Here is a 288,358-nt window from a genome sequence, read left to right as displayed (position 1 = left end):
AGACAATAAGCTGCAGGGGAAGCAGGACCAGTAACTTAGGAAACCAGGAGGTTGGATGAAAACAGGAGAAGGGGTGAGCCTATCTAGCCCATTATATGGGCTGAGACCAGGAGGCAGAACTTGCTGGCAGTAGGTGGAGATTGCTGCCATTTTCATTCACCTAATGTAACGTGGGGTTAGGGAAAGAAGATAAAAACAAAGTGGTAAAATGGGGATTTACTTGTGCTGGTGAACATTCCGCCAGTCAGCAATGTAGCTTAGAATTTTGAGAAGGGTTTTGGAATGGGAAGCTAAGGAGGGGTTACCTGGGAGACGGGGCTGGCTGGCAGTTGCAGAGAGGTTCTGGCAACTGAAGAGAGTGGATGTGCTGTTTGATGTGGGACAGGCAGTGTGGAATTGAAGGAAATTAAAAGTTTTAGGAAGTGAGTTTGGCTGGTAGTGAAAGTATTGAGGTGAGAGTGATAGTAAAAGTGAGATTGAGAAAGTGAGATTTGGGAATTTTGTGTAAATGTGGAGTGAATAGTGAAGAGAGTGTGTTGGACAGTCTGAGAGAGAGGAGGTGTACTTGGTGATGTGGAGAACTGTATGGTGTTTGAGAGTTTTTAATTTGAGAGATTTTATAGTGAAATTGGTTAAGGCTTAGTGGGAAGGTTACAGGTTAAAAGAGAAGATTTTTAGGGTGTTTTAGTGGGAATTTTGGGATTTTGGGGGTTAAGGGGCTAATTATAAGGGAAACAGGGGAAGGGTCTAGAAAGGATTGTTTAGGAAATAGTGTAGGTAAGCAAGAGTTAAGCATATAGGGATAGGGGTTAAGTAGGGGTAAGTTGTGGGATAATAGGGGCACAGCTTAGGTTTAAATTGAATGGTTTGTGAAATGATGATATGTATTGTGAATAAATGGTGAAAAGAAGAAAACTGCCAAACACACCTGTGTTAGTGCTAGTTAGGGAATAAAAAATTTAGGTAGAGAAGGAAAGAATCTGACAGAGAGGGAATTTGAAATTATTTTTTTATTTCTTCAGCCAGAAGGCCACAGTGAAAAAAAAACAAACCATTTGCTTCCCTGAAGTGCAGAATCCTTATTGACTTAAACAGAGTAGATAGGGTCTTGCTTCCATTTACTTTAAATTTAAGGAAAGGTTTAGGAAGAAGAGTCGTGTACACATTCTTCTGAAGATGACTGCAAGGGCCCCGACGCAAGAAAGATTTCGCTGCACGTTTGGGAGAAAAGAAGTCTGAAGCATCAGCAGCTAAGTGACTGTGGGGGAAAAACGGACTGGGGTAAAGGATAAGGGAAAAGTGAGAGAGACTTACCTGGGAAGGGAAAAGGAAAAGAGAAAGGAAATAAATAAAGCACTTACCTGTTCCTGTAAAAAGTGAGTGGAGACGTCTCCTGAAAAACATAAAAGTTGACACAAAGTATCAAATTCAGAAAGAAAGTTAACCAAAGGGGCATTAAGAAGAGTTTAAAAGGGGAACAGAACTAAGGAAAAAGAAATGTAATACTTATCTGACTTCTTTAATCTGATGCAGAGGTGTGAATTCCTGGAAAGAAAAGAAAGTATTTTTTTAGTTGACTGTTGGGTTTGTTGTACAATTTTTAATTGCATTGAAATTACTTTGTCTATTTCACTGAAAAAGGGATACTAATAAATGTTACTTTGTTATTGATAAAAAAAACCTGTTGCTGTCTGGGTTTGTACGCTCAAGCAAGCAAGTATCCTGAAATTTAGTTTCATTTCCTCGCTGAGTCCGAGTGGCTGAGTGACGTGGTTAGTTATTGTACCCACTCCTCATTCTTGGTGTCAGGTGTTCCGACCAGGCTGGCACGACTACAACCATCAGGCTGTTGGAACACTGTCATCTTATACATCACACTCAAGAGTGTGGGGGTGGGTAACACTAAAACAATAGCAAACGCTACTGAAAACAATAGTCAAAGATTATTAGAAATAAAGGGCAGCCTATGTGTGGTCTATTCTGTAAAAAGTATAAAACTGTTCCGCTTGGATAGACAGTGCCTTAAAAGGTGGAGGTCAAGAGGGGTTTTTTGGGTTTTTTTTAATTACTTATTTGATAGGTTTTTAATTTATTTGAAAGCTTCCCATGGGTAGATATAAACATCAAGAAATAAACATTGAATATCACTAAAACAGCTTAAAAAATGATTGTAGCTGGTAGAAACAGCACTTATAAACTCTGTATTTTGTGCTCATTTTTCTACATTGTTCTATACAAACCAACTTCCGCAAATTACTGAAAACACATCTTTTTGATAAAATCTACGGAAAGAACCAAAACATATAAAATCCACACTCACTGCTCCGTTATACATCAACACATCCACCTAAGAATTCTCAATCGTGAAATCACACCACACTCTTACCTTTAACCAAAGAAAATGTATACCATAGGCTATTCGTTTTATATGCTATATATTGTCCTCAGAATCTCTAGTTTCTCGTTGTTTTCCTTTCAATGTTTCTATGTTCTTTTCCATGGATATATTCCTTAACGATACTTTGATTTGATTTGTTTTGTATAACTCTTCACAATGTTATCCATAACCGAATTGGAACAAAATGTAATTTCCATTATTCATAATGTATTGTAAGCCACTTTGAGCCCGCAAAAAGGTGGGAAAACGTGGGATACAAATGCAATAAATAAAATAAAATAAATAATACAGATAGCCAAATTTCAGTTAGGATATCCTATTTCCTGATGGGTTCCATTTTAGCTGTTGCTGTAATCTGCCTTGGGAAACCTGGTGTTATAAAGATGGAATATATTGAAATTAAATGGAAGCAAAATTAAACTCTTCTGTCATTGGGGCACATGGAATCACATCATCTGTTTTGTAGAAGTCTACATTTTAGATATACAAATGGATTATTCTGTTTCAGGGATAAGTGATTTTAAAAGTCAAAATAAAAATAAATATTTTTCATGCAGATCTCTTTTGTTTAAACATAACTAAACTGGCTATAAGCCCCTAATGCAGTCCATTGGTTTTCTTACATTTTGTTCTTGTGATGACTTGTACTGTGCCAAAACTGAAAACTCTTATCTCTATCTGGTCGATAATAAAAGGAGCTCATTGTGAACACTATCCACCCTAAAAGGATGTTTTGTGGCTGTACTTGAGGAATTGTGATATTGAATAAATAAGTATATGTTTTTGTTCCTATTCTTGAATCCAACAGTTACATAATCCTTTCAAGAAGGCCAGTTAATCATTTAACTTATTAGTGATACATAATCACAAAGGAATGGTATGGTCACGTTTTCAATGTGGTAATACTAGAGCCCAGCTAAGGCACAGGTTATTTTGAGTTAGTCTTCACTGGACCAAACTTGCTTTCCTTGTGCCATCACCATCCAGCTGGATAGGCAGTGTCTTATAAAGTGGAAGTTAAAGGATTTTTTTTTTAACATTTACATCCCACATTATCCCAAGCAAACTCAGGTTCAATGTGGATTTCATTTGAAAATACAGTAAGACAGAATAATAGAATTCAGTTATATCATGGGAGCAAGTAGATGGATATGTCTGAAACACTTAACACAGTTGAGATTAGCATATTGTGACATTCCACTGTTTATACGCTCTAAATGTTATTTTGACTTGACTTTGTCTTCCCATAACTCTTTATAATGTAACCCATAATCGTACTGTAACACATTGTATTTCCATCATTCATAATGTATTGTAAGCCACACTGAGCCCGCAAATAGGTGGGAAAATGTGGGATACAAATGCAATAAATATATATTCCTAACTGTACATTTAAAAGTCTGTCCTTTAATGATGCCGCATGTTCAGAAATCATAGCAATAAGTATAGACAGTTATTCAAATGTTATCACATGTATAAACCAGAACAGGCATCCATACACACATTGCAAAAGTAAACAACTTCTTCTCCGGAGTACATCCAAAGCTTAATTTTTATTTTCTCATTTCCATCATCCAAAATTAGACAGCAGATGTACAGATCAGCAGGAACCAAAGCAGTCCAAAACAAGTAAAGCCAAAAACAATACAGTTTATACTTAATTGTTCAACCGCCGTTAGGATTCACCTTTGGGTTTCAAAAAGCAAAACCATGTGCATGTAAGGACTGAATAAAAAAATTAAAACAATTTTAAGTCAGGACCTTGACTGGGCCCATCCAAAACTTTAATTTCGTTTCTCCTCAGCCATTCAGCTGTAGACTTGCTTTTGTGTTTTAGATCATTATCTTGCTGCATGACCCAATGACACTTCAGCTTCTGCTCATGGAAAGATGATCAGATGTTCTCCTTCCTTCAAATAATGGCACGTTTTCCAGGTCCTGAAGCAGCAAAGCATCCCCATACCATCATCCTACCACCACCATGTTTGACTGTTGGTATGATGTTCTTACTGTGTAATGCTGCATTTGCTTTATGCCAGACATAATGGGAACTGTACTACTTGTCTGCCCATAGTATATTATCTCAAAAAGCTTGGGGATCAATGTGAGATGAGCCTCAAGGCTTGCAGTTCTTTGGATGTTCTTCAGGGATGTTGTGTGACTTTCTGGATGAGTTGTCACTGCAATTTGAAGTTAGTTGGCAGGACGGACACTCCTGGAAAGATTCACCACAGTTCCTGGTCCTCAATATTTGGAGATAATGACTCTCACCTTCATTCAGTGTAGTCCCAGAGGTATAGACATGGCTTTGTAACCCTTTCCAGACTGATATATTTTTTTGTCATCTCTTCTAGAATTTCCTTTTGATCGTGGTGTAGCATTTTTGCAGAAACCTTTTGGTGACTATTTCACTTTCATGGTAAGGTTCTTACTGAGCTTTAGATTCAACAGGGCTGGCTGCAAGCTAGCCTGGCTGCGTTCAATCAGCAGAGATGTAATTATCAATTAAATTTGGTCAATTGACTGATTCAGTAACTAAGAGGATAGTTACTTTTTCACATGAGTGATATGTGTGTGTTTGATAACTTTATTCCTTAAATAAAGGATGTAATAATTTAAATATTATGTTGTGTGTTTACTCAGCTGCTTTTTGTCTAATATTACATTTGTTTAATGATCATAAACCATTCAGTGTGACACATATGCAATAACAGAGGAAATCAGGCAGGGGGAAAATCTGTTATTCTTCCTCATTAAGAATTTAATGTTTTGTTTTAATATCCCTTCTCATCAGTGTTTCCACTGTAAATATTATAAATACATTTATTGATTTATCAGCAAATCTTAGGTTTTCTCTCAGTGTAAGACAAAATAAAAAAATACACATCTGAATGTTGTGAATGACTATGATAAAATATGAATATGTAGAATCTGATTAATCAATGTACACTCTACTCAAACAATGTGCACATAGCCCTATTAACACTGACAAATGTAGACAGACTTATACGGTCTGTGCCAGAGCCGGTGGTTGGGAGGCGGGGATAGTGCTGGGCAGACTTATAGTCTGTGCCCTGAAGAGCACAGGTACAAATCAAAGTAGGGTATACACAAAAAGTAGCACACATGAGTTGTCTTGTTGGGCAGACTGGATGGACCGTGCAGGTCTTTTTTCTGCCATCATCTACTATGTTACTATGTACTATGTTACCACTGGTTTCTGTAGTATGTACTACATACTGCCCTGACATTCTAATCTTTGTAAAGAAAACAAAATGGAATAGACTGTGGAATCCTGTTATATGATCTAGTGAAAACAAAGGCAAAAAAAACACTTAAAATCTTGGCAACCTTGAAGATCTTTGGCAACGTCTAGCATCTAACTGAATCTTGTACAATCCATAAATCAAATGATCTGATAAATCAACCTTTCTTTTCTATTTGGTTTCTAATGTCCAAAATATCCTTTTTCATAAGGAGAGCTCTGTAATTTTGAGAAATGCTTTCAACAGACACTTGCAGTAGGAAACCAGTAGGAAGTGTGGACTGGTGATCAGAGATATGAATTGCAACTCAGGAAAGCTATTGCAATGTGCCACAGCAAATTCTGTTCTCTCAGTGACTGTGTGAGACACTGTACAAATTAAAGATATCTCTCTTCTATTTGGAAGCCGCCGGGTACAGAAAGCACAAAAACTGACAACCTGTTTTTCTACTGCAGACGCAGTGACATGTTTCCATTACAACTCGATGGGATCCCAGAATTCTTTCTGGATGAAAGTCTCAATGTTAGTAACCTCCTTTATATATTGCCTACACATGTGGGACCTATGGCCCTAGCAGTAATGAGTCCAAATTATCAATTATCAGACCAGGGCAAAAAAAGTTCTCATCCCCACACTACATTTAATCTACTGAATGGAAGAATAGGATAGTGCAATGATTCCCAAACTTTTTATAATGGCAGAACCTCTAAAATATTTTTCATATGCTGAAAAGCCCCCCCACACACACACACACACAAATTCCATCCAGCTTCTGCTCCCCTTCCCCTCATCCCATCTCTTTTCTCTCCTGCCCTCCCCAGTAGTCCAGCATCTCAGGTCTCCCCCCGCCCCACCCCTGTGTCCAATGTCTTTCCCTCTATCTTCCCTCCCTTCCACCACTTCACCCTCAATCTAGCATCTTCCCTCCCCAACTACCTCATGCTGCTTTGGAGGGGCCTACATTCCCTTTAATTTAGCTGAAGAGCTCCATGCCTGTGCTGCCTGAACAGCAAGGAAGTTGGAGGTGTATGTAAGCCACTGATGCTGGCACTCCCATGGAGTAAAGGGTCACAGGATGAGAGTGAAAGGAAGTAGACTCAAGTATAATATAAGGAGTTATTTCTTAACAGAAAGGGTGGTGGATGAGTGACAGTCTCCCAATGGAAAAAGGATGTTATAATGCCGTTGTATCGCTCCATGGTGCGACCACACCTTGAGTATTGTGTTCAATTCTGGTTGCCGCATCTCAAGAAAGATATAGTAGAACTGGAAAAGGTGCAGCGAAGGGCAACAAAAATGATAGCGGGGATGGGACGACTTCCCTATGAGGAAAGACTAAGGAGGCTAGGGCTTTTCAGCCTTGGAGAAGAGACAGCTGAGGGGAGACATGATAGAGGTATATAAAATAATGAGTGGAGTGGAACAGGTGGACATGAAGCGTCTGTTCACGCTTTCCAAAAATACTAGGACTAGGGGGCATGCAATGAAACTACAGTGTAGTAAATTTAAAACAAATAGGAGAAAATATTTCTTCACCCAACGTATAATTAAACTCTGGAATTCGTTTCTGGAGAACGTAGTGAAGGCGATTAGCTTGGCAGAGTTTTAAATGGGGTTGGACGGTTTTCTAAAGGACAAGTCCATAGACCGCTACTACATAGACTTGGGAAAAATCCACAATTTCGGAAATAACTTGTATAAAATGTTTTTATGTTTGGGTAGCTTGCCAGGTGCCCTTGACCTGGATTGGTCGCTGTTGGGGACAGGATGCTGGGCTCGATGGACCTTTGGTCTTTTCCCAGTATGGCATTACTTATGTACTTATGTAAGGGAGGAAGAAGATTTTGCTTGATTTACCATGGTAGTCGGCAACCTGCAGTGTAACAGTCCCACAGGTTACTGATTACAGTGGTAAATGAATAACACTGCTTGTGAGTCACCCCACAAGCAACATTATTCTAGCAGCCCAGAATATTGTACCATCAAGTGGTGGACCAATGCGCCTGGCTGTGACTGCCAGCTCCACATCCCTGAACACAAATTCCCACCCCATGATCCAGCCTCCCCGAGCACATCTTCCCCCACCCACCACCACCACCACTAATCCAGCCCCCAACCTCCATATCCATACCCCTGTTCCTTAGTGGTCTAGGGGTCCCTGGACAGCAGCAAACCCCAGTGTATGGTCTTTATGTGCCATCATTTTTCTGTTAGTGACAATGCAATGCCATAGGCATGGGTTAATGAGAAAAAGCCAACATGGATTTAGTCAAGGGAAACCTTGCCTCACTAAACTACTACATTTCTTTGAAGGAGTGAATAAACATATGGATAAAGGTGAGCTGGATGATATTGTATATCTAGATTTTCAAAAGGCATTTGACAAAGTACTTCACAAACAGCTCCTGAGAAAATTAGAAAGTCATGGGCTAGGAGGTTATGTCCTATTGTGGATTAAGAACTGGTTAAAATATAGAAAACAGAATAGGGTTAGTATTCTCAGTGAGAAAGGGTAGATAGTGCGGTTTCTAGGACCACTGCTTTTTAACATATTTATGAATGATCTAGAGATGGGATTAATTAGTGAGGTAATTAAGGCCCCCTTTTACAAAATTGCACTAGTGGGTGCCAGTATGGTAATGCCAACTCAGCCCATTCAAAGTGAATGGGCTGTGTCAGCATTTCCTCAAAGCTTTATAAAACTGTGTGTGTGGGGGGGGGGGGGGGGGTAAATTTGTCGATGACGCAAAGTTATTCAAAGTTATTAAATCACAAGAGGATTGTGAAAAATTGCAAGAGGACTTTATAACACTGGGAGACTGGGCATCCAAATGGCAGATGAAGTTTAATGTGAGCAAGTACAAAGTGATGCATGTGGGAAAGAGGAAAACTGAACCATTGCTACATGATGCAAGGTTCCACATTAGGAGTCACCAAACAGGAAAAGATCTAGGTGTCATCGTGGATGATACGTTGAAACCCTCTGCTCAGTGTGAAGTGGCGGCTAAGAAAGCAAATACAATATTAGGAATTATTAGGAAAGGAATGGAAAACAAAACAGAATATTATAATGCCTTTCTTTCATTCCATGGTGTGACTGCACCTTGAATACTGTGTGCAATTCTGGTCACCGCATCTCAAAAAAGATATAGCGGAATTTGTGCAGCGCTGCTTATGCTTTGTAGCGCTATAGAAATGCTAAATAGTAGTAGTAGTAGTAGTAGTAGTAGAAGGACAGTGAAAATGATAAAGGGGATGAGACAATTTCCCTTTGAGGCAAGGCTAAAGAGGTAGGGTTCTTCAGCTTGGAGAAGACAAGGCTGAGAGGAGATATGACAGAGGTCTATAAAATACTAAACGGGGTGAAACAGGTAGACATGAATTGCTTGTTTACTCTTTCCAAAAATACAAGGACTAGGGGACATGCAATGAAGCTAATAAGCAGTAAATTTAAAATTGGAGAAAATATTTCTTCACTCAACATGTAGTTAAACTCTGGAACTCATTGCTAGAGAATGTGGTAAAAGCAGTTAACTTAGCAGAGTTTTAAAAAGATTTGGATAATTTCCTAAAAGAAAAGTCTATAAGCCATTATTAAGATGGGCTTAGGGAAATCCACTGCTTATTTTTAGGATAAGCAACACAAAATCAGTTTTAATCTTTTGGGATTTTCCAGGTACTTGTGACCTGGATTGGCCACTATCGGAAACAGAATACTAGGCTTGGTGGACCTTTGGTCTGTCTCATTATGGCAACGCTTATATTCTTATGTTTTGTTCTTATGTGGCCAAAATGATGATGTTCTCGGGAATAGAAAACTGAAAAATGGAGATACAAATATCTATCTAGTACAATCTTAAGTTTCAGCAGAAAAATATTAAGTGGGCTGCCCAAATTTATATAGGGGTCACTTACTAATTATTAAAATGCTTTAACCATTAGTAGATAAGCTCCCAAGTGATTAGGACAAGGAAGCAAGTAAATAAATGACTAACAGATATCATTGCACTGAACACACTTCATTGCAATAAAGAACAGCTTAAGGTCTCTAGAATTCTTGGCTTGCCTCACAGCATTCAAGTATCATGCTCTGAATTGTGGATCATTATTCAAATACTGAATGCATATAATATAATTTTATTTACAATCTGCACAGATATATGGCATAATATTTACTCCATTGCTAGCCTATGAACAATAGGGTTGATTTAATATCTGTTGTACCTTGCTTCTGAATATTGACCCCTTGTTATTCCAAACACGTTGTTCTGTGTACTTATCAAATGTCAAAGCAGGATTCACTAAAGCACTGAAGAAGTTCATTTCTAATTAATGTTTCTTTTTAATATTTATGCACACTAATTTATAGAATAGGTGCCCTTACACATGTGAATGTCACAAATTGGCATTTATATGCTAGGTTTTATTCTATAAAATTGCCATGCTAGTTGTTTGGCACATAACAAATATGTTGTACCACATGGATCATGAGGGTGCCTTAATGCCATTATAGAATTGGCACTAAGCACACTTCTGTATCTCATCTACATTTAAGTGCCACTTTATAAAATTCCCCCCTTTAGTTTCTAAAAGTTTCTAGGCAAAACTAGATCATCATCCATACAGGCAGACCAATGGATAAAAGGACACTCAACAGGCATTTTAGTGGAATAAAACATGCATAGGCCAGGGGTACCATGGCAACAGAAGAAAAAAAAACTGTAAAGACTGCAAAGCTATTCCCTGGCAATGAAAGAGAATGCTACTGCAACAGCACATACCAGGTCATCATAATCCGTATTAAAAAAAAATAAAAAAACGGGGGGTGGGGGGGGGGGGGGGGGGAGACCTTAGAACATAAGGCCAAAGGTCCTTCAAGCCCAATATCCTATTTCAACATGGTCCAATGATCATCACAAGTATTTGGCATGATCTCAAAAAGCAGAATGATTCCATGCTACCAACTCCCAGGGAATAAGCAGTGGCATTCCCCAAGTGTTCATTAATAACAGGTTATGGACATTTTCTCCTGCAACTGTTCCAACTGCTTTTACCAGTAACAAATTCCACAGCTTAATTATGCATCGAGTGAAAAAATATTTTCTCCAATTTTTTTCTAAATTCCACTAATATCTTTCTTGAGACGCAGCAACCACAATTGCACACAGTACTTAAGATGTAGTCACACAATGGTGTGATAGAGGAATTACTATGGGGTACTTTTACTAAGGTGTGCTGAAAAATAGCCTGTGGTAGTTTAGACGTGTGTTTTGGGTGCACGCAGAATGATTTTTCAGCTCACCTGCAAAAAATGCCTTTTTAAAAATTTTTGCCAAAAATGGATGTGTGGCAAAATGAAAATTGCCACGTGTGTGTTTTGGGTCTGAGACCTTTCCACCAGTCATTGACCTAGCAGTAAAGTCTCGCGTGGTAATAGCCTATCCGTGCCAAATGCCACTTGGCATGCGTAGCTGATGTGCAGCAGAAATAAAAAAAAAATATTTTTCAGGCACACGTAGCAGTTCCAAGCCAAAAATGAAATTACCACAAGGGCCATGAAGTGCGGTAACTCCATTTTGGTGTGCATTGGGCATGCGTAGATGCTTACACAGCTTAGTAAAACAACTCTATTCCATGCTGTTTGCTTTCATTGCTACTGCTGAACACTGAGCAGAAGATTTCAATGTGTTGTCCTTGCTAACTCCTAGATCCTTTTCCAGATACTAACTCCTAACCTGAATCTAGCATCATGTAGCTATAGTTTGGATTATTCTTCCCTGTGCACGTTTATTTATTTATTTGGGTTTTGCCTACACCTTTTTCAGTAGTAAGGTGAGTTACATTCAGGTACACTGGATATTTCTCTGTCCCAGGAGGGCTCACAATCTAAGTTTGTACCTGAGGCAATGACCAAGATCACAAGAAGCAGCAGTGGGATTTAAACTGGCCACCTCTGGATGTCAAGACCAGTGCTCTAACCACTAGGCCACTCCTCCACTCAGTTGCTTTACACTTCTCCACATTGTTTCATCTACCATCTGGATGCCCAGTCTCCTCCAATTTCTCACAACCTGCTTGTGATTCAACAATGTTGAAGAATTTTGACAACTGCAACTTGATCACCTTACTTGTTCCCATTTTCAGATCATCCTATATAATAATTCTCACCTCCAACATTCTATCCTGCCTGGGACCGTGGCTCCTGTGGTCTGCTAGGCACCATCAGTGACCTGATCCCCTCACGCCCTTCCCACCGAGTTCCAGACTCCGCCCTCCCTCCGATTTCAACACGCCCCCCTCCGCATTACGGACCCCTGGACCCCCTGCCACGACCCTGTCGAAGCCCCCCCATTCCCAACAAAAACACTCCCCCACCACCGTCGTGTACCTGTGCTGAGGGGGGACCCCAACCCCTGACAGCCGAAGTCGTATTCTCGGCTGCGCGGCGTTGCTTGATGAATGATCATCTGTTCAAGTTTCTGTGCGTGCACCTGACGTCAGACGCACGCACTGAAACTTGAACAGATGATCATTCAACAAGCAATGCTGGCGCAGACGAGAACAGAACTTTGGCTGTCGGGGATTGGGGTCTCCCGTCAGCACAGGTACACAACGGCGGCGGGGGGTGGTTTTCAGCGGAAAGGGGGAGTCAACAGGGTGGGCGGAGGGGGGTCAGGGGTCCGTAACACGGAGGGGGGGTGTTGAAATTGGAGGGAGGGCGGAGTCTGGAACTCGGTGGGAGGGGTATGAGGGGGCATTGAACTGGGTGGGTGGGATGCTGGAAGGCCTTGAACTGGGATGGAGGAAGGCCTTGAACTGGGTGGGAGGGGGGGTCTGGAACTCGGAGGGGACAGAACGAGACAGCGAGGGAGGGTGGGGATTGCCTTTTTTTACTAGTTTATAATATGTTTAAAAAAACCACCTCTCTCAACCCAATACACATCCATGGAGCACTGCAGTTTTCTCAATGGAAAAGGGTGACCATTTAATCCTAGTCTCTGTTACAAGATGCCACTAAGTGCCCTATTTGAAGTTCGGCATGCAGGAAAGCATAGTTTTAGAAGTACTTAGTCCTCTGATGAAGCTTGGTATATGAGTGAAATGGAGAGCCCCGTTGGGTAGAAGCAAGCTAAGTGCCTTTTGAACTATTATAAATAGTATGTGATGAAGTAATTCTAAGAATAAAGAAGTAATTCTTGGATTTAAAAGCCAAGGTGCAAGATTTTGTGTATATCTTTTAATAAAACAATGAAAATTATTCAATGAAGAGTGCACAATAGCAGAATTAAAGAATTGAAAATTTAGAGGGTTTTCTGACCAATGATATGACTGGAGTCTGATGAGCTGGCACAAAGATATTATACTTCCTGCTGAGCCAAGACATCCGAGGTCTTTTCCTCCACTTAAATTTAATAGTTTACAGTTCACAGGAAGAGACACAGAAATGAGATTGAATTTTCAGTTCATTGTTTTGCTATTCACAAGTGATTTTGCTGAAATAGTTTCTGCATTGATTTGGAACAGAGCTGAAAGTTAGACATTTTGGTCTAGACCTGTTTCAATCATGACAAAGTCACAAAAAAGGTGCCCTACATGACCAGATGAGCACTTGAGGGATTAAGGTATGACTTACCTTATTCTCCCAGTGGTCACTGACCCCCCCCCCCCCCCACCCAAAGATGTGAAAGAAACAGTATATACCAGCCTCTATGACTGCTTCAGATGTTATGGCCAGTTCCTGGTGTAGCCTAGTGGGCAGCGCAGTGCACTGTAAAGAATGGGACCCAGACCCATATCCCAAACTATTACACTTGTGATGGAAAGTGTGAGCATCCAAAACCCACCAAAAACTTACTGTACCCATATATAGGTGCACCTGCAGCATAAAGGCTATTATAATGGTATATAGTTGGGTACAGTTGGTTTCTAGTGGGTTTTGGAAGGTTCCCCATACAATATAAGAGGGTACCAGTAAGATGTGTAACTGGAACCTTTTATGTGAAGTCCACTACAGTGCCCTCTAGGATGCCCCACTGCTCTGCTGGGATGTCTATGTAGCCAATCTACTAAGAATGCTGACACTTAAACATCCCAATATCTTGTTTTTCTGTGTTTTTCTCTTGGATGTTTTTTGTTTTGTTTTTTTCAAAAAAATAGTCAAAAAAGAAAAACACACTGAGCACAAAACATCTACAAGACGTGTAAGAATGTCTAAGAAATGGCTATTTTCAAAACAAAAAGAAAGACATTTTTTCTAGTTCAAAAATCGCTATGTTCATCACTTGATTTTTGAACCTTTTCTGCAAAATATCTAAAGTTGGATTTAGACGTCACATCGAAAATGCCCCTTCAAATCAACTGGTTCACCTTTATCCAAATTTATTCAAACCTTCAAAAGGTAGCAGATTGGTGAGGTAGTATTTCCCTTGCCTAAATTCATGTTGATTCTGTTCCATTAAACTATGGCTATCTACATGTTTAGTAATTCTGAGGGTGAATGAAAAGTAATGTCTCCATCACCTTAATTCATCAGTAGGCATTATTTTTCATTCACTCTCATAATTACTAAAAATGTAGATAGCCATAGTTCAATGGAACATGATAACACTAGACCTCACAGGGAACATCACCAAGATAGATTTTACAGTCTTACCCCATCTGCCGTACAGCTCAGATGAAGCACCATGCAATATCTATCGTTTTGCAAAATTGAAGGTATACCTTCAGGGACTTCTGTTTTGACTTGAATGAAGAGATGGAAAGGACTGTGAGCAACTAGTTGAAGAGACATGATGTGCAGTTCTTTCATGATGGCTTTCAAAAACTTGTCAGTTATTGACAGTAATGTGCAGTGAATGGTGGTAACTATGTAGAAAAGTAAATGCATGTGACAGAGCAAGTTTCAAGCATTCTTTTTTGTTTTTATTTATTACAGTATCTTCATTTAAAGTGGAGGCATCATTTTTCATTCAACCCTCACAGTACTTTATAACATTTGCTGCTATTTTGCCTGACAATATTCCCTTTAGAAAATTATCTCCTTTTCCCTTTTATTTGGAGAGGCTCATTTTTTAGGGTTTTTTTCTAGTTATGTATTTTAATTTTATTATATATCCATAATGAATTATTCTAGTAAGGATTTTCATTTGTTTTATATGCTTTATGTATTTACACTATCTACATCATCAATTACTATCATTATGTACTCCCCTTCCCCTACCTGGATTTGGTCAGGTAACTGTAGCTGAGCTGAATATCCTAGGATGAAGAATCAAACTGTGTCTTTTTGTATGAAGTGAATTTGAATATTTAAGAATGCCCAATAGGAGCAGCTGCAGACCAACGCACCACAATACACATCAAACTTGACCAACAAACAGACATGGCTTCTCTACTGTATGATATTAATATGGCTAACTGGGCTACAAACTACCACACTCATAGAATGGAACAAAATCCTGGTACTTATTACAGCGAGACATCACTCCCAATACCAACCGGAACAGACAAACCACAATCCCCACAAACCAGGAACCAAAATGCTAACTAACAACAAAAAGACAAACATGAACACCATTCAACATGACCAAAAGGCAGAAAAGGATAGAATGCAGCGACAACTACAAACTATTAGGCATACCAACATAAAGCAGGACACATATGTTCCCATTCCCATAGGCTACATAAACACAAGGTCAGTAGTCGATACGTCAGCGATAATTAGAGACTGAATAGAAGCAGAACATCCAGGTCTGCTGTTTACAACAGAAACATGGCTGCACCTTAAAGACAACCTGATATTGCACGACCTATGTCCTATCAGAATATAAAATAATACAAATCAACAGAAACAAAAAGAGAAGAGGCAGAATTAATATACAAATCCCTCTTCACAGTGGAGCCTGTTGCCGTACACAAGTCCCAACAATTGAAATTTTGGTGTGTAAGATAACAGATACAACACTAACTAGCAAGCTATGCTGTGTATATTTTTATCACTCCTCCCCCCCAGGAAGTTGGTCCAACACCCAAGAAGACATTATGGATTTCATATCAAACATTTGTACAAACTTCACTGAAATCCTTCTACTAGGAGATATTAACCTACACTTAGAAAAACAACATGACTCCAATACTAGAACACTAACAGATTGCCTGAACCAATGGGACTTTAAAACAGTACAAGCCACCTCATCGCTTACAAAGGGCCGCCAACTAAACATACTAGCTCACAATTTGTCAGCCAATAACAACCACATAATAGCAAATCACAACTGGGAAGAGGTATTATGGTCGGACCACAGAAAACTCACATTTACACTACAATGGAAAAAGAACGGCAAAAACAGAAAACCACAAACAACACATACTTACACCACGAGAGGTAAGGTAAATATCCACAACTTCTGGACCACGGCACTGAAAGGACAAGCAAACATGCAACCCAATAGCATCTACTTCATGAGAAACTGGGATGAAATAAGCGAAAACACATTGAACAAAATAGCTCCAATCAAAAATCTTGGATAAGATCAAAAAAGTCTAGACTTTATGAAAAATTGGGCTACAACCTTCAAACTCAAACTAAACAAAGGTACAACCAAGTTCCTGGTATTATCCAGCTCACAACAACTAAAAATACTAGGAATCATTCTCAACAAACACCTTACCCTAAGTATCAGCAATCATATTTAAAAGCTTCAGAAATCTGTGGAAACTGAGAAGGATTCGAGACTACTTTCCCAAACAATCATTTTGCCTAATAGTACAATCGCTGATACTGTCCCAACTAGATTATTGTAAAGCAGCATATATAGGGTGCAAAGAAAACATACTGAAATCATTGCAGACCATTCAAAATATGGCAGCTAGACTGATACTCAAAAAGTCAAAATACGAAAGTGTAACACCATTATTCAAAGCACTACACTGGCTCCCAATCAAGGCACGACTAATTTTCATATCCAGACCTTTATTTTCAACATTGTTTGGCATGTCTTCAAACTGCATGCTAGACCTGACTGATCTATTCCCAAGAAATGAAAACCCAGAAAGTACCTACTACTTCACCTACCAAACTGCAGAAATATAACATACAAATCCATCTACACAACTGGATTTAGTTATCTGGGATCCAAATGGTGGAACTCAATACCCAAGATCACAAGAAGCATTACAAACTACCTCCAGTTCAGAAAAGATCTAAAGACCTATCTTTTAGTACATTTTATGGCTAGCGACATCGAAGACATACACCATCTTGGAACTGTAACATACCAACCGTAATGCTGCCTAATTGAAAAGCGTAATGTCATAAACATCACTAATTTCCACAATTATAAATTGTAAGCCACTTTGAACAGAAAGTTGCTTTTGGATAATAGTGGGATACAAGAATGAATAAATAATTAAATGAACTACAGCATTTGTACTGTGTTTCCCCGAAAATAAGACACTGTCTTATATTAATTTTTGCCCCCAAAAATGCGCTAGGTCTTATTTTCAGGGGCTGTCTTATTTTTCGGGGAAACATCGGGATTGGATCGGGGTTGGCCCGCCCGCCCTCCGTCGCTCCCGGAACTAACCTTAAACGCCTCCTTTCACCTTCGCAGCAAGCAGCAGCAGGGCAGGCCACTCCTTCCTTCCGTGTCCCACCCTCGCCTGACGTAACGTCCGCAAGGGCGGGACACGGAAGGAAGGAGAGGTCTGTCCTGCTGCTGCTTGCTGCAAAGGTGAAAGGAGGCGTTTAAGGTTAGTTCCGGGAGCGACAGAGGGTGGGTGGAGGGGGGGCCCGGTGGCGGCCTTGTCCGGCTCTCGGTGGCCCTGCTTTCAAACAAAAATTTGCTAGGTCTTACTTTCGGGGGAGGCCTTATATCTACCAATTCAGGAAAACCTCTACTAGGTCTTATTTTCGGGGGATGTCTTACTTTCGGGGAAACAGGGTAGTAATGCATACAATACTTTAAATGATGAATTGAGAAGACACATGAAGAACTAGATAACATCAACTAAGACTGAAGAACTGCCTGAAAACCCCCTTAGTCAAAAAAATAATGTAATCAATGCAACAGTTTGGAAAAGTGGTGCAGGCTACCAGCTTCATACTTGCTGGAGTGAAGGAGTAGCCTAGTGGTTAGTGTGGCAGACTCTGATCCTGGGGAACTGGGTTCAATTCCCACTGCAGCTCCTTATGACTCTGGGCAAGTCACTTAACCCTCCATTGTCCCAGGTACAAATAAGTACCTGCATATAATATGTAAACCGCTTTGAATGTAGTTGGAAAAACCACAGAAAGGTGGTATATAAGTCCCATTCCCTTTCCCTCCTTTCAAAGACAAAGTCATATCCAAAATAACTCCCAAACTGCATCTCTGAACAACCAGCTTTTTCACTAGCTAGTAGGAACTGGTAAGAACACACGCAAATACTAACAATGCCCTCAATATGTTGTGGGTTTGTTCCCCCTAATATTTAAGAGAAAGATCAATTTCCCCTAAGCCTAATTCATGGAAAGGAACCAATGTAGGAAGACTGCAGGGTCATCAGGACAATCCCTCACTGTGCATGCTGAATATTATCAGCATAAACGCTCTAAAACATATTAAACTTTGATAATATCGATCCAAAGGGGCAAAAAACACCGATATAAAATCTGGGGACAGAGTCCAATCTCAGATTTCATTACTCCATCTCACTTGTTGATGAGAGCCCAGGAGAAAAGAGTGAAACTAATCTGAGACCTCTCTCCTCCCCCCCCACCCCCCTCCCCAAGCATCTAAATGTTTGTAACAAAAAAAAATCATGTTATACAGTATCAAAAGCTAAGGATATATTCATGGAGACAAAGGAAAAAGCTGTCAGAATCAAAATAAAGAAACAATAAAGGTCTCCATGTTATAAATGTTCAAACCATTGTGGACAAACCTTTCTAGGAATAAAAATTGCATCAGCAGTGGCTAAAGTGTATGTGCTGTTTGCAATGCCTCAGTTTTCCCTATGTTTTGCTTCTCTTGGATACCTGCAGTCTCTTCCCTTGTTTCCCTGCAGTTTTTCTGTTCAGCCTAAGGCTCTGTAACCAGTGTTCATTGTCCACTCAAATGAAACACACAGCATGGAACTTCAATACCAGCTAAACACAGCTTTTGCATGGATTCTCTGCATTAAGATGGAAACTCTACTGCCAGCTTGCAGAGCAGTTTAAAACAACCACCATGAGTGTCCTGTACCATTAATTAAGATGCTAAGGCACTACCTGAAATTACCTCTAGTTTTCTTACTATTTAAATTAATCTCAAAGTCACACTTTACCTAACAAACATTGTACTCCCCAGTGGAAAAAGACATTAAAATATCAGATAAAATATTTATTTAAAAAAAAAAATGAAACAATAGACCAAAATGTATGGCAAAGTTTAAAAAAAAAAAAAAAGGATGGAAATAGCGAATTAAGGGAGGTTAACAGATAAAGGCAGTGCTATTCTGTCAGGAACTTGGGTTCTTCCCCTAGGAGTACCAGTTTATACAGAACTAATGATTTGGACAAAAGTCTGGGGCCCTTTTACAAATGCTCGCTTACTACAGGTTAAAATTCACTTCTGCAGGGTGCGCTCAGGCAACATTCCATGCAACCAATCCCAGGGCAAGCAGTGCATTCCCTCATGTCTATCTCAATAGCAGGCTATTGGCTTTTCCTCCAGGAACTTGTCCAAACCTTTTTTGTAAATATATATATATTTTTTTTCTTTTTAATATTGGGCCCAAACATAGCCAGGGTTACACAGTATCAGAGTCCTGATCTCTGTTCATGAATTTTGACTTGGTGTGGAGTTCATTTCTCTAATTATTATAAACTACTTATCCTCTCTGTTGTTTAGCTAATAGTTTTTTCTCACATTACATAAGAAACGAGATGTCATAGATAAGGCCCAGTTAGTACATTCTGTCTGATCATTGCCCCTCCCTAACACTGTTCCAGTTCTAGATACATCTTAGCTGTTAGATTTTTTTAAACCCACTCTACCTGCTGTTACAATGTAATTTCATTGCGTGTCCTCTGGTCTTTGTATTTTTTTGAAAGAATGAAAAATTGATTCACTTTTACCCGTTCTACACCATTCAGGATTTTGTAGATATCAATCATATCACCCACCGCTGCCATCTCTTTTCCAAGCTGAAGAGCCCCAACATCTTTAGCCTTTCCTCTTATGAGAGGAGTTCCATCCTCTATCATTTTGGTTGCTTTTCTTTGAACCTTTTCTAATTCCATTATATCTTTTTTGAGATGCGATGACCAGAAATGAAGACAATACTCAATGTGAGATCGCAACATAGAACGACACAGAGGCATTATAATAATCTGGGTTTTATTTACCATCCCTTTCCTAATAATTCCTAGCATCCTGTTTGCTTTTTTGGCCACCGTTGCACACTGGGCAGAAGATTCAGCGCATTGCCTACAATGACACCTAAATCATTTTCTTGGGTGCTGACTTCTAAGGTGGACCCTAGCATCAGGTAACTCTGATTTGGATTATTCATCTCAATGTGCATCACTTTACATTTGTCCATATTAAATTTCTTCTGCCATTTGCATGTCCAGTCTTCCAATTTCTTAAGGTCTTCCTGCAAATTTTCACAGTCCGCATATGTTTTAACAACCTTGAATACTTAGTGGAATGCAGAGCATAGTACAAGAGGTAATGGTGTTTGATCCACTGGGAAACAGTGGTCATAACATGATCAAATTTGATCTATCTAAAGTCACTATGGAAATCTACTCTTGCAGCATTTAATTTTCGAAAGGGTGACTATGATAAAAAGAGGAAAATGGTTAAAAAGAAGCTAAAAGGATTGTCCAAAAAAGTTAGGACTTTAAATCAGGCATGGACATTGTTGAAAAATACCATTGTGGAAGCCCAGACCAGATGTATTCCACATATTAACAAAGGAGGAAAGAAAAGCAAATAACTGCCAGCATGGTTAAAAGCCAAAAGAGCATCCTTCACACCTTCACCCATGGAATTTCTATCCATAAGGATTTTGCGCTGCTGTTTCATGTACAATGTTTATTTTGTTTGATACAATTCCCTCTTTAATATATAGTGTAACCCCCTCCAATTTGATTCACTCTATCATTGCAAAATAATTTGTACCCTAATAACACAGTGGCCTATTGATTCTCTGAGATGCCTATTTCATCTACCTATTCATTTAGTACTATGTACTCTAACTCTCCCATCTTATTTTTAGGCTTCTAGCATTTGTATACAGACACTTCAAATTGTGTTTTTTCATGGGAGCAGAGGGGGATCCCTCCTGCTCCTTGCCACTGGACCATTAGCCTTCAGTAGCGAATAGAATGTTGAGTATTATTAGGAAAGGTATGGAAAACAGGTGTGAGGATGTTATAATGCCATTGTATCGCTCCATGGTGCGACCGCACCTTGAGTATTGTGTTCAATTCTGGTCGCCGCATCTCAAGAAAGATATAGTGGAATTGGAAAAGGTGCAGCGAAGGGCAACTAAAATGATAGCGGGGATGGGACGACTTCCCTATGAAGAAAGACTAAGGAGGCTAAGCTTTTCAGCTTGGTGGAGACGGCTGAGGGGAGACATGATAGAGGTATATAAAATAATGAGTGGAGTGGAACAGGTGGATGTGAAGCGTCTGTTCACGCTTTCCAAAAATACTAGGACTAGGGGGCATGCGATGAAACTACAGTGTAGTAAATTTAAAACAAATTGGAGAAAATATTTCTTCACCCAACGCATAATTAAACTCTGGAATTCGTTGCCGGAGAACGTGGTGAAGGCGGTTAGCTTGGCAGAGTTTAAAAAAGGGTTAGACGGTTTCTTAAAGGGCAAGTCCATAACCCGCAATTAAATGGACTTGGGAAAAATCCACAATTCAGGGAACATGTATAGAATGTTTGTATGTTTGGGAAGCTTGCCAGGTGCCCTTGGCCTGAATTGGCCGCTGTCGTGGACAGGATGCTGGGCTCGATGGACCCTTGGTCTTTTCCCAGTGTGGCATTACTTATGTACTTATCTGCAGCATTCAACCTTGTAGATCATACTCTTCTACTCCACAGACTTCAAGAAATTGGAATTGAGACAGAACCCTAATCAGTTCCACTCATATCTAAACAACAGATCTAATTCAATATTATTCAATAATTCTCTGTAATTCCCTTTTTACTCCCATGTGGCATCCCCCAAGGTTCAATCATGGATTCTATTTTATATACAATACAACAAAACAGTGGGTAAAAAACCAGGAGTTCCAGAGTGAAGATGAACCAAACTTTATTAATCAGTATATTGACTCGACACAACGTTGTGTTTCGGCCAAAGGGCCTACATCAGGAGTCTACAAATAAAAACAAAATATAAAAGAATATAACACTAAAAACAAATGATAATACATATATAATCTGAAAACTAAGCAAATATCAAATGAGAAAATAAAGAACAAAACAGCTAGAGCATTCATATGTCATGAAACATGAACATCTTGAAAGTAAATAAAGCTTAAAACATATATATAACAAATATAAAATTTAAAATTTAAATGCTATGCAAATGTGATGTGATTTTAAAGTGAAAAGCTATTTTCTATTTTATATAACATCTTCCTGGCTCCTGTAGCAAGACCGATACACAATCATTGGATTTATCTTCATTTATCTATGTGAACAGCATATAAATTTTGGCAACTTTTGATTCTACTCAACTTCATGAAATCTCAGCACTTCATAACAAACTCAACATTGTAGCAGACTGGATAAAATCTCACAAGTTGAAACTCAATCTGGATAAAACTAAAACTTCTTTTCCCCAGCACCCTGAAACTCATCTTGAAACTCCTTTATTACTCGCTGAAACAAAAGTTACACTCACTGAAACATTGAAGATATTAGGACTAATTCTTGATAATTAAGTGAGCTATCATCAGCATATATCTACTTATAAAGAAATCATTTTTCAAACTTAAAATGCTTCACTTCATTCACTGTCAACCAAAAATCTCTATGCATTCTAGTCCACACTCTCATACTAAATCAACTAGATTACTGTGATGCTGTTTATCAAGGTTTAGGCATCACTGACATTAAATGTGTTGGATTATTTGTAGTAAATAATTAGCAGATTTTAGTACACACAGCTTCAGCTTTAGAAATGTTAATTTCTTTCTTCATCTCTCTCTCATTCACCCCTGAATAATTCACTGCTGAGTCACTTTAAAGTTGAAGTAACAAAACATCTGTTTACTCACAGTTTGTAGTTAGATTATAATCAGACAGGCTTATATATACATATTACTATACATTTGTATTATCAGCTCCTTCCATGTGCTTGGATGGTAATGGATGCTCACACCACCATAGATCCTCTCAGGTTAGGAGAGATCATGAGCTCCATGTGCTCCATGTGCTGCATGTGCTGCATCTATCCCCCACAGGAAGTTGCATAGCTGTGTGACCTCTCTAAGTAATTCACATCAGAGGTCACAGAGTAATCACAGAGAAATAATAGGTGACAGGCAATGCATGTAAAAATACAATACATTCCAACAAACCCCTTCTCATGCATAACTGTCATGCAATTATTTATTCATACAAAGTCCAAGCTTTATACGCAGATTCACAAAATGTTCTCTGGGTAACGGTTTGGTCATGATGTCAGCTGTCATCTCACTGGTGTGACAATAGTGTAGACTGATGACCCCTTCTTTTGCCAACTCTCGCACGTTGTGGTATTTCGTTGCGATGTGCTTGGTGCGTGACTGAACCTTGTCATTCTGTGACAGTCGGATGCAGCTCTGATTATCTTCCATTATCTGGATTGGTCTCTTTTCAGCTATTCCAAAATCCAGCATAAGTTTTTCAATCCACATCAGTTCTCTGCACGCTTCCGATACAGCCACATATTCAGCTTCTGTAGAAGACAAACTCACAATACTTTGTTTATGACTGGCCCATGAAATTTGTACATTTCCATACATAAACACATATCCACTTGTGGATTTATAATCAGAATGATCCCCTGCCCAATCTGAATCACAGTAACATATTAGTTTTGGATTACTATTGGCTGAAATCTTTAATTTACAATCAATGGTACCCTTTAAATACCTTACCATCCTTTTAACTGCAGTCCAATCTGATTTGGTAGGTGAGCTGACCCTTCTGCTCAAAATTCCTACTGCATTTGCTATATCAGCCCTGTATGTGGTAGCTAGATATAAAAGCTTACCTATGGCTGATCTATATTGGATGTTATCTGGTAAAGGTTCTCTTACTGTTTCATCCTTCAGAAAATCAGTGATCATGGGAGTGCTTACAACTTGGGCATCTTGCATACCTAAACTTTCAATAAGCTCATTTATTTTCTGCTTCTGGCTTAGAAGATAAGAACCATCATTTTGTTTCTCAATTTCTATACCAAGATAGTATGACACATTACCAAGTTCTTTTATCTCAACATTGTGGTTTAAACACTTTACAATGTCCTTGTACTCTTGCTCACTTTTGCTTGCAATGAGCAGATCATCAACAAAAGCTAAAATGTATGCATATTGTCCATTTGTGCACCTAGTGTACAAGCATTTATCTGCTTCACCTTGCTTAAATCCTAAATTTGTCAATATTTCATGCAATTTTCATTCCAACATTTTGCACTTTGCTTTAATCCATAAAGACCTTTGTTTAATTTACACACTAGCTGTCTTTGTTTTGTATTTATGAAACCTGTTGGCTGTTCCATGTACAAGTCTTCAGTTATTTCTCCATGAAGAAACGCTGTTTTCACATCAATGTGTTTGACTTGCATGCCTTTTGAGACTGCAATGCTCAGAAGTGTTCTGATTGTCGTGTGTTTCACTACAGGTGCAAACACTTCATCAAAATCTTCTCCATATTTTTGAAGATATCCCTTTGCGACTAATCTGGCTTATACCTTTCCACTTTTCCTTGTGCATTCCTTTTTAACTTGAATACCCATTTGCATCCTATAGCTTTCTTGCCAGGAGGTAATTTTGTAAGAATCCAAGTATTATTTTTATCCAATGCATCAATTTCTTCTTGTGCAGCTTTATGCCATTCAGCAGCTTCTTCTGCTGGCATTTTCTCAATCTCATCCCATGTTAAGGGCTCTTGAGCTTCTGCTGACTTTGTTAAGTAAGACAGTCTTGGGGGTGGAACACCTTTGTTTTCCCTGGATGAGCGTCTGACAACAGGTTGGTCTGACCTTTCCGCATCCTCTAAATCTGAGAGTCCTTCTCCAATTGATTCCCCTTCTCCAACTGTACTGTCTTCTTCAATGATCCTTTCTGTGTCTGTTTCCTCTGCCTGTTCCTCGTTAGAAACAGATGAGTTGCTTTCAGACATCTGCCTTGGTATGGCATTTATATACACTGGCATGTCTATTATGGTTCTAGTTTCATATTCTGGATGATAAGGCTCATCTGGGATAATCCAGCCTTTATCAACCCTTTTGTTTTCATCAAAATATGTAACATGTCTTATGCCAACAATGCCAGTTTTCAGATTCAAAATTCTATATCCTTTGTGTCCTGGAGCATAGCCAACTAAAATGCCCCTTTCTGTTGTGGAATCCAGCTTATGCCTTCTTTGCTTTGGTATATGAGCATATGCTGTACTTCCAAATGTTCTTATGTGTGACAGGTTTGGCTTCCTACCATGCCATGTCTCATGTGGTGTGCGCTCAGCGCCTTTAGTTGGCATTCTGTTTTGTAGGTACACTGCTGTGAGAATGGCTTCCCCCCATAGTCTTTTAGGGAGATTGCTATCTGACAGCATACATCTGGTCATTTCCACAAGTGACCTAAATTTTCTCTCTGCAACAGAATTTTGCTCTGGTGTATAAGCTACTGTTGTGATATGCTGAATGCCTTCTTGTTCTAGAAATGTGCGCATGCTTTGTGAAGTGAACTCACCACCATTGTCGGTCTGAAGAACCTTTGGTTTTCTTTCAAATTTATTGCACACCATGGCTACGTATTTCTTCAGCATGTCTGTGACTTGACTTTTTTCTTTCAGCAAATAGGCCACACAGTATCTAGAGAAATCATCCAAGAATATTAGCACAAATCTGTTATTTCCCAATGATGGGATATTAAACGGTCCACATAAGTCACTGTGTATTAAGTCCAGCACTTTATTACTCCTATTTCCTGTGTATGCAGGAAATGAGGGTCTCACACCTTTTTGAGTAACACAGTCTATGCATTTCTCCATTTTACCAGCATCTGCACTTATCTGAATGCCGGTGGCCAGTTGCTTACTGTAAAGATCCTGGATCACCTTAGAATCACGATGTCCCAGGCGGCGATGCCAGATTTCCAGACTACATTTACCATCATTCTTCCTTACTTGCGCCAGATGTGAGGCTTCACCTGAAATGTTCAGCTTATAAACATCATTATGCATAAAAGCTTCAGCATACACTTCATCATTTTTTAGAGATTGTGCACTTACTGTTTTCAAAATGAATCACAAATCCCTTCTTATCTAATGTAGATACACTAAGCATATTGCAAACTGCTTGGGGAATATACAAGACATCACTTACAGGAATTTCTTTAACTTCATTAGACACTTTGCATTTTAAGAATCCAATCCCTTTTGCTTGGATCTTAGCAGTCCCTGCGTTTGCAGTTTTAAGAATACCTTCCTCTGGACACATTTCCTGAAAGAAATCTTTACAATTGGTTAAATGGCATGTGCTCCCTGAATCCAAAATCCAAGTACTTTCATTTGAATTATTATTTACCATAGTCAAAGATTTTTCTGCCATTAGAAAGCCCTTGTGTTTATCTTTGTCCTTCATACATTTCCTGGTTTGAAAATTCTTTAGTTCCATTGGCTTAGGTGAGCTAGAGGGAGTGTTTGTGTTTCCTTACACCATTTAGATACATGTCCCTCCTTTCCACATGAGTAGCAAATCAGCTTGCCCTTGGGTGGAGTTTTCCCATAGCTCCGCCTTCCTCTGTTCTTTGCCAAGAAATTTGTTTCATTTCTCTCTGACTTGCTTTGAGAACACATCTCCTCAGAATCATTTATTATGCATTCCTGCCTTAGTTTTGATGTTGTCTGTTCAAAAGATTGCCCTTCAATGGCCTCATTTACAGACCTAAAAACATCAAACTTCTTTGATAGTGAGGTAAAAAGAAATGCTCTTTTCAATGCATCACACATGGGAATTCCAGAAAGTTCTAGCTTTTGAAATGAAGACATAAGATGCATAATGTGATCATTACATTTACTTTTATCCCTTAATTTGGTTTCATTCAACTCTGCTAACCAAATTGGTTGTTGCTTTGCATATGTAGTTGCATACATAGTTCTCAGTTTATATAAAATGTCCTTTGGTGTATCTTTTCCCTCCACTAATATGGCTTGTTTCTCTGAGAGAGCTTCCAAAAGCATGCACTTCACATAATAGTTTGCACTGTCCCATTCAGCCATATTTTCAGCTGTTCTGTCTTGGTCTAAGCATATATCTAATCTTTTTGCTCGAAGGAAACATATGAATCTTAATTCCCACTGCCGATAATTAAACTCAGTTAATTTAGGCACCTTGAGAGAATAGAACAATGGTGAATTTCTTCCCTCAGCCATTTTCTTAGCCTTCTGTCTGCTGTGTGGGGGGAGAGAGAGACAGACTGAATCTTTCCTTTAAAACTTAAGAGAAAAATGTGGCCTTTTTTTTTTTTTCTGCCTGGTAATATTTCTCTTCTTTTTCAATTCCTGAGCCCTGGGCCCATAACCCTTTTGTTGGATTATTTGTAGTAAATAATTAGCAGATTTTAGTACACACAGCTTCAGCTTTAGAAATGTTAATTTCTTTCTTCATCTCTCTCTCATTCACCCCTGAATAATTCACTGCTGAGTCACTTTAAAGTTGAAGTAACAAAACATCTGTTTACTCACAGTTTGTAGTTAGATTATAATCAGACAGGCTTATATATACATATTACTATACATTTGTATTATCAGCTCCTTCCATGTGCTTGGATGGTAATGGATGCTCACACCACCATAGATCCTCTCAGGTTAGGAGAGATCATGAGCTCCATGTGCTCCATGTGCTGCATGTGCTGCATCTATCCCCCACAGGAAGTTGCATAGCTGTGTGACCTCTCTAAGTAATTCACATCAGAGGTCACAGAGTAATCACAGAGAAATAATAGGTGACAGGCAATGCATGTAAAAATACAATACATTCCAACAAAATGCCTCCAACATATTCAGAATACAGCAATCAGACTGATAATGGAAACCCATATATGAGATCATATAACTCCATTGTTAAAACAACACTGGCTACCGATAGCACCAAGGATTCCATTTATGCTGGTCTCCCCTCTTCACTCATTGAAATGTCTACAGCAGTAAACATTTTATACACTTCCACTCATTTTGATGTCACTACTCATCATGGCACATTGGCTCACAATTTCTACTCGTATCATATTCAAATTACTCATTATGGTTTTAAAAAGTAGACTACCCTCGACCCCAGATTACCTCTACAACTTACTGGACTCTTACATGGCATCACACTCTCTTCGTTCTTCATTTCAGTCTTTACTTCACCTACCTCTTTCTCTCTGTTCTCCATCTAGACACTACACAACTCAGCCTTTGGAATTTGCTTCCACCTTAACTTAAAATCGAGGCTTCTTACACTAAATTCAAATAAGCTGTCAAAAGCTGGATATTCACTCAAACCTTTTATTCCCAGCTTTAGCTCTGCCTGTTCTCTCCCTGGCCTTTACCTTTTCCTCTAGTTTCTAAAATTCCACTTGTTTTTGCCTCCTTTCCCCTTTCCTAATTTTATACTGCCCTGTAAAATGACCAGTGGAACATTTGATGTGCAATTGTCAGCATATCAAGCATTAGTTAATAAAATTAAATAAATTAAACTACTTGTATTGGTCCACAAAATACAAAGCTCAGGTCCATCTTTTATTCTCATCATGTTTTCTATTCCCTTGGCCCTTGAAATCATTACATCCCCAAAATCAACATCTTTTAGTAATACCATCTTTTTGCCAAAGTCAATATGATTTTGCTCATATGAACCTCTTTAATACTACTGGTTCACATCTATGGACTAGGCAGTTGGTGGGCTCAGGACTATGTAAACCAATGAGGTATGGACTGATCTTATCCTTATCTGCTGCTGTTTTATTTTATTTTAAATGTAACTTCCTCTCTAAGCTCTTCAGATTTTTCATTTTTCTATCTGTACTATTTGTACCTTGTTTTGTGAACCACTGAGACAGAATTCTGATGGGCAGTATATCAAACATATGAACTTGAATTTAGATCAGGTTTTGCCTCTGGGTAAGTCCCAGAGTTGCATGGGAGCTCTAAGGGAGTTCCAAGAAGGCTGGGGAAGGTTTGGGTTGGGGACAGGTGGTAAGGACTTGTGGGACACAGGAGGTATTTGCCAGTGGATTGATGGACTTGTCATCAGTGAGTTCAAGGGGTTGGAAGGTTCAGATAGCAGTAGATATCTCATCGGGAACAGCCAATATTATCAGGGGATTGGGCAGCAGAAGATGTTTTGAAGGGATCAGATGACATCTCATCAGAGAGGTTCAGAAGTAGTAGACTTATCATTGGAAGGTTCAGAAAGGGTCAGATTTGCAATCCCTGGATTGCTGGTAGTGCAGCTGCACTTACCACCTCTCGAGCTGGTTGTAAGTTCAGCTGCTCTATCAGGAATCATGGCAGCTATTGTGCAATACCAATCTGTGCGCTAGTTGTCACAGCTCGCCATACCTCTGCCCTCTCATGCCACACCCAGATCCTGTCCACTTCTGTATCAGGCAGCTAATGTAGGATTTTTACCATGATGGCTGTTTTTTTTAGCATAAGTGACAGTAGCACATGCTACTGTCTACAGGACATGTTAGTTGCCTAACACAGCTTAGTAAAAGGTTTTAGGAGCATTGTGAGGTCTCTATCAATAGCACAGCGGCAGTGGCAGCAGCAGCCTGATAGTCTCATGAAAAACAAAACAGGTTTTCCACATTGAGAATTTTCAACACCTTCAACTTTCTCCTAAAATCAAACATATTAGACATCATCTGGATCTCAACTGGCAGAGGAATTCCAAAACTTAGGTCCAGAAAAAGATAAAGCACAGTCACAAGTCCTATCTTTCCTTGCAGATTTCAGAGACAGAACCCACAAACACCCCTGGTCCTGTGACCACAGTGACCTTACAATCTGGTGAATTGTTAGAGCAAACCAACTCTAATGGAACATCAAGATTTAATACCTTAAAATCAGTCAAATTACTTTAAATTTTGCTTGCCACTTGATTGATAGAAAGTAAAGTGAAGCTACCACTGGGGAAATATATTCCTGTATTCTTGTTCCAGTCAGTAACATTCTGGATGCACTCTAAAGCCTTTAAAGACAAAGCAGGCAGTCCTAAATGCAAGCTGTTATAATAATCAATGGAGGTCAAAAGGACCTGCTGTAACACTGTTTGAAAGTTATCTGCTTCAAGATAGTATTTCAACCTTCTAAGCATTCACAACTTTAAAAAAAAGACTGTTGGACTCTTTGCTTTATATGCAGCCTAAACAGTAACATGTCAACCAACAAACAGAACTTCTTTTTCTGACCAGCCATGATAATCCACTCTAACCCATCTGGCAATTGCCGTTTATGAATAATCATCAAATCTATTTTGTTTTCTAAATTCAAACTAAGACCATGGTCTGAAAGCCATAGAACAAGGGTGGGCAACCATGGTCCTTAAAGGCCACAACACAGTCAAGTTTTCAAGATTTCCACAATGAATGTGCTTGAGATGTATTTGAATACAATGGAAGCAGTACATGCAAATCAATCTCATGTATATTCATTGTGGAAATCTTGAAAACCCAACTGGGTTGTGGCCTTCAAGAACTGTGGTTGCCCACCCCTGCCACAGAAACAAAGCTGTAATAGCATAGACTTGCCAATCTGAACATGTATACCCTGGAGGAAAGGAGAAACAGGGGTGACGGGAAGGTGGTAGAACTAGAGGACATGAATTGAGGTTGAAGGGGGGTAGACTCAGGAGTAATGTCAGGAAGTAGTTTTTCATGGGGAGGGTGGTAGATGCATGGAATGCCCTCTCGTGGGAGGTGGTGGAGATGAAAACGGTAATGGAATTCAAATATGCGTGGGATAAACACAAAGGAATCCTGTTTCGAAGGAATGGATCTATGGAATCTTAGCGGAGATTGGGTGGCGAAGCCGGTATTTGGAGAATAAAACTGGCGCAGGGCGGACTTCTACGGTCTGTGCCCTGATCATGACTGAATAGATATGGAGGGGCTGGAGTGTAAATTTTAAGGGGCTTTGACGTTAGCTTCAGAACTTTTAGTACAGGAACAGTGCTGGGCAGACTTTTACGGTCTGTGCCCTGAGAAAGGCAGGGACAAATCAAACTCGGGTATACATATAAAGTATTACATACCATGCAAAATGAGTTTATCTTGTTGGGAAGACTGGATGGACCATTCAGGTCTTTATCTGTCATCATTTACTATGTTATCCTTTGCAATCATATCAAAGGATACAAACACTTTAATATCATTACTATACATACGATTTTCAAAACTCTTTTTTCTACATACACCATATAGTAGTTGAATGCACAGATTAAACTGTATTGCAAAAGTGCAGAGTCTCGTGAGACTCCATAGGGACATCATGAAAGATGAGGTATGCATTCTTACAATTGTCTACTACATTCTATTAGTTAAGTACAATCAGAACAGGACCTCAGTCCAGAGTGAATACCTAGCCAACTGCCACTACAAATCCCAATGCCTCTAACTGGCATAACCATGTTTTTACAGTAGATATCAAATGTGACTTAAGTCCTGTATCTGAGATGGAACCCAAATTGAAAATGATCCAACAAAGTATTGTCATTTATAAAATCCTGCGACTGGGCTAATATTACCACTTCAATTACTTTTGCTTGCTTCAAATGGAAGGCTTGAAATAGCTTCAATAGCTCTTGGGATCAGTTACAAAGAGTGGAGGAGTAGCCTAATGATTAGTGCAGCAGACTTTGATCCTGGCAATCTAGGTTCAATTCCCACTGCAGCTCCTTGTGACCTTGGGCAAATCACTTAACCATCCATTTCCCCAGGTACAAAAACTTTGATTGTGAGCCCTCTAGGGACAGGAAAAATACCTGTATATATTGTGTGCTGCACTGCATATGTCTAGTAGTGCAAATTATTAATAGTAGTAATACATATATATACATACACACAGAGGATGAATTTCAATGTGAAATTTTACAGCTTTATTTGTTGTTACTATCTACATATCAAACTATGTACATATTGAAATTCAAAGCGGTTGCTGATAAAATGTGTGTGTGTGAATTTTACAGCTTTATTTGCTGTTACTATCTTCATATTGACCTATGTACATACTGCAAATCAAATCCTCCATCGCTAACTCCAGACTCCGCTCCTTCTATCTCGCCACACCTTATGCCTGGAATAGGCTTCCTGAGCCGTTACGTCTAGCTCCATCCCTGGCTGCCTTCAAATCCGGGCTAAAGGCCTACCTGTTTGAAGCTGCTTTCAACTCCTGACTTGTAACTTTTATCTTATCCGTATGTGTCCTTATGTCTGTCCTTCCCTTCTCCTTTTTGGTCCTGTTTGTCCTGATTTAGATTGTAAGCTCTTTTGAGCAGGGACTGTCTTTCTTCATGTTCAATTGTAAAGCCTGCGATTTATAGTAGTAGTAACAGTTGCTGAGAAAGTGTGAGAGAGAGAGTGTGAGAGAGAGGAAATATTGTGATTGGATAAAATGAGAAACAGCACTGGGGATTGGATGAATAAGAAGGAAGCATTGTGATTGGACAAATGAGAAACTGTACTGTGATTGGGTGGATAGGCAGCAAGTACTAGTCAGTGATTGGATAAAATAAGAAACTGCACTGGGGATATTTCTTTTCTTATGTGTTATGGCATAGCTAGTGTTTGTTGTTGATTGGGAATCAGTTACTGTTTATAAGCCAGAATGAACAGTTTAGTAGTATGGGAATTTTATGAGAAATCGAGATTGAAAAGTGACAAACCAGATAAGAAAAATTTTGTAGCAAACTGTAAATTCTGTTTATAATGTGAGATCAGTGGCAATATCACTTCAAGCACCAACTTCATCAAACTTCTCAAGGTAAATATTGTAAGCTACTATGCACTGTCTCCTTGTTAGTGTCTCATTTTCATAAAATTTTCATTTATATGGCGCTGTTTTTGCAGGTTAATAGGTGGAGGCAGCACATATTTCACCAACTACTGCAATTTTGCAAAATGCTGTTATGATTTATATCTGACAAATGATTTAAAAATCTAATTCTAATCCTGTTGCAATGCAGTTGTTATATAAAAATTAAAGACATTTAAAATCACTTAATCTCTCCCTTAATTGCATTCCTTCTGGAGGACACATAGCCAGTCAGTTTTTAGCATTACCACAATGAATGCTCATGAGATAGAGATCCACTACATGCAAATTTATCTCATACATATATGCCTAGGTGTGCTTCCAGAAGAGTTTTTAGAAATGCCAGTCTATTTCAGCCAATCCCAACCCAGTCCTCGGAGGCACCCCTAGTCCTATCAGGTTGTCACGATATCCACAATGAATATTTATGAGTTCATTTGCATGCACTCTGATGCACAGTAGAGATTTTATTTAATTAAAAACTTTTATTCCACTCAATCCAAGTTCTTAGTGAATATCCTGAAAACCCAATGGGACTAGGTGTGCCCCGAGGACTGGGTTGGGAATGGCTGGTCCTTGAGGGCTGCAGTCCAGTCAGATTTTCATATTCATTGGGGAAATCCTGAAAACCCAACTGGGTTGTGGCCCTTGAGGACTGAGTTTGCCCACCCCTGGTCTATCCCTTTGAAAAGCAATAAATATCTGGTTAACACAAATCATATGCTGGCATATCATTCCATTCCAATTCCAAGTTTTTACTTTTTAAAAACAAATAAGAATACTGTATACTTGTATAATTAAGTCCCCCCCCCCCCCCCCCCTGGCTTCAGACAGTGAGGACCAGATGCTCAGAAGTAAACTCGAGCACTAGAGGCCATTAGCGCCCACGTTTACCAGCGCACAATTTTCAGAGGCCCCTGCTTTGGGGGAAAAACAAGCTTGCCCCGGGATCAGCACAAGTTGCATCTTAATAATGAAAAAGCATGTAAACGGGTTCATTTTCCTATTCCCTCCTGATGCTCAGACAACAGCACCCTTCAGAAGGATGCCCTTACTGCAAAAAAACCCTATGCCAGCTGGCATTCAGGTGTCTTGAGAGGCAGTCTTCTGTATTCCTGGAGCCGCCGCAGGATTTGGAGAAAAACAAATAGGTTGGAAGAGGGAAAGAGAAAGCTCAGCCACCTCTTGAGAAGGCAACCTGTGTCCTGGCTTCAGCTTCGTTGATGTGACAGCAGAGTGAGAAGTGCTTGTTCTGCCTGCCTGCCTGCCTCCCATCTCCTGGGGCTGTCTACCCTGCTGCTTACATGCTCAGGATCTCTGCTGTGAAGGAACATGCCAGTGGCAAATCCTTAACCACCGCCACACTGATGCCTCCTCCCCTTAGCCATGCAGACTGCGCATGTGCGAGGCCCCCCCCCCCCCCCCAACCTTATTTTGTAGCAGTTTTGAGCATCGGGACCTGAATTCCAAATTTGAGGCCACTACAGCACCAAATTCAGTTATTGTCAGAGCTCACTAACTTTTTTAGCATGATATTCTCATAGTACAGTTCTCCAAGAACCAGGGTATTTTCATGTTATGCCCATACTTATCCTTCAGTTTTGAACTATGTACTAAAGACTAATGTGTATGACAAAAATCGGTCCAGCCACAATGAAACCATACATCTGACTTTGAAACAGATAAGTATGAGATCAACCCAAAAATGTTAGCAATAAAACAGCCAAATTATTCATTCTTGCTTGCTGTTGAGAAGATGCATTTCAGTAACAGATGGGGTGTGTTTTAAAATTATTGAAGCCAGCCAAAAGAGAACTTGAAAGATAATTCAGTACTGAACTTGCTGCCAAAATTCTTCACCTGCTGTGAAAGAAATGGTCACTTACCATATTCAGTACATTCCCCCATTGCTCAAACTTTGCGAGTCAACCCTTTTATTTGCAGCTTGGCCAACTGGCGCACCAACACAGCCTGCTGTGGTGGGAGAGAGTCAGCCAAGTCTAGCAACTTGTGCACTGAGTCCTGCAAGTACACACTCATAAAGAGCTGGTAAGATTGTGTACAGGACACTAGCATTGAGGCCTAAAATATCTTCCTCCCAAAAGAGTCCAAGGTCCTAGCTTCTCTGCCTGGGGGTGCCGAAGCATAGTCTCTAGAACTCCTGGCTCTTTTGAAAGTGAATTCCACCACCATGGAATGATAAGGCAACTGGGACCGACAGATGGGGGAATCCCAATTCTGAACAAGGACTTCCTGGAGTACCTTATGGAGAGGACAGTCACAGCCTCCCTAGGAGATTCATAGTCCAGGATCTCAAGCATCTTGGCCCTGGGCTTGTCCTCCACCTCCCAACTCGACTCTGGCTTCCTCCACCGAACCCACATGTGACAATGGCGTTGGAGGCTGCATTGCAGGCTGAGGATCAAGCGGGGCTGCAACAGGCGGCAGGATAGGTGCAAGCACCCCTGTTGCAAGAGGCCATCCAGCAACTCAGGAAGACCCGAATACGCTCAAGGGTCAACACCAGGAAAAGCTAGGGTAGCAGCTCCAAGACAGGCCGCAGAACTGATAGGGCTGAGATGGGAGGTAGGTCCTGGTTGCTAGGGGACCGATAGAGAGGGAGCGGTCCTCCCGGTGCCAGCGCTTCTCGGATGCCGAATCCTTTGACGTCCCAGAGCTCCCAGCAGTGTGTGTTGAGGGCGACCCATGGCGATGATTCTTGGCCTTCGCCCGAAGCTCGGCATTGAGGCTTCTCAGTACAGACTAGGACATCAAATCCTCATGTCACCTCAGGTTTGAGTCCAACAGTCAGCGTTGAGACAAGTGAAGACCCACTTGACACACCACTGCACCCAGTGTGCATGGGTCTCGTAGCAGCTCTGCAGAGTTGATACTCCCGATGCCGGTGCAGCCGACGTCGATGCCGACAACCTTGATGCTGTCGTCGAGAAATTAGACCTGGTTCCACAAATTCTCACACTGAGCCTCTCCTGACACCCGGGTCCTCTTCATCTGCAGACAGAAGACAGTTAGCAGGGCTATGGTCAGGCCCTAACTACTGAAGACACCAAGCATGGGGGTCTTTGCCAGAGATGGTCCGATTGCACTGGGTACTGTGCTTGAAGCCACTGGAAACTTTAGTAGACATAGACAGGAAAACTTACGCAGCCAAATCAAATGATGCAATGTTGCCTGAAAAAGAAGCAAGGCACCAGAAAAAGGCAAGGGAAAAATCCTGCCGAAGTCAAGGCCTAAACACAAGGAAAATAAAGGAAATTTAAAACGGAATAAAGGAAAACTAAGAAGCTATGAGAAACAAATGGAAACGTGAACACAGGCACACCGAAAAAGGGTGAAAAGATGCACTGAGAGGCACAAAAAAAAAAAGCTCTTTCTGGACCAGGAATGAAGAGATGCTACAGAAACAGCTTCTCCTCACCATGGTAGAAAAACTGCGGTAACCACGCTTCCATGATGAGCGAGAAGGCACTTGCACATGCGTGGTGGAGTGGCTCTCATGCTCCACAAAGCTATTTTTTTAGCTTGTTACAAGCTCAGGACTAGGCAACACGGGATCGTGTTACCCAATTGTGAAAGTTAAATGGCCTGCTTGTCCTTGGAGAAATTATATTACACATTCTCTACTGCCTTTTCTTCGTGCACAGAAATCTCTTGTAGTTGTTCACATGTGTGTTTTCTGGTTGTGGTTATCATTTGAGTGGAAAGTTATTGAGGCACATACATATATTACACCTCTTAACTTACTTTAACAAAGCGAATGCTACATACCTGTAGAAGGTATTCTCCGAGGACAGCAGGCTGATTGTTCTCACTGATGGGTGACGTCCACGGCAGCCCCTCCAATCGGAAACTTCACTAGCAAAGTCCTTTGCTAGTCCTCGTGCGCACCGCGCATGCGCGGCCGTCTTCCCGCCCGAAACCGGCTCGAGCCGGCCAGTCCAGTATGTAGCAAGACAATACACTTCAAGGGAAGACACAACTCCAAAGGGGAGGCGGGCGGGTTTGTGAGAACAATCAGCCTGCTGTCCTCGGAGAATACCTTCTACAGGTATGTAGCATTCGCTTTCTCCGAGGACAAGCAGGCTGCTTGTTCTCACTGATGGGGTATCCCTAGCCCCCAGGCTCACTCAAAACAACAACCATGGTCAATTGGGCCTCGCAACGGCGAGGACGTAACTGAGATTGACCTAAAAAATTTACCAACTAACTGAGAGTGTAGCCTGGAACAGAACAAACAGGGCCCTCGGGGGGTGGAGTTGGATCCTAAAGCCCAAACAGGTTCTGAAGAACTGACTGCCCGAACCGACTGTCGCGTCGGGTATCCTGCTGCAGGCAGTAATGAGATGTGAATGTGTGGACAGATGACCACGTCGCAGCTTTGCAAATTTCTTCAATGGAGGCTGACTTCAAGTGGGCTACCGACGCAGCCATGGCTCGAACATTATGAGCCGTGACATGACCCTCAAGAGCCAGCCCCGCCTGGGCGTAAGTGAAGGAAATGCAATCTGCTAGCCAATTGGATATGGTGCGTTTTCCTACAGCCACTCCCCTCCTATTGGGATCAAAAGAAACAAACAATTGGGCGGACTGTCTGTGGGGCTGTGTCCGCTCCAGATAGAAGGCCAATGCTCTCTTGCAGTCCAATGTGTGCAGCTGACGCTCAGCAGGGCAGGAATGAGGACGGGGAAAGAATGTTGGCAAGACAATTGACTGGTTCAGATGGAACTCCGACACGACCTTTGGCAGAAACTTAGGGTGAGTGCGGAGGACTACTCTGTTGTGATGAAATTTGGTGTAAGGGGCCTGGGCTACCAGGGCCTGAAGCTCACTGACTCTACGAGCCGAAGTAACTGCCACCAAGAAAATTACCTTCCAGGTCAAGTACTTCGGATGGCAGGAATTCAGTGGCTCAAAAGGAGGTTTCATCAGCTGGGTGAGAACGACATTGAGATCCCATGACACTGTAGGAGGCTTGACAGGGGGCTTTGACAAAAGCAAACCTCTCATGAAGCGAACAACTAAAGGCTGTCCTGAGATCGGCTTACCTTCCACACGGTAATGGTATGCACTAATCGCACTAAGGTGAACCCTTACGGAGTTGGTCTTGAGACCAGACTCGGACAAGTGCAGAAGGTAATCAAGCAGGGTCTGTGTAGGACAAGAGCGAGGATCTAAGGCCTTGCTGACACACCAGACGGCAAACCTCCTCCAATGGAAGAAGTAACTCCTCTTAGTGGAATCTTTCCTGGAAGCAAGCAAGATGCGGGAGACACCCTCTGACAGACCCAAAGAGGCAAAGTCTACGCCCTCAACATCCAGGCCGTAAGAGCCAGCGACTGGAGGTTGGGATGCAGAAGCGCCCCTTCGTCCTGTGTGATGAGGGTCGGAAAACACTCCAATCTCCACGGTTCTTCGGAGGACAACTCCAGAAGAAGAGGGAACCAGATCTGACGCGGCCAAAAGGGAGCAATCAGAATCATGGTGCCTCGGTCTTGCTTGAGTTTCAACAAAGTCTTCCCCACCAGAGGGATGGGAGGATAAGCATACAGCAGGCCCTCCCCCCAATCCAGGAGGAAGGCATCCGATGCCAGTCTGCCGTGGGCCTGAAGCCTGGAACAGAACTGAGGGACTTTGTGGTTCACTCGAGATGCGAAGAGATCTACCAAGGGGGTGCCCCACGCTTGGAAGACCTGGCGCACCACTCGGGAGTTGAGCGACCACTCGTGAGGTTGCATAATCCTGCTCAACCTGTCGGCCAGACTGTTGTTTACGCCTGCCAGATATGTGGCTTGGAGCACCATGCCTTGACGGCGAGCCCAGAGCCACATGCTGACGGCTTCCTGACACAGGGGGCGAGATCCGGTGCCCCCCTGCTTGTTGACATAGTACATGGCAACCTGGTTGTCTGTCTGAATTTGGATAATTTGGTGGGACAGCCGATCTCTGAAAGCCTTCAGAGCGTTCCAGATCGCTCGTAACTCCAGAAGATTGATCTGCAGATCGCGTTCCTGGAGGGACCAGCTTCCTTGGGTGTGGAGCCCATCGACATGAGCTCCCCATCCCAGGAGGGACGCATCCGTGGTCAGCACTTTTTGTGGCTGAGGAATTTGGAAGGGACGTCCCAGAGTCAAATTGGAGCAAATCGTCCACCAATACAGGGAGTCGAGAAAACTCGTGGACAGGTGGATCACGTCCTCTAGACCTCCGGCGGCCTGATACCACTGAGAGGCCAGGGTCCATTGAGCAGATCTCATGTGAAGGCGGGCCATGGGAGTCACATGAACTGTGGAGGCCATGTGGCCCAGCAATCTCAACATCTGCCGAGCTGTGATCTGCTGGGACACTCGCACCCGCGAGACGAGGGACAACAAGTTGTTGGCCCTCGTCTCTGGGAGATAGGCGCGAGCCGTCCGAGAATCCAGCAGAGCTCCTATGAATTCGAGTCTCTGCGCTGGGAGAAGGTGGGACTTTGGATAATTTATCACAAACCCCAGTAGTTCCAGTAGGCGAATAGTCATCCGCATGGACTGCAGGGCTCCTGCCTCTGATGTGTTCTTTACCAGCCAATCGTCGAGATATGGGAACACGTGCACCCCCAGCCTGCGGAGTGCCGCTGCTACCACAGCTAGGCACTTTGTGAACACCCTGGGCGCAGAGGCGAGCCCAAAGGGTAGCACACAGTACTGGAAGTGGCGTGTGCCCACCTGAAATCGCAGATACTGTCTGTGAGCTGGCAGTATCGGGATGTGTGTGTAGGCATCCTTCAAGTCCAGAGAGCATAGCCAATCGTTTTGCTGAATCATGGGGAGAAGGGTGCCCAGGGAAAGCATCCTGAACTTTTCTTTTTCGAGATATTTGTTCAGGGCCCTTAGGTCTAGGATGGGACGCATCCCCCCTGTTTTCTTTTCCACAAGGAAGTACCTGGAATAGAATCCCAGCCCTTCTTGCCCGGATGGCACGGGCTCGACCGCATTGGCGCTGAGAAGGGCGGAGAGTTCCTCTGCAAGTACCTTCTTGTGTTGGAAGCTGTAAGACTGAGCTCCCGGTGGACAATTTGGAGGTTTTGATGTCAAATTGAGGGTGTATCCCTGCCGGACTATTTGCAGAACCCACTGATCGGAGGTTATGAGAGGCCACCTTTGGTGAAAAGCTTTCAACCTCCCTCCGACTGGCAGGTCGCCCGGCACGGACACTTGGATGTCGGCTATGCTCTGCTGGAGCCAGTCAAAAGCTCGCCCCTTGCTTTTGCTGGGGAGCCGCGGGGCCTTGCTGAGTCGCACGCTGCTGACGAGAGCGAGCGCGCTGGGGCTTAGCCTGGGCCGCAGGCTGTTGGGAAGGAGGATTGTACCTACGCTTGCCAGAAGAGTAGGGAACAGTCTTCCTTCCCCCGAAAAATCGTCTACCTGTAGAGGTAGAGGCTGAAGGCTGCCGGCGGGCGAATTTGTCGAATGCTGTGTCCCGCTGGTGGAGAGACTCTACCACCTGTTCAACTTTTTCGCCAAAAATATTGTCCGCACGGCAAGGCGAGTCCGCAATCCGCTGCTGGAGTCTATTCTCCAGGTCGGCGGCACGCAGCCATGAGAGCCTGCGCATCACCACACCTTGAGCAGCGGACCTGGACGCAACATCAAAAGTGTCAAACTCCTCTGGCCAGGAATTTTCTGCACGCCTTCAGCTGCCTGACCACCTCCTGAAAAGGCTTGGCTTGCTCGGGGGGAAGAGCATCAACCAAGCCCGCCAACTGCCGCACATTGTTCCGCATGTGTATGCTCGTGTAGAGCTGGTAAGACTGAATCTTGGACACGAGCATAGAGGAATGGTAGGCCTTCCTCCCAAAGGAGTCTAAGGTTCTAGCGTCCTTGCCCGGGGGCGCCGAAGCATGTTCCCTAGAACTCTTAGCCTTCTTTAGGGCCAAATCCACAACTCCAGAGTCATGAGGCAACTGAGTGCGCATCAGCTCTGGGTCCCCATGGATCCGGTACTGGGACTCGATCTTCTTGGGAATGTGGGGATTAGTTAAGGGTTTTGTCCAGTTCGCAAGCAATGTCTTTTTTAGGACATGGTGCAAGGGAACAGTGGACGCTTCCTTAGGTGGAGAAGGATAGTCCAGGAGCTCAAACATTTCAGCCCTGGGCTCGTCCTCCACAACCACCGGGAAGGGGATGGCCATAGACATCTCCCGGACAAAGGAAGCGAAAGACAGGCTCTCAGGAGGAGAAAGCTGCCTTTCAGGAGAGGGAGTGGGATCAGACGGAAGACCCTCAGACTCCTCGTCAGAGAAATATCTGGGGTCTTCCTCTTCCTCCCACGAGGCCTCACCCTCGGTGTCAGACACAAGTTCCCGAACCTGTGTCTGCAACCTCGCCCTGCTCGACTCAGTGGAACCACGTCCACGACGGGGGCGTCGAGAGGAAGACTCCCTCGCCCGCATCGGCGAAGCTCCCTCCGCCGACGTAGTCGGGGAGCCCTCCTGGGAGGTGGCCGCGGTCGGCACCGCACGCGGTACCGACGTCGGGGACCTCAACCTGGGCGATGGGCCAGCCGGCGCCACGCTCGACGGTACCGGAGGCGCAAGCACCGCCGGTACCGGAGGGGTAGGGCGCAACAGCTCTCCCAGAATCTCTGGGAGAACGGCCCGGAGGCTCTCGTTCAGAGTGGCTGCAGAAAAAGGCTGAGAGGTCGATGCAGGCGTCGACGTCAGAACCTGTTCCGGGCTGTCCAGAGTGGAGCGCATCGACACCTCTTGAACAGAGGGTGAGCGGTCCTCTCGGTGCCGATGCCTACTGGGTGCCGAATCCCTCGGCGACCCAGAGCTCTCGGTGCCGACACGGGGAGGAGACCGGTGTCGATGCTTCTTCGATTTCTTCCGAAGCATGTCACCGGAGCTCCCCGGCACCGACGAGGAGGACGTAGAATCCATCCGTCGCTTCCTCGGGGTCGAGACCGAAGAGGGTCGATCTCGGGGGGGCTGTACCGCAGGAGCCCTCAGGGTAGGAGGAGACCCACCCGAGGGCTCACCGCCACCAGCAGGGGAATGGACAGCCCTCACCTGCACTCCACTCGATGCACCACCGTCCGACGACATCAGGAGACGAGGTCCCGGTACCACCGACGTCGATGCAGCTATCCGATGTCTCGGCGCCGATGCCTCGATGCACTCGATGCAAGGGCGGCCGAGGAAGATGGTCTGGACGCTGACGACGTCGATGCACTCGAAGATCCCGGTGCCGATGCCGACGAAGAGCCCGAGAACAACACGTTCCACTGGGCTAGTCTCGCTACCTGAGTCCGCCTTTGAAGCAGGGAACACAGACTGCAGTTCTGAGGGCGGTGCTCAGCCCCCAGACACTGAAGACACGACGAGTGTCGATTAGTGAGCGAGATAACCCGGGCGCACTGGGTGCACTTCTTGAAGCCGCTGGAAGGCTTCGATGTCATGGGCGGAAAAATCACGCCGGCGAAATCAAAAGCCGAAATGGCGAAAATTGAAGCACCAAAATTTAGGGGGAGAAAAATCTCGACCGAGGCCGAAAGAGGCCTACCCCGACGACGAAAGAAAACTTATCGGGGCAAAAAGCTGGAAGTACGGGGAGGATTGACACGAAACCCGGGGAGGGTTTCCGGAGCACTTCCCGCACTAGAAGAAAGCTTTTCCGAAGAAAAAAACACGCTCAAAAAAAACTTTGGACGCGCGAGGTCGACTTTCCGGGGCTCGACACGGCGAAAAAAACGACCGTACCGAGTGCGGACAAAAGAAGACTGGCCGGCTCGAGCCGGTTTCGGGCGGGAAGACGGCCGCGCGGGCGCGCGAGGACTAGCAAAGGACTTTGCTAGTGAAGTTTCCGATTGGAGGGGCTGCCGTGGACGTCACCCATCAGTGAGAACAAGCAGCCTGCTTGTCCTCGGAGAATGAATGTTACACAAATTGGAAATTAAATTCCCAAACATCTAGTGATAGCATAGATCCATTTTAATAGAACAAACCAAAAGCAAACAGAGCACACTCATGTTTAATGTCTCTTCCAGAGATGTAGGGGAGGTAGAACTAGCAGACCTGGAGGCTGCAGGGAGGTACACTTAGGAGTAATGTCAGGAAATACTTCTTCACAGAAAGGGTAGTGGACGCCTGGAATGCCCTTCCAGGAGAGGTGGTAGAGTCAAAAACTGAGTGAATCCAAAAATGTTTGGGATAGACAAAGGGGATGCCTAAATAGAAAGAGGATGGAGGCACAGCATGGCTGTTGAGGTGTTATGTCAGGGACAAAGACCAAAGCAGGACAGATTTCTAAGATCTGTGTCCTGCAAAAGACTGAAAAAGATTCCGCAACTCTAACATTGGGGGAAACCAAGGCTGATGCTGAATAGACTTCTACAGTCCGTGCCCCGCAAATGGCAAAAGACAAGTGAAGCTTCAGCACCTCCAGTGTTGTAGATCACTTTATCATCACATACTGCGAATGAAGGTGCTATGCAGCTCAGGAAGGAGGGAAAGACATCTTGAGCGGTAAACTGAAAGGGAAAGGGGATGGGATTCGATATATCGCCCTCCTAGGTTACCATCAAAGTGGTTTACATTATTATACACAGTTATTTTGTACCTGGGACAATGGAGGGTTAAGTGACTTGCCCAAAGTGAAAGGAGCTGCAGTGGGAACTGAACCCAGTTCCTCTGGTTCTCAGGCTACTGCAGTAACCATTAGTCTACTCCTCCTCTAGTTGAATACTGTCAGCAATACTGGTTATAACCAAGACTTCATTATGTTTGGCTGCCTATAAAGTTAGCATGGTAGAGACTTGACAACCAGTGTTTAAGCATGGGTGGCTGGGGCCCTGCAAAGAGTGGCAGGTCTGGCTCTGGCCACCTGGTTGGGCAGATTGTATGGCTGTGTGGGTCTTTGTCATCATTTACTGCCGTGTTACTGTGTCTTATGGCTTGAGTGATGTTATAGGTTGGTCTAGAGTATTAAAAGAAAAAGTTTTCCTGTTATTCTGAGCAGCACAATTAAGCATGTGGCCATTTTACTAAGTTAAGTTATGTCAAGCAATAGCCGTTGTGCACCACCTTGAGTGAATTGCTTCAAAAAGGCAATTAATAAATACTAATAAAGCATACAATGCTAGATGAAATTAAACACAAAATAGCCCACAAATACTTTCGTAGCTCGGGTCTCACCTGGATCTAGCTCTGGTTCCGGGCCCATAAAACAATCACTGCTCATTCAGGCCACACTTACCTTCAGTCAAATTCCAGGCAAGCTGATAGTGGGTCAGTGGTCTGGAATAGCGATCTGTTCGGTCCAGGAACAATGCTGCACTTCGAGAGGTTTTATAAACAAACAACTTTTATTGAACTTGTCTGCAACAGGCAGTTAGCAACTTGAACTTTCCTTCAATACAATCCAAATGTTTCAATTCCCAACAGTTTCAGTAGCAAGACTATTGATGTTTGTGGGAATCCCCTATTCGGATTCTCTCCTCCTCTGGGTGTATGTAGAGGGAATCTTATAAATCAGGGCTATGTACATATAAACACCTGCTCCTGTACATGCCTATTGTGGTAGCCAGATGTCAGTTTACAAAGGCTAAATTTCTCCTGCTCTCAATCTCCTCTCCTTTTCCATCAGGCACAGACCCCCTTGTTAGGCTGTCCTCCTTCCGCAACTGCACCTCAATGGGTCCCCCAAGCCGTGAGCAGACACTTCCTGCTTTAAGTCCCACTCCTGGATAGGACTCTCCAATCTCACCAGAGCTCTTACTCCCTCTCTAGTTATTGTAAGAATGGCAATAATTGCTGCTTAATTTCAGCTCAACTATAAATGGCATTTCTTTCTCTATAATATCAGCAAAATTCACCCTTTCCTTTCTGAGCACACTACCAGAACCCTCATCCACGCTCTTATCACCTCTCGCTTAGACTATTGCAACTTGCTTCTCACAGGTCTCCCACTTAGCCATCTCTCTCCTCTTCAATCTGTTCAAAATTCTGCTGCACGACTAATATTCCGCCAGGGTCGTTATGCTCATATTAGCCCTCTCCTCAAGTCACTTCACTGGCTTCCTATCCGTTTCCGCATACAGTTCAAACTCCTCTTATTGACCTATAAGTGCATTCACTCTGCAGCTCCTCAGTACCTCTCCACTCTCATCTCTCCCTACATTCCTCCCTGGGAACTCCGTTCACTGGGTAAATCTCTCTTATCTGCACCCTTCTCCTCCACTGCTAACTCCAGACTCCGTTCGTTTTATCTTGCTGCACCATATGCCTGGAATAGACTTCCTGAGCCGGTACGTCAAGCTCCATCTCTGACCGTCTTCAAATCTAAGCTAAAAGCCCACCTTTTTGATGCTGCTTTTAACTCCTAACCCTTGTTCACTTGTTCAGAACCCCTATTTTATCATCCTCACTTTAATATTCCCTTAACTCTTGTTTGTCCTGTTTGTCTGTCCTAATTAGATTGTAAGCTTTGTCGAGCAGGGACTGTCTCTTCATGTTCAAGTGTGCAGCGCTGCGTATGTCTAGTAGCGCTATAGAAATGATACGTAGTAGTAGTAGTAGGATCCCCCTTCCACCTTCCTGGTCACTTAGCAAGGGCTTGCAGACAGAGTTCACTTGATACCCTTTAGTTAGAGGCAAAGCCAAGGGCAAGGGCATCTTCCTGCTCAAAATCCCCCCCCCCCCCTTTTTTTTTTTATTATCCCTCAACTCCACTTGCCCTGTCACTCCTTCTGTACCAGGGCACTTTTTCTCTGCATTCTGTTTCATAAACACTCCCATGGTCTGGGCTTCCTCCCACACAGGTACCTTCCAGTCACTCCCCTCAGTGACTTCACAGGAACTTACTCCCTTTAGTAATCCCAATAGGGAATTACATTTTGCTAGTTAAATTCTACTGGCAAGTTAGTAAACAGTGCTCTATTTAATATTTAGGGTGACAAGTGCAAGTGGTCCATTGGTAGGAATAAGGCTGAGACCATATATGCAATACAGGTGATTACCGAGAGTGAATAACTTTTCAGCTGACTTTTAATCTTCCATCATGTGTTTTCTCTTTCTTCCAGACAGCAGGGAGCAGAAAGTGCAGGCCTGTGTCCGTAAGAGCTGGGAGAAGAAAAATCACAAAGAAAGTAGTAAAGGCAGGAATAAGACCAGCTATGAAAGGAAAAGGAAAGATATGCGAGAGAGGCAGTAATTGAATAACTGAGACATGAAGAACTCAGAGACAGCATATGTAGGACAGAATGCAAAGAATGGGCCAGGGTAAGTGAGTGACTCTTGCTGTAAGCAGTGGCTTTGATAATGATGCACAGTTGCCCACCATTTGTGGGGCTGAAAATTGAGACCAGAAGACCAAGCTCCGAAAGTTGCGGCACTTGCCTTGGGCTGATGTAATTCGCCACTGCCTCTCCGCTCCAGTTTCGACAACCACATTACCTCACCGAAAAGCAGTCACCCCTCCCCCTTCTGCTTAGGAGGGTAGCAGTAAATTTCCATTCACTTAGTGGGTGAAAAAGTTCTTTGCATCAGCTCTAGTAAGAAGCAATGGGCAAGATATTTTTACCAAATTATAAGCCTGATTAAATTTTCTACCATTCGGTGCTTATGGAACTACCTACTGATGTATCAAATCCCTAGAGCTTCAATTTAAGAAGTTGTCACTACAGCATTCATTGTAACAAGTCAGAGAGGAATCACAACTAACATTCAATACAAAAAGCCTAAATTGTTAATAGCATTTTTATTGATTCATTGGTGCAAATCAAGAGGCTGAATAAACTTGTGGAATATCATATTTCCCCTACATTTACAATGCTGGTTATACATACACTATATAGTTCACAAGTTACTTTTTATGCTATTTGGAACAAAATTACATTGATAAATAAGCCCTGTGCACAGTACTGGCCATCACTGAATATCACAGAACTCCATTATTCAAAATATAGCATCTGTCTTTTAACATGGTGGTTTAAAACTCTCCAAACATGCATTAATATATTCTAGCTTTTAGGGAAAATATTACACTTAGCCTTTACCAGCATTAGAAGGAAATCTTAAGCAAAATCTAGCATACAATATTCCCAAAGAGAAATCTGTAAAATCCAGATTGGATATATAACACTGAGGAGAGAAATTACTGCAGGGTTAGAACTCTACAGTGCACATGAAAAGGTACAGAAACTGTAGCAAACGAAAGGAGAAAAGAAAATATTAATTTGGGACAGATCCACGTAATCCTAGGAGAATATGATGAAACCAAATTCAAAGTTGTTGGCCTAACCTTAACAACTTTTACATGTGTTAATTCTTATGATACTGTAAAGTACTGTTGGGTTGAATACATCACAAGTAAGTGTATGGTAACCTACCTGGCATTTCTAGAGACCACAGTCTATGAAAAAAAGGTATCAAAATAAAAAAAAAAAAAACACAGAAAGTAAAAGGGGCAAGGAGTTTCCATTTCAAAGGACAAGACCTTCATAAATTGGCCCATCTGATTCTGGAGATTCTCTCCTTAAACGCAAATGCTCCAGTGTGTTATGGAAATGTTTGTTGATCTGTTCAGTTTCTTCACCGGACTCTAGGTTGGGAAGGTCTTCTCGGATCTTTTGTATAAGCTGATTCAAAACCTGAATCGTCACCTGTAACAAACAAAAAGCAGGTCGAAAATATGGGTTTGTACAGCATGGGGAACACCAACTCATTTAAACAAGAAAACTAAGAAATGCTTATTTTTGTATTATATTTTAATTACTTGTTCAAAAATAGCCCATTCATTTTATTACAATGCTCAGAAGAGCTACTGTAAATACAGTATCAGAAGAGTAACTATGACAATGTATACAGAAAAGGAGTAACTGCTCTCTAAATTTCAGAGATCAAAGCACAAGGTCAGTTTCAAACCAAAAGTCAATAAAAAGTTTTCAAAACTGTCATTTGTTTTGTTCATAAATAAAGGATAAACTGTACAGCACTACAGTCCATTATTTCAGAGGGCGCTCACACACAGAGGTTAAAATACCAAAATATAATTTTATTTAGGATAGATAATTGAAAAACAAGAAATGGGACAGATGTTACGCAACTTGTAAAACTTAAGGTCTAAATACACCACAGCCTTTCTGGGAGGTTGATTACAATGGCACTTGACTCAAATAGTTGGTATCTTACTGCAGATTTTCCCTTTCCCTGTAGTACTTTTGTGAAGATTTTCTTCCCCAATATAAAATAGCACAAAATAATTGCATACAATTATGTCCTATAAAAAGTGTTCCCAGTTGCAGCCTTTATTCTTCCTCTAAGTCTTTTAGATGCTCTAATATAATTAGACCATGTGAAGCAAAACTGTGTAACCACTAATCCTAAATTAAATAAAACCAATGAAACAAAAGAAAATCCCATTAAAAACAACAAAGGAAGGGCTTATCGTTCCCTCTGACAATCTTCGGTGCAGGTTCATAGGGGAAAAATATGATGAAACAAAGCTTGTATCTAAAAAACAAAATATTGATCTAGTGGGATGCCTTTCATTTGGCAACATGTTCAGCAATATAATTTCTCAGACTGAATTTCCGGCCTTTATTTTCTTTTGTTGTACAATGTAACTAAAGAACAATTTAAAAATGTATTGTTTACAACAAAAACCCACTGCCACGGTTATATAATATCAATCATTTCACTATGCATCTCAATACTAATAAAACAAAATACCAAGATAAATTGACAGGAAAATGTTATTGATGCGTCTCTGCCAAGATGAGAGCTCCTCTTCAGTTGTTCCACGCTTTTCATGAGCCAAGAGTTGTTTGGGCAAGATTAATGTGAACAAGCATAGCAACTCTGCGTTTTTCTTTATTATTTCATGTGTCAGCTTTGGAGCAAACCACAAGAATCTACACCGAGTGCTTGAACTTAGCTCATATTTTTTGTTTGTTTGTGCTTTTAAAAGAACCTATTACAGCTCGTTTTATGCATGCATCAAGATGGCCTCTTCCACAACTGAAAATTATATTTTGGTTTCCACAACTGAAAATTATATTTTGGTACACTGAATAGTATTAATGAGATTAAGATCTTGTTAAAAAAAATTTTAGAAAGACAAATGAAAAGGTAAAGTCACTTGGCAGTAAGAAGGGGTTGTCAGAAGGCAGGAGTTCAGGCATACAAATGAGTCATATGGCCATGCTCAGTGCTGAAAAGAAAGATTCTTACAGAGCTCTCTGGAAAGGCCAAGTATCTTTTACTACTACTGCCTCCCTCTTAAAAGAAGGAATTCAAGGGTCCTTTTACAAATTCTAGAGATACCCATAGGAATATATGGGCATCTCTAGCATTTAGTGCACACTTATTTTTAACGCACGCTAAAAACACTAATGCGCCTTTGTAAAAGGACCCCTAACTGACTGGTGAACTGCTGTCTTCAGATAACACCTATTGTAGGTAAGCAAATCACCTACATGAATGAGAATTTGTAGCTAGGAGTTATCTTTGGGGAAAAAAAAAAAGGAAGAAAATCCACTATTGTCAATGGGCAAAAACAAATGTCTCCATTTTGAATCTCAAAATACCCCTCAAAAGGTCATAAGCAGACAATATAAACCTACTATCCTGTCTGGAAGCTGGGTTGCGATAGTAATGGGACATGAATATATGGAATCAACACCACAACACAGCCTCACAAATCTTCTCAATAGAAAGACTGTATGTGGGTGACAAATGCTTCCAGGAACCTATTATGAAGAAATTCCAAACGGCCCAGAATACCGCAGCCAGACTCATATTTGGAAAAACAAAATATGTAAGTGCAAAACCCCTAAGAAAAAACCTACATTGGCTCCCACTGAAGAACGTACCACGTTCAAGATATGCACGATTGTCCATAAAATCATTCATGGAGATGCCCCAACCTACATGCTAGACCTAGTTGACCTCCCACCCAGGAATGCTAAACGATCTTCCCGTACTTACCTCAACCTGCACTTCCCCAGTTGTAAAGGGGTCAAATACAAATTAACACATACGTCCAGCTTTTCATACACGAGTACCAAGATGTGGAATGCACTACCAACTCACCTGAAAACGATCGATGAATAACTTCCGTAAAGCTTTGAAAACCTCTCTCTTTAACAAAGCTTACCACGAAAACCCATAATTACTAGAACGCTACCCTTCACTCAGAATGTCTTACTGTACAGCTACATGACCAGATGCTCTTGCTGTCTTCTATCTCTCTGCAAAACCATTTGTATTTCCTCCCTGTTATGGCAATGTCATAACAAATCTTTGTAAGCCACATTGAGCCTCCAAATAGGTGGGAAAATGTGGGATACAAGTACAATAAATAATAATAATAATATATGTCTGTCCTACCCAGGCATAAAGAGAAAATGGTGAAATTTTACAATCCAAACAAATAGTAGGCTTTGGAGCTCATTTTCAAAAGAGAAAAACGTCCAAAAAGTGGCATAAATTTGCATTTAGACGTTTTTCTCACAAAAACATCCAAATCGGCATTTTCAAAACCAATTTTAGATGTTTTTCTATGAAGTCAGTCAGAAATGCGTTCAAAACACAAGGGGGGGGGCGTGTCAGGGGCATGTTAAGGGCGGGATCTGGGTGTTCCTAACACTTAGGACATTTTTCAGCCATAATGCAACAAAACAAAACCATCCAAGACTAAAACTAAGATGTTTTGAGTTAGACATGTTTTATAATGAATAAGGCACAAAAAGGTGCCCTAATTGACCAGATGACCACTGGGGGGGGGGGGGGGGGAGATCAGAAGTGACTTCCCCTTACTCCCCCAGTGGTTACTAACCCCCTCCCACCCCCAAAAAATGTGATTAAAAACATTACTTGCCAGCCTCAGATATTATACTCAGGTCCATTAGAAGAGCATATGCAGGTCCCTGGCGTAAGATAAGGGAGCAATGGTGAGATGTGAACCTGGGTGCATTTTGTGAAGTCCACTGCAGTGCATCCTAGGGTGCCCTACTGCCAGTCTACTAAAAATGCTGGCTCCTCCTATATCCCAATGGCCTGATTTTATGCGCTATGCACTTGGACGTTTTTTTGTTTGAAAATGCACCAAAAAACAAAATGTCCAAATCACAAAACCTTGTTCAAAACAGTATTTTTGAAAAAAAGAAGATAGACGTTTTTATTTTTTGAAAATGACCTTCTTTCCTATTCAGATTTTGGACGTTTTTTCCAAGACGTCAGACTTAGACGTCATATCGAAAATGCCCCTCTTTGTCATCACACTCCCAGGTCTAACACAGCCAAAAGAAATCCAAATCTCTGAACTTTCTATGTGCTCGAGTTCACTCCAAGTAAAAAGTGTCAAGACAGCTTTTGCAATACAGGGAATAGAAAGGGACGGAACCATTTTCAATATGGTGCCCGGGAAGCAGGAGTGAGTGGGCATTGCTCCTGCTTTCTACAGGTCTGAGTGGTGCGCTGGGCTTCCACTAGACCACCAGGCCAAAGTCACTGGGAGGGCTGGGCCAAACCTACCCAAACCGGGAGGGTGGGGAGGAGACCACCACTAGGCAGGCAGGTCAGGTGGGGCCACTGCACCACCAGAACTTATAGGATTTTTTTTTTTTTTGGGGGGGGGGGGGGGCACCATTGCCAGGGCATTTTTTTTTATATGGTGAAGGGGGACCAATGCACAAAACAAGTCATAGGTGGGGAGCCATTAGATCACCACGTATTCTGAGGGGAGCTGAAGAAGCAGGGTTAGTCAGGTTGGAGGAAGAGAAGGGGTGCCACTAGACATCTTTCCTCTCAACCAATCCTTCTAATGCTGCCCCAGATCTGGGGGAATGTTTCCAGTGCTAAATACACTTGAGAAACATTTTCCGTATGGCTGCAGGGTGCAGGGTGTATAACGACTTTATAACATGCATTTTACTACGTCCATGCTGAAACCATTAGAGCATTCAGTGCACAATAACGTACGTGCAAACCCAGCACTAACCCCCTGGTAGCATCAGCCCCCTCGGTTATTAAACCACTGTAACTGGTCTAAGAAACAGCAGCAGCATGGGTGATAAAAGATTTTTGGAAGAAATCATCTTTCATATCTACATTAGTCACTCATGAAATACAGCATTTTTTAATGTTTATTTTTCAAGTTATTACACACTATTTCTAGAAATGAGTTAGCTGCTTGTGTTAATAATATGAATATTCCTCCATACTCACTTATGTGTAGTTCACAGGTACTATAAGTTCACCTACAGTTTCTATTGTAGAGCACTTGGTCTCAGACTTTCTGTGAAAGCACCACTATTGTGAAACACTTTACCCATGCCATAATGTTCAGAACAAAATCTAATATATTTTTGTAAAAGTCACGAGACACATTGTTTTGAGTTTTATTTTATGACAGTTTTAGATTAACATTACATTACAAGCAAGCACACTATCATTCAATATATTTAATAGATCATGTGCCTTGTCTTTTTGTTTAATGTTCTATTATGTATGTATATTTATGCTTCACTCAGAAGTTTTGAAAGCAGAATATAAAAGAAATCAAATGAAACAAATAGGGAAAAAGAATTAGGGATTTTATTTTTAAATAGATAAGTCAGAAGTAAAAAAAACAAAACAAACAAAAAATACTACCATCACCTTTATGGGGAATGCAGAGAAAAAAAATGCAACGAACAGTTCTGGAAGACAAAAATGGAAATTAGGGGGATCTGTGGGGCCATAGTACTATGGGAACTACTGCAAATGAGCAGTAAAAGGTTGTGAGGTCTTTCTAAAAAAGCTTGAGAGGAATCTGTCCACCCAGACCAAGTTGTCATGTGATCTATGTATGTGACTATGGTGAACTTCAGAAAACTGATGAGACTTGAAACTCATGCTTTAACCTGGACTCCACTAATGGTTAATAATCTAGATCAATAACATAGTAACATAGTAAATGACGGCAGAAAAAGACCTGCACGGTCCATCCAGTCTGCCCAACAAGATAAACTCATATGTGCTACTTTTTGTGTATACCTTACCTTGATTTGTATCTTGTCATTTTCAGGGCACAGACCGTAGAAGTCTGCCCAGCACTAGCCCCGCCTCCCAATCTCGGCTAAGCTTCTGAGGATCCATTCCTTCTGAACAGGATTCCTTTATGTTTATCCCACGCATGTTTGAATTCCTTTACCGTTTTCATCTCCACCACCTCCCGCGGAAGAGCATTCCAAGCATCCACCACTCTCTCCATGAAAAAATACTTCCTGACATTTTTCTTGAGTCTGCCCCCCTTCAATCTCATTTCATGTCCTCTAATTCTACCGCCTTCCCATCTACGGAAAAGGTTCATTTGCGGAGTAATACCTTTCAAATATTTGAACGTCTGTATCATATCACCCCTGTTTCTCCTTTCCTCCAGGGTATACATGACTATATTATATAATAAGTCCTTGGGACACACTCAGCTCAGTCAGGGTTTCAGAATATTCACAAAGAATATGCATTAGAGATTTCCAAACCAAGAGGGCTGTGTATGGAAATCTGTCTTAGGCATACTCATTTTAGCTATCCTGACAAATCAACTAGCAGGGTGTGCTCCAGGGACTAAGCAAAGAACTTGTCATCTTTTAAAAAAAAAAAAAAAATCCTAAGAGCAAATAGGACAAGATTATAAATTTAACACCGATTACCTCTAAGCAAAATGAGTTATTTCACACTTTTGTAAGAGGTGTTCAGAAACAAAAAATTTTCTGATGGATGATAGAAAGCAGTTACAAATCATACCTTGCAGTTATTAGGGTTCCTTTAATATGTGCCCTCACCATGCAAACTCCATTAGGGAGTCTAAACATAAAGACAGACATATTATGGAGCACAGGTCCTTGTGTCCTGTTGCAGATTTTTTTTTTTTAAAGATTCTGTGTCAGAAGTTAGTCAACTGCCACAGATTTTTTTTTTATTATTATTGCCATCACTGCAGTTTCAGCCTACCATCTGTGTCAATTACATGGTGACCTGTCAATTCTGCAACAAGGGCCAAAATTGCAGCTCTTACCCAAAAAAATGGTAGTACTTTATCATTTACACTAACTTTCCCAGACATGAGCCTGTGAAAATGTCACCAACTGCAATAAGGATATCTCATAGAGCATCATATGCACTAATGTGTTTGATCCCACGTGCAACCACTGTACATTAGCATACTATCCCATGTAACAAACTACATATCTAATTTTTTTTAATGGGGGGGGGGGGGGGGGGAACCCACCACACACAGATTTCATTCTCAATCAGCAGAAGGGGATAGCATAGCATTTCAAAAGACTAAATTACAGGAGGCACTGCCAAGTAAATAAAAGATTTTGATTTAGCGCATGCCTTTTCAGTGGTAGTGCAAGGCGCATTACATCCAGATACAGAATTTGTTAAAGGTAAGTTTAAGTGTATGTGACTCACCGCATCATTTTCTTTTTCATAAAAATAGACATATCTATTCAGAATTTCTATGAAAAGCTGAACTTGCAGTGAAGGGTCCATGCACTGATTTGCTATCTTTAGAGCTTTCTTCAAGCATTCCATGACTCGCTTGCCACTGTGAATCTAAAAAAGTAAAATGCCAAAGAAACACTCATTTCATTCTCAAGAGCTTGATTTGCCCATGGAAACACTTCACTTGTATTTGATAGAGCACTACACTTACATCACTAATTTTATCCGCACATGCATAAAACTGTATCTTCTAAAGTTAAACTGTACAACAGGAGAAATAAAACAAAGTTACTTACCTGTAACAGATGTCATTCGATGGCATAGTGCAGTGATTCTCAACCTGTGTTTCGCAAGCACCCAGGAGCTGTGTTGTGGGGCTAGCACACAGAGAAGCACTCCACCTCTGTTTTCTCTCCTCTCCTGCTGCATATCTTGCACTTCTTCCTTTCCTCCATAAGTCCAGTACCTCTCCCCTCCCCCAAGTGTGGCACTTCCTTGTCCTCCCTCAGTGCCCCCTGGTCCACAAAAACCTGATCATCATTGCCGCCACCCACAATGAAATCAGGTTTTTGTGCACCGAGGGTCACTAAGGGAGGACAAGAAAGAACTGCTACACTCGGAGGGGGGGTGGGTAGGGGAGTACTGGACATGTGTGGTGGAGGAGGACAGGAGAGATATCAGACCTTGGTTGAGGGAACAGGGGCAAAAGGAGGAACATGTTAGACTGTGGAGAACGGGGGTTAGGAGAAGGAAGAAGAGGTGATGGACCCATGGGGAGGAGATGGGGTAAGGGGAAGTGCAGTACCCATGGGGAGGAGATAGAAGAGGACAACGGAAGATGTGCTAGATCTTGGCTAAGGAAACAGGGGAAAGAGGAGGTACATGTCCCCCGTCCCCCCCCCCCCCCACACACACACACACACACACCATGGTCTGACATGTCAGACCGTGAAGATTGAGAGCTGAGGAGAGGGAGACATGCCAGACTGGAGGGCAGAGTATGAGAGAGAGATGCTGGCTTGCAGGGGAAGAAGGGAGATGCAGCTACACAAAACCCGATGCCATGCTCTTTCCCAGGTTGTATAGATAGTAAACCACACTTAGCAGGCTTTCACTTCTGGTGTTTAGTTTACCATCTACACAACCTGGGAAGGCACAGGGGATTGGTATTTGTATAGCCACATCTTCTGCTGCCAGGCTGCCTTCCATTCCGAGCTGCTGCCCTGCTGAACATTGAAGCTGCACTTTTTGGTGGTGGTGGGGGGGGGGGGGGGGGGACAGGGGTAACTGGGCCATAAGAAGTGTGTGTCTAACTCATAGGGCCCTTCACTCGGGTAACCCTTTAACCTTAAGGTTGATTTGCTGGCTGAAGCCTTATCTGTCTACATTGGATTTGGCATTAGTGACAGGGGCACTGGTTTTGTCATGTTTGGACTACTGCAATGTGTTACTATTACGGTTAACACAGAATGATCTCCAGTCCTTGAAGTTAACCCAAAACACAGAGAGAAAACTTGTCCATGGTCTAAGAAATTCTGATCATGTTACCTCTGTTTTAATTAAAATCCATTGGCTCCCAGTCAAGTTTAGGGTGCAATATAGCGTTGCTTCTGGTATTTAGGGTGTTGAATGGACTGGGCCCTCCTTATTTGCATCTCTGTTGGGTATAATATTGTGTTCCCAAGGGCCAGGTCTGCAGTTACTCAAGTCAGAGTGGGACTAAGAAGCTGGGACAAAGATTAGGCTTGTTTAGTTCATGCACTGCAAATGTGGAATAGTTTCTGCTCACTTACAGATGGGACAATCTGAAGGTGGTTAGACATGATTTGAAAATGTATTTATTTAAGGAAGTATATTTGTTGGGGGGGGGGGGGGGGTGCTGATAGAATTATTTAGTTCTGTGAATGTGGAATGTTCTTAGGAATTAAATTTGTTCTACAATTCTGTTGATTTCACTTTTATTTTACATCAGATTGTTTTTCAAAGCTGTGGTTTATAAATGTCACTAAATAAAAAAATGACACTGCTTCCTAATTATTGGGGACATTCTGCTGCACTAACAGTTTCCCTGACAGTGAGTGGGCCCCAAACAAATAATGAAGAGTTCATGGGCATCACTGTTAACTATTCTAACTATTATGTTAGCCCAAAATGACAAGACCTGAAGCCACGACATTTTTTTTTTTCAGGAAATTAAAGACAAAAAAATTAATAAAAGAAAATTTTGAGATCAGCATCAAGTAGACAAAAAGTAACAGTTCTACAAAACTTTTTGGGAAAGGCTTTGTGTTCATGTTCATTTGGCTGAGCAGAAAAAAAAACAGCCAAGGGGGATGGATAACTGCTGCTGCAGGAAGGATTATGCAAGTTCAGAAATTTATAATATTTCTAAAATGAGATCTGAAAGAGCTTTTCTTTCTGGGTGCTTTTGGATGATGTCGCCTGTTCGTGCCCAAATCTGCTTGTCAATGAAGAATGGGTTATCGTGTGGCACAGTCTTTACACATATGTACAGTACATTCTAAAATCCTATAAACCTTTTCAGTTCTACATTCATGTTGATAATGTGTGCACATGATATATAAATTAAGGCAGAAGAAACATTTTAATATAAGAAGTTGAGCTACAGTTTAATTCAAAGACTAAGGAAATGCTGAAAAACACACGTTTTGAAAAGAGCATTGCTTCTTCATACTTCGCATGCATGACATAACTGGAAAAGAACAGGTGTCAGGAGTTTTTAAATACAGCTTTAACAGTAACTAAAAAGCTGACAGGGCTTCACTGGTATATATTTTAAAAAAAACCAAGATATTTAGTATAAAACAAAGGAAAGAAATAACAATTAACTGAGAAAGTAAAGGACAGAGAGAACTCTGAAAATATGATATCGGCTAAGTACACAGAAATCTGAACACAGGATAGACAGCACACGTGAAGGGTAATTTTATAAAGGGATGTGTCTAGGCAGGAAAAGCATATAAGCACAATAAGAGCATAATATACATCAAAGTGCCTTTATAGAAGACTCCCCGGGAAAGTAAGGTGTGTGTGTGTGTGTGTGTCTGTGGGTGTCAACTGCTGCAAGCCAAATCTAACCCACATATTCAATGCCAGGGCCATGTCTAGGCACCAACATACAATAGCCTCATTAGTTGCAAACCCAGATAGCAAAGTAGGCAAAGGGGACTGCACAAATAGCAATCTGTGTGCTTAGCTAGTTATTCAAGACTTATTTGTTTATTGAAATAACGATGTACTAAGTCAGCTTTGATAGATTATGAATGATGCTGTACTTCTTCCTAGTGTTGGCCTAGTTTTTATTTTATACTGTAATCTGATTGATCCTTTGGTGGTAAATAGTGAAACAGAAATTTCTATTGTATTGCTGGTGCCTTGATTCCCCCAACTCCGCCCACAGATCACCCCAGCATTAATTGCACAATGTTGTAACAGTCAAAAAGATGTTCAGAAGCACTGTACAGTTAATTGCCACTGAATATCTGAGGACAGCCCAATGATCAGGCCGTGGCAGCCAGTTTGAAAGCACAGCTGGCATAGGCAGAAGATTGCTCCTACCCCTTCACCACTAGGGGAGCCTACAGGTACGTGGAGAATAATGTAATCCTGTTCAGGAGGAAGGGAAGGGCGGAGTTTGGATTACCAATCGTCAGATAACCAAAGGTCAGATCGAGACTTTACTGCAAATACATTCCAACTTCACCCTTGCTCCGCCCAAACCATAACCCCAAGAACACCAATACTCCATTTTGTCTGTGCATATTTGGCAATAAAGTTTTGCAAAAGCTATTTTCCGCTTGTAAAACATGCTTGAAACATGGGAAATGCTTTATACAGTTACCACCTAATTATAGATTGGTAAAGTCTATATTAAATTACCTCTATTTTAATTAATATCCTGTTATTTTTAACAAAACGTGCTGACTTAAGGGTAGACTAAAGGAGATGAGTTACCAAAGTCCAGGAAGTACAGCTAGGAGATGTGGAAGAATGCAATCATCCTGAAAGAAGGCCATAAGAAAGTGAGGCAGAACGAAGGTAAATAATGGCCCAGTATAATTCAGATTCCCACTGGATGATGGCTCTGGATTGCAGTAACTAAATTCTAAATTACAAAACTATTTTAAAAAGAAATACAGTCAAGAAAGAAAACCAATGTAGAAAAAGATTTTCCACATTTTTTTTTCATACCTCCTCTCCATTCTTGTCAGTATTCCGCCCAGACCAAAACAGATGTGCACAGGTGCTCACAGCTCGGCACTGGTCAGGCTTTTTAAGAAGCTTTGATGCAGCCAGTGCACACTGAGTCCTCAAAGGCTCATGATTCTCCTCGCTGAAACACTTCATTCTCTCAAATGTCCCAATTATCAGTGTAATTGCTGCCAGCTGTGCTTTTGAATCACCGATTTCATCTTCATACAAAGAAAATGCCTGAAGTAAAAAAAAATTAGGAGGGAAAAGAATACAAAACTTTACGCATTTTCCTTGGCAGGATTGGTAAAATACAATTCTAGAGAAATTTTCTATTACATTTCCAATAGAGAGTTCACATATTATTGTACATCATACTACTTTTGAGAAATGGATGGATCTCAATGACAATGGTTCAAACGTTAGCTCAGGCAATCTACATTCAAAGAGAATGCAGATTCAGTCCAACTCCAAGGTTAATAGCAAAAGCATTCACAGTGCAACTTGTCAGAATGATATGAATGTGCTGCATACCTCAGACTATATAAATATGTGGGATTCTTTAAATAACCATGTGGAATTAAAACAACATTAAGAATTTTCAAAGTCATTTCCAAGGAAATGGGCTTTTACAAAACTGCTTGCCTGATACAGAAGTAAACTACACATGTCTAGCTGTGAGGAAGCATTTCCAAAGACCAAAGCTAGGGTGAGGTTTGTATGTGCATACTCTTGGAGGTACAAAAGTCAACATATGTGTACTTTATAGTGCAGAAAAAAAACATTGTGTACTAGACAGCATGGTAAAATTATGTATAATCATACCTGATAATTTTCTTTCCATTAATCATAGCTGATCAATCCATAGACTGGTGGGTTGTGTCCATCTACCAGCAGGTGGAGATAGAGAGCAAACTTTTGCCTCCCTATATGTGGTCATGTGCTGCCGGAAACTCCTCAGTATGTCGATATCAAAGCTCCATCCGCAGGACTCAGCACTTAGAGAATTACACCCACGAAGGGACACTCTGCCCAGCTCACCACCGCCGAAACGGGGGAGGGGAATTAACCCAGCTCATCCCCACACAAGTGGGGGAGGGGAATCCGTCCAGCTCATCCCCGCGGAGCGGGGGAGGGACACCACACCCGCCGATGCGGGGGGATCTGGCTTATCCTGCAACCGCAACCGCGGGAGGAGCTGACTGACCCTAACACCGCCGAAGCGGGAGGGGTACAAAACTGCCCTACAGCCGCACGAAGCGGGAGGGAGTGCCGGCAGAATTTTAAGTCTCAATCCAGCCCCGTAAAACGGAGGGGAGAGGAATGCAGCAGCTCACTGTAACACAAACTCGTCTTAACTCTTGAAGAATCCAAGTGAAAAACTTGAACACGAAGTCTTTCTGAAGTAACTGAAGACTGAACTTGAACCTGAAATGCAACCAGAATAAAAACAGTACAGATATCTGGGAGGGGCTATGGATTGATCAGCTATGATTAATGGAAAGAAAATTATCAGGTATGATTATACATAATTTTACCTTCCATATCATCAAGCTGATCAATCCATAGACTGGTGGGATGTACCGAAGCAGTACTCACCCAGGGCGGGACATAGAAATCCCTGACCGCAACACTGAAGCTCCAAACCGGGCCTCCGCCCGAGCAGCCACAGTCAAGCGGTAATGCTTGGAGAATGTATGGGCCGAAGCCCAAGTTGCCGCCTTGCATATCTCTTCCAAGGAGACGGAACCGGCCTCTGCCATCGAGGCCGCCTGAGCTCTTGTGGAGTGAGCCTTCAGCTGTATAGGCGGCACCTTCCCCGCAGCCACATAAGCCGCTGCAATGGCTTCCTTGACCCATCTTGCCACTGTAGGCTTAGCAGCCTGCAGACCCCTACGAGGACCTGCATACAGGACAAACAGATGATCCGATTTCCGGAAATCATTGGTCACTTCCAAGTATCTGATGATGACTCGTCTCACATCCAGATATTTAAGAGCAGAGTACTCCTCTGGGTAGTCCTCCCTACGAAAGGAAGGGAGACAGAGCTGCTGATTCACATGGAAGCGAGAAACAATCTTGGGCAGAAAGGAAGGCACTGTGCGAATAGTCACACCTGCCTCAGCGAACTGCAGAAAAGGCTCTCGACATGAGAGCGCCTGGAGCTCGGAAACTCTTCTGGCTGAAGTGATAGCCACCAAAAAGACTGCTTTCAACGTCAGGTCTTTCAGAGATGCCCTTGACAAGGGTTCAAACGGCGGCTTCTGCAATGCTCTTAGCACCAGGTTGAGATTCCACGCAGGCACCACTGAGTGCAGAGGAGGGCGCAGGTGATTAACTCCCTTGAGAAAGCGCACCACATCTGGCTGCGAAGCCAGGGAAGCACCCTTCAGGCGGCCCCTGAAGCAAGCCAGAGCCGCTACCTGGACTTTAAGGGAACTGAGCGACAGGCGTTTCTCCAGACCTTCTTGCAGGAACGCCAACACTGAAGAAATTGGAGCAGTGAAGGGAGAAAGTGAGCCTGCTTCACACCATGCTGCAAAGATACGCCAAACCCTGGCGTAGGCAGTAGAAGTAGAGCGTTCCTCGCTCTCAGCATAGTGGCGATGACCTTGTCTGAGAAGCCCTTCTTCCTCAGACGCTGCCGCTCAATAGCCAGGCCGTAAGACCAAAGGGAGAGGGATCCTCCATCACCACGGGACCCTGATGTAACCGGCCCTGCTCCACTGACAGCCGCAGAGGATCGTCGACTGAGAGCCTGATCAAGTCCGCATACCAGGGACGTCTGGGCCAATCCGGACCCACCAGGATTACCCTGCCGGGATGCTTTGCCACCCGGTCTAGCACCCTGCCCAACATGGGCCAGGGCGGGAACACATAGAGGAGCTCTTGTGTCGGCCACTGTTGGAGAAGAGCATCTACTCCCAGGGATCGAGGGTCCCGTCCTCTGCTGAAAAAGCGCGGCACTTGGCAATTGGCCGATGACGCCATCAGATCTAGGCTCGGCTGGCCCCAGCGCTTCGTGATGTCCAAGAACGCCTGAGCATATAGTTGCCACTCTCCGGGCTCCAAGGTATGGCGACTGAGAAAGTCCGCCTTGACATTCATGACTCCGGCAATGTGGGCCGCTGAAAGCTGCTCCAGGTTCGCTTCCGCCCACTGGCAAAGACTCATAACCTCCTTGGCTAGAGGGGCGCTCTTGGTACCTCCCTGGCGGTTGATATAGGCCACAGCCGTGGCATTGCCCGACAGGACCCGTACAGGCTACAACACCAGTACCGGGATGAACTCCAATAACACCAACCGAATGGCTCTGAGTTCCAGGAGTTTGATAGACCACTTGCCTCTGCAGGAGACTAGAGCCCCTGCGCTGTCCCTCCCAAGCAGTGGGCTCCCCAGCCCATCAAAGAGGCGTCTGTCGTGACGACAATCCACTCCGAGGTCACCAGAGGCAATCCTGCAGACAACTTGTCTGTCTGCGTCCACCAGCTCAGCGCCTTGCGCACTGCTGGGTCCACGGGAAGGCGCACAGCATAATCCTCCGACATCGGAGTCCAGCGCAGCAGCAGAGATAGCTGTAGTGGTCTCATATGAGCCCTGGCCCAGGGCACTACTTCCATCGTGGCCGTCATAGAGCCCAACAGCTGCACGTAGTCCCAAGCCCGAATAGGAGAGGCTACTAGGAACTAGTCCACCTGAGCCTGAAGCTTGACAATCCGATTGTCTGGCAGGAACACTCTGCCCACTTGGGTGTCGAATCGAACTCCCAGATACTCCAGGGACTGAGTCGGGCGCAGCTGGCTCTTCTTCCAGTTGATGATCCATCCCAGGGAGCTCACAAGAGCAACTACCCGGTCCATAGCTTTGCCGCACTCTGCATAAGAGGGGGCTCGGATCAACCAGTCGTCCAGAAAAGGATGGACTTGTACTCCTTCCTTTAGCAGGAAGGCCGCTAAGACCCCCATTACTTTGGAAAAGGTCCGCGGAGCAGTAGCCAACCCGAAAGGGAGGGCTCTGAACTGGAAGTGTCGTCTCAGGACTGAAAAACGCAGAAAGCGTTGGAGAGGAGGCCAGATGGGAATATGCAGGTACGCTTCCTTGATGTCCAAGGAAGCCAAGAACTCTCCTGCCTTCACTGCCGCTATAACAGAGCGGAGAGTCTCCATGCGAAAGTGCCTCACTTTCCAGGCCCGATTGACCCCTTTGAGGTCGAGGATAGGCCGGACAGAACCTCCTTTCTTTGGAACCACAAAGTAAATGGAGTAACGTCCCTTGCCAATCTGATTTTTTGGCACCGGAACGACCGCACCCAGGCGGATCAGGTTGTCCAAGGTCTGCTGCACTGCCACAGCTTGACCGGAGACTTGCAGGGAGAGAGTACAAACCCGTCTCTTAAGGGTTGGCAGAACTCTAGCTTGTAGCCGTCTCTGATGACTTCCAGCACCCACGCGTTTGAAGTTATAGTGGTCCACTCGCCCAGAAACGAGGACAGCCGTCCTCCAATCTGCACTGGGGCGTGGACCAAGGCCCCGGCATTGGGTACGAGACCCTGGGGGAGGACCGGAGGGAGCACCTCCGGGACGGCGGTCTCTGCGAAAGGAATGCTGCTTGGGGGAGAAATTCCTCTTGAAGGAAGAGGGGGCAGAGGAACCCGACTTGCCCGGGCGGTACCGACGGGCTTCCAGCAACCGTCCTCTGGAGGTACCGGGACGAGTACTAGCCCGAGCCCTGACCTCTGGTAATTTCTTGCCCTTAGACGTGCCGAGATCGGACACGATTTTGTCCAGCTCGACCCCAAAGAGCAGCTTGCCTTTAAAAGGCAATCTAGCCAGGCGGGATTTAGAGGCGTGGTCAGCAGACCAATGTTTCAGCCAAAGCCACCGCCGCGCAGAGACTGTCTGAGCCATGCCTTTAGCTGAGGCTCTCAAGACATCATACAGCAAGTCTGCCAAATAGGCTAAGCCCGATTCCAGGGCCGGCCAATCAGCCCTCAAGGAAGGATCCGAGGGGGAAGCCCGCTGCACCATAGTCAGGCACGCCCTGGCCACATAGGAGCCGCAAACTGAGGCCTGCAAACTTAAAGCAGCTGCCTCAAAGGACGACCTTAAGGCCGCCTCCAATCTTCTGTCTTGGGCGTCCTTTAGGGCCGTGCCACCTTCCACCGGCAACGCCGTTTTCTTAGTCACCGCAGTGATTAAAGAATCCACGGTAGGCCACAGATAGGCCTCACGTTCACTCACAGCCAAAGGATAGAGGCGGGACATAGCCCTAGCCACTTTAAGGCTCGTTTCCGGGACATCCCATTGAGCCGCAATTAAGGTGTGCATGGCATCATGCACGTGGAAGGATCTAGGCGGGCGCTTCGTCCCCAGCATAATGGCAGAGCCAACAGGGGCTGAGGGAGAGACGTCCTCCGGAGAGGAAATCTTCAAAGTGTCCATGGCCTGTAAAAACAGGTTGGGCAAATCCTCTGGGCTAAAAAGCCGCGCTGCAGAGGGGTCATCCGCTCCATCCGAGCGGGGATCTATCTCCTCCAAGGAATCCGCAAAGGACCGTTGGGAGACCTCAGACACGCTGCCCTCATCTACATCGGAGGAGACAAAGTCCTCCAAGGCCTGGAAATCAACCCGAGGGCGTTTACCTCTGGGAACCTCAACCTCTTTATCAGAAGAGGGAGCAGGGGCAGCGTTTTGCATGAGGAAAGCCTGATGCAGCAGCAAAACAAACTCGGGGGAGAAACCCCCCAGACTGTGCACTTCCGCAGCCTGGGCAACAGCCCTAGACGCACTCTCAACCAGCGCTCGCAATAGCGGGGGAGAGACATGCTGCGCATCCAAAATGGCGTCCGGCGCGAAACTCCGCGAAGGAGCCGCGCGGGAAGAACGGCGCTTAACTTTAGCCGCTTGTGCCGTCGCCCAAAGTAAGGGCGTTCATGGCATTAATGTCTCCAACCTCAAGGGCGGCCCACGAAGAAGCCGTCCGAGCCGCGTGGCCGGCCAAGATGGCGGAGGCGAGGAGCGGGGGATGGGCGTTTATGGCGGGAAAAAAACCGCCACGCCGGAGGAACGACCGGGACATTCATCGGTCACTAAACTGTCACCCATCAAGGGCGAATCAGGTTGTAAAACCCCCGCATCCCCTCTAGAAGCGCTCCAGCGATCCGGGGAGCGACCCTTTGCGCCCTCGCCCTCCGACGCCATATGCCACGAGGAGAAGAATCGGGGAACCCCCTGCCCGCTATAAAAAGGTAAAATTACCTGCTTGCCGCTCCGAGCTGTAACGAACTGGTGTCCCAGTGAGTAGCTGCAATGAACGTTTAAAGAAACGTCGAATTAAACGCCTTTAAAGACGTTTAAAATTTTTTTTTTTTTTTTTTTTTTTTTTTATTTAAAACGGAGCCAGCAGGAGGGGGGGAGAAAAGGAGGGACCTGGCACCACCAGGTTTGCACTTGCTCAAAAGAGCCCTCAACCCCAGGCCTCAACAAAACCTAAGGATTAGGCTTGGAGGCCTAGCCAGAGCTGCTGCTGTGTGTGACCACCACCTGCTGAGATAGAGAACATACTGGGGAGTTTCCGGCAGCACATGACCACATATAGGGAGGCAAAAGTTTGCTCTCTATCTCCACCTGCTGGTAGATGGACACAACCCACCAGTCTATGGATTGATCAGCTTGATGATATGGAAGTGTAATTATGCTTCCATTGTTTCCTGAAACAATTGTCTCAGCAGCAAAACCTGAACTGCTGCGGAAGATTAGGAGCAATCCTAGGGCATGAATGCTGCAGTGCTGCCTAATTTGTCATACCTGCTAGCAGAAGGGAAAGATGCAGGTGGTGAGTTGATGGAGTAGGAGAGAACAGAAAAGGAGGGAAGTTAGCAATAGGAAAATGGGTGTGATCGGGAACAAAAGGGGTGCAAGTGAAAGAGGTGATGGGGTATAAGCAGGTGAGGTGGGAATCAGAATAAAAAGACAAGTGGGGGAAGGCTGGAAGTAGGACTACCATCGTCCTAGAAATATTATTTCTGACACCATCTGTCATACCCTGCGCATCCCTCTTTATCCAGCACTTCAAATTACCTAAAGGACCAGATGCCAAAGAGGATACTGCCCACTCCTGCCACTTAGTGTGGACACCTCCCCCCACCCCACCCCCCTTGATGTCCTCCAATACCAATTGATTTGTTCTTCAGGCAGTCCATGATATACACCAGTGATTTTCAACCTTTTTCATCTCATGGCACATTTACAAGGTGCAAACATTGGCGAGGCACACCACTGTAATCTAAACCATGCCCACCGGTCCGTGCTAAGATCCATTTCATCCCCACCCTTACCTGTAACCTGGTATTGGAGGAAATCAAACCTAAGCTTTCCTTGGAAGCTCAAATGACAATTTCACATCATGCAAAGGGACATTGTGCTTTACAAGGTCAAAGGTCAATGCAGAAGAGGAAGACAACCAAGACAATGGAGTGATACAGTAACAGCTATGGATGCCATTCTATCAATGATTAGCAGCCTGCCGAAAGACTGAAACCGGTTCAGCGCAACAATCCAGAGGGATGTCATGAGTCAACAACTCAATGGCACTTAACATATGGCTCTTTGCTTGAGATGTTTTGGGACCCCTACTCTTCAGAATTCTGGTAAGCTAAAGGATACAAAGCGAGGCATTTTCGATATGACGTCTAAGTCTGACTGTGGGCGTTTTGCGCTAATCTTCTCAAATCCAAATAGCAAATGTAATCATTTTCAAAACATGAAAATGTCTATTTTTTCCCCCCAAAATACCATTTGTAACAAGGTTCTCTGCTCTGTGCGTTTTTTTTCTTTTCAGGCCATTTAAAAAAAAACAACCCCAAAAACGTATAAGTGAAGAACATAGAAAACTGAGCCATTGGGATGTAGGAGAGGCCTTCATTTTTAGCTGACTGTTCCCCCAGATCTCCCAGGACAGCAATAGGGTACTCTAGGGGGCACTGTTGTGGACTTCATATAAATGCTCCGAAGGTACACATCTCATCATTGCTCCCTTATCTTCTCTAATGAGCAATCCAAAACCCACTACCCCCAACTGTACATCACTACAATAGCCCTTATGAGTGAAGAGGACACCTACACGTGGGTACAGTGGGTTTCTGCTCAGTTTTGGAAGGCTCACAGTTATACCACAAGTGTAACAGGTAGAGGGACGTATGGACCTGGGTCCACCTGTCTACAGTGCACTGCACCCATTCACTACACTACTCCAGGGATCTGAATGCTGCTGTAATGGACCTGGCTATAACATCTGAGGCTGTCATAGAGGTTATTTTTATACACATTTTTTGGGAGTGGGAAGGGGTCAGTGACCACTGGAGGAGTAAGGGCATCATCCCTGAATCCCTCCAGTGGTCATTTAGGGCACCTTTTTGTGTCTTATTCATTAGAAAAACAGATCTAGACTAAAACATTGAAGGATTTGTTCCATTATGGCTGTAAACATCCTTAGGCATGCTTCTAAGCCCGCCCTAATTACACCTTCAAAAAGCCCCAACATGCCCCCTTGTGATTTGGACGCACTGCAGACTATATGCATAGACAGACATCTGCAAAACAGGTTTTGAAAATACAGATTTGGATATTTTGAGAAGAAATCTATCCAAATGGTGCTTTGACACTTGCTGGATGTTTTTCTCTTTTGAAAATTAGCCCAGAGTGATCCAGAAAATATCACTGCAGTAAGTTAAAGATTTAGGGTGTTCTTCTGAAAGAAAATTGCTGTAACCACAAACAGCCCACATTCTATCAAAATGTCAAAGCATAAATCAAGGCTAATACTCCCACTGGCCAAAATATAGAAAATATTACTACTGAACAGGAAGAGGACATAAGTATTGCCATACTGGGAAAGGCCGAAGGTCAATGAAGCCCAGCATCCTGTATCCAACAGTGGCAAATCCAGGTTACAAGTACCTGGCAAGATCCCAAAAGAGTACAATACATTTTATGCTGCTCTGTGTAAAAGAACACATCAGAAAGGTAGCAATTAAAAGAACAACTAAATAGCAATTTTAAAATAAGATGATAGAACAAGTTCACCTTTAAACAACTGTTTCAACATGTGTTTGTGCATTTGAATAAAAATCATACTTGTACTCTGCATATTATGACCCTGAAAAATTACCAAGATCAATGTGAAAGATATGAAGATGGATGGTCAGCGAGTATGTTGTTACCTGGGACATAAACTCGTATGCTACAGTCTCGTGATTCTCAAATCCAATTTCTCCAGCCGCAAGAGCTCCTTGGAGGAAGAGCCGTAATGGCAATTCTGCCAATTCTGCTTTGATCAAAGCGCTGATAGTATGATGTGCAAATGAAAATATCTTCTGGCACTTCTTTTCCCACTTATCATCCTAAATGAAGAAAACCATAGCTCAGAATAAGCAGCCATGTTTAAAGAAAGAAACTCACAGGGACAAATAACCAAAAGCATAATATGCACCAACTCCCAGAAAACCAACTGCAACCATGACTATGTAACAAATGCAGCTTCCTACTCGATGTTATTTTGTAGTTAGGTCATGGCGAGTTACATTCCCATACTTCACATTAGAGCATGACATGGGGACAAAATTTATCCCCATCCCCACCCCGTCTCTGCAGGCCCTGTCTCCGTCCCCGCCCCATCCCCGTGGGCTCCGCTCTCATCTGCAGAAACCTCAAACACTTATGATTTTATATTTAAATCTTTTTATTAAATTATTAAAAGGAATATGTTGTGCAACTGTTGTGTATAAATTACAAATAGAAAATAATAACAACCATCCCACCACCCTTTACCCTTCCAACCCCAACAATAGCTGATTTCTACTACTCCAAGGAATCCTAATCCATCCTGTTAATTGTCCAGGGGTACAAAATGCAACCCAAGAGTATGCCCAAGAATTGAGAAATATGCCCTATGAAGCGCTGTTATGATTTTTTAATCTGTGGATGAATAAGTCATCAACAATCTCAGGATTCAGTCTAGCTTTCCTGACTTCTACAGTCCCTCCTGCAACAGAAGATGTCTTCTTAGAAGATGTGCTGGTAGCAGGATGTACAGGATCCCCCATGCAAATTTTGCTAGCTGTGGCCAGCACGTTTGCTTGTTTTTCCAAAAAAAATAAAATATGGTCATCTGCATCAAACATAAATAACAGTCCAGTTCATTAACACGCTTCAAAGTAGAAAGTGACACAGAGACAAAGTTTGTCCCAGTCCTCACAGGCTCTGTTCTCATCCCCGCCCCGTGGGATCCGTCCCTGCCCTGTCCCCATCCCAGCGGTTACCGCGGGTTCCCATGTCATTCTCTAGTTTACATAACAGTTGGGTCTAAGCCGGCACAGGAGGAAGAAGTGACCCAATGTGAAGTGGTTCACTTCCCCCCTTCTCTTGCTACGGAAGTTCAGCAGGGGAGGGGGGATGAAAGTGAGCAGAGCCACTGCTTCCTGTGAAGAATTCTATGTATCCTGCGAGGGTGGAGAATTCTGTGCAAAATTCCCCCAGGAGTAGCTCATGCCTTTTCACTGGTAGCTTAAGTATGTTACACTCAAATATAGTAGGTATTTCAGCATCTCCAGAAACCTACAATCTAAGGGCTAGAGTGACTAAATTGTACTAATATGCCATTAATTTGACATCAAGTTATTAATAAATAGGCCCCACTGACAATAAACTGACTTTTATTAGACCACAATAACATGAAATAAATCACTAACACATTAATATATATAGCCCTATGTTTGTACCTGAGGCAACAGAGATCACAGGGACCATCCAAAGGATCAGAACTCTGGTTCTTAGTCTTCTGCTCTAATCACTAGGACCCTGATGCTCAAAACTCCGGCACTGTTGTGAACAGCATCATAAAAATACTGCTGGCACAGCGCAGAACACCACTACTCTAATACTCAACGTTAATGAGATGCAAATATAGGCGCACTCATAGCGTTGAGCATTAGAGAGTTTGGCGGGAGAATTGTGCTTTGGCATGGGAAGATTGTGCTTGGTGCATGCGAAGAAGAGTTCTGTGGTAAACTTGGCTCCTGTGTACATGCGTCTGGTACAAGCCTAAAGTGAAGCACACATTGGTGTCTGTTTTCTGCAGCCTAAATATAAGCATTATTAATTTTTTTTTTAACTTGGATGCTTATGTTTAGATGCAGAAAACAGCCACCAATGCATGCTTTCATTTTGGGCGTTTTTAATTTTTTTTTTTTTTTTTTTAGCTTGGACACTTTAAATTTAGACGCAGGAAGCAGATGCCAATGCGTGCTTACGCTTGGGTTGGGTCTGCTGTTTCTCACAACCAGCATTTAAGGGCTTGCACGGGCTTCCTTCTGCTTCCAAAAGCAATCAAATTCGGCAGATTTTGCAAAAAGAATCATGAGAGACGCATGAGAATCATGAGACATTCTCTTTTCCACTTGACTACATTAGCATGCTACTTGCTTTGTCTGCACACTCATTTGTTCCTGCGCTCCATGCCTCTGAACATTCTACGCTGGTAAATGCGGGTGCTAGTATGGCGCTAATGGATTAGCACCCGTGTTTACTTTTGAGCATCTGGGCTTAGACTACTCAAATCTTAAACAAAAACGTCACTCTGACAACAAAGCCTGAAAACTGGAAAAGAGGAAACCGTTAGAAAGGGCAATCATCAAGGAAATAAAGGTAACCAGAACTGTTTTGAATGAACCCCTGATGTTCCTAAACTATAGATAGAAACTTTTAAGTTACTTGAATGGAAAGTGTTTCTTGAATTTGTTGTCTTGGAAGCTGATGCAGTGCTCCTCAACCCAGCCAATCAGGTTTTCAGGATAACCACAATGAATATGCAGGAGTGATCTCTCTCATGCATATTCATTGTGAATATCCTGAAAATCTGACTGGCTGGGTGTACCCTGAGGACTAGATTGAGGAGCATCGATTTGTGACACCATTACCTTTTCAATATCTACTCCTGGGGGAATTCTGCACACAATTTTAAAATTCTGAAAAATTCTAGATAGTTTATTTGTTGTACTTTAGGGTCCAGCCTCCCCAGTACCCTACAGTTCTCTCTCCCTCTAACTCTCAGCAAGGCAATACCAGTACCTCTCCTCCTTTCCTAGCAGGCTCATATCCTCTTATTCATTCTCTTCCTCCTCAGCTTTCCTTATTTCTCACCCCTTCCCCACGCTAAACTTGATCCCCCTACACACAGCTTGTTGTGCCCCTTTCCCCATGGTATCCTCAAGCCTGCCCCAGTGCCCCTCAGCCCTTTTTTGCTACTTATCTGAGTTTTTTTTTTTTATGCCCCTGGTCTCTTCCTGTCTCCCCTGCAGAGACTGCATGGCAAGAGGTGGTGGTAGCACAAGGCTGTATACTGAGCCGGGTCCTTTTTCTTCTGCTGGCCTAGGCCCAGCTGTTCATTTGAACCGCTTGAGGTCTGGATAGCTGTGCAGCTCAAACAAACAGGTCAGGTCTAGGCCAGCACAGCATGAAGATGCAGTTGAAGTGCAGCTCTGCACTCCTCCTTTTCTTGCTGTGTGATGGGGGGGTGGAAGGGGGGTAAGGGATTAAGGAGAGGCACTGATGCCAGTACTTGTGCAGAATTCTCTATAGGAAGTATAGTATTATGAACATGTGGAGAATTCTGCAAAAAATTCCTCCAGAAGAAAATATCCCAACACTATTAAATATAAGACTGACTTAGAAATAGTAGCCTAGTGGTTAGTGCAGCGGACTTTGATCCTGGCGAACTGGGATTGATTCTCACTGCAGCTCCTTGTGACTCTGGGCAAGTCACTTAACCTTCCATTGCCTAAGGTACAAATAAATACCTGTATATACTATGTAAACCACCTTGAATGTAGTTGCAAAAAAACACAGAAAGCTGGTATGTCAAGTCCCATTTCCTTTCCCTTATCTTCTTTAACTGGGCCCTCTCCCTCTTTTAGAATGAATTTTCCTAAAATTTAAATATTCTTTTACAGTATAAATCCAGAAAGATTATTTCTCAAACATTTGCTAGCTAGAAAGTGAAATGCTGATATACAGCAATTCCCAGATTGGCCTGTCTACACCGTCACAGGTGGTCAATTCCTTGTCTCTCAAATGCTTATTACTTCTTATTTATTTGTTACATTTGTATCCCACATTTTCTATTTGTAGGCTCAATGTGGCTTACATCTTGAAATATTTTCTTCCAACCAGCTATAGAATTACAAGCGAATTTATATTTCATATTTGCATACAAGAAGACATAGTAAAAACTATGATACCTTTTATTGAACTTGATATAGTACATAAGATTTTGAGATCACACAGGTCATATACATTTTCTCCTTATACCCCCTACATACATACCTATACACAAACACCTGCATATTTCAAGGCTCGTAAATGAAGGATATTAGAAAAGGGATAGTGAATAAGACCGCAAATACTATAACGCCTCTATCGCTCCACTGTGCGACCACAACCTTGAGTATTGTGTTCAGTCCTGGTCGCCGTATCTCAAAAAAGATATAGCAGAATTAGAAAAGATTCATAAAAGAGCGACCAAAATGATAAAGAGAATGGAACTCCTCTTGTATGAGGAAAGGCTAAAGAGGTTAGGGCTCTTCAGCTTAGAAAAGAGACAGATGAGGAGAGATATGATTGAGGTCTACAAAATCCTGAGTAGTGTAGAACGAGTAGAAGTAAAGGGTGTTATGATTAGAGACATAAGCACTGCAAAAAGAGGGTAAAGCAAACACACAAAAGAAGGACAGAGTCGAAGGGTAACACTGGTAATTTCAGCAAACCGTTTCACCAAAAGCTAAGCGGAAAAGCCAGGTTTTCTGCTCAGTTTTAAAATCCTTAAAAGAGGAATTACTACAGAGAAAAAGAGGGAGATTGTTCCAGGTATGAGGAGCCAGGAAGAAGAATGCGCTGTGATGGGTTGATTCCATGTGGGCATGTTTTGGAGAAGGCAGAACTAAGCGGTTATCGTTTAATGAATGGAGGATTTGGGAGGGAGTAATAAGGAAAGTTAAACAAGAGAGAAAGTCAGGGATACCAAGTCTAGAGGCCTTGAAAGTGAGGGTGACAATTTTATAAGTGATTCTTTACTCAAAAGAGAGCCAATGATATTGTTTCAGCAGAGGCGAAGTATGATCATAGTGACAGGCATGGCAAAGTAATCTGATGGCTGTGTTCTGGAACGATTGAAGTTTCTTTAGTGCATTACGATGTATACCAGCATAAGCAACATCACAATAATCAAGACAGGTGGTAAAAAAAAAAAAAAAAAAAGAAGAGGATTAGTGCATGGAATTGTGAAGTATCAAAGTTGTGATGAACACCCAGCTGGTGAAAAACTAGTTTTGGTCAAGTGAGAGATCTATGGCAAAAAAAAAAAAAAAAAAGAAAGTGAGGAATTGAGAATAATACCTAAATAATACCTAAATAATGAAAGGTAGGTACTGGTGTAATAGATGTGCCAAATAGAGTGATGGGGGATGGAGAAGGGAAAGTTGAACCAGAGAACCAACAGGTAACAGTTGTTATCCGGATTTAGCACCAATTGATGATCGCTTAGCTAGCTAGCTAGGAACAAGGGAAGGCGAGGAAGAGGTGAAAGGAAAGAGCAGCAGAATGTCATCAGCATAAAGATAAGCAGAGATTCTGAAGGATTGTATGAGAGCAGTGAGGGAGAAGAGATTAAAAAAAAGAGGAGAGAGTATAGACCCCTGGCATACACCTCAATGTTTTCTCTCCACTGAGATGTTGTGTCAGAGAGAATGACCTGAAATGTGCAATGAGATAGAAAGGAAGTGAACCAAGAAAAAAACGGTACCAGTGATGCCTAAGAAAGATAAACATGCGAGTAAGAGGGAATGGTCAACCAGATCAAAAGTGGCAGAAAGGTCTATCGAGACTGCCAGTACCTTTCTATATTGGTCCAAGTGGAAATTGAGTTCACTGATAAGTGCTGCCATGATGGTTTCTGTACTGTGGTGAGACCTGATGCCAGATTGACAGGGATGTAAAGCAAAAATGTTTTTAGAAAAGGATGTGGATAAACACAATTTTTTCTAGCACTTTTGACATATAACTAAGATTTGAAACTGGGCAATGATAACTAGGAATAGTAGGATCAAGTGAGGGCTTTTTAACATGGGATAGACTACTGCTTGCTTCCAGAAATTTATTTATTTATTGCATTTGAATCCCACATTTTCCCACCTATTGGTAGGTTCAATTTGGCTTACATTATGATTAAATGCCAACCCTATTCTTGAAATCAGGGACTTGGTATGAGGAGAGGCTCAGATTAGTCAAGGACAGTAGAATGGGCAATAACTAACTCCAGTACCTTAAGCCAGGAAGAGGAAAATCACAAGGGCAGTAGTTGCCCTCTGTTGTATCCATAGTATGTTTTTAATGCATAATTTTATTGTACTTATGTCTTGTTTTTCTGTTTACCACTTCATTTCTTTTTAACTAGCAGTATATCAACTAAATAACTGGCCACCCCCTCCACAGCACTGGGAAAGGGAATCTCCAGCAAAAATCACCACTAGCCAGAGGGAGGAATGGCAGGAGATGGGGGAGATGGGGGAGTTAGAATATATTGCACTAAATGAAAAATTAGATATAATAGGCATCTCTGAGACCTGGTGGAAGGAGGATAACCAGTGGGACACTGTCATACCGGGGTACAAATTATATCGTAGTGATAGGGTGAATCGGATTGGTGGAGGGGTAGCATTGTATATTAACGAGAGCCTTGAATCAAATAGATTGAAAATTCTGCAGGAAGCAAAACACTCCTTGGAATCACTGTGGATTGAAATTCCATGTGCAAAGGGGAAAAGGATAGTGATAGGAGTGTACTACCGTCCGCCTGGCCAGGACGAACAGACGGATGCGGAAATGTTAAAGGAAATCAGGGACGCAAACAAACTGGGCAACACAATAATAATGGGGGATTTCAATTACCCGCATATAGACTGGGGTAATGTAACATCTGTACACGCAAGGGACATAAGATTTCTTGATGAAATCAAGGACAGCTTCATGGAACAGCTAGTTCAGGAGCCGACAAGAGAAGGAAAAATACTAGACTTAGTCCTTAGTGGTGCTCATGATCTAGTGCAGGGGGTAACGATACGAGGGCCGCTTGATAACAGTGATCATAATATGATCGGTTTTGATATTGGCATTGAAGGAAGTGAAACTAGGAAATCAAGTACGCTAGCGTTTAACTATAGAAAAGGTGATTACGACAAAATGAGAAAAATGGTGAAAAAAAGACTGAAAGGAGCAGCTCGCAGAGTAAAAAACTTGCATCAGGCGTGGATGCTGTTTAAAAACGCCATCCTGGAGGTTCAGGACAAATATATTCCACGTATTAGAAAAAAGGGAAAAAAGACTAAACGTCAGCCGGCGTGGCTAAACAGTAAGATAAAGGAAATCATTAGAGCCAAAAAACAATCCTTCAGAAAGTGGAGAAGAGAACCAACTGAAAGTAACAGGATAGATCATAAGGAATGCCAAGCCAAATGCAAAGCGGAGATAAGGAGGGCAAAAAAGGACTTTGAGAAGAAATTAGCGTTGGAAGCAAAAATACATAGTAAAAACTTTTTTAGATACATTAAAAGCAGGAAACCGGCCAAAGAGTCGGTTGGGCCGCTGGACGAAAATGGTGTTAAAGGGGCGATCAAGGAGGACAAAGCCGTAGCGGAGAAATTAAACGAATTCTTTGCTTCGGTCTTCACCGAGGAGGATTTGGGGGGGACACCGGTGCCGGAAAGAATATTTGAAGCGGGGGAATCGGAGAAACTAAACAAATTCTCTGTAACCTTGGAGGATGTAATGGGTCAGTTCAGCAAGCTGAAGAGTAGTAAATCACCGGGACCTGATGGTATTCATCCCAGAGTATTAATAGAACTAAAAAATGAACTTGCGGAGCTACTGTTAGAAATATGCAATCTGTCCCTAAAATCGAGTGTAATACCGGAAGACTGGAGGGTAGCCAATGTTACTCCGATTTTTAAGAAGGGTTCCAGAGGAGATCCGGGAAATTATAGACCGGTGAGTCTGACGTCGGTGCCGGGCAAGATGGTGGAGGCTATTATTAAGAATAAAATTGCAGAGCATATACAAAAACATGGACTGATGAGACAAAGTCAGCACGGATTTAGTGAAGGGAAGTCTTGCCTCACCAATCTAATGCATTTTTTTGAGGGGGTAAGCAAACATGTGGACAATGGGGAGCCGGTTGATATTGTATATCTGGATTTTCAGAAGGCGTTTGACAAAGTGCCGCACGAAAGACTCCTGAAGAAATTGCAGAGTCATGGAATCGGAGGTAGGGTATTATTATGGATTAAGAACTGGTTGAAAGATAGGAAGCAGAGAGTAGGATTGCGTGGCCAGTATTCTCAGTGGAGGAGGGTAGTTAGTGGGGTCCCGCAGGGGTCTGTGCTGGGTCCGTTGCTTTTTAATGTATTTATAAATGACCTAGAGATGGGAATAACTAGTGAGGTAATTAAATTCGCCGATGACACAAAATTATTCAGGGTCGTCAAGTCGCAGGAGGAATGTGAACGATTACAGGAGGACCTTGCGAGACTGGGAGAATGGGCGTGCAAGTGGCAGATGAAGTTCAATGTTGACAAGTGCAAAGTGATGCATGTGGGTAAGAGGAACCCGAATTATAGCTACGTCTTGCAAGGTTCCGCGTTAGGAGTTACGGATCAAGAAAGGGATCTGGGTGTCGTCGTCGATGATACGCTGAAACCTTCTGCTCAGTGTGCTGCTGCGGCTAGGAAAGCGAATAGAATGTTGGGTGTTATTAAGAAGGGTATGGAGTCCAGGTGTGCGGATGTTATAATGCCGTTGTATCGCTCCATGGTGCGACCGCACCTGGAGTATTGTGTTCAGTACTGGTCTCCGTATCTCAAAAAAGATATAGTAGAATTGGAAAAGGTACAGCGAAGGGCGACGAAAATGATAGTGGGGATGGGACGACTTTCCTATGAAGAGAGGCTGAGAAGGCTAGGGCTTTTCAGCTTGGAGAAGAGACGGCTGAGGGGAGATATGATAGAAGTGTATAAAATAATGAGTGGAATGGATCGGGTGGATGTGAAGCGACTGTTCACGCTATCCAAAAATACTAGGACTAGAGGGCATGAGTTGAAGCTACAGTGTGGTAAATTTAAAACGAATCGGAGAAAATTTTTCTTCACCCAACGTGTAATTAGACTCTGGAATTCATTGCCGGAGAACGTGGTACGGGCGGTTAGCTTGACGGAGTTTAAAAAGGGGTTAGATAGATTCCTAAAGGACAAGTCCATAGACCGCTATTAAATGGACTGGAAAAATTCCTCATTTTTAGGTACAACTTGTCTGGAATGTTTTTACGTTTGGGGAGCGTGCCAGGTGCCCTTGACCTGGATTGGCCACTGTCGGTGACAGGATGCTGGGCTAGATGGACCTTTGGTCTTTCCCAGTATGGCACTACTTATGTACTTATGTACTTATGACCCCCTATTATGACGTGTTGGCTGGCCAAAGTTCAATGGCCATTTCTGTGTGGTCATGTCATTGCCTGGCATGTTCTTCTGGTGGCAAAGCAGCCACGCCTCAACAGCTGCCTATTCAGAAGTCAGCCTGTCTACACCCTGTTTATTCACAAAAACAAATCAAGCCACACTTGACATACATACGGATCACTGACAAAGATGGCTGGATAAAGGAGCTAGGCAAAAGCTGACTTCAATGTTACTGCAGGTGATCAAAACTGATAGTGGATCAGGTCAATCTGGATTTCTGAATTTTCTGGATTCTCAGGCAACCCTTCTGCATCACTCTCCCGGCACCGCCCCCCCTCCCCCACATACACACACGATTATGCCTCCACCTTCCTTCCCTCCCTCCTCACATGATCCTGTGTCTTTCCCCCTACTCCCAGCCCTGCCAGCTTGCTCCCTTCTCTAACCTCAAATCCTGAAATCACAGTACCAGAGGCAGCCTCATTCACTGGCTGCCTCCAGCATGAACCAGGTCTTTCCCCTCTGACCCACACCGCTCCTTTTCATGCAACTTCTTGTCTTCGGAAGGGGCGATAAGGGTCAGAGAAGAAAGGCCCAGTGCATGCTGGAGGGAGCCAGTGAGTAAGGCTGCCACTGACCCTGCAAAGACTTCAGTACTTGAGGTTAGAGAGGGAGCCAGCGAGAAGGTCCAAAAGTGGGGGAAGGTACCAGATCGTGAGGGTATGGAAGGAGGTGGGGGGGGCCTTGGGGTCCACATTCTCAGCATCCGGATTTCTGAACTTCTACTGTACTTTTGATATCTCTCTCATATACAAATGTCATGTCATTGATTTAATGCAAATAATTGTCTTGTAAATGTAAATAAATGTTGCAAGCCTTCTCCAAAAAATAATCTACTTCAAGTTATGCATTCATTATCCTTGGGAAATGGTGCAGGGAAGAAAGGCACAATACAGAACTTCAGCTGAGGTTTCAAAGGAGAAGAGTAAAAGGTGTTAAAAAGGTCTGTTAACAAAAGTATGTAGATTTATTCTCAGTAAAATTAAGCAATTCCTCATCTTACACATAAGCTATGCTACAACCTACCACTTTAGAATTCTCCTTATACCGGAAGGCAAGCTGATATGCCGCAAATACTAAGGGAGGTAATGTGAAACGAATCCGCTGGTTTCCACCTGCTCCAAAATGTTTCCGAGCCGTGTTTAGAATCTAAAATTAAATGATGAAAGAAAATTAAGTTTAACTGGAAATTTGAAGCATAACTAGCACAAAAGGAAGAACAATTTTATTGTTATGCATAGGACAACATTAACAATGAAGTCTGCGTCCTCCATTTATGTTTTCTCTCTTTTCAGGGAATTCAAGTAAGACTGACTTAGGGCATTCTTCACACATCAGGAATGCACAAAGACCTCATGAGAAGAAGATCCATCAATTGGTCAGCGTAAGGAATACTCTTCACCATGTGAACTTGATTTCTCACGAGTCCTAGGGACAAGACTAGAGCTAGTGTTTGAGCATTCCTATGAGCTATAAGTCCCACTAGGTTATGGAGCTATCAACTCGTGTCCTCAAGGACCATATGCCGATCAGATTTTCAGAGTAACCACAATATGCAAAGTAACCTGGCCCTGGAGTCAAGTATATGCAAATATAGATACTGAATGCTCACTGTGGGTATCCTGAAAATCAGGTTATCAAAGCCCTTGAGGACCAGCACTGAGAAGACCTGCTCAAAATCACCGTAAATACTTACAGTGGGCATGAATGTCACTGACTGCACCTTAACACGCTCAAAAAGAATAGAACAACACAAACAAGTTCTTTGCATTTTGCTTGTTTCATTAACACTTAGTTTTCCAATCCAATTTTTAAACCCAATTTTTTAAATCAGAAGAGTAACAGTGCACCACAGAATATAAAATATACATTCTCTATTGCCTCAGTTTGACTTTTTACTGTACATCCCCTTGAATGAACTCCTTCAAAAAGGCAGTAAATAAATCAATAAAAGGCTATTTCACAGCATATTTCTGCCTGTCAAACAGCTCTTGGGTATGACTGTTTCCCCAGAAGGTGATATAGAAACATAACATATTGTCTTTTTCCCCTCATGAGAAGAAACTGCTTTTTAAGGTTCATATTTTAAAAATGCATTCATTTATTGCTGGTGTGATTACAAATAACAGGATTGAAGAAAGAACACGAGAGCATGTGCTCACACTCAAAACAAGAGTCTGCCAGAGGTCCCAGCTTCTGCTCTGCAAGCACAACAGTACTTTTCTTTTACCACTGAAATTAGTTAAGCCTAAGCAAAAAAAAAAAACTGCTTTTACAATACTGGAAAGGTTGTTGCTGCATTGTGCATACATATAATACTAAAAGCTATAAAAGGGAGTAAATCAATCAACTATAAGCTTAGGAGAGTCAGACCAAGCTCCGCCTGCCACTTCCATCTCCTTGGTTACTGATGCTGTGTGGGGTAAAAACCAGGGCTGTGGAGATAGTACACCAGTACACCAAACCTCCAACTCTGATATTATGCTATATATACAGTCCTAATACAAATACAAAAAACAGTATTAAAGAAAGTCAACAGAAAAAAAAAAATACACTTCCAAACATAACCCACTATTTACTGAATTGGAGAAAGACCTCAGTAGTTCAACACAGCTGTCATACAAATTATTTATTTATTGGGATTTAACCGCTTTCATGAAGAGATTCACCCAATATACACATTTAACAGCACTGAAATTCAAATAACAGAGATATAGTATGATGCAAGCATAATAGTGATGGAATATCTAATAAGCACACAATTAGAAAATTTAAATTATAGGCTTAACTGTGGAAATATAACAGCATTATTGCTCAGAAAATACTCAGTCAACCTCAGTTTTAATCAAATGTCAAAAATAAGAAACTTGTTGTACAAATCATGCATAATCAATTGCATAAGCAAGCTTAAACAATATATTCATACAAGTTCACACCTATCCATATCAGTGTAAACTATCCATTCACTTATCTTCCCTGAGATCTGTCATGAGCTCAGGGATTTTGGTGAAAATCTTACAAACAACAATTAAAAGTGAAACTGATCAATAATTTGCATATATTCTAGGATCTTTCCTTTCTTTAGCTATAACAGTAATAGTGGTCTTCTTAAATTATGGTGGTGGTGTTCCCAAAGTCTGTGATTTCATTAAATACCTCTGTGAGAAATAGAGCAATCTGTTCCTTTATGTACTTATTTAGCTCTACAGGGAGACCATCTGGTCCCAAAGCCTTATCACTCTACATAACTGATACTGCTGAGAACTCCATCTATTGCAGTGGTTCCCAAACCTGAGCCTGGAGGTACCCCGGTCAGTTAGGTTATACTCATGAGATAGATTTGAATGCAATGGAGGCAGTGCATGCAAACCTGAAAACCTGACTGGCTGGGGTGCCTCCAGGACCAGGTTTGGGAACCACTGATCTATCAGGAAGAGTCTGTCAATCAGTTCCTTGGCAACGTTATCTAGATGTGGGATATCTAAGCTTCTCAGCCACTCATCAATACACTGCTCTGTTGTGTTTAATTGGAAGAAGTGTATATCTCACCATAGAACTGAGCAAAGGAAGCCGCAATTTGCACTGAACAAGTCTGAAGATCTTCCTGCGAGTCTAATACTTTAATCACTTTCTTTAGTATTGACATGCCTTAGTTGCTATAGTGATAACCTGTTACCTTTATTAGAATGCTTGTAGAATCTCTTACAGTACATTTTGTTCTTTAGGAAAGGTAGAGCTGGGAAACGATCCAGCATTGTAGTACACTACCCATTTCAAACATTTTTTTTTTTAAGATTCTGATCTAAACCAAAGTTTGCAATATAATGAATACAAGAAATACTACCTTTAACTCTATTTAATAGCCCCTCTGAATGGACACAACCTTGTAAGTGGTGGAGGGGCTTCCGTGTTTCAATGACTTAGAGGGCTATGCTGAAGGGTTACCCATATCAGACAGGCCTCTGAGGAGAAACCAGACAAAGAGTGTCCCAAACTGGAGGATCCAAGATGGCGTCGAGGGAGGACGTACGTTAGTTGAGTTCCCGTTTTACACCAGAATACCTGAAGAAGTAGGCATGCTCCCCAGAGAATGGGGAAGAAAAAGGCAAAGCCTGGGGTTCCCACCACTTCTCAGTCTACTTTGGAGAGATTCGGGGTCATAACGTCGGGGATATCGGTTCCTGCTTTGGGGAACAGCAAGGCTTTATTGCCGAATCTCAGTGGCGAGGGAGTGACTTTGAGTCCCCCTGTTGGCATGACCTCTCCAAGACCCGGAAACAGTAACACTTCGCTATGGAGGTCGACAGTGGAAATGCCCGAAGTGGGTTAGGATTCTCACGCGATCCGAGGAGGTCCTGGCGCAGCACTGACTCCGGATAATAAACCAACTGGGGGATTAGAGAGTGAGCTCTTCCCCCCAAAGATATCTGGAGCGGTTTCTGTGGAGAAACTGGACCTGGTGAAGCCAAAAAAATGTCATAATGGACGCACTATGGGAAGTGCTGTAGAGTGTGAATAATTCTCTTCTTCAGATGTCAAAAATTTTTCAGGAATAAATATGTGATTATATCAATACTTATCTAACAAAGTGGAAGTCCAAGATATAAAAATAGAGACTTTGATTACGGAAATGGTTTCTCTATGAAAATCAGTTAATCTGGTAATGAAGGACAGTCATGTTTCTTGTAAAAAAGTGGAACTTCTGAAGAACCAATTAAGGGAAAATAACTTGAGAATGATAAATCTTCCTAAAATACCCTATATAGAGAGTTATATTACTAGTGACTTTTGCCTTTGATTTAGATAGGAACAATGTTTTGAAATTGTATTTCCGATACATGGCTGATAGTTTTTTGGGTTCAAAGATAAATATATTTCCTGATATATCAAAGGAATCGCAGACTAGGAGGTGTGAACTCTTGGCTTTTAAGCCAAGAATCATTGCCCTAGGTGGGACCTTCCTAGAGCGATTCCTTTGTGTTTTATTTCCTTATTACTTATTTGTTGAACCCAATAAATTACAAGAGTTTCTGGAGTTAAAAGAACAGATGAAGAACCCTCTGCAGCAACTTCCTTTAGTTACCACTGTACCGGCTGCAATTACCAATTAACCTTCCTCCCTCAGAAAATATGAATTTGTAAGATTAACCACTTGGTGTTTTTTCTTATTTTCTTTGAGATTGTTTTCCTGATCTTGGATCCCCCAATTGTGGACAATTATATATATTGTTGTGAGAAAATGTATTTTCTTTTTCCTTATATTAATTTCTGTTTTTCCTTACATTTACGTGATAAATGTGAATGTAATTATAAAATGATAAATAAAAAAAATTAACTCTATTTAATACATCTGATTGACTTCAAATATTCCCCACGGTGACAGATGGGGACAGGTTAGATTTCTGTCCCCGTGCAACTCTCTAGCACGGATGCCACTGGGGATCTTCTTGGATGTCGAGAAAAAGAATTATGGCCAAATTAAACTCCTCAATTGTGAACAGTAAAAAGGGGCAGTGTTCAAACTGAGGTCAGTGTTCCAGCTTAAACATGTCTAGCAACTCACGAAAATGGAAAATTTAAGAGCCAAAAACACTACAAAAAATAAAAAGGGAAACAGAATAAAATTAGGAGTAAGGAAAAAATACCCACACGGGAAGGCACTTCAGATCAGAGAAAATTTCACACAGAGGAAAATACAATGACATGTCCTCCATGATCCTCCTGCAAATCAAAGTTTAATTAGAAAGATAAATGTGAAGAAATTATACCAAATACTGTTGGTCAGGATCATCTGATCGCAAAAGGTGAATAAATCTTCCCACAAGGCTCTGCTCATCAGCAACGTCCTCAGGATCAGGATCTTCAGCAGGCTGGTCAGGCTGGTCTTGAATCAACGTCGACACCAAGTTCATAACGGCATCAACCTGTTCAAAATGCAACATGAAGCCATAAGGTCAGAATTACTACTGCAATTAGGCATTTGTACTGAGATGGTAACACAGCTGCTTCAACAACTGCAAAGGTGCACGTTGTACTGTGACATATTGAGGCATATTTTCAAAGCACTTTGGGAGGCTAAGTTCCATAGGTTTCTATGGAACTTTGGGAGGCTAAGTGCTTTGAAAATGAGCCCCATTGTCAGCTAAATTCAATGTTCAATTCCAACTGACTCAACACACCCCAGCAGAGCCCTGTCTCCATATTTGACAGCTGCCAGAAGCAGCAAAAAAAAAAAATCCTGCCAGCCTCCAAAAAGAAAAATGTGATTTCAATAAGCATGTGGGATCGCTTAGGAACAGGAAGAATTAGGGGTTACAAAGGATGGGAAAACTGGATGGGCCATGTGGCCTTTATATGCAGTCATGTTTCTATCTAATAACTTATCTTTAAATAGAACAAATGTACCACAATAGGCAATACTATATATGCCAGAGCCATCTTTTGTGATAGCTATAATAAAATGCTATTTTAAAAACTTGATTTGCTTCCTGTAATTTAGTTTTGCAAGTAATCATTCCTTATGATTAAACACAAAACATCTAATTTTCAGATTTCTAGTGGTGCCTCACGACTGAAGTGTATGTGCTGAACCATGCCTTGCAATCTTTCTTAGGATACATTGGGGTAATTCCATCTTTCAAAGAAAAGTAGAAACAATATCACAACTAGATCTAGGGCCTTTCTATGCTCCTAATATGTGGAGTGGAGGAGTGGCCTAGTGGTTAGGGTGGTGGACTTTGGTCCTGGGGAACTGAGGAACTGAGTTCGATTCCCACTTCAGGCATAGGCAGCTCCTTGTGACTCTGGGCAAGTCACTTGATCAAACACTAACAGTGGTCTGCTGTAGTTAATATATAATTTTGTCTATTTACGTGATTTTATTTCATCATGTTTCTGATTGGATTTCTGTGAATATGTGTATAACAAGAATATTTTAATGTAAAACCATCCAGATGTTTTGTGATACACACATTTTTTATTTGTACTCTAGGGGATTAAAGGTTCGTGGAGTTGTTTCCTTATATACAACATAATAAAAATGTAAAGTAAAAAGTGTAATATCAGGGATTCTAAACCTAGTTCCCCGGAAACACCTAGCCAGTCACGTTTTCAGGATACCGATAATGAATATGCATGTGACAGATTTGTATATGATGGAGGTAGGGTATGTCCTGAGGACTGGGTTAAGAACCCCTAATGTAGAGGCAGGGGTTAAGCTGAAACATGCTGGGTATTCTGTGATCACATACTTTATTTTTTAATCAAGCTGTTACATAATTTTTCTTCCCTTTCTCTTACACTTCATTTACGTTTTTACCTGTAAACCACTTAAATATCTTTTTAGATTGGTGGTACATCAAATAAAATTGAACCGTGAGGGATGTAAATGGATGCTTTAGAGTCTGTGCTCTTGATTTCTTTCTTCCTTACTTCTTTGGTTGTTTGGGGGGTTTTTTTTCTTTTCTTCATTCTCTTCCCATAATGCGAACTGTTGATATACCTGTTTTGTGTGACTTTTTTTATATGGTTGTTTCTTTGAAGATTTCCTTTTGTGTCACTCTGAGATGTAGAATTTTGAGAATACTTTAAGTTGGTTTCCAATATGTCATCATCTTATATGTTTGTTGAATTGTACTTCAGTAAGGATTGGTAGGATAAAGATTATTGAGCAACCTAATTAATGCCTCTTTTTTAGAAGGGGAAGATTCTGGACATGTTAAAATGTTCAATTCGACTGATTCTACATTGTACTGGCTACCAGCTGTATACAGATGCAATTTATGTGTCTTTTTTATCTGATTTTTAGAGAAACTCTGTCTTAATCTTTACCTGTTCCTGAGATACAATCTCAGTGTTGTGGTCCAGTGCACTGCTAAGCACATAACAACTCATGCTCTTCCTAGACTCGTAGTCAAAATACTCGAAGAGGGGATGGAAATGTTTAAGCTTCAAAACGGTCAAGATGTTGTTGTAAGTATCAACAGGGATCTTTAAGAGTCTTGTTAGTTCCTTTGAGACAGAGCTGCTTGTAGCAATACTGAAAGAAAAAAAAAACAGGACTGGAATGAACAGTGGTACTAAAGATCAACCATTCATTGTTTTCTTACTACTTTTTTACGTAGAAATTCTACTAAAACCTGCTGTGAATAGTGGAAATTGCTTTCTATTTTCCTACAAAATCTCTATGTGGCTTATTTCTTCCTACTGCTCAAACAATGCTGTTAGTGTTCAGCGCCAATCAATCAGGTTTTTAGTCATCCTCTTTATCTCAAGTCATGAGAGGATAAAAATCAGTAAGTATAACAAAACAAACAAAACAGTATAAATTTACTCTGTCAGTTCATCAGCATTTAAAACAAATTCTTCAAAAAAAAAAAAAAAAAAAAAAGAGAAATGAATGCATACCTCTTATTTGATGGTTAAGAAAAATCTAAGCATTAAGCCCCTAATTCTATACGCCTGAACACACGACTTTAGGCTTAGCATGCAGAGTCATGTTTGTAAGTTATAGAATAGTGTCTGTTCCATGCATAACTTAAGTAGCTGCTAATTGGAATTAACCACCAATTACTGGCTATAATTGGTGGTAGCTGGCACTAATTAACAGTTACGCACATAATTGTCTTTAGTTGGGATTCAAGAAATTGAGCATTCAAAATCCATAGTGTGCAACAGAGTGTGGTGTGGATTAGAGAGGGGAACAGGTGAGTCAGAGGCGTGCACAGCATTTATGTATTACAGTGCCTGACAGCAGTTGGTAGTAGGCATTTACACCAGGCATTGAGCTAGAGCAGAGTTGTCCAATCTCAGTCCTCGAGGGCCACAATCCAGTTGGGTTTTTAGTGTAGCATGATATGAGTTATTGATTTTGCTGGATCAGATACCAATATAAAAATACAGCTTTAAAGACTTATTGGGACAGAATCTGATAAACTGGTCTGGTTTTCATTTCACATCCCCCTTCCACCTGGACTACTGATAACAAAATCTAGCTGGGTGTATACCTAAACCCATCAACACATCTACTACACCTAACAAAAGACTACACCTCCACCTATTCTCAGACAAAGGCTAAGCCCATCTAAGCTCAATCACTCTCAGACAATGGACCACCAGATGTCCAGATGATGTCATTAAACGTGACCCGTTACTAAAAATAGATGACTACAAACAGATGAGACCAGTTACTAAAAATAGATGAGACCAGTTTACTACAAAAGGGGTTGGAATTATCTCTGCTGGGTGCTCGCTCTTCCTCCTCTGGACACTGGTCTCTCTCTTTGGACCTGCCTCCTGTCTCTCTGCTGGACTTCACACACACCCTGATAAGAATTCTCCAACAACAACTACACTGTGCAACAAAAGACTTCTGTTCCAGCAAGGATCTCCTTCATTACTCCAAACAGCTATCAGCAGACTCTATCAAAGTGAGTTACCATATCCAGCATAACTTATAATTCAGACTTGATATCTTGAAAAGCACATTTCCACTTGTGATAAGATTCTTAAAAACTGCCTCTCTCTCTCTCTTGTAACATTATTACATTACCTGTATTGTAAATAAACCTTTTAAAGTTAAAGACATGGTCTTTATGTTCTGAGCACATGTCCTTAAACCTTGCAGTGCAGGTCAATGTAATTTAACAAATATAATATTCAATTCCCCTTTTCTTATATATTCTTATGCTTATTATATTACCTTATAGGTAATTGGTGGAGAATAGATATATATTATTTCTTACATCAGGATTTCCCCAATGAATACGCATGAGATCGATCTGCATACACTGCCCCCATTGTGTGCAATTAGATCTCATGCATATTCATTAGGAAATCCTGAAAACCCGACCTATCAGGGGCCGAGGTTGGACACCCTTGAGCGATACAGTAAATGCTTGCACCTAAAATTAGGCGCTTAGACTTATTTTAGTATTCTATAACAGCAATTCTGCGCATAATTGCTGATACAGAATTCAAGCTATGCGTGAAGCGTACTGGCATCTAACTTTGGGAAACCTGTAGAGAATTACTCTCTAAATGTACAATATATGATTAAGTTATGCATTATATTACCATAAACTGTAAAGGTAACAGGAATTTAGCCAACATTAATTTCACAAAACTTCAGTATCTGAAGAAATATCTAAACATTCAGAGGTATTCCAGCAGCAGCAGGTTTTCTCAGATTGCAAAAGCATTTGGACTCTGGCCAATTAAGATTTACTTCTGTGCATAATTTTTGCACATGTCCAAATTCAACAAAATTCAGACTTGCGTACACTGAATTGTTATCTTCTTAAGGCAGCAGTACTAGCTAGTTTCTTCATAATAATATGTTTGCCTGGTTAGCTGGTCTATTGTTTGTTCTTTTGACCTCATTCCTATTCTTTGCTGTTTTAATATATGTCTTATACCTATATACTACTTTGGAATTTAAAAAATAAGGTACTGTGGCTTTTTAAGATTCTTCTATCCTAGGGGAGTGAGGGATATGGGGCTCTAAGAGAAGGGGATGAGGTTTAGGTTGTTTATTGTTTTATAGGTATGTTGATTCTACACACCCACATTTTTCTTGCTAATTGTGATTGAGAAGCTTATCAGTAGATGTGTTAGGATATGCATTTGCTGTATTCTCAGACTTATTTAATAAACTATTTTTTAATTCATTTTTCTTACATTCCACATACTACAGCAAGCCTTCAAAAAGCTCATCCTAAAATGAATCCTCAATACAGTATGTTTGAAATTAAAATATATTCATTGAAATAGATTTTGAATTTAAATTGATGGCATTTCAAACTCATTTAAAGGAAAGTTAATAACAACATACTTGGAAATTACACTGATGTGCAAAGCAACTATACAGTGTGAATCAAAATGGCAGCAGCAATTTAATGTAATTTATAATAGTTGGAGTGGTTAGGTTGGACTGGCTTTCAAACACTTGAAACACTTCTCGTCTGGAATTAAATCAGCATGAAAAGAACTAACTTTTTTTTAACCATTAACTGAAGAAACTTTTATATCAAATCCCATCCCTTTCTTCTTTCTGGAGTGGAGGAGTGGCCTAATGGTTACTGCAGCAGGCTGAGAACCAGGGGAACCAGGTCCAGTTCCCACAGCAGCTCCTTGTGACTCTGGGTAAGTCACTCAACCCTCCATTACTCTAGGTACAAATTAAGTACCTCTATATAATATTCAAACTGCTTTGATTGTAATCAAAGAAAGGTAGTATATGAAATCCCATCCCCTATCTCCCCCTCAGACTTTCCCTTTTATTTGTATTTTAGATTTGGTTGCTGCTTATTGTATATTTTGGTTTGGAAATGACAACAAACTGGCTGGTGATATATTAAAAAAATGTTAATAAATCCAATAAAATAATTACCAGTGCTGCTATTTTAAGACTATCTAATATACTTTAATAGGATATCAAGTGAATGCAACATCCATATCAGCTCTACTAGGTCCGTAGAACTAGAGGAATTATGTTTAATATAGTTCTACTGGACCACGTTCTCACTTGGTTTATTTTCACATCAGAAACAATGTGAAACAGAGAATATAGTAAGAAGCAACTCCTAGGAAGACAAGAGGGTATCGAGAAATCCAATAACAGATTACTACCCTAATATAATTTTGACTACTCAGGCTGTCTGGGGCTAAATTGCTGAGAAGTTCAGTCTTGTCTCAACAGCAATTACTTGGCCAGATTCAGGGCACAAATGCACTGCATTCTAGTGTAAATCACTGTCCATAGTTGTTGCTGAGGAGTGACATTCAAATGGCTGTGCTAGATGAGAAAAGGACTACAAGCACAGTATTTCAACATGAAGGATTCTAGAATCAAAGTTCGATAAGGAACCTGCTCTAAATGAGCTGGAAGGACAAAAGAGCAAATGAAAAATTTCAGACCCAAATGTATTTATTTTTGGAAGACAAATTTGCTTCAGCTTTGGGCATGGCCATGACATTTGCCTAGCCCTTTGGTTGTTGACAGTGACACCTCACTCAACTTCCTTCCCTCAATAATTTCAAGTCAAAATGCTAAGAAGGACCCACCCATTGCACTGGAAATGGACACCAGTGCAACCAGCCTCAACTCAGAGACCCATTTGGGCCTTACTGTCAAAGGCAGCTATTTCAGGGAGGACATGGGTCTCAAGTATCAGCTAAGATCACCCCTTCTCTTGACACTGATGTCAAAGCTGCAGCATCACATTGAACGAAGAAGCACTCCAACTGTTCCTCAAATTTCTGCATGAGCTGTTCCTTGAAGGCTGTCACTGATAAAGGTGAATCTAATAAACGGACAAGTTATTTTGTTGCATGAAATCAGGACAAATCAATAGGAAAGTAAAGCAATTTCAAAATCTCATAAACAACTTAAAATGTGATCAGTTTATAAATCCAAAATATATTTTCAATCTTGGGCTAAATAATTTAGGACCATCGGAGGTAGCTTATTTCAGGCAAGTCTTAAACAGCAAGACATGTGGCTCATTCAATATCTTCATCGGTCCCTTTTTAAAAAAATATTTTACTGCATCAAATCATTGTATAAAGGTGAGGTATCAAGCAGCAGTGGCCATGTCCTCCTGAGTCACTTTGAGGTATATCAAAACCGGGTTCTCGGGTGAGTGAAGGCTGTTGCATCCTCTCTGAAGGCATGTAGGATGAGCAGTCCTCACGTTGAGAACAATGGTGAAATCTGTGCTCTCGGAGCCATACTTTGATGGGAAATTATGCTGGGATGTCCTGCACTAAGCTCTCTCAGCACACTGAAGATAAGGCTGAATCCTTTCTCTTCTTCAGGTGGACAGTTGAGGTGTTTGTGATAATAAAAAAAAAAAAAAAAAAAAAGAAGTTTGACTGGCTGAGATCCTGTGTGATAGCAACAGATGGAGCCAGGCATGCATGCAAGGTGAGACTACACCAATGCTTCTGGAAAAGGTTGCTGGGGTACTGTTTCCCATGTTGGGCTCCACTGGTGACAGCACCCAGATGCAAGGACTTTTCAATCCTGTTTGTCCTCAACTATTTTAATTTTATAAATAGAAAAGATATACTCTTACTAGAGTCTAATAGAAATTATGCTGAAAATATTGAGTGAACCTGAAAAGTAAATATATTTAACATGTGGATTGCACCTTACTTGCTAGTTCTGAATCTGTCATTAGGCACTTTTGTTCCAATGTTTACTTGGGCTACATACTGATTAAAAATTTTAATCACACAATTAATCATGATTAAAATTATTAAATCACATGAAATAAATTGTCCCCTTTACATTTCCTCCTGTACAGTGTAAAATATAGACGAATTCTCAAAACGTACACATTTCAAATCACTAAGCTGTTGTATAGTGATTTTATTTTTCTAATCTTGTTCCCTCCTTCTGGTTCATAAGAACATAAGAATAGCTATACAGAGGCAGAACAATTGTCCATCTAGTCCAGTATCCTGCTTCCAGCAGTGGCCAATCCAGAATCTCAAATGTTGAAAGATTTCATGCTACCAATCCCAGGGACAGAAGTAGCTTTCCCCATTCTCTCTCAATAGCAGACTATGGACTTTTCACCCAAGAACTTTTCCAGACCTTCTTTAAACCCTGAAATATTAGCCGCTGTTATCACATCCTCTGGTAACAAGTTCAAGAGCTTAACTAGTCGTTGAGTGAAAAAAAAATATTTCCTCCTATTCATTTTAGAAGTTATATGATAATACTTTGAGTGTCCCCTAGTCTTTGTACTTTTTGGAAAAGTAAAAAAAAAAAAAAAAGTAGATTTATTTTTACCTATTCTACACCACTCAGGATTTTGTAGACTTCTATCATACCCCCCCCCCCCCCCCCCCCCCCCCCCCCCCCCCCCCCCCCCAAAAGCCATCTTTGCCAAGCAGAAAAAGCCTCAACTTCTTAAGTCTTTCCTCATATGAGAGAAGTTCTGACCCTTAATCATTTTGGTCAATCTTCTTTGAACCTTTTCTAATTCCACTATATGTTTTTTGAGATACGGTAACCAGAACTACACTTAACACTCAAGGTGAGGTCACACCATGGAGCGATAAAGAGGTATTTTAGTATTCTCTCTTATTTTCTATCCCTTTCCTAGTAATTCCTAGCATTCTGTTTTTTTGGCTGCCGCCACACACTACTTTCCTCTGTCGGTGCTCTGAACTCTATTTCCAGAGCATTCTGTCCATTCAACCTTCTTCCATCTCATCTCTTCCCTTCCCCTTCAAGGGTATCATTCTCTCTTGTTTGTTTATTCTATCCCCTATTTCAGGTCCTGGTATCTCTGCCTGGCTGCCCCTCCCTTCCCTCCTCCTCTCTGGCATCTCTTAGCCCCCCCCCCCCCAAGTCTGAACCCCTCTATTCTTTTTCTCACGGGTCCTGGCATCTTGGCCTGCCTCTCCACTCTCCCCCTGCACTCAGGCATCTGACTCTCCTCTCCCCAATCTGCCAAGCTTACCTTTACAGTCTGCAGTGATATACACAAGCATACTGCTTCTCTCTAGCCGAGAGCCTTACCTCTGTAGTTCCTACCTCCTCTGACTAAGCTTTCTGTTTCCTGCCAGCACTTACTACAGAGGGAGGGCTCCCAACTAGAGAGAAGCAGCCCATGTAGAGCACTGCAAACTGTAATAGCAAGCTCAGAGGGCTGCCAGTGAGAGGGAGATGCCGGAGTGTGCATGTGCGGGAGGCAGCAGAGAACGATACCAGAAGGAGGAAGCTGAAAGAAGAGGATGAAAGGGAGAGATAGGCAGATGCTCAAAACTCTGGTGCTGTTCTGAACAGCATCAGAAAAGTACTGCAGGATCAGCAGGGTGAAGGAACTCCCTAATGCTTCACGCTGAGAAGCAAATTTAGACACATTTACAGCGTTGAGAATTAGGGAGTTTGGCGGGAGGATGGTGCCTGTCATATGTACTCAAGAGTTGTGTGTTAAATACAGCTCGAGCACATGCCCAGAACGCCACTAGGGGAGAAGAGAAGGAGGAAGCATCGCAGATTCACTGCATTTGAGCACATCATTCCTCCAGCCTAAGGCATCCTGGCCCCTGTTACAGGGGAGCGGAGGGCTGGAAGGACGAGACTGCCACTTGCTTAACATAAATTGTGGTGTTTTTCATATTCTATTAGATGGGATTTAAAGTGCCGGTAACTAAGCCAGCTGCCATCTTGCAATTGTGCTTAGTGAGCAGCTGTGTCTGCATTGGGTTACTTATTGAAAGAAAGACTTCCTCAGCAAGAAAAAAACCTCTTCAGCAGTGTTGTCCGCCAGTAACACCAGTCTCCCCATTCCTCTCAGGCTCGGCACAACCCGAATGTCAGCCCCAAGATGGCATAGGGTTGACAGCAGAAAGAGTCCCTGTATTTGGAATGAGGAAAGACCTCATCTGCATGCATTTGTATGCTCATTGCGCTCAAAGCCAGTGAGCCCATAGGTTCATGTGCTAGCCAGCTCTGAGTATTTTGCTCTAGCAAATGTGGGCGCTAATGGCCTCTTAACAGTGGGTAGGGTTAAATGGCCATTTATCTCAATGGGGAAGGTGAATAGTGGAATGCCACAGGGATCTGTACTGGGACTGGTGCTATTTAACATATCTATATAAATGATCTGGATATCAGAACAATGAGTGAGGTGATTAAATTTGCAGGTGACACGAAACTGTTCAAAGTTATCAAAACGTATGCGGATTGTGAAGAACTGCAGGAAGACCTTAGGAAACTGGAAGACTGGGAGTCCAAATGGCAGATGAAATATAATGTAGACATATGAAAGTGATGTACATTGGGAAGAATAATCAGAATCATAGTTACCTAATGCTAGGGTCCACTTTAGGAGTCAGCACTCAAGAAAAAGACCTAGGTGTCATTGTAGACAATAAGCTGAAAGTCTTCTGTCCAGTGTGCAGTGGTGGCCAAAAAAGCTAACAGGATGCTAAGAATTATTAGGAGAGGGATACAAAATAAGATCACAAATATTATAATGCCTCTGTATTGCTCCATGGTGCGACCTCACCTCAAGTATTGTGTTCAATTCTGGTCGCCATATCTCAAAAAAGATATAGCGGAATTAGAAAAGGTTCAAAGACCAAAATGATAAAGGGGATGGAATTCCTCCCATATATGCTTTGATGTCCCCATGCATACCTCCTACCCACCCCCACCCTGCTATACTGTCAATGAAATGCTTGGATGTTTCACTTACATATACTATCAGCTACCACATTTGCTTATTTCCGATCTGATGAAGAAGGGCAACCTTCGAAAGCTAATCAAGAAATGTATTAAGTTATGTCCAATAAAAAAGGTATCTTATTTTCTTTTCCATCTTTTATTTTGTTTGATTTCTATTGATAACCTCCCATATAAGGAAAGGCTAAAGAGGTTACAGCTCTTCAGCTTGGAAAAAACACAGCTGGGGGGGGGGGGGGGGGATATATGACTGAGGTCTACAAAATCATGAGTGGAGAGGAAGAGGTGGAGGTGAATCAGTTTTTCTCTCATTCAAAAGGTACAAAGACCAGAGGACACTCAGTGAAATTGCATGGAAATACTATTAAAACAAACTCAAAGAATAGTTATGCTCTGGAACTCGTTGCCAAAGGATGTAGTAACGGTGGTTAGTGTATCTGGGTTTAAAAGCTCCAGGAGACTGACCTGAAGATTTTTTATCTGGGTGAACAAAAAACATCTTTAGAGCCCATCCACATGAGATCCCCAACCCAGGAGGGATACATCTGTTGTCAGCACCTTTTGCAGCTGAGATATTTGGAAAGGAATTCCCAGAGTCAAATAGATCGAACTGTCCACCAGTAAAGTGAGCAAACAAGCTCTGGGGACACTCGGATAGCATCTTCCAGATACCACTGAGAAGCCAGGGTCCACAGAGCTGATCTCATGTGAAGACGTCATGGGTGCTATGTACACTGTGGATGCCATGTGGCCCAAAAGCCTCAACATCTGCCGAGCCATGACCTGCTGAGAGGTTCAAACCTGGAAAGCCAGTGCGATTAAAGTGTTCGCTCTCGACCCTGAAGGTATGCTCAAACCTTCTGTGGTTGAGCAGGGCTCCTATGAATTCCAATTGTTGGGCAGGGCAAAAGTGGGACTTGGAGTAGTTTAAAACGAACCATAGTAGCTCTAGCACCCTGAGTACCCTCCTCCGAGGTGCTCTTTAACCAGCCAATCGTCGAGATAAGGGAACACATGGACTCCCCATCTGTGTAGTGACACGGCAACTACCGCTAGACATTTGAAAACCCTAGAAGCTGACACGAGGCCAAAAGGCAACATACAGTACTGGTAGTGATGTGTTCCCAGCTGAAACAGTGAATACTTCCAGTGAGCTGGAAGTGTCATGATGTAAGTATATGCATCCTTTAAATTCAGACAGCATAGCCAATCATTTTCCTGGATCATGGGGAGAAGGATGCCTAGGGAAAACATCCTGAACATTTCTTTGACCAGGAATTTGTTCATGGCCCTTAGGTCTAGGATATGACGCATCCCCCCCCCCCCCCCCCCCCCCCCCCCCCCCCCCCCCCCCCCTGTTTTCTTCTGCACAAGGAAGTACCTGGAATAGAATCCCCGCCCTTCTTCCCCTGGTGGAATGAGCTGGCCTTCAAAAGGGACGAGAGTTCCTCTACAAGTACCTGTTTGTGCTGAGAACTGAAGGAATGAGCTCTTGGGGGCGTAATTTGAAGGTTTCTGATACCAATTGAGTATGTATCCATGGACTGGTGACCATGCTATAAATCTAATAATCCTCTCATTACTTGTAGTGGTTTATCACAATTGACAACAATCTTTAAACACACAACCAGGGGTGGATTTTTGGAGGTTGAAGAAGCCTCAACAGTGCACCCCTTTATTTAAGCAGTCTGCTTGTGGCTTAGCCTACAACTTCTGGGGGCATTCATTCTCATCATTGGTACAGCCCCTTCTCCTCCTTCTGGTTATTTCAATTTTTTATTATACTTTTCAACTTTTCAAGATTTTTCCTTTTTGTACTTATCTGGGTAAGCTTATTCGGTGCAGTCAAAACAGTCACGGCCGACTATAGCCAGAGTTCTGAATTTTCAAACTACGCTCTATCTTCGCTAATCTCACGTTCCTGCTCCAAACCACAATTACTCAGATCACTGTATTGGCGACCCAAGTCTGTGCAATAAGCTATATATAGGACAGCGTATAAGATAGAGTGTAGTTTGAAAATTCGAAAGTGTTATCTTTTGTTTTGTAGATAGATACGTCACGGACCCTGAAGAAGGCCCGAAACTGGCCATAGTCGGCCGTGGCTCTTTTGACTGTACTGAATAAGCTTACCCAGCCAAATCTTCAATCTCTTTCTAAAATACACTATAAGAAGGACTTTAACAAATATTTAGGGTAACATATTTCATTGCTTAACCGCATAGTAAGAAAAAGATCCTTCATGAATTTTCTTATAATGTATGCCTTTAACAGTTGGAAAAGACAGCAGTAAATGTTCATTACCATGAGATCCTGCTAACACTTTAAATAAAGAAGGAAAATTATCTGGAACATCACCAATTAAAGTTTCAAAAATTAAACAATAAATTTTAAATTTAACTCGTGCATCAAATGTCAGCCAATGCAAATTTAAAAGCAGAGGGGACACATGGTCACATTTAGATTTATGATAAATTAATTTCACAGCCATATTTTGAATCAATCATAATCTTCTCAGCAATTTAGAAGATAGCCCTGTATATAATTCATTACCATAATCCAACAGTGATAAAATCACTGCCTGGACCACCACTCTGAAATGCTCCCGATAGAAATGCGACTTATACAGTCAAATTGTTTCAATTTGAAAAAAGCCTTTTTAACTACCAAATTCACCTGAGGTTCAAAAGTAAAAAATGAATCCAACAACACATTTAAGGGCTCATTTTCAAAGCAGTTCCATAGGTTACTATGGAAATTTTGGGGCCTTTTTACATAGGCACGCTGAAAAATGGCCTGCAGTAATGTAGATGCATGTTTCCAGTGCATGCAGAATCATTTTTCAGCACACCTGTAAAGAATGCTTTTTTTTTTTTTATTTGCCGCAAATGGACGTGCGGCAAAATGAAGTGAATGATACATACCTGTAGCAGGTGTTCTCCGAGGACAGCAGGCTGATTGTTCTCACGACTGGGTGACGTCCGCGGCAGCCCCCACCAACCGGAAAAGGCTTCGTGGGACGGTCGGCACGCAGGGCACGCCCACCGCGCATGCGCGGCCGTCTTCCCGCCCGTGCGCGACCGCTCCCGCCAGTTGAATGACAAGCAATAAAATATGAAACACAACTCCAAAGGGGAGGAGGGAGGGTAGGTGAGAACAATCAGCCTGCTGTCCTCGGAGAACACCTGCTACAGGTATGTATCATTCACTTTCTCCGAGGACAAGCAGGCTGCTTGTTCTCACGACTGGGGTACCCCTAGCTCTCAGGCTCACTCAAAACAAGAACCCAGGTCAATTGAACCTCGCAACGGCGAGGGTACAACAGAAAATTGACCTACGAAGAACAACCAACTGAGAGTGCAGCCTGACCAGAATAAATTCGGGTCCTGGAGGGTGGAGTTGGATTTACACCCCAAACAGATTCTGCAGCACCGACTGCCCGAACCGACTGTCGCGTCGGGTATCCTGCTGGAGGCAGTAATGTGATGTGAATGTGTGGACAGATGACCACGTCGCAGCCTTGCAAATCTCTTCAATAGTGGCTGACTTCAAGTGGGCCACCGACGCTGCCATGGCTCTGACACTATGAGCCGTGACATGACCCTCAAGAGTCAGCCCAGCCTGGGCGTAAGTGAAGGAAATGCAATCTGCTAGCCAATTGGAGATGGTGCGTTTCCCGACAGCGACCCCTAGCCTGTTAGGGTCGAAAGAAATAAACAATTGGGCGGACTGTCTGTGGGGCTGTGTCCGCTCCAAGTAGAAGGCCAATGCTCTCTTGCAGTCCAATGTGTGCAACTGACGTTCAGCAGGGCGGGTATGCGGCCTGGGGAAGAATGTTGGCAAGACAATTGACTGGTTAAGATGGAACTCCGACACCACCTTCGGCAGGAACGTTGGGTGGGTGCGGAGCACTACTCTGTTGTGATGAAATTTGGTATATGGAGTGTGAGCTACCAGGGCTTGAAGCTCACTGACCCTACGAGCTGAAGTGACTGCCACCAAGAAAATGACCTTCCAGGTCAAGTACTTCAGATGGCAGGTATTCAGTGGCTCAAAAGGAGGTCTCATCAGCTGGGTGAGGACGACGTTGAGATCCCATGACACTGTAGGAGGCTTGATAGGGGGCTTGGACAAAAGCAAGCCTCTCATGAATCGAACGACTAAAGGCTCTCCAGAGATGGCTTTACCTTCCACACGATAATGGTAAGCACTAATCGCACTAAGGTGATTCCTTACTGAGTTGGTCTTGAGGCCAGACTCTGATAAGTGCAGAAGGTATTCAAGCAGGTTCTGTGCAGGGCAAGAACGAGGTTCTAGGGACTTGCTCTCACACCACACGACAAACCTCCTCCACTTGAAAAAGTAACTCTTTTAGTGGAATCCTTCCTAGAGGCAAGCAAGACCCGGGAGACACCCTCAGACAGACCCAACGCAGCGAAGTCTACGCCCTCAACATCCAGGCCGTGAGAGCCAGGGATTGAAGGTTGGGGTGCAGCAACGCTCCGTCGTTCTGCGAGATGAGAGTCGGAAAACACTCCAATCTCCACGGTTCTTCGGAGGACAACTCCAAAAGAAGAGGGAACCAGATCTGACGGGGCCAAAAGGGCGCCACCAGAATCATGGTGCCGCGGTCTTGCTTGAGCTTCAGTAAGGTCTTCCCCACCAAGGTATGGGAGGATAAGCATACAGGAGGCCGGTCCCCCAATGGAGGAGAAAGGCATCCGACGCTAGCCTGCCGTGTGCCTGAAGTCTGGAACAGAACAGAGGCAGCTTGTGGTTGGTCTGAGAGGCGAAAAGGTCCACCGAGGGGGTGCCCCACTCTCGGAAGATCTTGCGTACCACTCTGGAATGGAGCGACCACTCGTGCGGTTGCATGACTCTGCTCAGTCTGTCGGCCAGACTGTTGTTTACGCCTGCCAGGTACGTGGCTTGGAGGAGCATGCCGAACCGGCATGCCCAACGCCACATCCCGACGGCTTCCTGACACAGGGGGCGAGATCCGGTGCCCCCCTGCTTGTTGACGTAATACATTGCAACCTGATTGTCTGTCCGAATTTGGATAATTTGGCAGGACAGCCGATCTCTGAAAGCTTTCAGTGCGTTCCAGATCGCTCGGAGCTCCAGGAGGTTGATCTGCAGATCCTTTTCCTGGAGGGACCACAGACCCTGGGTGTGAAGCCCATCGACATGAGCTCCCCACCCCAGGCGAGATGCATCCGTCGTCAGCACTTTCGTGGGCTGTGGAATTTGGAATGGGCGTCCCAGGGTCAAATTGGTCCGGATGGTCCACCAGAGCAGTGAAGTGCGGCAACTGGTGGAGAGGCGGATGACATCTTCTAGATTCCCGGTGGCTTGGAACCACTGGGAAGCTAGGGTCCATTGAGCAGATCTCATGTGAAGACGAGCCATGGGAGTCACATGAACTGTGGAGGCCATATGACCCAGAAGTCTCAACATCTGCCGAGCTGTGACCTGCTGAGACGCTCTGGTCTGCGAAGCCAGGGACAGGAGGTTGTTGGCCCTCGCTTCGGGAAGGAAGGCCTGAGCCGTCTGAGTATTCAGCAGAGCTCCTATGAATTCCAGAGACTGCGTTGGCTGGAGATGGGACTTTGGGTAATTTATCACAAACCCCAGCAGCTCCCGGAGTCAAGTAGTGCACTGCATAGACCGGAGGGCTCCCGCCTCCGAGGTGTTCTTGACCAGCCAATCGTCGAGATATGGGAACACGTGCACTCCCAGCTTGCGAAGGTAGGCCGCCACCACCACGAGGCACTTGGTAAACACTCGAGGGGCAGAGGCGAGCCCAAAGGGCAGCACACAATACTGAAAGTGCCGTGCGCCCAGGCGGAATCTGAGATACTGTCTGTGAGCTGGCAGTATCGGTATGTGAGTATATGCGTCCTTTAAATCCAGGGAACATAGCCAATCGTTTTTCTGAATCATTGGCAGAAGGGTGCCCAAGGAAAGCATCCTGAACTTTTCTTTGACCAGGAATTTGTTCAGGCCTCTCAGGTCTAGGATAGGACGCATCCCCCCTGTTTTCTTTTCCACAAGGAAGTACCTGGAATAGAATCCCTGCCCTTCCTGCCTGGGTGGTACGGGCTCGACCGCATTGGCGCTGAGAAGGGCGGAGAGTTCCTCTGCAAGTACCTGCTTGTGATGGGAGCTGAAGGATTGAGCTCCCGGAGGACAATTTGGTGGCAGGGAGGCCAAATTCAGGGCGTATCCGCACCGCACTATTTGGAGAACCCACTGGTCGGAGGTTATGAGAGGCCACCTTTGGTGAAAAAAACTTAACCTCCCCCCGACCGGCAGATCGTCCGGTACGGACACTTTGAGGGCGGCTATGTTCCCATGGATCCAGTCAAAAGCCCGTCCCCGGCTTTTGCTGTGGAGGCGCAGGGGGCTGCTTATGCGCACGCTGTTGACGGGAACGAGCGCGCTGGGGCTGTCCCTGTGCCTGACGAGGCCTTCGGGCCGGCTGGTTGTACCTACGCTTTGCAAAAAGAATAGGGTGCAGCCTGCCGGGCCCGGGAAAAACGTCCACCTGCTGAGGTGGATGCTGAAGGCGCCCGGTGGGAGAGCTTGTCGAGAGCGGTTTCCCGCTGATGCAGTTGGATCCACCAGCTGCTCGACCTTCTCACCAAAAATGTTATCCCCCCGGCAAGGGACGTCGGCCAGTCTCTGCTGGGTGCGGTTGTCCAGGTCAGAGGCACGCAGCCATGAGAGCCTGCGCATCACTATACCTTGGGCCGCAGCACGAGATGCCACGTCACAGGTGTCATAGATACCCCTGGACAGGAACTTTCTGCACGCCTTCAGCTGCCTGACCACCTCCTGATAAGGCCTGGACTGCTCCGGCGGGAGCTTATCGACCAGGTCCGCCAGTTGTTGCACATTAGTCCGCATGTGGATGCTCATATAGAGCAGGTATGACTGGATGCGGGTCACGAGCATGGAGGATTGGTAGGCCTTCCTCCCAAACGAGTCCAGAGTGCGAGACTCCCGCCCCGGGGGCGCCGAGGCGGTATCCCTCGAACTCCGTGCCCTCTTAAGAGCAGAATCCACGACCGCCGAGTCATGGGGCAATTGGGGCCGCATTAACTCTGGGTCAGAGTGGATCCTGTACTGGGACTCTGCTTTCTTGGGAATGGTGGGGTTAGTTAACGGTCGCACCCAGTTCCGAAGCAGTGTCTCCTTGAGGACATTGTGCAGCGGTACCGTGGAGGACTCTCTTGGTGGTGATGGATAGTCGAGGACCTCGAGCATCTCGGCCCTCGGCTCTTCCACAGAGACCACGGGAAAGGGAATGCTAATAGACATATCCCGCACAAAGGAGGCAAAGGAGAGACTCTCAGGAGGTGAGAGCTTCCTCTCCGGTGAAGGCGTGGGGTCCGAGAGAAGGCCCGTAGACTCCTCTGAGGAGAAATATCTAGGGTCCTCCTCTTCCCCCCACGAGGCCTCATCCTCAATATCGGACATAAGCTCGTGTAGCTGAGTCCTGAACCGGGCCCGGCTCGACGTCGAGGCACCGAGGTCTCGGTGTCGTCGAGCGGTGGACTCCCGCGCCGGCGGGGACGGAGCTCCCTCCATCGACGTCGACGGGGACTCCACCTGCGTGGCGGTTGAGACCGGCGCCGCAAGCGGCGGCGGTGTCGACGGCCCCGGCGCCGGGCTAGAGCTCGCCGGCGCCACAGACATCGGCGCCGACAGCCTGGCGCATCAGCCCTTCCAGGATCCCCGGAAGGATGGCTCTGAGGCACTCGTCTAGGCCTGCTGCCGGGAAAGGCGGTGGGGCCGGTAAGGGTGTCGGTGCCAGAAGCTGATGGGGGCCAGGAGACGGCACCGAGGTGCCGGAACCCTGACGCGTCGGTACCTCCACAACCGACAGGGACCTCTCCTCTCGACGATGACGCTTCGGCGTCGCCTCCTCTCCGATGTCTGGATGCACCGATGCGCGTCACCGGCGCCGGGAGGTATGGAGGAGGAGGAGGACGATCCCCCTCGGTCCCGAGGAGCCGGGTCAGACAGGGTTCGGTCCCGTGGGCCACCGGCTGAGGGAGTGATCGGGGCCGACTGCCCACGCGGCCGCTCACTTCTACCCTCGCCGGCGGACCGGCGGGCCGACGGGACCTGTTCTCCTGGGGTCGATGCCATCGGTGCCGATGTCTCGGGCATCGATACCGGTACCGAAGGACCGGGCGTCGATACCGATGCCGTCGAGGTCGACGTCGAGGGGCCGGCGCAAGTTCCAAAAAGACGGTCCCGCAGAACTTGCCTCGCAACCTGAGTCCGTTTCCGGAGACCGAGACACAGGGAACACGACTTGATATTGTGCTCCGGCCCGAGGCACTGGAGGCACCAAGCGTGGGTGTCGGTCTGCGAGATCGGCCGGCCGCAGCGACCACACTTTTTAAATCCACTCAGGACCTTCGAGGACATCGACGGAAAAATCGCGTCGGCGAAGTCAAAGTCGTCAATGGTGGCTGAAATCACACCTCGAAAAAAGAAAACGACCGTGCGGCCACTAGGCCGCAACGCGGCGTCCCCGCTGGAAACGAGGGAAAAAAGGGAGCGCGTGCTCCACACGCTCAGGTTTTTTTTTTTTTTTTTTTTTTTTTTGAAAAAAGAAACCGGCGGTAACAAAAAACTAAGAGAAAAAAGCAACGATCCACGTAAACGCGATCGAAAATCCGGCGGCTGAAAACAGAGAGAGCGGCAAAGCACAACTCTCTCCAGACGCGGAAAAAAAGGAACTGGCGGGAGCGGTCGCGCACGGGCAGGAAGACGGCCGCGCATGCGCGGTGGGCGTGCCCTGCGTGCCGACCGTCCCGCGAAGCCTTTTCCGGTTGGTGGGGGCTGCCACGGACGTCACCCAGTCGTGAGAACAAGCAGCCTGCTTGTCCTCGGAGAAAAATTGCTATGCATCCATTTTTGGATTTGAGAGCTTACTGGCAGCCATTGACATAGCGGTGAGGTCTCATGCAGTAACCAGGCAGTAATGGTCTACGTGCATAAAATGCCGATTACCGCCCGCCAGAAAATAAAAATATCTTCCGGGCTTCTAGTCTTAAGCGTTTAATTTTCCAGCTAATTAGGGTTTCTCTGACAGTATGAAAAAAAAAAAATCTGTGTTCACAGGCTTTTCTTTAAGCCACAGGTACAATTGCTGCATAACTTTTCTGGTGGAATCAAATATTCAAGTTTGTGTCACTTACACAGAAAAGACACAGGAACTTCTATAAGCATAAAAGACAAGAAAGGGGAGACACAATAACAGGGAAAATTGTTTTTTTTCTGGTATTTATCCAATAAAATTGTACTTTAATTTTTTTTGTGTGTTGGGTGTATTTTATCCATGTTTATCGGTTAAAACCTAAAATCAGAAGTCTGAGCTATAATTAGCAGACACGGCACCTAAAAATATCCCTAATTACAAATTTAAAAATTAAGATAGCAGCAGGTGAGAAAAAGACGAACCAGCCACAGACCCAGTAGATGCTATCACTGGGATGGAGAAGAGAGCTTCTGCTCCTTGGGGCCCAGGTCAAGTGGTGTCACCGCAGCCTGGGGCTGGTCAGTTTGGTAATGACAGGCTGAATGGCACAAGAGGAAAGAGACTGGAGAAGAAAATGAATATACTTCAAAAACTTCCTAGAATTTTAATTTGGATACAGTAATATGAATAACATTTTTATTATTCTCCAAAACCACCTAAAATTGAAATTTATAAGCATGTAGAATTAAAAGCCCTCCGCAGAACCCAGTTCTTCTGCTGGGAACCCAAGTAGACTAATATAGAGCAGAAATTCTCTATCTTCCAAAAAGATGAGCTTAAAACAAAATCAGAGCAATCCAAGCATGCACAAAGACAAATCTCCACACCATATGCAAACAAGAAGAAATGTGAACTACGAGCTGGATTCACCCAGGGAGTCTTTTACAAAACTGCGCTAGCATTTTTAGTGTGTGCTAAAAAGAAGCGTGTGCTGTGTAGATGCCCATAATATCCCTATGGGCGTCTACACAGTTAGTGCACGCTAATTTTTAGCATACTCAACGCTAGTGTACCTTTATAAAATTCTGAAAGAAACATGTGCTTAATCTATATATATGCATATATACATAAACATGCCTATATACACTTTTTTTTAACAGACACATTACGCATATGTCCATTTTTGTTTTCAGAGATACTGCATATTTTGGTGAAATACTAAAATGTCTCACTCTCAAATGAATGCTGGAAAGTTATTGTTGTCAGTGCCTACTTACAAACAAGTTGCTCTTGATTTTAGATCAAAAATGTTTTACACTGAGGGTGCACGCTTGTGGAATAGGCTACCAGAAGAACTACGCTTGATGAAAAATTATCTTGCTCTTTCTAGTCACTCAGGCTTTTAATTGACTGAAAAAAAAACTACTGGAATAGGTTATATCTATGCTGCTGGATTTATGTTAGTAAAGATTAATGTTAGTCTACATTTTTAAATGGTCTTTATATTGAATGTGTGTTATTTTTATGAATGTTTTTATATTGTAAACTGACTAGAACTTGGGATAGCGCGGTCTAGAAACTGTGTGACACACAAATATAGTTAATTGTATTTCTAAAGTTCAAAAAGCCTCATTTTCACTTACTGTTCAAGGTTAAGCTTATTGAAGATCTCCACAGTTGTCTCAAGCACTTTATCAACATAATCTACCCGATCAGGATAACACTTCATGGCCAGGTTTATAAGTGACACTTGTAAGGACACCACATCTTCTGAAGGCATATCTTGTCTAGACTAATCATAAAAATTGTGGTGAAAGAACCATAAATATCTCCCTCATCTAAATACAGCCTCAAAATACTTTAAATGTATCTAGTAAAAACTATACATTTTGATTTAGCTTGTTTTCTTGCGAATCACAAAGTGGAGTTCTTATAACACATTTCAGAATTTGTAGAGTGAAGTCAACCAGTTTTACTGCATTGTAAAATATGGCACTCAGTTCTGTAAAAAGTCTCACAACCACTAACTGAATACAAAATGAAAAATGCCCTGTCAGCAAAATGTGTTGCAATATTCCCATGTGAAATGTCAGCAGCATGTGAACAGTGAGTACCCATCTTATGCAGGATGGGGGAGGGGGTCTCACTTGTACCATATTATATAACAATCACTCATTTTCTCTACTTTTTATGTCTGAGCCATGACAAAGCAAGTCAGATTACTGGACCATGGTAGGGGAAACTGTGGACATACTAGGGAGTTTCAGTTACTTCACAGAAATTACATAGCACTCTTTCTGATCACTAAAAAGTGAGCACACTGCTCTGGAAAATAAGCTAAGAAATGTATTCTGATGGTATTTTAGCATCTTTACAGATATCCAAGGTATAAACAATTACATGTACAGTATATACTTCACAAAAACACAAATGCAAATTTTTTACATTTGCAATACATTGATTTCATATAAAGTGCATAAATTCATGGCTACCTCAATAGATCTATTCTTTCAAATGTATTGTACTCTTTGTTAAACAACAAAGCTAATCACCTCTAGCAGGTTTTCTCAGAGGTCAGCGGGACTAATATTCTCACATATGGGGTGACATTTCTCAATGGAGCCCCACTGTGGATATTTCCCAGTATTCCTCCACCTTTAAGAAGCCTTTGAAAACCTGCACTGCACATGTATGAATGCCTTCCCGCCAGCTCAAGACACATGGGACACTCAGTCCAATCAAAAAGCATAAAGAATGCAACTCCTAAAGGAAGTGGGAGGGTATGTGAAAATACTAGTCCTGCAGTCCTTGGAGAACACCTGCTACAGATGAGCACTTTCTCAGAGGACAAGCAGAACTGAGTTTCTCACATGTGGGAATCCCTAGCTACCAAGCTCACTGAAAACAACAAGCAACAGTCAATAGAGGCTTGCAACAGCAAGGCCGACAGAAACCAATAACACTAACAACCAAAGCAGACCTATTATGAAGGTGCAGTCTGGAATAGAAAATAATGCACCTAGGAGGGTGGAGTTAGATTCTAGACTCCAAACAAGTTCTACAGGACTGTCAGACCAAACAGGCAGTCACATCAATTATTCTGTTCAAGGCAGTAGTGAGATGCAAGTATGTGCACTGAAGCCGTCACAGTAAGTTTGAATGGGTGCTTTGTCAACAGCAAACCTCTCAAAACAAACAACTTGAGACAGTACAGAGATGGGCTTACCTTCTCCTTGTTGATACGCACTGACTGCACAGAGGTGAACCCTTGTAGAGTTGGTCTTCAAACCAAACTCAGGGCAAGTTAGAGGATCTAAGGCTCTGCCCTCACACCAGATGGCAAACCCATTAAAAAATATATCACTTCATGGTGGAATTTTTCCTGGAAGCTAGCAAGATCCTGGAGATACCCTCAGGAAGCTGTAGAGATACAAATTCTATGCTCTCAACATCCAGGCCGTGATGACCAAGGACTGGATGAAGGTCAGAAAACAGTACAGTCTCCATGATTCTTAGTAAGACAACCCCAAAAGGAGAGAACCATATCTGCCTCAACCAGTAGGGCATAATTAGAACAATGGTTCCCCGGCCCTGCTCGAGTTTCATCAAGGTCTTCCCTATTAGAAGGATGGGAGGACACACATACAGAAGAGTCCACCTCCCCCCCCCCCCCCCCCCCAAAAAAAAAAAAAAAGGAGGAGGGCATCCACACTAGTCTGTCTAGTGACCTTAGTCTGGACCAGTACTGAGAGACCTTGTTGTTGAGATGAATGGCAAAGATATCCACCAAGGAAGTGTTGCACACTCGGAAGATTTTGGATTTTGCAGACAATGCCCATGCTGAGAGAACACTCATGCAATTGCATCACTCTGCTAAGCCTGTCCGCTAGACTGTTGTCTTTTCCTGCCATGTATGTGGCTCAGAGCACTATGTCTTGACAAGTGGCTCCCTGATACATCCCTACTGCTTCTTGACAAAGGATAGGATCTGTACCCCCTGCTTGTTGACATAGTACATGGAAACGTGGCTGTCTGAATGTGCACAAAATTTAGTTCAACAGCTGATCTCTGAAAGCCTTTATAGCGTTCCAGAATACCCATAGCTCCAAGATCTGAAGCTCAGTCTCCTGATGGACCAGATCCTCTGGGTGTGAAACCCATCTACATGGGCCTATCACCCCAAACTTGATGCATCCATAGTCAAAACCTTCTGAGGTGGAAGAATTTGGAATGGGAATCCTAGAATCAAATTGGTCTAAACCATCCACCAGAGGAGCAGACTGGGAAAACTCCAGGGTAACCAAGATGACATCCGCAAGATTCCTCATGGTCTGACACCACTGAGAAGCAAGGGTCCACTGGGTGCTTCACAAATGGAGGTTAGCCATGGGAGTGACATGTACTGTGGAAGCCATGTGGCCCATCGACCTCAACATCTGCTGAGTTGTGACCTGCTGGCTGCTCTGAACCCAAGCAGCGATGGCCATGAAGGCATCCACCCAAACAAGGGGCAGGTAGGCCCAAGCTTGCACCATGACTTGCAGGGCTCCAATGTATTTCAGTTGCTGTACTAGGAGCACATGGGACTTGGGTAATTGATAAAGAACCATAGAGTGGTGTGGCAACTGCACCTTCTCAAATCCGGGAGCCTTCTTCTTAGGGATAATCTGCATAGAGAGAGGGATCTCCCAATTCTTCACCTGTGTATCCTTGATGTTGTGAATGGGACAGTCACGGCTTCTTTAGGAGGAAACTCATAATGGAGGCTGATGATCAACTCTGCCCTGGGCTCATCCTCTACCTCAAATGGAATAGCCTCTGCCATTTCCATTAAAAAAAAAAAAAAAAAACAACAATAAGAAGAGATCCTCTGATGACAGGGAGGAGTCCGAGGGAAGGCCAAAGGACCTCTCCCCTGAGAAGTCCTCAGGTTCCTCCTTAGACACCCAGGAACGGTCTGACTCAAACTCAAAGTATTCATTGTGAGAAGTCTGAGTTTGCACCTGCCTCAGTATGCTAGAGTAAGGATACTGAGGTGCAGAGTCCCTTCAGGCCTCCGGGCAACTTCCTCCCCTGATGGACTGGAAGTGACCACATCGGACAGTGTCAGCTCTGCCACCCAGTGAGGCACCAGCATTGATAACTTCCCAGCAGGCAGAACATGGATTGCCTAAGGATGCGCCCCAGCTCCTCCTGCAGCATGACCCAGAACAGTTCACAGAGGATAGGCATCGGTAAAGGCAGGATCAGTGCGAGTGGGACAGCCTGCAAAGTTGTCAGTGCTGAATCAGAAATGGGGTCCCATCTTTGAGAAGATTGATGCATAGCACTGCTACAATGGAGGGAGAGTAGCCCCCTCAGCAACAACTGTTCTCAGGTGCCTGCAATGCTGGTGTTCCGGAGCTCGCAACAGGACCGATGCTGATGATTTTTACACTTTGCTCGGTGTCCAGCACTGGAGTCCCTCTGTGCTGACAAGGATGGCGTGGAATCTACAAGCTTCCTTGGGAGTCAGACAAGAGGATGCTTGGCCCGAGGCACTACAGATGCTCAATGCCAAGGCAGACAGAGTCCTTTCTGATGTCAATGCATCACCAGTGTCCACTGGAACTCCTGAAGCCGTAGGAACTGATACTCTCAATGTAGATATCAATGAATCATAATTCTAGGTACCACCACCTCGCTAGAATTCTGAACTCTCTTCTGCATTTGAGCACAAAGGACATTTTATAAAGATGATCTTGCCCTAGACACTTCAGGCACATGCCATGTCGGTCAAAGTCCTATTGCACTCTGTGCACTGGCAGGCATCTGGGACATTGTGGGGAAGAGAGCCAAAGTGATGGCTCAATGATGAATAGAGGCAAATAAAAAAAAAATAAATAAATAAATCCTCCCACTAAAAAAACAGAACTCTTCAGCTGGGAGCCCAGGCCCAAAATAGCTGCAGGCCACAGAAAAAGAAAAAAAATAAAGTGCCGAAAACTAACAAAAAAGGGAAGGGGGAGAGAAGAGGAAAAAAGTTTACAAAACCTCCCATGCTAGTCACAAACCGTGAAGCAGGAAGGCACAAAAACTGAGGGGGGATATGAAGAATGAATAAATAAATAAATAAATAAAGCTTCTTCATGCCACAATTGAAGACAGGTCTTCATGGCTCCGCACAAAGAAGACAGAGGATCCTGCATAACTTAGGCTGGCAGGAAGAAACTCACGCATGTCCGGTGTGGGCCTCCAAAGCAGCAATGCTGGTTGTGTCCACACTGAGACTCTGTTAAGAGACGTCACCCCATGTGTGAAAAATTTAGCCCTGCTTGACCATGGAGAAAGGGCACTGATGTTACAACTTTTATTTTCATCTATGCTACAGATTTTCTAACAAAAAAAGTCAGAGAGAGATATCTACATTTACGTATTAATTTTACTCAGTGTGAAGCAGCTCTGCATCTCGTTCATACTGAGTAAAATAAAAGCATGTACTTGACACTTTTGAGCGAAGTGTTCAATATTCTATTTATATGAAAACTATAACTAGCTAGTTTAGTAAATTTAGTGATGTAATCTTGGTGGGCATACAGGTGTCCGCAGAGATTACATATAAAGCAGACAGCTTACCTGTATAACAGTAGCCACCTGCTGTGAAAAAATGTCAAAAAGCTTAATATCTGCTGGGATTCCAGGACCATCTTCACGATGTGCAAATAAAGCTAACCTGTAACAAAGATGAAAACCAAACATTTTATCTTTATACTTCTACTGCAGTACACAAAGCAGGGGATTCCTTATTATTTTGAAATTATGACCAACCTTTACAAATAATGCTGAAGACAGATTACAGAGTTATTCAAACTCAGTTACATAAGTTCCTGCTCTACTGTCTAAGTGGGTACTTCAGGAAATGAGAAAGTGACTTTCCCAATTTCACAAATGATGTTAATGGAGTAAGTGGAATTTGAATCTAGCCCTCAGACTATTGCTCTGAATTATTAGGCCACCCCCTCCCCTATGAAATCCATTGTTCCTCTTTAATACTGAGCACGCCATGTGGGAGATACAAGTTCAATTCCTGATCTTCATTACATTCTCAGTCACAGGGCAACAGCAACATGGGTCTCCACCCCACCCGGCACATTGGGCTCTCTTTCCCTGCAGCCCCTCTCCTCCTATAAATCCAGCACACGTCTGCCTTCCCCAAATCCAGCATCACTAGCTATCTTCCTTCCTGCTGGTCCAGGATCACTGCCGCTTTCTTCTCCTTCCCCCGCCGCCACTGCAGTGCTTGCAGTTTAAATTTTTGGGCCATCCGCAATTAACATAGGCAGGCACTCTAGGGCCTTCCCGGTCTGCCATGTCCGGCCCTCTTTGATGCAACTTCCTGTTGTGAGAACCGGACGCAGCAGAGGGTAGTCCCCTGTGTGAACTGCGGATGGTCTGAAAATGTAAGCTGTAAGCTCTGCGGCGGCGGCAGCAGAAAGCAGGAAGTGGCAGATTCCAGACCTGTGGAACGGGGAAGTAGGGAGCAATGCTGGATTGTGGGCAGCGGGAAGGAGGTCAAGATGTGCCACAGCACCCCTGAGAGTTCATTGCAGCACCCAGTTTGGGAAATGCTGAGCTAGCTAAAAGCAAATTTCAAAAGCGAACTACAATCTATGTCACCCAGACCAGGCTTCCAGCTATGATGATTGAACTAGGTGGGAAGATACTAAAATATGGGGGGAAACCCTAGTTAGCTGTGCATGAAAGCCACTGGCATCACAGTCACAGAGAACAGGTTTCAATTCAGCTGAAAGCCTAAAAGGTGGCAGCTACCATATTTTAAAAAAAATGATATTTCTCACTAACACATAGTAACATAGTAAATGACGGCAGAAAAAGACCTACATGGTCCATCCAGTCTGCCCAACAAGATAAACTCATATGTGCTACTTTTTGTGTATACCCTACTTTGATTTGTGCCTGTCCTCTTCAGGGCACAGACCGTATAAGTCTGCCCAGCACTATCCCCGCCTTCCAACCACCAGCCCCGCCTCCCACCACCGGATCTGGCACACACTGTATAAGTCTGCCCAGCACTATCCCCGCCTCCCGCCACCGGCTCTGCCACCCAATCTCGGCTAAGCTCCTTAGGATCCATTCCTTCTGAACAGGATCCCTTTATGTTTATCCCACGCTTGTTTGAATTCTGTTACCATTTTCATTTCCACCACCTCCCGCGGGAGGGCATTCCAAGCATCCACTACTCTCTCCGTGAAAAAATACTTCCTGACATTTTTCTTGAGTCTGCCCCCCTTCAATCTCATTTCATGTCCTCTCGTTCTACCGCCTTCGCACCTCCAGAAAAGGTTCGTTTGCGGATTAATACTTTTCAAATATTGAACGTCTGTATCATATCACCCCTGTTTCTCCTTTCTTCCAGAGTATACATGTTCAGGTCATCAAGTCTCTCCTCATACGTCTTGTAACGCAAATCCCTTACCATTCTCGTAGCTTTTCTTTGCACCGCTTCAATTCTTTTTACATCCTTCGCAAGGTACGGCCTCCAAAACTGAACACAATACTCTAGGTGGGGCCTCACCAACGACTTATACAGGGGCATCAACACCTCCTTTCTTCTGCTGGTCACACCTCTCTCTATACAGCCTAACAACCTTCTAGCTACGGCCACCGCCTTGTCACACTGTTTCGTCGCCTTCAGATCCTCAGATACTATCACCCCAAGATCCCTCTCCCCGTCCGTACCTATCAGATTCTCCCCGCCTAACACATACATCTCCCGAGGATTTCTATTCCCTAAGTGCATCACTTTGCATTGAATTTTAATTGCCAAACCTTAGACCATTCTTCTAGCTTCCTCAGATAGAAATTGGTTGTTTTAATCCAGCAAAGGCAAATATACTTGTCTAAATATATAAGAACACTTACTTGTACCATCTTCCTGAGAAAAATTTACAACTGTACTGTACATGCTAATAAATGTTTTCATGAATTGCTAGATAACCTTTGTAACTTCAAGTAAAATCTTTGCCTAGGTTTTTAACATATATGAAGTTATTTTCTTATAAGCAGGTATTCTCCAAGGACAGCAGGACTTGAATCCTCATGCATAGGTGATGTCATTGACAAGCACAGCATTGGAAACAGTACCTGAGCAACTTTTTCTATGCACACCCTTTCCCACCAGCTGCAGTGACCGCTTCAGTCTTTTATTACTATAGTCTAGTAAAACTATCTCTGGTTCAGGAAGCAGGTGAATACTTCTTCTCCCAAGCCTTTAACCGAAGAAGCAACTAACTAGGAAGTCACACACACACACTGCATGAGTGGGACTTAATTATCCATTCATACCCTAAGATCATTTTCAAGTACCTTTCTAAACTCATGTACAATTTTCGTTGTTAGTCTTTTTATTTCAATTCCAGTTACTCTGTTATCTGTCCATAACTTCCGCCTCTGCTTCTGTCTATTGAGATGCTCTATTACATATTGTGTTGATATTGTAAGGAAAATATTATATCAAAACTTCGGGTTGAAACTATTCCAATATAGCTGCAAATTACGTCACAATATACTTCACCAACACAACTATGTATAGATGCAAATTTGTTTATTCATCTACTTACCATACCATATACATCTGTATATCATTTGACTTAAAACCACTCATCAAATCACACTGCTCATACTCCCATAACACACGTTCTTACTCAACCAACTATTATATCTTCGGTATTATATCATACCGGGTTACACCACAAACCGTGAACAATATTGAATCAATACAGTCTCATAGTTCTAAACCCCACCAGAATGTGAGTTAGACATAAGACATAAACATCGCCACACTGGGACAGACCAAAGGTCCATCTAGCCCAGCACCCTGTCTCCGACAGTGGCCCATCCAGGTCACAATCACCCAACAAGAGCCACGGAGCAAAGCATTTTGTACAGTTTGTCCCAGGAATAGTGGATTTTTCCCTACATCCATTTAATAACATTCTTTGGCCTTTTCCTTCAGGAAGCCATTCAAACCTTTCTTAAACTCTGCTAAGCTAACCACCTTAACCAAATTCTCCGGCAACGAATTCCAGAGTCGAATTATGCGCTCAGTAAAGAAAATTTCTCTCTTGTTTTAAACTTACTGCACTCCAGCTTCATCACATGCCCCCTTGTCCTAGTATTTTTGGAAAGCATAAACAGACGCTCCACATCTATCCGTTCAACTCCACTCATTATTTTATAGAACTCTATCATATCACCCCTCAGCCGCCTTTTCTCCAAGCTGAAGAGCCCCAGCCACTTTAGCCTTTCCTCATAGTAATGTCGTCCCATCCCCTTAATCATTTTCATCGCCCTTCTCTGCGCCTTTTCTAATTCCACTATATCTTTTTTGAGGTGCGGCAACCAGAATTGAACACAATACTCTAGGTGCGGACGCACCATGGACCGATACAGTGGCATTATAATATCCTCATTTTTGTTTTCCATCCCTTTCCTAATAATACCTAACATTCTATTTGCTTTCTTAGCCACAGCAGCACACTGAGCAGAAGATTTCAACGTATCATCAATAATGACTCCCAGGGTCCCTTTCTCGTTTCGTGACTGATAATGCTGAACCTTGCATGATGTAGCTATAGTTTGGGTTCCTCTTTCCCACATGCATCACTTTGCAGTTGCTCACATTAAACGTCATCTGCCATTTAGATGCCCAGTCTCCTAGTCTCGCAAGATCTTCCTGCAACTTTTCACAATCTTCCCGCGATTTGACGACCTTGAACAACTTTGTGTCATCAGCAAATTTGATAACCTCGCTAGTTACCCCCACCTCCAGGTCATTTATGAAAATGTTAAAAAGCAACAGTCCCAGCACAGATCCCTGAGGGACCCCACTAAGTAACCCTTCTCCTTTGCGAATAGTGACCATTTAACCCTACTCTCTGTTTCCTTTCATCCAGTTTTTAATCCATAACAATACACTACCTCTGATCCCATGACTCTCTAATATCCTCTGGAGCCTTTCATGAGGGACTTTGTCAAAAGCTTTCTGAAAATCCAGATACACAATATCCACCGGCTCACCTTTGTCGACATGTTTGTTTACCCCTTCAAAGAAATGCAGTAGATTGGTGAGGCAAGACTTCCCTTCACTAAATCCATGCTGACTTTGTCTCATCAGTCCATGCTTTAGAATATGCTCTGTTATTTTGTTCTTAATGATAGTCGCTACCATTTTGCCCGGCACCGACGTCAGAGTTCATGCAGAGTCAATGCTGTTCACGTCCCTTCATCTAGTGTTACCGCTTCTTGTTATTCATCCATATCCATATGCACTGCAAAATGTTCCTGGAGCTGGTATGGGTCTAATGATTCAATCAAGCACATATACAGCAGTTCCTTCAAGTTTTTGTAGAATTTCGTGTATTCTCCAATATTCACCAATCACAGCGCTTGTGGTTGTAAACCCGCCAACTGGCTTGTATAGTTCTTGTATCTTACAAATATCCCATATCACTTGTATTGATCTTTTACGACCCTACATGGTGCCGTGTTTCGCTCCCAAAGAGCGTCATCATGGGTCTCTGTTCGCTACTAAAGAGCGTCATCAGGAATCGGTGTGATTTGAAATACAATTGTTGTAAAAACCTCCTTTATCATAAACACATACATCCCTTTCATGCTAGCTATTTGCCAGCATCAGCATTTTGCTCACAAGTTATACCCAAAATTTCTATTCACAAAACAAATTCACGGACCTTCACGGGTGACTAGGACGTCCAACCTGAATGCACTGCCAAGCAGGACAGTCACCAAAAACGCCCACACATGCGCATAGCTACGTGGCGGGAAAATCCCTTTAAATACCCTTGTCCATCACAAGCCTACCCATTCTATTTCTTTATTCAGCCCATAGGGGGGGCACAGTGTTCCTACTCTCGACATCTTTATCAACCCTTGCTCTTCAAACTTATGCATGAGCTCTTCCTCAAAGGCATGGGCATCATAATAAGAGTGGCCATATCCTCCTAAGTCACCTGAAGAATATCAGAACCAGAGTCTCATGTCTGTGGAGGCTGCCACACCCTCTCCAATGGCACACAGGATGAGTAGTCCTCATGTCAAGGACATTGGCACCTGTGCCCAATGTCCTGCATTGCGTTCCCCCTTGCACTAATGGAAGGGGGGGGAAAAAAAAAAAAAGCAATGACACTCCTGGTGGGCTCTACCAATACTCGCTACAAGATTAACCAAGACACACTCGATGTCAATGCAGCTCCTGGACTCATAGAATACCAGTGTTTCTGATATTGACATTGATGAACTATTCTCATCACTAAAAAGCTTTTCTCTACCTTGAATCTCTGACATCTGCAAGCAGAGAATACAATTAAAGGGATCATGGTTGGCTCTCAGGCATTTCAGGCACCATGACTGGATAATAGATACAATCCTATTGCTCCAGGAAGATCTGCTTCGGGGGGGGGGGGGGGGGGGGGGGGGTCTTCTTTTGGGACATTTCATCTGGAAAGATGGTTGCATCAAAATCAAATGATTCAATGGTGACAAAAGTAACCTGGATCTCATGTCCATAAAAAGTCATTCACTGACCTGGCATGAAAAAATACATGAAACTTAAAATTTGATGAAAACCTAATTAAGGAATTAGGAATTATCGGGTAGAGGTACAAGACCAGGCAACAGTGACACGACTTATAGATATTAGCAAAACTAAATCTGCAGGTGCTGAAGTGACTGTTACAACAAAACAGGTCTCATTAGTTCAACAGAAAAGCCATAACTGAAGAAGTCCCACATTAAAGCAGCATGCAGGAATTGGAATGTATGAGTGATGAGACAGCCCAATAGCATCTAGATAGCTGATGGGTTACTGTTTCCCACGCTGGGCTGCATGAGTGACGTCACCCATGCATGAGATGTTCATCCTCAGAGAACATAATTAACTGCTGCAAATATAAACTATACAAATACATATTTCAAAGCCATTCTTTTGTAACACTCAAAAATGAAATACAGGCTGAAGAGCCAACAGTGACCATTGTGAAAGGGCTACATATCCCTTAAAAAAAAAAAAAAAAGCCAGCAAAAAAAACTTACTCTGCATTCACAAAACTACTCTGTGGGAAGTAGGGGCATCTACATTTTAAAAAAGAAAGAGACTAAAGGGGTTTTACAAAACCAGCCATATGAGAAAACAATACAAGTTTATGATTGCCAGTCAAGGTTATTTTCTCTACAGTGCTGAAACTGTTATAGAAGCATTACATCCAATTATCCTGTAAGCACCTGCTGGGTCTATTAAGTAGACACTGTGGGAAAAAATCTGTGAGCATTAAAGATCATTGCTTCAGTGAAAAAGAAAAATTACACACAAATGTGAAAGGCCCATGGCTTCCAGATGTCTGAATGAAGTACTGTATCCTCCTTTGCCTATTCCACACTTTGTGGCCTATATACTCACTTATGCTAAGACCTTACACCTAGAACGCATGAACGACCAAAGTTAAGGCACATTAGGTACAAAACCCTGCATTAGTTATTGAAGATGTTCCCAACACCTTTGGGAAGGCAGTCATGTAGGTACCATAAAGCAATAATTGTTACCATGACTGAAAGTGGAATGCACTTAGCTGCCCATCTGGAGGTATTGCAGACTGGTTTATGTTATCTGCCATCTTAGCAGTTAATGCATAGTAATGACCTCCATGCTAACTGGAAAGCAAAGTCCCTGTCTATACCACACCCCTTAATAGGAACTTTCACATATGGTTTAGCATAGCCCTCAATAATTGGTGTGCCCCAACAGTTCATAAGATGCCACATTGTTAAAATGCATTCAAAAATACATTAAACACCTAACACAATTTAACAAATGTAAAACAGACTAGCTTCAACTTATACTCCGATTCCTTCTTCCTCATATACTACAAGTCTAAGAAAAGGCATATGAAATCTCTTACAACACTCACCTATCAATTAAAGCAATGATTATATTCTTCACATTCACATTTTGGTGCAGCTCTGCACAGGCCCGCAGGAAAGGGTTCAATGTCTGAAGGTGAAATTCATCTGGGAACACCTTAGAAAAGGCAAATGTGATCACGCTATACTCAAGGATACAGATTTAAACAGCCATCATGCATGTATCTCAATAAAGCTACTCTCTGTATTTAATGACAGTACCAGGTAATTAAGTCAAGGAATAGTATTTACTGACTTTGCCTTTAAAGCTATTACAGTGGTACAGGTCTAGCAGGGATGGTGAAAACTATAGTCTGAAGTCTATAATATCCATTAAAGGACCTAAATAAAAGATGAAGGCCATGAGCCTCTGACATTACACAAGTCCCATTTTCATATCTGTTACAAAGATTATTTTTTATATGGCATCTTGAAAGTGTAGGTACTCCACCATTCTTTATAGAAGTCATCAATCTAAAAGTATAGCATACTATAAGAAATGCTATAACCATCCTTATAATTTAATAGCAATTTTTGATTCTTTAGCAGCCCTTTCTACACAATGCTAAAAAGTGGCTTACAACATTGGTAACAGTTCAGATACAACAAGGGAGATGTTTACTTAACATGAGGTAACCATTAGCATAGGACTGTGCTAATGGCTACCAAGTGTTAAAAAAAAGCTCTTCATTAAAAGTCATGCATTTACAGCTTAATACATTGTGATGCAGGAACGGGACAGGATACAGAAATAGGCACAGACAAGCCTGACGGTGTACAGGACATTAATCAGTTAGTGTACAGTACATCATCACTAGGTAACTGTTAGGGCTGCTGATAGTATGGGTGCATTCTCCCCCCCCCCCCCCCCCCAAAAAAAAAGGTCATGATCATGAGCGAATACAACTCCCCAAATCACCATCTTCCTGAAGACCATCAACCTAGCACTTACTGGGGTATCCCTGGTGCTCTTGTGGCTGCGGCAAGAGCAATTTTCCCCTCCCCCCCATTACCATCCAGGTTCAAAAATGTCAGCTGTGACCCCTAGTAGCAGTCTCATGGTACTACAGCTAAGGGTCAATCTGCCAAATAAGTGGGATTACATAATGGTCTGGGCATTGGGGGGAGGGGCGGGCAGAAGATCCTTTAGGCCTGCGACTATGTTTTGTTTTATTTTCTTAGCACTGAGGCCTACATCAAATACAACCAGCTGATAGCATGGGTGCATTAAACTTGGGTACTGGTAGTGTCTTCTATGCACCCGAGAAATATCTGGAAAGATTTGAATTTTTCTGGCCACAAAATTAGTGATGCTTAACTTTAACATAACTCTTAATAAACAACAATTTGTCCTGCTCTCTCAAAAAGGTTAACAAGATCAGCCCTCTCAGATACATCCTCCTGGCCCATCAGGTTCCCCTTCAGATTAAGTATATAACATTTGGAGACCCTCAAACCCTCTGCATCAGAAAGGGTAAGAATCTCCTTGAAGTACTCTCTAAGTAAATATTCTGAAAAGAGTGATGAATACAGCAATCTCAACTGTTTCCAATTTATGATGTAAATTATCCTTGACTGCTAACACTCCTATTGATTGCAGGACTTACACCTGTGGTTCCATAACACTCAACATGACCAAAACGTTGTGTAGTCCTTTTCTTCAAGTTTGACAATAGATCCCAAGTAAACATACATGATTGTTTTACAGTTCCAGCCACAGATCTCTCAGTTCTTGAGACAATCCTCTACCAGTGTAATGAAAGAAACAGTTTCACATTCCACAACTACTTCAGTCAACTCTGGAGTTGCCCCAGCTTGAAGGATGAAAGGAAGTAAACATTTGGGATGTTTGAACAAATCATCTGTCATCACCCAGATTAATGGGGGAGGGGCACCCAATTCTAAATTCAGATCCAGTAAACATCCCAGAATGGGAGGAAGCTGATGGCTTACCCTTAATCTTCCAAATCCCCATGCCTCCCAATAAAAAGGAACACTAGACAACCCATCAATTCAGTGTTGCCAGGTCATCTTCCTGCTCTTAATGGGCATGCCCCTTGGGCCAAGCACCACATCCACAGTTCTTTTTATCACTGGAGGTGATCTCAAAGATGACTTCACCTGGGTCAACTGCCTTAGGCCAGAAGGCACAGAGCCCAGGACCTCTGTGTACACTAACACATCCAGTGCTAATTATTTCGCTCCTCTCCTTACAGCATCTATATCAGCCTGCTACAAAGTCAAAATGAAATGTTTTTTTTCACAATACAGAATTACATCTCTTTAATGTGCCCACTCAGCCTTACCTGTATAATACACTCCATGAGATATTCCTGAGCCAAAGCATCCCTGCAGTTTACAACTTGTTCCAAAATACCAGGCAACACAATCTGAAAACAGCGAGAAAAGAAGTTTCATTTGTTTGGACAAACCAGATAAATCACACAGGCATTTAGTGAAGCAGGTGCCTAATATCTACCAGGAAAACATCTGCTTTAATTTTCTTAATTAGATATTATGGTTACTCTGTGCTATATAAAACCTCTCAAAAACGGTAGATATTATGGTTACTTTGTGCTATATAAAACCTCTCAAAAACAGTGTTGTAGAAAAGTGAGCTCTCCAAAAGCTTTGTGTGTTGTACTCTGAGCAATTTCTGCTTTTCCTAGGAGCTCCACTACTACACCTAAGCAAGTTACAAAACATGGAAGATACAGAAATAGTCAACTGTACTGGATGCAGCTTCTAAATGCACCCTCATAAGTTGCCTATACATTTTACACTATGAACTCCAGAAGGAAGCTTTTTGGCCCAATGCAAGTTATTGAAACAGGCATTAGAAATAAATTTCAAGACAAGATCATATTCAAAATATGCTGTCATGGTATGTGCAAACTACCCATTTAGAGAAAGACTACTCCACTAAGAAGCCTTTAGCTTTATATCTACCTATCATAAGATACAAGATAAAGAGAGTCCAATTAAGCTTGCAGTAAAAGATGGAACAGCTCAAACTGCTACAAAATGGGAATCTTAAAATACATTTCTATGTAGAACTTGAGCATTTCTAGAGAGAATGGATAAAGCGAATGCTACATACCTGTAGAAGGTATTCTCCGAGGACAGCAGGCTGATTGTTCTCACTGATGGGGTGACGTCCACGGCAGCCCCCTCCAATCGGAAACTTCACTAGCAAAGTCCTTTGCTAGCCCTCGCGCGCCCGCGCGCACCGCGCATGCGCGGCCGTCTTCCCGCCCGAAACCGGCTCGAGCCGGCCAGTCCAGTATGTAGCAAGACAATACACTTCAAGGGAAGACACAACTCCAAAGGGGAGGCGGGCGGGTTTGTGAGAACAATCAGCCTGCTGTCCTCGGAGAATACCTTCTACAGGTATGTAGCATTCGCTTTCTCCGAGGACAAGCAGGCTGCTTGTTCTCACTGATGGGGTATCCCTAGCCCCCAGGCTCACTCAAAACAACAACATTGGTCAATTGGGCCTCGCAACGGCGAGGACATAACTGAGATTGACCTAAAAAATTTACCAACTAACTGAGAGTGTAGCCTGGAACAGAACAAACAGGGCCCTCGGGGGGTGGAGTTGGATCCTAAAGCCCAAACAGGTTCTGAAGAACTGACTGCCCGAACCGACTGTCGCGTCGGGTATCCTGCTGCAGGCAGTAATGAGATGTGAATGTGTGGACAGATGACCACGTCGCAGCTTTGCAAATTTCCTCCATGGTGGCTGACTTCAAGTGGGCTACCGACGCTGCCATGGCTCTAACATTATGAGCCGTGACATGACCCTCAAGAGCCAGCCCAGCCTGGGCGTAAGTGAAGGAAATGCAATCTGCTAGCCAATTGGATATGGTGCGTTTCCCTACAGCCACTCCCCTCTTGTTGGGATCAAAAGAAACAAACAATTGGGCGGACTGTCTGTGGGGCTGTGTCCGCTCCAGATAGAAGGCCAATGCTCTCTTGCAGTCCAATGTGTGCAGCTGACGTTCAGCAGGGCAGGAATGAGGACGGGGAAAGAATGTTGGCAAGACAATTGACTGGTTCAGATGGAACTCCGACACAACCTTTGGCAGAAACTTAGGGTGAGTGCGGAGGACTACTCTGTTGTGATGAAATTTGGTGTAAGGGGCCTGGGCTACCAGGGCCTGAAGCTCACTGACTCTACGAGCCGAGGTAACTGCCACCAAGAAAATGACCTTCCAGGTCAAGTACTTCGGATGGCAGGAATTCAGTGGCTCGAAAGGAGGTTTCATCAGCTGGGTGAGAACGACATTGAGATCCCATGACACTGTAGGAGGCTTGACAGGGGGCTTTGACAAAAGCAAACCTCTCATGAAGCGAACAACTAAAGGCTGTCCCGAGATCGGCTTACCTTCCACTTGGTAATGGTATGCACTGATTGCACTAAGGTGAACCCTTACGGAGTTGGTCTTCAGACCAGACTCAGACAAGTGGAGAAGGTATTCAAGCAGGGTCTGTGTAGGACAAGAGCGAGGATCTAGGGCCTTGCTGTCACACCAGACGGCAAACCTCCTCCAATGAAAGAAGTAACTTCTCTTAGTGGAGTCTTTCCTGGAAGCAAGCAAGATGCGGGAGACACCCTCTGGCAGACCCAAAGAGGCAAAGTCTACGCCCTCAACATCCAGGCCGTGAGAGCCAGGGACTGGAGGTTGGGATGCAGAAGAGCCCCTTCGTCCTGCGTGATGAGGGTCGGAAAACACTCCAATCTCCACGGTTCTTCGGAGGATAACTCCAGAAGAAGAGGGAACCAGATCTGACGCGGCCAAAAGGGAGCAATCAGAATCATGGTGCCTCGGTCTTGCTTGAGTTTCAACAAAGTCTTCCCCACCAGAGGAATGGGAGGATAAGCATACAGCAGACCTTCCCCCCAATCCAGGAGGAAGGCATCCGACGCCAGTCTGCCGTGGGCCTGAAGCCTGGAACAGAACTGAGGGACCTTGTGGTTCACTTGAGATGCGAAGAGATCCACCAGGGGGGTGCCCCACGCCTGGAAGATCCGTCGCACCACACGGGAATTGAGCGACCACTCGTGAGGTTGCATAATCCTGCTCAACCTGTCGGCCAGACTGTTGTTTACGCCTGCCAGATATGTGGCTTGGAGCACCATGCCTTGACGGCGAGCCCAGAGCCACATGCTGACGGCTTCCTGACACAGGGGGCGAGATCCGGTGCCCCCCTGCTTGTTGACATAGTACATGGCAACCTGATTGTCTGTCTGAATTTGGATAATTTGGTGGGACAGCCGATCTCTGAAAGCCTTCAGAGCGTTCCAGATCGCTCGCAACTCCAGAAGATTGATCTGTAGATCGCTTTCTTGGAGGGACCACCTTCCTTGGGTGTGAAGCCCATCGACATGAGCTCCCCATCCCAGGAGAGACGCATCCGTGGTCAGCACTTTTTGAGGCTGAGGAATTTGGAAGGGACGTCCCAGAGTCAAATTGGAGCAAATCGTCCACCAATACAGGGATTCGAGAAAACTCGTGGACAGGTGGATCACGTCTTCTAGACCCCCGGCGGCCTGATACCACTGGGAGGCTAGGGTCCATTGAGCAGATCTCATGTGAAGGCGGGCCATGGGAGTCACATGAACTGTGGAGGCCATGTGGCCCAGCAATCTCAACATCTGCCGAGCTGTGATCTGCTGGGACGCTCGTACCCGCGAGACGAGGGACAACAAGTTGTTGGCCCTCGCCTCTGGGAGATAGGCGCGAGCCGTCCGAGAATCCAGCAGGGCTCCGATGAATTCGAGTTTCTGCACTGGGAGAAGATGGGACTTTGGGTAATTTATCACAAACCCCAGTAGCTCCAGGAGGCGAATAGTCATCTGCATGGACTGCAGGGCTCCTGCCTCGGATGTGTTCTTCACCAGCCAATCGTCGAGATATGGGAACACGTGCACCCCCAGCCTGCGAAGCGCCGCTGCTACCACAGCTAGGCACTTTGTGAACACCCTGGGCGCAGAGGCGAGCCCAAAGGGTAGCACACAGTACTGGAAGTGGCGTGCGCCCAGCTGAAATCGCAGATACTGTCTGTGAGCTGGCAGTATCGGGATGTGTGTGTAGGCATCCTTCAAGTCCAGAGAGCATAGCCAATCGTTTTGCTGAATCATGGGGAGAAGGGTGCCCAGGGAAAGCATCCTGAACTTTTCTTTTACGAGATATTTGTTCAGGGCCCTTAGGTCTAGGATGGGACGCATCCCCCCTGTTTTCTTTTCCACAAGGAAGTACCTGGAATAGAACCCCAGCCCTTCTTGCCCGGATGGCACGGGCTCGACCGCATTGGCGCTGAGAAGGGCGGAGAGTTCCTCTGCAAGTACCTGCTTGTGCTGGAAGCTGTAGGACTGAGCTCCCGGTGGACAATTTGGAGGTTGAGAGGCCAAATTGAGGGAGTATCCTTGCCGGACTATTTGGAGAACCCACTGATCGGAGGTTATGAGAGGCCACCTTTGGTGAAAAGCTTTCAACCTCCCTCCGACAGGCAGGTCGCCCGGCACTGACACTTGGGTGTCGGCTATGCTCTGCTGGAGCCAGTCAAAAGCTCGCCCCTTGCTTTTGCTGGGGAGCCGCGGGGCCTTGCTGATTCGCACGCTGCTGACGAGAGCGAGCGCGCTGGGGCTTAGCCTGGGCCGCAGGCTGTCGGGAAGGAGGATTGTACCTACGCTTGCCAGAAGTATAGGGAACAGTCTTCCTTCCCCCGAAAAATCGTCTACCTGTAGAGGTAGAAGCTGAAGGCTGCCGGCGGGCGAACTTGTCGAATGCGGTGTCCCGCTGGTGGAGAGACTCTACCACCTGCTCGACTTTTTCGCCAAAAATGTTATCCGCACGGCAAGGCAAGTCCGTAATCCGCTGCTGGACTCTATTCTCCAGGTCGGCGGCACGCAGCCATGAGAGCCTGCGCATCACCACACCTTGAGCAGCGGCCCTGGACGCAACATCAAAAGTGTCATAAACTCCTCTGGCCAGGAATTTTCTGCACGCCTTCAGCTGCCTGACCACCTCCTGAAAAGGCTTGGCTTGCTCAGGGGGAAGAGCATCAACCAAGCCCGCCAACTGCCGCACATTATTCCGCATGTGTATGCTCGTGTAGAGCTGGTAAGACTGGATCTTGGACACGAGCATAGAGGAATGGTAGGCCTTCCTCCCAAAGGAGTCTAAGGTTCTAGCGTCCTTGCCCGGGGGCGCCGAAGCATGTTCCCTAGAACTCTTAGCCTTCTTTAGGGCCAAATCCACAACTCCAGAGTCATGAGGCAACTGAGTGCGCATCAGCTCTGGGTCCCCATGGATCCGGTACTGGGACTCGATCTTCTTGGGAATGTGGGGATTAGTTAATGGTTTGGTCCAGTTCGCAAGCAATGTCTTCTTCAGGACATGGTGCAAGGGAACAGTGGACGCTTCCTTAGGTGGAGAAGGATAGTCCAGGAGCTCAAACATTTCAGCCCTGGGCTCGTCCTCCACAACCACCGGGAAGGGGATGGCCGTAGACATCTCCCGGACAAAGGAGGCAAAAGACAGACTCTCGGGAGGAGAAAGCTGTCTCTCAGGAGAGGGAGTGGGATCAGACGGAAGACCCCCAGACTCCTCGTCAGAGAAATATCTGGGATCTTCCTCTTCCTCCCACGAGGCCTCACCCTCGGTGTCAGACACAAGTTCACGGACCTGTGTCTGCAACCTCGCCCTGCTCGACTCCGTGGAACCCTGTCCACGATGGGGGCGTCGAGAGGTAGACTCCCTCGCCCGCATCGGCGAAGCTCCCTCCGCCGACGTAGTCGGGGAGCCTTCCTGGGAGGTGGCCGCGGTCGGTACCGCACGCGGTACCGACGTCGGGGACCTCAACCTGGGCGATGGGCCAGCCGGCGCCACGCTCGACGGTACCGGTGGCGCAAGCACCGCCGGTACCGGAGGGGTAGGGCGCAACAGCTCTCCCAGAATCTCTGGGAGAACGGCCCGGAGGCTCTCGTTTAGAGCGGCTGCAGAGAAAGGCTGAGGGGTCGATGCAGGCGTCGACGTCAGTACCTGTTCCGGGCGTGGAGGCTGTTCCGGGCTGTCCAGAGCGGAGCGCATCGACACCTCCTGAACAGAGGGTGAGCGGTCCTCTCGGTGCCGATGCCTGCTGGGTGCCGAATCCCTCGGCGACCCAGAGCTCTCGGTGCCGACACGGGGAGGAGACCGGTGTCGATGCTTCTTCGATTTCTTCCGAAGCATGTCACCGGAGCTCCCCGGCACCGACGAGGAGGACGTCGAATCCACCCGTCGCTTCCTCGGGGCCGAGACTGAAGAAGGTCGATCTCGGGGGGGCTGTACCGCAGGAGCCCTCAGGGTAGGCGGAGACCCACCCGAGGGCTCACCGCCACCAGCAGGGGAATGGACAGCCCTCACCTGCACTCCACCCGATGCACCACCGTCCGACGACATCAGCAGACGAGGTCCTGGTACCACCGACGTCGATGCAGCTATCCGATGTCTCGGCGCCGATGCAGAGGCCCGATGCCTCGATGCACTCGATGCAGGGGCGGCCGAGGAAGATGGTCTGGACGCTGACGACGTCGATGCACTCGAAGATCCCGGTGCCGATGCCGACGAAGAGCCCGAGAACAACACGTTCCACTGGGCTAGTCTCGCTACCTGAGTCCGCCTTTGAAGCAGGGAACACAGACTGCAGTTCTGAGGGCGGTGCTCGGCCCCCAGACACTGAAGACACGACGAGTGTCGATCAGTGAGCGAGATAACCCGGGCGCACTGGGTGCACTTCTTGAAGCCGCTGGAAGGCTTCGATGTCATGGGCGGAAAAATCACGCCGGCGAAATCAAAAGCCGAAATGGCGAAATTCGAAGCACCAAATTTAGAGGGAGAAAAAATCTCGACCGAGGCCGAAAAAAGGCCTACCCCGACGACGAAAGAAAACTTACCGGGGCAAAAAAGCTGGAAGTACGGGGAGGATTTACACGAAACCCGGCGGGGGGTTTCCGGAGCACTTCCCGACTATGACAAAACTTTCCCGAAGGAAAAAAAACACGTTCAAACAATTGGACGCGCGAGGTCGACTTTCCGGGGCTCGACACGGCGAAAACACGACCGTACCGAGTGCGGACAAAAGAAGACTGGCCGGCTCGAGCCGGTTTCGGGCGGGAAGACGGCCGCGCATGCGCGGTGCGCGCGGGCGCGCGAGGGCTAGCAAAGGACTTTGCTAGTGAAGTTTCCGATTGGAGGGGGCTGCCGTGGACGTCACCCCATCAGTGAGAACAAGCAGCCTGCTTGTCCTCGGAGAATAAAATTAAATGAATCATTCAGTTTTCATAACTTACTATGGATAAATTAGTCTTTAAGGATTTCATATGTATTAAATGTGCATTAAAAGCAGAACAGTCAGGTCCAGCATCATGGAAATTTAGCAAATGTTAGGAAGTTACCTGCTCCAATCTTTATAGTCAGATCTTAAATTTTGCCTTTGAGGATTTTCTTTTTAATTGCCATACTGGAAAACGTTAACATTTCAGCGCCATACCATTTTATACACCACAAAGATTCACTTGTTTCTAGCCATGGTACAGCAAGAGAAGATAGGCAAACACAAGTAGGATGAGGCAAATCTGTTACCTGCAAGTTATTTGTCGCCTTACCAGAGTTGATGTAAAATATGAATTTGAAAATCAATGTTTAAGCCTTTACATTTACAAACTTTTCTTCTTTATAACTTTCTTCATACTAGATGTAAAGGGATTTATGTAGCTCAGATAAATATTCATGAGCAAACAGATTACCTGTTTATATCTTTCCACATTGACACCTTCTAGCTGACTGAGACGCACTAAATTGGTTCCGACTAAGATTCTCAGTTCTTGCCTCTCTCGCTCCCTTTTTTCTTTGTCTCTGCTGTGGCCTTGGTGTTGCATTCTCACCCAGAGTTTGTTCATTTCAGCAAAGTTTAGCAGCACAAAGTCCATGGAATCACTGATGTCACCTGTTACTTCTTCACTGCAATTAGATTTTTAAAAAAGATCAACAGAATACAAAATTTCTACATACACGAATGTTTGTCAGATTTGGTGGCATGACAAGTTAAGGCCACAGCTGACCATCCACGATAATGTGAAATGTCAATATAAATTTAGGTTATGAGTTTGATGATCACAACCTAATCTACAGAATAGAAATGGACAATTTTTCTTTTAAACACACCATTATATTTGTGGAATGCACTTGAACTAGGGGCTTTGGAGCTTCAGTTAAGGATCATGAAGGAATAAAGGAAGGAAGAGTAGTTCTATTTTTCTCTCCTCCCGCAGAGAAACTCTCCTCGTTCCTTCCTGATCTTTACAATGTTTTAAAAAATGTAATCCCAAGCAACAACAAAAAAAGCCCTTCATTTCATAAAATAGACCCCAGAGAGCAGTTTAGTAATTGGAATTAAGGAAGAGAAAGAATAAATGTGTGTGTGTGGGGGGGGGGGGGGGGGTTAAGTCTCAGCTGTAAATTAGGATATACATCAGAGCTCATTTTCAAAGCACTTAGACTTACAAAGTACAGTAAGTTACTATGAAACTTTAAGTCTAAGTGCTTTGAAAGTAAGCCTGATCATCTCCTCCTAAGCAGTCATTCTCTTCCACTTTCCCTCCCTTCCCCCACCTAGCAGAAGTCACTCTAAAAACCTCCTCCCTCACATCAATCCCTAGTTTCTCTCTTACCCTATTTTAATCCAAGGACTTCCCTCCAGTTTCCCAGTAGCAGGTATATTTGTGCTCTAACGTGTTTCAGTAGCATAATTAAATAACTACTTCTGAAGGTTACAGGTATGGGTGGGGCTAGAGGAGATAACTTGAAGGATGGAATGGATCTTAGAATGGACGGGTGGGTATGGGTTAGATTCGAATTGCGTGCCTTGACAATTTTTGCGCCTTGTAAGTGTGCCACAAGATGAAAAATGTTGAAAATCACTGCTCTAGGAAGCTGATCTAAAGCTTGGTTTCCTGAGCAGACAATGTCCCTTGGGTGTGAAGTTCATGTACATGGGCACCCCACCCCATAATGGATACATCCATAGTCAAAACCTTCTGGGATGGAGGAATCTGGAATGGGAGTCCTAGGGTAAAATTGGGTTGAACCATCTACAAGAGAAGCAACTGGGCCAACTCTGGGGTATCTGAGATGACAACCACAAGGTTCCCCATGTCACAACACTGAGATGCAAGGGTCCACTGGGCGCTCCTTAAATGGAGCTCCATAGATGGAGTCATGCCATGGGTGTGATATGCACTTTGGGAGCCATGCAGCCCATCAACCTCAACATCTGCTGCACTGTGACCTGGTGGTTTCTCTGGACCTGAATGGTGATGGCTAGGATTCCAGAGCCCACTACAGTCAAAGATGGGCACATGAAGGCTGGGACTGCTGCTAAGGACAGGAAGGGGGGATGGGTGAACCTGCGCCTTTCCCCCAGAAAACCTCGAGATGTGGAGACTGCAGAAGGGGTATGCCACCTCTCCCACCCTGTCCAGAAAAAGATTAATGCCTCAGAAGGGGACATCTGCCAGCTTTCCTGAATTGCTGGATCCAGGTCTGAGACACTCAGCCATGAGGGTCTGCACATTTCAACACCCAAGGCAGAAAGCCTAGATGCTATGAGGAAAGGCTGAAGTGTCTCAGGCTCTTCAGTTTGGAGAAGAGACGGCCGAGGGGAGATATGATCAGGCGACCCTCAGGGGGAGGAATGCTGGCTTCGGCCTAACCCCTGGTAAGCCTTTCCTCAGCTGAGAGGTGCCCAGCTCTACCACCGGCTGCCTTTCAGGTGCTGTGGAGGACTTGCAGCTCATCTGCATATCCTTACAGCCTTCTCCAGGGTGACACCAGGTCCACTCCAATCCACTCAGGGCCTCCGCTCTAGGTGCCCAGCGCTCCCACCAGGTGCTGTGGAGGACTTGCAGCCCTTCTGCATTTCCTCACAGCTGTATCCGGGGTGACTCCAGTTCCACCCCGATCTTCCCAGGGCCTTCTCTCCAAGTGCACAGAGTTTCCAGGTGCTTTTTGGCTAGGATCAGGCGACCCTCAGGGGGAGGAATGCTGGCTTCGGCCTAACCCCTGGTAAGCCTTTCCTCAGCTGAGAGGTGCCCAGCTCTACCACCGGCTGCCTTTCAGGTGCTGTGGAGGACTTGCAGCTCATCTGCATATCCTTACAGCCTTCTCTGGGGTGACACCCAGGTCCACTCCGATCCACTCAGGGCCTCCGCTCTAGGTGCCGCGCGCCGGGCATTTTTCTCTTTGTATCTAATCTTTTTCCAGTTGCTAAAGTACCTTAATCGTTCATGGCCCCTATTCACATTCTCTTCTTAGCTCTGTCCCTTCCTAATTTTTTCCCTCACCCCCTACCTCTCTCCGCTACAGGAACTCACTTCCCATCCATTGACTTCATCACCTCACCTTCTCTCCTACCCTCTTCCTCCCTCTTGGCTTTTAATCTCCGTCTCTTTCTTCCCTCCATTTTGCCTTCCCCATTCCACCTAAATACCTCTCGCCTTCGACGCCTTCATGGCCACACCTCTCCTACCCTCCTCCGCTCTCTCTTACTCCTTCTCTTACTCTCAGCTGGTGACATCAATCCCAATCCTGGCCCTCCTCACCAACTATTATCCAAACTCTACAGATCTCACTGTGACCTCTCTAACCTCATCTCTATTCCTCTACTCCCCTCCTCTTCTCTGCCCTTCTCTTGCGCCCTATGGAATGCCCGCTCTATCTGTAACAAACTCCCCTATATCCAGGACCTCTTTATCTCGCGTCACCTCCATCTGCTCGCCATAACAGAAACCTGGCTCTGCCCTGATGACTCTGCTTCAGTCGCAGCCCTGTGCCATGGCGGTTATCTATTTTCACATACTCCTCGCCCTGCTGGCCATGGGGGCGGTGTTGGACTACTTCTCTCTCCCTCCTCCAGATTTCAACCCCTTCTTCCACCTCAATCTCACTGTTTTTCCTCCTTTGAAGTCCACTCTATCCGCCTTTTCTCTCCTCTGCCTCTTCGAATAGCGGTCATTTATCGTCTCCCTGATAAGTCCCTTTCATCCTTTCTCAGTGACTTTGACGCCTGGCTTGCCTTCTTCCATGATCCTTCCTCCCCCTCTCTCATCCTTAGTGACTTTAATATTCCTGCTAATGATCCTTCCAACTCTTATATTTCCAAGTTACTCGCTTTAACGTCCTCCTTTAATCTCCAACTATGCTCCACCTCCCCCACTCATCAAAATGGTCACTGTCTTGATCTCATCTTCTCCTCCAACTGTTCACCTTCTAGTTTCCTTGCCTCTGATCTTCCCTCCTCTGATCACCATCTTATAACTTTCACACTTAAATCTCCCCCCTCCCAGTCCCGTCCTATCTTATCTAATTTATCTAGGAATCTTCATGATATTGACCCTTCATCTCTATCCTCCCATGTTTCAAACCTCCTCTCTACTGTGGCACCATCCACGTCTGTCAACGAGACTGTTTCTTCTTACAACAATACTCTATCCTCTGCCTTAGACATTCTTGCACCTTTGATGACCCGCCCTGTAAGGCGTACAAAACCCCAACCTTGGCTGACTTCTAATATCCGCTACCTACGTTCCTCTACCCGCTCCGCCGAACGCCTCTGGCGGAAATCTCGGGCCCTTGCTGATTTCTTACACTTTAAGTTCATGCTGACCTCCTTCCAATCTGCTCTTTTACGTGCCAAACAGGACTATTATATCCAACTGACCAACTCTCTTGGCTCTAATCCTCGACTTCTCTTCACCACATTGAACTCTCTCCTCAAGGTGCCCCCTCCCCCAACTCCCCCTTCATTATCTCCTCAGACCCTTGCTGAATTCTTTCACAACAAGGTTCAAAAGATAAACCTTGTTTTCTCTACCTCACCACCTCTCCCTCCACTAGTCCGTTCCCCTCTCTCTTCTTCTCCTCATTCCCTTTCCTCCTTTCCTGAAGTTACTATTGAGGAAACTACACTTCTTTCTTCCTCAAAATGTACCACCTGTTCCTCTGATCCCATTCCCACCCACCTTCTTAATGCCATCCCTCCTGCTCTTATTCCTTTTATCTGTCACATTCTCAACCTCTCACTTTCCACTGCGACTGTCCCTGCTGCCTTTAAACATGCTGTGGTCACACCTCTCCTTAAGAAGCCTTCACTCGACCCTACTTGTCCCTCTAATTACCGACCCATCTCCCTCCTTCCTTTTCTCTCCAAATTACTTGAGCGTGCTGTTCACCGCCGCTGCCTTGATTTTCTCTCCTCACATGCTATTCTTGACCCACTACAATCTGGTTTTCGCCCTCTCCACTCAACCGAAACTGCGCTTACTAAAGTCTCCAATGACCTATTACTGGCTAAATCCAGAGGTCAATATTCCATCCTCATTCTTCTTGATCTTTCCGCTGCTTTTGACACTGTCGATCACAGCATACTTCTCGATACCCTGTCCTCACTTGGATTCCAGGGCTCTGTCCTTTCCTGGTTCTCTTCCTACCTCTCCCTCCGCACCTTTAGTGTTCACTCTGGTGGATCCTCTTCTACTTCTATCCCTCTGCCTATCGGCGTACCTCAGGGTTCTGTTCTTGGTCCCCTCCTCTTTTCTACCTACACTTCTTCCCTTGGTTCATTAATCTCATCCCATGGCTTTTCCTACCATCTCTATGCTGATGACTCCCAAGTCTACCTTTCTACCCCTGATATCTCACCTTGCATCCAAACCAAAGTTTCAGCGTGCTTGTCTGACATTGCTGTCTGGATGTCTCAACGCCACCTGAAATTAAATATGACCAAAACTGAGCTTCTCATTTTCCCCCCCAAACCCACCTCCCCGCTTCCCCCGTTTTCTATTTCTGTTGATGGCTCTCTCATTCTCCCTGTCTCCTCAGCTCGAAACCTTGGGGTCATCTTTGACTCTTCTCTCTCCTTCTCTGCTCATATCCAGCAGATTGCCATTTCTTTCTTTACAACATCCGTAAAATCCGTCCCTTTCTTTCCGAGCACTCTACCAAAACCCTCATCCACACCCTTGTCACCTCTCGTTTAGACTACTGCAATCTACTTCTTGCTGGCCTCCCACTTAGTCACCTCTCCCCTCTCCAGTCGATTCAAAACTCTGCTGCCTGTCTCATCTTCCGCCAGGGTCGCTTTACTCATACTACCCCTCTCCTCAAGACCCTTCACTGGCTCCCTATCCGTTTTCGCATCCTGTTCAAACTTCTTCTACTAACTTATAAATGTATTCACTCTGCTGCTCCCCAGTATCTCTCCACACTCGTCCTTCCCTACACCCCTTCCCGTGCACTCCGCTCCATGGATAAATCCTTCTTATCTGTTCCCTTCTCCACTACTGCCAACTCCAGACTTCGCGCCTTCTGTCTCGCTGCACCCTACGCCTGGAATAAACTTCCTGAGCCCCTACGTCTTGCCCCATCCTTGGCCACCTTTAAATCTAGACTGAAAGCCCACCTCTTTAACATTGCTTTTGACTCGTAACCACTTGTAACCACTCGCCTCCACCTACCCTCCTCTCTTCCTTCCCGTTCACATTAATTGATTTGATTACTTTATTTATTTTTTGTCTATTAGATTGTAAGCTCTTTGAGCAGGGACTGTCTTTCTTCTATGTTTGTGCAGCGCTGCGTATGCCTTGTAGCGCTATAGAAATGCTAAATAGTAGTAGTAGTAGTAATATGATAGAGGTCTATAAAATAATGAGCGGAGTGGAATGGGTAGACGTGAATCATTTGTTTACTCTTTCCAAAAATACTAGGACTAGGGGGCATGCGATGAAGCTACAAAGTAGTAAATTTAATACTAATCGAATTAAATGTTTCTTCACTCAACGTGTAATTAAATTCTGGAATTCACTGCCAGAGAATGTGGTAAAGGCAGGGTTTTAAAAGGGTCTGGACGGCTTCCTAAAGGAAAAGTCCATAGACCATTATTAAATTGACTTGGGAAAATCCATTGCTTATTTCTGGGATAAGCATCATAAAATATATTGAGCTTTTTTGGGATCTTGCCAGGTATTTGTGACCTGGATTGGCCACTGTTGGAAACAGGATACTGGGCTTCATGGACCTTTGGTCTGTCCCAGTGTGGCAAAACTTATGTACTTATGTATATATCAAAATAATCAAAGGTGCCCCTAGCCATATGTTTTCTACATTCCGTTTACTAGCTACCTTTCGAAGGTGTGTAAACTACTCTGCTAGAAGAGTGCCTGTAAACTTGAGCAAGACACCAAGGACTTCAAGAAAGAAAGACAGAAAATGTATTTATTGACTGATTGCATTTATACCCCACATTATCCCAAACAAGTTCAGATTCAATGTGGCTTACATCAAAAACTTTAAAGCAAAGCGCAATAAGGATTAAACAAAAGTAAGAAACAATAAGAGGTATAACATCATAGCAGCAGAAAGACTCATTTGAAAATAAACAAGCTATGAGAATTACAATTACAACAGTGACAAGGAATTCCCTAAATAAAAATACTTTCAACAATTTACGAAATTTTACGTAATCAGAAACACACCTAATTGACTTTGGGAGGGAATTCCATAGCTTATTAGCATGGTATGAGAAATTGGCATCATGAATTGATTTGTAACAGAGATTCCTACAATTTGGAAAATGAAGAAGTAGACAATATCTCAACGCAGGATGGGCACTGCAGCAAACGTTGCATATAATCAGGTAGAAGACCGAATAAAATTTGATAAGCAAGGGCACACAGTTTAAAGGAAGCCAATGCAACTTGATTAAAAGAGGGGCTGATTTGGTAAACCGAGGGGCTTTGCATACAAGACAGGCTGCAGTGTTCTGGGCTGTTTGAAGATTTTTGATGAGAGATTTTCAAACCCGAGTAAACAGCATTACAGTAATCAAACTTGGACAACAGTAACGAAATACTGAATTTGAAAAGAAAGGTCTCAGTCTTTTTAATCTCCATAGGGAATTAGATACTAGAAACTACCACAGAAACCTATGGTTCAAATGATAAATACTGGTCAATAGTTATTCCCAGGATTTTCAAGGTGGCAGAAAAAGAGTAAAACACATTATCAATACAGAAGTATGTGTTAGCAATTGGTTGAGCAGAATTAGTTAGGACTAGGAACTTGGTTTTGTCACTATTTAGCTTTGAAAGCCAGAAGATTCCATCAAATCTAAGCCAGATTTAATTCTTGGCAGGACTTCATTTAAGTTCTCCATAAATGGTAAGTAAAGTATAACATCATCAGCATAAATAAAGATGTTGAAATTCTCATGAATCTAGAAATCTACCTAGAGGGGCCATCATTATGTTAAACAGACTAGGAGAAAGCGGGGAACCCTGGGGCACCCCACATACAGAAAGAGCCAGGGTGAAGATAAATTACCAGATAACTTAACTTGATATTGTCTATAAGAAACCAGTAAATCATTGCAGGACTCCTCCGCAAATGTCAAACTGATCCATCAGGCCCAATAAAATATTATGGTTCATTGTATTAAAAGCACTAGATACATCAAATTGTAGGATCAAGATTTTCTTGCCCCAACCTAGGTCCATTCTAAAGTTGGTAATCAGGATGGTAAGGACTGTCTCTGGACTGTGTGAGGGTCTAAACTCTGACTAGTGAGAACTATGTAAGATACAGTGAGCCTGCAGGTAGTCCATGAGCTGACTTGACACTAGGCCTTCCATAACTTTACTCATGCTAGCCTTAGGGTTCCTTAGGAATAGACGTGAGAATTATTTTTCCTTTGTCTGTAGGGAATAAGCCCTAAGACAGCATGAAAGAAAGGTTAGACAAAAGACAACTAATGAAAAGGTCAGGTGCCGACTTCATTAGATAAGTAGACTTGACACGCTTTGAGGACTTCTCCTTAGAGAAAACAGAATACCTTCAACCATAGACACTGTAGTCTTGCTTCAATAAGAAAATCCAAGCAAATTCTAACACGTGTTGGATAAAGCCAATAAAATCAGGAAAGCAGCATAACTACTAAATACTGGGATCAGCTTATAGTCAGCCAAACCATGCCATTCTCTCTCCATCACTTCTCTAATAACTATATTTCCCTATTTCCCTGGCCAAAAATATCCCTCACCAGCATCTGAAAATACAATTTCCTGAACTTCAGATCTCTGATTTCTCCATGGATGCTTTTTTAAACAATGCCTAGCTTAGTAATCTATTGTTGCTTGCCACTGTATGCAGCCTAATTTGTCTTAATGCCCCTTTTTATTTTAAAAGCACAAGGAAAACTTTCAGGTATAAGATATCAATAGAAATCAAACAAAATAAAACATGGAAAAGAAAATAAGATGATACCTTTTTTATTGGACATAACTTAATACATTTCTTGATTAGCTTTCGAAGGTTGCCCTTCTTCCTCAGATCGGAAATAAGCAAATGTGCTAGCTGACAGTGTATATAAGTGAAAACATTCAAGCATTACTATGACAGTCTGACAGGGTGGGAGGATGGGGGTGGGTCGGAGGTATGCATGGGGACATCAAAGCATATCATTGATATTCTAACAGGATGGGTGTGGATAGGTGAGGGGTGAGGATAGGTGAGGGGAAGGTGATACAAAGGGGCTCATTTTCAAAGCACTTAGCCTCCCAAAGTTCCATAGAAACCTATGGAACTTAGCCTCCCAAAGTGCTTTGAAAATATGCCTGAAAGCGCTTTTTGACAATATTCATCAAACAGAAAAAAACATCCTAGACCAATCAAGCTTTCAGTTTCTGTAATGTAAGGGTGCATAATGATTCATGAACTAGAAAATCAGTGATTTCATTTTATCCATGGATTTTACCTACTGTGAGAATACAGAAAAAATCTTTGACAAAGAAAGCCTTTAAATGTCATCAGAATATACAACATATAAAAAATATCACAAAGATGGTCATTTTTTAAATAGTGCATAATGACATGTTATCACAAGTTATCTGCGGCAGTGCCCACAGGAATAAAATGAGCCCCAGATAATGTGTGATAACAGCATCATCACACGTTCTTGAATCAATATTGGAAACAATATTTCTAAAATAGATATGATTCTTACTCTGTCTGCTCGCCTTCATCTGGCAAAATATTTCTTGTGCACTGAAGAAGGTAGTTTCGAAGAAAAAGACCCCTTAAGGGATGCTGGACACCACGGCACATTTCCACTAAATCCTTCAATATATCTTTCCTGGACTGGGAAAATGACTTTACATAAACTACACCGACTGTTATAAGCAAGTAGCTAAAAAAGAAAATATCCAAGCAGAGATTTAATCATCATATTAAGTTTCAAAATATAAATTTTAAACAAGAAATGACAAGAGGTTATGCCCACAATTCCATTGAAATCAGTTCGGTGGTGAAGAGGAGTGGAAAAACACAAACATAAATCACATACTACCTAAACCTTCATAGGAAAGAATGGTTCAAATTATTGTGGGAGCAAAAGAAAAAAAAATGCTACATGCCACATATCTTCATCATTTAACAAGTTCACAACTTTGCAAAATTACCATAGTTGTCATTAAAAAGTTATATTAATACAGGGGCCAATCCAGTAAACTGTGCTACCCTTTAATGCAGCAGTTTACTCTCAATTTTCCCGCACTATTACTCACGATGCAGGAAAAAATATTAGCACAGGAAAGGTAAAATTATGTATCATACCTGATAATTTTCTTTCCATTAATCATAGCTGATCAATCCATAGACTGGTGGGTTGTGTCCATCTACCAGCAGGTGGAGATAGAGAGCAATCCTTTTGCCTCCCTATATGTGGTCATGTGCTGCCGGAAACTCCTCAGTATGTCGATATCCAAGCTCCATCCGCAGGACTCGGCACTTAGAGAATTACACCCACAAAGGGACACACTGCCCAGCTCACCACCGCCCAAAAGGGGGAGGGGAATTAACCCAGCTCATCCCCACACAAGTGGGGGAGGGGAATCCGTCCAGCTCATCCCCGCGGAGCAGGGGAGGGACACCACCCCGCCGATGCGGGGGGATCTGGCTTATCCTGCAACCGCGGGAGGAGCTGACTGACCCTAACACCGCCGAAGCGGGAGGGGTACAAAGCTGCCCTACAGCCGCACGAAGCGGGAGGGAGCGCCGGCAGAATTTATGTCTCAATCCAGCCCCGTAAAACGGAGGGGAGAGGAATGCAGCAGCTCACTGTAACACAAACTCATCTCAACTCTTGAAGAATCCAATTGAAAAAACTTGAACACGAAGTCCTCCTGAACAGGAACTGAAGACTAACTTGAATCTGAAATGCAACCAGAATATAAACAGTACAGATATCTGGGAGGGGCTATGGATTGATCAGCTATGATTAATGGAAAGAAAATTATCAGGTATGATACATAATTTTACCTTCCATATCATCATGCTGATCAATCCATAGACTGGTGGGATGTACCGAAGCAGTACTCACCCAGGGCGGGACATTGAAATCCCTGACCGCAACACTGAAGCTCCAAACCGGGCCTCCGCCCGAGCAGCCACAGTCAAGCGGTAATGCCTGGAGAAGGTATGGGCCAATGCCCAAGTTGCCGCCTTGCATATCTCTTCCAAAGAGACGGACCCGGACTCTGCCATCGAGGCCGCCTGAGCTCTAGTGGAGTGAGCCTTCAGCTGGATAGGCGGCACCTTCCCCGCGGCCACATAAGCCGCTGCAATGGCTTCCTTGACCCATCTTGCCACTGTAGGCTTAGCAGCCTGCAGACCCTTACGAGGACCTGCAAACAGGACAAACAGATGATCCGATTTCCGGAAATCATTGGTCACTTCCAAGTATCTGATAATGACTCGTCTCACATCCAGATATTTAAGAGCAGAGTATTCCTCTGGGTAGTCCTCCCTACGAAAGGAAGGGAGACAGAGCTGCTGATTCACATGGAAGCGAGAAACAATCTTGGCCAGTAAGGAAGGCACTGTGCGAATAGTCACTCCTGCCTCAGTGAACTGCAGAAAAGGCTCTCGACATGAGAGTGCCTGGAGCTCGGAAACTCTTCTGGCTGAAGTGATAGCCACCAAAAGACTGCTTTCAACGTCAGGTCTTTCAGAGATGCCCTCGACAAGGGTTCAAAAGGCGGCTTCTGCAAGGCTCTTAGCACCAGGTTGAGATTCCACGCAGGCACCACTGAGTGCAGAGGAGGGCGCAGGTGATTAACTCCCTTGAGAAAACGTACCACATCTGGCTGCGAAGCCAGGGAAGCACCCTTCAGGCGGCCCCTGAAGCAAGCCAGAGCCGCTACCTGGACTTTAAGGGAACTGAGCGACAGGCCTTTCTCCAGACCCTGTTGCAGGAACGCCAGCACTGAAGAAATTGGAGCAGTGAAGGGAGAAAGTGAGCCTGCTTCACACCACGCTGCAAAAGTACGCCAAACCCTGGCGTAAGCAGTAGAAGTAGAGCGCTTCCTCGCTCTCAGCATAGTGGCGATGACCTTGTCTGAGAAGCCCTTCTTCCTCAGACGCTGCCGCTCAATAGCCAGGCCATAAGACCAAAGGGGAGGGATCCTCCATCACCACGGGACCCTGATGCAACAGGCCCTGCTCCACTGGCAGCCGCAGAGGGTCGTCCACTGAGAGCCTGATCAAGTCCGCATACCAGGGACGTCTGGGCCAGTCCGGACCCACCAGGATTATCCGGCCCGGATGCTTTGCCACCCGGTCTAGTACCCTGCCCAACATGGGCCATGGCGGGAACACATAGAGAAGCTCTTGTGTCAGCCACTGTTGGAGAAGAGCATCTACTCCCAGAGATCGAGGGTCCCGTCCTCTGCTGAAAAAGCGCGGCACTTGGCAATTGGCCGATGACGCCATCAGATCTAGGCTCGGCTGGCCCCAGCGCTTCGTGATGTCCAAGGACGCCTGAGCCGATAACTGCCACTCTCCGGGATCCAAGGTATGGCGACTGAGAAAGTCCGCCTTGACATTCATGACTCCGGCAATGTGGGCAGCTGACAGCTGTTCCAGGTTCACTTCCGCCCACTGGCATAGATTCATGGCTTCCTTGGCTAGAGGGGCGCTCTTGGTACCTCCCTGGCGGTTGACATAGGCTACAGCCGTGGCATTGTCCGACAGGACCCGTACTGGCTTCAACGCCAGTACCGGGAGGAACTCCAAAAGCAACCGAATGGCTCTGAGTTCCAGGAGGTTGATAGACCACTTTGCCTCTGCAGGAGACCAGAGCCCCTGCGCTGTCCTTCCCAAGCAGTGGGCTCCCCAGCCCGTCAAAGAGGCGTCCGTCGTGACGACAATCCACTCCGGGGTCACAAGAGGCATCCCTGCAGACAACTTGTCTGTCTTCAGCCAGCAGCTCAGCGCCTTGCGCACTGCTGGGTCCAAGGGAAGGCGCACAACATAATCCTCCGACACCGGAGTCCAGCGCTGCAGCAGAGAGTGTTGTAGTGGTCTCATATGAGCCCTGGCCCAGGGCACTACTTCCATCGTGGCCGTCATAGAGCCCAACAGCTGCACATAGTCCCAAGCCCGAAGTGGAGAGGCTACTAGGAACTGGTCCACCTGAGCCTGAAGTTTGACAATCCGATTGTCCGGCAGGAACACTCTGCCCACTTGGGTGTCGAATCGAACTCCCAGATACTCCAGGGACTGAGTCGGGCACAGCTGGCTTTTCTCCCAGTTGATGATCCACCCCAGGGAGCTCAAAAGAGCAATCACCCGGTCCACAGCTTTGCCGCACTCTGCATAAGAGGGGGCTCGGATCAACCAGTCGTCCAGATAAGGATGGACTTGTACTCCTTCCTTTCGCAGGAAGGCCGCGATGACCACTATTACTTTGGAGAAGGTCCGCGGAGCAGTAGCCAACCCGAACGGGAGGGCTCTGAACTGGAAGTGTCGGCCCAGGACTGCAAAATGCAGAAAGCGTTGATGAGGAGGCCAGATGGGAATATGCAAGTACGCTTCCTTGATGTCCAAGGATGCCAGGAACTCCCCTGCCTTCACTGCCGCTATAACAGAGCGGAGAGTCTCCATGCGAAAGTGCCGAACTTTCAAGGCCCGATTGACCCCTTTGAGGTCAAGGATAGGCCGTACAGAACCTCCTTTCTTTGGTACCACAAAGTAAATGAAGTAACGTCCCTTGCCAAGCTGATCTTCTGGCACCGGAACGACCGCACCCAGGCGGATCAGATTGTCCAAGGTCTGCTGCACTGCCACAGCTTTGACCGGAGACTTGCAGGGAGAGAGTACAAACCCGTCTCTTAAGGGTCGGCAGAACTCTAGCTTGTAGCCGTCTCTGATGACTTCCAGCACCCAAGCGTCTGAAGTTACCCTGGTCCACTCGCCCAGAAACGAGGACAGGCATCCTCCAATCTGCACTGGGCCATGGACCAGGACCCCGTCATTGGGTACGAGACCCTGGGGGAGGACCGGAGGGCGCACCTCCGGGACGGCGGTCTCTGCGAAAGGAATGCTGCTTGGGGGAGAAATTCCTCTTGAAGGAAGAGGGGGCAGAGGAGCCCGACTTGCCCGGGCGGTACCGACGGGCTTCCTGAAACCGTCCTCTGGAGATACCGGGGCGAGCACTGGCCCGAGCCCTGACCTCTGGTAACCTCTTGCCCTTAGACATGCCGAGATCGGTCACAATTTTGTCCAGCTCGACCCCAAAGAGCAGCTTGCCTTTAAAAGGCAACTTAGCCAGGCGGGACTTAGAGGCGTGGTCAGCAGTCCAATGTTTCAGCCAAAGCCACCGCCGCGCAGAGACTGTCTGAGCCATACCTTTAGCCGAGGCTCTCAAGACATCATACAGTAAGTCTGCCAAATAAGCCAAGCCAAGCCCGATTCCAGGGCCGGCCAATCAGCCCTCAAGGAAGGATCCGAGGGGGAAGCCCGCTGCACAATCGTGAGGCACGCCCTGGCCACATAGGAGCCGCAAACTGAGGCCTGCAAACTTAAGGCAGCCGCCTCGAAGGACGACCTTAAGGCCGCCTCCAATCTTCTGTCTTGGGTGTCCTTTAGGGCCGTACCACCTTCCACCGGCAACGCCGTTTTCTTAGTCACCGCAGTGATTAAAGAATCCACGGTAGGCCAAAGAAAGGCTTCCCGTTCACTTTCAGGCAAAGGATAGTGGCGGGACATAGCCCTAGCCACTTTGAGGCTCGCTTCCGGTACATCCCATTGAGCCGAAATTAAGGTGTGCATGGCATCATGCACGTGGAAGGTTCTAGGCGGGCGCTTCGTCCCCAGCATAATGGCAGAGCCAACAGGGGCTGAGGTTGGGCAAATCCTCTGAGCGAAAGATCCGCGCTGCAGAGGGGTCATCCGCTCCATCCGAGCGGGAATCCGTCTCCTCCAAGGAATCCCCAAAGGACCGTTGGGAGAACTCAGATACGCTGCCCTCATCTACATCAGAGGAAACAGAGTCCTCTAAGGCCTGGGAATCCACCCGAGGGCGTTTACTTCCGGGGGCCTCAACCCCTTTATCGGACAAGGGAGAAGGGGCAGCGTTTTGCATAAGGAAGGCCTGATGCAGCAGCAAAATAAACTTGGGGGAGAAACCCCCCAGACTGTGCACTTCAGCAGCCTGGGCCACAGCCCTAGACGCACCCTCAACCGGCGCTCGCAAGAGCGGGGGAGAAACATGCTGCGCATCCAAGATGGCATCCGGCGCGACACTCCGCGAAGGAGCCGCGCGGGAAGAACGGCGTTTAACTTTAGCCGCTTTTTTGCCGTCGCCCAAATCAAGGGCGGCCATGGCATTAACGTCTCCCAGCTCAAGGGCGGCCCAAGAAGAAGCCGTCCGAGCAGAGTGGCCGGCCAAGATGGCGGAGGCGAGCAGCGGGGGATGGGCGTTTATGGCGGGAAAAAACCGCCGCACCGGAGGAAGACGCGGGACACTGACCGGCCTCCGAACTGACACCCAAGGGCGAATCAGACTTTAAGACCCCCGCATCCCCGCTAGAAGCGCACAGGCGGTCCGGGGAGCGATTCTTCGCGCCCTCACCCTCCGACGCCATAGGCCACGTGGAGATCGATCGGGGAACCCCCTGCCCGCTATAAAAAGGTAAAAATTACCTGCTTCTCGCTCCGAGCTGTAACGACCTGGTGTCCCAGTGAGTAGCTGCAATAAACGTTTAAATAAACGTCGAAATAAACGCCTTTAAGGACGTCCAAAATTTTTTTTTTTTTTTTTTAACGGAGCCAGCGGGAGGGGGGGAGAAAAGGAGGGACCTGGCGCCACCAGGTTTGCACTTGCTCAAGAAGAGCCCTCAACCCCAGGTACTCAACAAAACCTAAAAATTAGGCTTGGAGACCTAGCCAGAGCTGCTGCTGTGTGTGACCACCACCTGCTGAGATAGAGAACATACTGAGGAGTTTCCGGCAGCACATGACCACATATAGGGAGGCAAAAGGATTGCTCTCTATCTCCACCTGCTGGTAGATGGACACAACCCACCAGTCTATGGATTGATCAGCATGATGATAGGGAAATTAGTATTAAAAAAAATCACCGTGCTAAGGGTAATGCAGTGGGAATGCAAATCACAAAAAAATTTTGTTCCCAACGTATAAACCTGTACTAAAAAATCTACCACAAGGACAAAAAGGGGGTAAAACAAAACTTCCACAGCTATCAATACAGGAAAAGAAAAGGGTGGAAGAAAACAACAAAATCTACAACTGTGTTTACTCCTCTTGTAGGCTAAATCTTTATACCAGTTCAGGATGGCATAAAGATGAAGTTCCATACTTCACCTTAGATCATTCTCTGTTCCTGTGCTGCATCTCAGATCACCCAAGATGGCCCCAGACCACCCAACCCGAACTCCACAAAAACATTTTCTGATGGCTCAAATTGACCCCCTCCCTCCCACCATGCACCTCCAAAAACTGTTATGTAGGTTGTTGCATGTAGAAGCTACCCTAATTTTCAATATAAACATGCACACTTTAAAAATTACTCTGAAAAAACACTATATGCAAATAATTACACCTGCTACCTGATGTGTGTAGTTTTTCTGTGAAAATGTATGTGAATAATATACACAAATAGAATGGTCCACAAAAATTCTAAATAAAAAGCACTGCCTAGACCCGACCTCTAGGCCATCTCTCCTAAGTGAGGGTAAAAAGAATTTATCTACAGGGCTTATGTACTCACTAATTCTCATATTGGGAGAGCAATTTTTAAAAGGGGCATGTATGCAGAGTACTTTTTAAACGTATTTCCATCTTAACTTTGTTCGATTCTGCTGTTTCAAATATAAAATATAAGCCAAATAATTTAGAACATACAGTATGTGTAGAAAAATTTCTAGATGTGAATTTCAACTATCTTACCCAATCACACCTTATGCAAAGTAAATAAGCAGGCACAGTAACTTAGCTGATTTAACAGGAGGGTCACCTCATGCTTCTCCAATCATTTTTCTAGCATGATAGGCAGGAAAAGGTAATAGCTAATCAAATTAGCGCCATGTGTTGGCCAATACCATCTTAACTTGTTCTTGATCTCAGTTTTATAGTAATAATAATAAATCTTCCTGATCCAACTACCCTCCTCCAATCATGCACCTACTACTACTATTTAGCATTTCTATAGCGCTACAAGGCGTACGCAGCGCTGCACAAACATAGAAGAAAGACAGTCCCTGCTCAAAGAGCTTAATAGTCTCCTTTGTATGGCTAACAATAAGAAAGCCACAGTGTGACAGCCATATTACCAACATATTAAGTAGATTCTGGCTATGACCCAAGGGGAGTACTGAATTATATACTTTAGATAATCTGGTATAGTTTCTCCAGCAGGAGAAAAGCTTCTGCTTTATCCATGTCTAGAAGGATTCCAATAAAGGATAGCTTTTTTGCTTAAGTGGCATGGGATTTTGCTAAATTTATCACGAATCCCAATGACTGCAGTTAGGGCTTCATTCCTTAGGGAGATCGAGATTGACAGATCTGGCGGGGGAGCTACAAATAGCCAATTCGTCAGGTAAGGGAATACTGCAAAACCTCTTCCTTGTAGGTAAGCTACCTTAACAGCCCAACATTTGGTGAACACCCTGGGAGCCACAGAGTTTAAGAGGCAGGACTCTAATCAGTAGTGAGTTGCATGTGTGGTAAAGTGCCACTGGATGAATTGGAATGCGAGTGTAGAACTATGAGATCTAGCAAGTACAGCCAGAATGGTGGATAAGGCATTAATTTTGAACTTCTCTTTGCAAAGGAGGTGGTTAAGAGCAAAGATTTAAGTATAGTCCACCTGACTTCTTTGGGCTAAGAAATATCTGAAACAGAGCCCTTGATTTACCTCCTTGAATGGGTCTGGTTCTATTGCACTGGATTGGAGAAGCATGTTGACCGCTTCTTGAAGCTGGAACTGAGACTTCGGTGGATGGGTTGACATTTAATGAGATAGGCGATTCTGAGGACCTAGAGGGAGCATTTCCTATCTATATTTACACAAATATAATCTCTTAGGAGTCCTCTGACTAAGCTGCACTAAGAAATAGGCTCAGCACACCCTTAAATGGGCCTTTCCGCCATGCTAAACCCATTTTTTGAGTAGCCAACATAAAAGGCTTTCATTTTTCCCAATTTGTTTCATTAATGGCCATGCGCTAATGTTAACAAAAAAAAAAAAAAAAAAAGTTACCATGGGAGCATTTACCACCTCCTGTTTAGGTGGCAATGTGCACACACTAGCTGATTAGCGCATTAAACTAATTCAAAACTAGGGCTTCCACTCAGAAGTAAATCGGATGTATTCCTTCAAAGTAATCTGAAATACTGTTTTGTTAATTTATGAGAAGTACTTTTCTATCATTAGCATACATTTAATTCATAAGTCATGGCCATGACATACTCAAATATCAGTCAATTAATCAGCAGCATGTGACATGTCCTCATTACTTACAGCCTTGGAATGATATTTCCAGCATACTGTACAAGCTCATAAAGATCAGCCACTTTCCTTCCCTTGGCAAATTCATCTGTCAGGTACACTTCCAGATAATGCAGCTCATCAGAAATAGCCATGTCTTTTATTGAGATTAAGGATCACAATATATATTCTTAGTTATTCCTTAGGGGGTCTTTTACTAAAGTTTAGCTTGAGTTATCTGCAGCAGGGCCTATCTTATTCCTATGGGCCCTGCTCAGATAACAAGCTAAGCTTTAGTAAAAGACCCCCCTTAGTCCTTATATTTCGCAACCTCCTTTTTCAGGTTCTGAGCAGATATTATATACGAAATTTGAACATTAGCAAGGGAATAATGCTACAAATCAACCTATAATTAACTAAAAAAAGAAAAAAAATTATATATACTTTACATTTCATAAATACATGAGTTATTATAGGCGGTGCTTAATTTAAAAGATAAAAAGGAAGTGGAACTGACGGTGGAGTGGAGTGAGGTGAGGGGTGGGGCCAGGGCCAGAAAGCCCCCCTTAGTTCTTATATTCCGCAACCTCCTTTTTCAGGTTCTGTGCAGATAATATATAAGAAGCTTGGACATTAGCATGGAAATAATGCTACAAATCAACCTATAATTAAAAAAAATATATATATATACACACATATATATATATATATACATAAACATACATACACTTTACATTTCATAAATACATGAGTTGTTATTGGCAGGGCTTAATTTGTAGACAGAAAGGAAGTGGAATTGGGGTGGGGTTGGGGCCAGAAGTGAACTAACTTCTACACACACAATACTTCAATTTGTGGATTAAAAGGAAGCTGGTATGTACATATACTTGGAAAATGTATATATTTAATTTTTAAAATGTTACCAAAGAATATCATCCACAGTAGTACAAATTTGCAACATTAGCAACAAAATGTATTGGACTAATCAGTGTTTTCTCAACGTCTACATATCTGATACCATATAGTGTTCTCAGAAAGTTTTGGCAGCAGGGTGGCATGAAGGAGTACTGCCCTACAATGGCAAAAGGAAGCAAGTGTATTTTTAATGAAGCACTTGCTTCCTTTTGCCATTGCAGGGCAGAGTAGCTGGGATGGGGCAGAGGAATGATTAAATTTCCAAAGTCCTTTGGTATCACATAGTATAGCGTTCTTATGAGTTAAACATAAATGCCCTCTGTATCCACAAAAATCCAACTTCCTCTATGTAGTTTTCTGCTAGGTACTTGTGACCTGGCTTGGCCACTGCTGGAAACAGAATACTGGGATAGATGGAACATTGGTCTGACCCAATATGGATGTTCTTACGTTCGCCGCAAAACACCATGCCACTGGAAGGGTAGCGCACAGAAATATCCCTGGAACAGAGAAACTGTCCAGCATCGCCTCATGCCTTGGAAGTGTATAGGAAATCACGTAGCATTCACCTTAAGATGAGCTGAGCTCCAAGGAGCAGGAACACAGGAGGAAAAAAATATGCACATGCAGGGCACTGAAAAACCAGGGAACCCCTCCTCATGAACAGCCCAACAGATGGAGAGCCATCGGTTTCCTCCAAAGCGCTTCTCAGCTCACCATCTCCTAAACTCCCTCTGCATCTGAATAAAACAGACAGCCTACAGGACCTGTTCAGAATGAGTAGAAGAAAGGGGCCAGAAACCCCAACACAGCCACAATGAACCCCTCACCTCTGCAATGCAGGGAGTGAGAGGATAAACTGGAAGACAACAAACCACACCTAAGCACGCGGAGAACAGGCACTATGAGAAACCCAACCTGATTTGCTCATGTGCTATGGTTTTTGTTTTGTTTGGGGTTTTTTTTTTTAAACAGCGTAGCATTGCGCCAAAGAAAAGAACAAAACTCGGAGAATGAAGCATTTGAACCAACGGACAGCACAATTTATCAACTGAAAAGTTAAAGCACCATTAAAAAGTTTCAGATATTTTGACATGTTTCCTGCAGCCATACTATAATTTAACAGTGTGCAAAAGCTGAAGTAAACATGTTTTACCTTTGTATTTCCAGAGTCAGAGTACATCAGGAGCTAAAACTGAAGGCCTGGCCCCCCCCCCCCCCCCCCCACACACACAAAAAGGAGCATTCTTAGCCTAGTGCTTCTCAAACCAGTCCTCAGGGCATACCCAGCCAGTCAGGTTTTCAGGGTACCCACAATGCACATGAATGAGGATAGACTTGCATATCAAAGAGGCAATGCATACTACTACTTAGCATTTCTATATCGCTGCCAGGGTTACGCAGCGCTATACAAGTTTAAACATGGGGAAGGACAGTCCCTGCTCAAGAGAGCTTACAATCTAAAGGTAACAAGCTATGTAGTCAGTATAGGTATCATGAATGGGGAAGGTGGTTAGGCGCCAAAAGCAAGGGAGAAGAGATGGGCTTTGAGTAAGGACTTGAAAATGGGCAGGGAGGGCGCATGGCGTATGGGCTCGGGAAGACTGTTCCAGGCATAAGGTGATGCGAGGCAGAAGGGGCGGAGTCTGGAGTTAGCGGTGGTGGAGAAGGGTACAGATAGGAGTGATTTGTTCTGAGAGCGGAGGTTACTCCAACTTTGTCTGGCTTGGAAATATGAGCAACAAAATGGCACATGACGTTATTTCTACTTGGGACAACAGTATAGGTGTACCTTGTTTCCTGCCCAGATAGGACTGTGGGGAAATGACTGATCCCTGAAGCACAGTTATGCACCTTCATAAGAGAGTGGTAATGGTGATAAGGAACAGAGGCATTTACACCAGCTTTCAGTGGACATTGCTATCAGTCTAGTGGGTGCAAGGTCCTGGGCCACAAAGTACTCTATCTCTTAACACAAAAGATGGAAAAGGACTATGCTGTTTGGGCCTGCAAGCCATAGTTTGTCCACCTCTGCCTTAAAGACAGCCAAGTATTCTGGGCAACAGACTTGATACAATAGGACCTGGTGGACTCAACACATATCCAATGGGGTTGCTTCTTTTGAGGAGTTCTCTAAGATATATCTTTTTTAAGATGTTCTCTCATGATGTTTTTTCTAAACTTGTTTTTCTTGTTTGAAGATATATATTTTTTTTTTCTATGGGTATTTTCACTTTAAGAGAATCCGTTTTTACGTATTGAGTGAAGCGTGATCCAACCAGCTGTCTCACGTCATTAGTAATAAAAGGACGCTGTCGCCATTTTAGCTTTGCAACACGAGCCAGCACACAGTTTTCTGAGGCAGTAACCGGGTAAGCCATTAGCTATATTTAATAAATGCAAATATCAATGTGAGGCAAAGGGGCTTTCCTAGATCCTATATGACTACACTCTCTCTTTTTCTTTCTTTTTTTGTTTTGCATTAACAGATTTGGTGGCACTCCCCCTTGACAAAGTGAAAACGAAACGGGGACCTGTCGGGGTTTAAGAGCGCACCAACCTGCCTAAGCTAAGTGCTGTGTGTATTATAGTAATGAGGGTGTTGTAAAAGTTAAAAAGCTATTAGCCACATACGATTTTGTTTGTAGATTTAGGATGGTGGAGGCTAAGTCAATGATTAAGAAACAAACACGAATAAGCGATTCACTTGATAAGTGAGACAAACATTATCGTGTATAATATATGAGACTCTACCTCGCCTTAGTTTATTGTGATAGCCCTTGTGGTTATTTCACTTGCATTTATACACACTGTGTATACGTTTTGTTATCCTAGACATAAGCAGTGGATTTTCCCCAAGTCATTTTAATAATGGCTTATGGACATTTCTTTTAGGAAGCTATCCAAACCTTTTTTTTAAACCCAGATAAGCTAATTGCTTTTACTACATTCTCTGGCAACGAATTCCAGAGTTTAATTACACATTGAGGGAAGAAATATTTTCTCAGATTCATTTTAAATTTACTACTTTCATTTGTAACTTCATGGTGTGCCCCTAGGCCTAGTATTTTTGGAAACAGTAAACAAGCAATTCACGTCTACCCGTTCCACTCCACTCATTTTATAGACCTCTATCATATCTCCCCTCAGCAGTCTTTTATCCAAGCTGAAGAGCCCTAGCCGCTTTAGCCTTTCCTCATAGGGAAGTCGTCCCATCCCCTTTATCATTTTTGACGCCCTTCTCTATACCTTTTCTAATTCAACTATATCTTTTTGGGGATACGGTGACCAGAACTGCAAACAATATTCGAGGTGCAGTCGCATAAGTGATACAAAGGCATTAGAAACATCCGCATTTTTAATTTTCCATTCCTTTCCTAATAATACCTAACATTCTATTTGCTTTCTTAGCTGCCGCCGCAGCACACTGAGTAGAGGGTTTCAACATATCATCAACAATGACACCTAGATCCCTTTTCCTGGTCGGTGACTCCTAATGTGGAACCTTGCATCAAGTAGCTATAGTTCAGGTTCCTCTTTCCCACATACATCACTTTGCACTTGCTCACATTAAACAACATCTGCCATTTGGATGCCCAGTCTCCCAGTCTCATAAGGTCCTCTTGTAATAAGAGGAAGTGAAAAAGGACAGTCAGAGGGAAAGACAGTAAAAAAAAAAAAAGGGTGGGGGGGGGGGGGGGAATTGAAGACTGTATAGCAGGAAAGAAAGAGGCAGAAAAATAAATTTAAGAAAGCTGAAAGGAAAATTAGAAGAAAGGAAAGATAATGACAGGAAATCTTGGCAAGAGAGTTAAAAAGATGAAAAAAGCAGAAACAAGAGACTGGGACCAACACAATTAGAAAAGGTAAATGGCCAAAGGTAGAAAAAATGAATTTTAATTTTAGTTTAAAATGAAGTAGTGTGGTAGCTGTGTTAATAAATATACAAAATGGAAATAAGGTGATATCTTTTTATTGGACTAATTTTAAATACATTTTTGACTAATGTTTGGAGACCAAACCCCCCTTCCTCATGTCAGCACAGGATACAACAGAAGTATACTGTCCTGAACTGAGGAAGGAGGTTTTGGTCTCTGAAAGCTAACTGAAAAATGTATTTAGTCCAATAAAATATATCATATTTCCCATTTTCATCTCATAGTATAGTGATTAGAATATGTCAGTTTTGAAATTTACATCCATCATCTTTATATTTTGCACAGTACAGAGGGACATGCATCACTTTTCCCTTTCTCTGGTGTTGCACTGTGGCTTCTTGGGGGTTCAAGTTTAATATTTGTCTACACATTTCTATTTTGATTTGTGGTTAGTTATTTTATACTGCGTGAGGGTCTGTGTGTTCTGTGTATATGAAAAAAAAAAAAAAGATATGGTTTTCTGTTAGCATTAACTGTGAAGGATGGATCTGTGCTAATCTTGCTTCTTAAGTTTTCCAATAGGGTTTATTGACATTCTAGCACTCACTGCAATGTTTGTGGTGCTGTTTTTTCCTAAGTAGGTCCTTGTTATGTGACTTGTGGAAGTTACTGCTATTATGGTATGATAGACTTTCTCTTTAGGTCCTGAGTGACATTTGTACCATTTTGTATTACTTCACAGCATGCCTGGTAGTGGACTTTGGATTTAGATCACACCTTTCTCAGAAGTAGCTCAAGGTATAGTAGGGCATTTTCATGTTCCTAGAGAGCTTACAATTTAAGGTTTATACTTGATTCAATGAAGAGTTAAAATATTTGTCCAAGATTTCAAGGAGCAAAGTGGCCTCCGATTTGCAGCTGATATCTGTATTAGCTCTACCTAATAGTGTTAACACATTATCTATAGTAGATGTCCCTATTCTTTGGTAACTCAACCACTTACTAAAGACTAGCTGAGCTGAAGCCTGGTTGCCATTTGGCAACCTACCAAAAACATTAATGGGCAAGTTATAGTTGCCAGTAACCGCAGGATTTTTCATACAGTGCTGCTGGACATCACTGTTTACATGGCCAACAGGAGGAAACTAGACTGCCGAGCTAGGGCTGACTGAAAGCCAAGTATTAAAGCACTTGTCTATATTTCCAGAATACTACAAATACTTTTCTGTTTGTGTTGCATTGTTTTGACATGCACTATTTTGATTTTTTTTTGGTCTATAATTCCCTGATGTGTACTATAGAGTGTATAATACCATCAGTAACAGAGGTACTGGGTGAGGTAGCTGGTAGATAATGAAGGCGTCCTTCCCTGCTGTGTTCAAAATTTCCCTGACTTAAGACAAAGTGGTGCTTGTACAAGGGGAGCAGTGTTCCCTCTAAGTTGCACTATACATCCAGCAGTTGAGTAAAATTCAGAGTAGCTATAAACTTAAACTACAAGTGAACAAGGGAAAGCATGAACAGCATGGCTCATGGAATTCTTTCCAGCCTCCCTGCGAGTGTTTATGTATGTATGTGTGTGTTACCTGTAAGACGTACTCACAATATAACAGAAAATTTTTGCTCATCAACTCAGTCCTTAGAGGAACATTGCTCCAAATTCTCTCTATGGAACTTTAAGTCTAATTGCTTTGAAAATACGCCACATAGTAAACTATGTAACTTTGTAAGTCTATGTGCTTAGAAAATGAGCCTCTAAATGTAGGGAAACGAAAAATGTTCAAAACCCAAATTATGTTCAACTTAATATCACTTACATACTGTACTGATGATCAGACTAAAATCTTTACCATATGCATCTCAAATATTAATTTAAGACAAAAACACTACAATTCAAGACAGAAGCATCGCAAATCACAAACTAAAAGTGACTAACTTGCATTAACACATGTTTATTAGTAACTATGTCCTAATGTATGAAATGGGACTTGTGGCAAAGTAACGTATTAGTAGCATACATTAATAATTTTAGGCAAAAACATGCTGAAATTTTGTGGGGGGGAAAAATACCTGCATGCATCAAATTAAAAAAAAAAAAAAAAAGCTCAAATCTCCATTACATTCAAGAAACTGGGCATCCAATTACACAAATCTTGTTTTCTCAACACAGCTTATAAAGGGTACAAAGAAAGTTTTTAAGAAAGCTAACAGTAGTACCTTGAACAAAATAAAAGGAAAAGATGAAAAGTGCACCAAAATCCTACATCCTAGTGGTCCAGGCAAAGAATGAACAAACACATGAAAACATATTTGCATGTCAACCAATATCACCTATGAATTATGAGTATGAATTACCAAGGATTTCCCTCACAAATACAAAATGGAAGAAACTAATTCATAAATTAGGTTTCCACACAGCAATTCAAGAATTCCGCTTCTCAAAGGATACAAAGTTCATAGTAGCTCTTTGGAGACAGCATAGATGTTCGGAGTTCACCAAGCATATTGGAAGCATGTTTCAAAGCATCCATCAGCTTGTTTTTGTCCTGTATGAGAACATATGAATATACTGTTGAACTGCCACATGCACACATTTTAGAATGTTAACGACAGACAGACAAGGCAAACTCCACTGTAAAGAATATGTTATTAAACCCAAAATACCAACTTAACTTGTCTTTTGTGCCACTTTACCTCTATTAGGATTATTCTTGGTTGTCTCAGGAATCTAAACATTTTACTTGTTGGTTTTTCATAATTTTTGATCCCTCAGTAGCACTGTATGCTACCTTATGAGTAGACAGCAGGAGAGAGGGTCCAAAAGTACACAAATCCAATAGGCAACACAAACAAAGCACAAAAGGGCCTACAAGGTTGGAATAACGTAGCAATTTTAATGGAAGATGACCTGACACGGGCTGTGTTTCGGCATTCGAAGCACCTGCCTCAGGGTTCTAGAGACACAAATATATATTATTTAAAAAATATATTATACAACATATAGATGAGGCCAACAATAATATGTGCATAAGTGTATTAATAAAAGAATGTAAAACAAACACATATGGTTGTACAAAACATGAAAAAAAAAAACATACATACCAAATGATACAAGTTTCACTCTGTGTTAAGCGAGAGTATGATTCTCTGACAACAATCTGTAACTAATCTAGCAAACAAAAAGGGCCATTATGTTCATAAATAGAATAAAGGTAAAATACAAATCAATGTATAAAACATTTAAAATGAAACATATACTTCCAGTAATACAACTTTTTCTATGTATTAACACTTAGAGTGAAACTTGTATCATTTGATGTGTATGTTTTATTTTCATATGTTTTATACAACCATGTGTTTGATTTACATTCTTTTATTAATACACTTATACACATATTATTGCTGTCCTCATCTACATGTTGTACAATATTTTTTTTATAATTTTTTATATATATATATTTATATTTGTATTTATGTTTGTTTCTCTAGACTCCTCAGGCAAGCGCTTTGAGCGCCGAAACACGGCCCATGTCGGGTCATCTTCCATTAAAGTTGCTACGTTATCAACCTTGAAGGCCCTTTTGTGCTTTGTTTGTGTTACCTTATGAGTAGTCCCAGATTTATTACCAGTACCCAACTCCTACACCCAGCAAGAACTAGAAGTACTGTGAAGCAGGCCTAAGGAGAGATTACTTGTCCCTGTACAATACTGGTGCACATGTACTAAATTCCAAAGCAGCCACAGTCTATGGCACCTAGCCATGGCATTGTCCCTGAAATGGCTGGGCAAGGAGAGCTCAGGGAAGTAAAACAAAAATGAGTAGAAACAATTCAAAAGAGTCTTCAAATACAAAACAAGTACAAAAAATGTGTTTGCCTGAGGTCAACGGCTTGTTAAAATTATGATCTATAACATTCAAGAGACTGAACACTAGCAACAAAAAAGCTGCCTGTGCTTGCTTTCAGTCAAATAATGAAAAATAATGCCTATATTTTCCTGCAAATAAAAACTTGTTTAAAAATATTATAAATTCCGAAATATTACAACATAATACAACAATTTGCTCCTTTGAGGAAGGCATCTGGGAGTAGGAAATACAATTGCAAGTAACTTACACTGGATTTATTTTATCACTATACTGTAGTGAAAATAATCACGAACACAACGTATAGAAAAGTACAGCTGTACACTTGTTTACAGACTAAAACTTAAGATGACTTCCTTTATTAATAAGCAATGTACTTCATTCCATCCTAGAAGGGGCACATATCAAGGTTGTCCCCTATCACTGCTATTTTTTAATTTGACGCTCGAGTCCCTATTGACAACTATATGGCATAACCAAAGTATCGAGGGCATTAGTAATGGGAGAACAGCAGCCATGGTGTCTGCCTATACAGATGATGTTCTTTAAACAATATAATAATCAAGAATAGACTACTACATAGTATGTATCAACACATGAAATTATATAATATTTATTACAACTTATACATTATTCCATTCACTGTGTCATGTCTCCCTATCTATATATAACTAATAAAGCCATCAATCACATTTATAAAATGTTCACCAATATAGTACTGGAAAAAGACAATAACCACCAATTCCTGATTCAGACGAACCATCCAGAGGGAAAATCCAAAATCTCCTGTGCTCATAAATCCAATGCTCAGACACGGAAAAACCGTGGTCCCTTAATCTATTAGGAAATATAAATCGACCAAAACAGTTGCAGTCCATATGAAAGTGACTCATGATGTGAACAAATGTCTTCAATATGAATAAAGTTCCAAGATGGTAATGAAAATTCTCAGAATATCATGCTGCTTTTTTTTTTTTTTTAATGTGCCAAGGAGAATGGTGGACCTTAGTCTTACAATCCAATGACATCCCCTTGTGGCTTCAATGGAAAGGAAATGTGTGTTTCCTGATCCACTACAATAACAGGCTCATTTTCAAAGCACTTAGCCTCCCAAAGTTCCATAGAAACCTATGGAACTTAGCCTCCCAAAGTGCTTTGAAAATATGCCCCTATGTGTCTCATATTCCACCAAGTAATAAACTATAACATAATCCTATTTTTGTGCAACTACAGAAGCTTTTAGTTTTGTGGAAGAATACACATTAGAGAAATGGGCCAACACTACTCATATTCCTGTGTGGGGTAACCCACAATTTCTGCTCCAGCATATTTATGCTTGTTAATTAAATATTGTCCTCAAAATTATTTACAATTATTTCCTTCATACAAAGGATTATGTTCTAAAAGAATTATTTCCAGTTCATTTTCTTACCAGGCAGGCAAAATCTGGAACTCTTTGCCAGCTTCTGTGAACTCAATATGTGTCTTTTCATTAACTGCTAACTATGTGCTTTTAAGTTAATTAATTGTAGTTATTAGCTGCTACTGTCATTTTCATTTTTGTTCTGAAAGCTCCCAGCTGGACTGGTTTTTACTTATAATGTAATCTGCTCCAAACTCATTTTTGGAGTGAGCGGAATAGAAAGCTCAGGAAATGTAAAATGTAAATATTTATTATTTTGTTACATTTGTACCCCACATTTTCCCACCTATTTACAGGCTCAAGGTGGCTTACATAGTATCGTAGAGGTGTTTGCCAGTTCAGTTGATAACAAATACAAGGTTATGTTGTGATCAGATGAGGTAGGACCTACTGAATGGAAAGAGTGGTGGCAGCAAGTTGGGATCTGATGCGTGGGTCACTTAATGACAGACAGTAAATGGAGACACTTTAGAGACTTGCAACGTATTTTCCATTTAAGTACCAGACATTATTTACAATGGCTCCAACTGAAACATTGTCTACAAAAAGCTCTACAAAATGCTGTCCTGAAAGACAGCGATTCAAGTTGTTGAGAATTATGTCAACATTTTCACGAGTCAAACGGCACAGCATCTAATTGGTATAAATTGTTCCAACAGGCTAAACATGTACATCCCACCTGGTCTGGAGAAAGTGTGGGAGCACGAATTACAGTGCAAGTTGATGGACGGCCAATGGGAAAGCGTTTGGTTAAGTGTGAATAAAACCACCAAGTCTGCTACATGGACACAATCTGTTTTTCTTTTGTACAGAACTGTCTGGACTGCTTCTAAACTGTCATGATTTGACCCTCAGACCTCCCAGCTCTGTTAGTCTTGTGGTACTAAAAACGGTACGCTGCATTACCTGTTATTTGATTTGTTACATTCCTACTGGGATGCTGTTGGAGTACTGTAAGTCAAATTTTGCCTATATCAGAACCACTGACATATCGTATTCTTGAGAGCTGATAGACTCAATACTTCTGACAACTGAGCAACAACACTTCTTCAATCTGTTAATATCCTTAGCTATTTGTATTATATTTATGGACTGGAAATCCTTTAGAAATGTTACGTATATAGCTTGCTAGAATACAGTATGTGACTGCCAAATATGAGCGAGAATTAGCTGAGTAGTTTCAAAATTTGCGCAAATATGATCTTATTTGGGCTCTCCTGGAGAACTATGCCAATGTATCTGGATTTTCTTATACTTCTGTTTTGTGACCGCATCACTTTGTAGTCTCCTGATTGTTGTTGGTATTACTATCCTGATGACACTGTTGCTTTGTCTATAATAAAAATCTTTGGCACTTAAAAGCCTTCCAAACATACGTAAGGTGGATTTTCTGGAGAGTTCCTGTACTTCTGTTTCAACACTATGTTCACTGTCAGTCATCCACAGCATGCGCTACAGAACTATACCCAAAAGTGACTCAAGAAAATCAAAACCATGCTGTAGTATTCCATCCCTAGAATTGCCAAACTACAAAAAACAAACACTACAGTTTCTAGCACTCGCTTTCATGTTATGAGGTGTACATGCACAGGTAGCTCTTCTGCTACCAAGGAAACTGCTGTACTCGTAGCACAGATACAAAACCTGAAGTGAGCTCAATCAAGCTATAGGAAAAAGAAGGGAGGCAGAGGTCACATCCCTAATGTTGGGACTGTAGTGACTCCTAATTCTCTACTGCTGGAGCATACTGTAGATAATTTAAAAATAAAATAAACGTTTAAAAAGCCCAACTGAATACTTCCTAGTATAGGTTTAGAATGGTCATATCCGTAAGGAAGGATTGAGTTCTACTTTGTTTCCTTCAAATTATTTTTCTTTTTGTAGATTAAGGGGCTCATTTTCAAAAGAGTAAAATGTCTGAAAAATGGTATAAAGTGGCATTTAAACATTTTTCACTGAAAAACATCCAAATCATGATTTTCGGAACTTGGATTTGAGATATTTTTCTCTGCAGTGTGTCCCAATTACAAGTAAGAAGCGTGTTGTGAGCAGGATTTGGATGTTCCCAAAACTTGGCTGTTTTTCTGCCATAATGGAATAAAGCAAAAACATCCAGGGCTAAAAGTTAAGCATGACTGAAACAGGTCTAGACCAAAACATCTAAGTCACAAAAAGGTGGCCTATAACAGCAAATGATGCATTTAAGAACTGCTGCTGGTCTACATGGGATAACTGCAGAAAAAGACCAGAAGAAAGCATAGCAACCCTGCTGGAGCTACCTTCAGTGTTTCCTATGCTCACCTCCTCCAGTTCTGAATAAAGGTTTTATGTGGCATGAGAAAGACCAAGGAAGTGGAGTAAAGAGGAAGAAGGAAAGAGAAAGTGCAAAGGAAAGGAGAAGAGTATTGCCCTGAACCTTCACTGCATCCCCAGTCTGATACCTGCGCATCTACCTCAAACACACCTCCCATGCCACTGCCCCAAAACACCTTAAGACCCCCCACACACACATCCCAGCTGTGTCCCTTGCACTTTTTCCCTGACATATGTGACCCGCTAAGTGAAAAACTACCAAAAGCAGGGCATGCAACTTATTTATAACACAAGATATCCTGCAAAATTGCTGCCTCTGGTATGGACTAATTACATCTTTAAAAAATAAAAAAACATTTATCAACTTTAAAAAATTTAAAAAAAGCAATTAGCCCCAGAAATCACAAAGCCCACTTTAGGTACCTGCAGTTTAAGCTGTAGAACATGAAAAACATTAAAGCTGATTTTAAAAATTGCATAGTCCCATTCTACGGACCCTATACTACAAAAAAAAAAAAATTTAAATGAAAACTGTCCCTCCAACTTTTATAGCTTTTATCTCTTATTTGTAACCCCACGTTTGGTATCTTTTTGCCCAGCAAGTCACATGTTATTTTTTGACAAATAAACATGCAGAAGTCATTTCTCTACCCTTTTTGTTTTATAGAAATCAAACTCATTAGAGGCTCCTTTTGTACCCAGGCCAGCCGAAGGGGCTGCAGCTTCCCTTGGGCCCAAACTGTAACAATAAGTCCTCCTGGACTTGTGCCAGCACCACAGTGGTTCTAGCTCCCTTTGATTTTAGCAGCAAATCCTGGACCCAGGGACACTACTACAGGAGCTCCACTTGGATCAGTGTTAGGTGCCCAGGAGACCTGGCACCTGCGAATTTTCCACCTGCTGTCCAATCACATACAACAATTTTTTGCAATTTCTAAAGTAAAGCAAAAATCAGCTGGGCAGAAATGGAAAGTCTGACAAGGCCTAGTTCAGGACATCAAACTTGTCAGTTTGACCTAATTTTCAACTGACAGCAAGACAAAAGTCACTTTTGCTAAGAGAGTCAATGCAGGTCTCTTGCGGCAGCTTTAAGAGGAAATTTGTGAGTGGAAAGCTACTGAGGCAGCTTGGGCAAAGAAGTCATATTTGTTAATTCTATTTTAACTTTTCAGTCCTGTAAAGTGGAGGAATGCCATCTGGGTTTAATTACTCAAATGTCTAGCTTTTGCTAGACTAAGAGGTTAGAAAGGTCAGAGAGAAGTAATTATTTACCACATCTGGATACCATTATGAGCAAGGCATATTGCAGTTTTAAAAGTAGGCTGAATGCTGTTTAAATAATTCTAGATATTCTTGATGATTTAGATTTTGTCTTATAAGGAATTCTGATTTCTGCTTATTTTAGAATATGTTTTATTCTGTGTAATTAATAAGTTCTATTTCTATATAGAATATCTTTTCAATCCAGTGTTACATCTTTGACTGACTTTTCAAGTGAGCTTTGTCTGCGGTTTAACATGTCATCATCTGGTTTGAATTATCCACAGTCCTAGCGAGTTCTGTGTAGGAAGCTAATAGGTGAAAGAGGTCAGGGAAAGTCTTGATTAATTATAGCTAAGTGAAGGACTGGTTTTCTGAAAGTAATAATAAATATATGTGTGCCATTAAGCAAGACTGGCCCCTTGGCCCTTGACCCCTTAATGAATGCCAGAACCCAGTTAGTATGAAGTTGATTGGGAAACTGATTATGTGAGAAATAATAAAATGCAAGAGATAGGTGCCACATTGTCTAGTGTGAGGGGCCCCAGGTCATAGGTCAGTTTAGGAAATATTAAACCTATGTAACTGATATTTTTAAGTAATGTGTAAGTAATAATTAGTTCAAGGCAGGGTAATCAATCTATTCTTTACCATCTGGTGAGAAAGGGGGGCTAGAGAGGTGTAGGACCCTATATAACTGGGAGCAGAAGCAGCTTACATTAGAAGAGAGACAACAGAAGAAGAGAAGGAGCTGAGACAGAAGCCATAAGATCCAGAGAGCTGAGAAAGAGAAGAAGAGACCTAGTGCTGATGTCCTACTTTGTTTGCTGGCAAATAAAGAAGATTTCTCTCTCATTCTGGTGTGTGGTGTTTGACTCCTGAAGTACCACAGATTCTGCTAACAATAGTGGTAATTCCTGCAACACTACTTTTTCAGTACAGGACAGATTCTAACATTGTGAAAGAGATTGAGAAAGGTGAAGGACAGCAAAGTGATGGGGAAGGAAAGAATATTAAAAAAAAAAAAAGACAGTAACACAGTATGTAGAGATATTCTGAACAGAGTCCAGCGGTAAAAAGCAAATGAAGTAACTAATATTAAGGAAATAGAGAGCAGAAGTTTAAAATGTTTTGAACCTTGCTACCTGAAGTTTCTTTCTCCCTTCCAATTTTCCATTCCATCAGCGGCCAACTTGTTTGTGACAAGCATTTAAGAATGAAGACACAAGTTATATGATGCAGTGTGACAAAAGCACTTGAGTCTCAAACATTGTAAATTAGCGTACACTACAATTATAAAACCGCTGATCAGTAAATCACAGCGCACGAATCAGCTTCCAAATACATTTCTTCAAAATTATGGCTCTTACCAAGCATCGCTTCATCTGGAATGACTGGACCTTCACTGCTTGAATGGCTTCATCCAAGAGCTTTTCTTGCTCATCCTGAGGAGATTGCTGTGTTGTAGGCTGAAACACAACATGCACACAGTTTGAAACAAGATATGTACAAATATTTTGCTCAAAATCAAAAAATAATGCCTTACCTGATAGTTTTATTTCCTTTAGTCGCAACAGATGAACCCAGAGACTAGTGGGTTGTATCCATCTACCAGCAGATGGAGATACAGAGCGCTGAACTATTACAGGATGGGATGCCCCTTGGTCAGTCAGTATTTCTCATAATGAAGCAGACGGAAACAAAATTAGAACAGTTCCCCTTCCCCCACTGTGAAAATTGGAAAAACAAGCAGTGTAAACACAAACACCAATGATAACAAACCCCCCAAAATGCCACAACACTGTCCAACAGAGAAAATTGATATGAACCACCAGAAAAACCAGGGTGGAGCTCTGGATTTATCTGCTGGGACTAAAGTAAAGAAAATTATGAGGTAAGACAATTTTTTCAGTCCTTAGCATTTGCAGCAGATGAATTCAGAGACTAGTGGGATGTAGCAAAGCAGTCCTGAAGAAGGGTGGGAACATGAGCTCCCGCAGTCATTACCAACAACACAAAAAAGATATCTGACCGAACGGAAACCTACAAACAGTAATAGCCGAAGAGGACCAGGGTGCTGCCCTACATATTTCCTCCAGGGAGTGCAGATGAGCTCACGACCAGGAGGTCACTGCCCAGAATCTGGCTATAAGTTGATTACCTGCTTAGGAAACAAGTGGACGTGAAAACCTCCTCAACACAGTGAGCTAGCGTGCCTCAGGAAGCAGTATTACCTTGAGGTCTCAACCAAAGCAGGAACAAAAGAGCTGACCAATGAAACACGATGGACACTTCCGAACTGTGCAGGAGCACATGACGACCGCCAAGCAAGCAAGAAAATAAAAGGTGATTGAGATGAACGGCAGAAACCACCTTAGGAAGAAAAGACGGAACTGAGTGCACCACCATCCCATCCATAAAAACCCAGAGGATCCTGATAGGACATAACCCCACTTGGCCCGGTACCCAGATTTAGGATTAAAATGAGGCTGTCTCAGACGAGAGCACCTGGTAACTCCCAAAACAAGGCTGAACCAACCAGAAAGAATGTTTAGACTTGACATCAGAAAGACACAGAGTCTTTGAGACATGCAAACCCTCCACCAACGTCAGTAAGTTCGGACCAAACAGCTTGCTCCTCCACCAACATCAGTAAGTTCAGACCAAACACTTACCCCAAAAGGGGAGCCAATCCAGCCACAGACAGAAGCAGCACTTGCCACCCTGTGGCACAACCAAAGCAAATGATAGGCTATCGCCTCTGATTAAGTGATGCCCGAATCAAAACATACAAGGGATCTGCCAAATATGCCAGACGCATTACTACATCTGGCAATCCGGAGGAGGATGACTGTCTGACCCTGGAAGGAATCAGAAACCTGTTGCACTCAGCAAAAGGTACACATTAGCCGTCTGCGAAGAGAAAGCATCTGAATTGACAGAGGAAGGCTGCGCTGAAACCACTAGGTGCCACTTAGAGTGGGTTAGAGGACAAGAAAGATAGAGACCAACAGCAGAAAATGGACCACCAAAGTGTTCTGAGGCAGGATCTAGCTCATGGAAGAATAACCAAGATAAAGGTTACTGCCCAAGAACATGAACATAGCTCCAGATCCCAGAACCTTGCAGGGAAAGGAGAATCTGACTGGGGCGTGAATGTTGTTGGCAAGCAACAGGAAGAACAGGCTTCCCTAAACCTATGTCGAAGGCACCCCCTGATCCTACAATAGTTATGACGACAACAACAGACTCTTGTAAAATCAAATACTAATCCTAAAGATTGAAGAAGAGGAATTATCTGGGATGAAATTAGAAGACTCTTGACAGGAAGAGACGTCAATCAGGCAAGCATGGGTGAACCTGCAATTCAGCCCTGCGAAGGAAGGCTGCCAGTACAACCATGCCCTTAAAAAGGTGCCCTTGGCGAAGTGGAAAGGTTGAATGATCCGATTAAAAATTGAGAAAGGTCACCAAGGAGTGTCAATCCCAGAAATTCTCCTTGGGTAGGTGAAATGGGAGCATGACAACATGTGTCCTTGAGATGCAGGGAGGCTAGACTCTCCCTACTGGACTGAAACTAATCCAGACTGCAAGTCCCCATTGCAAAAAGCAGAACATGCCACACTCTGCTGTCTCTTTTGAAGTCCAAACTGAGGAAGGAATCTCCCCCTCTTTGGAAGTACAAAGCAAAGGGAATAACTTCCCGTTCCCCAAATGCAACTGGGGACTGCTCTATTGGGCCTAAATGCCAAAGCATATGCAAGGTGACGCGAGCTGCCTGAAATTTAGACTGAAGCTTGAATGGAGATTCCAAGAAATAAAAAAACACAGTGGAAAGGCAGTGTCGAACCTGGCCCCCAAATATTCTAGAGATTGCGAGGGGGTCAGGTAACTTTTGGCCATATTGACGACCCAGCCCAGAGATTGAAGGACTGAAACCACTCTGGCTGTAGCTAGATGACTCTCTTTTTCTGAGTCTGCTCTGATGAGCCAGTCGTCTAGGTACGGGTGAACCCGGATACCCTCTCGCCTGAGAAAGGCAGTTACTACCACCATTACCTTGGAGAAGGTTCGGGGAGCTGTGGCGAGGCCAAAAGGCAAGGCCTGAAACTGGAAATGTTTTCCCAACACCGCAAACCGCAGAAACTTCTGGTGCGGGAGCAAATTGGTATGTGCAAGTAAGCTTCTTTCAGGTCCAGAGAGATGAGAAACTCTCCTGGCTGTACCGCCGCAATGACGGAGCGCAGGGTTTCCATGTGAAAATGACGCACTCTTAAGGACTTGTTTAGTTCTTTTAAGTCCAGGATCGGGCGAAAAGACCTGCCTTTTCGTGGCACCATAAAGTAAATGGAGTAGTGGCCTAGACCTTGTTTGGCGGGAGGCACCAGGGTCACAGCCCCTATCTAGCACAAACTGTGCAAAGTCCCGTCTACCGCCGCCCGTTAGGCGGCAGAACCGCATCGGGACTCCACAACACGTCTCTCACTGGGGCATCGAATTCTATTCGGTATCCGTCTCTGATCAGGTCCAAGACCCACTGATCTGCGGAGATTTTGGCCCACTCCTCAAAAAAAGAGGGAAGTCTTCCTCCGATGACAGGAAACAAGGAGGGGGCCGGCGCACCATCATTGAGAGGGTTGCCCCTGAACTCCAGGCCTTGAACCGGCAGCTGCGGAACGTTTGTCCGAGTGAAAGGAGTTTCTCTGCTGAAAGCGGGCGCGCGAAGTGAACCCAGCAGCACGCCCCGGGCAGTACCTTCCAGCTTCACGGAAGCGAGGTCTGTAAGAGGAGCGGACCACCTGACCCTTAGAGGAAGGCTTCGGCCTATCTTCGGGCAAGCGCTGAGGTTTGGAATCCCCCAGGCCTTTAACAATGTTTTCCAGCTCCTCACCAAACAGGAGAAGGCTTTGAAAGGGCAACTTCACCAACCTTTGCTTAGAGGCCATGTCTGCCGCCCAATGTCGTAGTCAAAGAGTGCAGCGAGCTGCCACTGCTACAGCCATTTGTTTAGCCGAAGCTCTGACCATATCATAAAGGGCGTCAGCCAAAAAGGACAAGGCCGACTCCATCCGCGGAGCCACTTCAGAAAAGGTCTCCGCTCCATCACCGGGCTGTTCCACTGCCTGCTGTAACCAAGCCAGGCAGGCTCTAGCAGCATAACAACTGCATGCAGACGCCTGAACAGTGAGACCTGCCAAATCAAAGGACCGCTTCAGAGCTGAATCAAGCCTGCGGTCTTGAATATCCTTCAGGGCAACACCTCCTTCAACAGGGAGGGTAGTTCTCTTTGTCACAGCAGTGACCAGGGCATCCACTTTAGGCATTGCAAAGCGAGCCAAATGTTCCTCACTCAGAGGGTATAATTGCCCCATAGCCCTGGCAACCTTCAAAGGTCCCTCGGGGTCAGCCCATTGAGCCGAAATAAGCTCTTGGACGGAGTCATGCAAAGGAAAGGCTCGAGCAGGCTTTCTGGTACTAGCCATCCTTGGATTAACAGAGGAGGTTGTGCCACTCCCAGGATCTTCAATCGAGAGGGCTTGTAAGGCATCTGAAATAAGCGCTGGCAGCTCCTCGCGGTGGAAAATCCTCACCGCAGATGGATCATCAAGCTCCTGAGGCAATTCTGCACCCGACTCTGGCTCCTCAGCCCAAGAAGTTCTGCCAGACCCCTCAGAATCCTCGTAGCAAAAACACTCCAGAGGCTCAGATAAGTGGGAAAGGCAGGGGAAAGGCGAACCAATGTGCCTGAATCCACTGAGTGGGAAAGGACAGGGAAAAGCAAGCTAATATGTCCACATCCACGGGGGCATGGGTAAGGCAGGGAAAGGGCTGACCTATGTGCCTTCAAAGTGAAGCTGCTATAGCCTCTAACACCCCGGCTAACAACTGGCAAGCCAGGAGCCACCCCCAGGCAGATTTTTGATGGAGCTCGAAGAAGCTGCAGTCACCCTACTTGGGGAGATAGAGAATACTGAAGAGGCAGTGGAGCTAGCTGGCCATAAGGCACTGTGAAAAGTTGAGTGCTCTCTATCTCCCCCTGCTGGTTGATGGACACAACCCATACGTAATGGCTTCATCTGCTTGATAACAAGGAAGTGTACCTCTAAAAGGTAGCTAGCTAAAAGTGATGTAGAAGCTACCTCAGCCGTCCAATGCCTGAGCCAGAGCTACCTTCTTTCTGAGAATGCCAAGAGTTGGCTGGAATATTGGTGCACTAGAACTGGCTGACATGCTACACATTGCATCTCGATAGTGGGGCTGAGGGCCAAAGATAGATGGGATAAGAGAATAGTTGTACTACTGCACACTAAAATGGTAAGCTGCAGTAGAACTTGAACCAGCAACTTCTGGATCTCTGTGCAATTCTCAGCTGACTGCCGTAACCATAAGCCACACCTCTGCAAAAAAATAGTTCCATAAGAATCACTAGCTGTCCAATATAAAGAAAGGCAGTTAGAGACAGCACGACAGACATCTAAGCTACGCAGCGGACCCAGTGATGGCTGGAGCCAGGATGGCCCAGTTTCAGCCAATGTGCAATACCCAGAAGCAGAGCTGCTGTAGAAAACCAATACAGCCAACAATTAGAACAATTAGAATAGTATATTGCTAGATGTCTCTGCCATGCAAAGACCAGCTTGCAAGTCAAGCCACATGGGAAAGCGAGGAAAACAATGCCCCAACTGAACTAGAGAGAAGTTCCCAATTCTCTAATATTCAGCACAAACCAACCTTGAACCGGCCCTTCAGGTAAAATCCAGCCACCTTCCAGAATAAACTATTGTGCTACTCAAAGTACTATAAGCGCTCCACCTGGGAAAAATTCTGAGCATGGCCACCGTGAGGTTCCATAGAACAGTGCACTAGCCTCAGAAAAAAACCCCAAGATAAAATATTCCCTCACAAACATGGAGCCAAGAGCACTAAATGAGACTCTAAGCCAAACTCTGTAAAGATTCTGAAAAAGAAATACCTGTACTGGCAGACATACCAGAGCGACCAAGAGAGACCTAGGAAGAGTGCACCAGCCCCAGAAAATAACACTCCCAAAAATGGAGGCCCGCGAAAGGAAGGGGCGCGATATACTGCCCTTCTGTGGTTACTTATGTTGTACGTGGGGTAATGGAGGGTAAGCAACTTGTTGAGCAGCACAAGGAGCTACAGTGGGAATAGAACCAAGCCTCCCCAGGTTCTCAGGTCATTGCAGAAATCATGAAGCTACTCCTCCACTCCTCTTCTTTTTTTGCAACCTCCCCCGACCAAAAAAGGGGGAGGGGCTCCCAGCACCCCCAAAGAAAGGGGCCCAAAAGACAAGGAGAGAGGACCTGGTAGCAGTCAGCGGAGGACTGCTGCCACCCACAAAATCCACTTGGGAAATGTAGTCATACCAGCAGATAGCAAGAAAAGGAGAAAGGATGCGACATAGGTGCTGCTGAAACACCCCCCCCCCCCCCCCCCACACACACACACACCCACACACAAAATGAGAAAAGTACCATCGTCCAAAGCCCAGGACAACCCAAGCCATCAGGAAAGCATCCCAGAGAGACCAAACAAAACCCAAGAAGGGCTAGAGGAAAAAGCCCTGGGTAATCGCTCGGCATAACTCCCTTGCCCTGCGGTGATAGCAGTGGGCGGTCTCATGAACAGGAAACCTACCAGGAGTCCTGCAACAGCGCAGATCCAAACCATCTCCCAGGACCCAGAAGTGGCAACGGACACCAGAACCCCCTCCACAGAGCCCGACCATTGTCTGCTAGCCAGGTGCCGGGTGAACAGGCAAAAGCAACCAAGAAAGATTTCCCCCCCCCCCCCCCCCCCAGGAGAAACCCAAGATCAGCTGCATATGGGAGAGACATGCCGAACAGACAGCTTGGGAAGAAAAAAAAAATAGTCCAGGAAGCCCTGGCTTGAGCTAATATGTCTCAGGACCCAGCTGCACACTGGCACCACCAGCTGGGGAAAGAAGTGCCAGCTAACGTCGTGCCCAACCATGGAAGCAGCGTGCACCTATCCCCAGAGCAATCCCTACAAAACTGGAAGAAAACTAGGGAAAGCAGCAGAGCATCCAAGAAAGAGAAGACTCACCATAGGGTGCTGAAGCAGCCCTGTCCATGTCCCACCAGAGCCCAAGAGACACAGCTATCATCTCCAACCCTGAAACTGGGGTCACCAGTATCTCTCCTGAAGCCAAACGAGGGCCCAAGGAAAAATGCCCCAAAGGCATGACTCCATTTATTTTAACTGAAGTTCCATAGCCTGAAAGAAGGAGAACAGAGGACAGCAGAGAGAAAAAGGGTGGGGGAGGGACCTGGGGTGACCAGGTGTACCCCTTAAAGGAGGCACTGCTCAGCCGTACACCGCAAAGCTCCACTAAACTGGGAGTCCCAGAATAGGAGATGTAACCAGATGAAAACAGGAGCTCATGAGAGACCGTCCATCCACCTGCTGGAAATAAAGAATACCAACTGACCAAGGAGCACCCCATCCTATAAGACAACGCAGTTTAGCGCTAACTCCAACTGCTGGTAGATAGACAATACACTAGTCTCTGGATTCATCTGCTGCAGACGCTAAGGAAAAGCTTATTACATTGGAAAACTAATATTTTCAGACCAACATCTTAGAATGTAAGAACAATGAGAACTTCTTTTCTGCTTCCACAAAGGCTTTCCTTGGCTCCAATGAAGGTCTATGCTAGTAGAATATCTGAAGGATGCACAGGGGGCACACAAGGTGTAGAACTTGATAATCTTGCAGGCTGACACACTAAATATTAAGAACAAAGACAACATAAGCCTTCTGACTGATCACCAAACACCCATCATTGACAAATACATAGGAAAGACAGATGGACAAATACCTCCGATGTCAAATCAAAGTGTGAAGTGAAAATGCACAAGCCTCTAGCATATGTGAAACTCCAGGCCAAAACATGAAGGATGCAAGGACAGAGATGTCCATTAAAAAAAAAAAAAGTTATTTATCCACATTTAAGTAACATGAGCAACTGGATTTGACCTGAGAAGATTAGTCCTATCCCTGACCTCTCACATTAAAACCTATGACAACCACATTCAGGAACAGTGCTGTTGATGGCAATATTAACACCCAAATTCAGACACAAGGGCTCTGTTAACACATATTTAAATCTGGCTTTTATATTATACTCTACCAAAAACAAAACAGTATCAACTGTAGTCCAAAGCTCATAAGCTGATAGGGAGATACTGAACAAATTTTGAGGTTAGCATATGTCTCAAGCAGATGGGATTTTGTTTTGCTTTTTCTTTTAAATTTTGATTAAACTCACCTACCCAGATGGCATACATGGCAGGTTCAGATACCCTTGTCATTTCTGAGGGCCAGAAAGACATCTCTACAAGACCATATTTTTACATACATAAACGTATCTACACGTGTAACAGGCCCACACATATAAAGAAGACTAGACCAGTTTATTTTTCTAAAGCACACTAATTGCAAAATTAACACATTTGTACTTAAGGGCTTTTCTTTTTAGGGTTTTGCAGGCATTATTAGCACACAAAACCTGCAAAAAAAAAAAAAAAAAGAGCCTTAAAAACAAACTGGCTAATTTTGCAATTATTGTATCTTAGTAAAAATACACTGGTCTAGTCTTCTTTATATGTGTGGGCCTGTTACACGTGTAGATACGTTTATGTATGTAAAAATATACATGTAAAAGTATAACACATGAATTATAAGCATAAATATATGGTATCTTTCAATGCTCTAAAACCAGCATGGGTCACCACAGTAGTCAGATTGAGAACAGGAGATGGTATGAGGCTATCTAGCCCATTATATGGGTTGGAAGACAGTAGGCGGAGCTTGCTGGCACTAGGTGGAGATTGCCACCACAATGGTTCACCCAAAACAATAGAAAAACGCTATTGAAAACAACAGTAAATGGTTATAAGGGATTGCCCATGAATGTTCCATCTGTAAAAAGTCAAAAGCTGTTCAAGTTCAATAGGCAGTGCCTTAAAAAGGTGGATAACAACAGGTGGTTGTTTTTTTTAACTTATTTGACAGCTTTTTAATTTGGAATCTTCCCATATGCAGATATAAATATCATGAAATTAAAACTGAATATTACTAAAACAGCTTCAAAACTAAGGCTGTACTTTATGCTCATTTTTCTACACTGTTCTATACAATACAGTAATACATGGTCAAATTTCACTGAAGGATATCCTGATTACTGATGGGTTCATCTTAACTGTTGTAATCTGCCTTGGGAAGCCTGGTGTTATAAAGATTGGAAGTAAAATTAAACTCTTTCATTGGGGAACATGGAATCACATTTTCACCTCATCACTTTTGTACAAATGGATTATTCTGTTTTTGAGGATGTTTCAGGGAAAAGTGGTTTTCTAAGTCAAAATAATAAAAATAAATATTTTCTCTCATACAGATCTCTCATTTGTTTAAACATAACTAAATGGGCTATAAGTCCCTAATGCAGTCCATTGGTTTTCTTATATTTTGTCCTTGTGATGACTTACTGTGCCAAAAGTGGAAATACAGTGAGAGAATAACAGAATACAGTCAAAACTTATTCATTAACATTGTGTTCGCATTTAGGTAATAGCTGAGAAACTGCTGTTGACTTGAAAAAGAAATATAAATCACAGAACTGGAAAATGTTGGCACATTCAGAGTGACTCGGGACTTCTACATGAAAGTAGCTCTGCCCTCATTACTGAATATCTACTACTACTACTTAACATTTCTAAGGCGCTACTAGGGTTACGCAGTGCTGTACAATTAAACAAAGAAGGACAGTCCCTGCTCAAAAGAGCTTTCAGTCTAAAGGACACAAAAATACAGAGACAAATTGGGGCAGTCTAGTTTCACTTTTAAATAGTAGTAATCAAGAATAGTGCATTTTTATAATATACCACTGCATTCCACAAAACAAAAGATGTTTCCACAAACCATCTTTCTCTTTTGATCTAAGCGCAAGAAAAATAAATGTTTAATGCTCCCAAGTTTCAACTTAATTCATGTTTAACGTGGGATATAAATGTCATAAGTAATAGATAGGAACTCTGAATGTTGAGAACCTGATTCTCATAACATGATGTCTGTTTTAGTAGCCCTTTACCAGGAGAAAAAAAAAATCTCTGCATGAACACATGCTAGGGTGTCCCTATAACCAGCCCCTGCAAATGACACTGATTACGATTTATAACAAATTACTACTCTACCTATGAAAAGTTATTCCGTTATACTTCCTCTGTGTACATCCATATGCTACACACACTGGAATGTTTGAAAATATGAGATTAAATAAAAATGCTACCAACAATAAAGAACAATAACATGAATACAGCAGCTCATAGGTTTGTTTGCTTTGAGTGTATGCAGAACAACGGCTGCACAGAGAAGGGGAAACACAGACTAACCTAAGTGGCTTCAACTTTTTGACATCTCCTGTTCTCTCAATCAAACCTGTTCTCAATCAACCCTGGGTTTGCTCTCCCTAATCAGCCAGAACAGACCTGAACACAAGTCTACTTGACTAAATTATACTGTGCATAAAACAAATCAGTGTAATAAGGCAAGGCTTATTAAATTGCCTGTCTGACACTGAAAGAAGAGCTGCACAGGAGGAAAACATTCAACCAACACTGCTACTAACACCTTAAGATTGTCAGTTGACGGTAGCACCTTATCTGCAGTGCTGAAACTCCAAATGAGGATTCAAAGTTAACACTCATTCTTACTTTCACAGTCAAAAGTGCTTAAAACAAAAGGATAATATTCCTAGATCTTATAAGAAAATAATAGTTTTCACACTCCTGTATGTATTTTTCACATTCTGCTATCTAAAAAGTATCATGAAATGGAGGAGCTTGTTTCATTGGTCTACACAACATACTTTAACAAAATGAAAAACACATCCTATTATGTTCCTATGTGATCTTGGGTGAAAGATATGAATGAAGGAGTATTTGACTCTCTCGAGGGAGGTAGTCTCGATTTGACAAATTTCTTAGAAAGTTCTTGAGAACTACTGAGAAAGATACGTTTTACTGGCGTTGTCTCATTTCAAAAAGAAAGTTCTGTTTTGTGGCCAGAAAATCCCAGATGTGGCTTATTCCACACACATCTGGAGGAAATCTGTTTCTAAGATTAAAATCTAGAGGATTGACAGCAGAAGGTTCTTTTTAAGGCTTCTCTGCAAATATTTGATATCCTGGCACAGAAACAGTATGTTTTTACCCATCACAATTAGAAAGATACTAGTAAAAAAAGGCCCGTTTCTGATCACAATGAAACGGGCGCTAGCAAGGTTTTCCTCGGAGTGTGTATGACAGTGACTATGTGAGAGAGAGTGAATGTGTGTGTGTGTGTGTGTGTGTGTGTGACAGAGAGTGAGAGTGGGTGCGAGTGTGTGAGAGAGAATGAGAGTATGTGCCAGGGTCCCCCCTCCCTCCCAGTGCCAGGGTATTCCCCCCCCCCCCCCCCCCCGGTCTGTGTCACCGTTGCAGATTCCCCCCCCTCCCTTTTTCGCTCCCTTCCTATTCCAGTGAATACATTTGTTGTCTGAGCATTTTGTTTTTTTCGATTGGAGTCAGAGAGTGTTAAGTGTAGGTGGAACAGACTCATGTATCCCGCAGCCCTCGGACTCCTGTCCTCCCCCCTCTCAACGTACCCCCCCCCCCCCCGGTCCCGGTCATCCTTCCGTCAGAGTCATACCTGAGCTCCCTCTGCACCGAACCCGGCGCCAGCGTTTGCCTGCTGTTGTGCCCCGCCCCCGGCTTCTCACAGGGTGCGGAACTCAGGAGGAGGAGGAGGAGTGTGGAAGAACAGCGTCACGGGGGAGGGATCCCGGAGGATGGAATGAAGGGTCACGGGGGGCGGTGCGCCTAAGGAGGGAAGCGACACGGTGTTGGAATGACGACAGGACGCGGTAAGAGGCCAATGCCATTGTTCCGCTCGCAACGTCATCACGTTGTGACGCGAGGGCGGGGCAGACACTCATGGGCAAACCGGATATCTAAACCACCTCAAGTTTCCGGCCTGAGGCTTCATTCGAACATTGGAGGTGCGTTTTATGTCCAGATGGGGTGTGGCTAAGGGGGAGTCTATCAGTGAGGGTCAATGGTGGCGAGACCCTATAGAGATGGTGCATGGTTGAGGGCGAGTGTATGAGTCAGGGTGAATGGTGCTGAGTGAGCTTCAGAACGTTGGAGGTGGGAATTATTTATATAGATCTTTTGCAGGTCCACCAAGAGGGAAGGGGGGCAGCGCAGGGGTCTCTCTCTCTCTCTTTCCTGCTCCTGACAGGACCCAGGTGATCGCGTCCAGACAGGAGCAAGAGAAAGAAAAAAAACTCCACTGCCGGGTCCCCCTTGGAGGCTGCGGAGGAGCAGACACAGCAGGACTTCGGGCCAGGGCCTCTGATTTGGCTGGCAGGGGTAACCCCCAGGCCCCGCCAGCAGAAGAGGTCTTCCTCCAGCATTGCTCTTCATCTCAGGCCGCATATGCTCAGTTTTGAAACAGAGCACGCATGACAGGAGAGAAAAAGCAGCTGCAGGCCAAGCGGCAGAGTGAAGAGCAGCGCTAGAGGAAGGCCTTTTCTGCTGGCAGGACCTAGCCAAGGTATTTGCAGTTGTGGCCAGGGGGGGGGGGATTCTGGGACGGCGGCAGCAGAGGTGGCGATCCTTGAGGGGGGGCGGCAATCCTGGGGGGTGGAGGGGCAGTCCTGCCCCAGGCCCAGTCAGTCTCTCAACAGCCCTGATCTTTTGAATAAAAGTATGTAATACTTTTGTTACTTCTGAGGGTAGTTAAGGATTCTATGAAGTTAAGATGTCATGTTTAGTGTGAGATTGTTTTTGGATCTTCATTGTTTTCTAAGTTATTATTTAGCTTTTTGTATTCTCTTTTCTTCTTCTTGTCATGGCAGCTGCATTACCTAATTTCTGTTATGTTATTTCTTTTTGACTATTTTGAAAAATGCTGGAATTTCTTTAGCTTATTATTGGAATTATGATTTCAAAATCTCAATAATAAAAGAAAAACACATCCTGAACTTTGCGCCTTTCTGTCATTCTGCTGTAACTGAATGTAAAGTTGTGGCATGATGAGCCAGGAAACACTATGTATATAAGTACCACCAAAACAGAGATCAGTACAACTAGATCATAAACCAATTTAGGCATTCTACATAACTCACCTTGAGCTAGGACTTGGAAAAATGAGTAATAAACCCAAATAATCATAACAAGAACAATTACAAAATCATTCAGAAACCATTGAAAAAGAAAACAGTCAATCGCAAAAGTGTACACACTTCTTGAATCAATACTTGGTGGAAACCCTTTTGCAGCAACAGAAGCTAAGACTTGTTTACGATCAGTTTTGCATAGCAGAAAGGTGCAGTTTTTGGTCTAGAAAAGCTAAAACATTCATGCTGAATGGCCACCATCTGTGGGCTGAAGTGTCCAAGCTTAGTCACAGGTTTTGTTTATTGTTTATGAATTGCTTGGAATACTGCCTAACAAGGGGACACACAAAGCAGTTAAACCACTGGATTCAGATCTGGACTAACAGGACCACTCATTTGTTGCTTTTGTTTGGAATCACTGTCCTGCTGAAATATGAATCTGCTCCCCAGTCCCATAGCATACTGGTACAGATTTTCCTCCAGGATCTATCTGCACTTTGCAAGACCATTCTTCCTTTTGCTCATCACAGCCTTCCTTATTTTCACTACTGCAAAGCATCTCCACAACACAATCCTGCCAAAACCATGCCTTTACCATATATACCCTGGAGGAAAGGAGAGACAGGGGTGATATTATACAGATATTCAAATATTTGAAGGGTATTAATCTACAAACAAGCCTTTTCCAGAGATGGGAAGGTGGTAGAACTACAGGACATGAACTGAGATTGCAGAGGGGCTGACTCAGGTATAACCATCAGGAAGTATTTTTTCACAGAGAGCATAGTACATACCTGGAATGCCCTCCCACAGGAGGTGGAGGAGATGAAAACAGAACAAAATTTAAATGTGGGTTAAACATAAAGCAATCCTGTATAGAAGGTACGGAAACAAGGAAGCTTAGCAGTGATTAGATGGCAACACCAGTAATTAGGAAGCAAAGCCAGTGCTGGCCAGACTTCTACGGTCTGTGACCTGATCGCGGCTGTACAGATTCAGCTTCAGTAGTATTTTTCAGCAGTTGAGATGAATGGAATATGGATGTGTGGGGGTTGAGTGGGGTGTTTGCAAGTGTGGTCATTGGGGCTGTAAGTGTTGGATTATTGGGGGGGGGGGGGAGATGGGAAAGGAAGTGAGAGGGGGAAGGGAACCAAAGGGACACCAAGATGGGTGGTTACTTACACTAATATACTGGTTGGGATGACCCTAGGGGAGGGGTGGGGGGAAGAGGACTCAATGCTGGACTACCATGGCTGGGAGCAGCTGTAAAGTAGTGACTTGGAATGTAGTTCCATTAAAAGGCAAAGGCTCTTGAGCCATCTTCGAGATCTTCATATGGATATTGCTCTTCTACAAAAGAGGTGAAGTTGGTACCAGAGGAAACGGTTAAGAGGCAAACCTTGATTCAAACTTTGACCAATCTGTAACAAGACTCTCGTTACTGCAGGAAGCAAGTGAAAGCTGCTTAATGGAAGCAGCAGCAGCTAACTTGCTATTCACACACACAAAGACTAACAGATACTGCAGAAGGACTTGCTAAACTTAGTCCCCTTGTTTTCTAACTCATTTTACTCTCTCTTATTTATATGTTCCATCTTTGCTTAGACCCTATGCTATTAAAATGTTTTACTGTGTATTGTGTTGACATTGCAAATGAGTAATACATCATACTATGTACTTATATGAATATTTTTACTGCTGTTCAACTTATTCTTGTCGTACACTTCCTTGGGTGAATTTCTTCAGAAAAGTGGCAAATTCTAATATATAAATAAGTTTATGCACTAAGTGGCAGCAAAGCAACTGCCCTCCTGTAATAGCATATGTAAATTCACATGGATGAAGCCAACACTTACTCAATACTATGAAATACACACGCCTTTGCTGCATTTATACCAGGTCTCTGGCTGGTGTAACTGAAGTCACGAATATCTGACTGACTACAACGGTATTCTATCACATTATAGAACAGGCTCTCACCACATGGCATTGGGACACCTAAAAAGAGGAACCCAATTAAAGAGTTGCCTCCTAAGGGCATACTCTGTGTCTTTGGGGAAAAGCTTTGTAGACCAATACACTGATAAAAACTATATATGTATCATCAATGAATCAGATATAGCTAAAACACACAATTCACTTTGTATAAGTATGCACTGTCACACACCCCTTCTGTAACATTTTAACTACATGTATAGATTTCAGTCACACAGTATTAATGCGTATCAAGATAAAATATACTACCTTGTAGGTCACGCCAGTTTGGAAGAACTGATATCTCCATAATACAGGAGTTCGCAACCCAGTCCTTGGGACCAGTGGGGTAACCACAAGTGGACCCTAATGGGTCTGAGCCTACCCACTTTGGGCCGAGTCCCACCAAGCAGCAACACACCCTTGTTGCAGCTTGTGGTGATCCCCAAGCCCTGCCAACCAAAGATGTCACAACAAGTTCCCTTCATGTGCCAAAACTGAGAATGTGCCAGGTGCCAGCATCAGGACCACTCACTAAAGCTGCCGCCAAATGAGGTGCGCTGAAGGGAGTTCAGCGTGCCTTCAGAGACATCTTCAGCTGGCGAAGCTTAGAGGATTACCGCCAGCTCAGGTATTTAATATTGAGTTGGGTGGACAATGTCCACCCCTACCTCATATTGGAAGTAGGCACCAAGCAGACTGAGGAGTACCGCAAGGATCACCGCTATCACCGATCCTATTCAACTTAATGATGACCCCACTTGCCAAGTCCTTATCCAACCATGGTCTTAACCCTTTCATATATGCAGACAATGTCACAATATGCATTCCTTACAAAACCAAACTGACAGAAATCACCAACGAAATCAAGCTCAGCATGAACATTCATGGGCAAATGCATTTCAACTAAAACTCAATAAAGAAAAAAACTCATTGTCTCATCCTCTCATCCCAACACAGCGTGGACATCCCCACAAATATCAACACCCCAGATCACACCATTCCTATCTCAAACAGTTTGAAAACCCTCAGCATTACAATGGACCATAACTTAACACTAGAGAGCCAAGTGGCATCCACAACAAAGAAAATGTTCCACTCAGTGTGGAAACTCAAATACGTGAAGCAATTCTTCCCGAGGGAAACATTTTGCAACCTGATACAATCAATGGTACTAAGCCACTTAGATTACTGCAATGGAATTTATGTGGGTTGTAAAGAACAAACCTTAAAGAAACACGGCAGCTAGGCGATTTGAAAGCGCAAAACTCCTCCACAAAAATCTACATTGGCTCCCAATCAAAGAACGCATCGCCTTCAAAATCTGCACCCTGGTTCACAAAATCACCTACGGAGAAGCCCCGAGTTACATGACAGACTTGATCGACTTACCAATTAGAAATACATCCGAATCAACACGATCTTATCTAAATCTGCACTACCCAAGCTGCAAAGGACTTAAATACAAAACTTACGCATCTACTTTTTCCTACATAAGCACACAACTATGGAACGCATTACCAAAAGCCTCTGTTAATATATGGCCTAGCTTTAAGGCTACCACTGGAATATTGCTGGCCAAAGCTATGCAGCCTAAAAACAACTGAAAAAGTACTGACTAGGCCAAACAACAAGTAAGTGATTTAATATTTGAGAATCTGCAAAAAGCAGGTCTGAACAATGAGTTCTGCCACAAATTGGTACAATTTTTAATTCAAATATAGCACCTGTAATGAAAGATCAGATGAATAAAATGGAGCTTATTAGTTTTGGTATACAATGATACAGAGGTAATACAGAGTTCATGAGAAAGGTATGAAAAGTATTGCAGCCGGAAGATGTGAAACTGTTATCTCAACGCTTCCCAAAACATGTTGATAATTAGCAGTAGCTGAGAACGGAAGGAGGTGGGCACATCAGATAGCAGATCACATGGGAAAGTATGATCTCAGGAAGTTGAGACATATTAGGAGCTAGGTTTCTCACCATTCACTTCTATGGAGAGGTTTGTGTATAAAAGAGGGGAGACGTTTGCCTTAGTAGAGGACTCCTCTCCAACGCTTCTGTCAGACGGCGAAGCCCTGTGCGGTTGAAACCAGAATCTGATGTCTGTATTTGTACCAATTTGAAGACTTGTCTTTGGGTAAGAAATAAAATGTATCTATTTATCTAAACCTATCTCTGTCTCTATTTTTATAGATTCTGTCTTCTCTTTACCTAACATTTAGCCTACAAGGTAGATCATATACAAGTGACACTCAGTCTTTGCAGAAACTTAGACAGATGTTTAATAAGATTTATGTGGGAACATAAATGGTCCAGAATATACCTAGATCTAGAAAAACAGAAAGCAGTAGTTATGGGAATTAGTTTTCAATTACGGCTCCTAATGCCACCCCAGAACAGACCCCCTTATGATTGGGTGACAATGGAGGTTAGAGAAACTATACAGAACCTGATATATGAAATAGGTACTATTAGTCCCCCGTGTGAAGGAGTCAGATAGAGGTCTAGCAGAGGGAAAGTGAAAACACCTCGAAAACGACGTAAGACCACCTAAAATTCAGGAAATCACTAAAAACCAACCTGTTTAAAAAGGCATACCCCACTGATCCAACTTAAATGCCTAATCTCTGCAACACAACCGAAGCACATAATGGGCATAACACAACTCTTCCGTTCTCTGACTCCCTAATGTGGCTGTGCCACATGAACTTGATCTTACCACATCACCCTGTATTTATTCACACCGGAGCCTGCAAAGGCCTCTCCGGTACTATGTAAGCCACATTGAGCCTACAAATAGGTGGGAAAATGTGGGATACAAATGTAACAAATAAATAAATCTGAATTCCTTGCCTTCTTTCTACCATTTGTCTATTCTTTTGCTCTTTTTCTTAGGTTCCACTCTTTTTATCCACATATATTTCTTTGGATTTTTAAAGTGAGGTTATAAATAACTTGATTAGTACAGTTTATTCTTAAAAACACACTACCTAGAAGCCATCTAAGTCTTCTATTCTCTGGGCTACCTGGACACTCACCACAGAAAGTACCAGAATTGCATTTTAAGTGTCTTAATATCACAAGCACCATTTACTTAAACAAAAATCCCAGAATACCTGAAATGTATCACAAAAGCTTTAACCTCAGGTGATGGAAGGGGAGTGAACGAATACAATCTTGTGCTACTTCCCCTTTAAAACTTTCATTAAGAAATATGAATTTTTCGTGAACTGAAGAAAGTTAAACATGAAAATATTTGGAACTCTAAGATTTCAAATAAGATCCTCTCTCAAAAACGCCCTTCTACGATTTGGGTGGATGACAAGAAAAAAAGAAAACAAATGAAACAAACTGATATGATGCCCTTTCTCCCATGCTCCCAACCAGGCTCAATTTATGGCAAGAACTTGTCAGGCAAATGAACAAGGTTAAGTTTTAACAGTCTGCCAAGAAGTCGTCACAACGTACCATACCACCAGCCTCTACCCGACTGACAATCAAGGACAGAGAGGGATTCCCTCATCTCCTTGAGATTGGGAAACTGACAGCTACCCTTTTCCCTTTGAGCGTGACTACGGTGGCCAGCAGCAGGCCAGGGCCTAGCACTGCCCTGCCCACCAAACACCGCCTAGAACCAACACACCGGGCCGTTCCCGCCCCCTAGGGCCAGTGCCACGCACCCGCCGAAGCACATCTCCAAGAAAACCGTGGTAGAACAATCACACAGGCCGCAGAGACGTTAACGGCACTTACCATGATCACCGTACCACTACAAGCACCAGCAGCCAAGTATGCCTCCCGCGATCATGTGATCACACCCACCCACATCTCCGCCCTCCTACCCAGCGGCTGTTCTCATTGGCTCGCAGAGAACCTCAGCTCTGGCGCTGATTGGTTAATCTCGGGACAGAGTGATGTGGAAATCCGCCAATTGTGTGCCGGATTTTATAGATTCTGTTTAAAAATATATACGTTTCTACACCCGGGAACAGCAGCGGGTATTTTGCATATAGCGGAATGCAGAAGAACAATACGCTGACCCAAAAGCCAATGGATGCGTCTCCCGTGCCACGTTGCCGGTTTCCCAGAAGCCAATCCGGGCAACGGAGGGGCGGGGGAACGACGATCCACAGCCTATCCCCTCACGGGAGAAGATTCCCGCGAAATTGAGACGGAGGAAAGGGACCGAGACGAGAGAAAAGAAGCCATCTCAATCTCCTGAGCTGTTGGACGGGGAAGTATGGAGCTGGATATTGTGCAGAGACTAGCGCCTAGGTTAGGTATCACATCTACGGCGGCGCTCAGGTGAGAAGACATGCTTGATTCTGTTCCTCTGACGTGCGATGGGGTTGCTCTTTGCGCTTTACTTTTAACCCAGAGTGGTTTGCAGTAAATGTAATTTTAATGCAGTAAGGAGTCCGTACCACTTTATTACGGCTGATAAGATCGGTGGATAGTTCTGTTTGGAAAGAATGCCTACCAACATCCTTCATACTACTGGTAGTGGGTCCTATTTTGAAGCATGTATTGGTCAGAAGATTAGTCTTATCACCCTGTGCCCTAGGTTACTGGCTAACACATGTTTTCTGTACAGGGTAGGGGTCTGCATTCTGAGCGGTAGTAATACCTGGTTATCTATACAAATATTTTCTTCCATTATAGAAAGGGGGTGGTAGATGGAAATGTATTCTTTAATGTAATACCACTTGCATCTCTCACTCCGGAAATGGCGATCGCCATGACGGAACAATGTAAGCCACATTAAGCCTGCAAATAGGTGGGAAAATGTGGGATACAAATGCAATAAACAAATAAAAGCCTCACAAAGACATGGTAAAAACAAAAAAAAATAGAATTGGTGGGTTTTATGTAGATCTCTGAATCGAAAATGAGGCATAGTAAAGTTTAACAGGAAGTGGAGCTAGACAGACTAGATGGGGGGACGGCCCGCAGATCTGGCTTTTACACCGTCCCCTAGATGGGCGTCTACTTTCAATCCGAGCCCTTAGAGCAGTGGTTCCCAAACTTTTTAAGTCCCTGTAAAAAAAAAAAAAAAAGCTTTTAGATCCCCAGTAAAAGTTAACGAGTTGAAATAGCAAGCAATGCTCAAAGGAAATCTCATGCAAATAAGCTGCTTGCAATTATAGAAAGTAGCTCAGCAGGGAAAACAACAACACGCATGTAGAACAGCCACCCACTAAGCAGTGTATGCAGTGGTGTTCTGGCAGGGTGAGCTGGTTTGCCCCCCCCCCCCCCCCCCCCCAAGCTACAGGGTCCCAGCACATACCAAAAGTCAGCTATTCTTCAGGGCAGGAAAGATCCCCAGTCTTTGTTGCCAGCGCTGACCCTCCCGCTGTCGCATTGCTTTTTAAAAATGGATGCCGAGATCCCGCGGTGTCCTCACGAGACTGCCCTTGTAAGTCTCGGCAGCCATTTTAAAGAGATCCGGCAGTGGGCAGGAAAGACGGGGGATCTTTCCTGCCCTGAAAAATGCACTAGACCAGCAGGGTGGCTGCCTTCAGGTATGTGTTCGGACCCTGGGGCTCGGGAGAACAGGGAGGAGGTCTGGAATAGGTGGGCTGGATACTGAAAAAAAAAAGTTGTATTTTCAAACATGATGGCTTGTGCATACGGATGTTTCTTTGAGAGTAAACCTCTATATGAAGGGACAGGTAAGCTAAAGTATGACACATGTAATAAATTAGGGTCCGTTTTACTAAGCCACGCAGGCACCTACGCTCGCCCAACGAGCATCAATTTGGAGTTACTACCTGGCTACCACATGGCCTGTGTGGTAACTTCATTTTTTACGTGTGTCCACTACATGTGCCAGAAAATCGGGTGGTAAGTCCAACACGCATAGGCGATTACCACACGGTTAACGTGAAAGACCCTACTGCTAAGTCGATGTCTGGCGGTAAGGTCTCAGATCCAAAATGGACGCGTGCCAATTTTTATTTAGCCGCACGTCCATTTTCAGCAAAAAATTTTAAGAAGGCATTTTTTACAGGCACGCTGAAAAATGGATTTGTGCACGCCCAAAACCCATGCCTATACTGCAGGACATTTTTCAGCGCACCTTAGTAAAAGGACCCCTTAAAAGGTCAGTATATTAGTCATTGAAAAAATATAGGGCCCTATTTATTAAGCCGCGTTATAAGCACGTTAATATTTTTAACGTGCGTTAACTGTGTACACGCCTACAATATCCCTGTTGGTGCCTACATGGTTAACAACACTAACACACCTTAGTAAACAACTGGCAGTAAGTGTCCTGGCTGTCGGTTACTACTTAATACTTACATTTTCTTTAGGTATTCTTATTGTAGTATTTAGATGCAATTAATTACATCTAACATAGCCATAGTTTTAGGCAAGTGATTTTTACAATGTGCAATGCATATAATAATCTCACAAATGTAAAGTTATTGTAAATCTGCTTGTTACATGCTCATTTTTCTGATTTGAAAGACAACAGTATTTGTGAGGAAGAGATTTTCATATTTTTTTTCTTTACAGGAAAGCGGAGGAGTACATGCGCCTTTCCCAGCTGAAGTGCATGGGTTTGTCTGCACATAGCACAGCAACTAGCACCGCAGTGATGTGCCTGGACATGGCTTGTACCTCACTGAAACATCCAGTAGATAAAGTAAGATTAGCAGAAATTGTACAACACAAGTTGTTTTAAATGTTAAAGAAAACAAATCACAGTTGTGTGTGTCTGTGATTGAAAGCTGCAAAAGAGAACAAATATACAGCAGATAATTTGTCAACAACATCTTTGAAATTTACCTCTTCTGTTGTGTTTTTTTTTTTTTTTTTGTTTAATTCTCAAGAATTTAGTGGGAGGGCTTTTTGCAGTTTTTATGTACCATTTATTTTTTAATATTGATCAATACACTCCAAGTAAACTTGTAAAAGAACGTAGCTTTGGAGTAGGTAATATGGAATAAGGAAACAAACTCTGTTTCCAAAATAAGGAACAAGAAATGGGGGGGAGGGGGGGAACACCTCCATTCAGTCCACCATTATAGAGGGGCATAACCAGCTGAATTCCAGGAAATTACAAAATAAGAAAAGTTAGTGATGGGTTATCTTGCCTAAACTTCCCAATAGGGAGTAATTAACCACTTGATTACCCTGGAGAAGACAGAGAAAGAGAAGTCTTAGAAACAGGCTTCTTACCAACCAAAACGTTGGTAAGCTGCTGTGGGTCAGATAAAATGTACTTCACTCGCTGCCATTTTACAACATATTTACAAGGATAATTTAACCAAAATTCATCCCCTAACTGCAAGATTCATGGTCTCATTAACAGAAACTGTTTCCGCTTTTGAATTGCTCTCTCCACAACAGGGAACACCATTAATAATTCTATCCCTAAATTTCTCAAGTCACTTCCTACGAATCACGGGGCAGACATTACACCCATGATAGGGAGGGGGGGGGGGGGGGAAGCATCAGGAATTTTTAGAACCTCAAAAAAAGGGGGTTGTTTTTGTTTTGGTTTTTTTTTCAACGTATCCAAAGGCCGTTAAATAGGAGACTTGGAGGAAAATTGATAAATCTCAATCTTCTCTGGACATTTTCCGGGTTATCAACTTTCTTCCTAAGATTTAGTCTTACATCAATGTTGCTTCCATTCTAAAGTTTGTAGTAATTTTTACTTCCATGTTACCAATGCGTTTGTCCACTTGCCCCGAATCATTTTCAGAAGCTCCAGATATCATTTGTATTTATTGAAGACAGCACACGTTTTGCCCTGGCAAGGAGTTCATATTTTAGCTAATGCCTCCCACTTAAGAAATAGGTTTTAAGCTTTTATGAAAATCATTTGAAATGCTTTAGAACTCTTATCAGAATCAGCTCTTGCAGAGTTAGAAATCTGCTGGGTAAGTCCATCTCCTTTGACCTTCCATCCAAGGCTTTCGATGTCGAGCCTTAGTCAACCATTAATACAGCGTCTTCACGCTGTTGTTGGTCTGAATCAGGGAAGAAGCTCTAGCCTTCACACCAGGTGTAGCACTGACGCCGTCCAACTGCTCCTCATCCAAGAAGGACCCCACCTCACCCGGCTGCCTGGGCTGATCCAGCCGCTCCAATCTTAACAATGTCTTTCTGACAGGGGAAGGAAGTGGGTAAGCCACCTTCCACTACTCCTAATGCCGGCTCTGGAGCCAGAGTTGCAGGCAGTCCACCTCAGACAACATGAGCGTCAATTAGACCTGTGGAGGGCGATGAAGCTGTGGCTACAGGGTAACCCAGCTTCTACCCTTCTGTGTGGAGAGAAAGTAAAGAAAATAAAACAGTAGGAGCTCTAAACTACCATGCTAGGCACAACCTTCCCCCCACCCCCTTACTTCAGCAAATTTTCAAAGTAAAAGTATGTGTATGTGTCCTTTTTCCACTGTGTACCATTTAACCTGTGTTGGCGATATTGCAGTAGTCAAGGCTTGTACACACTAGAGGCTGAATTAATGTGTCTACTTAAAACTTTCAAATAAGGCGCAGCTCTTCTTAATGCTGTACTGTAAAGTGGGTTCTTTGCTGGTGTGTTTAGTCTTGTTGTGTGAACGCTTTTCATAGAAAAGAGAAATTTGATCTTTTAAAACATGTTCTCTGAAGGATTACCTGATCAAGCTGTCTGGCTTGAACAAGAAGACTTACCAGAGCTGTCTGAAGTCTTTTGAATGTTTGCTGGATATAGACTCTCACCTCAGCATCCGGGAACTTGCCGTACAATACAGCTGCATGGAGGCCGTGAACACGGCTTCAAAAATACTCCAGAGGTAAGGAACGAAGTAGTACCTTGTTGGGTATGTATGAAAGGTTTTTAAGGCTGTAGCTCACAGTGCTTGAGCAGCATTTTTAACAAAACTGATATGAATCACTGTGATATCGAGGCAGAAAGACTGATCTGTTTTTCTAGTGTATAGAATATGTAGGATGTCCCGCCTTTTTTTTTCCTGTAAATAGCATTCACACTTTATTAGGTTGGGGCCTTTGGGCTGCTTCCCCTCCACCCCACCCCTTTCTCCACAGGTAAAAAAAAGTACATACAGTGTTGTAGCACATATCCTTCACCCTCGCCATCCAGTGTGGGCTAATGTTCAAAAGTATTTTATATATAGGTAAACAGCATACAGTTGTTGGAAAATTACCTGCCTTATTACATGCAGCTATTTTGAACCCTGTTACTGAGGGGACTTTCAGTCTGGGACCCTAAGGACTTGGTTTACTAAAGCTTTTTCTCATTAGGGAACTGAATGTTCTGGGTTTGGCCTTCTGGGCTTCAGGCCATGAATAACTTGCATGGAGTTAAGGAATAATCTGTTAGTGTGCCTAAAAGTCTCCTTTTGTTTTCTCGTAAAGGTACGAATCCAGCCTCCCTGAAGCACAGCTAGCTGGCCTCGATTTGGCCAAGCCCCTTTTCACCACAGCAGCATTATACACAGCATGCAGGTGAGGAGAGGGTCTCTGTGTGGTGTATGGTTCAAAACAGTACAGCTGCCAGGGAGTCGAGGAGGAATAGTTTCTTTTGTTGGACCTTTTAAATGAATGCTGCACTGGGGTAACAAGGGGAAGTACCATAGACTGTATATAATATTACAAATAACTACAGGTCCAATATTCAAAGGCACTTTTACTGCTAACCAGATAAGTGCCAGCCAGTGGAATATTCAGTGGCACTGACCAATGCCTCCAAATTCTAGAAAGGGTACAATTGGGCACTCAGTTATATAATAGGGCCCATTTATGTGCATAACATAATGGCATTAGCTTGGCAAATAAATGGTGTTGTTAAACACTAGTTGGCACTAATTTGCAGTTTTGTGTGTGAGAGACTTAGGTGCACTTTTTATAGACTAGTGGGGGTTGTTTACTAAAGCTTAGCTCATGTTATCTGCAGCAGGGCCCATAGGAGGAGGGGGGAGGAGCCTAATCTTTCTTGCAAAGAGGGCATTAATGTAGGAGGGGCATGGGCGTGTCACACATTCTAACTATTCTTGCGTGCATTCTATAGAATAGTTGCATTTAGGCCCCACCATTTATGCCAGCCATACACACGGCATAAGTGGTCACGCCTAATGTTTGGCGTGTAACTATGGAGTTACACTAGTATTCTAGAACAGATTTGGTGCGTAACTCTGCCATTAGTGCCCAGTTTTTGGCACCTAACTTTTAGCACCATTTATAACATTGTCCCCAAAGCTCTGCCCATGGGCCTACCCCAGAGTTACCAGTTGGTGGCCATTTTCATACCACTAACCAGATAAATCGAATAGTTAGTAAAACCTTTTTGATACCTTAAGTTTATCTGGTTAGTGGTCTTGCTGCTAACTGGCTGCCACTTGCAGGTTTGCACTGAAACTTGATCTTCAATGCCCCTGGTACCAGCTGTGAACATTCAGTTTCATGTAAATTGCAGTGGTTGGCAATTTTACTTAACTGCTGACTGCCACAGTTCAATATCAGGGCACATGTGTTTTCAACAGCTGACTTAACATATTTGTTTTCGTGGCTCTGGCTTTTTTTTATAATGCCATCCTTGTTTGAGCCAGAATCATTTGGCATTTGGTTCCAGACACTGCCGTACAGTTCAGGTCTGATAAGATGGCAAACGTTTTGCTCTTTTATCATAAAACGTTTAGGTCATTCTGATTAAATGAGTTATTTTTTATATTTGCATTAGATGCCTAAAGATTAAAGTGGAAAAGACTAAGCTGGTGGCTGCATCTGGTGGGAAGAAAGCCATCTTTGATCGGCTGTGTGCCCAGTTGGAAAAGATAGGCCAAAAGATCTGCGGTGAGTTAAGTATGTGCTAATGCTCTGGTATAATGAATGGAGATTGTGATCATGAATAGTTTATAGTTCGTACAATGGGCAAAATAATCTGCTGGTAAGACTGCTGCAAGTAACTGTACACAGTTTGGCATATATCACAGTACACAAATCCCAGATTTATAATGACCCTGCTACAAGTAGTTGCTAGCTCATTGTGAACACACGGCATTCACATGATTCATGCAAGGATGGGGAGCAGTAGCGATTTGTAGAGCCAAATTTAACCTGGAAGGGCCACCTGCAGGTTTAAGTTGGGGGATGGAGTATGTCTTTGCCATTGTGCTCCTCGGGCTGTCCAATAGAAGCCCAGTTCCCAAAACTGTGGACATGCCAGGAAAAGGAGTCTCAGAAGTCAAATGCAGGCTTCTGGCATGGTAACATAGTAAATGGCAGTTAAAAACCAGCATTATTCATCCAGTCTCGGATATCAATGTTTTGCTGATTGAATGCTAAGACTTACTTATGGTTTGAAGTTAGATTTTGCAAGACAACCAACATGAATATTTAAGAAATGGCTTCATTTTGCCTGGTCGGGTTTTCCCAAGAACCCCAGATCTATAAAACCTTCTTTGGATCCCAGGTGTTCTTCATGCTTCTCTCTCAGGCTTGTATGTGAATCAGGAATCTTGGAAGAGCATACTAGCTTTGTAGTAAGTGTATTGTTTGGAGCGACAGGGTGATTTAATATGCTGTTTTCTATATTGTGTTCAACTTGTAAACCACCCTGAGAAAATAAACTACATTCCATCTATTCTGAGTACAATTATAATAGGCGGTATAAATTCATTGGACTAAATATGAAGGAAAGTGTCTGTACGATAAAGGATTTGATCAGAAAAATGAACTTGGATGGGTACACAGATACCTTAATTGAGAAGGGAGGAAAGACAACTCCCTCTGTTTCTTTCATTGTCTTCATTGATTGAATTTTCCTTTCCTGCACCCCTCCCCCTTTACCAGTTGGTGACACCTGGATCTTTTCTCCCCCCTTAGGCTCTTAAAAAAGCAGCTACATTTATCATTAAATGCTCCTGATCTTTATCTGTGCTGCTGCTTGTCACATGGTATCACTGTGCAAACAGGCTATCTTGGAACATGGAATCATTGCTTGCCTCCTAATGGGAATTGAATTAGCATTCTTCTGATTATCCAGAATCCTTTCCAAATCAATGGGTGAATCCTAGCAGGGAAAGAGCCATAGGTCTTACATACTGAGAACAGTATTGTGCAGTATTTCTCACAGAACCGTGGCTTATGTCCGACTAGCTAAATCCTTTGAAAATGATTGAGGGCTTTGCTAATATCTTTCTTTGGCCTCATAGCCTGACAAAAGATTTTTTTTTCTTCTTTTTCCTCCAAAGCAGAAAGTACACCACAGCCAGTGAAAAGACCACGGACGTTGCTAAGCTGCATTGAAAAAGAAGAAGGTAATGAGACAGCTTGAAAATTTTAATTCTTTCCCTTTGTTATGTCTACTCATAATGCCAATATTTATTTGCATAGCTCTGCTGTACAGTGATATTAACTCATAGATTATAAGCTCTTTTGGGCAGGGACTTATAATGCAATGGGAGATACTACTCCTCCAGAGTGGCCTAGTGGTTAGAGCACTAGTCTTGACTTCCAGAGGTGTCCGGTTCAAATCCCACTGCTGCTCCTTGTGGTCTTGGGCAAGTCACTTAATCCTCCATTGCCTCAGGTACAAACTTAGATTGTGAGTCCTCCAGGGATAGGGAAAATACCCAGTGTACCTGAATGTAACTCACCTTGAGTTACTACTGAAAAAGGTGTGAGCAAAAATCCAAATAAATAGACACAACCAGGATGATGATAACATTGGGCAAAGAACTATTCCCCCAGATTCTATAAACTTGGCACGTGCAATTTATAGAATAAGGTCAGTTGTGCATATAAAATTAATGAGCTGGCAATTAATGTTAATGAGCAATAATAGTCCACAATTGACCTTAATTGGCACCAATTAGCAGTTACGTGCGCAACTGCCCTCACAAGTTGTGTTTGCATGTTATAGAATACCATCGAGTGCACAGGGGTGTGAACAGGTCAGGGGGCATGCTAAGTAGTTATGCTGGTATTTGCGCATCTGTCTACGGTTAGACGGTAGCGTTGGTTCTCACTCCTAAAGTTATGCGCACATATGCAGACTTATGCTAGTATTGGGAATTGCTGTTAATAGAATTTATGCTTAGTGCACTGTATCCCGGCACCTAATTTTATGTGCCCTTTCTTGAACCTACCCCTATGAGTGTGAGGAAGGATTGCAAGAAACACACGGATGGCACTTTATCATCCTCACTTTAATATTCCCTTATCTCTTGTATGTCCTGTTTGTCTGTCCTAATTAGATTGTAAGCTCTTTTGAGCAGGGACTGTCTCTTCATGTTCAAGTGTACAGCGCTGCATACGTCTAGTAGCGCTATAGTAATGATAAGTAGTAGTAGTATCTCAGCCCATGGTCCCTATCCACTAGCCTGCTCCTCTTTAATCTGTGGTTGAGGTGTTACGTAATGAACACAGAGGCCAATATTCAGCCCGCGGGAGGCAGGCCGGCTAAGTGCCGTGATCGGCACTAAGCCTGGATGTTCTGTGCCGGGCCATTTCTGGTGACCGATATTGAATGTCCATTGTTTGGTGGTTTTTTTTTTGGCCAGCTTAAACTTAACCGGCTAAGTTAATATTCAGCGCTGGCCGATTAAGTTTCTAGTGGTCAAAGATAGGACTGCTGTTTAGGCAGTCTGATTTAGTGGATAAACTTAGCTGGTGAAGCGCGGAATAGTCACAGCTAGCCAGTTACATTGCGCGATATAGCCGGTTAGTTGCTAAACGCAAATATTCAGCGGAGATAACCAGCTAGCTCATGCTGAACATCGGTGCTTTAATGGTGCTATTTTAACCAGTCAGGAGCCGGTCCTGGCCAGTTTAATAGCTCTGAATATCGGGGGGGGGGGGGGGGCAGTATTTTTCTCTGTCGATTTAATTTTTGCCCTTTTTTCTTATTATTATTATTTCCATTTTAGACTTTTCTTAAGCATTTGAAAGCTGCTCAGTATAAAAGGAAATTGGGCAGATAATAAAGCAGGGAAAAAAATTGATAACATATGCCAGCGTTTTGGGTTTTATTTTAGGGCCTGTGGTGGGCTTAATCTTTTGGTGTTCACCTACCACCACATATCCTTTTCCCTTACTTTCATTTGTAAACAATCAAACCTTCATTGTACTGGCAACCACAAGTCCCACCCGCTGCCTTATTAGCCTGTTTTTCAGAGGAAAAGATGGCTTGTAAGGTCATAGTGTGGGCTTACTCGATGATGATGTTTATTATTGACGTCCTGTCCAGACTGACTACTTTTAGGACCATCAGACATGAGGACTCTTAACAGAGAGAGTTTAATTGTCTTAGTTCTGCACATATCCATGTACATGTCTTGAAAAGTAAGCTTCGTTCAGTTCTGGGAAGAACTTTCTTTGTTTTCCTTTTCTTAATACTGTACTGCAGATTGAACAATGAAGGCCCCTAAGCTGCATCTGCCCTATGGAACACCTTCATTTGGCCTGCAGTGACATAAACGAACCACCCTTACCCCCACAACATGCAACCAGTCCTCCCTTATGCAAACAAATACATAACCAAGCACCCTGGATGCCGAACAAACCCCGAACACGTAGATCCCCTTCCACAATTTCCCTCTTGATTCTCTACTCCCCCATCTTTTTCTCTTTAAAATGTATTACTCTAACAACTCCACCACCTAACTTTGTAAGCCACATTGAACAAAATATGTTTGGAAAATGGGAGATATATAAATGCTGCCATAAATAAAGTAAATATAGTTCCTGGTCTCTTAAAGTAAGAGCCTGTCATGTGTACCCCACTACAGAAGCCTCATTTTGGAACTTCCTAACAGTGCTCAAGTTGAAACACTACCCACTCTGCTTATCAGCTAAAACTCCAGGAGGAGGGGGGTGTAGAGTCTCCTCCAGACATTCACTGATCTTCCAATTCAAGCATGGTCATTAATTTTGATTTAGTTCATGCTTTTTTCATTGGTAGCTTGGTGAATTACATTTGGCTATAATCTAGGCCCCCTCCCCCGCAGGCTTTTCCCCACTGAATATCAGCAGTTAACAGCTAAAAGATAGCTGGTTATATTGTCTGATATAACCGGCTATCTGTCAGGTTTTCCACCCCCCCCCCCCCCCCCCCCCCCCCCCCAGGGTGGAGCTGGCTAAGTTTGGCCATATTTGGCCACCACAATAGGTGGAATAACTTTGACCAGCTCCAAATTAACCAGCCAGTGCTGAATATCAGCTTGGCCGGTTAAGTTGAAACCGGCCAAATTTAAACTGGATATTCAGTGCTGGAAATGGCTTGGCATTGAATATCCGGGCTCCATGCTGACTGTGGGAAGCAGCCTGGCTCTCTCCTGCAATCTGAATATTAGCCCTTAAGACATTAATGTTAACAATACAACTTATATTCTGCCATATATCTTACTGTTCAATGAGGATTACAACTTAGAGTCTGGACATTCCCAGGAAAATAAAAACTGAGGTCCCATTCTATTCAATGTGCCCTGTTTACTAATAACTTGCTGTACCAGCATTACTGCTTACTAACGCTATAGTGCACTTGCTTGAATACAAACTTGTGCCTAGCATCACCAGTGTAAGGCGACGTGACTTGCTTAAAGTCCCAAGGAGGGCCAGTGGTATAGGCTCAGCTCTGGCTGCTGTTCTAGCTACTAGGCTTCTCCTTCACTCGGTGTGACTCTAACTGATAGGGGATTTTTCTGTATTCCTATATATATATATATATATATATATATATATATATATTGTCTCCCTAAGGGCCTCTTTTATCAAGCCGTTCGACAATGCTGACGGAGCCCATTCAAAGTCGGCATTACCACATCGGGCATTATCTAGCGTGGCTCAGTAAGAGGCCTTAAGTCAGCGAGGGGTGTGGCTGCCAGGTCTAAGCAAGTGTTCAGCTATTTCTTAGTTAACCGCTAAATTAACAAATCCTGGGCCATGATAAAGCGGTTTGAACCACAGTTGGGTTACTCAATACAGTAGATAAAGTTCTCCTTTTGGCTCAATTGTTTTCCTTTCAGGGCTTCTTTGTGTGTGCATGTTAAGTGCAAATCTATTGCTCATCAGAGTCTCAATTATGCTGTCAAACCAGGCCTAATTTGCACTACAGAATAGACAAGATGTTTGGGGTGCATACCTAGAGTTTTTGCTGTGTGAGAGTACACTTAGGCTCACCTGCGGAAGAGCCAGGCCTTGAGATTTTAAAGGCAACCGAAAATAGTGACTTACCCCAGAATTGTGAATATGGGTATATTTGTATGTGCATATTGATAAAGCAAACTGAGTTTTCTCATACTTCTCTTCTAGGTGACCTGTCTCTCTTCGCTACAGAAGATGAAGGCATGATGCACTGCAAGCAGGAGAAACTCCAGATTGAAATGCCAGACAGACAAGACTACCAGGAATGGAAAAGAAAGATCCTGGAGAAAGCCAGAAAGCCAAATACTGACTAGTCTGTGGCCTGCAATCAATTAGTACAGTGAGGCTCTTATGAACTTTTTTTTTTTTTTCAAAGCTTTTTACCTTTTTTACATGTTTTCTCATTTAAGATTGGTAACAAATGATCACCCCTTACGAGTGGAGTTTTTTTTTTTTGTTTTGCTTTTAATCTTTTATATTTTCATATAGTAAAATCCTGAGCCTTTTATTTAAAAAGCAGCAAGCCCAGCAGTACACTATTAAGCTCCTACCCAGGAGTATCCAGATTACCTTGCTGTCGTCCCTTTTTTTTTTTTTTTTTATAATGTTTTTATTGTTCTAAATATGTAATAGAAGGTGCTGTGTACAGCTGCAGGAGAAACAGTGACTGACTTTTTCTCAGGAACATGAAAGCCAAAAGGAGGAAAGACAATACCACTCTTATTTGCAGTAAAAATAATGTAGTTATTTATTGAACGTTTGATGCTTTGGGCTTGGTGTACCCTTTTTAATAGGGGTATGTACTACAGCAAATTAAAGTGTTTCAGTTTTGATATGTGGACAGTGTTCTTCTGGTTAAGATAAGCAAATGTAGTTGCCATATTAGTCCACTTTAGTAAAGAAAAAAAGAAAAAATACTTTTTTTCTGGATAACTTTTATACATTGGTGCTCATTTTCAAAGCAAATAAACTTACAAAGTTACATAGTAAAATTGATTTAAATTTCACTTATTTTAGCATTGGATATTGAAGAATACAGTTATCTCTAGAACACAGTAAGGGCCCTGTGCACTAAGACGTGCTAGTGTTTTTAGCTCACACTAAACGCTAGAGACATCCATATAGCGTTTAGCTTACGCTAAAAATGCTAGCACGCCCTTAGTGCTGCTTAGTAAAAAGGGCTCTAAATGTTTAGAAGAAAACACTGTAATTAAAATAACCATATAGTCATGTGCTAGTCTGTTTAAAATCATAACATACTGATCTTAAATATTGGGCCTCAGCAAGATGCCAATGCAAGCTTTGTAATAATTGTGTTGCTCTATCAAACCTATGCTTCCCACAAATCAGTTTTGCAGCAGTGTTTTGCAGCACTTGTAAACACTGTCTGGTGGTAAATAATATATCCCAAATACAGCGAATTGCAATAATTTGACTGGAATAGTACAATTTCCTATACTACTAACTGAAAATGATCTTGAAATAAAAAATTTTTACCATGTTGAAGCTGTCTCAGTTTATTAAATAACTTTCTAATTAGTTGTTTAATTTGCATTACCATTGAAAGATATGGGTCAAGTACGATCCCAAAACTCTCAAGGCAAATTCCAAAACTAAATCTTTTATTTGAGTTGGAAAGTGTCTGGCAGAACAGTTCTTTCAAGGGTGGTCTGAGCCATAAAATCTTGGGGCCAGATGCACAAAGCTTACTGTGCTATTAACGTTTGCTTAGACTGGTTCTAGCCAGTCTAAAGCAAGCGTTTACCTAACTAGTAATGCACAAAGGGGTTATCCATGGCTAACATGTGCCGTTAGCAGCCACCGAGAACCCAATAAAAATGTATTACAATGAGCTCATAACCTTTTTAAAAAAAATTCCCTTGTGGTCCAGTGGACCAAACCCCCACCACTCCCTGTACCTTTACAACAAGGAGGAAGGCAGGAGCAATGGCTCCTGCCTCGGGCCTGCCCAGAACAAAATGGTGGTGCCCAAGCCCTGCCCAGTGCATTCCAGGATGCACTGGGCAGGGCCTGGGCACTGCCATTTTGTTCCGGGCAGGCCCGAGGCAGGAGCCAATGCTCCTGCCCTCCTGCCTACACCTTATTGTAAAGGTACAGGGTGGGGGTCAGATACGGGGGGGGGGGGGGGTGCAAGCACAGGGGAAGGGGTTCTGTCCACTTGACCACCATGGAAATTTAAAAAAAAAAAAAGAAGTTGGGGGGGGGGGGAGGTTGTGGTCCACTGGAAAAAAAAAAGATTGGGGTGGTCAGGGTCCACTGGACCACCAGGGTAAATTTTAAATTAAAAGTGTGGGGTTGGGGAGGTCCAGTGCATCAGAGCTGTCACATCCATTTGACAGCTCGAATTCGCAAACAGTGAGGATGCACAAAGGGGGATCCATGCAGCTCATTTGCATGTGATCCCCTTTGTGCATCGTTAGCTGTTAGTGATTTGCTAAATTTTGCATCAGGGACTCAGTCTTTTCAGTATTCAATTTCACTCTAAATTAACTGGCCCAGCATTCCAGTTTGAAAACAATTTTACTCTGCCAGACTATACTCAAATGATATCAATGAAGGCATCATTACTGTAATGTTATCAGCATAGAAATATACATTCATCATAGATCAAAAAGCTGTCTAAGCATTGACATCAACACTTTAAAAGGTATTGGAGAAGGTGGTGGGGGGGGGGGGGGGGGGGGGGTGGCGGCTGTGGGACCCACAGTATCTGAAGTGTGTAAACCTATATTTACCCTATGTCTTTATACTACAGAAACCCTTCAAACCAGGATCTGACATTTCCAGTGATCGCCTATCTTTCCCAGGACATCTAATAGAATAGAATGATCCACCCAGTCAAAAGCAGATGATGGATCAAATTGTAACAGTATGGCTTGGTGACCCTGAGACACACAAACCCTATTTCTGGAAAGAGCTCAGAAGTGTCTTGGTACTAAAACCCAACTCTGAACCTCTTACCCCGAGGCCACTTAGAGGGTCTATCTACAGCACAGTTCAGGTCTGCCTGCTGCTCGTGCTCTACTCTAGCACCCTCCTCGCACCGACTAGGTCACAACCGCCTCTGGGTGAGTCTCCCACTCTCAAATTATCCCCAGCGATTTCTAAGTTACTGGGGCCACACTCCCAGTAGTCCCACAGTTCCCAGAAAGCACTTGCAGACGCAAACCACCAAGATTCTTTATCAGTCCAGACAGAATGAGCAAACAAATGTGTTTACTATCAGAACTTGGGACAAATAGCAAACAGTAACAGGTAACTGAAAAATGGATCAATTAGAAAACTAACTAAACATTTGCATACTTCCTAGAAAGTACCTGGGGAAATTAGGACATGTATAGCTGTTCACCAGTTATCAAATATAACCGTTTTTTTTTACAGGGCTTCAGCAAAGAGCTCTCGCTCTCTCTCTTCTCTCAGGCTGAAACTGAAGCAACAGCCAACCGCTGCTGGGTAATTTTAAAACTCCAGGCCAATCAGAGCCCAGAACAGTCAAGTTTTAAATAAAAACTGGTTACATCACTACAGTCACTTCCTATTATCTGTGTGCCAAATAAAAGAAAGAGAAGTCAGTCCTCTGTAACAACTTTAAGCATAAACATGCACCATCTGCTGGCCAAACAGTAGACATACACTTCAGACATATTTACGACAGGAAAATATCCAATACATTGTACAGACTTAAAACACACTGGGGTCCTTTTACAAAAGTGCGCTGAAAAATGGCTTTTGGTAATGTAGGTGTGAGTTTTGTGCATGCGCCGATCCATTTTTCAGCGTGCCTGTAAAAAACGGCCTTTTTAAAAATTTTTGCCGAAAATGGACGTGTGGCAAAATGAAAATTGTTGCACATCCATTTTGGGTCTGACAGCTTACCGCCAGCCATTGACCTAGCAGTAAAGACCAACGCGGTAATGACCGCACGTCCAAAAATAAAAATTATTTTTCAAACGCACGTATCGGACGGGCGCTAAAAATGAAATTACCGCAGGAGCCACGCTGTAGTCAGGCAGTAACTTCATTTTGGCACATGTTGGGCACGCATAGAGGGGTATAATCGAACGAAAACGTCTATCTCCATGGGCGTTTATCTCCGAGAACGGGTCCGTGAAGGGGCAGACCGAACCGTATTTTCGAAAAAAATAGACGTCCATGTTTTATTCGACAATTTGTGAGCTGGGCGTTTTTGTTTTTCAGCAATAATGGAAAATGAAAGCGCCTAGCTCAAAAACGAATAAATCCAAGGCATTTGTTCGTGGGAGGGGCCAGGATTCTTAGTGCACTGGTCCCCCTCACATGCCAGGACACCAACCGGCCACCCTAGGGGGCACTTTTACAAAAACAAAAAAAAAGGTAAAAGAGCTCACAGGTGCATAGCACCCTTCCCTTGTGTGTTCAGCCCCCCAAATCCCCCTCAAAACCCACTGCCCACAAGTCTACACCATTACTATAGCCCTAAGGGGTGAAGGGGGGCACCTACATGTGGGTATAGTGGGTTTGGGGGGATTGGACGACTAAGCATTAAGCAGCACAATTGTAACAGGTAGGGGGGGATGGGCCTGGGTCCACCTGCCTGAAGTCCACTGCACCCCCTAACAACTGCTCCAGGGACCTGCATACTGCTGCCAGGGAGGTGGGTATGACATTTGAGGGTGAAAATAAAAAGTTGTGAAACATCATTTTTTGTGGTGGGAGGGGGTTAGTGACCACTGGGGGAGTCAGGGGAGGTCATCCCCGATTCCCTCTGGGGGTAATCTGGTCATTTAGAGCACTTTTTGGGGCCTTATTCGTGAAAAAACAGGGTCCAGGAAAAGTGGCCTAAATTCTAGCTACAAACGCATACTTTTTTTCCATTATCGGCGAAAGGTGCCCATCTCCGTTCGGGTGATAACCATGCCCCAGTCCCGCCTTCACCACGCCTCCGACACCCACCCCACCCCACCCCCCCACCCCTGTCAACTTTGTACGCTTCCGCGATGGAGTGCAGTTGAAAACGTCCAAGTTCGGCTTTCGATTATACCGCGTTATTCGTTTTTGTGAGATAAACATCCATCTCCCGATTTAGGTCAGAACTTGGGCGTTTTTCTCGTTCGATTATAAGCAGGATAGACACTTATGCGGCTTGGTAAAAGGGCCTCACTGTTTCTTCACACCCAACTATAGCTACGTGATGCAAGGTTCCACATTAGGAGTCACTAACCAGGAAAGGGATCTAGGTTGAAACCCTCTGCTCAGTGTGCAGCAGCAGCAGCGAAGAAAGCAAATGGAATATTAGGTATTAGGAAAAGAATGGAAAACAAAAATGAGGGTGTTATAATGCCTTTGTATCTCTCCATGGGGTGACTGCACCTCAATACCATGTTCAATTCTGGTCACTGCATCTCAAAAAAAATATATAGTGGAATTAGTAAAGGTACAGAGAAGAGCAACGAAAATGATAAAGGGGATGGGTCGACTTCCCAATGAGGAAAGGCTAAAGCGACTAGAGCTCTTCAGCTTGGAGAAAAGATGGCTAAGGGGAGATATTGTGTATAAACTGTGGAGTGGAGTGGAACGGGTAGATGTGAATCACTTGTTTACTTTTTCCAAAAATACTAGGACTAGGGGGCATGCAATGAAGCTACAAAGTGCTACATTTAAAGCAAATTAGAGAAAATATTTCTTCACTCAACATGTAATTAAACTCTGGAATTCGTTGGCAGAGAATGTGGTAAAAGCAATTATCTTAGTGGGGTTTATAAAAGGTTTAGATAACTTCCTAAAAGAAAAGTCCATAAGTCATTATTAAAATGGCCTTGGGGAAAATCCAATACTTATTTCTAGGATAAGCAGCATAAAATATATTGCACTGTTTTGGGATCTTGCCAGGTACTTGTAACCTGGATTGGCCACTGTTGGAAACAGAATACTGGACTTGATGGACCTTCGGTCTGTCCCAGTATGGCAACACTTATGATTCCCCACCCCAGGCCGATTTAGCGCTTACAAACTAATCCACTAATTCTATGTGTGGCGCGCACAGTTATGGAATATCACCATTTGTGTGCATAACTTAATGAGGTAATTGGCACTTAATTGGGAATTAATATCAATACTTGGCACTAATTTGCACTTAGGCATGTAACTGCTTTATGCCCTTATTTTTTAAAGTTAGCTCGCATTGCAAAGGGGATGTACACATGGGCAAAGCATGCACATGACTAGCATTTGCACGTGTTGGTTATAGAATAGTGATAGACTCAAGCACCAAAAGTCATGCTCACACTTGCCATAGACCAGCTGTGAGTGATCAAGTCTAAACGTTGGTATGTAATGCAAAGAGTTCCAGAGCTTAACTATTTGTTGAGTGAAAAAAATATTTCCTCCTATTATCTCCTATTATCTACAATGCCATCTAGATCTTTTTCTTCCATGTGTCCACATTAAATTCCGTTTGTCATTTCGAAGCCCAAATTCAGGCTCTTATTGCAAGAAGAAGAAGCAAATGCCTAAGTCGGGTCCATAGGAATATCGCTGAACCACAGCACAGAAGGAGTTTGGTTGAGACCTCCACTTTGCGCAGTTCCTCCAAGACCCGGAAGCAGTTTAGTAGCTGCAGGAGCAGCAGTGTTTGGAGCATCCTATGTGGCTTTTGTCTCCAACTATGACTAGAGGAGAACCTGTTGCCTCATCTTCCCCACTAATGGTTACATCTGTGAGAGGACAAGAAGTAATGGAGTCATCTCTGGGCGAGGGAGCTGCTTCCGTAAGCCTCGGAGAAATGAAAACACCAGCTGTGGTAACCATGGAGTCGTGAGATGCTATTCAAGGTTTGAATTCTTTCAAGCACTTTTAGAGGTGAAGTTTTGTTGTTGAAGGAAAACTTTCAGATTCTGTCAGTGGATCTAGGCCATCAGTCCTCTAAGGTAGGCATTTTGGAAGAAGAGGTAAAGAAATTTCAGAACTATTCAACAGTGGGTATGAGAGATAGAGATACTTTTGCCCGTAAGCTAGAGTATCTGGATAATAAATCTAGGAGAACAACTTGAGATTGCTGAATTTTCCTAAATCTCCATTAATTTCGGCATTGGAGATTTTGGGACTTCCAGCTGAAGGCTGTCCACCCATAGTCAGAGCCCAATACTTAACAGGAATCTCAAAAAAAGCCACCGGGAGGCCTCAAGCTGAATTAAATCTCACTGAAGTTTTGGAAAGTTCTTTAGACTTTTGCTCTGGAACCGAACAGAAATAGTATTTTTCGATTATATTTTCGTCATATGAATGCAACTTTTGTGGGCTCAAAAGTTCAAATTTTTCCTGATTTGGTTAGAGATACTCAAAAAAAGAAATGAGAATTCTTGGCTTTACAACCTAGAGTTCTCTTTCTAGGAGGTACTTTTGTGTTAAAATTTTCCTGTAGGCGTTTGATATCTCTAAATCTTAATAAGTATGTATTTTTTGATCCCACAAAGTTGTTAAAGTTTATTTCTGTTAAAGAAGGTGAAAGAAATGTTTCCTTGAATAACCCCACTTGAGTAGAATGCTGTCAAGACTGGCTGCAATAGTTTATTCTCTTCTCGCTGCTTGTGATAATATTAATATTTTCTTTAGATTTTTATTTGCCTTATATCTTGGCCCATTGTTTGTGGTCTAAGTTTAATGATATTTTTGTAATGGAATTTCTTCTCATTATAATGATTGTAATAAAAACCATCTATGAACTAACCAACTTCCACAAACTACTGAAGACCCATCTCTTTAACAAGACATACCACAAAGATCAACACATGTGAACTCCCCCACATGTACCCAGAATTGTCTCAATGTTTTCTTGTTATATTACTATCATGTTCTAACATTATCATGTAACCCAAAAACCTTCTATAATACCAAATGTCTATTCTTTTCCTATTTCCACTATCCATGATGTATTGTAAGCCACATTGAGCCTGCAAAGAGGTGGGAAAATGTGGGATACAAATACAATAAATAAATATATTATTTTTGCTATATTTGCTGATTTCATCTAATACTTAACTCTTTGGATGTAATGATTTGTCAAAAAAAACCAAAAACCCACTGCATATAAATGCATTAAAAATTGAAGAAAAATGTTATGTTTAACTTTGTACCATGTAGAGGTTGTGTTAGTTTCCAGTCAATTTAGAGATTTATTGAAATACATAGTCTGTCCAGGGATGCTTAAAGTTTTGCACACAACTGTATAGAGTGCATCCCAGAATCAAATGTTATTGGCAGAGCTATAACTAGTCATATTCAAGCTCATTTTCAAACCACTTAGGCTCCCAAAGTTCCATAGAAACCTATGGAACTTAGCCTCCCAAAGTGCTTTGAAAATATGCATAATTATCTCCTAGGCAGGCAACTGTATTTGTGCTCCACATCTTGTGCACCCACTCTTAAGGCCAGCATTAGGGGGTGCAAACAGGGCAATTGCCCTGGGCCACCATTCCATAGGGGGCCCTAAACCTGTCCAAAGTAGAATAATTGCAGCCTGCTGGCTGGCTTTGGGGCCCCCCTCCCAAATCCCCACCCTGCGTACTCTGATCCTCTCTCTCTCTCCACATTGATCCTAGGTGGTGGTTGTTTGGTTTGGTGGGGGTTTTTTGCTGTTGTTTTTTTGCTTTCTCTTCCCTCCATACCTCAACCTGGATGTTAGGAGAAGAGCTCAGCTCGTCCTGACTGTCGTCTGCTGCCAGGCCAAATCTGTATTTGAGTCATTTTTCCATCCTCAAAGGGATTTGTTCCCTGCAGCTACTTTTCTTGATCTCCACTGTTTTCAATGCTGGTAAAAATTTTCAATAAAGTCTTAGGTGGAGATTTCCAAGGCACAAAAATCAGATTTAGGCAGTTCTTAGAGTTAGAAATTGCAGCAGAGAGATCTTAAAAAGATTTCCCTATTCAATTGTAGGCTATAGCTGAGGAAAACCACTACTAGAGGTGTATAGGGCACAGAAGAATCTTTAGAATATTGTCTCATTTGAATACTCATTTATCTATTTATTATTTAATTATATAAAATATGGTTTCTTTTATGTGATGTTGTTTTTATATGTTCTTGTTTGTTTCTATGTAGATTTACCTAGACCCCTGAGGCAGGCCTTTTGTGCCGAAACAAGGCTGTGTCGAGTTGTCTTTTAGCTGTTTTCCAATAAAGACCTTTTGATATCCTCCTTGGATCAACCTCACTGTTTTGTTTTGTTGCTCACGTTTGTGTGAGGTCTGCTCCTCTTTTTCACTTTTTTTGTTTATTTTCCTGTGCCATTGGCAGGATAATTCATTTATACATTTATTTCAGGGAGGGGGAGGAAAGGATGTTGTAAATGGAGTATATTATTGTGCTAATACTGCGCTGAAAAAAGCTTAACTAGCCCAAACTAATGAGGGTATGTGGTATTAGTTTGATAACTTACTTTTTTTCTTTTGTTTATAGTGGAGAAAAAGACCTCAGCAGTCACTGCGTGGCGATAGAACAATGAATGCATTCAATGCCCGCAATCCTTTGACTCCGTTATTATCACTGGTCATAAAAAACTCCACTTGTGTGTAAATGTGGGCTGAAAATGAAGTGAACTATATCCTATCAAAATAATCCAAATTCTGATGTTAACGAATGCTTGAACAAATAACGTTACTTAGCTTTTCAGTTTTGCCCAACGGGGCTCTCCGTTTCACTCTGCAATTTAGCTTCCTCAGGGGGCCAACTAACCTATGGCAAATCACGATGCCTTAAGCAATGGCGTCCTCTCATCATATGACACCAGCACCAGTGTGCCCTAATGAGTAATATGGCATACTACTGTACAATATTGAAGACACAGAAGAAAAATGACATTTGGGGGGGGGGGGGGGAAGGTCCTGCCATTTTAGGTTAAAAATGATTTGAAACAATGTGAGATGACACTATTTTCCATATCACTTTCAATGAATGCACATCCTAACTATTTCACATTGTGCTGATAGTTATGGGCAGTTTCATATCTTTAGCACAAATCTGAGTTTGTGTTTTGCTTTGAATTCGGAGTCTGAGTTCAGGGCTGAAAAACAGAAACATGAACAATGATGGCTGTTAAAAACTGTGCAAGGTCCATCTAGTCTGCTTTTGTCTGCTATCATTTTCTCTGTTTATTTCCTCTTTGAATACACTAGTTGATTTCCAGTTTTACTCTCACTTCCTTACCACAAAGGATCCTCTGTGACAAATCTAGCGGCCTTTTAGTTTTTTTTCTTAGGCTTTGTTGTCTTTTACATCAAAATGTGTAGTCAGTTACCCATCCTTACACATAATCCAAGCCTTTCATAATGAAATACATTTTGCAATCACAAATATATAACAATGAAAATGAAGAGTATGCCATACAGCAGTGCTTCTCAACCCAGTCCTTCGGGCACACCCAGTCAGGTTTTCAGGATTCCCACAATGAATGTACATGAGAGAAATTTGCATATTGAGCAGGCAGTGTGTGTCAGTGGCGTAGCTATGTGGGGGCCTGGGCCCTCCCAAAATTTCCTGTGGGCTCCTGCTTTGTCTTCCCCTCATGTCCGGCACACTCTTGTTAGTGAAACTAAGCATGCTGAACAAGGTATTTGCTGCCGCAGTGGGTGGGAAGCAGAAGGGGGTGCAGCAGCGGGTAGGCACACCAAAATGTGCCTCCCCACCTCAGGCTCTGGCCCTCTCCCACCGTGAGGTCTGGCTAAGCCTCTGGTGTATGTATATTCTTTGTAGATATCCTGAAAACCTGACTAGCTGGATGTGCCCTGAGGACTGAGATGAGAAGCACTGCCATAGAGAAACAATATTCCATTTGTCTTGTGTGGGATTCCCATTCATGTGGAGCAGGTGGTCCAGCACAGTTCTCTTACCAGAGTTATGGAACTTGGTGTTCTGGTGAACAGTATCGATCCACATCTTTATGAATTAATGGGGCAAAGGAACGACAGCATGGATTTAGCCAAGGGAAATCTTGCCTCACCAATGTTCTACATTTCTTTGAAGGAGTGAATAAACATGTTGTCAGAGGTGAGCTGGTTTTATTTATTCATTTGATTTTCAGAAGGCATTTGACAAAGTATCTCATGAATGACTCCTGAGGAAATTAGAAAGTCATGGGATTGGAGGCAGTGTGCTACTGTGGATTATGAACTGATAAAAGAGAGAAAACAGAAAGGGTTGAATGGTCAATATTGTAAATGGAGAAGGGTAAATAGTGGGATTCCTCAGGTATCTATGCTGGGATGCTGCTTTTTAACATATTTATAAATGATCTAGAGATGGGAATAATGAGGTAACTTAATTTGCTGATAACATAAAGTTATTCAAAGTTGTTAAATCATAAGAGGATTGTGAACAATTGCAAGAGGATGTTGCGAAACTGGGAGAGTGGGCATCCAAATGGCAGATGACATTTAATGTAAGCAAGTGGAAAATCATGCATATACATGAGTGATGCATAGCTGCATGAGGCAAGGTTCCACATTCGGAGTCACCACCCAGGAAAAGGATTAAGGACTCATTGCTGATGATATGTTGAAACCCTCTGCTCGGTGTGCAGAGGCAGCTAAGAAAGCAAATAAAATGTTAGAAATTATTAAGAAAGGGATGGAGAACAAAACTGAGAATATTATAATGCCTTTGTATCGCTCCATGGTGTGACCGCAGCTTGATAGTGGAATCAGAAAAGGTATAGAGAAGGGCAATGAAAATGATAAAAAAGATGGGATGATTTCCCTATGAGGAAAGGTGAGGGCGCTTCAGCTTGGAGAAGAGACAGCTGAGGGGGAGATATGATAAAGGTCTATAAAATACCGAGTGAATGAATAGTTTGTTTACTCTTTCCAAAAATACAAGGATTAGGTGTCATACAATGAAACAACTAAGTAGTAAATTTAAAACACTCAGGAGTCCTTTTACAGAACAACAGTAAGCCCAGCTCTGGATTACCGCTCGCTCTTCCGCGTCTACCACAGGCCCAACGTGGCCGCCGGCAGTAGTCCCCGCCCCAAGTGTGTGCCATTTCCAGGGGCAAAAAGAAAACCCCTGGAAATGGCTTGCACGGCGGTATCCCAGTGGTAATCAGTCATTGCCATGCGCTGCCTGGTTACTGCTGGGTTAGCACAGGAGCTCTTATCGCCACCTCTATGGGTGGTGGCAAGGGCTCCCCATCACATGGCCACTCGGTAAGAGTTCTCTTACCGCACGACCATTTGTGTCCGGGGGCTTTTTCTCGTAGCTTGGTAAAAGGACCCCTCAATGTGTAATTAAACTCTGGAATTTTTTGCCAGATAATGTGGTAAAAGTAGTTAGCTTAGCAGGGTGTAAAAAAGGTTTGGGTGAGTTCATACAAGAAAAGGCCATAAGCCATTATTAAGATGGTCTTTGGAAATTCACTGCTTATACCTGGGATAAGTAGCTTAAAATCTGTTTTTACTCTTTTGGGATCTTGCCAGGTACTTGTGACCTGGATCAGCCACTGTTCAATACAGGATACTGGGCTTGATGGACCTTCGGTCTGACCCAGTATGGCTATGTTTATATTCTTATTCTCTTCTTCCCCTTCACTTGTATTTTCTGGACTTTCCAGCTAATGTAAACACACTATCCATTTTCTTCATCTTCCCTGTGATCTCAGCTTACTTCAGGCTTTTCCTAATGTCTTGACCCTTTTCATTTTGTATCACCCTAGGCATTCAGAGTAGCATCACACACAGAGTTCTTTGAAGAGAAAGTAAACAGGTTGCTCGAAATACTGCTTCTGCAACGTCAGCTGACCTATGCTCAATTCATTTATTATGCTTTCTAATAAAAGGAATGTTGGAAATAATTATGTAAATGAGATTAAAATCCAGCTGTAGGCATAATAACTCTCCATTACATGGATGGAAATTTGGCAGGCCAGAAGAAAATTGGACCATCTTGGACAAGCTTGACAATGAGAATTTTTAGAGAACCAAGATGCCAGAAAAAAAAAATCATTATGGGAAACAAAGACTGTAAAATACTGACCACTGATGCATTCCAAAATCCCTTCTGCAACTGCCCACTTCCACCCCCTACCAATACAAGCATATAGAGACAAGGAAAAATAACTGAAGCAAATACATGGAGGGGCATAATTGAACGAAAACGTCTATCTCCATGGGCGTTTATCTCCGAGAACGGGTCCGTGAAGGGGCGGACCGAATCGTATTTTCGAAAAAAATAGACGTCCATGTTTTATTCGACAATTTGTGAGCTGGGCGTTTTTGTTTTTCAGTGATAATGGAAAATGAAAGCGCCCAGCTCAAAAACGAATAAATCCAAGGCATTTGTTCTTGGGAGGGGCCAGGATTCGTAGTGCACTGGTCCCCCTCACATGCCAGAACACCAACTGGGCACCCTAGGGGGCACTTTTACAAAAACAAAAAAAAAGGTAAAAGAGCTCCCAGGTGCATAGCACCCTTCCCTTGTGTGTTGAGCCCCCCAAATCCCCCTCAAAACCCACTGCCCACAAGTCTACACCATTACTATAGCCCTAAGGGGTGAAGGGGGGCACCTACATGTGGGTACAGTGGGTTTGGGGGGGTTGGACGACTAAGCATTAAGCAGCACAATTGTAACAGGTAGGGGGGGGGATGGACCTGGGTCCACCTGCCTGAAGTCCACTGCACCCCCTAACAACTGCTCCAGGGACCTGCATACTGCTGCCAGGGAGGTGGGTATGACATTTGAGGGTGAAAATAAAAAGTTGTGAAACATTTTTTGTGGTGGGAGGGGGTTAGTGACCACTGGGGGAGTCAGGGGAGGTCATCCCCGATTCCCTCTGGGGGTAATCTGGTCATTTAGGGCACTTTTGGGGCCTTATTCGTGGAAAAAATAGGGTCCAGGAAAAGTGCCCTAAATTCTAGCTATAAACGCATACTTTTTTTCCATTATCAGCGAAAGGCGTCCATCTCTCCTCTACCGATAACCACGCCCCAGTTCCACCTTCGCCACACCTCCGACACGCCCCCGTCAACTTTGTACGCTTCCGCGATGGAGTGCAGTTGAAAACGTCCAAAATCGGCTTTCCATTATACCGATTTATTCGTTTTTGTGAGATAAACGTCTATCTCCCGATTTGGGTCGAAATCTAGGCGTTTTTCTCTTTCAATTATAAGGTGGATAGTAACATAGTAAATGACAGCAGATAAAGACCTTACAGTCCATCCAGTCTGCCCAACAAGATAAACTCATTTTACATGGTATGTGTTACTTTTGTATACCCGAGTTTCTCGGGGCAAAGACTGTAGAAGTCTGCCCAGTACTGTTCTTGTACTAACTTCTGAAGCTAACGTCAAAGCCCCTTAAAATTTACACTCCAGCCAATCCCTATCCAGTCATGATCAGGTCGTAGACGGTAGAAGTCTTCCCAGCTCCTGTTTTGTTTCCCCAATTACTGGTGTCGCCACCCAATCTCCGCTAAGATTCCATGGAACCATTCCTTCTAAACCGGATTCCTTTGTGTTTATCCCACGCATGTTTGAATTCCATTACCGTTTTCATCTCCACCACCTCCCGCGGGAGGGCATTCCACATATCCACCACCCTCTCCATGAAAAAATACTTCCTGACATTAGTCCTGAGTCTGCCCCCCTTCAACCTTAATTCATGTCCTCTAGTTCTACCGCCTTCCCGTCTCCGAAAAAGGTTCATTTGTGGATTAATACCTTTCAAATAGTTGAACGTCTGTATCATGTCACCCCTGTTTCTCCTTTCCTCTAAGGATTTCCTAATGGCACAGTATGGTACCAAAGGGTACTTTAAAAGCTGCCTTGACACCCCCAACCCATTCACGTGCCTCATGCACCCCTCACACATATATCCCAGCCTACATACATGCATTCCCACACATGCTTCACACCCATGCCTCCTACTCTCTCACATGCCCACATACATAAATACACAACCCAAACCCCCACATATGAAACACTTCACATGTTTACCTACACACCACACAAATGTGGCCAAAAATTTGCAACCATGCAGTTTTCAACTGTTACATTGGGTTTTATTGTTGTTTATTTTGTTTTAGACTAGGGTTGGGCAGACTGTAATCTTTATTGGTATGGACTACTTCATTTTTTGTTTTCATGCCTGCAGCCATCTTTGATAGTTATTGTCACTTCAAAATAAATCATTTAGCATTTATGGCATATGTGGTGAATTTTATCTAAGAATACTTATTCTCTTTATTTTTTTTTCCTAACTGTAATCCATTCTTTGGTCTTGTGAATCAAGTCTCTTTCTGTGAAAATGCTGAAGTAGTCATATCTGTGAGTGGTATTAAGGGTTTGTTTATGCAAGTGATAATTAAGATATTAATTAAAAAGAGTTCCAGGTGTGAGCCAGGAAATTACAGACTGGTAATCCTGACGACAGTGCCAGGTAAAATAGTGGAAACTATTATGAAGAATAAAATTATGGAACACATAGATAAACATGGTTTAATGGGATAGAGTCAGTATGGGTTCAGCTAAGGGAAGTCTTGCCTCACCACACACACACACACACACATTTTACCATATTGGCTAATTTTTTCTTCCATTGCATCTTTGCTGTCCTGACTACCAGCTTTTCTTAGCTTTTTCAGATATTGTCCTCTTGCTGCGATCTTTTGTAGTTAATAAAGACTAACCTCTTTTTCCTTACCTTTTCAGCTACTACTTTTGAGAACCAAAGTGACCTCCTTTTCTTCTTACTTTTATTTACTTTCCCTACAAAAAGGTTTATTGCCTTTACAACAGCTCCTTTCAGTTTTGCCCACTGCTTTCCATCTTCTTCCAGATGTTCCCATCCAGACAATTTCTTGAGGTAATCCCCCATCTGAACAACGTTAGGGGTCCTTTTTTCCAAGCTGCGGTAAAAAAAAAAGGGCCCCGTGGTAGCAGAGGGGCCATGCACCAGGGCTCTTTTTACCACATTGGGTAAAAAAACCCTAAAAAAGACATGGCCATGTGGTAAGATTATTCTTACTATGTGGCCATGGGAGGGGGAGCACTTACTACCACCCACTGAGGTGGCGGTAACCCAGCAGTAACCATGTAGCACACTAGAAATTATGGAATTATTTTCTGTAGCGCCAGAAATGGCGCACACTCAAGGAGGAACTACCACCCGCGGCCTCGTTCTGGGTTGCTATGCGGCAGCCCTTTAGTAAAGGGGTTCCTTAGTTTTTTTTTTAAGTCTAGAACTTTAACTTTCCAATGAACCCTCTCCACACCATCTGGTGATCACTGGATGCCAGATGATCACCTACTATTACATCAGAAACACTCTCCCCATTAGTAAGCACTAAGTCCAGGTTCCATTACCAGCTGCTAGAACAGTTTCCACCTGTATATCACACCAATGTAAATACATTTGCCGTTCCCTCTTTCCAGATTGACCCACAGTGCCTCTTCCTTACCCTGTAGGTCCTGCAATTATGTGGCTTTAATATTATCCTTAACATATAATGCCACTCCCCCTCCCTTTATCCCTACCCTGTCTTTCCTGAACAAATTATAGCCTGGTGTAACTATATCCTAGTCATGGTTCTCTGTGATCACCACTAAATCCAAATCAGGTTCTTCTATCACACCCTCAAAACCTTATTCCCCATACTCTGTGCATTAGTATATATGCTTTCCAGACGTCCCCCCCCCCCCCCCCCCACACTTTTTCCCTTCTTCTCATTGTGAAGATGGAAAATAAGATAGATCTGTGATGGAGGCAAAAAATGGAAGAAAGCTGAACCTGAAATATCAGTGCCCAAGGTATATTAAACCCACAGTGAAGGAAGCACGAAAGGTCATAGTCTGAGGTACAGTCTCAGAGGCTGGACAAGCAAGGTTACATAGAAACATGACGGCAGATAAAGGCCATATGACCCATCCAGTCTGCCCATCCTCTGTAACTCCTAATTCTTCCTGTTACTAAGCGATCCTACATGCTTATCCCATGCCTTTTTAAATTATGGAACAGTCCTCGACTCCACCACCTCCACCGGGAGGCTATTCCACGCCTTTACCACCCTTTCTGTGAAATAATACTTCCTTAGGTTACTCCTAAGCCTATTCCCTCTTAACTTTGTCATATGCCCCCTCATTCCAGAGCTCTCCTTCATTTGAAAAAGGCTCTCTTCCTGTACATAAATGCCCTTGAGATATTTAAACGTTTCTATCATGTCTCCTCTCTCCTTCCTCTCTTCCAGCGTATACATGTTGAGGTTCATAAGCCTGTCCCTATAATTTTTGCATTCAAGACTGCTTACTAATTCGTAGCCGCCCTCTTGACCGACTCCATCCTGTTTATATCTTCCCGTAGGTGCGGTCTCCAGAACTGCACGCAGTACTCCAAATGAGGCCTCACCAGAGACCTATACAACGGCACTATATAACATACATTTATGGTCAGTAGAACTGTTTATTTTGAAGTACTGAAAGAAAACTCCCAAATTTCATGCACATTCATAAATAGTACCAATTTTCAACATGTACCATGCCATAGAACAAAAGATGTGAAGGCATTGCAGGCTTAGGAACAAATACAACCCTGACCAGGAAACAGCCTTGATATCAGCAGCACTGAAAATATATGGAAAGCGATGAAACAGAAGGTGGTGATACACAAACCAGTATCTGAAGCAGATACAATAGATCAAAGCTGTGGGGACCCAAGAGATAATGTCAGATTCCTGCAGAAAACTAGCAAGATCAATGATTGACCACATACAAATAGTCAACACAAACAAATGTTGTCATTCCAGACACTGACAGTGTGCTCAAAACTGTCTTCAGACAATGCTGAAAGCAGCATATATGGTATTTTTATTAGATACACAGAACACAGTGTTTTTATCTTTGAATATGTTATATAAATGAAAAAAGGTGGCAGTTGCAAATTTTTGGACGCAACTATACACATCTACACATCTCCAGTTCCTCAAGCCCTTTCAAGCACACACTCACATGCCCCACAACACAGACACACACCACACACCCCACACCACCAATCCAAGCACATGTCCACATGCATCTTTACACTGGGGACATAGCCAGCAGTCTATTGTTTTTTTGCGGGGGGCGCCAGGGGTAAACTGGGGGTCCATGCATTTCCTCTCTGCTTCCTTCTCCCCTGCATTAGTAATCAAACTTTTGCCTCAGCAGTGAGAAAGTTAGCAACAATGTGTTGTCCAGCTGCTGAAACTCACATTCCCGCACTTGCTCAAAACTGAGCCTGTGCGGGGAGTGCAAGCATCGGCAGCTGTGGACAGCACATCACTGAGGCCCTCATGATCAAAAGCAAACTCCGGCGCTAGAGGCTGTTAACGCCATACTAGCGCCGGAGTTTGCAAACCACCCATGATCAGAGCCCTCAAGCGCCTGCAACAACGCACTCGAGGGCTCTTAACGCAAGTAGCATGCAAATGCATGCTAAACAGGGCTTCCAGCATTCATCCCCAATGATCAGCGGCCAGCGCGCCAAAGATTGGGTCGCTGGCCGCGGCAAAATCAACGCCAGCTCTGAGCTGGCGTTAGACTTTGCGGATCATTGGGGAGGAATGGTGAGCCCTGTCCAGCATGCAGATTCCCTTACATGGTCTGTAGCCCCGCCCAGAGCATCCCAGGATGCAATAGGCGGGGCTGGGCGCCGCCATTTTGCAGCGGCGTCGACAGAAAGAGGAGGGAGGCAGGCAGGCTGCGTCCCTCCTCCAACAAAAGGTAGGGGGGCCAGCCGGGGGGGCCGGCAGGGAGGGTGGGTGACCACGGACCACCAGGGAATCAGAACGCTGGGGGGGACCATGGATTCAGAACGCTTAGGGGGGAGGAGGGGGTGGGCTGGAGGCTCACCGAACCTCCAGCCTCCCCCCCCCCCGTCGGTGAGTGGGAAGGAGGGTGGGATAGCGTTTGGCCGGAGGCGGCCTCCATGAGTTATGGGGGTTCAGCGGGGGGGGGGGGGGGTTCGGGCCTCGGCAGGCTGTTTGACAGGTTTGGGCTTTTGACAGCCCAGACCTGTCAAACAAGTGCGGGAGGATTGTGCTGAGCGCATGCTCGGCACAATTCTCCCGCACTTTAAACATGATGATCAAAGATAATAGCGCTGCTTAGATTTGCATGCATTATCTTTGATCATCGATGCAGAAAAGCCCTGCGCTGTCCCGGCGCTATTTTTAGGGCGCTGTTTGGAACAGCGCAGGGCTTTTGATCATCTGGGCCTGAGTTCCTTGATGCTGAGACAGCATGGGGGGTGGGGCAGTCTAGGCAGCAGATGGTGGGGCTTGAGTATCCCCGCTAGCCATTCAACAGGTGCTGCACTTGTGGAGGGGGCCTGAGCACCCAAGCCCCCCCCCCCCACACACACACACACACACTTACATGGCTACATCACTGCTCCACATATACAACTGTACTTCAGCTATATTCCAGCTAGACACACACATATCTTCCTCATATCTGTGTTAGAAAGCATTCCAAAGCCATGGTTCATTTTGCTTTCCCTACTTAATTTTATTTTTTTTCAGTGGAAAGTGATCCTGACATCATAATAGTGCACTTCAGTTTTTAGGATACCACCCTACAGAGGTATGTAAATTATTAGCTTACTAGTAAAAAAGGCCCGTTTCTGAGAGCAATGAAATGGGCGCTAGCATGGTTTTCATCGGTAGTGTGTATGTTTGAGAGAGTCTGTGTGTGAGAGTGACTGTGTGAGAGAGACTGAGTGAATGTGCGAGTGTGTTTGGCATAGAGTGAGGCTGTCTGTGTGAGAGTGTGTGTGTGAGAATGAGAGTGTGTGTGTGAGAAAGAATGTGAGTGTGCGTTTGATATATATAGACTTTGTGTGTGAGTGAGTGAGTGAGTGAGTGAGTGATTGATTGAGGGAGAGAGTGTGTGTGTTTGAAAGCGTGTGTGTGTGTTTCTGTGTATGTGTGAGTGTTTTAAGCAGGTGGTGCATTCCCCTACCCCTACCGTGCCCCTCTTCTTCCCTCTCCTCTCACCGCCCCAGTCACCCTCCAAGTTCCAGGCCACCCTCCCCCCCTCAGAGTGAGTGTATGTGTTTGAAAGAGTGTGTGTGTATATATGTGTGAGTGTTTTAAGCAGGTGGTGCATTCCCCTTCCCCTTCTGTGCTCCTCTTCCTCCCCCTCTGCTCACCGTCAACTTTCCAGTCTTCCCTCCCTCCCCCCTGCCCCCCTCTTCACCTCAAGCCCTCCTCCCTCCCTGTTCTTTGCTCCCAGGCACTGAATGCAGCATTCAGGCATTGATTGTGTGGTGTGCTGTGCTGCTGCTCCTCTCTCCTCTTTCTGTCCCCGTAGGAGCGCAGGTACCAGGAAGTTGTTTTGAACTTCCTGTTCCTGCGCTCCAGGGCCAGTGAGAGGAGAGATGAGTGGCTGCAGAGCAGACAGCCAATGGCTGAAGGCTGCCTGCGTTTCCGTTGTTTTTGGTTTTTTTCAAGATAAGCGGCGATGTTTGAGGGGTGAGGGTGGATATGGGAAGCGGCGACCTCAGGGGGTGGGGTTGAGAAGGGAAGCGGCGAACTCGGGGGGGGGGAGTTTGAAAGAGGCGACCTTGGGGGGGGTGCATAGCATAGGGGAAGCAGCGACCTCGCTCGCGGGCGGATGGAGAGGGGAAGCGTCGAACTGGGGGGGGGGGAGAATGGAAGAGGTGACCTTGGTAGGGGTGGAGAGGGGAAGCGGCGGCCTCGTGGGCAAGTGGAGAGGGCGGGGAAGCTGCGTACTTGGGGCGGGGGTGGAGAGAGGAGGTGACGAACCTCGTGGGGAGTGGAAACAGAGCTGGGCTTCCTTGATTCGTCGAGTGTCTTTGCTCCGCCCTCGACTGTGACGCGAGGGCGGGGCAGACACTGAAGGCCAAACCGGATATCTCGGGCGCCTCAAGTTCCGGCTTGAGGCTTCATCGAACGTTGGAGGTGCCTTTTATATATAGAGATAATTAAGTATACTGAGGTTTAATGCCCTTGATTTCATTCTAGGATAGTGATTCCCCAAAATCTGTCCAGGAGGATCTCCATCCAGATAGATTTTTAGGATATATCCAATGAGTATGCATGAGACAGATTTGCATGCAGTGCTTTCATATATACTGAAAATCAAACTAGATGGAGATTCCCCAGGAAAGGTTTGGAAACCACTTGTCTAAGAAAACTATATTGAATATGTATTTCTTATTTTCCTTACATATACAACTCTTATCTCTAATCAAATTCCTAAGATTCCCAGTACAAGAACATTGCCTTAAACAAACATACACGTCTTTTATTTGACCTGCCTAAAATCAATAAAATATGTAGCTCATATTCATTAAATAAATTATATTCTAGAAGTCACTCACAGAAAAGCATCTAATGTCCCAGGTGCCTGTTGACCTCAACAAGCATTTCCAGAATCATTAGACAACTGTGACTAGTACACTAAGATTAACCATGCTTTGCTCTGCAAAAATTTGTATCTGAAATGTAATTTAGTATAAAGAACTGAATAGGTGTTCACAAGGCAGATCTCCAGAAGGTTCAAAGTCCAGCTTTTCAGTATTATCTCTGGCGGCAAGAACAGTCTATGTTGAGTTCACAGACCCTGTGCGCTGGAGCTTCCTCAATCTGTAAGCGGCTGTCACTGCATAGAAGTGTTTCTGTGAAGCAAAAAGAAAGAGCTAATGTTAGGCTTCCATCACTAGGGGGACGAGAAGGAATCCATCACTAGGGGAATGAGAAGGAAGAACAGAGAAGTGAACACACACATAGATTAATCTCTTGGCCTATTTAATAATAGTATATCTACCTATTAGGATGTACATTCATTTAAAAATAAATGAAAAACGACTTCCGGTGACGTCACCATCCCGGATGGCGGTCTAGGATCGGAGCTCCTGAATAAACCTATAAATCCAGCTAACTTGAGCACCTAAATATTGCTATTTCACCCTACTTACTTGTCGGAGGTGATCTGGAGTGGGACCAGCGAAGTGATGTCTCAAAAATCGAAGGCTATAGCAACCAAAAGTGGAGCGCGAAGCAGCGTGCGAGTATCCAAGATGGACGGGCGCCATGCTTCCTCACAGAACGAGGAGCCGTCGGACTCCGAATCCATGCGATCAGACGAAGACGCAAGTAGTAGTCGGGGACTGCACTTTGCGAGGCTGTTTCGTGATCTCCGCAAGGATTTGGCGCTTATGAAAACTGATATTGTAGAGCGAATTGATAATTTGAGAGGCGAGATTAAGGAAGTTGGGTCCCGTATTGATGATCTTGAAGTACGGGTCGAGGAGCATGTGGAAAATGTGCTGCAGATGCGTCAAAGAGAGGACGAACTTGCTACTCAAATGGAAGATATGCAGTATAAAATGGATGATATCGAAAACAGAGGCCGGCGCAATAATTTGAGACTTCGAGGGGTACCGGAAGCGGGTAATCAGGAGGATGTAACACGCATAGTACAAGAGATATGCACGCAGATCCTGATGGCCGCCCCTGGTAGTACGGTGCCTGAAATTGAGAGAGCTCATCGCGCCCTGGGAAAACCCGTGAATAACAAACCAAGAGATATCGTAGTACGCTTCTGGAAGTACACGGATAAGGAACAGCTGCTTACCCTGGCCAGGCAGAAGCCTGAACTTAAGTTTAATGAGGCTCCAGTGGGAGTTTATCAAGATCTTTCTGCTTTTACACTACAGCAGAGGCGAAGCATGAAACCTATTTTGGATGTTTTGAACCAACACCATATCAAGTACCGATGGGCATTTCCCTTTGCGCTATGCTTTGAGGTGGAAGGCAAGCAGCATAGATTTCGCACAGCTGATGGGGCCAGGTTGATCTTGCAACAAGCGGGCCTTATCGGCCCAGAGCTTGCGACTCCCGTAGCGAAGGCGAACAACAGAGAGAAAATACGTCAATGGCAACAGGTCTTTAATAAGGCCAAAAAACAAAAAGTGACTGAGACCAACTTGCCACCATGAACTGGTAACATTTACTTCCTCCTTACGGAGAGATGACGTTTCCTTTTTGAATATGAGACAAGTAAGATGCAGATTGAATATAGGGTGCCTGCGGAGTCATAGCTTAGGTTTTGGGGGGCTTAATGGCTCTGGGCAATTTAGGGGAAGGGTTTGGTGACCTTGCTTGGGAAGTGTGAGAATATCAGGGGGTTTTTATCCTCTGTTTGGCTCACCTTGGGGATGTTTTGTTGTGTTCTAGGGCAAGGGGGAGGGAGTGGGTGGGATACAATGTTTCCTTACAGGGTTCATAATGTTGGATTGTTGACATGTGTTTGGCAAGATGGGACTTAACTTGAAGATAGTTACGCTAAATGTGAAGGGTCTTAATGCTCCAAGAAAGAGACAAGCGATTTGGCAGGAATTAATTCGTTTACAACCGCAGGTAATAATGCTGCAAGAGACTCACCTAAAGCGTACCCATGAACATTTATTTCATCATGCCTTATACCCTAAGATTTTTTTCGCATCTGACATTTCTAATAAAAAGCAGAGGGGGGTGGCAATGCTCTTTCGGAAGGATCTTCCGGTGCAGATTCAACATGTGAAACGAGACTCTCAGGGTAGATTTATCTTGGTCCGAGGGGTTCTTGAAAATAAAACTGTAACCTGGGGTTGTGTGTATGGCCCTAACACAGGGCAACCTTCCTTCTACAGTTTGCTTAAAAAGCAAATTCAATCATTTGTAGAGGGACAACTTATCCTAGGTGGAGACTTTAACGCAACCCTGCATCCGGCCATGGATAAGACGGGCCCTGTGTCGAAGAATGACAAGATTAATGCTAAACACCTGAACAGTTTTTTGCAGGACTTGGGAATATATGATTCTTGGCGAGACCTTCACCCCACGGACAGAGATTACTCTTTTTATTCTCCAGTGCATGCTTCTTACTCCAGAATTGACTATCTTTTTCTTGACAAATCCCTAGGGGGTCAGCACAGAACTACTCATATTGGAAGTATTACGATATCAGACCACGCAACATGTGTGGTATCATTAGAATGGTCAGGTGGTGTGACACGAGGTTCTCATTGGATGTTTAATAACACAATGTTAAGCCAAGAGGCTATATGTAAAGAATATATTAATGTATTTAAGGAATATCTCCATTTTAATATGAACTCAGGACCCTCCTTGTCAGTGGTATGGGATGCTCTTAAAGCAGTGTCCCGAGGTCACTTTATGAAAGTAGCAGGGAAACTTAAAAGACAGAAAGAAGCTGAGATGTTATACTGGAGGGGGCAGATCAGAGAACTGGAACTTAAACATAAACGTACGGGCTCCAATAGAGTTTATAAATCATTGCAACTAGCCCGCCTGCAATTGGAGGCTTTGCTGTCTAGGGATCTTGCATTTCTTAATGAGAAGTTAAGGTTGGGAGGATATGTGCAACGTAACAAGATCAGTAGACAACTAGCCATAAAATTGCGAAAATTGCAGGCTGAACGTAATGTATTTAGAATTAAAGGCCAAGGTGGAGACACCCTTAGAACATCTCAAGAGATTAGAGACAGATTCTGTAACTTTTATGCAGAATTATATACCCGTGACTCGTCAATAAGCGATGAGGCTATCCATGCATATCTTGAGGCGATGGAACTACCCTCTCTTACTCCAGAGCAAAAGGTAATGCTGGGGGCTCCGGCTGAGGTGCAGGAAGTTTTGGCAGCCATTAAAACATTGAAGAATGGTAAGTCACCTGGACTGGACGGATACACGGGTGAATTTTATAAGGCCTTTGCACCTCAGCTGGCGCCTCTTTTAACAGAGGTTTTCAATCATGTGCGCTCTGGAGGGGACCTTCCACCTACAATGAAAGATGCATGGATTGCAGTCATTCCTAAACCCCAAAAGGATGTTTTGGACTGTGCATCATACCGTCCTATATCGATATTGAATGTCGATGTCCGTATCCTAGCTAAAGTAATGGCCGTTAGAATGAACTCTGTCTTACCAACCCTGGTTCATCCAGATCAGGTGGGGTTTGTCCCTAATAGGCAGGCTTCTGATAATATCAGGCGCACTCTAGACATTATGTACATAGCGAAACAACGTGCAATACCCTATTGTCTACTTAGTATTGATGCAGAAAAGGCATTTGATAGGGTACACTGGGCCTTTCTACACAGTGTACTAGAGCGGTTTGGCTTTGGGCCTTATTTTAATAATTGGATTGGAGAATTATACTCAAAACCAAAAGCAAGTGTCAGGATTAACGGTCAGGCATCTTCTTCCTTTGAGTTACAAAGGGGCACCCGTCAGGGATGTCCCCTTTCACCTTTATTATTTGCTCTAGTGATGGAGCCATTAGCTCATAGTATTAGGACTGACCCTGAGATTCAGGGGGTGAGAGCAGGGGGGTGGGAATCTAAAATTGCTCTCTTTGCTGACGATGTCCTATTGACTTTGTCGTCCCCCTTGGAATCAATACCGAGGGTATTTCAGGTGATGGAGAGATATGGTCAAGTATCAGGTTTCAAAATTAATATGACTAAGACAGAGGCATTAGCCATAGGACTGGCAGAAAGAGATTACTGCACATGTCGGCAACTTTACCCTCTGAAGTGGAAGGCTAAGAGTATAAGATACCTGGGAGTTTCATTACTCGTACTTTTGAGGAAATAAACAATGCCAATTATACTCCCTTGTTGAAAATTATCCAAAATGACTTAGCTAGGTGGGACTCTTTAGACTTGTCATGGTTTGGCAGGATTGCCACTGTAAAGATGAACGTTTTGCCTCGGCTGCTCTACCTTTTTCAAGCTATACCGCTGCCCTTAGCAGAACAGGTACTCCGGTCAATGCAGACTAGGATACAAAAATTTGTTTGGCATGGGGGTCACCCTAGGATTCCCTGCTCTGTTTTGTATAAAGCCCGTAAAACTAGAGGCGGGTTAGGGGTTCCTAATTTAGTACTATATCACAGAGCAGCCCAAGCTAAGGCAGCAGTGGAATGGTTCCAGGAGCCTGTACATAAACTATGGGTGCGGCTAGAACAGTATATGATCCGCAGTCCGCTGAAATTGGGGCATCTGCTGTGGCTGCCGCCTAGACACAGACGCTTGGGATTAGACTTATGCCCTATCATTCAGTTTACACTAACATGCTGGGACAGGTTAGAGCGACTGAAGGACTTCTATAATTCTAGGCTGTCACCTATAGCATATAATATGGCATTTACGCAGGGGTGTATTCCCTCTACATTTACTAGATGGAAAAGACAAGGTTTAGATCTGTGGGGGCAAATGGTGGAAAAAGGAAGCTTTATAGCTTTCAGGGAACTAGCAGAAACATATCACTTGCCTTCCAAGGATAACTATGCTTACTGTCAACTCATTCATTTTCTTGGCAGCCCAGGGATCAGGGAAAAACTGTTTGGAGATGTGACATTTTTAGAGGAAATGTGTGTAAGAGATTTGGGCTCCAAGGGTCTGATCTCTTTGTTATATAGATACCTGAGGGATGCGCTACCGACATCCTGTAGACACCGCACCAGTTGGGAAAAAGAATTGGGTGTTTCATACGAAAAAGGGGAATGGGAGCGGATGGAGCGTGCCTCGGTACGTGTTTCCCCCGCTGTTAACATTCAGGAAAATAGTGTTAAAGTACTGTATCGCTGGTATCTAACACCGGTACGACTGAATCGCATGTTTCCAAAGGTCTCGCCTAAGTGTTGGAGAAATTGTGGGCAATCGGGTACACTAGGCCATATCTGGTGGACTTGCAGGAAGGTTAAAGCGTTCTGGAAAGCGATCCAATACAGACTCCAAGTGTGGGTCAGATCTCTTATCCCTTGGGACCCGGCAATATTCTTATTTAACAGGCCTATTTTAGGGATATCAGCGGAAGGGAGGGCGTTGGCACAGGCATGTTTTTGTGCTGGCCGTGTGACCATTGCTAGATCCTGGAAGCAGTGTAATAGCCCTTCAATAGTGAAATGGACACATCTGTTGGAATACATAGCTGAACAAGAACGATTAATGGCAAGGGAGAGAAACACAATGACTAAGTGGACGAAGATATGGATCCCCTTTGTGTCTGTGGGGTAGTCATGGGACATGTCAGGGCATGTGTATGATCAAAATTGTATGAACCTTGTGGGGGGCGGGGGGAGGGGGTTTAGGATGGTTTCTTTATCTTTGTACAAAAATATAACTGGGTCGCATTTGTTTGATTGTGGGGGTTTTTGCTTTGGTAGAACCTCCACAGCAGATGAATCTAATTGTTTGGTAATGTAATGTTGCACTGTTTTGTATAATGTCTGATTGCTGGATTCATCAATAAACACTTGGTTTAAAATTAAAAAAAAAAAAAAATAAATGAAAAACAATTAATTGTTTCAACTCGTGAACAGCGGCGTAGTCAACGGCCAATTTTGGGAGGGCCTGAGTCCAAAGTTGGTGGACATGAAATTCTCTCTCTCTCTTCCCACCAGTGATCCAGCATCTCCTCTGTCTCTCAAACCCCCTCCTCCCCCTCCCCCATGTACCTTTTAAAACTCCCCTTCTAGAGGTCATTGTCAGCAAGCAGCAATCATACACACTGTTCATGGCCGACCCTAGAGACTTCCCCAGAAATGCCAAGTCACACGCATTTAGGCCCCTTCACAGATCATACACTTAAGGGGCCTGATATTACGCAGAGGCCCCCTGCTCCCTAACTAGGGTTGCCAACCAGCCACTCTAGGCTCCCTGCCTCCATGGTCTAGGAACTCTCTCGCTCCCTTACCCCCCACAGGTGTGGAAGCTCTCCCTCCTCATCCCCTCCCCTCCAACTCCAGCAGTATCTCCTCCTTCCCCTCCTACCACAGTCCTCGAAATTCAGTGAGTTGTGGGCAGCGCTAAAGATCGGCTGCTGCTTCCAGCTGCCCCAGTCCTTCTCTCTGCTTGGTCCCACCTTTTTGATGCAACTTCCTGTACGTGTGACAGTGGAGATACCAGATGAGATGGTGTAATGGAAGGATTTTAGAGACTGCTTTTCAACTCTATTTAAGTGGCCAGCAGTGCACTCACTCATTAAAATGATTGTTTAACTTTGATTGTGTGAAAATATGTTGGAATGTAGAAGATAAGACATAGCTCTAATTAATTTGGTATGTGAAGGGAGAGGTGGAGCCTGTTTCGAGTTCAGACTGGCCACCTGGACTGAGAAACATGACCACATTCCCACAGTATGGCTTGTTTACCAAAACAGAGAAATTCTCAAGCATCCTGTAATTTTCCTTAGCTCTGAACATGAGTTCTAAGCCTAATAAAAAAGGGGGGGGGGGCCTCTTACAGTGAAACCAGAAGCTCATCTATGGATGGATGCATTGCAAAGAACCAGACTCCTGGTCATGAGACTCCGGCTTTGCTGAAAAAGGGGCTTCTCTCAGCTGATGTAAAAAGCCTGGATGATGTAAGGACCAGTGATGTATGTATAGGTATTGTTTATGTATAATATATCATTGCTTCTTTTCCTGGTCTAGAAACTCCTAGCATTGCTTGGATGTAGGGACCAGTGATGTAATGATTGTTTCTTTTTAACTATAGATAGGTATTATTGATGGGTGGTGGACATGGAGAGAAGTGCCAAATAGAAAAGGAAACTCTGGCAAGATAGTTAAGAAAAGACAGTGGAAAGCAGAACTCAGAGACTGGGACCAACACCATTAGAAAAAGAAAATGACCAGATGACAAAGGTAGAAAAAGAATTTTATTTTCTATTTATTGATTAGAATATGTCAGTTTTTTTGGAATGTGAATCTCCCAGAACTGGTTTTATACATGGCAGGAGCCCGCAAGAAAAACCTCACCACTCATTGGCCTTCAGTATAGGGTAGTAAATCTCAAGCTTTGAGATGGGCCACCCTTGGAGTCTCTGCTTCCCTCTAATGCAGCTTCTTGTTTCTGCATAGACAGGACTGTGTCAGAGGAAAAGCTCTGGGGTTGGCTAAAAGCAGCATGTATGAATCACTGCGAAATTGCCGGTGAAGTTTTAAAAAGTACACTGGGGTGGAGGGGGTTGAGAGACTGTGGAAGATGCTGGATCATTGGTGGGGCAAGACGAGGGGAGGGGAGAGTGAGATGCCGAACGTGGGCAGGGGAAAGTAAAAATGAGAAGGAGAGACACCAGAGAGTAGAGGAAGTTAGGTGGGCGGCATGCTCAATGAAAGGCCCTGGGAAGAACACTGAGGTCTTCATCTGGTGGGGCTTGGGCATCCCTGCTAGCCACAACAAGGATGCACCAGTGCTTGGTGGGTCTGAGCCCAAAGTGTATGGGCCCCTGTGTATCTGAATCCACCCATGGTTACATCACTGCTCCTGAACCTTATTGGAAGTGATCATAAAAAGAGGTTTGTTTCAAATATACAAAAAATATTTCACAGAGAATATGTCCTAATCTTAAATGATTGTTCAACTGTCCTGCAATAGGAAAAGTTGTAGAGCAGTATGGGAATGAATTCCTGTATGTATATGATACATTTTTAATATTAATATTTCAGCTATCTTTTAGTAAGAAACTTCATTTTAACCCTTTTTTTCTGTTTTAGCACATCTCTCCCTCTCCCTTCCATCCCTGCGGTCCTCCATCCTTGTCCAGCAGCTGCAGAGATTAAGATAAGCAGCCTTCTGCCACCATCAGGGCCTTCCCTCTGGTGCATTCTGTCTAAGCAAAAACAGGAAGTTGCACCAGATGAGGCATGAAGACCCCGAGGCTGGCAGAAAGCTACCTGTCTTAATTGCTACCGCTGCTGGCGACAAAAAGAATGACAGGGGCCCACAGAGATGCGAGAATAGGGGAGGAAAGAAAAAAGAGAGATGCAGAACTTGTGGAGGGATGAGGTATGGAGAAGAGGAGAGAGATATCAGACTTGGGATAAATTTTCAATGGGCAACTGCATGGCTGGGCCCCCTTTGTGTAGGGGCCCAGGACAGCTGCCCCCTTTGCCCACTGGTAAAAGTGGCCCTGGCCATAGAATTAACAAACCCATGATTAGCATGTTTATTTTAATAGAGGGAAACCAGCAATTAGAGATGCAGAGATGGCTGAAATGCAGGAAGGTCATATCTTCATTAGTGTACAGTTGTCAATTAGTGCTAAATATATTTTCCTATAATTTTCACTGTTTTTTTTTGGGGGGGGGGGGAATCATCAGAATATCCTGCAACAAACACTGCTAGAAAGCTTTCATATAAAGCAGTGAAGTGCAAATCCCCATTGATCCTTTTTTTTTCCTTTTAAACCCCAATTTCACTCAAGTGGTAATTAAATCTTTTTTTGAAAAATTCTGCAATGTGGTAATAAAATAACATCAATTTTATGTAACTTAACTGGCAGCAACTTTCAATGAAGAGAGAACCTCCGCCGACATGGCCAGGTTTCGAATTCTTCGTCAGGGAAGAGGTTCAAGCGCAGTTAAGCACAGAATTCTACAGAGAATTTTTTTTTTGGGGGGGGGGGGGGGGGACATCAGAATATCCTCTCTAGAATTCTGTGCTTAACTACGCTTGAACCTCTTCCCTGACGAAGAATTCGAAAACCGGCCATGTCAGCGGAGGTTCTCTCTTCATTGAAAGTTGCTGCCAGTTAAGTTAATTGATGTTATTTTATTACCACATTGCAAAATTTCTCAAAAAAAGATTTAAATTACCACTTGAGTGAAATAAGGATCAATGAGGATTTGCACTTCACTGCTTTATGAAAGCTTTCTAACAGTGTTTGTTTTACGATATTTTGATGATCCCCCCCCCAAAAAAAAAAACAGAGAAAAAAATAGAAAAATATGTTTAGCACTAATTGACAACTATACACTAATGAAGATATGTAGTGCCTGGGATTGTGCATATATTATGTAAACTACTGTGTTGTCCACGCACCTTTCAATTTAAACTTGTCCTATTAATTGAAATGCAGGAAGAGTATTCACTTACAGCCATCCCTACTGCTGTTAGGGTGCAGAACCAGGAGAAGGTACGCTCATTAGAGGGTGTCGGCAGCAAGGGAGCACCAAGGCCACAACTGAAGGTATCTCAGAACTCCCTCATTCATTCTGAGCAGTGCCTACAATAGATCTTTCAAGAACTTACTAATTTAGTGAAATCATCATTGGAACGTGTAGATTCATAGGAAGGAGCTATTGAAAAGCTTTATGGTTCCTTAGCACCCAAAGCTAGATAGCATAGCCACAAAGGTAATGAGCGATACTGCCAAGGCCAAGAGCACCTCCAGCAAAGGCAGATCATGAAGAGAGTGTAGGAAATGTCCCTTGGAAAATTAAATTAATGGAAATAACAGAAAAGGGCAAACAAAACACCTGCTCTGTGTTACGTGCGTCAGCTAACTACTCATGGACTTTGGCTCCAGGGGGGGGCGATTGTTACCTCTCTGGAGTTTAAAACCAGCTCAAAAACCTTGACATTCTCTGGATCTCAGCTACTTAATTAGCTCCCTTGGACACCCGGTTTTATAAAATGCTGCACTTACATGCTTAAGCAGCCAAATCAGTGTAAGTGCATTGAAAGCCCTAAGTGATGCTGTTCTCGTTTTGAATGTGGCAATAGCCAGTCTTAAATAAGCACTTCGGAAATCTTCATATGTAAGCGACAATTTAATATTAGTGATTTTGCACACAGTTAGTTCGATGTTCAAAGGGACTTAAATGTTTACCAGCCGCTGCTAAATGTAGAAGTCCCCTATCCATGGATTTTCAGCTGCACTAACCAGATAGTACCACTGAAAATCTAATTATCATGGCACTTATACAGGAAATGTCAGGGTGGACTGAAGGTGGAATGTCCAATTATACAGATAGTGGTGATATTCAGCTACTATCTGTACAGTTATGCAGTTCAATTTAGGCCAGAAAAAAGCTGTCCTAAATTACATCACATAGCTATATGTAAAGCAGCTGAATATTACTGCTATAGAATAAAACAGGGGTTCTCTACCTAGTCCTTGGACAAACCTAGCCAGACAGGTTTTCAGGATACACACAATGAATATGCATGAGATAGATTTGCACTCAATGGAGGTAGTGCATTGCAAATTTATCTCATGCATATTCATTATGGATATTCTGAAAACCTGATTGGCTAGGTATATCTCGAGGACTGGTCTGAAAACCCCTGGTATAGATCAAGAAAATTTGATGAACAGGAGACGACAGGTGTGTGCTTGGCCCATTATCTGGCCTGAAGCCAGTATGCGGAGCTTGTCATCATATCAATTACATTGTTTTGGGTGTTTCAAGATGGCAGTGACTGCATTGAGGAGAATGAAAACCTCCTTGGATGGAGTGACTTCAGCCTTATGACATCACGTCAACTCCTGTTAGTCAAACCTCCTTGGTATAGGTAATAGTGGCTGCCCCCTATCCGCAGCACTGAATATATGTTTTTAAAAAACAGGCTCACCACATAAAATTGCAGTTAGCATATTATAAGCAAGAATAGCTAAAAATATTTACAGTAGACATAGATTGTTCACATTCACTAACCTTCCATTTTCTCTGGGCCAGGTAACTCTGCAGTAACACCTGAGACTTGAGGCGCATCCTGAATGTCTTAGCTTTTGCAGGCAAGTCATTTAACCACTTGTGCTTCAGACATTGTGCTGCACTTATCCTGCAGCTGAGAGGGAAAAAAGAGGTTAGTGGAAAATGTTGGCGACCCTCTTCAGATTCCATTTGTAGCTTATAGCAGATGGTGTGTCATTGTGCCTGCAGTACCCTTTAGGGATTTTGGAAGCCGTTACCTTTATAAAGAAAGTTCAGAAATGGAAATGCTTAAGACCCTGTTTCCAAAAATAATATTAAAACTTGATTTTTGGAAGCAGGGATCCCTGATAGAGTAGTCTTCCATTATACAGCATCCACACCTCCTCCTCCCCACTATAAAAAAAATGTTGCAATTCTTGAACCTTATTGGGCATAGGATTCATAGGGCCTGAACTGCCAAAAAGGCTTGTCCCAAAAATGTTAAATGAGGGAAAACCTTTGCATGTCAAACCTATATTATTTTATTTCCCCAGTGAATATACGAAGGAACTTACAAAACCAAGGCATTTACCAAAAAAGAGTCATTCACATAAATATCTGCTTATTCATCTCTTTCTGGGTCAAATAGATGTATTTTAAGTACATCTACAGCTAATTAAAAACCCAATTCAGGTACTTACCACAACAGTCACTCACATAAATACCTGTCTATTCATTCTAGGTCAAATGAATCTATTTTAAGCAAATCTACAGCAAATCAAAAACTCAGTTCATAAATCTTTTTCCCCATACATACAGAATAAGGGCAAGGCATTAAGTGGAAAAAATTCCAAATCAAATAAACAAGGCATTGACCATTCACATGATCAAAATTAGCTTATACACCATCATGGTTAGTATTTTCCCCCCTGTAACCTGAATTTTTCTACCACACTTCAGGTTTGATCAAAACCCAACTTAGGCAACATAGTAAGAAGGAAGAAATATGATAAACTCAATAAAAAGCAACTTTAGAGAGCAAGACACATGGGGACACCTGTTTGGTCAAGCAGAAAAAAACAAAACTGAGGAGACCACTCTACGTGGAAAGGACCACATATGCTCAGAACTCTGGAAGAGCAGCTTCATCCCAGTGTTACTGGATGACATCACTCACTTGTGTTCCTGACTCAATCCTGCTTGTCAATAGAAAATAGAGTATTCACTGTTATCCGTTACCCCAATTAGATCAGAAAAACACAACCATCCAAAGCAGAGCTGGTGCAAGGAGACTGGCTAGCCTAGGCAAAAAGGCTTACACTCAACCTCAGTTTTCAGGTCCCTAGCACATTGGCTTCCCACATTAAGATTTTGATAATTTCAAGGGCATGGAGTGGCAGAGTGGCCTAATGGTTTGCACACTGGTCTTGCAATCCAGAGGTGGCTGGTTCAAATCCCACTGCTGCTACTTATGATCCAACATCCAAATAAATAAAAAGGGTGTTAGAGGCATAGCAAAGGCATGGATGTCCTTCTCACAGAAACACCCACATTTTGGACGTCCTCAACTGCCATCGCAGGGACGGAGGCATAGCAAAGGACATAATCTAAAAAAAAAAAATGACAAAAGTTTTTGAAGTTGTTTTTTCAGGGTGGGAGGTGGTTAGTGACCACTGGGGAAGTCAGGGGAGGTCATTCCCGATTCCCTCCAGTGGTCATCTGGTCAGTTCGGGCACCTTTTTGATGCTTGGTCATGAAACAAAATGGACCAAGTAAAGTTGGCCAAATGCTCGTCAGGGACCCTTCTTTTTTCCATTATCGGCCGAGGACGCCCATCTGTTAACCACACCCCGTCCCGCCTTCTGTACACTGCCGACATGCCCCCTTGAAGTTTGGTCGTCCCCACGACGGAAAGCAGTTGAGGACGCCCAAAATCGGCTTTCGATTTGTGTCAGAAGATGGGTGCCCTTTTCATTCGAAAATAAGCAGGACAGTGGATTATTGAATACTAGTAAAAAAGCCCCGTTTCTGATACAAATGAAACGGGGGCTAGCAAGGTTTTCTTCTGTGTGCATGTGGGAGTGTGTGTGTCCCTGCCCTCTGCCCTCTCTCCCTTCCCCTGTGCTGTCTGTCCTCTCTGTCCCCTCCCCCCTCGGAGTCGAGTCCTTCAGTGTTAAGTTTCCTGCTGTGCTGTGTTTGTGTTACAGAGATAGTGAGGGCTTCTGCCCTCTCTCCCCTCCCCCCTCTCAGTCCTTCACTGTTACAGAGAGAGCGATTTGATTTCGTGCTTTGCTGTGTTTTCCTTCACTGTTTGTGTTAAAGAGAGAGCGAGGGCGGGGCAGACACTCATGAGGAAGCGGATATCTCTCCCCCTTCACACTTCCGGCTGGAGGCTTCATTTAGAACGTTGGTGGTGCCTTTTATATAGAGAGATGTTGCATTGTTCATAGTTGGGAATGGACACCACCTTTCATGTCTGGTCAGTTTTTGAAGAATAGTGACTAGTTATTTGCAAACTGATTTTCATAAATAGCATATGGGGGGGAGGGAGGGGATGTTACTTGGTTATTTGTTGTTTATTTATCTGCTTTGTATTTTGTTTTCAGAAATTTAATAAACATGATTATAACTAAATTACTGTTCTTTACTTCACTTTAAATTATATCAGTTTACATTGTTCTATAAAGAACGCCGCCGGCAACACAATAAAGGAAACACTCTATACATTACCTTTTTTCTTTTACCAGCAGTTGTAGAATAAAGTCCTTGGCCTCTTCTGAGACTTGTTCAAATGCATCTGCATCAAAATCCCAACTGCAGTTAATTATAAAGTTCATCGTCTCCGTGTCATTTTCGCCTAAGAATGGAGATAAGCCGCTAAGCCTAAAAGAGAAGAAAGAAAACATTTAAAGCTCTGGCCAGGAAACCTTAGACTATTCATGCATGTTTTTGTTGTTCCTTATCGCTGTAAGATTCTGTTCTCTTAATGACACCATTTTGATGCATACCAGATGTCTTGACTATGGTCTTGATGCAATAAGCCATGCGATAGAAAGCAGGTCTAAGCTTACTGTACAGTGTTCTAACACTCGCTAAAAATATCATTTACTCCTGAACCTCCCTCCCCCCCCCCCAAAAAAAAAAGAGGAAAGTTTAATGAGAAATTGGGGAGAGAAGAAACCTTTGGTCACAGTGAGTTTCAAAAGCAGATTTTCACCATCTGTATTGCATTGAGAAAATAAGAGAGGTTCCTAACTACAGCAGCTATAGTAGAAATTCATCAATTTCATAAAATGTTACACGGCTGAGCTAAACAGAGATGGTGGTGGAAAACACCTTAAGTTAATTATTCACTGAAGGAAAGACATGGAGCCACATTTATACACTTTGGGGGATATTATCCACTAAAGGGGGTACAAAGTAAAATGGGTTTGTTAATGCAAGCACAAAGAGGAAGGATAGCTGAAGCTATGGGGGGGGGGGGGGGGGAGGTCAGGGAATTTACTCACCGTAATAAAAGAGGAACATACTGACAGTGACCTGGTGATTAGGAAGGGGGACCTGGAGGTTCAGGATTCTGTTGTTCAGAGATTCTGTGCTTGCCTTTTTGGCTGAGCCAGCAAGTTGTTCTCTATTGGAGAGACCCTGGAACTTTTAGTTACATAGCTGTGAGAAAAACTGGTATTATGGGCCATAGCAGAAAAAAGTACCCTATGAGTTCCTCCTGAAGATTGACAATGGGGAAGCTGTTCTCTTTTGGGGAAACCCTGTTACTACTGGTTGTAGAGTCCTGTTGGCATTCTGGGCCACAGCAGGAACCCTAGAGGCACCTCATGTAGATGGGAAAATTAGCAACCCTGGGAGACGCTCAGGGCACTTGGTCCTTGGGATTGGCTCTGGGTGAATCAGAAGGCCTGGGGATCCATTCAGCCCCGGGTCCAGTGGCAAAGGAGGCCCTTGGGAGTGAGATCAGGGCAAGGCCTTTGAAGACACAGGGGGTGCCCAAGGCCCAGCAGTGGAAAGCTTCCAGAGTGCAGTTGGCACCATGAACAGAGCAGTGGCTCATGGGGAGAAGATCGGCACCTGGAGCCCAGCAGAGGAGGTAGCTCCAGGAAGCGCACTCGTCGCCTGAAGCTTGGCAGCAGGGATTGGCCAAAACCAGTCCAGCTCAGCTTCCCTTGGATGTATAAAAGCCACCAGCCCTGAATGCTCCACCAGGAAAGTGAGACTTGGGGACTGGGTGGCAGAAGGACCAGGGAAGGACATAAGAAAGGAGTAAGGAGTGGGACACATCACAGGCCACACTACCACACCCATATACTCAGCCTAGCGTGACAGGAAGGAACCAGGAGTTGTTTTGTAGGCAAAAGGACTAATGGATTCAAAGAGTATTGAACTAATTGGTTAAAAGAGTACTAGCTATAAGAGAAGTAATTGGTTAAATGTGTTGGTATTAGACTGTGTGATATATGGTTCATGGTCTTCTATACATTTCAGAGGTTATCTCAAAACAAAGCTTTAATCACTGCTAAATCTTTCAACGCTTTTATATATCTGTTTAGTAAAACCTGTTCATAGTTCAATAAAACTGTTTAGCTTCTTGTCGACATCTTTGTTCACAGAGGTCATTTTGGGGTTTCCGGGGAGGGGGGAAGAAGAGGGTAACCCCACCTGCTAATGCTTTTCTTCCCCAGGTGGAGGCATCAGGCACCAAATGCTCATGGGACCGATGCCCACAGGGACTCCAGCCAGGAAGGGCCCCGGACCCAGAGATGCCCACAAAGGGGCGTTACACTCCCAATACCGTAAACTGTTAAACAAATTTATTTATTTATTTATTTATTGCATTTGTATCCCACATTATCCCACCTCTTTGCAGGCTCAATGTGGCTTACAATTCATCATGGATACTGGAAGTAGAAGAGAATATACATTTGGTTACGGAGGGTTAGGTGTTACATGGTGGTGAAATACATAATAGTGTTAAAGCAGCAGACATTATAAGACAATTCTGGAAGTTTTAAAGATTATACAGTTACACATGTTGATCTTTGTGATATATCTTGTCAAAGAGATAGGTTTTCAGTAGTTTTCGGAAATTGGTCAGTTCATAAGTCGTTTTCAGGTTCCGTGGCAACGCGTTCCATAGCTGCGTGCTCGAATAGGAAAAGGTAGATGCATGCATCAATTTGTATTTCAGACCTTTACACTTGGGAGGATGAAGATTAAGGAAAGTGCGAGAGGACTTTTTTGCATTCCTTGGTGGTAATTCTATTAGGTCTGACATGTAGGCAGGAGCGTTACCATGGATTATTTTATGGACTAGGGTGCAGAGTTTGAATGTGATGCGTTCTTTTAGTGGAAGCCAGTGTAGTTTTTCTCGTAGGGGTTTCGCACTTTCATATTTTGGTGAGCCGAATATTAGTCTGGCTGCCGTGTTCTGGGCCATTTGGAGCTTTTTAAGTATTTGCTCTTTGCAACCTGCGTAGAGTGAGTTACAGTAGTCCAGATGACTGAGTACCAATGATTGTACCAGATTGCGGAAGACAGTCCTTGGGAAGAATGCTCTAACTCTTTTTAGTTTCCACATTGAATGAAACATCTTTTTAGTTATGTTTTTCGCAAATTGCTACAGCATCAAAATGTATGTGCTGACAAAAAAAGATAGCACATACCGCAGCAGTAATCTGCAGTGGTTTGCTGCTTTGCAAACAAAATGTCTCCCTCCCTTTCTTGCATGAACAGGTATTGATATGCAGGTATGTACTGACAGGAAGACAGACATTTTTTAAAATGCCAGACTCATTCCCTGACCCCCTACCCCTACCTAAAAAAATTCCCTGATGACTTGGGGAGGAGATGGCCATGCCTCCTTGGCTCCTCCACAACTCCCATTGGGCTATCTGGTTCAGGGCAGCCCAGATCAGGACCACCCCTGGCTCTCATGGCCTGAGTCAGGACACAGCTGGATGGGGCACCTGGAACAGAGGCCTGTGACCAGAAAGTCTCCATGCTTCTGGACCTCTCAGAACAATAATATTTACCTGATCCACAGAAGCTTCCAGCTGCACCCTCTGTGTCCTATGTTATGACATATCGCTAGGGGGTCAATCTGCCAAATAAGGCATTGTCTCCCTTATTTGTGATGCATTGTTTTATTTGGCATACCGATTCCTAGCAGTGCATCCCAAAGCACCACAAGGGTCAGGGAATGCCATTTTGGAAGACAGCAGCGGCAGAAGCAGGAGTGAGTGGACATCATTCCTACCTCCTGACGTACATAAGTACATAAGTATTGCCATACTGGGAAAGACCAAAGGTCCATCGAGCCCAGCATCCTGTTTCCAACAGTGGTCAATCCAGGTCACAAATACCTGGCAAGACCCCAAAAATGTAAAAAACATTTTATACTGCTTATCCCAGAAATAGTGGATTTTCCCCATTTAATAATGGACTATGGATTTTTCCATTAGGAAGCCGTCCAAACCTTTTTAAAACTCCGCTAAGCTAACCACTACTACTACTACTATTTAGCATTTCTATAGCGCTACAAGGTATACGCAGCGCTGCACAAACATAGAAGAAAGACAGTCCCTGCTCAAAGAGCTTACAATCTAATAGACAAAAAATAAATAAAGTAAGCAAATCAAATCAATTAATGTGGACGGGAAGGAAGAGAGGAGGGTAGGTGGAGGCGAGTGGTTACAAGTGGTTACGAGTCAAAAGCAATGTTAAAGAGGTGGGCTTTCAGTCTAGATTTAAAGGTGGCCAAGGATGGGGCAAGACGTAGGGGCTCAAGAAGTTTATTCCAGGCGTAGGGTGCAGCGAGACAGAAGGCGCGAAGTCTGGAGTTGGCAGTAGTGGAGAAGGGACCAGATAAGAAGGATTTATCCATGGAGCGGAGTGCACGGGAAGGGGTGTAGGGAAGGACGAGTGTGGAGAGATACTGGGGAGCAGCAGAGTACTACTACCACCTTTACCACATTCTCTGGCAACGAATTCCACATAGAGGTGGATGGGAGTGTCAGGAACCCAAGGGTGCTTCGGCCACTGGGGACATTTGTTGTGGGGTGGGGGGGTCTAAGGATCCACTTGGGCAACCAAAGCCATGATTGTGGGGTCAAGTCATGGGAGGTCTGGTGGCCCACTTGGGCCTCCAGGAATCATTGTGGAACAGAGTCATCTGAGATAAAGTGTTGTACTTCACCTTAGATGACCCTTTTGTTCTTGTGCCTCATCTTTGCTCCAGCCCTGAGCTACAGTAAAGATTCAACGCTACAAGTCAGGTTTAAAAAAAAAAAAAACATGCTAAAATTTACGATGGATTCTTTACATTGGGAGTGATTTAAAATTCAGGCTTTTGCCCCTTAGTGCAGTAGTTTTATCACAGATTTTGCTGCACAAGAAAATCAGAAGAAACCACTGTGCATTGGGACCTGTGTTAGTATACTTGCCCCTTTCAGACATCTTCTTGGTCAGCTCCTAGAGAACTGCCAGTCACACTAGTTCAGTCTGTAAAAAAGTGGAAAGTAACCCTAGAGCTGGGGATAAAAGTTCTGCTTGAGAAACACTGAATGAATTATCATGATAGAAAATATTGATGTGGCATTCTGGACCATTGTCAGAGCACCCATACTAATAAACTGGCCTAGCACTGGAAATTTATGATTGGCACATGACAGGGATAACTGATGCCAAGATTCTCCCCTTCCCCCAGTGCAACTGTACAACTTAGAGAGATCACAGCACTTAAAACTGTACAGCCAAAAATGTTATGGTTTAAGTTTCCCACTGTAATCAGGGCCTAAATAACAAGAATACCTCTTACTCTTTTAATTATTGAGGGCTTTCTTCATTACTACTTGAATCTGGGATGCCATTAATTAAAAAGGCATAAGAAATCAATCACCTTTGTGTCAGTACACCGAATGCTATGCAAAGAAACAAATGTGGCTGAGACAAGTACTGTAGATCCAGAGAGGTGAAAAATGAAAGAACACTGAGGCTATACAGTACAGAAGAGTATCATAAAACTATGAACACCATTCTGAAGACGAATACAATATCTTAACCCGCATGACTTACTCACAGCATGTATGTGATGACGCCTACACTCCACATGTCTGTTGGGAATGAAACAAAATCATAGTTTACCACTTCAGGAGCCAGGAATTCTGGAGTGCCAAAATTCACTTTCAGTTTCTCACGAGGCTTGTACCTTCATCAGAAATAAAAAAGGCATTGGTGAGTGACAACCTCGTCACCTTACTTCAAGGAACTTGAACACTAATCATTGTCCTCACAGACTCAAAATGGGAGAAAACATTTAACAGTAGGGCCCCTATTAGTGATCAATGTTAACTGCGCATCAGCAAAAGAACATTCAAAAGACAATTCTATAACAGCGCACTTAAAATTACTTGACACGTGTGCATTGACACATACAAAACCAGCACTTATGGGCATAAACGGCAGCAAAATGACTGACCGCTATTCTGTAAGGGTGCGATAAGTGGCATAGAGTGTAAATGCAATGGGTTGTTCACATGGATGGTGCATGGGAGGGCACGGACATGGTTATTACTTATGCATACAACTTACAGAATACAATAAGTTAAACGTGTCCTTGCTGCATTAAGGTGTCCATAGTTATACCAGCTCTATGTAACTATGGGCATCTAAATGTGAAGAATGGGGAATGCTAGTATTTTATAATGCAATTTGGGTGCTCAAGTGTCATTATAGGATAGGCTCTCCTTGTGTGGCATTGGGACACCCTGAAAAGAGGTGCCTACTTGTCTGTTTTCTTTTAAGTATCTTCATTTGGAAAATTCCAAATATTGTATTAAATGTAATTACATTTTGCATCATCCTTAACAGCTTACAGCATGTCATTTGGTATTCGGCATTTTCATAAGAGAGGAGACAAACGAAGCATTTGATTCACAAGATTTGTGTGTTTATTTTCTTCGGTGTAGAATATTACACTGTAACACCAGAGATTGATCAAGACCCCTGAGGCAGGCCTTAGGGCTGAAACACGGCCATGTCAGGTAGGGTTTTAGTATTTCAAATAAAGACTTCTTTGTTATCCCCCTTGGATTGTCCTCACTTCTTTTTTTGCATCTCACGGTTCTGTGAGGTTCTTTTTTTTTTTACTTCCTTTTTTGTTGTTTCATGTAATTGCCTATTGCTCATGTTTGATCTATTCTTACTGTACACCACCTTGAGTGAACTCCTTCAAAAAGGCGGTAAATAAATCCTAATTAATTAATTAAACATTACAACTCTGACTTTTTGCCACTATTATCTGCATATAGATATGCTGAAAAGTTGTCCAACAATACGGATTTTTTTGAGAATGCAAATGAGATACAAAGGATTTGCTTCATAAAATAGTCAAAAACAATTCAGACAATAAGAAAGCGGTATTGTAGCAAGCAGAATGAGCGATGGCAATAGCATAGCCATCTAGATATTAAGCAGAAAGATAAAACTGCAGCATACACCAGTGGCAAAATCAGGAAGCAGTTTTCTTACAACATTGCATGACCAGGAAGGTGAGAGAGAGGAGCTCTGAAGAGAAATTAACAATCTTCCTAGTGTTATTTCTTTGGAAGTCCAAAGCAAAACTGAGCTAGTTGATACAAACAGAAAGATCTTCACTTGTGTGGGAGTAACTTTATGGAACTTTTTTCTGCAGGTAATCAGATATGTGTATTATTATACAAGAAAGTCATAAGTATTGCCATACTGGGACAGGCCAAAGGTCCATCAGGCTGAGATCGCTAAGAGAAGACGATTCAAAGATAAGTTTGATATTGTTTGATACTTTTGATATTTGTGTTGATATATGCTATTTGCAACATTTCAAGCAACAAATTGCAATATATATGTTATACTCAATGATTTTTAAGACAAGCAAAGAGGAAAATAAAATAAAATAGAGGGGTTTTTGCCAATTAAGAGAGGCTGTTCAGCGAGTCTGTAAATACAATAATATTCAGACCACCAACATACAGAGGCATTTTCCCTATTTGAAATCTCATTTCGTCAAGAGAATAGATAAAATTAAAAAAATTAAACATTAAAAATTTATTTTAAAAATCTCTGTTTTTGAAGAAAAATTTATTATACAGCCACACTGCAGAAAAACCACTGATTAGTTGTCACTAGTCCTCAGATTTAGGTGGTTTAGTTCTTGACATATTTGAAAAGATTATTAATCTGAGTACCATTCAGCTTTTGGGGGGGAGGTGCTACCATACAAAGTATTGCACCTCCAGGTTCAAAAATAAATAAACTGGAACTTGAATACATGAAAACAAACACTGCCTTACGCTAGGCAAATTATACCTCGCCAGGTGGTTACAAAGGAGTTGTGAGACAAGAACCCCCTGAATGTTTTGGTATATGGCAGCTAAAACTGCACCGTATAATATATTTATTTATTTATTTACTTACTTACTTACTTACTTACTTACTTACTTATATTTACCTGTTAAAAATTTATGAGACAGTTGCCCAAAATGCTCCAAACATGTATAATCTATTGTTCTCTAGTGAAAAGATTGTTAAGAACTTTAGACTCAACATTGACACAAAACTGGCTAAACAGTGGAGGAGTGGCTTAGTGGTTAGGGTGGTGGACTCGGGTCCTGAGGAACTGAGTTCAATCCCCACTTCAAGCACAGGCAGCTCCATGTGACTCTGGGCAAGTCACTTAACCCTCCATTGCCCCAGGTACAAATAAGTACCTGTATATAATATGTAAGCCGCATTGAGCCTGCCATAAGTGGGAAAGCATGGGGTATAAATGTAACAAAAATAAACATATTTGCCATTTTATCAAAAACATTTCAGATATAATGATGTCATTGGAGGAGTGGCCTAGTGGTTAGGGTGGTGGACATTGGTCCTGAGGAACTGAGTTCAATTCCCAGCACAGGCAGCTCCTTGTGACTCTGGGCAAGTCACTTAACCCTCCATTGCCTGCCGCATTGAGCCTGCCATGAGTGGGAAAGCACAGGGTACAAATGTAATAAAAAAAATTTGATGCTCAAAGAAAGCAGCTATAAAATCCAGCTTATTTATATTGTTAATACTTTCTTATTATTAGTTCAGTTTCTTGGCCCCACAAACAGCTGAAGTGGGGAATAGGAGGTGGCCTAAATTCTGGGTCACATATACAGCAAAAACATATATCCTTTCCTCTGTACTAGATATACATATATATTCTGCCTGAAAGACTATAGCTGACAAGTGGATCCTCCAGTTCACTAAAAAAAAAAAAACCTTATAAAAAGATGGAATGGCACGTGTTAGCCTAATCCCCTGTTGCTGGTCAAACTGTGCAGAAGGCAATAAGGAATCCCTTTACTAAGAGGCTGTAAGCCCATGGTGAGCTTATCGCACCCCAATCTGAAGCCACCACCGGCCCAACGCAAGCACCGTGGTAGTTCCACCGCCAGCGCGCAGCATTTCCGGTACTAGCAGAAATATTCAAAAACTATTTCTGCAGGGGGTTACCCAGCGTTGAGCAGCGCCACACACTACCTGGTTACTGCTGGGTTAGCATAACATAGTAACATAGTAAATAACGGCAGATAAAGACCTGAACGGTCCATCCAGTCTGCCCAACAAGATAAACTCATTTTACATGGTGTGTAATACTTTATATGTATATCCAAGTTTGATTTGTCCCTGCCTTTCTCAGGGCACAGACCGTAGAAGTCCACCCTGCACCGGTTTTATCCTCCAAATACCGGCTTTGCCACCCAAAGTCTGCTAAGATTCCATAGATCCATTCCTTCTAAACAGGATTCCTTTGTGTTTATCCCATGCATGTTTGAATTCCATTACCACTTTCATCTCCACCATCTCCCGCGGGAGGGCATTCCACGTATCCACCACCCCCTCCGTGAAAAAATACTTCCTGACATTACTCCTGCCCCCCTGCAACCTCAATTCATGTCCTCTAGTTCTACCACCTTCCCGTCTCCGGAAAAGGTTCGTATGCGGATTAATACCTTTCAAATATTTGAACGTCTGTATCACGACACCCCTGTTTCTCCTTTCCTCCAAAGTATACATGTTCAGATCGGCAAGTCTCTCCTCGTACGGTTTGCAACGCAAATCCCATACCATTTTCGTAGCTTTTCTTTGCACCGCTTCCAGACTTTTTACATATTTAGCCAGATATGGCCTCCAAAACTGAACACAGTACTCCAATTGGGGCCTCACCAACGACTTGTAGAGGGGCATCAACACCTCCTTTCTTCTGCTGGTTATACCCCTCTCTATGCAGCCTAGCATCCTTCTAGCCACGGCCGTCGTCTTGTCACATTGTTTCTTCGCCTTCATATCCTCCGGCACCAACACCCCAAGGTCTCTCTCCTGAGTCGAGCTTGCTAATCTCTCCCCTCCTATTCGGTATCTTACTGCCACCTCAAAGCAATCTTACCGCATGGCCATTTCTTTTTTCCAGCCTTTTTACCCCCTGCAGTAAAAAGGGCCTCAGTACATGGCAAAAATGTCCCCCGCCGCTAGCGCAGGGCCCTTTTTACCACAACTTTAGTAAAAGGGCCCCTAATAGTCTCTTTGAATGTGTGCTGGGCATATTTCAGTAGAGAGAGACAGTTTTTGTGAGTTCCTCAGCTGAGATTAGAAACAGCAGGGTGTATATCAGCAGTAGGGCTATACACTCCTTTGAAATGAGATAGGAAGTAACTATGTTGTTTCATATCATGATAGAAAAAGGCTGTGCTTTGTTGGGGCATGCCCAGCATGTTCTCTGCAGTTACCATACTGAAATGTTCTTTACTGCACATTAAGCTTGGTTGTTTGAAGTTTTGTGCTCATGAGGAGGCTGTAAGTGCACCCATGCAAATTGCACAAGTGACAGCACACAGTAAATACCATGCAGTGTGCAGTCCACGCCCATTCTCTTATGCTTATTAGCTGTTTCATTAGTATTATTCTTACATCATTTTATATCTTTGTTATTTGAATCTCAGTAATGTTAAATGTGTATATTCACATTTAACAGCACTGAATTTGTGAATTCAGCTTTTTCTGCAGAGTGTTTAAGCCCCGGGAAAGTTAATGACATCAACCTAGAACTGGATTTTTCATCATGAATGTCCCAATTGCACTAGCCTGATGTATAAGTACTGTGAGCCTTTCAGTGGACCAATAGATTATGGATATCTCAGCAGTAAGAGCTGAAGAATTAAGGGGCCCTTTCACAAAGCGACGGTAAGCCCAATGCGGGTTTACCGTTTCCTAAAAGGGACATACCACGGGGCTTCTGCAGCAGCCCAGCGGTAGTTCCCACCCCCCGCGCACGCCAATTCCACTGAACACCCCCCCCCCCCCCCCGCAGGCAGATACCTGGTCCCAGAGGCTGCCCAACCCCCCTCCCCATAGGCCCTCCCTGGGCCTATCTTAACAAGCCCTGGTGGTCTACTGGCCTTTTCGGGGACCTCCAAGACAGCTGCGGGAGGTCCTGGCAGCCATTTTGAAATTGGTAGTGACATAAGCAGAAGCAACTTAAGATTGCTCTTGCTTATGCTGATACCAACTCAAAATGGCTGCTGGAACCTCCTGCGGTAGTCTCACGAGGCTGCCGCAAGAAGCCTTGGTGGTCATTTCCATTGAGCAGCGGCACCGAGAAGAGGCCATTAGACCACCAGAGCTTGTTAAGGTAGGCCTAGGCAGGGCCTAAGGGAGGGGAGGTTGGGCAGCCCAGTGGGACTAAGTCTTTTCTGGAGGGGCACGATGGCCTGGAGGGACTCCTTTTCTGCAGGCAGGGGGAGTGTGTCTTCTGATATCAGGCTGCCCGATGGGAGAAGGAGAGTGATCATGGCTGGGGGAGAAGAGTTACTACTACTACTACTACTTATCATTTCTATAGCGCTACTAGACGTACGCAGCGGTTTCTACCAAAAATGCACTAGTATTTTCAGTAGTACCCCAAACCCAGATTTCAGGTCGGTTTTGGTGCCAACTCTGAAACCAAAACTGACATTCGGTCAGCCTCTTGATGAAATGACATGTGTTAGCATAATCCTCTACTTGGGGGTAAGAGTGTAGAAGTTAATTGAAGGCGCCACAAAGATGAAAGTTCACTTGCGGTGAATAATAACCATCAGCCCTATTTAAATGATTAATGTAAAATATTCTGGATTTATTCATATACGCACAGCAGACTGGGTTGCTTTAGCTATAAATTTTGAAGACTGGTAGAGAATCACAACTTTAGAGAAGATGTTTAAAATACCCAAAAAGCCGCAGGCAGAATTCTTTATCTATGCAAGCTATTAAATCTGTGTTGATTGATATTCCTATTAATATTGCAGAAGTTAAAAAAGTGAATTTAAACAGACCATTAAAGACAATGGTTGTAACTATGATTTGGCTTTTACTTGAAGACATTACTGGGGAGTTTCCTAGCATAAAAATTATGCTGTACTCTTCTCCAATATTGTGTGCAATTCTGGTTACCACATCTCAAAAAAGATATAGTGGAATTAGAAAACATACAGTAAAGGGTGACAAGAATGATAAAGGGGATGGGATGACTTCATTGTAAGGAAAAGTTGAAAAGGCTAGATCTCTTCAGCTTGGAGAAGAGATGGCTAAGGGGAGATATGATAGAGGTCTATAAAATACTGAGTGGAGTGGAACAGGTAGATATGAATCACTTGTTTACTCTTTCCTAAAGTACAAGGACCAGAGGGCATGCAATGTAGCTATTAAGCAGCACATTTTTTAAAAAATCAGAGAAGGGGGAGGAGCCAAGATGGCAGCGCAAAATCTGTTGGCGTCATTTGATTCCCTGCTGCCTTTTCTTACCTTAGATTTTTTTCCAGTAACAATGCCTGCAAAAAAAAAGAGGTCAATTCAGAAGCGTAGCTAGGTTGTGATGCCAGGGGGAGCAGAGAGGCATACATGTACACCACATAGGCACACGCACGCACTGCGTAGCTGAGACGGACTGCCTGAAAAATAGGCACCTTTGCTGTCTGAAGTCAGTTTGGGGGAGGGGTCGCTCCCCTGGCACCCCACCTAGCTACGCCTCTGGGTCTGTTAGGGTTGTACCCTTGTTGATCAAAATTTCTACTCCAGTGCAGCAGAGAATAGATAAAAAAATTGGTGACAGAGAAGAAGTGTGAAACTACAGGCTGGTAAGCCTTACTTCGATTATTGGAAAAGTAATGGAAGCATTGATAAAGGAAAGGATAGTGAATCTCCTGGAATACAATGGGTTACAAGATCCAAGGTAACATGGTTTTTCCAAAGGTAAATCATGCTCAACAAATTTGATTGAATTCTTTGACTGTGCAACCAGAGAACTGGATCGAGGACATGTGCTAGATGTAATCTACTTGGATTTCAGCAAAGCGTTTGGCATTTTTCCTCATAGGAGGCTCTTGAATAAACTTGACAGGCTGAAGTTAGGACCCAAAATGGTGAACTGGATTAAACCCTGGTTGACAGACATATGCCAGAGGGTGTGATCAATAGACTGCCCCAATTTGACCGTTCACTTGTCTACTAGATTGTAAGCTCTTTGAGCAGGGACTGTCCCTTTATGTAAATTGTACAGCGCTGCATAACCCTAGTAGCGCTTTAGAAATGTTAAGTAGTAGTAGTAGTAGTAATAGAATTCCATCAGAGGAAGGAAAGATGAGTAGTGGAGTGCCTCATGGATTGGAGCTGCAGCCAATTCTGTTCAACATAGTTGTGAGTGACATTGCCAAAGGGTTAAAAGGTAAAGTTTGCCTTTTTTGCAGATGATATCAAGATTTGTAATAGAGTGGACACCCCAGAGGAAGTGGAAAACATGAAAAAGGATCTGCGAAAGTTAGAAGAATGGCTTGCTGACCCCCAGATCCTGTGGCTTCCCTGCTCTGACCCCCACGTGCAAAAACTCTTGACACTGTCGGGCAAGCTGTAGACAATCTGCTGACCCCCAGATCCTGTGGCTGCCCTGCTCTGCAGAGGAAAAAATATATCCATATGTAAATCCCTGGAAAGCAGCAACAGTCAATAAAGCAGATCTTCCTCCTTCTTCCCTCAGCGTTCTAAGCATGAACTTAAGAGCTGTACTTAACACACAGCTCTTGAGCACATGCCAAAGCATAATCTTAGCACATTTGTCCCTAATGCTCACTGCTAACAACGTGCCTAAATTTGCATGTCCTTAGCGTTGAGCATTAGGGAATTCCTTCCCTATGCTGTTGTGGCAGTATTTTTCCAGCACTGTTTAGTACAGAGCAGGAGTTTTGAGCATCTCCACAAGAGAGGGTGGTTGAAGCATGGAAGTCCCTCCCAAGGGAGGTGGTACAGACAAAAAAATGGTGACAATTCAAAATGGTGTGGAATAAAGACAGAGGATCTCCAATTAGAAAAGGCATGGTATTTTAAAAATCCTATGAACAGAGTGGAAGGTATCAAAAAGTTCTAAGAAAACCAGAAGTCCAATATCTTCCAAATCATAAAAGGTTTTTATTTTCTAGCTTGAACAATTCTGACCCAACACAGGCCGTGTTTCAGCGGTAAGCCTTCCTCAGGGGTTTTAACTATAAAATGAATGAAATAATAAAAATAAATAAAGTGTAATTGATAAATTCTAATAATGAAAAAATGAAAAGAGTAAATGATGAATATAATAAAAATAATAAAAATGACACCGTGAATAAAGTCTGTATTAAAATATATTTTAAAATAGTGTATTGAAAAGTGCATAGTGTGCAATATCAGAAAGTGATAAATAAGTGCAAATGTGACTTTATAGGCAAGCAAAGAAATAAATGTTTAAACGTGCTATAATGAGTGCATAGTGCATCAAAACACAAACATTACCTACACTTAAATGGCTGCATGTGTGTGGATGTGTCGAGTGACGCTTCAATGGCAACTCCGGCTGTGATGAACTAGGGCCATTGCTGGGCAGACTTGTATGGTCTGTGTCCAGTATATGGCAATCCAGTTTAGGATGGACTGGAAAGGGTTTTGACAGCAACTTCAGTGGCTGGAACCTGAGGACAGTGCTGGACAGATTTTTACGGTCTGTGTCCCGCAAATGACAAGATGAATAGGCTGGAGTGGGCTTCAACATCAACTCCAGTATTTGGAACGTAAGGACAGGGCTGGGTGGACTTCTATGGTCTATGTCCCAGAAATGCCAAAGAAAGGCCATGATCAAGTATTTTGCATCACATTCATTGTTGATTTAATCATGAATTGATAATGAGTATGACAGTTGGGCAGACTGGATGGACCATTCAGGTCTTTATCTGCTATCAATTACGCCTATGTTTACTGTTTACTAAAGTGCGCTATAGGTGCGTTAACGTTTTTAACACATGTAAATGGTTTACACACACTAAATGCTAATGCACCCATAGAAATGTATAGGCGCGTTAGCGTTTAATGTGCCTTAACTTTAAAGATGCGTTAGAAACACTAACACACCTTAGTAAACATACCCCTTACTATGTAACTGCGTTATACCAGCAGAGCCCCTGAATTAAAGACCAGAGAAGTTTGCCCTGCTATGGTCCCTGTTGAAGGGGCCCAAAAAAAGAAGAAAAGACAAACAATCCCACAAAAGGCAGCAAGGTCAAGGGCTGGGAAAGACCAAGGCAATGAAACGAAGAATTGATGAGTCTTTATTATAAGTATCTCATATGACAAACAATCACTGGAGTGTGGACTCAACAATTGCTGGAGCATGGACTGTACACGGTCCGTGTTTGGGCCTGTGCCTTCATCAGGAAAAACCAGGAAAAGATACTAGCAGCAACAGTGAGTCTCGGCATAATACAAGTTACAACAAGGTTCAGTTCAAGATCTGGAGTATATCGGGGACCTTCGGTTTCTGTCAAATTTTCCTGGGCAAACTTGTATATGGAGACAATCAGATACTCACTGCTTCAAGCACCCCTCCAATGGGCTCATTTTCCTGTAGAATGCCAATGCTGACCTAACTCTCTGTCCAGAACATCTGACCCTCACTATGCTCATTGAATCTTGTATTTTAAACACAGTCACTCAAGCAAATGACTACAATGCCTTTTTAGAAGGTTGATGTGGCCATACCACTGTTAGGGTCATAACTTTCCCTGCCCTTTCTGCCGCCCAAGGAATGTTGTGTTTGTGTGCAAGTCAGTAAATTAAGGTAGTTGGACCTCATCGAGCATACAGCAATGCTAGTTCTTCAGCCACACTGCACCACTACAAGATACAGAGCTAGACTGAAGACATTCTTAAAGAAAAGAAGAGGACACCAAACCTACTTCTCCATCTGTAAAATCCTGTTGATATTAAGAAACACAAAGCCTTGCTGGTCTGTTAACCCAAGGCTGCTTGCTCAAAAAAAAAAACGGACTGTGTCAATGCAAATCCCACCCATCTGGATGTGACAGGAACAGGACACAGGGAAAAGCTGATTATTTTCAAAGGCAACTGATTTTTGCCCGCTAGCAATCATCATAAATCCAGCTGGTGATTACTTCCTCCCCCTCCTCCCTCTTTAGCGATCACCCTGGCCAGCACCTGCAGGCCTGCATGGAAATACATCAGCTCAGCACTGCCAGCCAAGTTTGGGGCTAAATAGCACAGCTGAGTTACATTAGAAAACAAGTGAGAAGGCTGGTTCAGCTGAAATGTCATGGTATGTAAATTCACAAGCTGTTAAATCAGTTGTATCTAATGCACAGAAAATTAATGCTCTTGACAATGTTATTTTTTGCAGTGTGAGTTGTCTTTCCAGCCAAGTCAAACCTTATGGTCTCTGTTTTCTGCTTACTTCTTTTCAAAACACATAAAGTAGACATGAACTTTCTGCGTATAAATGGAAGCATATGAAAGTGATACAGATGTTGTTTACAAAAGGAGTTTATCTGCTAATTTGTTCAAATGTTAAAGACTTAACTAGAGCCCACCAGACGAGTATCCTCTCCCTAGATGCCTCTGCCTGACAAGAATTTTTCTGTGCATTATGGGAGGGCAAAGGTACGTCAAGGTCTTGTCCATTCACAAAGTAAATTCAGAGGAAAATTTAAAGCAGAGAACGAGTCCCTGCAGATATTACACAGCACTCTGGAAAGATTTTATTGGAAATAATGCGCTCAAAAACTGAATTTCAAAGAATACAATTTTGGTCCAATATTCAGCAACAGTGGCAGATGTGTGTCAGCATCAGCATTTAAATTAATATGTATATTTGGTGCCACTATACCTGTAGGCAGTTGCACTAAATACCATATTTATACCCATATAATGTGCCCATGCATATAACTTGCATGCATATACTGCAAACAAATGACATGCCTTTGTAAACATAAAAATTCATATAACGCACCCACGCATATAAAGCACGTGTGCTATATGTATAAAATATAGCTTCCGCCAGCATCGAGCAGTCCCCACAGTCCTCTGTGCATATTGCATCTCTCCCTTTCTCTTCTTCTCCTTCCCTACCCCATCCCCACAGTCATTCACGGGTCCTGCATCTCTCCCTTTCCCTCCCTCTCCACTGCTGCCTCAGAGGGAAATGAACCATTCTGCTATGGGTTGCTGAACCAAAGAGCACATAGCAGAATGGTTCATTTCCCCCTGAGGCAGCAGTGAGATACTATGAAACGCTGGCCACCAGGAGACATCCAATCTGCTCAAACGTTAAGCACAAGTGAAGATATTGCTTTTTATGTATAAAAGAAAATTCAAATACAGAGAAAAATTGAGGGGGTCCTTTTACTAAGGTGCGCTGAAAAATGGCCTGCGCTAGTGTAGGCGCATGTTTTGGATGAGCACAGATCCATTTTTCAGCGCACCTGTAAAAAATGCCTTTTTTAATATTTTGGCCGAAAATGGACGTGCAGCAAGATGAAAATTGACACGCGTCCATTTTGAGTCTGAGACCTTACCACCACCCACTGACTTAGCAGTAAGGTCTCACACGTTAACCGGGCGGTAATGGTCTACACGCATACAATGCCTTTTATCGCCCAGTTAGCGCCACGCACCGAAAAATAAAAATTATTTTCAAGCGCACGTAGTGGACGCGTCTAAAAAATGAAATTACCACCCAGGCCACGTGGTAGCCAGGCGGTAATTCCAAATTGATGCGCGTTGGGCATGCATAGGCACCTACGCGGCTTAGTAAAAGGGCCCCTGAGTGAAACAATTTATGTATAAAATGGAGGGTAGAAGGTTTTATAGCAACTCTCTATGAGGTAGAAGCAGCAAAAGCAGTAGTAAGGTTTTATATAAAGCACATAATTAAGTTGTAGAACCCGTTGCTGATGGATGTGATCAAGGTGACCAACATAGTGAGATTCTAAAGCTGATTAGACAAGTTCCTGGAGGAAAAGTCCATAAACACTTATTAGTTTAGTAGACTTGGGAAAAGAATTGCTCATCTCTGGAAAGTGCTATGGAAAATAGATCTACGTTTTGGGATCTGCCAGGTACTTGCAACCCAGACTGGTCATTATTGGATACACGATGCTGGGTTTGATGGACCTTGATCTGACTCAGTATAGCTGTTTTTATGTGGCATCTGAGGAAGGGATCATCTGGTCTAATAAGTTTATGTTCAATATCTCTTTAAATTATTGAGTTAATAGAATTACAATCTATGTACATTATTGAAGTGTTTGCAGTTAAATATATATTTGTTTCAGTATCTGTGATCATTCTCCTAAAATTACAACAGCTCTCTGAAGAAAACTCTTCTGAACGGTTCATTATTAATCTGTCTTACCTTCTGGCCAGCCCAAAGTCAATAATTTTAATTTGATTTCCAGTACGGTTTACACATAATATATTTTCTGGCTGCAACGGATGAAAAGGTATATTTGTCAACAGCATAGAAGTAGGACATAGGCACTAATAATTGTTATTGTATAATAAATATGACACTGATAGGAACAAACTGAAAGAAAAGTTTAATCCCTTTTTCAAACAAAGAAAATCTCTAAAGAATTGATATTCAGTCCACAGTGGTAAGTGGCTTACAAGCCACTTCCAGCCGCAAGCTGACCTAACCCCAGATACTCAATGCCAGGGAATGCACATCTCCCAGCATTGAATATCTAGGTATGTAAGCTGACCCAGAAGTTAATGGGGCACCAGCTGATATTCAGACCAGTGCCAGTTGTTCTGTCCTCCAACAGCCTTACACTAGTTTATATTGTGACCCTAAAATGTTTTTAATTCCTTTACTGTTATTCTCACTTCTAAGGATTTTTACTGCTACAGTCCTCACTGCAAAGATATATGAGCAATGCATTGTGTGTAATGTGTGTAGTCTGACATGTAATGCAGTCACCCCTGACTGTCTGTATAAGGATTGTTACTATTGGTCTATTCTGCTGTGACGACCTCTTCTCTTTCTCAGCCAAGCTTGGCTCCTTTGTCTACCTGCAATCATTTCCTGGTCGTAGGACAGAGATAGTAAGAATTACCAGGAAGAATCTCTGTCCTGAGAGGTCAGCCAGGTATGACCTTTCCCTCCAATTGAGGGCTACCCTCTGGGACCACCCCTGCTACCTGATGGCAGGCTCTGTCCCTATTGTTCCCTTTACCTCCTCCTCTCTGGGCCTGTGTGAGCCCCTTCTTTGCCTCTCCTTCTCCATGAGGCATTCTCCATCTTGTTTCAGACAGAACTTGTCCTGCTAAACCCCTTGTAATGAACTCGTTCTTTACCTCATTAATATCTCTCTAATAAGATATTGCACATTCCAGCCACCCAGCTCTGAACTACTGGCGTCTAACTATTTTCTCACCTCTGCAATAAGGCTGCCTTTCTTCAGATTTCTACCTCTAACCACTGATACAGCTCTCAGAATTACGGAGTCTCTGTTGCCTTGGGGCAACACTTCTGAACACCTGACTGTGAGGAAACTATCTATATTTATTCAATAAAGGAAATTTCAGAAAATAAACAGATTTCAAGTGTGTGCTGGTGTGCCGAGGTTATACTCCAGAATTTTAAGGCTTTACAGATATTAGGTCTTAAGAGGCCTGACACCAGTTAACTTGCTGCATAACATTAGGACAGCTCTGCCCTAATTCTGCATTCAACCTAGCTAATTAGAGGACAACCAATTGGTGGAGATATTCAGCAGCATTAAGTGGTTAAATGCCATTAAATATTGGCAGCTGACTCTCTCAGTGAGGTTTAACCCCCCCCCCCCCCCCCCCCCCCCCCCCTCAGTTAAACCCTTTAGAACATCTCTAAAATTATATCCTGGACAATTTTCAAAATAAAATCATGGTTTGTTGGTTTTGAAATTGAAGTGCTCCACAATTAAATAGCTTCTTCCTAATGCTTTTCAAAGATCTTCCTGCCTGAAATAACTCTTTCCATCATCCATTTTTTGAGAGCATTAGTGATGAGATGGACAACATGAACATCATCAGAACACATAAAACAATATGGCTAAAGAGCAGGGAGGCATCATAACTGACCTTAAGGTCTAAATGAAGAATATACTGTTGATGCAAGTAATAAACTCCTTCACATATTTGCTTTGTAAACAGAATGGCATCCAATTCAGTTAGGTTGTAGTTTTCATCTGTGATTCGATCAAACAATTCCCCGCCGTCAACACTGTAATGTGAGAAAGAGAAGAAAATGCAGATGCACACATTTTTATTCTGTAGATACCAGTGTATGAGAACTGCTAGGGAAATGGCTATATAGCTACTCCATCCCAATACAGCACCAAGAAAGTTCAGTTCCATAAGGCAGAGGAAAACTGACTTTTCTGAGCTCTGCAAATACTTAGGGCTTGAGTTTAGATTAGTGGATCTCAATCCAGTCCTTGGGATACACCCAGCTAGGTAAATCTCTCTTATCTGCACCCTTCTCCTCCACCGCTAACTCCAGACTGTTCCTTTTATCTTGCTGCACCATATGCCTGGAATAGACTTCCTGAGCCGGTACGTCAAGCTCCATCTCTGGCCGTCTTCAAATCTAGGCTAAAAGTCTACCTTTCTGATGCTGCTTTTAACTCCTAACCCTTACTCACTTGTTCAGTACCCATGTTTTATCATTCCCATCTTAGTAATTCCCTTAGCTCTTACTTGTCCTGTTTGTCCTAATTAGATTGTAAGCTCTGTCGAGAAGGGACTGTCTCTTTATGTCCAGTGTACAGCGCTCCGTATGTCTAGTAGCGCTATAGAAATGATAAGTAATAGTAGTACGTTTTCAGGTTACCTACAATGAATATGCATGAGATAGATTTGCATACAATGGAGGCAGTGCATGCAAATTCATCTCATGCATAGTCATTGCAGATATCCTGAAAACCTGGCTGGCTGTGTCCTAAAGAATGGGTTGAGGACTCCTCTTTGTTTCCTCTACTTTTAGGACCCATTTCCAACAGAATCAACCACTACTATATGCCAGACTATGAACCTTCATTCACAAGCAGGCACTTGGATTTTATTCTCCATTTTTATAGCCTCCTCTCTTATCCCACCCTTTCACTGTTTTAGCAGTTCTTAACCTTCAGCTACAGAGCAAGTATATATGACCCCAAGTCTAGCCATTAGATCCTGGATTCTTTAAATAGTGCCCAAAGTTGCATGTGCAAATTTGGGCATACACCCAATTTGCGTGCACAATTTGAGTAACGAGCCAATTAGTGCCAGTAATTGGGTGCTAACAATTATTGGTGTTAATTGGCAACAACTTGGATTTGCACTCACATCTTGCTAAACACTATTCTAGTAAAATGTATGCACAAATCTTTTAGCATGTAACTGGAAAGAGGGCAAGGCCATGGGGGGCATGGGTAGGCCAGATACATTCACCAAAATGTACAAAGTCTTATAGAATTCGAGGGATCTATGCCTAATTTACATGTCAGGACTTATACCAGGTTTCAGTAGGTGTAAATCCTCATGCCTACAGTTGGTTATGGATCCCGGCACTACACACTATTCAATGAATGGTGCCCAAGCCCAACTCAGAGCACCTTTTATAGATAGCGTTCAGCGTGCATCTTCTTCAGCACCTAAATTTGGATACCATGTACTGAACCTAGTCCTAAGTAGGGAATGACTTGAGACTCCATCCCTCAAGGGTCCGGGAGCATTGCTTCCACAGTTCCAGCCAGTCCAAGTAGCATCAGCCAGGCACAGAAATCTAATCCAGGTCTTCCACATGGCAATGCACAGCACTGCCACTGAACCACCAGATTGGCCCAAATTGCAAACTCTTGTCAGGTATATGCCTGACATAAGGAACATTTAACTTAAAATTTGGACCTCCTTATCGTTCCCCCTAAACTCACTTCCCCTTTTCCATTTTTTTCTGTTTTTGTGATTACACTCTCATCCTTCCAGTTCTCTTGGCTTGTAATCTGGGGGTCATTTTTGATGCCTCTCTCTCTTTATATATGCACATCTAAAGCACTTAGACTACTGCAACCTACTCCTCGCGGCTCTCCTGTGGAACCATCTTTCTCCAATATAATCTAAAACTGAAGAAGTAAGGGCATATTGTTCACTCAAGGGTCAACAAGAAGCAGAGAAATAGGTAACAGGCCTGAACAGAAGTAGATGAACTGCAACAACTTTATTAAGACAAAAACACATAATTTAAAAATAATCCTGGCTTTAATGGGCAGCCAGTGCAGCTTGCATAATAATGAAGTTGCTCTATCAAGTTTGCTAATGTTTTATTAGTAGGAGATATTAATTTGCATCTTGATAACCCTAGGGATGTTAACACAAAGAACTTGCTTGATTTTCTCGCCTCCTGGTGATTCCTTCTGCCACATTCCCAATCCTCCCACATTAGGAGTCATCTGCTGGATCTGCTGGCTTATAGAACTGTACATATTGAGAATTTCTATCTAGATGACCCATCCTGGTGCCATGTCCCTTTGTCAGACCATAAGACTCTGGAGTTTGCTCTTTACTGGAAGGAAACTACTAGATCTTTTTAGTCCACTGTCACCTCTCCTCCTTTTAAATCGAGAGGCAGAATTGATCCTGTAAAATTCTGGTTTGGAATCTTTGATAGTTCACAGCTTCCAGACGCAGGCAGCGAGGATTTCTTGTGTAAGTGGGATGAGTTATTTAGTTCTACCCTGGATAGTATGACTTCTATCAAAGGTTTGCCCAAACTCACCCATAGGGTGTCACCCTGGTAGAATCAAGATATTCTCCTCCTGAAAAGGCAGTGTAAAAAATTAGAGAGAAAGTGGTCCAGACAAAAATCTGATGAGAACAAAATGCTTTAGAGGAAGACTATCAGGGATTATAAGAAAAAGATTGTAGAAGCTAAAATCCTTTACTATAAAGAGCAAATAGGTTATAACCATTTAAATACCCGTTTGCTCCTTAGCCTTCTTAATAGGCTTCTGTTGACTATTTATTACCTTGAACTTACCTTGGGCTATGAAACCTAAGAACTGAGATAAGGGCAAGGAGTCCCCTAGGTTTTAACAGCAATTGGGATCAGTATCTGCCAAGACCCACCACATGCATAAAGTGGCACACAGGTTACAAAGTATTTAAACCAACAGGTAATGCACCAGACTATTAAGGTTCTTCTTCCCTTATTTCCTATATTCTGAAGTACCTACTTCTTAATATTTTTGCCATTGGTTTAAATACATTGTAGCCTGTGTGCTGCTTTGTCATTATATTGGCTCTTACAGATACCAGTCTTGAGGAGTCCAGTGGCAGCCACCTGTACACCTAAGTGTCATGTTTTAAGTTGTGATATATGTCCTTATGATAAAAGATTGAGCATGACCCTGATGCAGGCAGTTTGTTGGCAAAACATGTTGGGCTTTTACTAATGAATGATAAGACCATATAAGCACTTTGTTTTACTGAAGGTTGCTTTCAATAAACTTCAATTGGCTTTTCAGCCACTGGCTGGTTCCTTTGGCTGCTTTTTTTTTTCTCGTTCCCTGCATTGTTGTGCTTCTCTTTTCTTTTGGATCAAAAATCTTAAGACAACAGGGTACCAAGCCCCCAAAATGTCCAAGTTGCCCTGTTCCCAAGTTCAAAATTTCTAGGCCCCTTCTTTGAAAACTTATGAATAGTACATGGAAGAGTGTAGTTTTAACTGTAGAAGACTAATTCAAGCTATTTAAGAGGGCAGTGTACAGCTGCACATCTCAGTTTTCTTCATGGGACAAGACCAGATCGGCTAATCCCTGTGGCCAAAAAAAATACAGCCAAGATATAAGATTACCCATTTGCCACACAAGAAAGACCATATTTCACATTAGGGGTGGCATAGGTTAAAAATGGGTAGATAAGCTTATTTTTAAAATTATAAACAAATTCACATGGAGTATTAAATGGGAATTTCTGATAAATTTGTGGAACCTTGAACTCAGGCATCAAGTTAGCGCGATCATCCTTCTCCCACCCTCTCAACAAACCAATCATCTCCCTTCCCTTCCTTCTCTCCAGCAGGAAGAAAGCAGAGCTTCTTCCTGGCATTTGCCTCTTTCTCTGCTTGCTTCAGTCTGATGTTTGACCCTCATGAGGCTCCACATTCTCACAGGCGCACCACCACTGTGTATTCAGACTTCAGATTGAAACTGGTATAGGAGGAGGCATAGCAAGTCAAAAAGCTCTTCTCACTTCTCATTAGTGGAACGGAGAGTGAAGAAAGGATTGCATCAAAAGAACAGCAGATTGTATTGGGGAGTAGTGCAGATAGGCATGTGAATTGTAAGTCTGACCCTGCACATTACTAGTTTGATTCTTTGACTGAATATAAGTCTTATTTGAAATATTTACAGAATGTTCCAGATGGAGTAATTTTGTCAACAATTAAGTCAGGGGTCCTTTTACTAAGGTGTGCTGAAAATGGGCTGCAGTAGTGTAGGCTCATGCTTTGGACATGCGCAGATCCATTTTTCAGCGCGCCTGTAAAAAAGGACTTTTTTGCCGAAAATGGATGTGCGGCAAAATAAAAATTGGTGTGCATCAATTTTGAGTCTGAGACTTCACAACCACCCATTCACTTAGCGGTAAGGTCTCACGCATTATCCAGGCGATAATCGTCAACGCCCGTACAATGCCGATTACTGCTCAGTTTTCACCACACGCAGGAAAATAAAATATATTTTCTGGCATGCATAAAAAATGAAATTACAGCCTGGTCCACGTGTGAGCCAGGCAGTAAGTCTGAACTGATGCACATTGGGCGCGGTAGGCGCTCACGTAGCTTAGTAAAAGGACCCCTCAATATTTTGGAGAATGCCACTCAATCTTCAACGAGGGAAAGAATATAGACAGCAAAGAAGAATAGGTAGGTATCCACCAGAATTTGAGGAAGCTTGCCAAAGTCCAATTTGTCCATATTAATTAACTTAAAAAAAAGTCATTACAAGATAATCCAGTGTTTCTTGGAAATAGAGACTTGTTTTCTACTGCAGCATCAATAATTGTTAGAACGCAGAACTTTGATGGTCTGGCAAGTTTCCAGAACAGCCTGGAAGAAAGCCTTGCATTGCTTCTTTTAGAAAGAAACAGAGACAGCTCACATGCCAACATGATTTGGTTGCAAGCAATTTAAATTGCAGTTCTTGGGACATGTCCCGGCTAAATGCTGTCCTGCTTTCAAGTTGGCTTCTCTGCTTATTTTTTCTTCTTCCCTTTTTTTTTTTTGTGATAGGGTTGCAGAGTAATTTTGAACATGCATTTGCTGAGGTTATGGCACTGGGGGATAGAGAAAGGAACATAGGCTGTAGTACAAAGTGATCTGGTTTAGCAGACTATAAATGTTTGTAAATAAATAAAATAAAATATGTGAAGCACCATTTTACACAGATCGTAGAGATTGCAATTGAGGCATGTAGGTTAGAACATGCTCGGTTCTGGTGGTATTTTAGAAAAGGATCTGCACATGTGTATTTCCCAGCACTGCTCGAATCGACATGATAGAGGTATACAAAATAATGAGTGGAGTGAAACAGGTGGATGTGAAGCGTCTGTTCATGCTCTCCAAAAATACTAGGAGTAGGGGGCATGCGATGAAACTACAGTGTAGTAAATTTAAAACAAATCAGAGAAAAATTTTCTTCAGCCAACGCGTAATTAAACTCTGGAATTTGTTGCCGGAGAACGTGGTGAAGGCGGTTAGCTTGGCAGAGTTTAAAAAGGGATTAGACGGTTTCCTAAAGACAAGTCTATAAACCGCTACTAAATGGACTTGGGAAAAATCCACAATTCCAGGAATAACATGTATAGAATGTTTGTACGTTTGGGAAGCTTGCCAGGTGCCCTTGGCCTGGATTGGCCGCTGTCTTGGACAGGATGCTGGGCTCAATGGACCCTTGGTCTTTTCCCAGTGTGGCATTACTTATGTACTTATGTACCACCCATCTTGTTCACATCTACATATCTGCACTTGGCTCCTCGGCTGTGTTGTAGAAAAGCATTAACGTCATATCTATGTGATTTAAATGTTCTAATGCATGCTGATTAGATGTTTCATTAGTAGTATGCTGACATCACATTATATCTCTGTTATTTGAATTTCAGTGTTGTTAAATGTGTATATTTTTAAATCCTGCTTCATGGTAGTCCTATTGTCAAGTGTTAGTTTGCTGCTCTCAAGTTTTCCTCATTTAGGGGCCCTTTTACAAAGACTTGTCAAAAAGTGGCCTGCAGTAGTGTGGGTGTTTGTATTGGACACTGGCTGGACCATTTCTCCACCATGTCTGGAAAAAAGGGGATAGTTTGGGGTCGGGAAATGAACGTGCAGCAAAATTTAAACCAGTGCGTCTATTGATGGCCTGAGCCCTTAAGGGCTCACGCATTACCTACACGGTAACCATCCAGCACACGCCAACTGCTGATTTCAGCTGGGAACACCCCCGTAGTAGAAAATTATTTTCTTCCATGGGTTTTCGGCGTGCACCACACTCGGAATTTACCGCCAGGCACACACGCTAGCCAGGTGGTAATGCCAATTTGATGTGCGCTACACATGCGTTGGCCCTTACGCACCTTTGTAAAAGGGCCCCATATTGTATTCATGTTTATATTTGGCCATTTTTACTATTGTTATGCTGTTAACGAAATTGTAAGCTTTATGTTAAACTGTACCTGCTGTATACCATCTAAGGTGAATCTCCTCATAAAGGCGGTTAATAAATCCCAATAAATAAAATATAAGTACTGCCAATTAAGTAGTGAGGCCACAATTTTAACATGAATTCATTTGGGAAGTGAGGAAAAATTACATGGGATGCAGGAGAATGACTCCCTTAATCACTCATGTGAAACCCTAGCCACCATTCAGCAGGTGTAAAACCTGATGTGGAACTTTTTCCCTATACAGGGCCGTGCCAACACGGTAAGTGAGGTACGCACGGCAGGAGGGCGCCGTCCTCTGGGGGGCGCCCCGCCGCGCCATGCTTACCTCGCCCTCTCCCATGTCCCAACTGCCCGCCCTCTTCTCCCCCCCCCCCAACAAGATCCCTTTTAAATTTACCTCCGTCCGGCAGCGAAGGCGCAGCGTCAGTGAATGAGGCGGCGCTCCCGACAAGGAAATGATGTCAGAAAAAGGCGGGACATTGAGCGAAGGGAAGACTAGTAGAGACGTCGGGAGCGCCGCCTCCTTCACTGACGCTGCGCCTTCGCTGCCGGCCGGAGGTAAATTTAAAAGGGATCTTGGGGGGGGGGAGAAGAGGGCGGGCAGTTGGGACATGGGAGCAGGAGGGCAGGGGAGAGAGGAGAGTGGATGGGAGGGCAGCGATCACCTTCACGGGGGGGAGGGGGCGTGTGCACGCCAACTGTTCGTCTGCGGGGGGGCGCCAACTGATCCTCTGCAGGGGGTCATCACCCTTGGCACGGCCCTGTCCCTATACAGTCGTTCCTTTTGTGAAATGGGATATTCATATGTAGATTTTAGTCCCATCCAGGCCCCATCCAAACCATATCCCCTTGAAATCTCTATGTAGTATGGATTTCCGCATGCATATAGTGGCTTTCTAAAATGAGATTTTAAATGTGTAAATGACATACACATGTACAGGAAGTGAGCCTTTTTCATCTGAAGGAGAGCTCTGGAACGAGGGGGCATACGATGAAGTTAAGAGGGAATAGGCTTAGGAGTAATGTAAGAAAGTATTATTTCACGGAAAGGGTGGTGGAGGTGTGGAATGGCCTCCCGGTGGATGTTATGGAGTCGAGGACTGTGTCAGAATTTAAAAAGGCCTGGGATAAGCATGTGGGATCGCTTAGGAAAAGGAAGAGTTAGGGGTTAAAGAGGATGGGCAGAATGGATGGGCCATATGGCCTTTATCTGCCATCATGTTTCTCTGTTTCTATATAAATGTCAGCATTTCAACGTGGAAATCATAGAGCTTCTAAAGTACCCCACAGGTACAACAGCATTTATAAAGTTTTAAGTCCTTGTGACAAATACCTCCAACTAGGCCACATGAAGACACAACATTAGGACCCTTATAAGTGAAGTGAAGAGTCTGTGGTCCAATGAGGTTTTCTAAATCCAGGGCATCTTTTGATACTTCTTATTATGCACTAACGGGTGTTAGTCTGTCTGGTCTGCTGCCATACCCATAGGAATATAATTGGCTGTGGCAACAGATAGCGTAAACTAACTTGATTAAAACACACAAAGCATTTGTAAAAGAGGCCCGTAGTGCACAATAGATAGCAAAGGGTGGCAGTAACTGAAAATCTCAGAAGACTGGACCATTTTTCATATTAGCTTTATTGAAAAAAATATCTGTACTGTACAGATGCTCACATATTTCTACAGTAAGTAGGCATATCACCACCAAAGGAGTGAACCAAGACTCTTTGGTTCGCTCATTTGGAACCAACTGAGAAGACAGGTGATGGAATTTTGTGTTATTCTGTTTTCTGTAAGTATGAAGCTAGGGTTAACTTTATGTATTTAATTTACATGGTCTAGTATTTTGATTTGTTTTTGTTAGCATTTTTAATTGAATTGTACATTTGATATTGTATTACTATTTTGTTTTGAGTTTACTTCATTATGGGAGGGTGAAGTAGGGTTAGTTTCTTGGCCAGTTTGAAGCACTTGCCCCAGAGCTCATTGAGTTTTCTATTAATGTGGCAAAAACTCATACTTATTTTCTTTGGATGAGTTTGGGAGTGGAGTCTATGGATAGAAGCTGCACAGTAGGACAGTATGGAGCCCTTTTACTAAGCTGTGGTAGGGCCCAACGAACGTGTAGTGTGTGCCAAAATGACACTACTGCCATGCTAGTGTACCCCCCCCCCCCCCCCCCCCGGATGATAATTTTGGATTTGGCACACACACATTCTGGTGGTAGAAATGATTTTTTAATTTTCTACAATGCACAGTGTTTCCAGCGGTAGTCAGCAGTGGGCATGCACTGAATGTAGTGTGTGAGCCCTTACCGCTAGATCAATGGGTGGTGGTAAGGGCTCAGGCCATAAATAGGCGCTCACTAGTTTTAATTTTAGCACATACCCATTTTTTAAAAAATGCCCTTTTTCCCAGACACGGTAAAAAATAGCCCGGCACATGCCAAAAACATACACCCACACTACCGCAGGCCACTTTTTACCGCAGCTTAGTAAAAGGCCCCTTATATCATCCAAACATTTAAAAAATATTTCTGACTGCCAACTTTCTCCAACCTTACAGTTTCCCATACATTATCATCACCACTACTCAAGAAAATAAGCCCTGGTGCCCAAGATACTCCTGTCTCCATTAATAAAGTGCATTCTTAATAAGCTAGTAGTTGAACCTACTACTCCACAATCAAGGTGATGTTGTTCTTGCACTCAAATGCATCAAAAAGCTGGATCAGATTCACATGGTTTAACTGGTTCATGATATTTATTTCATTTTTCACTTCTTCCTGTTAAATAAAAAGAAATTAACCAAACTATTATAAATATATCAATTTGATCATGTGACAAATAACCACATACAGTGATACCTCGGTTTTCGTTGATAATCCGTCCGAAAACAATCAATGAAAACCGAAAGAGACGAAAACCGAGGCAATTATTTCAATATGAACCAATGTAAATCCAATGAGCAAGAGAATGCGTGGGTTGCCCTTTGTTTTTGCAAAATTAGCAGAGAAAACTGAGGCAACCAACAAATTTTTCACTGAAAAAATCAATGAAAACCAAAACCGACGATAACTGAAGTCAACGAAAACCGAGGTGTACATCAAAAGCAAGTGAAAAAAAGAGACTATGAAATACCAAAAGAGAAATCAGTCACACAAGTTAGATGCCAAACTTTGCTAATACTGCAAAAAAAAAAATTCAACACATGAAAAAGATTAGGGGTCCTTTTACAGAGCGGCGGTAAGCCCAATGCAGGCTTACCGCTCGCTCTTTCGGGACTAGCACCAGCCCAATGAGGCCACCAATGACAGTCCTGCCCCATGCACACGCCATTTCTGGGAGAAAAAGAAACTCTCCTGAGAATGGCTAGTGCGGCGGTAATCGGGATTGCCACACACTGCTCGGTTACAGCCAGGTTAGCACCAGAACCCTTATCAACACCTCACTGGATGGCGGTAAGGGCTCCCCGCCATATGGCCACATGGTGAGAGTTATCTCACTGCATGGCCATTTTTTTTCAGATTTTACTGGCTGCGGGAAAAAGGGCCCTGGAATGTGGGAAAAATGGCCCCCACTGTCAGCACAGGACCCTTTTTCCCGCAGCTTAATAAAAGGACCCCTTAGTCTGTCACAATGCAAAGCAGTTTATTCATACTAAACAGTACGTAATGTGAATGGCAATAAACCTTGTGATCTGTTTTTAATTCTTGTTAAATTAATTGCAAAGTATGTTTACATTTATTGTGGTTAATAAACATTTAATATACCACCGCTTCTAGAAAATGATCGCAGCAGTTCATAATAAAAATATTATTAAAACCAAAAGGAACTCCATAATTTGATAGGACAGATTCATTCATACAAGAGCAAACAAACAAATAAATAAATTTGACAGTCCAACTGAGCAGGTAACTGATGACCGATACCCAGGTCTAACATGCTGGAATTGAAAAACCAATCACAAGAGTGGCAAATTGAGTTTTCAAAAGGACTTTAAAAAGTGAAAAAGACAATTCAGAGCGAAGGATAGGAGGGAGATCATTCCATAATTTTGGTGCCAGAAAGTAAAATGCAAAGTAATGAGCAGATTCATAGTGAGTCTGTTTTGGTGAAGGTAAAACCAGACAATGGGAGTCAAGTGAACAGAGAGCACGTGAAGGTGTATAAGGAATAATAAGAGAGGAAAGATAGTCTGGAGAAACACAATGAAGAGTTTTATGGGCAAGGCAGAGAATTTTAAACCAAGGCCAAAATTTGATTGGAAGTCATTGGAGGGATGACAAAAGAGGGGTGACAGAGTCAGACCTATGAACATTACAGAAGACGGACGGCATCATTCTGCAGAGTCTGTAAATGGCAAAGTTGTAAGAAGGTAGACCAGCATAGATTACGTTAGCATAGTCAGGGTGGGAAATCACAAAAGCATGGATCAAAGTATGTAAAAAGAAGGCTCAAGAAATTTGGAAATAGACCAGAGACACCTAAGAGAGAAAAAAACATCCTGAAGAACAGAGGAGATTTGTGGGAAGAAAAGAAAGAGCTGAATCAATGAGAACACCAAGGTATTTAAATGAATTAACAGTAGGTACAGGAGAGTTAAACAGCACTGGGACTAGTGAAGGAGGAGTAAAAGGACCCGAAACCCAACAAGTGTTCAAAACCAGATGATTGTCAGAAAGCTAACCAGAAACAGCACGAAGATATGACTGAAGACCACTAAGGTCTGGGTGAGAGGGAGATGTAGGAAAGATATAATATATAATTATAAATTTAACTTTAATTAACTTTTCCCCAAAAGCATCAGCAGACTAACACGCTGTCAGTGCTCTCAGGCCCACACTCCTCCCCCAGTCTCCAAAGAGGCAGCAAGCCCCATATATTTGGCATGTGCAGGGAAAAATGGAGCCCCAGGTCTGGCAACATTTTGAATTATGTCACTGAGGAGGCAAGAGCCCTTGGGAATCACTCTTACCACATTATAAGTTGGGGGCTTCTGCTGATAACAGGAAAATCAGGAGGAACTTGGGGATAGTGTAGGGAGCATTTCTTTCTTTGTATTTTAAGGGGAGGTTAGGGGCAGGTCTTCCTGGGTTGGGGTAGAGGCTGATGTGCCAGAGCAAGAGGGCTGAGATGATCTCTATTCTGTGAGGAGAGTTAGACTGTGGAATTTTTATCTGCAGGTGGAAGGGAAGTCACTTGGGGGCTTGCTGCCAAATTGTAGCCCAGTGGAGCTGGTAGCACACATGTAAAATTGACTAAACTGCAGTACTAGTTACCATAGTTTAGTAAATGCCACAAGAAAATAATTTGCATTAAAGTGTATCATTTTAGTTTGTATTAAAATGTTTAATTTTAGCACAGGTTAGTAAATAGACCCTGTGAAGGAGTGAATGGAATAGTCACAGGTGTCCCTAGGAACCGTCCCTCACTGAGGTTGCAGTTTAGCCACTTTACAGAAGCTATTGCTAACCAGCAATGTCAGAGGCTTAGTCAGAGGGGTGGGGCTCAGGCTGGGAAGTGGTTAAATGCCCTGGAGCAAAGTGGAGCAGAGAGGCCTGAGGCAAGAGGCCACCAGGACAGAGGTCACAAATGCAGAGATCTCCAGGAGGGAGGCTCCAAGTGAAGGAATACTCCCTAAAGTGTCGGCTGGGCTACATTACCTTTTGGGGAGTCCCAGGGAAGTAAGTACTGACCCATAACTCAGAGATTTGCACCCTTTGAATGCCCAGGGACTGCATGAGAAGGAACAGAAGATTGCAAAGGTAAAAGAGTGCCTTTATTTATTTGTGAAAACCCAGGTCCTAAATTTCCTAGTTGGAACCAGGCCTGGACTTATGTATGAGTAACTGGAATTGTGCTGAAGAAAGCAGAACTACTAGAAAGAAAGAACAAAGTAAATCGTGTTGTGATTGTTGCCCAGGGTTGAACTGTGTCTGTGACAGGGGAACAGACTGTGTGGCTTTGATTACTTGTTCACCAATAAAGCTTTTCCTTTGACTTTACACTACAATCTGCCTGTGTCTGTACAGGATCCCAGTCTGTCCACAAGTCACGTTACCACAGGCCCCTACTCTTAATATATCAGTATATCTCCATTATGACCAAGTTTTAGCTTGGAAATGTCTTTCTCAAGGATAGTTACTTATGTAAGATGAAATTAAAGTAATGGAAAAAAAAGGATAACAATAAACTAAAGAGAGAACAAAAGGTAAAGAAGAGAAAAGGGAGGCAGGAAAAAGGTGTATATGTCATGCCCATTTTATAAAGTTCAAATGCTAAGGGGGTCTTTTACAAAGGCGCACTTGCAGTTTTAGTGCATGCTAAACGCTAGCGATGCCTATAGAAATATATAGAAACCGCTTTTTAAAGCAGAGGAGACTAACTTGAAACAGCACTATGCGAAATACGGATCTATGTCGGTAATGGTGATATTGGGTCTCCACTGCACACTATCCACTGTTGCTAAAAAGCTAAGTACTAATTCTGAATATAAAGATAGAACTGGAGAGACTGAGATAAATGATATAAATAAATGCCACAATGAAAAAATAAGTACAAAAAACTCAAAAAATTGGGATTGATGAGGATTTCGATACCGCCTCTTTTCAAAATGCTTGGCTCACAATAGCCATTTTAGAGGTTGGTACGTTAATCTGATGATCCTATAGCAAATGCCTCCAAGTGTTTAGTTATACTGAGGATATAATTGAAGCTGAGTATATTATAAGTAATTAACTACACACTCCCTTCACATCTTTAATTGGCTGTGGCCTAGTGGTTAGGGTGGCCTAGTGGTTAGGGTGGTGGACTTTGGTCCTGAGGAACTGAGTTCAATTCTCACTTCAGGCACAGGCAGCTCCTTGTGACTCTGGGCAAGTCACTTAACCCTCCATTGCCTACCGCATTGAGCCCGCCATGAGTGGGAAAGCACAGGGTACAAATGTAACAAAAATAAATAAAATATATTACTGTATAGAAATATATAGGCATCTCTAACATTTAGCATGTGCTTATTTTTAGAGTGCACTAAAAACACTAGTGCACCTTTGTAAAAGGACCCCTAATTGAAAAACCCAGATATAGGAAAAAAATCCATATATTTTTCCTCTATTCAAAAGTTGGAGTGAGAGAAAATCTTATAGTAATTCTCTCTTAAGCATGTACACCAAGACACATAATAATAATAATAAATATGTACAATCTATTGGTGTTGTTATAACAGGAACTCTCATGGGTCCTTTTACTAAGGGCCAAAAAATGGCCTGCACTGTTGTACACATTAATTGATTTGATTTGCTTACTTTATTTTTTGTCTATTAGATTGTAAGCTCTTTGAGCAGGGACTGTCTTTCTTCTATGTTTGTGCAGCGCTGCGTAGGCCTTGTAGTGCTATTGAAATGCTAAATAGTAGTAGTAGTAGTAGTAGTAGACGTATGTATTGGATGCGTGCAGGTTCATTTTTCAGCGCGCCTGCAAAAAAAAGGCCTTTTGGGGGGGTGAAAATGGACATGTGGCAAAATTGGTGCGTATCCATTTTAGGCCTGAGACCTTACTGCCACCCATTGACTTAGCAGTAAGGTCTCACGTGTTAACTAGGCAGTAATCATCAGCGTGCGTACAATGCCGATTACTGCCCGGTTAGCGTCATTCACCGAAAAATAAAATATTTTTTCCGGCACGCATACTGGACACATGTAAAAAATGAAATTACCACCCAGGTCACACAGTAGCTGGGTGGTAATTCCAAATTGGCGCACATTGGGCGCACATAGGCACCTACACAGCGTAGTGAAAAGGCCCCTCAATGTGTAAAACTCTGCTAATAACAGTTGAGCGGTGTTTATCCAAATAACGGCATTACTACAGCCCACACAGGCTTAAAATTAGCATGGCCTCAAATGTAAGGTTTTCATACCTATATTATACTTGTAACCACTCGCCTCCACCTACCCTCCTCTCCTCCTTCCTGTACACATTAATTGATTTGATTTGCTTACTTTATTTCTTGTCTATTAGATTGTGAGCTCTTTGAGCAGGGACTGTCTTTCTTCTATGTTTGTGCAGCGCTGCGTACGCCTTGTAGCGCTATAGAAATGCTAAATAGTAGTAGTAATTATACACCATCATAGGACTTCCTAATTTGTGTATAGGTGAAAAGTGCTTAAATGTGTAATATTTAAAATGTCTCTACCACTCTCAATGACAATCGAATAGATATTGCTCCACTAGTGTAGATAGTCCACAATTACTTGGTCCACAAATTCCAATTTATCCCCAAATAATGGTGACATACATAGTAAAATATGGATATGATAAGTGTCACTTATCTGAATTGATTGAATGTTCTTAAATCACATTGCCAATACATTCTTCTGTGTGTGTGTGTGTGGGGGGGGGGGGGTCTTTCTTCTTGTGGACTATCTACACTGGTGGAGCAATATCTATTTGATTGTCATTGAGAGTGATAGAGACATTTTAAATATTGCACATTTAAGCACTTCTCACAAAAGTAATATCTCTCAGAAACAAGCTATGAGCCAATCACTGCAAACTCACATTTACATGGACATGTATATTCTGAAAATATGGGTGGGGATCTCCATATATAACGCAAAGCACTGTAAAATGAGCTGTACTAAATTTGCTTATGATATAATCTTTGGTCCAAAAATCATAATAAACAACATGTTATATCCAGTGATTATAATTTTCAATCTTCAATTTCAAACATAGAAAACCAATGTGAACAATTTGTGAAAAATTTGTGTAAAATGTTTGTCCATGTGTACCATAGCAAAATATGCAAGAAAGTCAGCACTTATCTCTTATCCAAAATCATTGCCATTCATTCACAAAAAGTCTTCAACTTCTTCATTATTTCCATAAACTTGGACCTCCAGATTTTAGAAATACCGAAATGATATCATGTTTTGAGTATGACAGTGCTCTGCTTCTGGGCAGCTGAAGGTAATGGTTCAGCCAACTTCACATTTTATCTCATCTAAAAAAAGAAAGATGGTGTCTCAATGTTCTTATACCAACCCAACGGCAGGTTTTCACCAACCAATGCAGAGTATACAAACCCACCAAGCCAAGATATAATATGTAAATATATATCAAAGATAGCCCATCGATCTCCAAATTGTCCATGAGGTTACATAGATTGTAGGGTAAATATCCAGTACTATTCCCCATATTTTAAATGTTTCTCCCAGTTTCCTCCATATTTAAATTCAGCAACATAATCAATCACCTTCCATTTGCATCTGCAAATTCATAAGCACAATCCACAAAGTATTGTACTGTGATGGTCTTTAAACAGATCTTATCAAGCGAATGGTACAGCCTACTTAAATTCACAAGAACAAATTATGTATCTTACAAAGGAGGAATCACATGTAGTGTCATAATAAGCTGAAAATCTTCTACCATCATTAAGATAAATCCAACTAGAACCAACAATAGTTTGGGAGCACCAAGACCATTGGGTGCAAAGGGAATGAGTATAAATCTTCCTATCTTCTTTTAAAGATTTAAATAATACTTCACTTATATTATTTGCATGGGAAAATGTCATAATAGGTGGTTCTTTAAATATGGCAAAAAAAACTGTAAAACTAACTTATATCAATTTGACCATCTTGGAAACACCTGAAAACCCCCCATTGTTTTTTATTATTAATTTTGAATCTGATACATCAAAGAAAACTTTTTGAAACACATCTAAAGCCCAATTTACAATTTAAATCAAGGAAAGAAAAAAAATCTTATACATGGAAAAAATAGATATTAGGCTTCTTATTAGACCACAATATGGGGGAATCAATTTAGAAAACTGAAGATGACGGCTAGAAAAGAACATCCAAAAAAGGAAAAAGCAGAGAAAGTCTCCTCCTACAACCAATAGGCCAATTCAAAATAAGGAGACCACACTAAGGGGTCTGTTTACTAAGCCGCATAAACGCCTACTTGCACCCAACACACGGCAATTCCGAGCTACCACATGGCCTGTGCGGTAATTTCATTTTTTATGCATGCCAGAAAATATTTTTATTTTCTGGCACGCGGGCGGTAATTGCCATTTTACGTGCATAGACCAATACCATCCAGTTACTCTTGTCACCTTTTGGCTAGGTCGATGGCTGGCAGTAAGGTCTCAGACCCAAAATGGATGCATGTCAATTTTCATTTTGCCACATGTCCATTTTCAGCAAAAATTTTAAAAAGGCATTTTTTACAGGTGTGCTGAAAAGTGATTCTGCGCGCACCCAAAACACACATCTACACTACCGCAGGCCATTTTTCAGCATGCCTTAGTAAAAGGGCCCCTGAGCAATTAAAGAACAGATAATAATATCCCTCTCCCTTCCAAGAAAAATTGTAACTGTGGGGGTTCATAAAATGCATATGAATGTTGATCCAAATAAACTATACATTTACAAGGAAAGACCATACTACAAAACCAAAATAGGACCACACTACAAAGACGAACATAAACTCTACCAACTCGTGAATAAATTAATAGACATCACACCGGTTACCACAGCCAGCACAGACACCCCATCAGCAGATCAACTTGCCAAATACTTCAACGAGAAAATTATAAAACTTCAATCCACATTACCACTCAACACCACTGATCACGAAAAATTTATGGATTGCCTGGACCCTACTCCTGGTGAATACCCAGCAGATCGAACCTGGAATGACTTCGACCTGCTAACTGAAGAAACCATAACTCAAGCACTCAACAAATTCTCCAAAACCCACTCCAAACTGGATATTTGCCCCAGTAGCCTAATAAGGTTCACCCCCAAACGCTTCATAACAGACCTTACGTCACACCTGAACTACATGCTACAACATGGACTTTTCCCCGAGGACAAAGGAAATATATTACTTACACCCATACCCAAAGACTTAAAGAAAAAACTAAATGACACAACCAATTATCGACCAGTAGCATCCATCCCCCTGAAAGTAAAACTAATGGAAAGTATGGTAACCAAACAACTTACCAATTACCTAAACAAATTCACAATACTACATGATTCACAGTCAGGATTTCGATCCAACCATAGCACTGAAACAGTGCTAACCACTCTCATAACCAAATTTAAACAACTAATCGCAACTGGAAACAATGTGCTACTCCTACAATTCGATATGTCCAGTGCGTTTGACATGGTCAGCCACCAAATACTATCGAACATCCTAGACTACTTCTGGATCGGAGGAAATGTATTAAGATGGTTTAAAAGCTCCTTAACAGCAAGAACTTATCAAGTGATTTCCAACTCAAAAACGTCAACACCATGGAAACCTGAATGCAGAGTACCACAAGGATCACCACTCTCACCAACCCTTTTTAACTTAATGATGACACCTTTAGCCAAATCGCTATCCAACCAAGGACTCAACTCATAAATTTATGCAGACGATGTCACGATATATATCCCGTTCAAACAAGACATAGCTGAAATCACAAATGAAATCACACACAGCCTCCAAATAATGAACTCATGGGTGGACGCATTCCAACTAAAGCTAAACACAGAAAAAACACAATGTCTCATCCTGTCCTCACAATACAACACAAACAAACCCAATACCATAAACATCCCAGACTACACCCTTCCGGTCTCAAACAGCCTAAAAATTCTGGGAGTCACAATTGACCGAAATCTCACATTCGAAGATCATGCGAAAAATACAGCAAAGAAAATGTTCTACTCAATGTGGAAACTTAAAAGAATCAAACTTTTCTTCCCAAGGGAAGTATTCCGCAGCCTAGTACAATCAATGGTGCTCAGTCATCTAGACTACTGCAATGCCATTTATGCCGGATACAAAGAACAAACCATTAAGAAGCTTCAAACCACTAAAAACACAGCAGCCAGACTCATATTTGGGGGAAGCTAAATACGAAAGCACCAAACCCCCTAAGAGAAAAACTACACTGGCTCCCACTAAAAGAACGTATTGCATTCAAAGTTTGCACCCTGGTCTCTAATGACCTATTACTGGCTAAATCCAGAGGTCAATACTCCATCCTCATTCTTCTTGATCTTTCCGCTGCTTTTGACACTGTCGATCACAGCGTACTTCTCGATACCCTGTCCTCACTTGGATTCCAGGGCTCTGTCCTTTCCTGGTTCTCTTCCTACCTCTCCCTCCACACCTTTAGCGTTCACTCTGGTGGATCCTCTTCTACTTCTATCCCTCTGCCTGTCGGCGTACCTCAGGGTTCTGTTCTTGGTCCCCTCCTCTTTTCTATCTACACTTCTTCCCTTGGTTCATTAATCTCATCCCATGGCTTTTCCTACCATCTCTATGCTGATGACTCCCAAATCTACCTTTCTACCCCTGATATCTCACCTTGCATCCAAACCAAAGTTTCAGCGTGCTTGTCTGACATTGCTGTCTGGATGTCTCCATGCCACCTGAAATTAAATATGACCAAAACCGAGCTTCTCATTTTCCCCCCCCCAAACCCACCTCCCCGCCCCCCCCGTTTTCTATTTCTGTCGATGGCTCTCTCATTCTCCCTGTCTCCTCAGCTCGAAACCTTGGGGTCATCTTTGACTCTTCTCTCTCCTTCTCTGCTCATATCCAGCAGATTGCCAAGACCTGTCATTTCTTTCTTTACAACATCCGTAAAATCCGCCCCTTTCTTTCCGAGCACTCTACCAAAACCCTCATCCACACCCTTGTCACCTCTCGTTTAGACTACTGCAATCTGCTTCTTGTTGGCCTCCCACTTAGTCACCTCTCCCCTCTCCAGTCAGTTCAAAACTCTGCTGCCCGTCTCATCTTCCGCCAGGGTCGCTTTACTCATACTACCCCTCTCCTCAAGACCCTTCACTGGCTCCCTATCCATTTTCGCATCCTGTTCAAACTTCTTCTACTAACCTATAAATGTACTCACTCTGCTGCTCCCCAGTATCTCTCCACACTCGTCCTTCCCTACACCCCTTCCCGTGCACTCCGCTCCATGGATAAATCCTTCTTATCTGTTCCCTTCTCCACTACTGCCAACTCCAGACTTCGTGCCTTCTGTCTCGCTGCACCCTACGCCTGGAATAAACTTCCTGAGCCCCTACGTCTTGCCCCATCCTTGGCCACCTTTAAATCTAGACTGAAAGCCCACCTCTTTAACATTGCTTTTGACTCGTAACCACTTGTAACCACTCGCCTCCACCTACCCTCCTCTCTTCCTTCCCGTTCACATTAATTGATTTGATTTGCTTACTTTATTTATTTTTTTTGTCTATTAGATTGTAAGCTCTTTGAGCAGGGACTGTCTTTCTTCTATGTTTGTGCAGCGCTGCGTACGCCTTGTAGCGCTATAGAAATGCTAAATAGTAGTAGTAGTGGTCCACAAAATCGTTCACGGAGAAGCTCCGACCTACATGTCAGACCTTATAGACTTGCCTATTAGGAATGCAAAAAGATCATCACGCACATTCCTCAATCTCCACTATCCTAACTGCAAAGGGCTAAAATATAAATCCACATACGCGACCAGTTTCTCATACATCTGCACGCAGCTATGGAACACACTATCGAAGGCCATAAAAATAGACCTAACTATCTTCCGAAGGCTACTGAAAACAGATCTTTTCAAGAAGGCATACCATAAGCATCCATCTTAAATACTAAATAACAACACTATACATGATCTATACAAAACCGAATTCTTATCACATGACTGACTAAACTCTTTGAAATTAATGATCAAGCAATACCACTTTAAACCTTATGCTGAATAGGGTCTCTCTATAGTCGATGACCTAATGTATGTTACAATCCAATTTATTACTCAGGAACCTTCATGCAATACCATAATTTATTCTTCTTTACACCATGATCTGTTCCATTTATGCTATGTTCCATGTTTGTTACCATGTATGTATGTATGTACCTTAACGCAATACCATTTGTAATGCTGTTACCCGGAAATGGCAACCGCCATTATGGCAAATGTAAGCCACATTGAGCCTGCAAATTGGTGGGAAAATGTGGGATACAAATACTACAAATAAATAAATAAATATTTGAACTTTCAAGAATTTCGTAAAAAGATCCTGTGGAATTGCGGTCAATAATTTGAGAAAATTCAAAAGCCTCAGATTCAGATGTCTCATAAAATTGTCCATGTTTTCTAATTTAAGATATCAGCTTATCCTGAGCCATGTTTGCTTGTATGGCCTGAGATTGCTTAACTTGAAATTTGAAACTCCAAACCATTAAGCTTCTCAGAATGAACTTTCAAATTCTTTTCACACTTAGAAATTCTGTGTGGATGTACATTCAAAGAGGAAGGCATTCCAGCATATACTGTGGATTGAGCACTGTTGGAAGCAGGATAGTGGGCTAGATGTACCATTGGTCTGACCCAGTATGACTATACCTATGTTCTTATGGATCATTTTGTACCACTGCTGTACTGCATACCGGTTGAAGGGAAAAGTAATGAGTTTGACACCTTCACATACAGTAAAACCTATTATGTCCCTGTGAACAAGAACTATATCGACACTATTTCTTTTGAAATAAAGACAGACCAGAACAGACATGTCTCATTTTGCTCTGGAAAGGTAATCCTTAAGCTTCACTTGCGACCTCGGAAAGCAATTGTATTTTAACATGGTAGAGATTAAAACTTACAGTGACCGAGAGGTGTACAGAGATTATTTATTTATTTATTAGGATTTATTTACTGCCTTTTTGAAGGAATTCACTCAAGGCGGTGTACAGTAAGAATAGATCAAACATGAGCAATAGGCAATTACAGCAGTAAAAATATACAATACAAAGTATGGCATGGTATACTACTTGCAATGACTACACAATTGCATATTTTCAAAGCACTTTGGGAGGCTAAGTTCCATAGGTTTCTATGGAACTTTGGGAGGCTAAGTGCTTTGAAAATAAGCCTGAATACGTAATAGAACATTATGTGGCCCAGGCCGGTCATGGGCTCCCGGGCTTTTACCGATCACCTGCTATGTATGGAGCTGGGATTGGCAGGTATTTTGTAGCCTCTTTAGAAATGCGCTACCATTGCTAAGAAGGGGCATTGAGATTGGCACACTTGAAAAATGCAGCCAAAAACATAGCCAAAGATGTGATGGGTCACATCACCACAGCCATTCTGAATATTATGAATAACAATGCAGAGCAGACTGGATCGGTAAGTACATAAGTAATGCCACACTGGGAAAAGACCAAGGGTCCATCGAGCCCAGCATCCTGTCCATGACAGCGGCCAATCCACGCCAAGAGCACCTGGCAAGCTTCCCAAACATACATTCTATACATGTTATTCCTGGAATTGTGGATTTTTCCCAAGTCCATTTAGTAGCAGTTTATGGACTTGTCCTTTAGGAAACTGTCTAATCCCTTTTTAAACTCTGCCAAGCTAACCGCCTTCACCACGTTCTGCGGCAACGAATTCCAGAGTTTAATTACGCGTTGGGTGAAGAAAACTTTTCTCTGATTTGTTTTAAATTTACTACACTGTAGTTTCATCGCATGCCCCCTAGTCCTAGTATTTTTGGAAAGTGTGAACAGACGCTTCACATCCACCTGTTCCACTCCACTCATTATTTTATATACCTCTATCATGTCTCCCCTCAGCCGTCTCTTCTCCAAGCTGAAAAGCCCTAGCCTCCTTAGTCTTTCTTCATAGGGAAGTCGTCCCATCCCCACTATCATTTTAGTCGCCCTTCGCTGTACCTTTTCCAATTCCACTATATCTTTCTTGAGATGCGGTGACCAGAATTGAACACAATACTCAAGGTGCGGTCGCACCATGGAGCATTATAACATCCTCACACCTGTTTTCCATACCTTTCCTAATAATACCCAACATTCTATTCGCTTTCCGAGCTGCAGCAGCACACTGAGCAGAAGGTTTCAGTGTATTATCGACGACGACACCCAGATCCCTTTCTTGGTCCATAACTCCTAACGTGGAACCTTGCATGACATAGTTATAATTCGGGTTCTTTTTTTCTCACATGTATCACGTTGCACTTGCTCACATTAAACGTCATCTGCCATCTAGCCGCCCAGTCTCCCAGTCTCCCAATCTTGTAAGGTCCTTCTGTAATTTTTCACAATCCTGTCGTGAGTTAACGACTTTGAATAACTTTGTGTCATCACCAAATTTAATTACCTCGCTAGTTACTCCCATCTCTAAATCATTTATAAATATATTAAAAAGCAGCGGTCCTAGCACAGACCCCTGAGGAACCCCACTAACTACCCTTCTCCATTGTGAATAATGCCCATTTAACCCCACTCTCTGTTTCCTATCCTTCAACCAGTTTTTAATCCACAATAGGACTTTTCCTCCTATCCCATGACCCTCCAATTTTCTCTGTAGCCTTTCATGAGGTACCTTGTCAAACACCTTGTCAAATGCCTTGTCAAAATCCAGTGGTGGTCATGCAAAAAGCCCTTAAAAGAAAGAGAGGCAGGCAGATGCTTTTAGAAGAACCGTGTGAACACCTTAAAAGAAAGAAACCCAACTGTGTAGCACCTCAGAATCCTAAGTGCTGAAAGATATATTTTGAGAAAAAAAATTGTGGCTTTTGTGCACGATGACTTGGAAGAATGCATTAAATCAGAACTGAACTTCTTTCAATTGTCACCCACACAGACCAGTATCGAAAAAGCATTTATGTGGAAATTCCACCTTTATTAGCCTTATTGGAAACTGCACCACTTGACTTTTACATAGCCAGTCATGGGGAAGATTATTTGGATTTGAACAATATGCTGTTGTACCTGACCTGTAAGATCGTGAAAGAAGATGGAAACAGACGTTGCAGGGGTGGCCAAAGTGGCATTAGTAAGTTATCCAATAGCCTCCCTCTTCAGCCAGCTGGATGTCACAATCGGAGACAGACTCATCGGTCAGAGCAACAACTGCTACCCTTATAGAGCCCTCATAGAACTACTTCTTAATTGAGATGAAGGATCCTTACCAGCAGTCTGTTTTATAAAGACTCAGCCAGGAGTCACAAGTTGACAATCCATCAGTCCGTCAGCTGGGTGTTTGTTCCGAGAGGAGGGAGGGATGTCTGGGTTAGCAGCATTTTTTTCCTGAGAAAGAAAAGGCATCTGTCTGACACCAAGGCTCAGGAGGAGGAGGAGGGATGTCTGGTGTCAAGCCTTTTTGCAGTAATGTTCAGAAAAAAGAATTTAAAGTAGTCTGAAGGCTAAAAAAAAATGCCTATTTTATTTTATTACACTGTTCAGAAAAACAGGAGTTTAAAGTAGTGTGAAGACTTTAAAAATGCCTATTTTCTTTCCTGACAGAGAGAGAAAAAAGTTTAAGCTGTGCATGGTCCTCCTAGGCTATAGAGGGCAGTGTCAGGTACTTTTGGCATCACTTCTCATCATGTGACCTTAGATGGCAGTGAGTAGTGTGAAACAGGGAAAGAGGTGATGTGTGCAATAGTTGCTGCCATCTTGGAAAGGGGGTGTGGCTATGATGGCACTTTCTGTGGTATCACCAAAAGGGTGGGGTTTGGGGGTGGGATTATGCAAAAGGACATGGGTGGGGCTATGTAATATCCAGGATGTCATCAAAGGCAGTGGGATGGGGCGGGGCATGCTTGAGCAGAGCGTGGGCATGGCACATGCAGAACCTCGATTCTGATTGGCTGATGTGACTAGAAGTAGGTGTGGCCACCTGTCAAAATCAAAGATAATTAATGGTTGATGAATGCTAGTGAGATATACTACTACAGTTCTATCCCATTTAAAAAATCATATAAAAAATGTTTCCAAAAGTATATCTGTTGAAATCCTTGGGAAGGATATGTAGGGACAAAGCAGGTAGCACTACAATGAATTATTATTCTACATTATGAACCCCACATATATACTACTCTTTCTTCAAAATCTGCAACATATAGGGCAGCTATAGATGGTGATAATATGGCTCCCATGCCGATCCCATCAACTTGTTGGTAAAATTGATCCTCATAGCAAAAATAATTACAAGTCAAAAATTAGCCGTGTATATAAAAAATCAGATGAAATCCAATGGTTTCTTTGTTGAATAATTAGCAATGACTCAATGCCTGATCCTGTAGAATTTGTGAATATAATGAAATAATATCCATAGTAACTAAGCAGGCAAAATCAGGTACAGTTCCCAAATTTTGTAACAGGAAAACACTATGGGGGACAAGGGATAATAATCAAGCTGCATTAGGGCACTAACCTGCATTATTTTCCTCTATAGCACATGTTAAAAGGCACTAATGCAGGTTGCAATGCCCTAATGCAGCGATAATCAGATCACCCTACATTACTTAATGAGATGCAAAACATGTAAATGCATGCAATGCCACTCATTACTGTGTAATTACTATACAGTGCTACCTCAACCAGACCCTCCCAATCCAAAGGGCTCCCCTAGTGGCTGACCCCCATCACCTACAAGTTTTACCTCCCCTAACCAAATCTCCCACCTCAGGCATTTACCCCTCCCCGAGGACACCCCCCCCCCACCCTCCTGAAGGCCCCTTTGAGCCTACCTTAATTTAAATCCCTGATGTCTAGTGGTGCAGACAGTAACAATCCCCAGACATTCCTGCTCTCACCAATGCTTTTTTTTTCCCAAAATGATGCCAGAGAACCCTAGTAATGGTCTTGTAGAACTACTGCTAGGAATCATGTTTCCATATAAAATCACTACTGCTAGGGGTTGCTGGTGCCATTTTGGAAGAAGGTGATGACAAGAGCAGAAGTAACTGGGACTTGCTCCTTCCTGCACCACTAGACATAAGGGATTCTGCATAAGGTATTCCTAGGAAGGCCTTCAGGAGGGTGGGAGGCCTTGGGGAAGGCTTACTGCCTGGAGTGGGGGACTTTGCTTGGGTGGTGCTACTTGTGGGTGGTGGGGACTCTTTGGAGTTCTGGTTGAGCAGCACAAAGGTGGGTCCTTGTTTGGGTTGGAGCCCAAGAAGAGTTTTCAGCCTGGGGGGGGCTCTCTGGCCACCACTATTGGGGATGGGTACCAGCCCCTTCAAGAAACAGCCCAAGACATCAGGCTGCAGCTTAGTTGCCCAATGCTCACAGGTGGCACAATAATGCTGCTTACAAGATGGATCACAAGTAGTGCTGTTCCCTTGCCATGACAGTCAACAACCTGTGGTACTGAGATACTGCAGGTTGGTGACTTCCACGGTACATCAAGGTGTGGTAAAAGCCCACCTTTTATGACATCTTAATAACTCTAAATTATAAGGGCAATTATATAACAGGGCACCCGCATTTACATGCCACTTGCACAGAATGCCAGCAGTTTTGGGGATAAGTGTACACATACACATATAAGTGGCAACAAAGCAACTGAGCGCTATTCTGAAAGGGTGCATGTAAGTGGCATACTGTGTAAATACAAGGTGGGTGTTTACACTGATGGAGCATGGGAGGGACATGAGTGGTGTTGCCATTTATGCATGCAGCTTATAGAATACTGTAAATTACCCTTGTCCTTCCCACATTTAGGTTCCTGCAGTTACGCCAGGCCTATGACTGATGTAACTGTGGGAGGAAAAATATATGGAACACTGATGCTGGGTTATGCTAGTATTCTATAATGGAATCTGGGTGCCCAGATGCCATTATAGAATAGGCTCTCACCACGCAACAACAAGATGCCTAAAACGAGCTATCCACTTATGAAATTGCCCCCATAGGTCTTTCTCTTGCTCCCAATGCTCTTAATAATCTCAAACTATTTTTGGTTTTAGCTGGATTTATCCTAAGGATAGTAGAAGATTATCAGCTTATCATAACACTATCAGGCTTATTTTCGAAAGAGAAGGAAGCCCATCTTTCGACACAAATTGGAAGATGGGCGTCCTTCTCCCAGGGTCGCCCAAATCGGCATAATCGAAAGCCAATTTTGGGCGTCCCCAACTGCTTTCCATCGCAGGGACAACCAAAGTTCCCGGGGGCGTGTCAGAAGCGTAGCGAAGGCGGGACTGGGGTGTGTTTAACACATGGGCGTCCTCGGCCAATAATGGAAAAAAGAAGGGCGTCCCTGACAAACACTTGGCCGACTTTACTTGGTCCATTTTTTCTTGTGACCAAGCCTCAAAAAGGTGCCCAAACTGACCAGATGACCACTGGAGGGAATCGGGGATGACCTCCCCTTACTCCTCCAGTGGTCACTAACCACCTCCCACCCTAAAAAAAAAAAAACTTTAAAAATATTTTTTGCCAGCCTCTATGCCAGCCTCAAATGTCATACCCAGCTCCATCACAGCAGTATGCAGGTCCCTGGAGCAGTTTTAGTGGGTACTGCAGTGCACTTCAGGCAGGCGGACCCAGGCCCATCCCCCCTACCTGTTACACTTGTGGTGGTAAATGTGAGCCCTTCAAAACCCACCACAAATCCACTGTATCCACATCTAGGTGTCCCCCTTCACCCCTTAGGGCTATGGTAGTTGTTGTACAGTTGTGGGTAATGGGTTTTGGGAGGGGTTTGGGGGGCTCAGCGCACAAGGTAAGGGTGCAATTTCTGAAGTCCACTGCAGTGCCCCCTAGGGTGCCCGGCTGGTGTCTTGGCATGTCAGGGGGACCAGTGTACTACGAATGCTGGCTCCTCCCACGACCAAATGGCTTGGATTTGGTCGTTTCTGAGATGGGCGTTCTCGGTTTCCATTAACGTTGAAAACCGAGGACGACCATCTCTAAGGTCGACCTAAATGTTAAGATTTGGGCATCCCCGACCGTATTATCAAAACAAAAGATGGACGCCCATCTTGTTTCGATAATACGGGTTTCCCCACCCCCTTCCCGAGGACGCCCTCAGGAAAACTTGGGCGCCCCGTTCGTTTATGCCCCTCCACGTGTGATTCCTCCTTTGTAATTTATATCATTATTTGTCCCTGTGGAACATCATAGTAGATTAGTGCAACGTTTTGTGGATTGTTTGCACAAATTCACTGATTTCCAATGAATATGATTGATCATGTTGTCAAATTTAGATATGGATGAAGTCGGAAGAAATAGGGAACACTGGATATTTACCCTACAATCTGTGCAAACTCAAGGGCCCTTTTACTAAAGAGTTTGCGTGCGGCAACTGGCTTGCTGCAGGCCTACCACAGGAGCCTGACTATAGTTCCCACACCCAGCGCATGCCATTTCCGGTGCTACAAAAATATGTTCTATTTTTATAGCACCTGTGCTTACCCGCTGGCATCATGCAGCACTATGCACTGCCCGGTTACTGCCGGATTAGCACAGGAGCCCTTACTGCCACCTCAATGGGTGGTGGTAAGTGCTCCCTCTGAAATGGCCATATGGTAAGTGGTTCACGTACTGTATGGCCATTTCTTTTTGGGGAAAAAAGACAGCCTTTTTATCCGCTACGGTAAAGGGGGGGGGGCCTCAGCACGTTTCAAAAACACAAGCTGATGCTAGTGCAGGCTCCCTTTTACTGCAAGTTAGTAAAATGACCCCTCATTGACAAAATTCGGAGATCAATTTGCTATCTTTGATATTACATATGGAGGACAGGGTACTTCTATAATTTGGCACCACATTGGGACTTAACACCAATTCTATAATGGCACTTAGGAGCATTTTAGCTATTATCAAATACTAACGCAAAGCCACATTTGAGTGCCTAAATTTAGGCACGCCCAGTTTTGCCAAGTCAATGGTTAGTGTAAGTTGGCATACCTAAATGCACCATGCAATGTGCCTAACTGCTAGTCTTCTACAATTTGCATGTGTCACTTGTCAGCACACTCATGGTACATCCGTGCTTTGCTCATGTGTATACTCCCTTGCAGTTATGCTCTAAATGATTTTGGTGTTTACTTTATAGCATTGCACTGCATAAATGCCAATTATTGGCACCTCTGAAGCTCATAAGTGCTAGCATTCTATAAACTACCTGCCCACAAGGTGCAAATAGTAGGCACCAAGTTGTAGAATGAGGGGGATGATATTTTGGACTTGGTTTGTATACTCTGCAATGATTGGTGAAAACTTGCCATTGTGTTGATATAAGAAGAACATTGAGATGCCATCTTTCTTTATCACATGAGACAAAATGTGAAATTGGTTGAACCACTATCTTCAACTGTCCTGAAGCAGAGCACTGTCATACTCAAAACTAGAGACTGATCAAATTTCAGTTTTGGTTTTGGCTTCAGCACTGAAACCAGTCCAAAATTGGTATTCGGCCTTGTTTCAGTTTCAGCCAAAAATGCTGGTGCGTTTTCATCTGAAACCGAATCTGTGCTATGCAGCCCTTCCTCCCTTCTCCCACCCCTGAACAGAAGGAGTTTCCTCTCTCCCCAGGCCTATTGTTTTGTTAGTGGTGTAGTAGCTAGTCAGGGAAGCCAGGAGTGATCCCAGCAGCTGTCTTCTGAGACTACTGCTGGAGGTCATGGCAGCCATTTTGAGACTGAAGCTGGCATGTCTAAGAATGATCAGTCACTCCTACCCATGCCAGCTCCAATCTGAAAATGGCTACCGTGATCGCCAGCAGTAGTCTTGCAAGACTGCCATTGGACTCAAGGACTCAGCATGGGCAAGAGTGACTAGGGATTACTGCTGCCCCGGCTAGCCACTACACCACCAAAGATATGGTAGGCCTAGAGGGGTATATGGGTGGGTCTGGAAGAGGGCGGTTCAAGGGGTGGACAGGCTCCTTCTCTTCTGAAGAAATGGAGGGAGGACTTTTCTATTCGGGGGAGGGGCTCCTTCTCTTCAAGGGGGAGGGAGTGGACCTGTTCCCATTTGGGGCCAGGCTGGGGCAGGGCCAGGTTTGGTTTTGGCTGAAACTAAACAACCTGATTTTGATTGGCCTCTTCTCGAAACATGTTGGTATATGTAAAATCTAGAAGTCGAAATGTATGGGAATAATGAAAAGATTGAAGACCTTTTGTGAATGAATTGTAATAATTTTGGAAGAAAAACAAGTGGTGATTTTTTTGTATATTTTGCTGTACTACACATGGACAAATGTTTTGTATGTTTGAAATTAAAGATTGAAGATTTTAATTACTGGAAACAATATGTCGTTTATAATGATTTTTGAACCAATCATTATACCATAATCATATTTTGTATAATTCATTTTACTACGTTTTACGCTGTATATGAAGGTCCAAACATTTTTTTCAGTATATATAGCATCACATAAATGAGTTTCAGTGATTTGCTCAGTGTTAGTTTTTGAGAGATATTTTATAAAGGTAACATATGCATCCTTATGTTTTTATAGAATAGCTTACCCGATAAATATGTGAGTGTGTTAAAACCAATGTTGATGTGAGCAGCCTTCATTCTGCTTCTCTACTGAATGGGTTTCCCTCAGTTCTGGCTGCAGGTCTCATCCTATTACTTCCATTTTCAGGCCTCAGACTGTGCTCTGTAAATTACTACTTTTCTGGGGTCATTGACTCAACAGCTGATGCACCTGTGAGTAAATCCTCCTTACTGGTTTCCCCATGATTACCTAAGCCTGTTTCTATGCCAACATCTACTGAGGGTTTGCAGCAGGATACTGTTTTGGTTCAAGATATTTCCTTGGCAAATATTTGGTGGGCCGTGACCAGAACAGAAGGAAAAATCTTGGTTTTGAAATCTTATTTCAAGAAGACGCAGCATTTTGTGGTCAGAGGGGGCAGGTGTTCTGCTCAACCGCAGAGAAAATCTTCTCTAAAAATGAAGACACAGATGTTGATTTTAGAGGACACTTTTTTTTTGGTTTTTTTTTTTCTTCTTGAAGGTTCTCCCTGTAAGTGGTTGCTGAAATGTGTACACGTTTCTGGACCCTGCTTACCTGGAAAGATTTCTTATGGATAGGAAAAAGTGATTTTAGCATTACTTTTTGGGAGGTAGAGGTTAATGGGACTGCTAATATGTATAGGGATGTATTAGATTTTTGAGAGGTGTAAACCCTTGTATTTCTTTTATAGTTTGTTGATTATGTGGATATTTAACTTTCTTCTCATGATGTGGACTTCTGGAAGCTTTCATTGTACTTTCAATAATTATTTCAAATATGTTATCCCAATTCCTGTTTCCTGACTTGGAATGTAATACATTGAAACTTAATTAAAAAAAAAATAGCAGAACTAGAAAAGACCCAGTAAAACAGGGCTGCCAAGAGCGTCTGTCTCTCTCCTGCTGCTCCTACGTGCCGGGACCTGGATTACCTGGGTTATCATATTAATACAGTCATCCAGGACCGGCAAACAGGAGCAGGAGACAACAGACCATGGAGGTTTTCATCCAACCTCCTTGCGACAGACTGAGAAAGGTAAGGTGGTGGAGGCGGTGGCCCAAAGTTGGAGGAGGCACGAGTGGGACCTGGGCATTGCTTTGTCTCTCGCCAGCCCTGCCAGTGAAGGGGACCAAAATGATAAAGGGGATGAAATAGCTCCTGTATGATGAAAGGATAAAGGGCTCCTTTTACTAAGCCGCATAGACGCCCATGTGCTCCCAATGCATGCCAAAACGGACTTACCGCCCGACAACTACATGGCTTGTGCGGTAATTTCATTTTTGGCATGCATCCTATATGCGCATCCGAAAAATATTTTTTGTTTTTGGACACGCATAGCAGGCACGCGCCAAGTGGCATCTGAAGTGCGTAGATCATTATCGCCCAAATTCTTTACCGCTAGATCTATGAAAATATTGATTTTGCTGCATGTTCATTTTCAGGGAAAAAAAATAAGAGGCCTCTTTTACAGGCTCGCTGAAAAATGATTCTGTACGTGCCCAAAACCCGCGCCTACACTACCGCAAGCCACTTTTCAGTGTGCCTTTGTAAAAGGACCCCAAACAGATTAGGGCTTACCAGCTTAAGGAAGAGAAGGCTAAGGGGAGACATGATAGAGGTCTATAAAAATGATTACTTGGCATCATTGACTATTGCTTACAATCTGGCACGTTGTCTATGCTCACTCAATGATCACAGACTTATCTTACCTAAACCTAGACAAACATATCATGAAGTTACAAGAAAAAGTTACTTTTATTTCCTGGCTCAGTTCCTGTGGAATAGCCTTCCTCTGTATATAAGAGCTGAGCCTTTGATAACAAACTTTAAAAGATTTTTTTTTTTCAATTATTTAGTGTGTTTCTGGGTTAACGGATCAGTGGTACCTGAAGAGAATGTGGTAGGTATGCAGCTATATTTTATCTTGTTAACAAAGGCAATTCATCGAGTACAAATAGATGTAAACAATGAGTTAAAAGTGAATGGCCAATTACCCTTTCAAAATATTTTTCACTCACCATACAGTTAAACTATGGAATTTGTTGCAGGAGTATAAGGTGAAAGAAGTTACAGTAGCATAGCTGGATTTTAAAAGGGTTTAGACCAGTTCTCGGAGGAAAAGTCCGTAAACCATTATTAGCCATGTAGACCCGAGAAAGCCACTGGATCTATTCTGTGGGATCATGCCAAAAGTTTAATGCATAGAAAGAGGCAAACTACCACATGGTATCCTGTTTCTGCACATTTAACTGAGCTTTAAGGACTAGATTCTGTAAATAGCACCCAAATTTGGGCACCAAAAAAAATTAGCACCAAGCCCAATTCTATAAACGGTGCTCCGAGTTGGGCGCTGTTTATAGAATAGAACAAAGAGCCAGGATCGGCACCCAATTTTGGGCATGAGGATTTATATCAATTGAAACCTGGTTTAAATCCTCACACCTCAATTAGGCATGGATCGTCCATATTCTGTAACATTGCACACAAATTCTAGGAATGTCCCTAGGCTGCCCATATCTCTCTCATGGTCAAGCCCACTTTTGGGATCCACACTTAAAAATTTATGCATACATCTTTATAGAATACCAATACAAATATGTGTGCATAAATTCTAATTGATGCCAGTTAGCACCAATAATTGATTGTTAGTGTCCAATTATTGGCACTAATTCACTCGCTGTCCAATTAAATTGTGCATGCAAATTGGGCACGTGCCCTGATTTGCATGCACAATTTGGAGCAGCATATATAGAACTTAGGGGTAAGTGCTTAACACACTTTAGTAAAAGGGCCTTCTAATACTTCAGATCTGTACTTAATGTATACAGGGCATAAGAATTAGTCAGACAAATCTGAATTTTAGGCTGAATCTACAGCCTTGCCATGGCTTTAGTGAACATCAGTTATTCAGAGGAAGTTATTTACAGCTGGGGAGATAACTGAATCTTTCTATAAAACTGATCAGCTATCTTTAACTTCTTCATAGAGACTTTCCATACTTACCTGAATTCTGACAGTATGAATTCCACACTGCTACAAATGATGAATTCGTAGTAGAACTTAACATTAGTATTGATAACTTATTCACAAATTGTAAGGATTAAGGTAGTTCCTTGATGAGTTTACACAGTGATGAGCATGAGAATAATGTTTTTAAATGCTTTATATGAGTTTTTGAAAAAATAATATATATTTAATAATAAATATGTAAAGAGTGATGATGAATTTGAAGTACAGTATATATTTTTTTCTTTTAATTATTTCACATTGAAAGTATAGAGTATGCTGTGTAGATCAGTGAAACAAGCTCCTCCTTTAACATTTTTGAACTGTATTTTTTAGACAACAAACTTGTGAAAAATGTACAAGTGTGTGAAGACTTCTTAGACCCTGTGGATGTAATTTTATAAAATGTTTTCATGTGTAAAATGCTGGATTTATGCATATAAAAGATGCCTCTCATAAAATGAATTCATGCAGAAAAGTATATGAGGTGAAATTATTTATTATTTAGTTTACGTAGATTTATTTAGATATGTATGTGGACGCAGCATTAGAGCAGGTATGTTCAAGGGAGATGTTTGGACAGAGTGTGGCTACAGTAGAAATTTACAGGCATATTTTCTAAGCTATGCACATTCATGCATATTTTACACTAACATTTAGGCCTGCTCTTGAGCAGACATAAATATCAGTGACCTCAATCTAAGCACTATTTCAACAAGACTTATGATAGTATTTTATGAAAGCATGTAGGCTGCAGATAAGTGCTTTTTTGTCCTTCACACATAGGCAACTTTCCATAAAATCTCCCTCTGTATGTGATAGAGTCTTAAAGCATTCCCAGATTATGCCAGAATTTAAGATTTATAGTGCTGATGTAGAAAAGAAATCTGCCAACATAAGTCATCTTGTTGACAGAAATATGTATTGCTCCTATTGTACGTAGGTTTCAATGTGCGGGTATGGTGCAAAAGTAAAAAGCATATTTATTGTGTTAAGCACTGGCTGAGTGTCTGCAAGGACCAGATTTCAAGTATGGAATGCTTACCCTGTCCTTTGCGCCCTTCACCTTTATTATTTTGGCTGCCAGACTCAGGCCAGAGGATACCTCGGTACACTTGTGAACTTGACCGAAACGCCCCCTGTTGGTACACATAAGACATAAATTACATATCTGAGCAAGAGACTTTCAGGACAATTTGTTAGTGAATGAGATACTTGTTTCATATTGCTGATTAAAAATAGCCAGGTACAATGGGAATAGAATTAGCAGGCCAGTGGCATGAATCGCTTCTTATCCTCAGCTTATGAAGGATTAATGTCATATTTCCAATCAGCTGTTCTGTGCTTACATTAAAATATTAAGCCCCATTTGTATTACTTCTTTTTTATTTTATTTTTGTAAATATTCACAACTTTTCAAGAAAAACTCTTGATTTGTAAAAATAGAGGGGTTAGGAAACATAAATTCAAATCACACAAATTATACAATATTCAAATTATAGGATATATGTTATTGCCCCCTCTAATCTCAAGTCCACAACATTGGAGAAAGAAAAGCCAAGGTACAATCCAAGAAATATGCTCTCCACTAATACAGCAAGGAAATAATAAGAAGAACTTAAGTGCCTAATAAATATTATGGAGTAGATGTTAACATTACAGGTTAGACGCAACCCTTGAATCTATAAGAGAACTTAAATGAGTAGGATCATAGAAAATATATTTAGCTGAATTAACTTTCAGTACACATTTACAGGGGAAATTAAGCCAAAATAAACCAACCAACTGAATAACCCGAGGGCAAAGTTTTAGGAACACCTGACGCCTCTTTTGAGTTGCTCTTGCAATATCAGGAAATATTCTAATCTTATAGTTCATAAAAAGTTCATCCCTATGATGAAAAAATTGTCTCAAAATCCAATCGCGATCTGGTTCCAATACAAAAGTCACTATTAGAGTTGCTGGTATAATACCCTTGTCATCATCTTGAATTATTTGTGTAAGATTCAACATATCAAATGAGACTTCTGCTCCTTGTTCAGCTTGATTAATATTTTCTTTTTTATCCTTTTTATATGGTGGAATATAGTATATCTTAGAGACTGGCGGATAGGCCTGCTCCGGGATCTTCAATACCTCTGATAGACATTTCTTAAAAGTTATTAAAGGAGCAATAGATATGACTTTAGGAAAATTAATCAACCTTAGAGTTTTAGCCCTTAGTTGATTTTCTAAGTTTTCATTTTTATAATGTAACAACATATTTTCCTTGATCAAGTTGGACTGAGTTTGTTGAAGAGATTTTATACTCTCATTATTCGTTTCAATTATTTTCTCAATAGTTAATATTCTTGTTTCCAAGACTGGAATCTTTTCCAAAGGCAATTTTGTATTTTGAGTCACCAGTTGCAATTTTTGTGAGAAGGAAGGTTCTAAGCTCACAAGAGCTTCCCAAATTGAGTCTAAAGTTATAGTGGTTGGTTTTACAGGCAAAAAGGACTTTCTGGGTGCAGTGGATTCAGCCAGAGTTTCACCCGAAGGCCGCTGCTCCTCTACTGCTCTGGAGTCTGCCAAAACATTGGCTCTCTCCAGTATTCCTCCTCCGGTACTGACATCCAACGGCTCCATGCTGTAATCCGGCCCCGCTGGAGGGAGTGCTTCTTGGTCGATAGCAGGGGGAGCAGGACACCTCCCACTGCTCCCTCCAGCAGTGAGGCTCCTGGTTCCGAAAAACTTCCATGCACGGCAAAGCGGTCCATTGGCCCCGATGGTGTCACAGGTGTTGCGGGTACAACATGATGTTTACCCCTCCTTTTTGGCATAGTCACAGGAAAAGAGTTTCAACAATGAAGGTAATCAGGTAGCGAGCCACCTTGCAGCGTTCTCCTCAGAACGCCATCTTGTTTTTCCTCCCCATTTGTATTATTGCATTCATAGTGACATGCTGAGCAGCTGTAACTGTATGCTCTGATTGCCCTTTTGTAGCAGGTTCATGGAAAGTATCAGTAAAGATGTTTCAGGCCCACACAAATTATTCCCAAATGCAATATGCACATGTGGAGGAGACACAATACTAGTTAATTACTCTGTGAGCATGTCCACTTCATGTGGACTCTCCTGAATTTTCCACTGCATGTTATGAAATAGTGATTGAGAATATGGGGAAAGGATTCTTGCACGCCATGTCCTGCTCTGCTCTGCTGTTATATCAGTGAAGCTGCACCTGTTCTCCAACACTTGTGTTTATTTCTTTCTCCAAGGCTTGCTCTACTGGTTGACAAACAAGAAATGTAAAGGGCGAGGGATGGGTAGAAAGAAACAGGTGCCAGTCTAAAATGAGTTCAGTCCAACAGAGGCACAAGGAAGGCCCTTACCAAGAAATCATTTTAAATATAATACATATACATGTTATGCAAGGTGGAAAACACCCATGCACATAAATTTGGCTCCTGGCACCTGTGCAAAAGCCTGAGAAAGGAGTTCCACCAGCAGCCAGAAAGGTAAACAGCTGGGTCCAGATGGAAGATTACTTCAGCTGCCACTACCAGCTTGCGTTGAGTTTGGACTGAAGAAACTGCCTCTGGATAGTAAAGAGTGAGCTGGATGGGATGGGAGGAGGGGAAACAGAAACTTATAATTTATAACAAGTTGAATGCATATTTCAGATACAACATCCTGCCCTGTCCTTTAACCTCACCTTTTTATTCCCTTCCCCTTAATTGTTCTGTCGGTTTACCTGTCTTAACTAGATTGTAAGCTCTTTGAGCAGGGACTGTCTTTTTTGTGTGTATGGTGTACAGCGCTGCGTATGCCTTGTAGCGCTATAGAAATGATAAATAGTAGTAGTAGTAGTAGTAACATCCAAATCTGAACTGAGATGTCCAGTTCAGTGCATGTCAAGTTCTGCTAGTGTTTAAGAATAGGATCTGCCACCATTAAGCCTGTTCTAAAACACATGCAGGCATGGACATGTTGTACGTACCTGTCCAGTTACATGTGGCGGGAGCATCCATTTTACAAGCATCAACTTCTGAACTATCAATAGGCTCAACCTGCCAGCACATACACATGTATGTTGATATTTCAGAATATACACAAGTATGTCAACCATTTTAATAACATACACATCTGGGGGTAACTTTATTTTTATTAAAGTTTTTAAAATATTACAAAGGGAAAAAAATATATATATATATTTAGTAAAAATGACTTATACATTATAAATAATGTAAAGAAAATAGAGCAACTTTACCAATTACCTCGAATATTGTGTTCAATTCTGGTCACCGCAGATCAAAAAAGATCTAGTGGAATTAGAAAAGGTGCAGAGAAGGGCAACAAAAATAATAAAGGGGATGGGATGACTTCCCTATGAGGAAAGGCTAATGCGGCTAGGAATCTTCAGCTTGGAGAAAAGACGGCTGAGGGAAGATATGATAGTCTATAAAATAATGAGGGGAGTGGAGTAGAAAATGTAGACGTGAAGCGTCTGTTTATTCTTTCCAAAAATACTAGAACTAGGGGGCATTCAATGAAGCTACAAAATAGTAAATTTAAAACGAATCAGAGAAAATTTTTCTTCACTCAACATGTAATTAAACTCTGAAATTTGTTGCCAGAGACTGAGGTAAAGGCAGTTAGCTTAGCGGGGTTTAAAAAAGGTTTGACCAGCTTCCTAAAGGAAAAGTCCATAGACCATTATTAAAATGGACTAAGGGAAATCCACTGCTTATTTCTGGGATAAACCGTATTTGTGACCTGGATTGGCCACTGTTAGAAACAGAATGCTGGGCTTGATGGAACTTCCGTCTGTCCCAGTATGGCAATACTTATGTACTTATATACCACATTACAAAGGATGACCTAAGACAGCAGAGTGTGATCAATTACAATAATAGGGTATTAATTCCACTTGCCACCCCCCCCCCCCCATCCAATTTCCACCTATAAAAGATATTCATAAATGTAATAACTATTTGTTCATCAAAAAAGCTACCAGCTGAGAAGTATCATTATAAATAAACTCCAGAATGAGACGGCATAAGATGATGTTAAGAAGTTACAGGCTAGGAGTACTACACTACAATTACAATTTATCATTTCTATAGCGCTACTAAACATATGCAGCGCTGTATACTAAACATGTAAGAGACAGTTCCTGCTCGACAGAACTTACAATCTAATCAAGAGGACAAATGCGGGAATTACTCATGGTGGGAATGATAAAACAGACATGGGTACTGAACAAGTGAAGAGGAGTTAAGAGTTAAAAGTAGCCTCAAAAAGGTGGGCTTTTGGCACAGATTTGAATACGGCAGCAGAATTTTGAACAGATTGAAAGGGAGAGAGATGGCTTAGTGGGAGACAATACACTATTACAAGTTTTTACTTCATTCACAATAACACATCACAATTATACTTACCCTCCTAAAACTTCATGCTGACATATTGCATAGCACGTGGACACCGGTGCTGGTTTGACACTCACTATGCGATGGGCAAAAGGAGCAGGTGGAGGGGGGCTGTCATCTAAGCAGAGAGAATAGTTTAACACATTTGTGATCTATTAGTCAAGACACTGCTTTGCAAGGCAATACACTTCATGCTGTTCTTTGTTCCCTGTTTTCTGTCAGTTCTGGGTTAAAATGCCTTAAGATGATTCATCCTTCTTCACAAGGAGGTGCTGTTATGGTTCTCAAATCAGGGGCTCATTTACAGAATCTTCACAAGAAGTAGACACAAGATGCATTAGCTTAAATTATGGCTAAGAATTATCTTTTCCTATTTTGGTTATCCTGAAAACCAGATCTACGATATTTGTAGCCATGAGAAATACATAAGAACAACTAATATTTATGTTTATTACACAACTTAATATTCTTCCGTTCACAAAGCATCAAAGCAGCTTATAAATGAACACAACAGATGTGGGAAGAGAAAAGGAGGAAAAATATGAAAAACAAGGACCTATGATGCAGGAATTTGCAAAAACATAGCCATGTTGGATCATCATCAGGCTTACTTTCGAAAGAGAAGGGCGCCCATCTTTCGACACAAATCGGGAGATGGGCGTCCTTCTCTCAGGGTCGCCCAAATCGGCATAATCAAAAGCCGATTTTGGGCGTCCTCAACTGCTTTCTATCGCAGGGACGACCAAAGTTCACGGGGGCGTGTCGGAAGCATAGTGAAGGCAGGACTGGGGCATGCTTAACACATGGGCATCCTTGACTGATAATGGAAAAAAGAAGGGCATCCCTGACGAATATTTGGCCGACTTTACTTGGTCCTTTTTTTTTACGATCAAGCCACAAAAATGTGCCCTAAATGACCAGATGAACACCGGAAGGAATCGGGGATGACCTCCCCCTACTCCCTCAGTGGTCACTTACCCCTTCCCACCCTAAAAAATTTTTTTTTAATTTTTTACAGCCTCTATGCCAGCTTCAAATATCATACCCAGCTCCATGACAGCAGTATGCAGGGCCCTGGAAACGTTTTAGTGGGTACTGCAGTGCACTTCAGGCAGGCGGACCAAGGCCCACCCCCCCCCCCCACCTGTTAAACTTGTGGTGGTAAATGTGAGCCCTCCAAAACCCACCACAAACCCACTGTACCCACATCTAGGTGCCCCCCTTCATCCCTAAGGACTATGGTAGTGGTGTACAGTTGTGGGGAGTGGGTTTTGGGGAGTTTTGGGAGGCTCAGCACACAAGGTAAGGGAGCTATGCACTACTACTACTACTATTTAGCATTTCTATAGCGCTACAAGGCGTACGCAGCACTGCACAAACATAGAAGAAAGACAGTCCCTGCTCAAAGAGCTTACAATCTAATAGACAAAAAATAAATAAAGTAAGCAAATCAAATCAATTAATGTGAATGGGAAGGAAGAGAGGAGGGTAGGTGGAGGCGAGTGGTTACAAGTGGTTACGAGTCAAAAGCAATGTTAAAGAGGTGGGCTTTCAGTCTAGATTTAAAGGTGGCCAAGGATGGGGCAAGACGTAGGGGCTCAGGAAGTTTATTCCAGGCGTAGGGTGCAGCGAGACAGAAGGCGCGAAGTCTGGAGTTGGCAGTAGTGGAGAAGGGAACAGATAAGAAGGATTTATCCATGGAGCGGAGTGCACGGGAAGGGGTGTAGGGAAGGACGAGTGTGGAGAGATACTGGGGAGCAGCAGAGTAAGTACATTTATAGGTTAGTAGAAGAAGTTTGAACAGGATGCGAAAACAGATAGGGAGCCAGTGAAGGGTCTTGAGGAGAGGGGTAGTATGAGTAAAGCGACCCTGGCGGAAGATGAGACGGGCAGCAGAGTTTTGAACCGACTGGAGAGGGGAGAGGTGACTAAGTGGGAGGCCAGCAAGAAGCAGATTGCAGTAGTCTAAACGAGAGGTGACAAGGGTGTGGATGAGGGTTTTGGTAGAGTGCTTGGAAAGAAAGGGGCGGATTTTACGGATGTTGTAAAGAAAGAAACGACAGGTCTTGGCAATCTGCTGGATATGAGCAGAGAAGGAGAGAGAAGAGTCAAAGATGACCCCAAGGTTTCAAGCTGAGGAGACAGGGAGAATGAGAGAGCCATCAACAGAAATAGAAAATGGGGGGAGTGGGGAGGTGGGTTTGGGGGGGAAAATGAGAAGCTCGGTTTTGGTCATATTTAATTTCAGGTGGCGTTGAGACATCCAGACAGCAATGTCAGACAAGCACGCTGAAACTTTGGTTTGGATGCAAGGTGAGATATCAGGGGTAGAAAGGTAGATTTGGGAGTCATCAGCATAGAGATGGTAGGAAAAGCCATGGGATGAGATTAATGAACCAAGGGAAGAAGTGTAGATAGAAAAGAGGAGGGGACCAAGAACAGAACCCTGAGGTACGCCGACAGGCAGAGGGATAGAAGTAGAAGAGGATCCACCAGAGTGAACACTAAAGGTGCGGAGGGAGAGGTAGGAAGAGAACCAGGAAAGGACAGAGCCCTGGAATCCAAGTGAGGACAGGGTATCGAGAAGTATGCTGTGATCGACAGTGTCAAAAGCAGCGGAAAGATCAAGAAGAATGAGGATGGAATATTGACCTCTGGATTTAGCCAGTAATAGGTCATTGGAGACTTTAGTAAGCGCAGTTTCGGTTGAGTGGAGAGGGCGAAATCCAGATTGTAGTGGGTCAAGAATAGCATGTGAGGAGAGAAAATCAAGGCAGCGGTGGTGAACAGCACGCTCATGTAATTTGGAGAGAAAAGGAAGGAGGGAGATGGGTCGGTAATTAGAGGGACAAGTAGGGTCGAGTGAAGGCTTCTTAAGGAGAGGTGTGACCACAGCATGTTTAAAGGCAGCAGGGACAGTCGCAGTGGAAAGTGAGAGGTTGAGAATGTGACAGATAAAAGGAATAAGAGCAGGAGAGATGGCATTAAGAAGGTGGGTGGGAATGGGATCAGAGGAACAGGTGGTACATTTTGAGGAAGAAAGGAGAAGTGTAGTTTCCTCAATAGTAACTTCAGGAAAGGAGGAAAGGGAATGAGGGGAAGGAGAGAGAGGGGAACGGACTAGTGGAGGGAGACGTGGTGAGGTAGCGAAAGCAAGGTTTATCTATGCACCTGGGAGCTTTTTCTGAAATCCACTGCAGTGCCCCCTAGGGTGCCCGGTTGGTGTCCTGGCATGTCAGGGGGACCAGTGCACTACGAATGCTGGCTCCTCCCATGACCAAATGGCTTGGATTTGGTCATTTCTGACATGGGCATCCTCGGTTTCCATTATCGCTGAAAATCGGGGACAACCATCTCTAGGGATGACCATCTCTAAGGTTGACCTAAATGTTGAGATTTGGGCGTCCCCGACCGTATTATCGAAACAAAAGATGGCCGCCCATCTTGTTTCGCTAATACGGGTTTCCCCGCCTCCTTCGCGGGGACATCCTGCGAGGACGCCCTCAGGAAAACTTGGGTGCCCTGTTCGATTATGCCCCTCCATATCTCAAAAAAGATATAGTGGAATTAAAAAAGGTTCAAAGAAGAGCAACAAAATGATAAAGGGGATGGAACTCCTCTCAATTGAGAAAAGGCTAAAGAGGTTAGGGCTCTTCAAAAGAGATGGCTGAGGGGGAATATGATTGAGGTCTACAAAATCCTGAGTGGTGTAGAATAGGTAAAAATGAATTTTTTACTCTGAAGACTAAAGGACACTCAATAAAGTTACATATAAATAGGAGGAAATATTTTTTTCACTCATTGAATAGTTAAGCTCTGGAACTTGTTTCCAGAGGATGTGGTAACAGCAGTTAACGTATCTGGGTTTAAAAAAGGTTTAGATAAGTTCCTGGAGGAAAAATCCATGGTTTGCTATTGAGATAGACAGTCCCAGCTTACCCTGGAATTGGTAGCATGAAATGTTGCTACTATTTGGGTTTCTTCCAGGTACTTGTGACCTGGATTGGCCACTGTTGGAAGCAGGATACTGGGCTAGATGGACCATTGGTCTGACCCAGTATGGCTATTCTGATGTTCTTAAAGTCGCCAGCTATCTCAATCACCCATCAACTCAGTCACCAATTCCAGAAGAGAAGTAAAACGTTTTAAGGCCTGATTCAAACCTAACCTAAGAGCATTCAATACACAAACACTTAAGAATTTCATAGCAATGGAGCCAGAATGTAGAAAGTTGAGTGGCAGGTAATCTCCAATCATGTTTTAGAGAGTGGGGAAATAAACAATGATCTATCATCCTGAGAGTGAAGTACTGCTAATGGTTCATGAAAAAGCAGGTTATTAAAAAGAGAAGCCAGCTGTCTGGCCAAAAAACCTGAAACACCAACACTAGTATTTTTAAGTTTAACCCTATAGGCTACTGGCTGACAATGACTATGAGTAAAGGAGGAACATGGTCAGTCATTTTAGCATAATGGAGTAATCATACTGCAGTATTTTGGATGGTCTGAAATCTGTTAAGAGTACACTGAGGAATCCCATTATTATCATGCATTACAATAGCCAATTCAGTTGATGATTAGGGTATGGATAAGAACAAACAACATGGATTGATCAAGGAATGATCTAATTTGATGCAGTGCAAAAAAGAAGACTTTATAGCCTTAGCAATTTAGGATTCAAATGCCAATGCAGAGTCGAGAAAAACTCCTAAAACTTATACTGAAGAAACAAGAGGAATTCCATAACCACTCAGAGAGGAAGTCATAGAAGGAAAAGAATTTCTGTTATCCATATT

At 43.1% G+C, this 288,358-nt stretch overlaps 3 protein-coding genes across 3 annotated transcripts in view; 1 reads left to right on the top strand and 2 right to left on the bottom strand.

Annotated features, from left to right (window-relative positions):
• Positions 1 to 46,689: 46,689 nt before the first annotated feature.
• Positions 46,690 to 178,012, bottom strand: VPS35 (VPS35 retromer complex component). Its single transcript, XM_030204390.1, has 17 exons — positions 177,931 to 178,012; positions 159,365 to 159,463; positions 151,582 to 151,678; positions 144,373 to 144,496; positions 135,553 to 135,735; positions 126,245 to 126,458; positions 118,758 to 118,841; positions 116,460 to 116,569; positions 109,090 to 109,186; positions 104,118 to 104,266; positions 85,103 to 85,310; positions 83,041 to 83,196; positions 78,299 to 78,421; positions 67,877 to 68,056; positions 58,657 to 58,896; positions 54,412 to 54,555; positions 46,690 to 47,612 (listed from the first exon to the last, which is right to left on the bottom strand). The coding sequence occupies exons 1-17, from the start codon at positions 177,931 to 177,933 to the stop codon at positions 47,433 to 47,435; spliced, it is 2,391 nt and encodes a 796-aa protein (XP_030060250.1). The 5' UTR covers positions 177,934 to 178,012; the 3' UTR covers positions 46,690 to 47,432.
• A 254-nt stretch (positions 178,013 to 178,266) lies between these two features.
• ORC6 (origin recognition complex subunit 6) lies at positions 178,267 to 191,764 on the top strand. The gene is made up of 7 exons (XM_030202543.1): positions 178,267 to 178,482; positions 180,697 to 180,826; positions 182,803 to 182,966; positions 183,550 to 183,639; positions 184,871 to 184,983; positions 186,387 to 186,449; positions 190,444 to 191,764. Exons 1-7 carry the CDS (start codon positions 178,418 to 178,420, stop codon positions 190,587 to 190,589), a joined length of 771 nt encoding a protein of 256 aa, XP_030058403.1. The 5' UTR covers positions 178,267 to 178,417; the 3' UTR covers positions 190,590 to 191,764.
• A 19,445-nt stretch (positions 191,765 to 211,209) lies between these two features.
• Positions 211,210 to 288,358, bottom strand: part of MYLK3 (myosin light chain kinase 3) — a 179,619-nt gene continuing 102,470 nt past the window's right edge. Inside the window, 9 exon segments of the mRNA XM_030205054.1 lie at positions 211,210 to 211,936; positions 222,775 to 222,907; positions 225,484 to 225,636; positions 230,843 to 230,971; positions 243,530 to 243,600; positions 245,239 to 245,380; positions 254,533 to 254,642; positions 279,198 to 279,291; positions 283,576 to 283,681. Coding sequence (XP_030060914.1) covers positions 211,862 to 211,936; positions 222,775 to 222,907; positions 225,484 to 225,636; positions 230,843 to 230,971; positions 243,530 to 243,600; positions 245,239 to 245,380; positions 254,533 to 254,642; positions 279,198 to 279,291; positions 283,576 to 283,681 — 1,013 coding nt within the window. The 3' untranslated portion in view covers positions 211,210 to 211,861.

This window comes from Microcaecilia unicolor, chromosome 5 (assembly GCF_901765095.1).
Source record: "Microcaecilia unicolor chromosome 5, aMicUni1.1, whole genome shotgun sequence".
Classification (NCBI taxonomy): Eukaryota; Metazoa; Chordata; class Amphibia; order Gymnophiona; family Siphonopidae; genus Microcaecilia; species Microcaecilia unicolor.
The sequence above is the reverse complement of the archived record's forward strand: the minus strand, read 5'-3'. Positions and strand labels throughout refer to the sequence as shown.

What these genes read in the sequence shown, in the direction of transcription:
- ORC6 (XM_030202543.1), top strand. Translation starts at nt 178,418, where the DNA reads ATGGAGCTGGATATTGTGCAGAGACTAGCGCCTAGGTTAGGTATCACA. An exon ending in GCTTCAAAAATACTCCAGAG is followed by an intron (nt 182,967 to 183,549) that starts GTAAGGAACGAA and finishes TTTCTCGTAAAG; the next exon opens with GTACGAATCCAGCCTCCCTG. An exon ending in GCATTATACACAGCATGCAG is followed by an intron (nt 183,640 to 184,870) that starts GTGAGGAGAGGG and finishes TATTTGCATTAG; the next exon opens with ATGCCTAAAGATTAAAGTGG.
- VPS35 (XM_030204390.1), bottom strand. An exon ending in TCCAGATGAAGCGATGCTTG is followed by an intron (nt 151,679 to 159,364) that starts GTAAGAGCCATA and finishes GTTCTCATACAG; the next exon opens with GACAAAAACAAGCTGATGGA. An exon ending in CATACGAGTTTATGTCCCAG is followed by an intron (nt 58,897 to 67,876) that starts GTAACAACATAC and finishes TTTTTACTTCAG; the next exon opens with GCATTTTCTTTGTATGAAGA.